This window comes from Conger conger, chromosome 11, assembly GCF_963514075.1.
Source record: "Conger conger chromosome 11, fConCon1.1, whole genome shotgun sequence".
In the NCBI taxonomy this organism is placed as follows: Eukaryota; Metazoa; Chordata; class Actinopteri; order Anguilliformes; family Congridae; genus Conger; species Conger conger.
This window is the reverse complement of record NC_083770.1, coordinates 33,822,567-34,110,924: the sequence shown is the minus strand read 5'-3', so window position 1 is coordinate 34,110,924 and position 288,358 is coordinate 33,822,567. Positions and strand designations below refer to the sequence as shown.

The following is a 288,358-nucleotide window of genomic DNA, read 5'->3' as shown; positions in this document are numbered from 1 at the left end:
ATGACTACTTAAGTGAGGCAGACTTTAACAATAAGAGGCACCCTACCCACACTCTTTTGCTCCTGCTTCTATCTGATCTGAAACATTAACTTTTCTGACATCAAGTCTGACTTGGGTCAAGCATTGAACACATTGTCCTCTAACTGCAGATAGCTAATTTACATCTCATTGGAGATTAGCATGCTAGCATGTCTGGCTGTCTCCGTTAGCCACTGCAGGTGTTGATTTTGTCTCTTCCCCCAGAGTCTCTTTCTGAGCTTGCTCAATGCATCGCAGGCTGCCAGTACAATAATTCTTATATCAGGAGGGATTAAAAGCAGGCTTTATTTTTAGACGCCATCCAAAACACATGGGCTTTTGAATGAAAAGAAAATTAGGGAGGGTAGGAAGCGGGGGTGTGCTAGAGTAACAGGGGGACATCAATCTGAAAGACCGTAGAAGTCGAGTCTAATGGCTTGCATGTGGAGAATGACAGAATGAAATTCTTTGAACAAGAAGGGGCGAATGTACGTAGGGCTTGATGTTAATTGTGTAGCCAGGTAGTAGCTTCTACAGTTCATTCTCTCAGTTATTGACAGGGTCTGCACTACAGACCAGTTTCCTATAACTTATAATAATAATTTATATAATATTATTTTGTGGAATGTGGTTGTGAAAGAAATATTCTAACTGCGTAGAAAACAGAGGGCCATATTGCAGGGCCTGCCTCCTTGTAAACACCCTTCCGTTTAAAGAACCACTGCGTCAGTGCGGCACTTTGAAGTGGCTGGGTTGACGTTAGCCGTGGTGGCGGACGGGCACTCCCGCTCAAAAACGCAACACAGGGCGGCGCCGATGCAGTCGCCCCACGCTTACCGCTTACCGCTGTCTTCCCCTGACCCGCCTGCCACTCCCCCGGCCCCGGGACCGGGTCCGAGTCACAGCCAAGTCCTCACAGATTGAGCGTCTTCCGAAGCCGAGGAGAATAGAGAGGGGAGACCGTGCTCTTGAAAGCAGTCCAAATAGAATAGCTGTGAGTCATGCGATCTGGAGCGGTTTCTGTTCATGGGGGCGTGGCTGAAAGGCTTTCTGGGTTGTCTCGTTCGCAGGTGAGAGAAACCCTGGCCGCCGAGACGGGCCTCAGCGTCCGCGTGGTCCAGGTGTGGTTCCAGAACCAGAGAGCCAAGGTAAGAGAGCAGTCTGGGATCCAAACTCACTGGATCGCGTTGAGCAATCTGCACCGTTTGTGATAAAAACCAAAAACTGCAATGGGGGATTATAGAACCGGGCCAAACGCAGTGCCGTATATCATTTCTTTTGGTTTAAAGGAGAGGCAGACAAAGATGAAAAGTGCTGGCAAAACCTAAGCAGTCGTCTCTCTTTAAACTTAACCTCTCACTGCAGGCCTCAGGACTCCCTTTTTTAAAAGTTAAAGTTCACTACATACATATCTGTGTCAGACTTAACTTAATATCTGCCCTACCTCCTATATCCGATTGTATCTTCAAAAGGTTTCGGGTAATGAATTGCAGTCAGATATCTGTGTGGGTCTAGTTCACTGCGAGGTGAGAATTAAGGAGACTCTTGTTCGTTTTCTTGCATCAGAGTATTTGTAAAAAAAAACGGTATCTTTTTTTCCCAGATGAAGAAGTTGGCACGTAGACAACAGCAGCAGCAGGAGCAGCAGAATTCCCAAAGGCTTGGGCAAGGTGAGCGTAAACCTCAAAGACAGGCAGGGACAGGTGGGCTGATGCGACTGCTTCAATAGCGGCCACCGCCCAGACACTGTTTGTCTGCTCATCTGCTACTTGACTGATTTATGCCACACCAGCCTTGTTTTTGGATTTAACCTGCTAACATCTTTACAAAGACTCTTGATATGATACTGACTGTAACGTACTGTAGCGCTCAATGGTGCCATCGTCCTGTCGTAATATAGTACTTACATTACAGTTATTTAGCTGACGCTTTTATCCAAAGCGACTTACAGTTCATTTGACTAAGCAGGGGCCAAATTCCCCTGGTGCAATGTGGGGTTAAGGGCCTTACTCAAGGGCCCACAGCTGCACGGATCTTATCCTGGTTACAGGAGGGTTTGAACAACCAACCTATTGAGTCCTAAGTCAAGCAACTTAGCAACTAGGCTCTTGTTATTGTCACATCCTCGTGCAGAATGCTATTATTTAAATTTGCTATTATTTTAATTTACGAATTGTCATAAGGAATCATATTTTTGGGAGTTATCTGTCTCAATAGCACATATGCTAGTCTAATCTACTGGAGAAACACATTTCCACACTGAGTTCATAGAGTTCATGTTAAATTGCTCAGTCCTCTTTTGTTGACTGTGGCTGTGTGGGATCATTGGAAAACAAGGTCAACACGCAAGTGAAGGAGTCAGAGGAGGAGGCGACAGCAGCCTCCCTCTGTGTGACCTCACTGGCCTTCTCCGCTTTCCTCTCCTCTGCGAGAGATGAAGGAGCTGGAGAGCGCAGCCTCAGTCAGGCGTGGCGACGGAAAAAGCGTGGGCGAATTTACGATGCGGGCACGCTAGAGGTCCAGAGCTCCCCTCCCCTTCACCCACCACATCCCAGCCAGACCAGTTCTGTCCTTCAAGGATGGTACAGTAATTTATTTTTGTATGTGCGCTTTTGTAATTTACTATGAAAAGATGTATAATCAATAAAGTTATTTAAAAACTTCAAAACGTCAAACCCCAACTCCGCCCCCTTGCCACACCTTCCCTAAATGCAATTATCTGCCCTTGACTCATAGTATATTACAGAGGGAGGCGGGCTGGTTTGGCTCAGTTAGGATAATGTCACACATTGCCTTCTGGGCTGTTCTGTAATGGTTTATCCCTCCTGCCCCTGTTAAAGGAAGTGGGGACTGAAAGGGACTCGTTCGTTAACAGCGTGGGGGAATCATACTAATTTTAGTTCAATTTGTGTTTTATTTCCCTTCTTTGGTTGCTATAGTAACCATTTTGAACTGTGAACTGCCTTCTCACCTCCAGTTGCTGTTTTAGCTGATGCACTCTGGGATTGATAATGATCTAATATTTGGAGGGACAGAACCTCTGCCTTTCCACTGAGAGAAAAAAGGGCTTTTAGCACTAAAATTCTAGCTGTCCTGTTTCACTCAAACAGGAACTTCTTTTGGGGTTTCGGGGCAGAAATATTATCAACTGACAATGAATCGAACAATGAAAATGGCCTTTGACTTATTTTTATTTACTTATTTTGCCATGAAGGTGTTTATTTTATTGACCCACGTCACCAGTTTGTTTGACAGCGGACATGTTCTGCCAGGGTAGTTGAGCCGGGGTTTGGCCATCAGCCGCCTTTCCTTGCGTGTCTGGCTATCACCCTGGAAGGGGAAGATTACAGGAAATTAGGTGAAGTTTAGATAAGCATGCATTCTGATTGCACGGAAGGACCTGCTGTTCCTGTTCCATTCGTTATAGGATGATGCACCATTTCCTGAGTTAAAAGGAAGAGCACCCGCTGTTAGCATGCACTGCAATGTAATCTCCAAAAACAGGAATGTCTTGTTAACATTCAGTACAACATGAGTGTAATAAAGTCGCTTATATCATCATTACATCAATACAGGAACATGTTTTCATTTGAACATCATTTATATGAGGAATACTTATTATGAAGTGAGATGTAGAAGTTGCCATGTTTATTTTGCTAAGCTCTTTACCGATGTGGGTGAACTTTGAACAAGTACATAAAGCCCTCCGTTATGACCCAGGCAGACGTAATGGAAACGTTACCAGAAGCTGTTTGAAATGAATTGCAGCTACATCCTTCCAAAGGTGGGCGGTGCTCTACAGAACATCACAACAGTGAGGCCTCCAGCCTTAAACCCACAGTCTCTTCTCTGAGCTACTCACTGATTGGCCAAGGGCCAAGGTTTCCTGTGACATCATCCCTCTCCGATGTCACTCACGAAGAACTGTCTTTCCCCTTTCCAGAGGTGATGTCCAATCGGATGGAGGGGATGATGAACTCTTACACGCCATTGGCCCCGCCTCAGCAGCAGCTGGTCGCCATGGACCAGAACGGCTACAGCACAGACCCCTTCCAGCAGGGGCTCACCCCCCCACAGATGCCCGGGGACCACATGAATCCATATGGTGAGCATCCACCCCACTCCCCCAATGGGACATGTGTTTGAGATACATTCACTCCGCCCCCCAGCAAAGATGTGCCTCCTCAGAGCCCCACCCCCTCCCACCACATAAGCTGACTCAGACACACTCGTGTGACCGCCGGTTTATTTTGAAGTTTTCTTTTAAATGAGTCCAGCATGTTTTGCGTGTCTCCCTCCCCCCCCGCCCCGTGCCTCGCTCTTGACTCGCTCTATGGTTTCCGCCTGTGTCGGGGGGTTTGTTGGCATACGCCGTGATGCTTTGTGACAGTTGCGTTCCTCTGCGAGGCAAACTGGGATGCTCCTGATGGGTTGTGGCCAGGCTTGATAAACAATGGTAAACCGTGGAAAGTGAAATGAAAACTCCATGGGAAAATTGCATGAATGCATCTTCATTCAAGGTCAGAGGCAAGAAGAGACATGAATCTGGTTAGAAAGCTGATTCGGCTAATTCAGCACAACAATCAATATTAGCCCATGCATTTTGTAGTATATTGAGTGTAAGCAAAATGTATTTGTATTAGGGAATGTCTCCATCTGTCTATGCCTTTGTCCGTGTATACAGAGCTATGCGTACTTACATACATCCATACATACATACATACATACACATGTTGCAGGAGTCTTAGACAGGGAACAATCAAACATTCACTCTGAAGCACATTGCTTACTGTCACTTGGAAATGAAAATCTTTAATAATAAAACTGGTACGTGCTCTCTGTGTCTGTTTGGACGTTTGCTGCCAAAATTGTCTTATTTATTGTTTGGTACTGCATGTGTTACTTGTGTCCAGTAATCTCCTTTCTGGCAATTGCACTCATATTGTTCTACATTCACACATTATTTGTGATGGGCAGGCTGGGTTTCTTCTAAGACATAAATCTTGAAGCTGCCATCTTGAATAGTTGGTTAGGTTCCAAGCACTACTGCTGACCCTAGTCACACAGTCATTTAGCAGCATCTTTATTTCATAGCCTTTAATGCTCGTTATTTTACGCTTGCCCCCTAAATGACTGTAATTGTGCATTGTGTGAAATAATACAGATTAAAACGATGGCTCATAAAAATACAGTATCAAGGATCATGGAGGCAACAATTAGCTTATTTTAGGAACCTCTGCAATTAGTTGTGCCACCGCTGTAGCCCTTCATTTCAAGATCAAGCGTTTTGAAGCAGATACTGTACATAAAGAACAAACATATGTATATATCCCGGTTATTTAGCTGTCGTCCCTGAGCAGTGAATAATTTAGCAGCACAGGTCTTCTCGTTTGTGCCCAGACAGGCAATTTGTGAGTGTTATCCCGATATAAATGCTTTGCCCAAGGTAGACCCAAAGGTGCTTCTGAACAACAGCAATGCTCCGCCATCTCGAAAACAGACCCGCACGCCCAAGATACCAGAGAGAGCTACGGTTTCAGCTCAGACATTTACCAACGTCTCTTGTCATTCCTAAAAGTCATTTTTATTTGGTGTGTGTGCGCGCGGGTGCGTTTTTTTTAACCTCCCATTACCTCCCGTACGTCCAAATCCTTGTTCTTATCACACTTCTGCTCAGATTTTATGGCTTGAAAAGTGTAACCAATAACATTGCCAGCTCATTAAAAATGTATGTCCCCATCAAACTGCCAGTTTCCTGATGTAACGGTGCCATTTAGATCCTAAGAGTCTAATAAAGCTACCAGCACCCCCAAGAAAAATCACACAGTTTAAGTTTTTAAAGAGGGAAACATTCGCAATTAGCCCTGTTCACAGGAACCTATAAGAGACACCCCCGTTTACTGAGTCCCAGCGGAACCCGGCTCTCCCACATCCCATAATTCACTGAGCATCTTGTGACATGTTTGTTGAAGAATTTCTTTAAGACTGCAGTGATATGTAATTAGAATCTTCAGACCACAAATTTGACATTTAGGAAGATCCCAAATGATTGCAAAATTGTATGACATACTGGTAAACAATACACCATTTTAATGATGAAGGCAGCCCTTACACAGGCCAGCAGCCGCTGTGGCAGTTTTTAATCAGCGCACGGCTGCGTTTTTTGTGGTTTTGTTCCTTTTATGTTCTTTGTTCATGTGTAAATGGTTTCTGGACTTGCTGTTCGGAAACTCCTCTCACGCCAGGCCCCTTGTTTCACCTCCGCAGGAAACGACTCCATTTTCCACGACATCGACAGCGACACATCCCTAACCAGCCTCAGCGACTGTTTCATGGCATCATCTGAAGTCAGCTCCCTGCAGGCGCGCGTGGGAAACCCCATCGACCGACTCTACTCCATGCAAAGCTCTTACTTTGCATCCTGAAAACAAACATGGACGCCAGAGAAGGGAGAGAAAGAGAGAGAGAGATATAAACCCACACACACCCATATAGACTGTTCTTTTCCATTTCTGTTTTCCTCAAGAGAGAAAGAGAAGAGGAAAGAAGGGAACTCACCACGATAAGCAGAATCTAAGCAATGACTTCTTCCTGGGCCAAAGTGCTGAGGAAGGGCAACGAACTTGAAGAAAAAAAAGACAGTTCCCCCCCCCCTTCCTCTGTAGTGAAGAAGCAGAGGACCCCTCAACTCCAGCAGATTTCAGAGTTTTTATAGATATATCTGTAGAGTGTTTGTATATGGCCTTCTCTGATGTACACCTCCTTCCTCTTCTCGTCGACATAGACACACAAAGAGTATATATGTATTATCCAAGCCACTGATTTTAAAACCTCAGTCAACCAAATACCGGCAAAGTTCTCACAGTGCATGCACCCATCATTATCTTGTGAACATTGAACTGAGAAAAAAAAAATGAATAGCAATTTTCTTAAAAATAAAAAAGACAAAAAAAACTTGTGAGTTGAGTTGTAAAAAAAAAAATGATGTGGTATTTGGACTTCCATGTTTGCTCTTTACACTGCGTTCAGCATAAGCATTTTAGATCACTTTGATAGATTTTAGCCCTTATTAGATGGTATGGTATTGCATACAGAAAGAGAGCAAGCGTGAGCGAAAGAAGAGAACGTATGAAATGTAACTATGGAGGACAAGTGTAGTGTCAGTTGAGTGTACATAAGTGGAAACGTTTCCAAGGCAAATCAGTTGTGCATGTTGAAATGGAAAAGCGTTCTATTTATTTAACTGTTCCATGCTCCAGAAGGTACTTAAAGAAACTGAAAAGCTTTATTTAAAAGGACAGAATCACAATGTAAAGTAGTTCAGTAGCATATTATCATAATTCACTTGTAAGTCGTTTTATTATGAAATTCAAAATAGTTGTTTTTTTTTTGTTTTGTTTTTGTTATTTTTCTCGTTTTGTTTTGTTTTGTTCTGTCATCTAGGCTGTAAATCAGCAAAATTGTGCTATTTATTTGTTACAAGCTCATTGAGACCTTGTTAAGAGTGCATTTTTAATGCAAAAATTTGCTATATTACCAAAGTTTGTTGGTACTACGAATAAACTCTGAAAAAACATTTTCTCTCCTACTGATATATCTTTTTTAGCTCTCTGCCCCTCATTGGCACTAGCAACACAAGTATCATACAGTAATTACAATGGCCACTTCTGCATTTGGATCAGTTTTTCAGGGAAAGCATGATTATCTGGTTTGTAGCGTAGATTAAGATAAAACTACATAAGGCAATTGTATTAAAAAAATGTATATGTGAATTCTTTAACCTCTGTGTGTCTGAGAGGTTGAAAGCCTTTCCTGTTTACTCAACTTCACATAACTGCAGTCACTTGGTATTTAATAGTGGCTACAAGTAATTGCTGCATGTCAAGCTTATTGCATTTTTTCTACTTCAGAGTCATTTCATGGCCCTTGGCACCAGCTGCTCCCAAGGTATGGAGGTACCTGAATTATATCTGCTAAAAGAAAGAAAATATGTCATTTTCAGGTAATTCTGTGCTTGGTATTTAAGTGGCATGGAGGGACAGAGGCCTAATCATGGGATAATGTTCCTCACTCTGTGCATGCCCTGACACTGACAGAGAGATGAGAGGGGGAAAAAGACCTTAAATGTTCAGTAATCAACGTGGCACGAGGGAGTCGGAGAGGTCAAGGGGTCGCGGCGGCTGTTTATTACACTCACTTTGTAATGATCCTCTCCCTGGCAGGGGATGCACCTCTTACAGCACTCAGATTTCACAAGCTGTCACTGGCGCTATGGCCATATCCAAGTAGTGCACGGTAGAGCGAAGGGTCGCCGTTTTTTTATTTACAGAGGACTCGTTATCTGTTCGCTTGGGCAAGGACATATTTTCCCAAGACTCCGCCAAACAACCCACCTTAACCAGATGGTATATTGTAAAAAAAAATTATGGCCTCATCCCATACCTCTCCACTATGCCTAACACAAGCAAACACACACACACACACACACACACATATACACAAACACACACACACACAGACTTAATACCCTATGCTCAGACTAGAGAAAGATGTGTCTTAAACTATGTTTTTTATGGTCTTTTCCACCTCGGCTGAGCTTCAAACTCAGGATTTTACAGCTCCAAAACAACACCCTTTAAACAGTAGAAATATTCAGATTGTAACGCCATGGATGTGCATTGATCTTATACACAAGAAAAGAATGAAAAATGAGTAGTACTGGCATATCACTCTCTTAACAGCTATGTTGGTGTGTGGGGAATTATCGAGTTTTTTGAGTGGACCAGTACGTAGTGATTGACATCACAGAACTACATCTTCAAAGACAAGACTGACAGTTTACTCATGAAAAGCTGCTGTTGTAACTTTAAAGCTTTTTCTTTACACATTTGGCAACAGTGGGAAGACATTTTCTTCTGTAACACACTGATTTGTATTGAAAGAAGATCCAGTAAAAGTCAGTGGGCAATTTGGGTACTTGAGTTCCTGTTGATTTTGTGGATTCCATTTGGCAGACAAAGAGGCAGAACAAAAAGGACTGATTTCTATCAGGAAAGAAGGGAAACATAAGTAGACTGCAGAAACAAGGGACAGAGAAAGGGAGGGAGAGAGAGAAGGACTCTGGTGAGAGGAGGAGAAGAAGAAAAGGTAGAACACAGCCTGAGGACAGATACGCCTGTGAAGATTGCCGGGCGCCCGAAGGCACCACCTGGACTCTCTCTCTCATCTGCCTGACAGTTTATCAGTTGGGGTGGGGGCAGGCCGACACTTTCCCAAGCACCACACCCTCTGCCCAGCAGTCTGTCACAATAAGAGCTTCGCTAGTCTTAACCCTTTATCTTATCGCACGCTCAGGGGTGATACGACTGATAAAATGGCTGCCACTGGTCCATTCATCACCTTCACCGCCCACCTTGATGGCCCGGAGATGGTGTAGGTGGAAATACAGTATGTCGCAGGTTTACTCATTAGAATTACGTTTATTCAAACAGGCCATTGCTAGTTGGTCTGTTTGAATGCTAGTCTGCCTTGTGTGTGTGCGTGTCTGTAATTATATATGTGCAATTACTACCACAGACAGATCAATACTACTGTCTTCTCCAAAAATGAAGTTAGGTAACATTTAATGTATGTTTGGTAAACATAATGTTTGGTCTAGATATCTGAATCCTGGTTTGTCTGCGTAGCATTGTGTTCTGCTATATTCTTGCATTCGAATATAACAGTATATACATTTTTATTTCTATTCTTATAAAAGTAATACATTAGTCCAGTAAACCAGATTCAGTTGTCTTTGAGGGTCATTAACCAGCAGGTTCATTACTCTCGCATGCTGTCTCATGGTTAATTATTATAGGCTGCAGTCAATGGCACTATTTGCTTTTTTCAGGCTGTGAATTTCCTTTATTGTGTATCAGGAACGGAGTACATGAGTAGAATAACCCAATTAGTCTTGCTTCATATAGCTGCCATGTTTAACACAAACAGCACCCACGTTGGTAGATACGGGATTGTAAAAGGTCTTCTGTGCCAGTCATGACAAACAAATCCAGAGAACAGAGGCTCCATCGTTCCTCTCTAGTCATGTGGAAGTTATGGAGGGAGACAGATGTCAAACTGTTTTCTCCAGAAATAATATATTCCATGACAACGTTTGGTTTATAGATACTGATAAAGGATACCGGGGCTTGATAGACTGTATAAACAAAAACTGCAGTATTGATAGACACCTTTAGCACTTGGCCTTTTGAGCATGATCAACCTTGTACATTTGTCCTGTTGTTTTTTTCCTTTTTTTTTTTTTTTTTTGCTTGTTTGTCAGTACTATTTATTATTCAAACTTTATTTATTAAAATGTGTCCCATTGACATATTAATATATTTTAGGGCAGCCCTGGCAAATATTTGGAACATTACTGTGGCCAAGACCAAGTTGAGTGGAACAAGGGTGGTATTGAAAGAGTGGACGGTTGAAATAACCAACTGCCAAATTACATAGGATTTGTGTACACCCCAGCCCAGCCCAGGGGTGAAATTAAGTTTGCCATGGACTTGCTCTTGGTTATTCATGACCAGGTGTTAAAAAATAACACAATGTCAATAAAATTTCCTTCGCTTGCCTCGGTCTGAATCAGCACACCGTCCACATACCTCCAACCAGAAACAAATTGGAAAATGATCGCTGAATATTCATTGTCTATTGTGGTGTATTATTGAAGCAATATTATTGAAGAAATACATGTGCTCTGAATTGAATTAAAAGTTGCCCTGGAAAGACTGTGAGTACTTGTAAGAGCAGGGATCACAATCCAGCCATCACCGAACCCCTGAAAGCTGTTGTAACGGTCTCGGCACCGTGTATGACAGTGTCATTTCACCAGGGCAGGAGTTGAGTTACTCTGCCAGTGCGATGACTTCGCGGAGAAACGGGCTCTCAGAGGTTCACAGGTAATAAATAATCCCCGTATCTCAGGGAAACCTGTGGAATAGATACCCTTCCGGGGCGGGGTGGAGACGCAGCGAGCGAGATCCACCAGCCAGCGCCGAGGGGGTCAAACCAGAACTTGTGTCGGCCTGCGCCAGCAGTGTCGTATATCTCCTGCTTATCACCCCCAGCTCTGACATCACAGGTGTGAGGAGGCGCGGCCATCCGTCTTGCGCCTGTCACTCAGGCATGATCGTTCCCCCCCGGGAGCTCCTGGCGCTGACATCATCAGCGCGGGACGCCGCGCCGTCGGCCGCCCCGCCCTGTCGCGGATCCTCCGGAGCTGCGTAAATTAGTAACGCCCTAATAAGCTCGCTAACCTCTCCGTGGCTTTTCGCCTTCAGACAAAATTACTGTCATACTTTCCCCGCGCGTGGTACATAAAATAAGAGCACACGTGATTAATTATTTACGCCACGCGATATAAGCTCCCTCGGCAGCGACGGGGTAAGTTGGGTAAATGCTTTTCAACTTTTTTCATTCTCTTTTCAACTCCTGAAACTTTTATGCTCTTCTCCTCCAGCTTTCGTAATGCTGTGTTTGAAGAAATATTCCATCATTTCCCTCCCCTCCTCTGGAATAACGACAGCATTCTTTGAATGACTCGAGCAGAGGTTAAGCATGTGTGAATAGGGTCATTATGGCTACTTTCAGGCACATCCTTCAAGATGCATATTTGACTGATGGGCTCTTGGTGGGGATTACGGAGTGAAAGGCACTTCACACGGAGGTGACAAAGAGGAGGCGTTTACAGTAAACAGCGCAGAGGTCAACACGCTGGGGCCTCTCTTGCATTTCAAAGTGAGCGCAGGTAAGAGTCTCTTCTATGGACAAGAGGCTGGCCCTGAAGGAAGCTGAGACTTGCTAAGGTGTCACAAACAAATCCCCGCACCTCATTTCCCCCCAGGTAAAACACTAATGACACAAATCACCATCATCTGCAAGCCACGGTACATCCTAAGGCTGTCAGAGCTTTTTTTCAACAATCTTCTGTCACCCTAAATCTGACTGGTGTGATATTCAACGTGCTAGGGGGTGGGAGGTAGTGGAACAGAGATATTGGTTCAGATTGCAAGCCAAAAGACAGCTCATCTACAGTGTCTTACGGTATGGTGCTGTCTGCAAAAGCAGGGGATTTTCAGAGCAAGGTTTCATCCGTATGCTGCAGTAACGCTCCCAACCTTCTTTTAAGCAAAAGTATTTAACATAACAAAACATAATGACAAGAACAGGTCATTCAGCCTAGTAATCACCGCCTGTTTGTGCATCCAAAGCCATCGTCTCTCATGCAAATGTGGTATATAATAATAATAATAATAATAATATAGCAAATTTATTACGTGCTATTCATTGAATGAACAATCTCAAAGCACTACATAAAAAAGATAATATTAAAGATAAGCAGATAAAGAGATTTGTATAAGAAAAATAATTTTAAAAATAGCAATAAAAAAGAATACAAAATAAAAATACAAATTATGGTTACTCATATATTCCATACTAACCATACTATGCTGAAACCTATGCTACAAGGGATGTTAAATACAATAATATTTTTTAAATTGCAACATATTTTTTGTTTTCCAAGAATAAGAAAAAAGATGGGTCTCACAAGGATATGACCGTTTATTTGTGTTGCTGGGAGTGTGAGTGTGTGTGTGTGTGTGTGTGCGTGTGCGTGAATAACTAATCAGGATAACACCTTGCTGGGCGTGTTAGATCACAATGGCTCAAGGGAATATGGTATCCTACACCCAGAGGGCATGGAAGACAGCAGTGGGTGTAATGAGAGTAAACTCTGTGGATTTGCATTCAGCTCATTGCATTCCTCAAGTAGCAGCAGAGAGCTCCGCACTGTGGGTGGGACCGGGCACAGGGAGATTGTGATGTACTGAGTGCACACCCTATGGCTACAAGACTTGATGCATTTCAAGAAGATGAAAACATGCGAGTAAGCTCAGGGACTCAGAGTATAACCGATATTAAAAATAACTGCTTTGACGATTCTGTTTGGCAAGGAAGACTATTTTCGAATGTAAATTCGCAATCGTTACATTCTATCTCATTTGCAATCATTGCATTTTATGGTTATCATAAGTCATTGATGATACTTAATTTTTATAAGATGCCTAAAAATAGTTCAGAACACACAATCCATACTCTCTCAGATGTGATATTCAGTGAGCAGTTCACACCAAGACCTTTAGTGTCTGACACGGCCAAATATTTTGAGGGGCTGCGCCAACTATTGATATTAGGAGACAAACACAACCTCTTTGCCTCCAGTCTGTGACCTCACAGTCTACATTTGTCTAAGATTAGGTTTTATTGTCCCTTCTTGCCAACTCTCATCATTTTTAAAAAAAGTTAAAAGTGCTGAACACGCCATTCCCATCTCAATGTGGACTCTTTTTTCACATAAGGCAACTGCTTCCATATCTGTGAATGCTCCATAGTCTCCAGAATTTGCATTGCCCCTTCACTTCATTGCCAAGCTGTTTTTCCAAGCAGGGTTCTGGTTTGGGGAATGAATGTGGAGAGAGTACGGACGGGGTGAGTGCCGTGTGACGGCCCCTCCGTGTCACCGCAGGATTCCGGGCGATCCAATCCCTCCGGTCCCAAGACGAGCCCGGGAGGGACACATAGGGTGGCCTGGGAACGAAAACATCGCTCCCGAAACCTGAGCCGGCCCAGGCCTGGCGAAGGCACACATTTCCTCTCTGTCGACTGTTGGCCTCCATAGACGTTTCACACATCTTTTCTTCTGCAGCTCCGGTACCACATAGGAAATTAGCGCAGCGACAATATTTTGGTTAGATTACATTAAGCCCGCGTCTCTTGCCCTGCGGGACAGTTGTAGCCCTCTAGCCCTGTTTTTTCCCCCATTCCCGCCCTCAGTGTAAGCACCGCGTGCCCTGCTCTGTTTGTCAGACATATTAAATGAACCGGGGCCTGCGCTTAAGAGCACAGCGTGACCTGTGACAATCAACAGCGCCATTTTCCTGTGACCTCACTCCGTCTTCCTGTTCTGCCCTCCACCCTCTGTGGGCCCACAGCTATGTAAGCTGTGTGTTCTTCTCAGGTCTCTGGCCAGTTATCAAGCACATATCTGCCCGTCTAAAGGATACCGTTCAGAATTTACAGCCCGGTATATCTGCCTGCTTATGCCTAACCTTTTTTTTTGCGATTCTGTGGATTGTTAGTAGAGTTATTTATTACTCTGTCTCTTGAAAAAATCTTCCAATTAATGTTCATGCTGTTTTGGCACATTTCATTGCCATTGTTTCCAAGGCCTGTAATTAGAACAGAGAGACAACCACACATTCGCAAATCGGGTTAATTGCAGGCCGGGTCAAAGACAGTCAGACAGCCCAGGGTCTGGCAGGCGTCTGTCTCCCCATCAGCAGGATCCGCCAAGTTCACCCGGAGTCCAGGCGCGGAGTCCAGCTTGGCCCCGCTGGTGTTTTAGTTGGGCGTTTCAGTCGCTGTGGTTACATTTTCGAGTGGAGCTCTTAGCCTAAGTCTTGACACTTTTGAAAGCGGTTATTTAGCTCAGAGACGCGCGGTGCTTGCTTTCATCACGGGGCGCTGTAACTGCTTGGAGGCCGCAGACCAGAGAGAGGCTGTAACCTGTTTGTGTTGGCCCTGACGAAGCCTCGAGCCCAGCCTGTCAGTCAAAAAAAAAAAACACAAAGCCGCTCACATTCCGTTTCAATGGACTGCGCACAGGAGGGCACATCCCAGCCTCTCCTTTTCCCCCCATTTTCTTCTTTCATGAGATCAAATCAAGGTGGATACACCTCTCTGCGCCCAGGGGTGTAGCTATAGCCAGGGATAGCCCCGTAATCCTCCCGTGCTATTGGACGCCATCTGTTTTGGTTTTCATGTTTCAGTATTATTAGTGCTTATTGGTACACGGCCTGGGAATGCGGGGCGGCCGTTTGAAGTGGAGGCAGACGGGGTGCCGGGGGCGTTCGGTGTAGCTGCGCTGACCTCCAGGGCTAACGCAAGCCAGCATCTTCACCTCCCAGAGACCCGCGGTTAATACCGGGCCCTATCCCCGAGCTCGCTTTCCCACAGCAGCGCGCTGGCTTTCTTCTCCAGAGAACCATGCATGACCGGGGCCAGGGGTGCCATGTCTCCGCCCCTCACCATATTAAGGCAGCTACTGCCTTTCTTTGCTTATACTATTGATTTGATATTTTAGACTGTGCTTGGGGGCAGAGGGTGGGGTCCAGCTATTTCTCCTGTGTGAGGTGCGGTGATTACATTACTTTATATTGCATTACATCCTGGCATGTACAGTAGCAGGCATGCTTATCCAGATGGAAAAAAATATATGTTTTTGCGTACAATCCATTTATTCAGCAGGTTATTTTTAGTGAAGAAATTCAGGCTAATTCACTTGCCCATGGGTACAGCTGTAGTGCCCCCATAATCAGGGCTGGCTGTGGCTAGCACCACATGGGGATGAACATGGTTGGCCATAGCGCTGTCACCTGAGGGAGGCTCCTCGCTTCTCGTGGCTCACTAGCGAGTCCTCTGGTATGCTGCAGTCGGTCGACGTCTGCTGCCAGAGCTGCGCAGTTCACCAGCAGTCAATCGAGTGGCTCAGCTGGCAGATTGTGAGCAGATAAGAAAGGACTACATGTGTTTTGAGGGAAGCTTCTAGTTGTCTGTCCAACATCATTGGAGGGACTGGTCTGTGATAGTCCATTTGAAATTTGGCTAAGAAGAAGCATGTTTTCCCCTTTTCCTTGGTCAGAGGAAGGCAAGACCCCCACCCCAAAATTCCGTAATTTGTTAATTCATTCAGTCTAGTGCTTGCCCCAATTGTGTGCTCACATTAGAACTATGTAGCACAAGTGACTTTTGATTGCATCTGTGGATTCTTCCATGACTGGTTCATGAATGGTCCATGTCTTTCTACAGTGGCAATCACCAAGCTGGAGTGTAAGAGTTGTTCAAGCCATTCATTCCTTTTCTTTCACGCAATCGTCTTATTCTTCTTTGCTCTCTCTTTCATTCAAAGAAAGTACAAGGGCTTCAGTCGAACATAGTATTTTGTGTGCTTTCCATTGAAGAGGAATGAATAATTATACATGTGTATTTGGATGAGTGAAACAAGTTTTTTAATTGCTTAAAGCGGGTGTTAAGAAGTTTGGTTTGTGTTGAAAAGTAATTCAGAAAACAAATGTTTACTTGTTGACGCGGATTGTTTGGTTACAGCATGTTCTTTAAGGCTAATGAAAAATAATGAAAGCAAAATAAATTAACAGAAACAATAAAGTGCTGCATATTAAGAGGCTCAGCGAGCCTTGACAATTTGTGAATTATATGGTGACAATCCATTCATGACTTTAATTTATGTACACTTCCTTCTTTCATAAGTTTCAACATTAAGTTAAATGCCTTTTCAGCTTCAAATCCAAAGAGCACTGCCAAAGCAAACTTCAATTCCCCCTTCCAAATAACCAGGAGGCTTCAGTCAGACCAGTGTTCTGAGTTGAAATATAATGTAACCCTATAATGTAACGTTATGTTTCCCCGTGTATATGTTGTATTGAGTAAATGCATCAACATCGGCTAAACGTGACATATCCGTATATACGGTTGTTATTTAAGATCCAGGCTTTCTTCGAACGGGAGCAATATCCTTGGCTCTCATCATAAACGGTCACACAGCCCAAAGACGTATGGGCTGCACTGAGCTCTGCGTTTCTCCGGAGGAGCAAGGAACCGAACGTCACTGTGTATTTTGGGAGTGTTTGCGCGCGCAATGGAAACTCAGGAACCCTCTATTCCGCCTGACTTCTCTATCGCTGCACGTATCCGGTGCAGCATGTTGTCTAATTAAAACACATATATAAAACCCATTGTAAAACTTAAGAGAGATCCCTTTTCTATTTGAACAAACAGAGCCACAGAAAGCCTAACAGAGCAGTCACTCACTGTCTAAACTTTAATTACGGTTTTATGGTGGCAGGGTATAACGGCAAAATCATTAGTTAGCATGAACCGAGTAAATGGATTGATAGATCTTTTACTACAATGTTTTCATACCCGTGTAATGCAGTGTAAACTGACACTTGTGTGCTTACCGATATTGCATGACCTGTTCCACCTCTTGGCAAATATACAGGACACTGACATTTACCGAGCTGGCTTCCAACAAATGAGAATGCACCTGCGGTGTTATATTGGAAGCACATTTGTCAAACTGAAACAGGAAATATAACTAGCATATCATCGCATTCTTTCAGCGTATGAAAAAAGGACTCTCAAACCTTGAGAGTATTGGGAAGAGTGGGATGGCGGTATCGGGTTACGAGCCCAGTCTACAAACCGCGTCCAGTAAAGCTTTTTAAAAGTTGTTTCCTCCCCCGCCCCCTCCCCTGCTCGTTCCTTCCCTTAAAGATGGCTGGCTGTAATGGGGGAGATGTTATCAGGTTCATTTGATAGCCCAGTTAAACCTGGTTCTGTCTGCACTCTCAGATGCTATCACGCGTGTCGGGGTGAAACTGAATAGCAGGGTGTGTGTGTCCGTGCTTTTGCGGGCTCTTCTTAGGGGACAGAGATGGCCGTTTTCAGCGGGGGATTCAGGGAGCCCTATCCACCCCATCCTCCCAGATATCAACCATGCTGAAAAAAAACAGCTCAAGCTTTGAAACAGCTTGTAGCTGGTTGACCAGTTCAGACCAGCTCCCAGCTTGACATGGTTCAGCTGGTTGACCAGTTCAGACCAGCTCCTAGCTTGACATGGTTTGACCAGCTAAAAGCTATGTTTTGAAACAGTTGGTAAATGGTTGACCAGGTACCAGCTCAGATAAACTACCAGCACTCGCTGGTTGACCAGCTCACATCCAGCTAGACAAGTTTCATGAGCAGCTTGGCCAGCTACATTTTCAAGCTGATCAAGCTGGCATAGCTGGGTTTTATAGCAGCGTCTGGAGTGGGGCTTTGGAGTAACTTTCAAATGTGTAGTACAAGGTGTTTGGGCACTGGACTGTTTCATCTCCCCTAGTAAATCTCAATGAGGCTCAAGGTGGCCCCCTAAATCACAGGCTGAATATAGGCTAGGCTGCAGGCAGTAAATTTGAAAGTTAGTCTAACTGGACTACATCCCAGGTCATGGCACACATCCTGTCACTTACTCTGGCTTTACTGCATCGCTCCAGTGTTTTGGATCAGACTCCCTCCCTCCTCTCCCAGGATGCCCCTGTTGTCTCGAGGGGCACGGCCTCCCCCGGACTAGCCACTTTGTTTCCATCTTTAAGCGAGGATAAAGGGATAATAGCAAGCTTGTTTTAAGTTCAGCACACAGTAAATCGCTGGAAGGATCTGAGCTGTTTTTTGGAGTGGGCGGAGGAAATGGTGGACCTGTGAGGCCTCAGAAATGAGGCCTGACGATTGGTGCAAGAGACCCTGCGTGTGATTGGATAAGCCATTACAATGACTTCACGTTGGTTCAGTTACAAAGGATGGTATTGGTGATGGAGGAATTTTAGCCTTGCTTCAGAGCAAAGATGAAATGAACACACAACTAACGAGTGAAAGTAAATGGTAATGGTATAAGAAAATAGTCATGGCAAACGACAAAAATGTGCGTTGTAAAAACGCCGAGATGCAATGCTTTATTAAATCATGTTGAGCAATTGAGAAGATTTTTTATGTATTACTGTAGAATAAAGCAACATGTTAGGAGCATGCATTCCCAATTCAGCACAATCAACTCTTTCAGTCCCATGGCCTGCCTCAGATGCTGGATCAGTTCGCGCTCCTGCAGCTAAAAGACAGCCAATGTTGGCCCACAGGTTACCCTGAATACTTCATTAGCCCACAGGAACAAGAGGGATACTTGTTTTTCAAAAGAGCAGTGGTTTCCTATTCCCAGCGCCAATTCACTGGGGTCATGTGATCTGATGTGAAGGGGGTGGGTCTTCCCCTGGGAGGACCAGTGGGCCATGTTCAACAGAGACAGTGGAAGGGATTAACCACACACAATCAATGCAAAACAATGAGCATGGCAAGATCCAATCTGCTGGCCCACTGAATTATTTAAACCCCCAGTGCTCCCTGGAGATTTCTGCTTAACTTCCATTTAAGTGGCGAAGCTATTAAATGCTCCTTTAACAGAGCAACTAAATGACAACTGGGGCCGGCTTTGGGACCTGAGCACACCGCTCTGACCTACGTGATTGACCTGATAATGGATATTTTCACAGGGAAAGAGAAGATGACCCTTAACATTGTCACCTGCCTGCCCTCCTCTGACCTCTTATGAGCTATTAGGACATTTGAGTGGCTTTTTTCTGTGATGTTTTCGCCCGAAGGTCATTTCCTTCATTAATGTTATCATTGTACTTTAATGTTCACGCAGTTACTCTTTTAGTAATGTGTGTCTCTTGAGGTCACCACAAACGTGGCTTCTCTCTTCCATGTTCGTGCTGGGTAAGGCTCTGAGATCTGGTAACAGAAACACACGTTACTTTCTGATGTCATCCGCACTTGCAAAAATAGCTAAATTAAAAAATGTTCCTTTCAATATCTTTTCTGCTGAAAACTTGAGTGGCACTATTTTTCTTCTTCAAATATTAGGTTGTAAAACAACCTTTCCCAGGTGTCTTGGCTTCTCAGTAGTCGACACCTCACCCGGATTCTTACTTCAGCAGATGAAGTGGAGATTCTTACTGCAGCAGGTGAAGTGGAGATTCTTACTGCAGCAGGTGAAGTGGATATTCTTACTGCAGCAGGTGAAGTGGACATTCTTACTGCAGCAGGTGAAGTGGACATTCTTACTGCAGCAGGTGAAGTCCAGATTCTTACTGCAGCAGGTGAAGTGGAGATTCTTACTGCAGCAGGTGAAGTGGACATTCTTACTGCAGCAGGTGAAGTGGAGATTCTTGCACAAGCTGGGGCTGTAGAGCATTCCAAAAGTAAACTAAGGCCCAGAGGGTCGCGTTATAACCACTACAAAATGCAAGCCCATACGTTCAGGTCAGTGTTTGATTGTGATGTTTAGCAATGTGTGCATGTATGAAGACATTAATGGCACTCTTCAATCTCTCTGTAAATGAATGGCTGTCCCTTGGCCTCATAATGAAATACACTTGGTATATTTCAGCAGATTTGGAATATCAGTTAAGATTTAATTTGTTGACACGGGCCTTGTTAATTGGTTGGACAGGCTGTAATTTACCCCCTTCCAATTACATGATGAATCAAGGGTATTTAAAATGCACTCTTTTTTCCTGCCAGTGATATTCCCACAGACAATCTTCATAAATCAAGATTTAGGATTGGCTTGGGCTTGCCTTTAAAAGGAGCATTTCTAATAGCAAGAAAGATAAATGTTGTGGAAACTAATTATCACATCTTCAAATTAATTTATGGTTGGTAATGTAAGTAAAAGTGTTGAAAGAAATCTTGTGGTTTTTCTTGGAATTCTGTCTGGAACTCTTCATTTAAATCAAACACCTGGGTTGGCTGTCAGGAGTAAAAAGAGACAAATTTAACTGTGAATTCTTACTACTTTTACCTACTTTTCCTCTTGCACTTTGTTGACCTGTTTTTTGTTATTTATTTTTCCATTTATCACAGAGCAAAATAGGTGACGAATAGTTGTATCTATTCATGGCATAATCTAAAATTATTTAATGATTAAATGTTATTTTGCTTTACACCAGGCCTGCCCAACCCTATTCCTGTCCTGTAGACCACCCGGAATATGGTTGGGCAGCCCTGCCTTATACACAATGGAAATAATACTGTATGTGGATAAGAGAAATGTGGAGATCTTCAGTATTGTCGTTCCGGCCCAGTAATTCCGTTTTGCAGTTCAATACTCCAGTCTACTCTTTCTGTCTGGGGTTCCAGTGTAATCTTCATTCTGGTTCTAGCTGTTCACCTAGCTGTTCACCACCTGACCAGCCTATAGACTGAGCTAGTTCACAAGTTACTCTACCAGCTGAACCAGCTTTGACCAGCTTTGTCCATAGAGACCAGCTTTAACCAGGCACAGACTATTTTAAACCAGCTTTGAATCCCAGATGACATTAACTGGAATTTTCAGTAGGGCCTTCAGGTTAATTCTCCGTGGCTTTTTGCTTTCAGGTCTTCCAGGACAGTAGGTCTTACAGTCCAGTCTTCCAGTATGGTACACCAGATAATTCACCCAGTCAAACCCATCCACTGTCCTCCATTGACTTCTCAGTGACAGTTTTATCATCTGCCTTTATATGGCCCAAATAAACCCCTGTTTAACAGCCGCCACACACTTTTATTTTAAAGGTTAGTAAATTTGAACATATAGATTTTTGTATGTAAGTGGGGGTGGGAGTGGGGGGTGGTTGTCTTTTCTTAAATGCCACCGTAAATAATAAACTGCAGGGCGTTTCTGTGAGGAATGGTACTTTTACAATGTGCTTCTAACTGGTAAGGTTAATTGTGGTATTTGCAGAACAGCCGCATTGTTCTTTCCCCACTTTAACGAAGATGGATTCTGAGATTAAGTGTTTGGTGCAATAAAGGCAGCCTGGATGACCTTTGAGGACTCGACCGCTGAATAAAAACAATTATCAAGCTAAAGCGTTCTGAGTCATACAGGCCTACATTAGTGGAGTAACTCTGCCTCTGTCAATAAAGCAATCCTCTGCGGCATCCGGATGTTGATATATTTTATTTATCCCCAAAAGCCTTTGCTCTCTCTCTCTTTCTTAGCCTAGCTCTATCTTCTGGCCTGTTTCGGTCTGTAAAGTTTGTGCTTAATCCTAAAAAGCGAAACCACCCACAAGAGTGGACTGAAAACCTCTCCTGCAGCCTCCTCGAAAATCTGTGTGCAGTTTTTGAAGTTTGGTGTGTTTTGCCGGCGGGGCAACATGACACAGTTTTTGGGAGGCTCGTGGCCCCGGGGGTCTGATGTTTGAGGCCCGCGGCGTCCCCCTCTAAGGAGTCCAGGTGCTGATATTCTGGTGGTCCTCCCAGACTGCTGCCTCAGAGCACAGAGAAGCAGTGTTTGGCCCCGGGAAAGGTTCTGAAAGCCATACTGATGGTGTCGCTTCGCCTCTCTCTCTCTCTCTCTCCCTCTCTCATTCTCTTTCTCTCCTCCTTTCCTCCCCTCCATACTTGTGTAAGCAGGTTTTATGTGTCTGTGGGCCTCGTGTTGATGTGTTCAACAGACCGCTCATGCGGATGCAGCAGTGTGTGTGGCGGTTTTGGTTTCACAGAGCGGCGGGAACAACCCCCCCCCCCCCCCCCCCCCAACATTTGGTGTCACCGGACCCTGGAATCGGTGATGCTGAGCGGGTTTTTGGAACGCTGGGTCGAGACGGATCAGTTTCCTCTCCAGGCTTGGCTGGTCCACTCCAAAGGTGGTGCAGAGGTGCAGGAGTTCACCATGTCCCAACCCCCCCACCCTCCCTCCTCACCCCACCCCACCCTCGTTTGTCATCGACCCCGGCCCCGAGCCCCCCGCCCTGAAACACACCGCTGCTGGCTTCCTCTGATGAAAACATGGCACTGACAAGCTGCCGCTGTGTGCCGTGAGCCGCCACCAACCAAGATAAATACAGCAACGAGCCCCTCAGCTAATTCAGCTCCACACACCCAAAGAGCGCAAGAACCTCAATAAGAGCAGAAACCTAAATAAGAGCAAAAACCTAAATAAGCGCAAAAACCTCAATAAGAGCAGAAACCTCAATAAGAGCAGAAACCTAAATAAGAGCAAAAACCTAAATAAGAGCCAGCTAAATGGACTGGCAACTTTTCTCTGCCTGGTTATGAATTCTGACAGTTCAAGATAAAGCTTTGTGTGAACATTTGTGCAGCACAGCAGACAAACAAAAATGGCTGAGAGTTTGACATTTTCTTTCTGGAGCCTTCCAATCTTCTGCTTCATTCTGTAAACTTTTAAAGCCTTTAGGGAGGATGAATTGGAATCACCACCTGAAAAGCAAGTGATTTATGGTGTAAGTGAAATAAAAAGACACAGAGTGAATTCGCTGTCCTTTGTACAGAGACTGGATAATATTCTGTTTGTTTACAGAGTATTTTTTTTCTGTGCTTTGAAATGCCAAGGGAGTTTCAGTTTTCTTCACTTACCCATACTAGTTTAAGTGTTCACTTATCACATGCAAGTCATTTAGTAAAGTCTTTTTAGTTGACTTTGTATCATATTGCATAATAAGAGGTGCATTGTTATGAAGTGTAATATACCTTGCCATACAACTCCATAGATATGCCTAATGCAACCCATATAATGTGACTTATTTCCTTTTGTTATGAGTAACAAGTAGTGCTTGTTGATAGTTAAGATTTAAATACAGTGCCTTCAGAAAGTATCCAGACCCATTCACTTTTTTCACACTTTATTGTGTGAATTTTAAATGGAGAAGTTGCCATTTTTGCCCATCAATCTCCACTCAATAATCCATAATGACAAAGTGAAAACTTTTTATAAACTTCATTAACTTTAATAAATTTATTGCAAATGTATTAAAAATCTAAATATCTCATTTAGAGATCTAGAGTCCAAATTGTGGCCATCTGCATTGTTTGCTTTAATTATCCTTGAGATGTGTCTAGAAACCACCTGTGGCAAATTGAACTCCACCATTCCCAATTGGATTGATTGGCCATCATTTCGAAAGGCACACACCTGTGTATATAAGGTCCTACCATTCACATTGCATGTCAGGACAAAAACCAAGCCATGAAGTCCAAGGCACTCTCTTTAGACCGCAATAAAATTATAGTGCCCTCAATTTGGAACCACCAGGACTCTTCCTGCAGTTGGCCATCCAGCCAGTAACCGGGCAAGAAGGCCCTTGCTGAACCCAATGCTCACTCTAATAGAGCTTTGGAAGTCCTCTGCAGAGATGGGAGAACCTGCCAGAAGGACGACCATCTCAGGACCATCAAAAAGGCCGTCATGGTAGTGTGGTTAGACAGAAGCCACTGCGGGAGGGAGGATAAATGCAGTCAAATACAGAGAGGTCCTTGAAGAAGACCTGCTCCAGAGTGCGCACGATCTCAGACTGGGGTGACGATTCACCTTTCAGTACGACAATGACCTGAAGCATACAGCCAAGACAATGCTGTCTCTTATTGTCCTTGAGTGGGAAACTCATAGAACATCTGTGGAGACACCTGTGGATGACACTTCCCATTCAATCTGACTGAACCTGAGAGGATCTGCCAGGAAGAATGGGATAATCTGCCGAAATCCAGGTGAGCAAAGCTTGTAGTGACTTACCCAATAAGACTAAGCTGTAATTGCCACCAAAGGGGCTTCTACAAAGTACTGAATTAAGGGTCTGAATACTTATGTAAATGAAACATTTCAGTGTTTGATTCTTAATAAATATGGGTTATTGAGTGTAGATTGATGGACAGAAATGACAAGTTTATCCTTATAAAACACAAGTTGTGTGCAAAGGGATCTGAATACTTTCTGAAGCCACTGTAATTAAATATCTTTGGGCCATGAATCTATTAGGATTGTGTGCTTATTAACCAACAAATACTTGCACATTTCAGACTATAGGGTGGGATTCAATCAACATTTCACCTTAACTTTGACTTTGAAATGAACATTTTTAATTAAATAATTATTTTGTCACAGTTTCCAGATGACTAAAACACACATGTCAAATGCAAACTCTAGATTTTTCTAAATTCAGGGCACATTTTGATTGAATATAGACCATAGCCTTTCTTCAGACCATGAAATTCCTAAAAAGCCTTAATGGCATTATGAAAGCATGGGAGTTGAACTGATTATGGAAACAGGTGTTTAATGGTGAACTTACATTGACCCACAGGTGACCCACTGACCTGTCAGACTGATAACGACGCTGTTCCTTTCCTCCAACTTGCTTTCCGGTAGTCTAAATGACAGTAGCGTTTCATGTGCTCTGCCTGTGTGCAGTGCGTGGTGAGAGAATAAGGATAAGTGTGTAGGAGCTGTGTTCTTCTGCTTTTGTGTGCCTGCTGAAACTTCCAGCCTTGAAGAGCCGCATTTCATATGTCATAGCAGTGTGTTCGTCTTCTGCCAGATTAAAGGGGTTGTCAGGCCTTCAAACAAATGGGGAGGTAACCAGTGTTAATCACTGATGTGGCTAGGTCACCTGACTGGGGAGGAGGGCACTGTGATTGGGTGGGGGTATATGCAAAGAAATAATTCAGTTAGGGGGGGGGGGAGGGTTAGGGGTGTGGTGCTAGCAAGTCCCAACAGGGAGCGGTGTTCTGAGCCGGGCAGGAATGAGCCGCCGTCGCTCCGAGGAGAAAGGGCTACCCGCAAACCTCTATCCCGAGGCCAGGCCTTTGAAGGAACGAGTCGCTTCTTGTAGCGCTTCCCCTGCTGCAACCCCCTGCTGCAACCCCCTGCCCCTGAGCCTCAGTGTTGGTGTTCTGGTGGCCTGGCAGAAGATGCGTCAGATTAGAGGCCATGGGTGTCAGTCACGGGAAGTACAAATCCATTAATCCTCTGTGTCCGCGGTATCTCCGCGTTAACCCCACACCACCACCACCAGCCCCCCCCCCCCCCAGTTTCCCCCCATTTCCAGTTCATAGAGCCGCTACACATGTGGCAGGCCACTGTCCTCTCCGGAGGACCAGTGCGCGGCTTCTGGCCTTGCCTCACATGTCTTCAGTAACCCAGGAACAGTACCAAACCTGGGGGAGTCAATTACAATTCAGCAGTCTTCATTTGCACCCACTCTGACCCCAAGCTCACCTCCACCCAAAGAAACAGTGCATCTGATACTGTAACAGTAATGACAAAATGTTCTTACGAGTGTTCTAACATCTGTTCCAGTCGCTTGGTGACAGGAGTAAAGCCTTCATCTGATCTTCCATAAGATTTTTGCTCACAAGGAGAGGAGAATTCTGGGAAATGCATCTCAGGCGTATTTGAGTCGCTGTGACGATTGGAACAGAGCTGTATTAATAGACCAGCGGGTCGCCATGTAATTAAGAAATAAAATATGCAAAGTGTGGGGATGTGGGCGCTGCGTGATATTGTCACAGACAGGTGTCTGCCATCTTTAATGTACTTCACACAGCCTACCCCCCCTCCCTTGAATGATGTCATTGCGGCCTCCTAATTCAATTAATGAATAATGTCTGGAGAGTCGGGTTTCAGAAGGAGTTCGGCTGAAAATGGCTGTGGAGCTGTTCAAAATCTCTGCAGGAAGGGACTCGCTCAAAAACAATAAACTAATCAGCGCTGGCAATGTAAGCGCTGCTAGCATTAGCTGCACCGAAGGGCCCAACAGACTACATGCAATGGCGGATGCCATAATGGGCAATCAATGTGTTTTTCTCTTCTGTTGATTTGGACATGATGCAGCTGACCACAGCTGCCTCATGGAAACTGCCCCACCTCTAGATTAAATTCCTCTTGCACTGTAAAAAAAGGATATATACATATAAAGTTATATATATATATACCTAAAATGTTGCACAATTGTGTCAAAAGTATTTATGTGCTTATCACCTGTTAAAACCCGCCAAAACAGCTTGCCAACAACAGCAGCCAAAAAACAAATCCTAAAGATTAAAGGCGAAAGTTTATGAAAAGACAATAAAGCAAATGTTCCAGCTCTGGATGTGGGGTAAATTGAACGATGGTACTTTTTCCTCCTTTCTTTGTTTTTGTCTGTGCATTTTTCTCATTTCGCTGAAATCTATTCTGTTTCTCTTTCGTTTGGTGTGTACACTGGCACCTTCTTTGTTCCCGGTTCTCCCCTTTGTGTTTGATTTTACACTGTAGACCTCAAGCCACCATGCTAAGGCTGCGGCTAGCCAGTGCTTTGAGTGGAAGCTCCCCATGAAATTCTTAAGTGACAGAGTGAATGTGTTTATTGGCCCAAGCTGGCGGATTTAGGTCCACACGCTCTTCAAAACAGCCATTTGATATTTAAAAATGACTCGCTTAAAAGTGAAAAGTTTTCAGATAAATCTGTTCTCCCTGGCTGTTGCTGGGTGAGCGGTTCAGAGATTTGAGTACAAATCTGACGCAAGCCTGTAATAATTAAGATGGACATTAATGGTGATGCCCAAGGAGCTATTGGCTTATGACTGTAGGTTATGACTCTAGAAAGTTCCATGGGTTTGAGGTCAGAAGGCACTAATGAGGTCATCAGGCGAGAGAAGAGTCTTTGAGAGAGGTCCTCCAGTCAGGAGAGGTGGGAGCAGAGGGACATCAACACATTGCTCCAATCATCAGATGTCATTATCAGGATCAACTCTGACAGTCTCTCCCTTATTTCCCCCAGTCCTATGCCCACCCTAACCCAATGCCACCTTCATTTTCAGTTGGATTTCTTGGTATCTCTTTGTGGCAGGGTGCTGGAAAACTGGTGAAAGCATGTGGCTTATGTATGTGTGTGTGTCTGTGTGCGTGATTACATTTATGCGTATATATATATATATATATAAATACAACTTTGTGTGTATGTATTTGTGTATACTGTATATACAACTGTGTGTGTGTGTATTGTATATTGTGTATTGGCCTGTGAGAGAGAGAGAGTCAGAGTGTATTCATAGGCTAATACATACAACACGACTTCACTCTGAATAGCACATCTGTAACACTCCACCACGCCCCTCTGACAGCGAGCAGAGCGTGGAAAATGGTGGGGCTGAGGGGGGTCAGGAGAGGAGCAGGGAGGGGCAGCGCTACACGGGAGCGTGTCCACTAGGGCGGAGGGGTTCTGTCCCCCCACACAAAGGGCAGAGAGGGGGGTCCCCTCAGGCCTCCCCCTGCACCTGTCCCGCAGGGCGGAGGGGGGCGATGGTGACGTGCGGCCCCAATAAGCCCCATGGGACAGGTGCCGCTCCCTCCGTACACTGGTGGGTGGATCCCGCCACGGCGCTTCTATACACCCCTCACTAAAGGGCCGCTGTCCTCAATGGACGGCCAGCACAAAGGGCCACAGTCCCCGGGCCCCACAGGGCCTTTCAGAGAGTACAGCACCTGGGCCCCGTCTGGTTTTGGACAGGCGCTCTCTCTCCATGTCTGAATTTCACATTTTTGTCTTGTCAAAATGTGGGGTAAGACATTTTCATCCATTTGTTTTTTGGGGGCAGGGGGAGACGGTAATTATTTGGTACTTTGTATGTATATAATTTTTTTTTGTGTGTTTGTACTGAAATATGAAGCTTTCATCTATGCTTCAGTAAATCCAAGATTCTAACAAGTACAGAGAATATTTACAGTAATATATAAATATATTTTCAGCACAGAACTAGGGGAATATGTTGGTTTTTGCACTTACAAAATACAGATTTGTGGTGTGTTCTGATTTCTAATGCTGTCTCGTATAGCAAACTGAATCTATTGTATATTAATGTTATATTTGTGGTGAAAAGGCATGATTGAAGATAATAAATGTTTTATTTAGCTCACCAAAATGTGTAGACATATCGCCGAACACAAGAAGAAGGAACGTTTTCTTTAATTCATCAGAAATTTGATTTGTAGTCTGCTTAAATTTCTTAACAGTCATCACATTTTATGAGGCTTTTGATTACTATAGAATATCACTATCAATATTATTATAGTGTTATTTTATATTGATCACAATTGTGCTGTTGTAGTTTTTTAGTACTGGTCTTTTAAACAAAGGTTTATGTTGCCATGAATGATGTTAATAGGGTTGGTAATTTGTGCCAGTTTTCATATAATAAACTGTCTAGACAGCTTCATTGTTGCTACAGTTTCTGTCAAACTAAATGTTAGACTTCAACATCTGTCTTTATTTTTATATGGTTTTTCACTGTCTATCTCCATGTGGTTTTTCAACTCTCACTGGGTGTTTCCTCAAAATCCCCAAACGAATATTTCCGAGGGTGATCTAATGAATTTATTATCATATTTTTTCCATGGTTAACCATGTATATTTTCTCCATTCTTTAAAATATTTTTCAATAAACAGTTGTAGAAATAAATATATATCAATTTCCCCTGGTCAGTATTGCTGTTGAAAAGCATGAAATGTAATCGGATGGAATGCTCTGACATGAAATTCAGTTACAGCTCTTCCTGTGAAAACCATCACAATTGTGAAGAAAACCCAAAGCCCAAAGTCATTCCACAGTACACTGCACTGAACTTGTTTTTTGAGCAAATATCCAAATCATGAACTGAGAATATTATTTCAAATACAGCCGTGTACATAATGCACATTTTTATTGTGACGCTGACAAATGAGTATCACCCTGTACACCGGATGTCAAATACGCTTTACATATTTCTGGAAATAACTTTAGGGGGGGGGGGTTCAAAGCTCTCAACTACACAGTACTAGATGTCCTTAATGGCATCATCAAACAGGGACATTTAGAACAGATGAACCCAATTGATATCTCCCTGTTGGTTAGTATCTCAGCCTATTATTTTAACATTTTAAGACTCCTTCCCACCTATTTCTGTTCATATCTCACCTTGTTTGAAATTCCGAGTAATGGACATAAGTTTGCTGTTGGGGGCATATAGCCACAAGCAAGTAGTTGTAACTGCATCAAGCTTGAAAGCTTGATTGAGTGGGATGCAACTGTCGCATTGCTAAAAGGGTTAAAAAGAAAAAAGAAAAAAGGAGAAAAGAAAAAAAGCAGAAATCCCCAGTTTCCAGTGTCTTGGATTAATTACAGAAGGGAACTCACAGCTTTGAGGGTCTAGGAGCTTAGAGAGAGCAGGAAGATGTTTTCTTATGGCTTTTTCCACAGGGAAAAGCTTGCACTCATCTTTGATAGTTAACCTAGGCTGACCTTGCTGCTGAACTGATTTGATTCACACACCATTGGCACTGCTTCCCATTAGCTGTGTGTCCAGCACCCTGGCTGGTGCCCGTGTGTTTAACTTCATATCTATTTCTACCTATCCATGCATCTATCTGTCTCATGCTTGTGCTCATTCATGCTTGCTTTAAGCTCAAGTGAGATGGCAGGTACCAAAGAAAATGTATATTCAGAAAACATTATGCTAAAGGTTAAAGTAGGTTGTTTGATTTAACAGATTTTTTGGGGATAGAAATTATGTGTTTTAATAATTGTCCTTCACTCTCTGTCGTCTTAGGCTAGTAGCTCACTAGCTATGGTTACATTGGCTAAGGCTCATTACAAGGGGTTGCACAGTGTCTGTTAAAAACGTTTGGAGTATGTGTACATTATCCAGTGAATGTGTACTTTAGCATCCATAGTTAGTTTTCTATTTTTACATAGCCTGTATCGTCTAAGTGAATATTTTTTCTTGGTTGCACTTACCCATGTACCAGAAATCTAAAAGAAAATCCTTAACTGTAATTATTAACAATTTATGAAAGATTTACTGCTGTATGTATTTGCAACCCATGTAATTATTTAATTGTATAAGGCATACTCAATCGGCACAAGATAATATATTAATGAACTCCTTTTCACCAAGGGAAATTAGACCATAAAGGGTATCACAAAATGATACCATACGATTGATTTATTTGATCAGAGTATAATAAATATTTCATCAGCAGAGGAGTGTTTGAAATAGAACAGGCTAAGGTTAGTTTATGTTACGCTAATCTTTACGACCCTATTTTTCATTGTCTTGTACTGTCTGCAGGGCATGATCAGGCTCAATTCCATTTTCAATTCAGTCAGCTCAAAAACATGAATTGAAATTCCACCAAAAAAGTTGCATAATGATTTTTCAGTTGCCACTTGTTATTATAAAAATTATTTAGGGAGTACGGAACAGGGTGCAGTAATGTGTTGGCAAAATGCTATCATGTAACAGGGTCAGGGTGATATGAATTTGGTATTTATTGCCTGGCAATGTTAAAGCATTCTAAGTAATGAATTTAAAATTCCAGAAGGCTGTGAGGATTATAATTTTTTACTCCTCTTTGAGTTGAAAACATTTGAAGGATTTGTGAATATGAATTTCCATCTTAAAAACAACAAGAAAGCTGGAAAGTGAAGGGCAGAAGTGAAATATCAAATCATTGCATCATTTTATTATTTGCTCCTGCTGCCTTATTTGTTTTTGGGTTTTTTTACATAACAAAGAGCATCACTTTGTGATTCTGGACCGCAAAGGAAAATAAGGAATCCACAAGGAGTTCTTCTTTTAGTTTGTTCCCTGCCATTTTTGAAAACCTGCCCTTTCTAGGAGAGTGACGGTCTGTCACAAGCCATTATAGTTGTGTGCAATCACAAACATCATTATGGTTTGGCATTGCCACTGTACAGGCAAATGAGTCATCAACACACAGCATCCAAATCAAATTTGGGTCATTGTTACAATAATGTGCCCTGGAAGGGTGTGTGAGCAAGAGAGACAGATACAGAAACTGATAGTGTGTGTATTATGCAGAAGTGCATGTGTGTGTGTGTGTGTTTGCGTGCATGTGTGTTTGTGAGTGTTTGTGTGGTGTGTGTGCATGTACGAATGTGTGTGCTTGTGTGAGCGTACATGTGTGTCTGTTTGTGTGTGTGGGGGCGCACTCATGTATTTGAAAGGCCATTGTCTGTCACATGTCTTTTTGTGTGACAGGTGAAATTTGTGCTATCACTCACCAGGGGTTCTGCTAGCGCTGTTATTTACAACCCCCAGCCCCACCCAAGCTCTGCTGCAGCACTACCGCCTACATAAAGAGAGGCCCAGGGGCTGCCAATCCAGAGAGCATCCACCTGCACTGACACAGTGTAAGGCAGTTTCTGACGCACTCATTCTCTGACACTGCCATGCTGTGAAACTGTGCGATGCTGAGACAATGTTAAGCTGATACACTGTGTTCTTTTCACACTGCAACGTTATGACATTAATGTCCTATGTGTGACACTGTGATGCTCTGGCATACTGTGTGACATCATTTCTACTGCGTGTTGCGGAACTGACGCACTGTGATATCATGCTATAACGTGCTGAGACACTGATTTGTTCAAATACAATTGCAATGTGTGTATCCATAAGTGTTTATATACTATATGTTCCTGCTTGTGAATTCTGCCCACTTACATGCGTACCTGCATGCATGCAAGTTAATTTCTTTACCATCTTTAACTATTATCGTCCAAAAATAATACTGTGAGATTTCTTCACATATGAGATCAGAGGGAAAAAGAGCTGGGCTTGAATTCTGGGAAAATGTGACTGTATGACTGCTGCTGTCTCATTCTGAATCAAAAATGGTACAGCCACAATGTGCCATAATTGTCTGTTTGGGTAAGTCATCTTGTTCCATGGTTATCTTGAAACCATATTCATGTTGTGATATTTTCCCTATTCATCATATACTGTATAAGTATATATATTACAGTGTTCTGAAACTGTCAAAGAAAAGAGGTGAAGATACCCTTATTGGCTAAAAACTGCATCACAATGTAAATAAACAATAGCTCATCTGTCTGGTGGGGGTAGTGCGGAATTGTTGTTTTGAAAATACCATTACATGGTGGTTTTCATGGAGGTTGTTTGGTGGTCTGTTTGTGCTAGGATCAGCAGTTCATGCTCAGACAAACCCAAAGATCTTCCCAAAGTTTGTTCATAGGCAGTACAGTACTGTACTATGCATCTTGCTGTTAAATGTTCTTTGTGCAGTATATGTAAAGCATTTGCCTAAGCAGGCTATAGCCTAACTGTCCTCTCTGGCAATAGAGGGAAGCAAGCCTTGTCCTCTACATTCTGCATTTCCTTTCTCTTAACTCCAAAAACTCACTCAATACCAGCAAAATCCTCAGCAATTTCATTAACGTTGAATGTTTTGCCATTCATTTGCTTAGAAAGTTAATATATTCTGAGCAAACTTGCCAATTTGCCTATTTGTTTACTTCAACTGCTATTCTGTGCCTGGCTGTTCATGATGTTATTTTGTATCATTATGGTGTTGACGGGCACCACTTTCAGTTCATGCTCAAAAAAATCTGCCTTCCTTTGATGCTTTCTTAATATACAGCCGTTAGAAATTACAAACTGTAGTATAAGATTGTTATTTAGGACAGGCCTTTGGTAACGCCAAGCTGTTATGAACAATATTGCACTGAAGGAATAAATGAAAGGTCTGTATCTTTAATTTAGGAAAAGCCAACGATGTATGTATGGCTGTAAAAAAAATTACAATGCATACAATTATACATATTTTGGGCTTAAACAACATATTAGGGGAGCCGTAAATCTTTATTTTAACTCAATAATTTCTCAAACATAAAGGTTTTATTGAGCAGTAAAATGTCTTCCTGCAAAACATAGGCTTTCACAATTATTGGCACTCTTAAGATGAATATATGGCCAAGCCTCCCCTGAGGGCCTCTCGTAATGTCTGACAAGGCTGGAGAACACTTTCGCTGAGATCTTGGAGCAGATATTGAGATTCTTGATATTCTTAGGTTTGCGCTTGTGAACTGGACTCTTCAATTCAGACCACAGCTTTTCAATTGTGTTCAAGTCTGGGGACAGAGGTGGCCATTGCAAAACATTGATTTTGTGTTCCAGCAGCCTATTCTGTCTTGATTTTCCTGAATGTTTAGGGGCATTGTCTTTTTGAAGGGTCCATCTATGTCTCAACCTCCTGGCCAAGGCACCCGGGTTTTGGGCAAAAATGTCCTGGTCCTTTGTGGAGTTCATCATACCATCAATCTTAAAAAGTGTCCCTGGCCCAGTAGCAGCAAACCTGACCCAAACCATCAATGAACCATATTTTACTGTGAGTGTCAGGTGCATTTCCTTGTACAGTCTTTTTAGGTATCTTTTCAAATGATACTTAATTTAAAGTCATGCAACTTTTCCCAAACAGCTTGTTGACAAGGTGCTGGAAAGGAGCAGTTTATTTTTAAACTCCATGATTCCTCTAAAGTGTGCCATGGTTCTTGGTGTGCAGTTCTGAAACCATGGTTCTTGGTGTGCAGTTCTAAAACCATGGTTCATGGTGTGCAGTTATGAAACCATGGTTCTTGGTGTGCAGTTCTAAAACCATGGTTCTTGGTGTGCAGTTCTGAAACCATGGTTCTTGGTGTGCAGTTCTAAAACCATGGTTCTTGGTGTGCAGTTCTGAAACCATGGTTCTTGGTGTGCAGTTCTGAAACCATGGTTCTTGGTGTGCAGTTCTAAAACCATGGTATCTTGGTGTGCTAAAACCATGGTTCTTGGTGTGCAGTTCTGAAACCATGGTTCTTGGTGTGCAGTTCTGAAACCATGGTTCTTGGTGTGCAGTTCTAAAACCATGGTTCATGGTGTGCAGTTCTGAAACCATGGTTCTTGGTGTGCAGTTCTAAAACCATGGTTCTTGGTGTGCAGTTCTGAAACCATGGTTCTTGGTGTGCAGTTCTGAAACCATGGTTCTTGGTGTGCAGTTCTAAAACCATGGTATCTTGGTGTTCTGAAACCATGGTTCTTGGTGTGCAGTTCTGAAACCATGGTTTTTCTCTTCTCTGCATCCCTCACTGAGGGTGGGGGCAACATGCACATGCTTCCTCTTCCTGGCAATTTTACAACTGTTCCACACTTGTGAAATATTTTCATTAGGCCGATTGCCCTGACTGTGCTTAGTGATATTTTGATCTGCTTTGTTTTTAAAAAAATATTCATTACCTGATTTGTACTGTATATGTCAACAGCCATCTGTATTTTCTGAGCTGAAGGCTTTTTGGTTTCGCCCTTTGGTCATGGATGAAAAGGAATTTTGTTGATGTGTGCAACCTCATATTTATACCCCAGTGAAACGGGAAATGGTGAAAGGTATACACAGTTTCTGGAGACTGAGATCAAAATGTAAAAGATATATGTATATACAGTATATTTAGAATTTCATTAAAGATGCCAGTTTGCTTTTATTTCAAAGATTTTTATATTCCTTTGGGGTGGCAATAATTTTGACCCATATTTATTTAAGAAAAAAAAGAAGGTTTTTCTAAGAATCCTTTTTTTTTTTAGAATGAAAGTGACCCCAAATGTTTGTGCAGAGAATTTTGATTTTTATCTGTATAGCAGCTTATTTTAAAAAATCATATTTGCTGATTTTCATGAAGGATGCCAATAACTGTTGATTGTGTCTATGGTATCCAGGTGGAGACCTGTGCCCTTCTCAAGCACTGAGAAAAAAGAGATATCTCTATAAATTGCTCTTGTCAACATTTTTTCAACAGTTATTGTAAATTAAACTGGTCTTTTTTTGACAATGTGTCTCAAGTTGCCATTTTCCAGAATGGGGGTGATAATTGTATAACTCCAGATAGCATGTCTGTCTGTCTGTATGTCTGTATGTCTGTCTGTCTGTTGGTCAGTTGTTCTGTCTGTCTGTCTGTGAACTCACCAAACAGTACAAAGATATTTAAATGCTAATGCATGCACTTAATTGTGAGTTAAGGTTAAGGACAAGCATTGATTTAATTTAGCATAAGGTTCTGTACAGGCAAGCTGGTGCAGTTGATACGTGTAGCTGCAACATAGATGGAGGTATGGGCTCCAAGACTTCAGGAGTGGAAGTTAAAAACTTAAAGAGTGTCAGCATCCCTTACACCCAAGTGAAATAGTTTTTCTGGAAGATATTAAAGCAGGCCTCCCCAGCCAAGACTACCTTAAAAAAAAATTGCTGAGTTGATTCCCAGGTAAAAAGCTAAGGAGTTGATTCTTTGATATTGACATTTCACATCTCTATAATGCTGATCTCAGTGCACTACTATAGTGTATCTTATAACTACTATTTTTTGGTTTATTTTTGGATGGGTTTTTTTTGTTCGTTTTTTTAAAACGTTTTTCCCACTTTTTTAATATGGGATCCTTAAAATGTTTGGAATAAAGGAGGAAAACATGATCCGCTGCAGAGGAAATTGAACATTTTTGCAACCATCTCTGCAGGACATTTCAAAATTATTTTTTATTCTTAGACAATGTTTATGCTATTCAATTCAGAGAATATGGATTATATAGCCATGTCTGATTAATATTTCTTCTCCTGTGTTGCAATATCAGAAATTAATTTACTCACCCAAAAAAAGAAATTTGATTAATAATTCAGGCTTATCATGGCTGAGCGTTTCCCAGACTTCGGCTCTTAAAGACACATTTTCTAAGAGCAAAATCTAAATAATGACAATAACATATATGTTTAACGAGGATAGGGAATAGTAATAATATGGGCGGAAAGTAAACATTATACTTATCGGTATACGTTCTTTTTTGTCAGTGATTTAATCAACAGTGAGTTGATTAAAATAACGAAACTTGGGTAATGTGGATGCTACCTTGCTTCAGCCTAAGAGTAGAGACGAGTTTTAAGGAATGACAACATTGAGGCGCTGTTGGACGCTCTTCCTTGTTCCATTTGTGCGAAATATGATTAAAATGCGCCGCGGTCAGCACAAAATGGGCCCGACGCTCGCTCTTATTCTAAAGACACTAAGAAGCGTCAGGATTCCAGCTCAACGCTGGCGCGGCTCCGTGGGGTCTGTAATAAGTCGGTACAGCAAAAGTGTCTCGCCACCGTGATGAGCCTCCGTCTCTCTCCCCGTGAAGCCACCTTTAACCCTGGAATGTTAATAACCAAATTCCAAATGGACCATTTCTCACGGCGACCTCGTAAAATCGCTGATTCCTTCACTATTTCAACAATGCATCCCAAATTGGTTATTATCGCTTCAGAAATGAAAGGTTAAATGTTTGACTCAAATAGTTTATAATTTTGCTATTAACGTTAATGGCACAGGTGGTTATCATTGTCAAATTCAAATCGGTTAGCCTATTGCATGGCCATGCGCTATTGAACTCACTTTCTAGATGCAACAATAAACTGGATAGTTGTACAGCATGTACAGCATTTTGAGAAAGTGGGCTCGATTATTTATTTCTAAAAACAAAACAAAAAAAACAAAAGCAAGCTAAGAATGAATCTTGCATTTAAATTTGTTTTGGCTTTGTATGTGAAATAGGTATTGTACTCCCTGCTTTGCACAATATACAAATGATCTTTTATCTTTTAGTAAAATTATCAGTGGCGCAAATGGAGAGTGAAAGCAACTGATAGAATTAAACAATATTATCCGTTAAATCCGTTAAAAAATGTTATGTAAATGTCATTTGCAGAGCCATTTTAAGCACAAAATTATGATTGGATACCTTTGTTCATATAAAAATAATTAGGTTAAATTGTAAATTGTAACTGTAACATCCCTTTTCTGTTTAAAAACTGAATTCAAATATGACATATCAACAATAAATATGTGAATAAGTAAACATTCACACAAAATTTGTATTTTTATGACTGACACATGAATAAATATTTTTAAGTGTTGCAATACTTTTGATAAAACGGGGGTGATATTTACAAATGTAATCACATTACTGTGCAGTACAGATAGATAAATTCAAGTTTGTTATTCTTTTGACACCTTGATGTTTTTACCTTGTTTATACCGTTTTCAATCACAGAAAGAGAAAGGAAACAATGCTAAATAAAACGCTTCGAGTGAAATCCGTCTTGCACTTTCTCTCTCGCTTTCGCTCTCTCCCCCTGTTTAACAGCGCCCCCTAGAAACCAGTTTATGTACTACAAGCGAGATTGACAGGGATACAAAAATGGTGCACGAAATTGGTGGAGAAAACGTATTGTACCTCATACTCATTCTTCTTTGCAATGAACAATTCGGATCTGTAATGAAATACATTTTCCTTGAAAGATACTTAGATGCCTAGGATACTTTGATTCATGAATGCCCAATTGGGCACTGCCTTGTGGCTAACCTGTGGAATAAGCAGAAGCTCCTTTAAAATTCACCATTCTCAGAATTCCACCTTATTTATTCTTTCTTTTTATGATGCCAAATTCTGTTTCCTGTGGTGATAATGTAAAAAGGAGAAAAATCTGTTCTGAGAGTCCTGGGTCTGTATTGTGTCTGTTCGTTAACTAAGGGTCCCCACTTTAAAGAAATAAGTGGCTTCTACATAACATCCTATTATGTATGGTGTGAAAACTGGGAAGTCAGATATTTTTCAGTTGTCACATTAGACTCTCATTTTGATAGTCTATGCTCTTTCTTTCCCTCCCCCCCTCTCTCTCTCTCTCTCTCTCTCTCTCTCTCTCTCTCTCTCTTTCTGTCAGCCCCCTTCAAGGTGAAAATCACCTGACATCTTGACATTTGTTTCCAACACCTGCATCTTATCTGTTGATGCTATCAGCTATCGTCAACATATCTGGTCAATATTATGTGAAAACGGCACTAACACTGGAAGAAAGGGCTATATTTTCAATATAGAAGATAAGCTGTCCTTTTAAAAGCTCACTGACAAAATACTTCATTGTGAATGATCAGCGTGGTGTGTGACCACCACACTCCTCAAACATATTAATTAAGTGTGCGCCTGTACGTGCATGTGTGAATGTGTGGCCGTAGGCTTCAAGTGATCGGTTTGAGTCTGTCCATATTATTTCAATGGATTGGAATGAACTCATTAAAATCTGCTAAGTCAGTCAATGTTTGAATTAACATTCAATGTGGTAATGCAGAGTTTATTTATGTTGCAGGGTATCAATGAGCTACTGAGATATGCTATAAGCCCATTTATGCTAAGAAATGAGAATGTGTGCAATTTATGCCTGATATTACGGAGGCATACTCTACGTACCTCCCCAGAGTATTGTGCAGTCACAGCACAGAATTATTGTTGAAATCACCTACCTCCACTAACCAATGTTTACACCACATTTAATACAGCTGACAGCACAGAGTCCATTGTAAATTTCAATAAGTGCATTCACTAAGATGTACTCATTTAGTTCAAGTATTAGTATTACCAAAACAAAGTAGTAAAATTGTTAAGTGGGTACAATACATTATGTTTCAGAATACATTATGTTTCAGAACCATGGTCATATAGGCCTCACTGTATAAATCGCTTTGGGTGAGCCAACACAATGTATTGTGAGTGTCAGTCTCGGACTCTGTTGATAGCCTGTCACTTCTCTGTATTCCTCCACTGGACCTTTTACAAGTAACAAAGTTACAAGTAAAACAAGTACATGTCAGCAGATTCAGCTTTCAAACGGGCATTCAATCTTAATTTATCTTAATATAATCTTAAGTCCTTAATTGTGATTATTTTTCTTGATCACAACATCAATGTGGCTAAATTGTGCATTTTGTATATAACACATGTAGCGCATTTTTTAAACATGAATTAAAAATCAAATACAGTAAAGCCTCCATTACAGACAACATAAGCTATGAAACAAGAGTATCGTGCTACATGCTAAATGTAAACTATTTGTAAACTCATGTAACTCACTGCATCTATATTGCACTGCAATAGTATAACGTAACAAGTGTTTTGGTCCTGTGATGATACTTGATCTTATTTATTTCTATCACGTAGAACATATTCGCTTGTTTCATGTTAATGTAAGTTACGGTTTGTTTGACAAGTAAAATTAGTCAAACTGTCTCACCTCCTTGTCAATATTTCTGCAATAAGTAACAGTAATAGAAATAGGATTTTAAGGGTAAATATAAGAATAATAATTGTTTATATTGGCTTATGTTTTGGGTTTTTGCGGTGTGTATAATGTTCTTTGCAGTCTCTCAACCTAGACCGAGTGCATTTGATCACCTTTGGAAAATGATGGACACAGATTCTCCTAGGGGGGTTGCTTCAGTGATTTACTCCTACATATCGCTGTGCCATAAAAGTGTGATCATTCCTTGTGTTTAACATTCCTCGCACAGAATGCGGGACCCGGGTGCTTGCCCTTTCAATTATTATTTTGTGTGACCCGTGCCCCACCAACAAAAGCAGCACCAGGATCTGTGATTTAAGGGATCGTAAACGCAGACGCAGCGCACCGGGAACCCTGCTCTCCAGACAATGAGTCCAAGAAGGAGAGGAGGGGAGAAATTCCCTTCCCAGCTGTAGGCCCTGTCCCATCCTCATCCTAAATTCCTCAGTCTGGCCTGGAGAAGGCCTGGGGCCGGCGGGGCCGGCGGGGTGCGGTGTGGGAGTCTGGCCTGTTTCTGTGAGCTGAGGCAGGGGGTGCGCATTCGGGGGAAGAGGGGGGGCACGGTGGAGACAGTTTGATAACTTTGGCATTTCAGACCCCCTCGCGGTCCCAGCGTCTCTGCCACGGGGAGGCTTGTCTCTGTAAGCTGGAGCCGCCAGACACCCCCCGTCCCCCCCCCTTGCCCCCTTAAACGCCACCATCACAACCTCATCCGATTCCTCTCCCACACTCACGCCAGCGGTGATTTATAAAAAAAAAATCGGGCCGAGATGCAATATGTCTCTTAATATGCGCTGGAGCCGGCAATATCGCCCCCCTTCCCCCGGCCGCGCGAACCCCTATCACGAGCATCGAGCCGACGGCGAGGGCTCCTGGAGTTCACGGCGGGGTCAAAGGTGCGCCGCTCTCCTGCCGCTGGCGGGTTAGATCATCCAAACTTGTTTTGAGAAAGGAGAGACAGAAAAACAGCCCCCTCCCGGGCAGAGAGCGGGGCCTGAGGTTGCTGGGATGGAGAAGATGAGAGGGGCACAATGCTGTGAGTCACCGCTGAACCCGCCACAGAAGCAGGGACTCCTTCGCCGAGAAGCCGGATCACAATTCTCCCTTTGTGTGCGCGTCTCCTCTCCGTTCTCTGCAGTGAAAAACACACATTTTAAATGGAATCCAAACAAACGCAAACTATCTTCCTGCTATGACTATGGCTTTTTTGTAAAAGCGTTGGCGTTGGAGACGGCATGAGCCGAAACACGTCCGCCTAGAAAATAAAAGTAAAATAATGCATTGTTAGCAGAGTGTGGGCCTCCATGGGCTTTTTAACTTGGATGAGATGGGAAGACTGATGCATCTTTTTTTGATAAACAAGTGCAAGACACAAGTTCAATTGGTTTTTAGAAAAAGAAAATGAAACGAATATCTTTTTGTTTTTTATTTGTGTAATCGTTTTTTTTGTTTTTTTCACGTTACCAAAAAACAATTTGGTAATGCTATATTTACACAGTATAAGAAAGGTTTTCAAATACGACCCAGAAGTTTCATCGCGAGAAACCAAATGATGAGAGAAAGGTTTATGGCCTGAAAGAGACCAAAATCCTGGTTCAATGCTGCCTCTGCCAAACAAATGTAAAATGGGAGAGAACGGCAGAATTTGTTCTGAAAGGCAAAATGTATTCATACTCTTGGCAGTTATTCTTCTGCCAAGCAGAAGACCAGACAACCCACTGGCTGTGTCCGAATGTTTTCCCCCATGGGAAAGGCATGTCTCAGGTGGACAGGCACCTATCTGCCTCTGTTATTTAAGCATCTCAAGTAGAAAATATTACTTACTGTTACTGTTAAATTACTGTTACTGCTTGACAAGTGAAATTTCCCCATTGGCAAATCTTTAAATGAAAGATTTTAAGCTTTTTCTAAAGAGCAATAATCACCTATCTTGTACTAGTCCTATACCAGTGTCAATATCTCAAAAATTATTAACTGCACACACATGGTTGAAAAATTTTAAATACAGAAGAGGCTTCTACCATTCGGAAATATGAGATAGAATAAATTTATGTCAGAGCATGTACATACAATGTACACAAAAATACAAAAGAACTTACAAAACACCTTACATTTGTATAGTTCAGCACTATAACCCAGACCTACTTTTATTTGTGCACAAACTTGATGTCAACTTGTGTACACAATATGGTAAAGATATTGACAGGCATTCAAATTCCACATGAGTTTTCCCAACACTGCAGCCAGATGTCCTCAAGTGTTCCAAAATCTCTCCAAATACAAAACATCTGCATATCTACTTGAATGATCAAAAAAGCTCATTTTTCTATTTTGATACAAAATGTAAAGAAAATGAACACGTGTGTTTTATTCACATATATGAGAGTATGTTTTCATAAAGCATGTCCAAAGAGGTCTCCAAAAAGGATCACTAACCCTTACACTTTCTAACCAATCCGCATCACATTTTAAATTGCACATGTCTGTATATTAATTTGCTATGCAAACATGGTGATATACCAAAATTGTCCGTCACCTGAATATGACAGATTATGACTTATATGGTAGGAAACCCCATACAAGAGGCTTGCCATGTTTTGTATTAGTTTGGTACTGAAATTACATAGCAATGCATTTATGCAACAATAATAAGTAGTTCAAGACGGCATTTGCATAACGCCAATGTTAGTCAGAAAAGAGGTGTAACTTCATAACCAGGTGATATAATATTTGGTTCCATAAATATGTCTGTATCGAATAATTTGCAAGCAATAATTTACTTGTTTTTCTACCAAACCGTAAATATGTCTGGCAGACGTGAAATAAATGTGTGTTTATTCATGCAGCTTCTGAATTGTAAATTTTTCTTCTTATTTTGGAACATTTTTGACGTCGAGAAATGGTATCAAGTATTGTTAGAACATGCCTTTTAGTCTGTGGCGAGGTGTTGGTTGTAACCTGTGAACGTGGTGTGGGGGAGCTGCTGTTTTATTTCCCTGCTTTGCAAATAAGGGACTGATAAGCATCTAAGCTGGTGTTCTCGCTAGTGGAGAGTCTTTTTTAACAATCTGGCATCGCCGTTTTGCGATTTTCTTACATCGCAGCTTTTTAAATATATTATAAATATGAACACAACAATAATTTGAGACGTTCAATGACTCAACCTCAAGGGGGCAAAGTGGATTGGGTTAAGACTAAGATACTTAGTGCATGAAATCAAGCGAGTGAAGGCATGTTGTCCAGTACTGCAGAAGAACGTCAAGATGTGCGGAGAATGACGTCACTCGATAAGGGCCTGATCTCTGAAGGTACAGGAGAATTCCTGTGCTCTCATCAGGGCCCGCGCACTCCCGATGCGTCACCGTCTCTGTCTGTGAGAGGACGCTGGCTCACTGGGGAGAGCCTCACAATGGACAGACTTTGTTGCTCGTGTTGGGGACGCGCTGCGGTAGGCACTGGGGATCCAACAGACGTGGGCAGAGCGGCCCTTTGATCTCCAAATGTTCACCGGGGTGTGCAGCTTCGGAAAAACAATCCCTCCTGATATTTCTCTGTCTTGTCCATCAAAAGAAACCAGTAATTTTTACTCACATAATAACCCCATTTAAAAAGCCGTGTTATCAAAGATTGCCATTACGTAATAATGACAGTTTCTCTAAAGATCCTGTATTACATGATTACAAGGTTAGTTTCACTTTGTTTCAAAGAAGCCCCTTCATTACATCAGATGAGATGGGATGAGTGAGAGAAAGAGACTGAGATGAGAGAGATGAGAGGGGGGGGATGAGGCCTTTTTACTCCCTGTGTGACTCAGAGTGTTCCCGGCCCTAAGTGCCCTGGCCTGGCGCGTACACTTTAAAGGGCTCGCTCAACTGTGAGGGCCCCAGACACGAGACAGCGCCACTCAGCTGGTCACAGGGACACGGGTTCACCCTGAGAACTCCGGGCCCCAGGGACCTGCCCGGGACCGGGCCCAGACTGGCTCCCACAGCCCTTTGATCCGGAGGGTCTGTGACCAGTTCAAACACCGTCTCTGTATCTGTTCTGTGCATGTGTGCATGTGTGTGTTTGTGTGTGTATGTATGTATGTGTATGTATGACTGTGTGTGTGTGTGTGTGTGTGTGTGTGTGTATATGTGTATATGTATGTGTGCATGTGTGTGTGTCTGTGTGTGTGTGTGTGTGTATGTATATGTATGCGTGCATGCGAGTGTATGTGTGTGTGTGAGTGAGAGATTTTTATGTTCTTTCCTTAATTATTGTTAAATGTTACACATTCATTGTATACATATAGTGTATTCTGTTTATATTCTATTCTTCTATCTTCATGGTATAGCTTATATCTAACTTTTTTTTGCCCTGCCTGCTTTGGCAATATGTATGCCAATAAAACTAATTTGAGAGGGAATGGGGGTGGGGGTGGGATGGGATATAGCTCATGTTCAAAATCAGCATCTAATGTGACAACAAATATCTGACTTACCAGTTTTCTCATCATATGTAATATAATATTGGATATTACAGAGAGGTGACATGATGAGACAGTGCTTGTGTTTTTGTGTGCATGCATGTGTGCTTGTTCTTATGGATTTTAGTAGAGCTTTAGAAGAGAAGCAATGGTGTTTTCTTGCACTTTTAGAAATGTATAGTCTATACAGCTGATCATAGACTAAGTATGGTTTTGCATCAAAACCTCCCAGTCTTTGTGTCCTCCTTATTATCACTAGAAACATGCTGACAGCCAACTTGCCTTTTGTATCTAAATGATTATATCTGAAGTATCATGTTTCCATAGAGCCCAAATATATTTAATATGTGATTTGTGCAATATTGGCACTATTTTGCTGACTTGGAAATGTTGTTTCTGACAAAGCAGGTCAGCATAGGGGGTTCTTATTTTGTTCAAAAAATATTTAATATACAAGGAAGCTCCTCTCATGGAATCTCCCCCTACAAAATACCCATACAATTAAAGAGAACGAGCCCAAGTCACTGGCTGACTCAAGCTGAGACAGCCGTATCAAGTTATCATGTTTGCTGTTCTTACTGCGTCTGTAACTTAGACTCTTTCTCTTTTCTTTCATCCCATCTTTTCTTTTCGTTCTTCTGCTTCTATCCCCGTTTGTCTGAGGGCCGTGGAGCAGACAGGCCCGTGGCTGTCTCTCTGAGACTTGGCCGAGCTCCTCGGCTGTTGGCGGGGACCGATGGGCAGCGGATCGGGTGATAGCTCTCCATGCGGTCCGGTGGACGTCATTTAAAACGATATTTAAATATTTAAGCAACAGAGTTTACAAGGCGTCCCGTGGGTGCAGTTGTGGGATACTGCTGTAATTGGGGCTGAGAAGCGGCTGACGGATGGTTGGGAGGCATCCCGGGTCGGGTTACGCTCGGAGTTAAAGCTGACACTAAGATCAGCTCCTCAAAATGACCCGCAGAAATCAGCGGACAAAAGAGTCCATTATTACGGAGAACAAAAGTGAGGGTACAGGAGATACCTGAGCCCCGCTTACCTACTGACACCCACCCTGCTCCAGGGGAGCACAACTGGAGGACAGAGGCCCGCTGCAGTCTTCATGCACACACACACACACGCACACATGCATCCCCCACACACACGCTCACACACGTGAATACGCATGCACGCACACATACACATGCACACATGCATCCCACACACACACACAAGCACACACACACACATCCCCCCCAAACACACATATACAAGCATCCCCCACACACACGCACCCACATACACGTGAACTCGCATTCACGCACACACACACATGCACACACTCACACACACACACACACGCATGCGCACATGCACGCACACACACATACACACAGGTGCACACACACATACACACACATGCATACCTACACAGACACACACACATGCACCCAAACAAAAGCATATAATTTGAATACATAACTGTATAGTACAGTAAAATGCTTAAAATCTTTGTTGAATAACATTGAAAATTCACTGAATGTCCTCTCAATGCTGTTATCCGCAATAATTTGAGTGGTAATGAACTTCAATTACAGAATATGTAAAGTGTCAGTAGTTTATACGAGGCACATAGGGTGCTGACAGATTTGTATAAGCTAACATATCAACCCCATAAAACTATTTTTAATTTTTTTTTACTTTACTGTCACAAAAGGTGTCTGGTCTTTAAATGAAGCACAGAAGCATTAACAGCACAGTTGGTCTATAAATTAGCATGATTTAATCTCCAATCTGTTACATTGAAAATTAAAAGACTAAACTAGTTAACTGCTCATGCTGCCCAACCCTGATTTTGTTCTAGTTGTCTAACCATTCACAGCCAGACTGGGAGCGCAATTAATTGATAATAAGGTGAATTAACAATAAATGACGTTCTTCGATAGAATCGATTCCCCCTTTCACCAAACCTGTGATTGCCTACACACATCATATCTGAGTCATTTTTTCAATTAGAGCCATTTTACACCAGCTAACCCACAGAATGGCTCTAATTGAAAAACACTCCTCTGGCAGCATGCGGCATGAAGACATCATACCTGCTGTTTGTATTGATTGGCTTATTATTATATGGGGTGAAGCCTATGCCTTGAGAGATGGTTGCAAAGATCTGTCTAAAAACGGACTAAAAAAAGGTTGAGTGATAGTTATTATTTGAAATATACAAACAAAAGTGTGCGTGTGCGTGTGTGTTTGTGTGTGTGTGTGTGTGTGTGTGTGGGAGGGAGAGAGAGAGAGAGAGAGAGAGAGATCTGAGCACTTTCTTTTTTCAGACCGTTTTATATAATCACAACCATCTACTGATTACTGTTGTGAGACTGTGAGCTGGACTAATTATTTCCGCTATCAAATTAGTTTTCTTTATCATTTTCTTTTGTTCTGAGAGGTTACAAAATATACAGCAGAACACTGTATGTCTATGATTCCCAAAACAAACAATTAGACTCGATTCTAATTGAGTCCATTTTTAATTGCTTTGTATGGTTGTACATTACACAATTAGGGTGATATATTTTGACAGGGACTTAACAAAATAATATAAGTTGCTCTTTCTGGAGACATTTCCAGGAACTGTGCCCTTGCGGAGGGTCCATTGCATCTACATCAATATACTGTACTGCACGTAGCCTACCACATATGTGACCACCCAGTGTAATCTCTGCCTCACTGTGGGAGAATTACATATGACTCGGTGGACTTCTTAGGTCAGCATTTAAGATGTTTGTTTAGATGGATTGGGCCAAGCTGAATCCTGCTGCGTTGTGTTTTTTCCTCAGCTCTGAGATAAGTATTTATGCTGTTACCCCTTACGTTTACCTTTTCCTCCTGATAATCTCCTTTGGTTTCCTTTTTTTCTTTGTAAGGCTCATCAAATTCAATGATGATGGGAATTAACATAAAAAATGTGTTTAGATTTTTTTTTTTTTATTAGTTTGTAGACCAAATTGTGATTGAAGCCAGTGGTGTGTCTGTTTGCCCACATGATAATACAAATGTGTTCAGGTTACACATATCTTGGAAGAGTCTTGGAAGCAAATGGACAGCTTTCACCTGATTCACATCACTTCACCTGAAATAGCCTACTTATGCACTAAGCATGTACGTTAGGCTACAATTTGTCATCAAATTTAGGCTACCCATAGGCATAAAGGATTAGACTACTTTTGGCAAGAGACATGTCCCTTAATGCAATACTGAGAAATTGGTGATTTCTCTTTTCCAATAATCAATGAATACCTGTGTCAGATTAGCTCTTTTTGGTTCTGCTGGGGCTCATTTAAAAGAGTTCCAGTCTCAGGTCTCACTGAAGGAGTGCCTCTCTTTCACAATGCGTTGCAACGCTAATCATGAGCTAGATACGGTGGACCCATTCAATCCCTGAAATATAAATAAATTATTGGTCAATCGCATGTCACTCACCATAGCTTCCCCGCCTCCGTTCAGTCAGTTTTTTCCGGTTGCACAGCAGCTTCTAGATTTAGTAAATAGCGCCAGCGTCAGAGGTGAGTTAATTGGGTAACAGCAAGTCAGCTGATAGCTAGCTAGTCTTTGAATGCTGTGCTGTAAAAAACCGTTCTATGATGCTAACGCATCTTGTTATTCTCAGATAGAACATAATATGGTCGTGCCCCTCCCAGTATTTACACAAATAAATAAATAAATCTGATGTTTTTAAATAAATACATCAACTGGGAGATTAGACAACTGCAATGCTGCAGTGACATTATGTGGTTGGCCTACTCCTTAGCATTAACATCTGCATAGTAAAGACAGTAAACTCACAGCTGTTGTAGTCCAGACTGCATACTAGTGCAGTCAATGCAATGGAATAACAAAGTCAAGCTTGGTTCCAAAGGCAACATTTATGCAGTTTGTAAAACCTGTGCTATATCAGGTTATTATGATCACATTTTGACTTTTGCCATAAAAGTAAATTGCAAATGAATTTATTTGCAGTTTTTCTCTAAATAATGTCCCATTGCATAACCAGCACTGAGGTCAATGCATATGGGAGAAACTGATAATGCTGCATCTCTATTATCCTCTAGCTCTCACCAGCTTATATCTCCAATACACAAGTGCACCACTGGACCATAGACTTGCCTCCTCTGCTCTTTCTCTCTCTGACCAGAATGTTGAATGTACTTTAGAAAGTAGTTTAGTACCAGTGACTCATCAGTGTGTTGTATTTATAGGTATATTTAAACCTATGCCAGGCTGCATTTCAATGCGGGCGTGATACTAAAATGGATTCCACCGAAGGACTGAGGAATAGGTGACGGGTCCCTTATTGTCCCTGTGGAGGTCCCGTTATTACACGGCTGGTCACCGCGGGGACCGAGACGCAACATGGAAAAATGCGTTTAATAATTTAGAGGTCCATGCTGCAGTCAGCAAGTGTCAGCTGTCAATATCCGCGTAAAAATCATCACCTCAGATTACTTCCACAGATTATGTGTTTAGCAGAGGGCACCAGTGGATGCCTTCCCATTGATTTTCTTCTTTTTTTTGCGCTCCGAGCTGTCATCGATTTCCCCTCTGCTCCCCTCCGTGTTGTTTTAATGATTGATATGACAACGCTGTGGGCCACCCGTTTACACAGGCCGGCCCGCATATTGATTGCTGTACTGCGGTGTATTTATGTGCTCATAATATCAAGTAATGTGCCATATCGTCCAACAATCCCCCATGTCTGAGAACAGCCAGCGATGGGCCTGAATAAATAAAGGACAAAACTGACCTATGGATTCTTGGAATTATTTAATCCCAATATTCAGTCTTGATGTATTTATCAAAAACTATACTTTCTGTTTCAGAAAGTCCAGATAATGCATTTGACCTGTTTGTCTATGAAATTCATAGATATAATTGTAATATTGATGATACTGTAATTAACCAAAATCAAACCATGCAATGGAATTGATACATTACTCTATGCCCTCCTGCAAAGATCAAGAAAACAGATAATTACTTTTCTGATACCTGCTTTTGTAATCAGGTGTATATTTACACAGTAATGAGGTTTAGTGAGCATCTTTCACCCAAAAACACAAAGGTGACAAATTATTTCTGCCCATTACCAACAGTATATTACCATTACCCATTGTGGCTATTTTGTTTTGTTTAAAATAATTCTCTATGGATATTTCGGTAATCAGTAATCAAATATACTGTCACAGACTGATGGAGAGACATTATTTTCAATGGCAGCAAAATAGGCCTTCTTTTTTGTTTCCAGTGGCATTTTATTTTGATACTTGTGGCTGGTAACCGAAGTTACTGCGGTGCGTTGTGGGTAACAGTCCAACAAAGCTCATTTCCCCTGACGGAGGGTTCTGGCTGTGGCCTTTTGAACAGAGCGACGCTCAGCCACCTGAACAGGTGTGCAGCCCCCCAGAGCGCGTGACCGTGAACCGTGAGAGCTGCTATCAGATTAAGGCGGTATGTAAAAACAGACGCAGGGGAGATGCGTGGTACAGTTGTATCAGAGCGCACATGGTTCGCATTTTCCCTAAATCCCGCCATGCTGTCTCTGAGACATAGGGAGGGACGGGAGAGGCCTCAGACGGTCGGCCCAGGCATGGAAATCCCGATTTAGATGCGACAGGGAGATGAACTCGGACTTTATCTGGGTTTTCAGGGCAATCTGTATCAAATCAGGCCCCTTCTTTCTCTTATTAAAGATTTTAAGCGCATGTTGCCTTTGGAATTTTTCAAAGGCTTCTTTGGGAAGTTGTTACGTTGGAAATTGAAATACCCGACCCAGACGAAGGGGACACAACGCCATCTGTCTAAACAGAAGAGGGCTTAGTGTGGATGTCTCCAGGCCAAACACTAACTAGCTCATACCTCTCCTCCTGATTGTTTCTTTGTGTCTTGTTATTGTAAGCTGCTGAATAAATACAATATAATTTGATGTTGCATTCAATTTAAGCATTCATTTCTCTCCCTCGCCCTCTCTCTCTCTCCCTCTATTCTGTCTCTATCCCTTCCTCCTTCTATTCCATCTCTCTCCCTTCTTCCCTGATGAATGATGAACTGCAGGAGAGGATTTTGATGGGTAGTGGTGGACCTTTTAGTGACATACGTGTACATGTGTACAAGTATGTGACTAAAAGATATGTGCTGTGGACAGGTAGAGCAACCTGTAGCCTAACCGCATACCAGGTGCAGCTTGTCACGGGGATTTCCGGCACTCTCCGTCAGCATCACTGCACAGCAGATTAGGGATGCGAGACCAAGCCCCCTCTAAACTGGATTAATTGCAGCTGGGTCCGCCTGAGCCTTCCTGCACTGCAAACGTAAATCAAACGCAGGGCGTTCCACAACGACTGCAGATTTACACCCGCCCTGCACCGAGCTGCCACGCATTCATGCCTCGCGCTATAAATCCCCGCCCGCGCCCAGCCCGTTTTCCATTCCTCCCCGAACGCCGATCCCCACAGGGCAGAGCAGCTGTGATCTGTGTCTGTCAAAGCAGCTCATCTTGAAGCTGTTAATAACCGCCTGACTCTGACGGTGGCCGAGAGCTCATGTCTGCATCGCTCAGGATATTAATCATGTAGTATCCAGATCTAATCTGACAAAAACATAGGAACAATCTGTTTTTTTTCCCTTAGCATTGTCATAACATCCTCAACACCATGTGATATGCAGAATGGATTTGAATATGTGAACATTATGCTTTTTTGTGTCACTTCGAGGACCTTACTGTACTTATTGTAATGTCTAACTTGATGTAACTTAAGCGATCATATACTGTATGTTCATAATAATAATTATGTACAAAGCTCTTGATAAGTTCCATCATGTTTTGCTACAAAAAAAACGTTCTTTTTTTAAAATTTCTCAACATTTTGTAATTGCTAAATGTACTTTACACTGAACCATGTACTCCTCTGATGCGCTTGTGTCTATTTTACTCCCTACTAAAGCCTCCATAGTTTCTCACTAACTCTCTCACTAACTGACACTTGGCACATCATTGGAAGAAACCAATGTAGCATTTGCCCAAGGAACGCTAGTCAACTGACCCCTGGTGGAACTGAGCTGACATACGGTAACCTTGTGAGAGATTGTGACCGTGAAAGGGGTCAAACCATGGCCCGGGCTGTAGGGCCTAGCCTGCAATCAAGGTGAGCACCTTTGCTAGCTGAGCCTTAGCATCAGGCTTTCAGTTTACTTTCATATCAAAGTTTTAGCTTAGTAGCTTAGAGTGTCACGGAATGCATTTTTGTCCCATTACTGAAGCATTTTCTTTGGCAGAGCTCGAAAGCAGTAAGCCTGCAGCCGTCTTCCATCGCTATGTTTCTCATTGCGGAAGCGGCGATGATGCGATCTTGGGTTAGAGTCTGTCTCTTTATTCCCTCTGCCGCATTTTTCATCCAAGCGCGCACTCCGCGCTCGCCGGTTCCGTCCAACTCTGTCCGCGACCGTAACAATCCCAGGCCAGCATTGTTTCCACAAGATAATCCCACCTGTCATCAGGTCGGGGAAGGGAGAAGGGAGAGAGGCCAGGCCTAGTCACTCGGTGAAAACAAATTAGCCTCTAAAAATGGCAAATCATGTCCACGAAGACATTACTGCGCCTGCAACGGGAAGCAACAAAAGGCGAATGCATTTCATAAATAATGCGCGCCATTACACATTATACTTCAGATGGGTAATCCTTATGAAACACTGCAATTGCGTGCGACTAATCTGATCTAATGTGATTTAGCTCTCTCTTCCACATAAGCCATCGGTCTCTCTTTCTCTCTCTTCATTTTTTCAAACATCAAAGAGGCGGAGGCTCCAAATGTCTCACCCCACTTGAAGACTTTGCCCCAAATCAATGGGTTTCCGCTAATTTATTTGGCACGCCGCTGCCCTTTGTGTTTGTGTGCTCCGGTGACCAGCTCCAGGTCAGCCGCTAGGGGCATTTGGACCTGCGTTGCCATGGAGCTCCTGAGCACCGGGTCCGGCAGGCAGAGCCTGAAGGCATTCAGTCGACCCGTCTGACCCAACAGAACCGATGGGAGTTCACACCGCTCCTGACTCCCATTATTAACAGTGCACGTAGCCTTAACTTTGACCCGCGGTCCGGGCGCGACCCCCCGGCTAATTGAATTACGCTCGTAATCGCACCGACAGCCAGTAAATATTTTTGTAAACTTTTCCACTTCGTGTCTCCAGAATCTATTAAGGATGCACACCAGGCAAGCTGATTCACTTGAAGCAGTCTTTGTATATATTTGCGGTGCAGTTGTGGTTATGGATGGTGTAAGTTAATCAGAACAGTACATAGGTATTTAGAAATCAAATTAGCTTAATAGTTTTATAATCGTCTTCAAAAATTGTGGAATGGTGGCGACTGCAGGCCTTTTTGTGTTTGCAAATTATACAGGATGCCCTGTGGCGCTGGATAATTCTCCTGTTTTTTTTGATTCAGGGATCCTGTTTGTCTTACAACAGTGTCCACAGCAGCCCTTTATAGAGGAGGTTTTAGTCATGCTCACTTTGTATTCCAGAGCCTCTAAGATGCAGGCCCCAGCTGTGTTAAATTATTCATTGTGCTTGGTGTCAGGCTAAACGGAGGAATGGTGGAATTTCAACCAGCCTGCAAACCCAGCAATGTGATTTCCTGAGGCAGTGTGTCTGCCACACGCACATGCACACACATACACGCACACACACATGCACACGCACACACACACACACACACACACACACACACACACATACACACACATACATCAATGATTTTGAGAGAGAAATCACTGCAGTCCCTAGAGCTCCGTAAGCCCCTGAGATTGCAGTGCTTTCTCTCCAACACATCAGCACACTCAGCACTATTTTGCAGGTACACTTTGAGTATGCACAAAATACGTACACATATCCAGTGACTATGAAGTACAATGACTGACTGCCAAATCAAACAACATTTTATTAAGGTCTTTTTGACCTGCCATAAGTGGAATGGTGGCCATTGGCTGAACAGAATCTGTGCTGTGTTTTCAAGATCAAAGAATGTAGGTCCAAAGGCCATGTTTTTTTATATCTCTGAATTCTGCAGTGAAATCACCACAGTACCACACAGTTCCACCCATCTTCCCACCATATTGAGAGAGTAAGGGATGGGGGGGGCGGGTTTGTTTTCGATTGTTTGTACAGAAGGAGCCAGGTTGCCTGGCGAAGAGTGCAGTCTGTCATGTTTACGACTCTCTCTGATCTCAGTGGTTTTTGACAGAGCCCCATCGCACTTCAGAAAAACAAGCTCGGAAGCACGTCTCTGAGAGCTCTCATACATAAACGAGTAAAGTATAATGAAGTATTTTAATGCCCCCTTGCCCCCACCCTCGCTCTGTGTTTTAGGGTACAGACACCTGCTCCACTTTGGTTCTCTGAGGCCTGCTGGCGTTTACCTCTGCGGAGGGAGCCTGTGGAATATGACCAGGGTGTGAGACGGTGTGGTCGAACGGGCGCATATCTGCATAATCCAGGAGGCTGATCTCTGAGGCCCATCTTACGTTAGAGGGAGGGGAAGGTGGGGGGGAAGGCAGGGTGTGTGTGTGTGTGTGTGTTTGTGTGTGTGTGGTTGGGGTTGGCGGGGGAGGGCAGTGTGTGGGGAGGGGGAGAAAAACCTGCCTCATTCCGAGGCTAAAGTCAGAGAAATGTCACTTATTGCAAAGTGCTGGAATGAGGTGTGAAAGAAAATGTCTGCCAACTCCAACCCCGAACCCCCCCCTTCTGCACTGAAGAAGTCTGTCATTGCTCTTGTAGAGAGAATTATGGGGAGTTTGGAGCAGGTTACACATTTCGTTAGTGGTGGTTGGGGGGTGGTGGAGGGGTGTTGTGGTTGACGGGGGCTGAAGGATTCCTATTTGTTTTGCCGGTCTGTTTATATTCATGGAGACTGACATTTCTGAACCCCAGAATCTCTTGACATGACAAGTTAATTTGACTGTAGCTCTGCGGTTAATACTCCAAAGCACAGTTCCAAAGAGTTATCTCACGATTCCACAATGCCTTCCCCTGTTAATCAGATTTTTTTTCTTCTGCTGTTTAGCCATGGCCAAGAAATTTGAGTGACTTGATTCAATTTCCAGCCTTTCATGTTCATACCAGAGACATCTTTGGGGAACTAATTATATTGCTACTCCGGGTGCACGCTTATTGCACGGGACTGGTTATTAAACACTTATAAAGCTTCAAAGACGGCTCGAGAGCAGGGAGGGTTCGGCCACAGAACAGCACTTTGATCCCAGAAAAACGTAATCCCTGCTTTCTCCAACACATTATTTTTGCAAGAAACATAACGTTCTTCTCTCCCTCTGTAACGTATCAGACATGTGGTCACATGATGGAGCAGAAGTGCTGTACACCACCACCCCCCCCCAGCCCACCCTATCACTGCAACCCCTCTGCAGCCATTACTCTTGCGTGGGGTGCTATAACAAAGCAGAACCTGTTTGTATTCCTTGAGTGCGTCCATGAATAATCCCAGTCTGGAGAATTTTGAAATTTACGGCTGCTGTTGACCCCCGTTGCTCTGCGGCCTTCCTCCGGAGTACCTGCCAAGGACTGCGTGCCAAACGCTTTAAAATTTAAAGAGGTGACGAAGAAACTATCCAGGAGAGACGAGGAACACATCAGTTAAAGCGCAATGAGATTTCTCTCTTTTCTTCCTCCAGCCTCTCTCCATTTTTCTTCCCGTTTCCCGCTCCCTTTCTCTTCGGAGAAACTCCCGGCTGGCCCCTGCCGAACCTCGGTGTGAGGGAGCAGGGTTCATTACTCATCGGCTGCTTTACCAGCAGTGGGGATTCGGTTTATGGAAAGGAAAATGAAAAGGGCGGTTAAGTTGTTAAGCGACGGGAAGAAGGAGCGGAACCCCAGGTAAAATGTTTTCCGAGCCGCGGTTTATTAAAGGAAGTGGAGAATTTGTCAAGGCAAGCTGCGGATAATGAGGTGAAACGGAGAGATGCCAATCGATGACCCGCTGGGCAAGACTAAGAGGTGTCAACAACCAGCTGTCTCGCTTTGGCAACGTCTCCAGCCAATGGTATCAGGGAAGGAAGTCTATTTGTACAATTTCCTTTCTGGATGTGGGAAATGGTGTATCTTTTGGTCTTTTTAGACAGGACTACTGTAAGCATAACAATTTTACACTACGTAGACATCATATGGCTTTTTCTGCAAGCCATTTTCTCTGTAATGTTTGTAAAATATTAATCCCAGAGCAATGGTCTGGTCTGGATTTAAATTGTTGTCAGGTCCATTTGTGGCTTTTTTGGAGACTGGCCTTGCAAATGATGGCTCTCTCAGATTTCAACATGTTGAAACCAGGACCAGGCCATGTGGCCTCCTGAGGTGGAGACCACGTGGGTTCTGCTCAGTGGCTGGAGAAACAGCGCACTCTCCAAACCCTCCTACCCCTCTGGGCTTTGTCCGTTGTGGCCTGTGCTAGCAGGGGTGAGTATAGGCCAATGGGAAGCCATCCCCACACAACCTCTGCAACAGGGTACCAGGCCTCCCCACACCAGTCATTCCTCTTCATCTCACCGTGGAGCATGCTCAGAATGGCTGGGCTCCAGGCATGACATCACCAGGCATGACATCACCAGGCACAGCGGGGTAGACCTTCAGGGGTGAGCCAGGGGCTGGGGGCAGAGTGGCAGCTCGGGGAGCCAATCAGAAAGCAGGCCTGATCTCAATAGTGAGGCACAGTCTTGGCTTCGGTTCCACCGATGATGTTAAAGGAGAATTGACGGATGAAGTCATGTCCTGTTGCGTTCCTATTTTCTATCATGTGCACATCAGTTGGCTGCCATTTAAGAAGCTGTTAACGGTCAGCAACTGACTGGTTATGAATCACAAAACATATCATTGGGGTGGAGTGTCTTTCCCAAACCATTTTTTAAATTGTTGCCTCAATATTTTTTGCTTATGTTGTTGACCTCTTGTTTTCCTCTGGATCTAGATAAAACTGGCAAGGGAAAGATTTGTGCTATTAAAAAGAAATAAGTATAGTTACACATCCAACATTAAAGTAAAACGACATTCTCTGTTGTGAAGTAGGGCCAGGCTTTAGTGTGGGGTGGTAGGGGAGTGTTGTCCTGTGTGCAGCTGCAGCAGTACAGTGGCCCTTAGGCCAGCATGCTTGCACAGCAATAAATCAGTGCTGTAGTATCTCTGCGCATGGAAATACCTAGAAATCAGAGCACCTGTGGGTCACATGACCGTCGATGCGACTAGAAACTCGCAGAGCGTAAATTGAGCCTCCTCGCAAGTGCCAAGTGGCCTGCAGACAAGTGGTCTCCCTGTTGGCTAGTGCCAGTGGGTTAGCGGGGTGCGCACATGGAGTACTGTACACGACGGGATCCACGGCGGCCATTACTGCACAGTCTGTAACACAAATTGCCACAGGCGAGTGAAAACGGCGAGAAAATCCCCAAGCCGCTTTATTCGGCCGGCATTTGTTTGTTTTCCTGTTCATGTTTGTTTTTTGTTGCTGTTGGTTTGGCGGCGTTCCCGTTGCCTTAAATGGGAACAGGAATGCCTGAGCAGAGGTCTGTGCTGGGAGCAGTGGCTTTGAGAGCAGTGCTGTGTAACTGCAGTCAGGGGAGCCACAGACAGGCCTCCAGCCATCCGCAGTCTGTGAAGTGAAGCCTGCTCTACTATTTCATTGGCTGCGGAGAGGGCCAGACAGCTGGAATCCTCTTGCAGAAAGATGCTGCGCTTTTGGCTTTAGCAGTGATTCCTCAAAGCGGCGCTAATTAGCAAGGTTTTTTTTTTTGCCCCGCCCGTGGTGAAAGGCGACGTAGACCCACATCAACGCACATGCTGTGACAGTCTGCTGGCTTGGCCTGTTCTTGTCTGCACCTGCTCTGCTGAAGGTCTCTCTCTCTCTATCTCTCTCTTCTCTTACCCTCTCTCTCTGTCTCTCTCTTTCTCTCTCGGTCTCTGTCTCTCTGTTCATTTCTCTCTGTTTCCATCTGTCTTTCTCTCTCCCTCTGATTCCCTGTCTCCTATTCTCTCTGTCTCATTTCCTCTCTTGCTCTCTCTCTTATTCGCTCTCGCTCTTTCGCAAGCGCTCTCGCTCCCCCCCCACCTTTTCCCCAGGTCGTAGTTAGAATAGACGGATGATCTGTTCTCCTGGCTTTTATTTCTGCGTGGTCTCATGGAAACCGCCAGACTCGTGAGCGAAGGGCTGCTTCCATAGCCAGGCCCCCACCAATCATCCATCACACAGACCCCCCCTAACACCACCACCCACACGACACCATGGCAACTGCACCTCAGCGAAGGGTCAGGTGTTACAGCGGTAAGGGACGGTTGTTAGGCTATCACTGTCCACCAGAGGGCCAGCTCCTATGACTGGATGCCAGCCACAGACCCTGTTCTTTCATACAAATTATTAATTTTTTTGTCTCCAATGCAGAAAGAGACAGTCTAGGTTAGGGTCCTCGAGGGCCAAGAGCTGCTGGTTTTTCACCCTCCTTTTACCTGAGAGTCAGGTGTGACAGTCTGTCCAATCAGTAGCACTAATCCCCAGGAGAAAAGAATACCATGGCTGGATTTGGGGGGGGCAGATTTGATGATCCCTTGTCTGGGTGTTAGCATTGTTGGGGCATATTGTATTAATTTCAGATAAATTATCTCTTGTGTTAATGCACGGAACTGTAAGAGCCGCTGTGTGCCTGTGCGATTTCGCCTGTGTTCGCGTGCACAAAGAGGAAGGCCTGAGTAGTTTCGCCTGCGTTCGCGAACACACAGCGGAGGCCCCACCGTTCGCTGTGTGGATTTCCCGCCACTGACCTCCCGTAGCTCCAGAATTACAGCCTGCGGCTCCCTGGCGGTAATCCCTGCCCCCCCAGCCCCCCTCCACTCCAGGCTGGATTGGGTTGCGAACGTCGTGCCCTCTCCCGCACGTCCCAGCTCCGCATACAGGGGGCTTTCATGGGCAGATCACAGGTGCTTATTTACCAAAATGACAATTTTCTTTTTTCCATAATTCCACGTTACCGCGTTACTAGATCTTATCGCAGGGGCCCCGTATCTTATTCCTGGGGTTTTATACTTTAATGAAAGATACTTTTGCCGGACCCCCTCCAGCCTCCGGGGGGCTGGAACAACATGCCCGGGATTCCTGTTGTCTTGGTCAGGGGAATAACAGACTCAGAGCAGAGGTCAGTGGGAGAGCGCTGGATTTTAGATGAAAGCCTCAAACTGTACGAGGCAATGAAGGCATAAAGCTTTAATCGTAAGACTTTCTTTACCACGCCTAGTTTCGCTCATACCACGCTCTCTCTTTATTACTCTTAGGTTTTTTCATTACGCTTCAAACATAAGACACTTTCGATCTCTCTCTTTTTCTCTCTGTATAACTCTCTCTTTCTTTACTTACAAACATCAAATATTTATTACTTTGCATATTCATTTTTAAATAAAACCATCAGACCTTTTTACCAGCTATAGGTTTGTTTACTTATTTATTTGCGTATTGTTTGCGTGGTTCACTGCATATGTGGTATGTTTAATTTTTTATTTTCTGGGGTTTTCCAAGGCATCGGGTGAGCTTTTTATTGCAGCTGGCAGGTGACACAAGATGGCTGTCCGAACGTGGGCACTGCCAGCGCTGTCGGTGTAAAGCACGCACCCCAAACAGAAATGTATTCACTCGCAGGTGGCTGAGAAACCGAGCACTCTGACTTCCTGCCGCCTCGGCCATGGAGCAGAGGTCTAAATCCCACACCCAGACACTGTCTGAGAACCTTTCCCAAGAGCTTTGCTGCAGAGAAATATGTTTATTGGATTAACCACAATGGACGAGTGCTCTCATTGTGTTTTATGTCTATGCTGGAGATTTTTGCTCTATCATTTAAAACGTGGCAGTTGATATCACGCTTAGCTTTGTTTTGGCCAGACGTTCAGAAATCGCATCTAGGATGAAGCTTGGTCTAAAAATGTCTGAAATGTCATGATATCACCCTGTGATATGACCCATGGCTACTCTGGTGCGCAACGTTCCAGAATGTTCCCTGAAACCAGTCTCCTGACCGTCCACTCCTTCCAAAAGGCCCCAGGTTTCGCTGAGCTCCTTGAATAAACTGGATTTTCTTCCCAGAATCCCGCCGTGTTTGAACTCCCTCCAAAAACTTGGGCCGCTATATCATCCACTGCTTTTTGTCCCATTCCACTTCCATCTCCCATTTTATTCTTTTCATCTTTCCTCTCTCTGCATCATTTCAGCTTTCTTTTTTTGGTATTTTTTCTGCTCCTCCCTTGCCTCCTTTTCCTGGCATAAAAACAGAGGTGGTCCATCAGATGTCACCCTGCACACATCAAGATGACATTCATTGAGGAATAGGATGCTAATTGTTGCCTTGGACTATAGTTATGAAGCATTTCAGCTGTGTTGGATTGCGTGTCAGTGTTGTAGGCCAACTGTAGCTTGTATTACATTGCTTCAGGACCTGACCTTGTGACCTAAAGGCTATAGATTTTATTCCTAAGCAGGACACTGCCATTGTACCCTCAAGCAAGGTACTTAACCTGCATTGCTTCAGTATATTGTATGTCCAGCTGGATAAATGAAGAAGAAATGAAGAAGACCAGCATTTTGGAGAAACACTCAGAAACAGAAAAATGTTCCACAGAACTAACAAGGCTTCTAACAATCATTTGTTTGGACAACTTTTTTATTTTTTCTCTTCAATGAACCAGAAAATCAGCAAGGTAACGGCTTTAAAAAGAATGTGCACAGGAAATGCACTTCTTGCCTTTGTGCTTGTTAGCGGTGAGCGAGCTGTTTTTCATGCACTGTTGGTTAGTTTGACCCTGCTCACAACCAGCTACATTCACAGCTGCAGCTGATAAAGTCATGATGATGGCTTGGCCCTGCATGCCTACTTTATTCAGATTTCTGCAATCTCTATTGTTCCCCTTGCTGTAAAATCCAGCTATGCCACCTTGAAAATTGAGTTGGTCAAACTTGTCATAAGCTGGTCAATGAGCATGACCAAGCTGGTCATAACTTTGGTCAAGCTGGGTATGAGCTGGTCAACCAGCTAGTGCTGCTAGCTTGTCTGAGCTGGTAGCTAGTCAACCAGCTAAGCCATGTTGAGCTGGCAGCTGGTCTGACCTGGTCAACCAACTAACAGCTGTTTCAAAACCTAGCTTGAGCCGGTTTTTTTCAGCAGGGCACACCTCTGACCCTCATGAGGAGAAAAGGCCAACTCCCATCTCAGTGATGTCTCTCCACTCCTTGTCCTCCTTGTGGTTGCAGAAGGAAAATGTGTTCCACGGTTTTGTTTCTATGGGTGCTTGAAATGCTTGCGATCCAATTAGCAAATATTTAGCCAATAAACAAATGAATTCTGAACAACAGTCAACAAAAAGTATGGATGCTGCTAGCAATGTGAGTGGGTGGGAAATTAATTTGGCAACAGCACCTTTTGAATGATATTCCATAATTTTGCTCACCGCGTTGGGCAGTAAAGAGTCTTATGACACCATTTTAACTAATTAGCAGTATTTCTTAATGTGTCACCTTCATCTTAGATCATAGCTAACAGCTAGCATTCTGAAAATGTGTAATATAATCCCTGTAGTAAAATACCTGAGCACTCTCAGGAAGATGGTTACCTAATTAACCAGAAATTAACTTCCAACCTATATTTCACAAAAGATAGCCTACGGTATTTTATGTTTTATGTACTCCTGAGAACTTTTCTCCATCTGGGATTTAGGAAACAAATCCTATAAGCAGGAGTGTTTGTCACACTGACTATTAGCATCAGCATTACACATATACCGGGGAGAAATATACTGTATGTGTCCACATGTGTTCCTGGAACTATATTTGCGTACCTAAGCATTAAGCTGTATTTTAGTGGTTTATTCTAAGTCAATAATATGGATCTCCTTGAAATAAATCCACATTTTATTTGTATTTCAAACTATTCCATATGTTTCATTCTTTTTCTCTTTTGTAATATAATTTTAAACCAAAAACAAATGTTTTTTTTTTTTATCACCATGATGAAATAAATCTGCAACACATCATCATATTACAGCTCCTCTTTAATACCCCAATCTTACATGTTTTTGCGGGAGATGTAATTTCAGTCACTTAAGGATCATTAAAAAGAGATCATATTAAATATCGCTTCTTGAGAGCGAGAAAGTGAGGGGGGAAGAAAGGGGAGATTTGTTTGTCAGTCAGTTCTGACCGGCCCAATCCCCTTAGCTATCTGCAGGAGAGAGGGCAAGACAAAGAGAAGGAGAGGGGAGAGAGAGGGAGAGATGGCCGGGGGGTCGGTTTTCTGTAAATCTGCCGATGAAATGTTGACAAAACAGCCAATTTTCTGTAATTTCGCCGCGGCCGTCTTTCAGCGACCCGGTCACTCAGAACCCCTTCATTTCAGATAACACCACGCTGCGACCTTTGACCCTTATCTCATCCCCTGGCTTCTTAGGCTGCGGTGAAAAAACCCCAGCAACAGTCATGTCTTTCAGGTCAGGTGGACTCAGGCCTGGAGTTTTTCAGGCCTTGGCTGTCATGAATGAGCCCATTGTTACCCAGCTGGCTTTCCAGGGCACGGGCAAAAAAACGAAGAAAAGGGAATAAGAAATGTAGTTAATAGCTCAGGAGTGGCCTAATCATCGGCTGCCATTACCGCCCCAATATCAGTGGGGATGACAGACTCATCAATAACAAAGGCCCAGGTGAAGCCTCTGCCGGCCCCCCATTTTGATCTCTGCTCCGTTAAGCAGGGTTTTCATTTTGGCTAAGCACCACGCGGCACACCTCTCCGTCTCTTCATGATGTGCCAAAAATCACTCATCCCCCACGCCACCCCCTCCCCCCCTCCCCCAACCTTCCCTGTGTTCCTGAGCTCCGGCTATTATTTCGGCAATTTGGCTTAATTTCTCCAGCAAACGTGGTATCAGATCTTCCCAAATAATGTTCGCTCATCAATTTATGTATTTTGTTCTTACTTTTTTTTTTTTACAGATAATTGACTTCATTCGAGTGGTTTTGTGGTCTGTTTCGAAAACATTGATGGAGTTGCTCAACAAAGACTTATTTGAAGTCATTTTTTTATTCTGTGCTGCGTTTCTTGAGTTACATGTGTGATCTGTGAAGGAAAACAGACCAGTGAGAAGGAAAATATTTCAAGTGCTGGCAATTTAGTTTTAGAGTGCATTAGAAAATCAAACAGGATATTAGTTTGGTGTTATTTCTGTTGTTTCCATCAACATGTCAATGCCAGGCTGTGGTGAGATCTTGCCATCTGTATTGGTTCTGTGGAAGAGAGGACTGTCCATGCCCATATTTTGAACATGATATCCTTTATCCAAAAAATTCATTGCTTTATTTTCCCCTTTTATCCCCGTACACTTTTAGCTACACACAAAATACTTTTTTGTAAAGCAAATAGAAATAATTTTTCAAACATTTTAACTGAAAGCTAAATTAAGAATGAGGTCACTCTATCCTAGCTATGAATAATATATTTTTCCCAAGCAAGTAATATTAAGAATTGAATTGAGTGAACAGCGCAATGGCTGATTGAGTGAGTGAGAGAGTGAGAGAGTGAGTGAGTGAGTGAGTGAGAGAGTGAGAGAGTGAGAGAGTGAGAGAGTGAGAGAGTGAGAGAGTGAGAGAGTGAGGGAGTGAGAGAGATGCTTGGTCTGTCAGTGAATAAGAGAGGGGCACTTACACTTGGACATTTAGTTTACTCTCCTCATATCACACTCCTACAGAGCAATCTACACATTCAAACTCAAAATTTAATTTCAGTTCAAAGTTTATCAAAAGCATAGTCGTTATTTGCTCTCTCTCTCTCATTCCATCTCACCACCTTCTCTCTAGCTATCTCTCAAGACAGTGAAAGACACAAAGGAAAGGGTAAAAAAAGGGAGAACTCATTAAAAATGACAAAACCTTTAATTATTTGTCCATAGTGCCAGTCTCACTATTTGAATTTACCATTTGAGTACATCAAAAAAGTCTACTCATGGAAAAATCTCTGTAGTATAATTTCCCAGTACTGGGGAAGCCTAGACCACCATCTGTACACCTAAATCTATGGATGCCAGCCAGTGGTCACTCCTGTGGGTTTTCTTTTGTCGACTTGCCGTTGTTGAAGACCCTTTCTGGCAATGAATGCTTTTCAGATCTCACCATCCATTATTTGGACAGTGGTGTCTGCCTGACAGGCTCACAGAGCCAGCTCCATATTTCTAATCCACTGGATAACTACCCTGCGCAATAACCCTCCTATCAGTATGACGAGGGAGCAGATCGCCTGATTAGCCATTTCATTTCCTTCAATGAATGAAAGGCGTGGGGAATTCAGATATTTGCTTCTGTGTGTGTGTGTGCGCCCGAGTGTGTGTGTGTGTGTGTGTATCAGAGAGAGAAAGGGGGTCATTATCACATCTTGGCATCATATCAGCCACAAAAAAAGTACAAATTTATTTATAAATGTATCCCGCTGCAGATGAGCTCCCAGTTGGCTTGAATAAAGACTGGGGGTTGAACGGCAGACAGGTCCCTTTGTTAGACTCTGCATAAACAGGCAATCATGTGGCTAATGAGCACTTGCATGTGTGTATTAAGGAGCCCAGTGTCATGACCAGTTGTGGCATAGACCTATTTATGAAAATGGGTCTAAATAGGCCTGGATGTCCTATGCAATATGCTGTGTTCCAGACAAAGAAGCACAGAACTTCACGGTGGCACAAATTAGCTTTTTAACAACGAGTATCACATTTCCCTAAAACTAACATCTTTCCCTAATCTTTCTTAAATAACAGCAAAATACAATACTGACACTCAACATTCTGACACTCATTCAATGTAAAGAGTACAAGCCTCTATACACTTCAGAAAAACTCGAACATATTTTGAAACTGCCACACTTTTCTGTTTTGCCGATACATGTCAATGTCAAACTTGAGCATGTCCTGGGTTGGTATTAAGGTGTAAAGCCTGGGTGTTTAGTGAATCCTACCATCACCTCTGGCACTCAAATTCAAACCCCGCCTTGGTTTTCTTTTCTTTATTAGTGCTGCTGATTGGCCAGACTGTCTTCACAGCTGACTCCCAGGTAAAGGGAGAGTGGAAAACCAGCAGCTCACATCCCTCGAGGACCATGAGCTGCTGATCCCTGATCTATGGTGTGCTTCTGTTAAATTAGAGGAGGGTTAATTATTAATTTAGAATGTAGAGAGGTGTATGCACATCCAAATCATTACAGGTAATTGCCATACTTATGGGTATGGGGCATCCCTTGTGCTGGCATTATTACTGACTGCGTACATGAGTTTATGTATGAGTACGGGGGGAGGCGGGTGAATAGGAACAAAGGAACAATGAAAGCATTACTGTCATTTATTTTTTATCAACAAGCTGATTGTAGCATTTTGACTGCGTTGATCTGTTTTCCTTTTCTGTTTCAGAAATGAGCACATACCACTTGGGTTTCCTTAGCAACCATGCTTAACACATTTCCTAATCTCTAATATATCTCTTTCTGATATTCAGGAAAAAAAACAAACAGACAAGGCCATTGAATCAAGAGACGCCCCCCCCCCCCCCATCTTTCTTTATGAGTGATCTCTAATCTTTTCCTCGCTCACTAAGTCCACCGGGGGCCCCCAAAGCCCTCCGAGAACGAGCATCTTGCGAGGAGTAACCCAATAAGTGTAAGACGGGAGCTGGAGAGACACACACACACACACACCTGGCAGACGCACACACACCTGGCCGACCCGGACCTTTCATTGCTGGCCGCGCAGTGGATCAGCCACTGACAGACTCAAACACCTGCTATTGGAAAATGTGTTCTCTATCAGTGAGCCTGTTTTCTCCAAAGACTGGGGCGCTATTGTTTCCCCCATACACTGGCGGGCCAAAGTATTTCAAGACTCCAAGGCCTTGTGGGGAAACAATGCTCAATTCATGCACCTTAGCAGGGGAGAAAAATATAGTCTCTTTTAACATACACATCAAACAGCTTGCTGATTATTTTCAGATATACTCATATATATATATATATATATATATATATATATATATACTTATATGAAACAGAAGTCATGAAATATATGAATTTTGTGATTAAATTAAGTGGGTAAAGCACAAAACATCTATTCAAAATATTCCTGCAAAATCATACATTTAACATCTGGAATTTTTCCACAAAAATACGATTTCACACTGATTGTTGCGAACAATACATCTCATGTGTCAAAGAAAAAAGGTCAAAACAGCTCATTACCAATCACATGCAGGTAGGTACTATGTGCAGGTAGTTTGTTGTTGTGCTGTTTGTGTCATTCAGGCAGTTATGGAGGTTAACATTAAGTATATATGAGTCTGGGCCCTATTGTGGTTTTTCACTTGAAAGGGACACTTGAGGACAGGTGATCATTTCACTGGTTATTCATGGATGAGGGGGGCTTGAGGGCACTCATCCCTGACCTGAGAAAGCAAAGTCAAAAACGCAGACACAATGCCCTGTACTGAAATGCCACAGTCATCAAAGGAACATTTGACACATTATTTATTGCTCCTGGTCCATCAAAAAAATGGTGGTCTTTCAACCAGCATTGTGGTGTTGTGTTTCTCCACTGGGAGAGAACTGCATCTGGGGAGGGATGTCCACCAGCACACCGGAGCTAAGCCAAGTTCAAAGAAAAATAGAACACACACACACTCACACCCAAGCTGGACGTTGGTTATATTGGGGGATTGGTCCTGATACATCACTGAAAAGCCATTCTGCAATGCAGCCTTACTGTCACCACCCCAACGGCTGCTGGAAATGGGTATTTGAATAATCTCTGGGATATTCCTTATGGAGCTGTCGACAGAAGCTGTCTGTCATCTTCTGGTTGACCATGAAAACGTCTCAGTCATCGGGTTTAACCAAAACCTCCAGGAGTTCACGTTTCACTCCTCAACACTGCTTCTCTGCGTGACAGATTTTGACAATAATAATAATAATGATAATAATAATAATAATAATAATAATAATAATAGGGGGTATTTCGGACAACATGCTGCAAAAATACAACCAATGAAGCATGAAGAAAACTAGAACTAAAACTCTAAGAGGAATACAAAATGAAGAACTAAAAGCTAGACCAAGTGGGTGAGAAGATTCTACCTTTGATAAATATTCCAGGGGTCTGAAATTACAAGTCCTACTATGTGTTTCATCCACCCATGAACTCAGCCAACTGATTTCACTAAGAATAATTGTGCTAATTAGCAAGTCCAGGTGATTGAAACAAAATACTTGGGAGGTCTTTAACTTTCTGGACCTTAATTTTTCACCTCAAGGAACTGACAGAACCAAGCCCAGCGGTATAGCCTTTATTTAAATTGTCCTAAAGCTGCAGGGGGATTTACAGTTTCTTGAGGACTTGCACATTGTCTCACTATTTAATTCAATAGACACCTCCCTGTAGCACAGGAGTGTCCAGTCTTACCTGACAGGAGTGCTGGCCTTTCCTCACAACACTTAAAACGGTAGATCTAAAAGATATTTTTTAAAAGTCTTTATTGAAGCCTGTGATTAGTTGATTAATGTAATCATATGTTTTAATGCTGGGCCCAAACTAAAGCTTTCATCCACCCCGGGCCCTTCTTGCAAAAGACTGGACACCACTGCTTCAGTGTTCCATAGGATGCAAAAATGCTTTGTGTGAGTATGCTTGTTATACAAATGTGATATATTACCATTTTCACATAAATTATTCCGTATGAAAATATATTTAATCATGTAATCATTAATTTCCAAATAAATCTGCTGCCAATTGTGTACTAAGCCACAATAATAATATGTGTACATTTTCAGGTGTCCTTTATCTTACAAACGTTTATTAAAGCAGTAACAGACATGTTATACATGCTTTATGAAGACCCAAGAATCATGCTTGACCTTGTAATTATGCTTGGCCTTCCTGGCCACATCTGAAAGATTGGTGACAGCAACTCATGTAAACTGCGGCAGGATCAACTTGAGTTGTTAAAATGTGATATTGTGTTTCTCCTCCTAATACAAAAATAGTGCCTGCATGTCTGTGGTGAGGATATGTGTTTTTTGATGGTGTTCTTCACTGGTGGGGTGTTTTGTATGATGAGGCATAAGGTCTGTGTTCTTCTATGGGGTGAGCATTCAGCAGAGGTGTATTCTGCGGTGTGGTGTGTATTTACACCAATGAGCCAAAACACTATGACATTGTGCTGTTGGTCCTCCGCGTGCTGCCAAAACAGCTCTGACCCGCCGAGGCATGGACAATACAAGACCTCTGAAGGTGCCCTGTGGTATCTGCCACCAAGATGTTAGCAGCAGATCCCTTAAGTCCTGTAAGTTACGAGGTGGAGCTGCCATGGTTTGGACTTGTTGTTCTAGCACAACCTTCCATTGCTCCAAGGTCCAGTTTCGACACATGCCGGTAGGTGTGTCCGGGTTAGCATGGGCACTCTGACCCGTCTGCGGCTACGCAACCCCATACGCAGCTGAGTATGCTGCATAGTGTGTTGTGACACATTCCTCCTGTAACCATCATTCACATTTTCTGTGACTTGTGCCGCAGAAGCCTGTCAGTTCAAACCAGACAAGATAGCATTCGCGATGAGCCTTGGGCGCCCTGTTGCTAGTTTGTGGTTTGTCCGTCCTTGGACCACTGTCGGAGGTACTCACCACTGCTGACCAGGAGCACCCCACAAGCCTTTTTCATTTCAGAGATGATCCGACCCAGTCGTCTGGCCATAACAATTTGACCAGTCAAAGTCGTTCTGGTCTTTACACCTGCCCGTTTCCCCCACATCCAACAAGTTGACTATGAGAACCAACTGTTTGCTAACCATTTAATATTTCCCAGATATTTCCCTTTCCCAGACATTTGCCATTGTTATGTGATAATCAACATTATGTGTTTCATCTGTGAGTGGTCATAATGTTCGGACTCATTGCTGTGTATTCATATATATAATTTGTTATTTAACTCACTTTTATCCAAAGAGACATATAGTTGACTAGACTACACAGGGGACAATCCCCCCTGGAGCAATGTGGTTAAAGGCCTTGCTTAAGGGCCTTATCGTGACTACACTGGGGCTTGAACCACCAACCTTCTGGGTCCCAGTCATGTAACTTAACTTAGCCACTAGCACAGGCTGCCCTCGTGTGTACTGGCTAGATGTGTTTGGTAAAAGGGATGATTGTCCTCCGTTGCCATAGCGTGAGTCGTGGTATGCCCTGTGCGCACCTGCCTCCCTCTCCCGCCGTATGGCTGCATGCGAGGCTCGGGACCCAGGGGCCATGCCGTGCCTGGGCTCCTGCTCGCCTGGGTAACTCTCTTTACCCCCCTGCGTGCCCAGAGCCTCAGCTCCACCCGTCCATGGCAGCGGATGACAGACCCGAGAGGCGCACTGCTATTCTACAACGTCTCAGCGAAACACGGAGAGGTGCATTAATCAGACCCCTATTGTGCGGGATTCCCGAGTCTCTTTACCCATGTTCTCTGTCACCAAGCAGGGTAGAGTGCTCTTTTGTCTCTTACCTCAGCACAGCAAAAAAGGTGCATCATTTCAGTGACGGAAACCAAAGCTGTTGTTTTCATCCATACAGAGGTTGAATTGGTATTATGTGCGCTCTCATTGTAATTGTTTTCGCAATTGTATTTTCTAAGATACAGCAAAACCATATGCTGCACGACTGTTGAAGTCTAGATGCTTGCAAACATTTGCATCATGATTGATGCTATCTAAAGTGTAAGTGGTTCTGTTTGGATTGAAAATCCTCTTCATGTTCCTCCTTGGAATAATCACACTCATTTATTTATATTGGGGAGATGCTGGGATGTCTTATGTTGTCATTTTACTGTATGAAATTCTGATGTGTACTGTGTCAATAACTGCTCTCCATTTTTAGAGTTTGTATTGTGTATTGTTACTGCAGGTGCAACAATCAAAATTCCTTCAGGGAAAAAAAAGAAGTTTCTCAATTGTACATATTTCTTTGTCACATTGATTGCAAGGCAATGGTTCATTTGAACCTGATCATTTGAATGTGTTAAACCAATACCACGAGCGAGTTTGATCTCAATCACAGGAGTGTTTTCAAAATAAGAAGGGAAGTTATAATTATATTCAACTGACAACTGAGTATCCCTTCCAAACATTTCAATGCGATTTATGTAATAATCATCTGAGTAATGAAATGCAGATATGGCCGAGGGCTGGCAGATACTGTGGTCACTTTCCTTTATGTTAGCTGTTTGCCATCTGAATGAGAGATGTTTTTGTTTTCATTTTTCAAAGTTGTATCTGAACTATAAAAAATTCTGTGTGAAAATTGTTTTGACAAGGCAATACTTTGCCCGTCGACTTGGGAACATGAAGAGGGAATACTGAGAGACTAGCTGTATTGGCCAGCTTGATCAGTTCACCTGATGCGTTGTTTTCTCTAACACTTGTGTCTATTTTCTTTGGTTTATCATAACTCTATAAAACTGAGTTGTTCATCCTTTCAAGCACAGTATATAGGTTATCTCACTGTTGCCCCTTACCATATTTTAAGGCATTGCATCAAAAAATCTCCAGTACATCTATTTTTTTTATATTGCCACTCTTGGTGTTCCGTTTCATTATATATTTTTACTCTCTTTTTTCCATTAGTTCTTTCTTTCACTATAATACTCTCAAGGCTTCCACTATCACTCTTCTCTTAAAAATATTTATTGATCGATTGATTTGAGTCGAGCCGATGAGCTGAATTCAGTTTCTACTAATAAACCAGTCAGCAAAAAATCCCCAGAAATGGCATGAACAAGACTACTGAAACAAACGTAATTAGTGTGCGTGAGTGTGTGTGGGTGTGTGTGTGTGTGTGTGTATGGTGTGTGGGAGACCACTGCTGTTCCTTTCTTCATCTTTGATCCACAACACTGAGACCATGGGCCTCCCCCTCCTAGCCAATGACACCTGAGAATAAGACCTTGAGCAGATCACCCACTAACCTTCGCTCCATTAAGCCAGGGTGGGGGCAATGGGAGAATGTGCCAAGTCACCTGGGATAAAAGCTGCAAGAAGCCACTTCTTAGGCACCCCCACCCCCCTCCCCCCACACACCCTTTTATTTTTCATCCCTGTCCGAGAACCCCCTCCTGATCCCTGCTCCTGCCCCACTCACAAACAGCTCCATTAGCTTACCTGGATGGAATTCCTGGTCAAGTGAACAGCACAGCCGCTAACAAAGCCCTACTTCAGGGAAGATTACGACTTCAACAGGAAACCCTTTCATTAAGAAACTGTTTGAAATTTTATCAATACCTTCATCACCCCTTGAGGTCAGCAAAACCATTTCTAATCACCCTGCCTTGGCTTCTTATTTGGTTGTGCCTTTTTTTTTAATAGCGAATTACTGTTCGGGGATAGAGGAGCAACTTGTTTAACATGGGGGCGCTGTCAGGAGCACGTGCAATGACAAAGCGTTTTTTGCTGCTTTCACCGATCACCCACCTGCACCCCGGATCAGTTCAGATATTCAGGCAGGCTGCCAAGCTGTCACTCACCGAGCGGAGGGAGAAAAGATAAGACTAGATGGAAGCGTGACTTACATACAGAGAGGGTGACCGAGGAGTCAGAAGCTAAATTTGAAAAAAATGAAAAAGACCAGCTGTGAAAACCTGTATTGGAGTATCCAAGCTATGGAAACAACAAATAAGAAGGAAAAATAAGGCTAAATAAAGTTATATTGTGTCCTTATAATTATCCTGTTTAGAATTTGAAAGACCCAAAGAATGCTTTGTGATGGTTTCTGACCAAGTTTAGCACAGCCAACCAACTGAGTGGGGTTTAATGTAGCACACCATTATGTGTGAAAAGGTTCTTTGACCTCAAGATACAGTTACGAATCTTTGAATGATCTTTGAATACAGTTTTTATATTTTTCTCAGTCAAAGCCATGATTAAAACTCATGTCCAAGTGAATAGGCTGCTCAATATGGCAGTTTCAGCAGGCACATCTTGTTTTTCCTGGAAATATTTGCTTTTCAGGCAATGTACCACCAATGTGCATTTCAGAGCCACTGCTCTGCATATATTGGTCTATTTCCAAAATGGCAAAGAGGTCTACAGTGGATGCCTATGATGCTCTTTTATGAATGAATACCATTTTACCTTATGGAGCATGCCAATATCTACTGATTCATTCTAACCTGAACTGAATTAGTATGCAATTTCATTGCTGTACCACAACAATCAATCTATTTTTTCACCTGACAAGTAAAAAAAAACCTTTATGTGCAACACTATGTAAAAACATAAATAACAGAAATCAATAAACAAAACTCATTTGCATTGTTATTGCGAGGGAGGCTGAAAATGAGATCATTTAAACTACAAAATGTGTTATTGCTTGTTTTTTCTGTCCTCTCTTTTGAAAGCAGCTACTTGAATGTGATGTAATTAGTCTTACAGTGGTGCAGCGCTCACAACGCACCCCATGCTAATTCATTGCCCCGATTATGCATATGAATTTGGGGAGAAATCACATTAGCCGACAAGCATTATTACAAGTCAGATCACCACCAATGTACTTCATGTGCCTTTTCTGACGGCTGAAACCATCCTGTGTGTACAAGTATGAATAACAGGAGAACAATCTAATACAACGCGCAGCAGTGCAATTATGTTCCTTTGTGCTGGCAATCTGTTGCCTCTGTGTCACTCCCTTTCTAATCAAATGAAAATGGCATTGTTTTGCAAAACAGCTTGCTTTTGCTTTTTCACTGTATCAAAGGCATAATTCATACAAATATACCAGAGAGGAATGGAATCCATTTGTCCTGAATTAGCAAAAAACAAACAAACAAACAAAAACAAAAAAAACAAAGCTGAAAACAGCATAATACATAAGCACATGATGGTATAGAATGTTGCCTATTGTAATATATTTCTAAGTGCCTGTACTGATTAACATGCTTTGTGCACTGTCATCGTCTCCACTTGCTCCTCTGGTTGAAGACCACAAGTGGCTCTGAGAACTTGTCATTCTGCAGCTTGCTACAAGTAACTACAGAGTATCTTAAAACAGATACTCATTTGTGGCGACCCACAACACTAGACAGGACTGTCATTATGGCATTGCCGCAGTACTGCAACAACAAAATGCAAAAACAGTGTCTATGCCTTTAGCTTGCCATGGTCTTTTTCTTTTCTTCAGAAAAGAAAGTAGCTCTTTTCGTAGCATGGTAACAGTACAGATATTTCTCTTACTTGATATTGCACTTTCCTGGAGGGATAATTTAGGTAAATGTTTGGCATGACAAAAATCTTTGAACCAATAAATATGTATGACAGGAGAAAAATATTTTTTAATTCAAAGTGTAAGTTATATTATTTATGAGAATTGTATATGTTTGGATCTGCATCTACCTAGGCCTGCTGAGTGGTGAATACAGCCAAACTGATTGCCAAAAGTCCCATACCAGTTAACAAAGCAGCCTGTCATTTAAAAGTAATTTTACACTCCGTCTAAAGCAGAGCTCTTGAACCCTAGTTGATTACAGAGAAACATTTAACCAAAAAACCTTTGGTTGACTTTGACAAGAAACTTAATATTAATGCTTCATATACCGGAGATTGAAAATAGTCTCAAGTGGGCAATTCAGTGCCAATGGACAAGGAAAAACTTGAACCCTCCTTTCAGCCAACTTTCATGCATGGTATGTTAGCCTGTAGCGCCCCCTGTTGTTTACAGACCAAGCATGTAAAAACCTGTGAAAAGCATACTTTTCTGTAACAAGTTATAACAGTATTGTAATCATAATGATCCATTTTAAATAAGTTTAACGTGCACAGCACACCCATGATAATCAAAACAGATATTTTTGTTGATGTGCAAGAATTCACATTGACAATGCATTTACATTTCAGAGCAAGCATCTCAAACATTATTTGTTATTCATTGTTTTCTCTTTGGCTAAGAACTCTGTTTAAGGTGCCTATTTATTTAAAATAGGCAGGAATTCTAGCGATAAAAATTAAGTAAATGCAATTTACTTTAATTGACCCTTTTATCCAATCCCACAAATACGTTGTCCTTCAAACAATTTAACGATGTACCAGCTATAATTACTTAGTACCATCTCACATTATGGCTGCACAAAATTTAATTCTAACAAACCCAGAATAACCTTATCGTTGCATCCCTTTAGTTTTTACAAATATTCTTGCGCCAACATTTTTTCTTCATTCATAAAAACCCAACAAAATTGCCGCTTTGGCCATATCCTACATGTCTTGTATCACGGTTTTCACATATTTCTTAATTGTATTTCGAAAATCAACCTTACATCGTGGATATTTAATATCTGGCAACCCGTGTTTGTTTACAGTGCGCACCACGCGGTGTGATACGTGATGACGTCATCTTCCTCTGGTGAAGTCTGGCAGAACAGGTTAGAAGAAGACCGCGAGCAGGCCCGTTCAAGGGTTCTGAAGCTGTCGAGGAAAATGGTAGTTCAGCTGTGTGAAACGAAACGACCGGTTCTCTGGTTTTCAAATAAAGTTTACAGGTATTTCTTCGTTCGAACACACGTCCGCTCCAAGCGTGATGAGTGGTAACTTACTGTATGCAAAAGCCTTTTCCGTTTGAAAAGGAAAGAACGATATGGGGGAGGGGATACAAAAATCTTGTGGTGTGATGCTGGTGGGTTGACAGCTAGCTAATGAATAAGCAGGCTGTTTATTTTTAAGCAGCTGGCTAGCTAATGATAGTCATTGCCCTTTGTGTATATTATATTGTGTTGCAGAGTTTAACTACCTTGTTTAAGCAGATGTAAGTTCGTGTAGCGAGCCTGTCAATTAGCACAGTCGTTGCTACCACAACGTTAACTAACGTTTCCTTGCAAGCAAGCTTTTAACCTACGTCCCAGTTAATTCGATTCGTTCCTAATTAGCTAGCTAGCAAGGTGTCAGCTTAACTGTTTTTATCCACACTTGGAATAAGTTGTTTCACATATCCTCATATCCAGAGGTCATGTCGTCGTATAACAAAGCTTAGGCTATCTCACATTGTTATCTTAAATTGACACCTTTGTTCTCTTTCTAACTAGCTTGTTCATTGTGGCAGACATGCTGGTTTGGTGTCTACTTGCACTAGCTAACATTAGCTATATAGTTACGTAGGTAATGTACAAAGTCAATCGCATGTATTTGTTACCGGTTAAATATTCCCGCAATATATTCTTAACAGTTACAGTGAGCAGCATAATTCATTGGATATTGACACGTTTTTGTTATTTTGGTTATGTACTCTTGCACTTTGAGTTTGAAAGGATACAATAAGGTTAAAGTGCAGGCTGTCAGCTTTAATTTGAATGTATTGTCATCCAAATCGGATGAACCGTTTAGAAATGACAGCACCTTTTGTACACCGTCCCCCCATTTACAAGTATTTGTTGAATTGGCTTCACAGATGTGTTTTGTTAGGCAGGTGTATTCATTTGTGTCCTTAGTGAATGCAGAACAGAGCTGTTAAGGTCTAGTCTTGAGTCTAGACTTTGAAATTGCCTTTAGAGATTGTTATTGGGGTGTGATAACATGAGGAAAACAGTGGTGTCGATGCAAATTAAGCTGGCTGTCATAAGGCTCAGAAAGGAATATCAATCAATCCGGAACATTGCGAAACTCCTGGGCACGCCCAAGTCAACAGTTTGGTTCATTATTAACAAGAAAAAAACTACTGGCAGACCGAGGAAGACCACTGTAGTGGATGACCGGAGAATACTCTCTATGGTGAAAAACCCCCTGACAACAGCCCAACAGATTAAAAACCTGGATGCAGGTGTAGATGTCAATGTCTACCACACAGGACTACAGACTACAGGTACACTACAAGATGCAAGAGAAAAAAGAAATGCCCATGATTCAAAGCAACCACCTCATCCGTGAAACATGGTGGAGGGCTTGGGCCTGTATGGCTGCCAGTGGAACCGGCTCACTTGACTGGCGGAGTTAATCACTGGATCTGAATCCCATTTGCATTTTACTGTAACTGAAGATGCCTGCAGCACAGGCCTGACAGGGCATCGCCAGGGAAGATACCCAGCGTCTGGTGATGTCTATGCGTTGCAGACTTCAAGCAGTCATTGCGTGCAAAGGATATGTGACCAAATATTCAAAGAATATATTATTTTATTCTGCATTATGATAAACTGTACAATATTTTAATACCTGAAAATGGGGGGGGGGGACTATGTACAAAATGTTCTATCATTTCTGAACAGTTCATTGGATGAAAATACCCTCAAATTAAAATGACACTTCAGCCTTGTTTTCATTGTATCATTTTAAACTCAACAAAAATACTGTCCAATGAATTATAGAGCTCACTGTATACTAGACTAATGAAGCAAACAAGTCCTATAACACCAACATCTATAAAACTGGTCTGATTTCAAGGCAGAGCTTAGTTCAAATGAGCTGTCACACAGGATTGGAATAATCAAAATATGGTAGCTAGTACTAATTATGATGCATATAACATTACTTAGACTGGCATTTCTTAGCTGTTCTAGTGGAAAGATATAATCGCCGTTGTGGACACAAGTCTTCAACATTAGACAATATTGTTAATATGAAGATGTATTTGGTGTTTTATAATGGCCATATCATTAATGTTTAATAATCAACACGGTATATTGACAATGAGCTTTGAGGTGGAAGTTTGGCTCATACGAACCAGGCTTGGCATTAATCAGCGATTTAGAGGACTGACTGCTCTGCATTATAACGTTCTTCACCATTTCTTTTTCTCCAGATCTTTAATTCTCTAGCTATGGAAGCAGAGGCGAGCCCGCTACACGTGGAGTTTCCGGACTTCTCCTGCTCCATCCTGAAGAAGCTGAATCGGCAGAGGCAGCTCGGTCAGTTGTGTGACATCACAGTGGTGATCCAGGGCCACCGCTTCCGAGCCCACCGGGCCGTGCTCGCGGCCAGCTCCCCGTACTTCTGCGACCAGGTCCTCCTGAAGAACAGCGTCCGCGTGGTCCTGCCCGACGTCATGCTCCCCAGGGTGTTCGAGAGCCTCCTGCTGTCCTGCTACACGGGCACCCTCCTGCTGCCGGCAGGCGAGGTGGTGGCCTTCTTGACGGCCGCCAGCTTCCTGCAGATGTGGCACGTGGTGGACAAGTGTACCGAGCTTCTGGAGGGGAACTCTGCTGCCCCGTGCCACAAGTCCGACCCGGGAAGCCCGCGCCCGTCGCCGGGCAACAGTGGCTACGGCAGCCCGAGCAAGGGCTTCGACCTCGCGCTGACCACAGAACCGGGTCTGTTCGACTTCAACGACGGAGAGGCGGAAAACTCCTTCTCTCCGCACGCGTTCGGAGAAGCTGTTCCGCCAGGCCTGACCCCCCCCTCGGCGGAGAACGAGGCGAGCTTGGTGCCGCCGCTCCCCCCGGAAGGAGATAACGGGGGCAGCGAGGTGACGGATTTCCGCTGCTCCAGACCGCGGTACGCCCAGCCCGGCATCGCACGCCGGAAGCGCTGGGTCCGGGTGAAGGCGGAGAAAATGGAGCGGGAGGACTTCTACGGCTCGCTGGCGGAAACGGAGACGGAACCAGCGGACCCGGAACCGGCGAGCCCCTCCGAAGAGAAAGTCCGGCTCATTCCCGGCGGTGGGGTGGCAGAGAAGCTGGAGGCCGACCCCAAGGAGGAGGGCCTGAAGGGGCGGGGGCACGTGTTCGATGAGCCGCTGGACTTCTACGGCGCGTCCATGGAGGAGTTCTCCGGCGACAAGTCCGACGAGCCCCCTCACAAACCCGGCGAAGACTCGGGCGGGGCCGCGGACGCCTCGGAGCTCGCCCGGCAGGGCATGCAGGAGGAGACGTCCCATTCAGGTTTTGCGGCGGTGGTCTACAAGCTGTATCCGTGCCAGTGCGGCAAGAGCTTCACCCACAAGAGCCAGCGGGACCGGCACATGAGCATGCACCTGGGGCTGCGGCCCTACGGCTGCGCCGTCTGCGGGAAGAAGTTCAAGATGAAGCACCACCTGGTGGGCCACATGAAGATCCACACGGGCGTCAAGCCCTATGAGTGCAGCATCTGCGCCAAGAGGTTCATGTGGAGGGACAGCTTCAACCGCCACGTGTCCTCCTGCGTCAGGGCCCACCAGGCCAAGCGCTCTGTCGCCCAGCAGGGAATCTGCTGATTCACCGGCTCCCACTGTCAGGTCACCCTCTCCAGGTTACGGAGAGGTTGACCTGACAATGTAGTCATTATGGTGTGGGGGCTTACGGTCATGCCCTGATCCAGATGAAATCTCTGGACCTCAGATATGCAGTGCCATTTGTTTCAGGCTCACCTTTTTTTCTCTTTTTTTTCTGTTTTTACCAGTTTTTACCAGTTTGCAAAGCATACTGTATGAAACTATTGTCAGTTTGCAGACTACAGTTGGGCCTTCTTCTTTATTTGTATGTTCATATAGCTGTGCTGCTCCCATTTCAGCTCCATCATTAAAACTAGTAGGTATTGTCCCTAGGGAGTGTGCAGACATTTTTTTCAGACATTTTTATAGCATTCTGGGCAGTTTGTGTATATACCAAATTAGTATGCTGCTTCTTTTTTTTAATTTTTTTTACAAGAGACATTGTTGCAGCAACTTGCAGTATTTCTGAATTGTCTAAAAATGGTTGTTCTGTTCATTTATTATTTTTTAAATTTCATTATTATTTTTTGGGATCAGATATTTTTAAGAGTATTATAAAGATGTGCACTTTGGTCATTTAAAATGAATTTTATTTGCTGACTATTTTCATAATTTTATCAGTGCCAAATTCATAAGGGATCTACACTCTGAGCACTTTATTAGGAACACTATACTAAGACTGGGTAGGGCCTCCCTTTGCTCTCGGAACAGCCTCAATTCTTTGTGGCATGGATTGACAAGATGTTGAACACATTCCTTTGAGATTCAGTTCCATGTTGATTCCATGCAATTTCCAAGTTGTCAGCTGCACATTCATGCTGCTAATCTTCCGTTCTACCACATCCCAAAGGTGTTCTTTTGGATTCAGATCCGGTGACTGGGAAGGCCACTGAAGAACATTGAACTCATTGTGATATTCATGAAACCAGTTTGAGACAACTTTTGCTTTGTGACGTGTTCTTCATCAGGCTGGAAGTAGCCATTAGAAGATGGGTACATTGTGGCCATGATGCACATGGTCAGCAGCCATACTGAAATAGGCTGTGGCATTCGAGTGATGATTGATTTGAGTATCAACAGGCCCAAAGTGTGCCAAAAAACGTTCCCCACACCACTGCCACCAGCCTGGAGTGTTGACATAAAGAAGGTTGGGTCCATGGATTCATCCTGTTGGCGCCAAATTCTGACCCTACGAACTGTATGCCTCAGCAGAAATTGAGATTCATCAGACCAGGCAACTACTTTTTTTCAGTCTTCAACTGTCCAGTTTTGGTGAGCCTGTGCCCACTGCAGCCTCAGCTTCTTGTTCTTGCCTGACAGAAGTGGAACTTGGCCTGGTCTTCTGCTGTTATAGCCCATCCACCTCAAGGTTCGACATGTTGTGCATTCTGAGATGCTTTTCTGCTCACCACAGTTGTACAGAGTGGTTATCTGAGTTACCGTATCCTTTCTGTCAGCTCAGACCAGTCTGGCCATTCTCCTTTGACCTCTCTCATCAACAAGACGTTCCGTCCGCAGAACTGCCACTCACTGGATGTTTTTTGTTTTTCGCACCATTCTGAGTACTCTAGAGACTGCTGTACGGGAAAATCCCGGGAGATCAGCAGTTACAGAAATACTCAAACCAGCCGGTCTGGCTCCAACAATCATGCCACGCTTGAAAACACTGAGATCACATTTTTTCACGTTTGATGTGAACATTAACTGAAGCTCCTGACCCGAATGTGCATGATTTTATGCATTGCACTGCTGCCACACAATTGGCTGATTAGATAATCGCATGAATAAGTAGGTGTACCGAATAAAGAGCTCAGTGAGTGTACATTAATAATGAGACTGACAGGTCAACTGTAAGTCCAGTGCATATTATGTTGCATACATACATTGTGTCTATAATACATTTAACATTATTGTTATATTATGAGGTGCTTTAGAGATATTTAAACTCATTCAAACTAATTTGCATAAGCTTAGTGGTCAGAAAAAATACATTTGTGGTTAAATTACTGGTGAGTGTAAATCAAGCTTATGACTTTCTTACTACGGGTATTGTGCTTCTATTATATTCAGTAATGAAGCTATTCATGCCATGAATCAAGAAATGTAGATATTGTTGCTTGGGCGTGTTCACAGTAGCTTGAAATACAGGTATTGGCACCTTTGGGTTTGTGTGGGAACAAAATGAACTTTTGGTTGTTATGATGAAAGATCCCATATGTGGGTAAGGGCACATTATAAGCAGGCGTTATTGGAGCAGAGTAATGCATTCCTTTTTATACAGAATACATTTATCTACGTGTGTGTGGGCATAAATGTGTATATATCGGAAACTATTTAATTGATTTTTTAACTAAATTAATATACATTTATTTATTTCAAGAGTACTTGTATAAGGAAATATTATACTTTTTTATTAGGTACTTTTCTTTTTGTATGTCAGTGAAAGACAATATACTGGTGACTGTTTTATTACTCTGAAATGTCTTACACTCTATGTTATGATATTGAGTCATGCATAAGGACTGAGCCTGGTTTGATTTAGAATGACCGGCCACCTCTAGGAGCAGATATTTGGAATATCCAGCTTTTAGGGCTTGTGTGCAGCTGTAGGGTTTCAGAGGGGTGGCGGTTTAAAGATAAGAGTATTTATATACATTACACATACACACAGATGAAGGCAGGCATAGCCTATATCTCTTATATTGCTTTTTCACACGTGCTATTGAAATGTTAACTTTGACAAATATCTCTTTCAGTGATATTTGATTTATGTTGTCGAAATGTTAACTTTGATTGACAGTACAGTGATTGAAACGCAAAAAGTCTATTTTGCCCAGTCTATGACAAAATTTTACATTGAATTTACTTATCCAAAAACCGGCCCTGTGGCTGACGGTTTGGGTGCTGTTTTTTAATGCTTGTCCATTCATTTTTGTTAAAAGTGTTCAACAATATTCTTCATGGACTGATTTTAAAAATAAAAGGTGTGGACCTTTTTAAAAAGAGAATGGTCCAAGTCAGTATTTGCTGGGAATTCTACGGATAATCATTTTTGGCAAAATATTTTGTACTTTTGACCTGACGGCAGAGGTTTATGTTCTGCGCTTGGTAGATTTTTTTTCAGCTCAGTGTGCTTCTAATTTTTGTTTTAGTGAAGTCCACTGTTCTCCATTGATATTTTGTAGCATGTAATGCCCTGTTCTAAACAGCTGAACTAACCATTTTGTGTTTAATTTGTGAACATCCACAACTCTGAGGTTTCACAAAGATGAATACTTGAATACTTTTGTGTATTAGTTAAAAGAGATAAGGATTGAAATTATGTTTGTTTTTCCCCTGTGTCAAAGGTAACCAAGGGTTCATACTTGAAAACATTTGGTTGGCCATACCAAATATTTTGAAATTGGCCTTGTGAACATCATAGACATGCATGTTTAACAGGCAGGCAGGCACGCTTGTGAAGCCTGGAAGTGTACTGCACATGTTGAGGCCAAAACATTGGAGTGGATGGTATCTTTATATGAAAAGCAGACTGGAGAAAATAACAACCATTGTTATTATTTTCAACAACCATTGTTTCAGAAACTGCTACACAGAACTACACAATGGAAATTATGATCATAAAATTGTGATCACAAAAAAAGACAGACGAGGCTTTCTTTGGTTGTTGAATCACCTTGGTTTTCTTCACTGAATTCAACAGGCAGTGAGCTCTTTTGCCCTCCGCATGTGCAGGAGAGGAGCGAGCTCTTTTGCCCTCCGCATGTGCAGGAGAGGCTGTCCCTGCCTGGGCTTCACCCCCTGGCCCCTCGTACCCTCTCTTCCTATATCCACTCAGTATGTTGTTTTTTTTGTTTTTTTGTGTGGCCAGCCAATTTTGCCCTGGGTTTCATTTCCCTTTTTTCTGTAATAAAAGTAAGCTCCTGCTGATATTTAAATGTGAAGCCATTGGATAACCAGCTGATTTTTTTAGACATGCATATGGTGTGCTTAAAGATAATTGCACTATATATATATATATATATAGTGCAATCTTTAATACACACACACACTTATTTAACGATTTTCTTCTTATAGAAGAACGGTGTGGATTTTTGTTTACAAAAATGTGTTCCGCAATAAATGTAACTGGTTTTTGCCTCTGACTGTATTTGTTTGCAGTTGATTTGCGGGACACGTGCATTTCTCAAAGTACTCCACAAGGGGGCAGCGTCCATCTATGGACTTCATTCCTGAAGTCGAGAGTAAATGCAAACCTTACTAGAGGCCTGTATCACAAAGCAGGATTACAGAGTTAGCTCGAGAGTTGCACTGAGTAAAACCTGAAATAGCTATTTTTAATGCAGTCCGTTCCAGATTTTGGTGGGTTCCAGGTGTTACTCAGTGCAGTTAACCAGCTAACTCCATAGTCCTGCTTTGTGATACAGGTGCCATCTCATGGCCTTAGGAACTTTGTTTTGTTTAGACTGGGTTCTGTTGACAATGTACCCCTAACCCACCCACCAAGTCCAGCTGAATCCAGTATGAAGTCTGTTAACTCATACTGGATATCAAACTTACAGTGACTAATAGACAATTGTCTTTGTTTAATTTAAGTGAGTTTGATATCATTCAGCATAAAGTCCTGACTTTAAACTTTTCCATTCAGTAGTCACCAGTTTGGATGCTGTATAATAAATACCTATATAATTACCCTCAAAAGTACCCTCAAACTGCCAAGGACCATAAATCACCATCATTTTACTGGGCTCCAGGCGTACTAGGTAGTAAAATACTACTACTATTTTTACGCCTAAGGCACTGCTACCCAGCAATTTGTAGGAAGAATTACAACTAAATTAATCTATAGCGACCTCATGAAGGACGTGCTGTTGTGATTTATATGCAGCCCGAGCAAAGTATTTCGTATTCCAAGTATTTGACATACTACCAGTTATCGCGGCGGCAAGTCTCCCAGTCTACTTACGCAACTGTTTAACATCTCAACCATTAAGAAAAGTTCTTATCGCTGGATCTAACCCTATTTTACCTATTACTATCAGGTTGAAGATAATCACAGTTTAGGCAGAATTCAATAAATGAACCTGTACTAAGCATACAAGCCTTGTTGACTTGTTGAGAAAATAGCCTGCAAAGCAAGCGAACTGAAATTCCAACTCTTAACTGTACCCTGTCCTGGGAATCGAATATATGTTCCAAGAACTTTAAGGATTTTTGGATCAGTGCGTTCTCGACCCGGAAGCTTGCGCTCACGGGAATTGACACATTCACTTCCGGTGAGGAATCGCTGGAAAACAGCAGTCGCCGATACATAGCTGGAGTAGGAGGAGGCCTGGAGCAAAGCGAGCCACTGTCGGGGGGAATGGGTGACATTTGATCGAGGAAAAGGTGAGGTTGTCAATAAATCGTTTTTAAAAACGTTTATCGGAACGCTGTAATCAATAAATTACTCCCATCGTCGAGGTTATGAACGCATGTATCTGTACCTTGCGGACTCGCTATGAAATTGGCGGATTTCGGTGCCAGCTTGCTGCTAGCGAAGCTAAACGCACTAGAGCAATGTTAATGTTAGATAGCTAGCCAGCTGACTGCATCGGTCGAGTTTTATTGACCCAAAAATAAACAACGCTTACGGATATCACATTGCGAATCTGCAAGAAGTTATCCAGCTGTCCAGTTTGCTTGTGAAGTAGCAGTCTTATTGCAACTTTCACTCGCTGTCGCGACGGTACACGGTACAGCTAATGTTGGCTAGTTTGTTGGAATGGCTAGCGAGTAAACTAGCCGTTATCAAATGAAGGAAACATTTTGGAAAAGCTAGAGCTAACGTTCACTACTTTTTGTACCGATCACTGTAGCTAGCCTAAATATATCACATTTCGTAGCACAGTGTTGGCTGGGTAACACGTTAGTGATTTCAGAAAACGAGGGAAATTTGCTGATTAGATTTGTGAACTTGACAGAGAGCGGCTTACATGAACTTCATATTCTGTGGGTGCGGGCAACCGAGTAACTTGACCAGCTGTGTGTAACGTTAGCTACGTTAAGTTACCACCTTATATTAGCATGTTTTGGGGCTAAATTGGTCTGATAATGGACTTGTTTATGTCAGCGTTTTGACACGACCAGTACAAATCTTGCTAGCCAAGTTAGTTATCACTCTGGAATAAATACATTGTCTTAACGTTGAGTTACTTGCTACTAGACTGAACTTCTCGTGATAGTTACGGTAGAATCTTAACCAGTTGCAAATTCGATTACAAAATTGAAGCACGGTCCTCGCCTTCATGCTCAGCCGATGATATGAAATATGCATATCGTAAGTTACTAGCGAATAAAGTCACAATAATAATGTAGACAACTAGGCTGTATGGTTACAGCTGGCTAGCGTCATTGGTCCGTTAGCGGTTGAGCTACAAAGTTTTTGTGCAATTTCCAACGTACATTTACTTTACTTAAACGTTGCGATATATTTGTATATAGTTATGTATGTATACATGTATTTAACGTTATACGCATGTTTTTAAAGCAACGTTAGTGTCGAATTGGTTGGTTGATTGAATTGGCTCATTTGCATGTTGATCACTACTTAACAACTAACTTTATTGAGTATTGGCTTCTTGGATTGTTGGCCATCTTATCCTGCCAGCTGACAAACTTACAAGTTTTGTGTTTTCAGGGCATGGATAGCGTTCTGGCTACATGGCTAATTAGACTACAACTGGTGTTGAGATGCATCTCAGTTGAAATAGTCATGTCACCAGTCTCAGCTGAGCAGTTGCATTTAGCTTCCTGGCTTGCAGTTGGATTGAGAATCGCTAGCTACATTTTGCGTGCTTGCTGTGCTCACTGGTTGTCAGTGACCGCTACGTACATAAAACCAAAATTTCACATTTCTACATACACAGACAACATGGTACCTATCGCCTGGTGCGAGTCTTGGGTGTATAAAGATAATTTCCGTTCGATGTATAGTACCATTTTCTTAAAGGTGTGCTTTGGAAACTGATCTGAATTTCTCATTAATCTTCAGATTTCCTATTTTAGATGCCTCGAACTAAGTGGAATGGTGTTTGTATTGTCACGTGGCCCGGGGAGATTAGGAAAGAGGGCTATGGAAAAAATGGTATCACCTTTACTGTCATGAAGAAAGTGGAGTAAAAAGATATTCATCCATATTTTATTTTGTGGGCATTGGGTTTGAGGAAGAAAGATAGTTGGCATTAATCTCAGATTTTTTTGTTCTATTCATAGAAAAGATGCAGCCGTTCTCAACTGGGCATGTGCAATGCGTTCCCGCTGCTGCCAAGTTTAATGGAAGCTTGGAAGGATTAACGGTACCCCAGGTCACCCACGGGAAGCACTTCTAAATATCAAGTCCGCAGTCTTCACAGTAGAATGAATTGGTCTGCCAGAGACACATATACATCATATGTATACTTGTATCACCTCACTGGCTTTTTCCTCATGGTTGACCTTATCCTGTCATTATCTTTAAGGTATTAGGTATATTATCCTTAACCATGGGAGGATAAGAACAAGGTTGAAGATTTTATATAGTTACCAATTAAAACCTGACAAGGTAGTACAAAGGGCACATGGCTGGCTCTGAGCCACGGGGAGTCATTCGGTTCGCCAGAGTTCCAGAGGGTTACAGGGTGCCAAGTCCCTAAAGCACCTTCTTTGAAATCTGTTTCACTGACAGTGTTTGTAGTTTCACTGTAGACATCAATTGCCTGCCAAGCATTGCTTTGGAAAGGTTGCAGAAGCATTCTGATTATTCAGAGTGAAGTTAGAACCCAAAGAGACAGAAAGAAGTTGCAACCCAAACATTTTTTTACGAAACTCATTGAATTTCTTTGATTGAATATGGTCGAAAATTGTAACGCCGCACATTAAGTTGCAGACTTTGATCCAACCTTAGTCCATCAAAACCATCAAATTGTGGCATCTGGGCAATGTGCGGTCAAAAAGTCGGCACTTTATCTATAGGGTAATGGGGGGGGGCAGGAGAGCCACAGTGGGCAACAGTTCTGACGTTGATGTTTCATCTGTCTTTCTGTGTCCGAGGAGGAGCGGCGTGCAGCTGCTACATAATGGCTTGAGAAAGTGTTGTTTGCGTTGTAAATGAACGCGACCGTGTTCCTTCCGTGACCGTAGGCGACGCAGTAAGGCGAGCACTGGTGCTGCACGCAATGATGCGCATGCAATGAAGTTACTTTACGAGGTTCTGCGTTTGCTGCTGTGGCCTCGTTTTGCGTCGTTTTAAGAAGAGGCTGGTTAATGTTCTGAGCAGGAGGTAGACATTTCAGACCCTGAGTGAATCCATTGTGCCAGTGACCCCACAGCAACCCAAACGCTACAAAGCTTGTACAGTTTAACCAGTTTAACTGTGTCGGGGTGTATTTTCCTTGTCTCTCTCTCTGCCTCTTTTCACACTGCTACGAAGGCATTATTTTGTGGCATTGTAGGAGGAAGGCACGTCCCGCCCAGCCACTCCACAAATATTTTCTCTGCAGGCTTTGTCAGAGCGCATACAGCCAAACCAATTAAGCCCTGCACATGAGTAGGCATTATTGCTTTGCACCCATTAAACCCGCATTTTTTATAGATATAGTTCCTTTAAGGGAAAGTTGTAAAACGACTTGGTTGGAAGCTTCTCCTCTTTGAGGCAGCACTGGGCATTGGCAGCACAATAGGGGAATGGGCGGGGGAGAGTTGGAGTGGTTTCTGTGTTTCAGTGGGAGCACAGCGCCGGTACCGCTCCAGAGCCCACAGCTGGGAGAGGAGTTCACCTTGTTATCCACCTTTACCGGTGCGGGTCCCCCATGGCTGCGGCTGCTTTTTAGAGCCGTTTGGGGGGCGGTCAAATGAGAACTTAAAGTGAAGCGCTCTAGGTATCAGGCTGGGGGGTGGGGCCGGGGGGGGGGGGGGGGGGGGGGGGGCTGGGCGGGCGGGCGGGTGCGGCGGCTGAAGGGGACCTTCGGTACCGCTTTGGCACAGCACCCTAACTTTCGTCCGGCCCAGTTCAGTGTGGGGAAAAAAAAAAAGGGAATGCTTTGTACGTTATGCTCACTGCAAAAAAAAAAAAAAGGACTAGTAACAAAGTGCTATTTTTATCTGTACTGATTATACTAGGCAAATTTGTAGAGCGTTGGTTTCCAGGCCAATTTGATGATGGCTGTTTTTAATTATCTTTTTCTTTTCTTTTTTTCCTTTTTGTAATTGTGCCACGATTCAGCAAAGCTGGTTTAATTATCCTCTTGCACTCTGATACAAATCCATGGCATGTGCCTCATTTCAGTTCTGGCTAGAGAAGAGAGGCTGGAAATTGTGAAAGTCACATCTTCCAGTCCCGGAAGAGGAGAACACCCTTTTTGTTTGAGCCATAGAGAAAACAGCGTGCTCTTTCAGTGCTGGGCTCTGAATGCAGCGTGCCTTTTAGGCTCAGTGTTTGGAAAGGCTTTTCAGCCCTGCCCGTGGAAAGCCGTCCCGTTGCTCAGTTCCGGCTTGTGACGGTTGCAGGTCATTTCAGTTCTTCCACTGTACAGGTGTCACAGGGTCATAGTTTGTTGGGGGCGGTGGCGCTACTTCAGGGAATAGTTATCTGACTGTCTGGCAGGGTACTGTGGTACTGATTCTTTTTTGTTTGCTTTAAGTTTTTGTTCATGGAAAGGTTCCCCCACCTCCAGTTTTTTCTTCACTATATTTGTTTACCATGGATAACCTCAGAATGCAACAAAGGCAGTCCTAATAAATCTAGCCCAGTGTTTCTCACTCTCACAGAGAGTAACCATTTTTCCAGATACATAGTTCATAAAGCTCCATATCAGACAGTCCTGTTACAATTGTATGTCCTCCCTAGTTTTTGTGTTGTAATGTAATGTGTTGTGTGAGGGTCTGTTCCTAATTGCGAAGCGTGTCCTGAGTCCTGATTTGACTGCGTTGTGGTCTGATTTCATAGCCTGCCTCTTGCACCATAATGTGTCCAGCTGAGAGACATTTCCGCTGGAGAATGTTTGTTAGTGGGGGGGGGGGGGGTAGAGGGGTGCAGGCGGGGGAGGGGGAGGGGGAGGGGGAGGGGGAGGGGGAGGGGGAGGGGGGTGGTGGTGGTGGTGGTGGTGGTGGTATTTGTACTGGTGACAACATTTGTAAAAATTCACTGTGGTAATTAATTAAAAAGTACACCTTAAATGACTGGTGCAGTCCTGAATGAATGGTCGCTAGCTCTTCATTGAGAATACTACTACTAAAAGATTGGTGAAATGAAGAAGAAATGGTAAATCCACTGTGCGTATGCTTCATGTAATGGCACTGAAGCCCCCGTGGCCAAGGACAACAATGTTTGGCTCGTACCAAGCCTTACTTTTATTAGCAGTACTGCTGCTTCAGCGAGCATCTCACTATCGCTAATAATGTTGTTCATTTTCACTATATTTGACCTGGATATTTGCGAGATGAGTATTCCAGCCAACAAGCAAGTAACTGTAAACCAGGATTTGGATTGGTTCACTATGTTAACCGTCAGCAATGTCTCCTCTCAGGGTCAGTTTTCGAATGTTGCAAACCATGACTTTTGCGAAGAGTCTTCAGTTGCAGCTTGGCGCGTCGCAAATCTTTGGCCTGAACTAGCCTTTAAATTGCCTGGAATGTGACTCAGTCTTTAGGCAAAAAGAATCCTGAATTTAAAATGTAAAACACCACTGAACACCACAACCAGACTTGGCATCCAAACTATCAACGGTCTCCTGGATCGATTTATTATGATATAAACTAAAAATTTGTGGACAGAATGACAATTGGAGAGCTGCAGCTTATTCTTTTGAAAACCTCTAATTCTATGCCAATTCTATGTGAACTTTTGCTGCACATATGCGTTTTCTTTTTGATCCATATTTCTAAACAAGAAACTATTCACGGGGTGGGAGGTCGGCTATTGGTGGGCGTTGCTTACAGACATAAACTAAATACAATGAAGACTTTTTGGGCCGTGAAGAAATCTATAAATTCAATGCAAGAAACACTGCAATTGTAATATCTGAATTTCAGGGGGTGTTTTTCAGTATCCAAATCAGCCAGCACTGCCTTTTTTCAAGCATGAATGCCTGAGTGCCCTGACAACCAAATGTATTTGATCCCTGTGTGAACTTTAACAAAATGCAGTTCAGTGACCTCCGCAAATTGGTTCTATGGCTATTAAAAAGATGGCAAGAGGCTGGCAGTTTTCCCTTCATTATCTATTATCAAGAAGTCCAAGGCTACTCTGGCGATATCTACCCAGTCATTAAACAGTAAGCAAATGGTTCATGGAGAAAATAAAAATAGCATTTATTTGGGCTGCATTTATCTGGAGCCAGTGGCAGAAGTGCCTTCTGAAGCTACAAAACTGCAAGAAGCTAAGCTTATGCATAGCCAGGAGTTTTGCACAAGCTTATCCTGAGGATAGTCCACTCTGTGAAATATGGTGCTGATTTTTAATTAGACTTCTTTTGCATCCTCTGCTCCAGTGGCCCTTGCCAGATTTGGGGGGAAAGACCGCTAAGGTATCCTGAGGCATTAAATGTCTGTGCATCCGGAAAACGGTCTCAGTCCTTTCTTGAGAATCAAAGTCAGAGAGATCCGCTTGCGCATGATTGCATGGGTGAGCAGACTGTCCAGGGTGTATTCCTGCCTTTTGCCCAATGCATGCTGGGATAGGCTCCAGCACCACCTGTGACCCTGACCAGGAATAATCGGGTTAAATGCTGGGTAGATGGATGCATGGGGAGCAAGTTATTCATGGGAAAAGTGCATGGTAGCAAATTCTGTTGACTCAATTCATGTATGTAGCATGAATGTATGGGTATATTTTTGCTTTCATATTTTGCCAGGTCTGTTTATCGAAGGGGGGGCGGCACGGATGGTGCAGTGGGTAGCACTGCCGCCTCACAGCAAGGAGGTCCTGGGTTCGAATCCCCGTCGGCCGGGGCCTCTCTGTGTGGAGTTTGCATGTTCTCCCCGTGTCTGCGTGGGTTTCCTCCGGGTACTCTGGTTTCCTCCCACAGTCCAAAGACATGCATGTTAGGCTGATTGGAGAGTCTAAATTGCCCGTAGGTATGAGTGTGTGAGTGAATGGTGTGTGTGCCCTGCGATGGACTGGCGACCCGTCCAGGGTGTATTCCTGCCTTTCGCCCAATGTATGCTGGGATAGGCTCCAGCCCCCCTGCGACCCTATTCAGGATAAGCGGGTTCAGATAATGGATGGATGGATGGATGTTTATCGAAGGGATGAATACATTTGGAGGCTGCTGTACGGTATATAATTTTCTTATAGTAATGTTGCAAGCCTCTTTTTAAAAATAGGATTGATGCAGTACCCTGAAACGCAGTTGTGTATTTTCCTTTGGTGATGATTTTTTATATGAATCCCTGGGATGTGTAGAACAGCCCCCCAGTCCACACCAGCACTTCAGACATAAGAAAATGTGTTTTTTTTTCTTGCGGAAAGCGCTCTCCCGCTCTACAGGCAGTGAAATGCAGCACGCTTTGTCATCCCTCACATTCTCTCCTGCAGTGCTTGTTTAGCAAATTTGGTAGGACTGAGTTTTGCAGTTTTGCAAAATAGACAAAAACGCCACTTCTCGTGAAACTGCCGCTCTGCCCCGATTTTCTGGCAGCGCTAGTGTTGCATCTTCTCCCTTTGTTTAACGCTACATGGGATGTGTTTTTTGGGGAAAGCAAGTTTGCTTATCCACAGTGATTACATTTTTGAGGTGTTCCTTTTGTGTTCTGTTGATGATGGGGTGACTGCATCGATCTCCATTCAGCCAGATTGAGGGAAAGCAGCTGAACACTGCTGCTCTCAAGCCCCCTCATGCTTAAAAAATAATGAATGGGGAATCCCATTATGAATTATACCCCGTTCCCCATCATACCACTTTTCCCATCTGCATTCATCCAAACATAAAACTGTGGGACTGCACAGAGAAGAGGGGAAACCCACTATATCATTGTGTCTTTTTAAAATGTGGCAGTTTAACATTCTCTGCATGTCTGTGTTAGTCTACGGATTGTATTGCACAGCAGTCTGTTTCCTAATCAATGCGAAAGGAATTTCACATGAAAAATTTTGTGAAATGGAAAAAACACTGGTCTGGTTTGGCAGAAATGACCATTTTGTTTTCCTCTCTGGGGTTTTTCTGGGAAGAGTGGAGCCTCTGTGCATGGAAATGCCGAGATAATTGCACAACTGTCTGGCGGGTGGTAATGCTGGACCTGGACAGGCTATGTTGGGGGGGGGGGGGGGGGGTATTCGGAGAATTGCAGGCTGTTCACCTCTGAAGCCTGGGCCTGGGCCGGGCCAAAGCTATAGGGGTGTGTGTGTGTGGGGGGTGGGGGGTTGCAATGTTGATCAGCACGTGTTAAAACCACCCAGACTAGAATCGAAGAGAGGGACTGGGGAAAATGTTACATTTTAAAATGATTCTCCTGCCAAACTGGTTTACTCCCACTCAAATGCCATAGGACGGTGACCTCAGTGCTACTGAAGTCATAGTTTCTGAATCTTTGAAAGGTGTAGGCTACTTTGCCAGTCCCAGCTAAGCATGCGGATCTACCCGACTTCCTCACAGGCGTAATTCACACCCCTATGTGTGGCAGAACAAAAGCAGGTTATTGCCTTTTCTTGATGGAAGCTGCCTGCTGGCGGTGTGGTAAGGCTTTGTCCGGCTAAATCCACAATCTTGGCCTCGTAAGAGTGCGTTTGCATGTGTTAGGACTGTCAGGTTTGATTATTGTTTGAATATCACATTTTCTTTTCCAAGTTTGTACCGAAATTTGAGAATTCAAATTTTTGTTAGCGCTCCCACAGTTTGTCATTTTGTAGTCAACTTTGCAAACAATTTATGCTAACAGTTTCCACAAATGAACCCAGCGACTAAAGTGCGCTGTACGTGATGTTGTTCAGAAACCCTTGCTTGAAACGCAACATGTGGACAGTCTTGTTTTCCTCGCCTCTCATATGACGTGATATGTGTCCTGCACTATGGACCACTTCTGTAACTCATCCAGCAAGAATTTTGCCTGTGTTTCCATGACAAAATGTTTTCTTTTTGTTCTGAAGCTTTAGACAAGATTGGATTTAGAAACAAGTTAAACCATTATTTATTAATGTGCATTTGTGTAGTGCAGGCTTTTCATTATTTTATCAGTGGTCTCATCAATGCAGGATTCATTGTCAAAAGAAAACGAGCCAAAACTCAGGAAACAAATTCACTGCATTCGACAAACACAAATATTCTCAGGTGTTGTTTCTGTAAGATTGCAATGGATGCCCCAGCTTGAACCACAACGTAATTAGGCTACCTGTTGTTCTTTGTTGTTATTTTTTTATCATAATATTTACCCAGCCGTTGGTAGCACTAAGATTCAAAGAGAAAGCACTTATCTTGTTTCTGACTTTTCATTCAAGTTATCATGCTCTAGCTAGCTTGCTCAATGCGATTAAATTAAAACCAAAATCGCAGTTAGTGTTTATAAAAGATATTAGCTTGTGTCCCAAAAATTTCTTTTGATCGTAAAGCCTTATTTGTAGCTTATTTCATCCTGCTAATCCTGCTGTGTCCCCCTGGTTATAAACGTCATACAATATATACAACATACCTTTATTGTGTTGTTACTATTGTGAGTTGGCACATTATGTCAGAAAGTTATTTATCAGAATTCAAGTGAATTGGTGTACAACACAGATTTTGCATTTGTCCTGCATTCCAAAGATGCAGCATTCCATGGGCTAGCAGAACAACTGTTTATGTTTTGTATTTTTTGTTTAGAAATGATTTTCCCCTGTGAATTAATCACAGCCTTATGAATAATAGGCCTATTTTCCGTTGTGCCCTGGGCCTGTAATTTCATACACTGTGCCTTTTTTATTTGTTTTTTACATAAAAAGACAATTCTGAAGTTTTGGAAAATGTTGACATGCACGTACAGAATACTGGGACATCTTGTTTTGTGCTTAATAAATGCTGAGGTAAGGTATATTACATTGCAGAGACAACATGCTTTTTTTTTTTGCTGGGTTAATTTGTTGAATCTGCTGGTTGGTTCAAGATAATTGCACAAGCAGTACAGCGCTGTATGAACAGCACTTAATACAGCGTTGTCCTTCTACTGATATGTAACTAAAAAACATTTTGAACATTGTTGTCCTATTGCGTTATACTCCACCCTTGTGGACGACTCTTGGGCCAATAATAGATAAGAGCTAGCGTCACGGCATTGTTATTATATGTATTGCACCTGACAATATACTTATGTACTTATGGAAGCATCTGATTTTATGTGTTTGGACTTTAGAAAGGTAAATTCCAGCTCGATTTCCTGCCAGTATTCACAGCACTCCAGTACTATTAGCTCCATCCCTTCAAGACAACAGACAGCATTGTTCTGGAGCTTCGCCAGAGTCCCCCACCCCTCTGCTCCCACGAGGCCACTGAGCATGCTCAGAAAGCTGACTGAGTTTGGCAGCGTCCAGAAGGCAGCTCTGGAACCTGGAGTTAATTTCTGTATACACGTAATGATTCTGGCACAGAGCGCTGTCCCATCCTTTAATGGAGTGGGGTCTTTAGGCATGCTGTACTGGGGGGGGTGGGCGTAGGCGACATGGAGCTGTCGTAATCTTTTTCACCCCCCTGCGCCGCTCTTTCAAGCCAGTTAATAAAAAATAAAAGTATGACTGTCGCCTTCGCCATCCGCCAAGTCTCCCCTGCCTCCCTATGCCAACACACTTTCACTTAGCCTCTTGCACTGCCCGCCGCGCTCTCTCTCTTGATCTTGCTTGCCCCCTCTTGTCCTCTTTCCAGCTCTCTCCTTCTCCAACTCTGTCTCCTCTCTCCCTTCCTATTTCCATCCCTCTCTAACCCCTTCTCTGCCGACCCCTCTCTCTCCCTCTCTCTCTCCCCCTCTCTCCCCCTCTGTCCATCCCTATCTCTCGCACTCTCTCTCTTGCCAGGACGTGGGCATATGGCTTAGGGACAGGTGCCTTGGCAGGCTCTGGCAATTGGAGAAAGTGTTTACGTTCCCAAACTGCTGACTTGGGTCCCAGTGCAGAGGATCCTGCTGAATCGCCAGAGAGCGGGCGGGCGGGAGGGAGGGAAGGAGCTCACAACTGAAGGGAAAGTAAAGCACAGAAAGGGAAAGGTTTTTGTTCCTTTATTTGTTTTTTTAGAACAGCCCTGTTTGCACCTTTGATCCAGTGCTCTGGGCATGCTGCCTTTACTGTACCAGCGCTTCGAATGCTTGTGGTATTTTATTTACTCTTTGTTGTAACACCTTTCAAAACCATGCGGTTCAGCTAGTTTACACACCTCCAGATAGAGCACAGAGCAGCTTTTTTTTTTTTTTTTTTATGATATTGCAGTGTTTGCACCGACCTGCATACATGTGCAGCTTTGATAACCACAAGTAAGCTCCCCTCCCCTGGCTTAATGGTGCCTGCTTCCAGATAATGTTAACAGCCATAGCAGCAAGAGAAAGACCGCGTCCTGTCTGTGCCTTGCCATAATGTACCATGCCCTTCCATATAAATTAGACTTGGTGCACTGCGGCATGCGCAGACGGCCTTGGCTCAGTGAGAGACAGCTGTGTGTGCATGTATGCGGATATACATCTGTTTATGCCTGTCTGTTTATTCGGCTATGGATATGCCAGCGGAAGTCAGTGTGTGTACATTATGTATGGAATGAATACGTGCACTGTACTCTTCTAAATTATGCACACCTTTGATAAAGATGAGCATTGAGACTGCAATACAGGTAATTAGCGATGTTGTATGCTGGAAAAATGATTATTTTTTGCTAATGAGTATTTTTCTTTTCAAAAAGATATTCCACAAATGTTCACACCCCTGATAATTATAAGTCAAGGCAACATTTGCATGAACATGCTGCCTCATCTGCATAAATCTGCATTAACATGCTAAATTAATCTCTGTCTCGTTGCCTCCCATGGCTCCCTGTAACATTAGTCTAAAAATAAGGTAAAATGTGTGTGCAATCCGTGTGCCATCCATCACCATGGGGAAAGGCAAAGGATTGTTGACCTTCACAACAACCTGTAAAAAAAAAAAAAAACTAAAGTTGCAGCTTTTCACCGTTACTGTAGATCAATAATGAACCATGGTCATACCACTGGAGCAGGGGGAATCCTGTCTGATCCAGGTCACAAGTGCATTTTGCCCCCTCTCACAGTGAGGCAGAGTTTTGGAGGCAAATAAAAATTTTGGGGCCACGGTTGGAGATCTGTCACCTTAAACCTAGCAGCAAGACGCGCATGCAGTTGCATCTTGGGAACACAGTCGGTCTCCAAATGGGCCGTCGGGCGGCACCACCGTGCCAGCGCTGCCAGGATAAAGCCTCCGTTGTGCAATTAACAAAAAAAATGAGCATCTGGAGTTTGCTAAACAGCATTGGAACTTTGATTTGAACCAGGCGTTATTGTGACATGAGACCAGGATAGAGATTTTAGCCACAGAGAGCAGCAGTGTGTTTGCCATTTGTTTTCAGGAACTTCGTACCGATGGTGAAATTTTGTGCTAGTACTACGATGTTATGTGCTATTTCCACATCTACTGGCCCTTGGCCTCGTTTTAAGGTTCATGGAATTCACCACCAAATACCAAGATGTTTTGGCCAGAAAACTGGTTTGCCACTGCCAACAAGCTCAAACTTGGCTGCATATTGACCTTTCGGCAAGTCAGTGACCCCAAGCTTACCAAGAAATGGTCAGCTCACCACAGCATCTTGGCAATGGTCATCTCAGTCTGCAGACTTGGAGCCGGATATAAAGTTTGCGGTTTGGGTTGGAGAGGGAATTTGGTTGGTAAGCGGAGACTGAAGGATCTGAAGCGTCTTGAAAGGCTCTCTCTGGAGTCAGAAAGGTCAGAGGCTCTCCCACCACCCCCGTATAACAATAAGGCTATAAAACCCTATGGAACACTACACTGGCATTATCTGCAGGGAGTGTGCGCAGAGTACTGAAATCAGATATGTGAATATTTGACATTTGTGGGGTTTTGTGGAAATGATTGCATTATTGGAAAAAAGTGGTTCATCTGGCTGATTCCATTGAACCATCATCAAAGTGAAATATTTTCCACATGTTTGAGAATTAATACAACTCAGTGCATGTATTTATTATAGACTGTCTTTTGTTCATCTTTGGAACAAAAGATGGGCTAAGTGGGTCCTGGGGGGTGTGTGTGGATGGAGGGGGGTGGGGAGGGGTGAGGGGTGCATGTGGGGACGGCGGGGGTGAGTGGTATCTTAAAAAAAAAAAAATATATATATATATATATATATATATATATTTTTTTTTTTTTAATTACTTTATGGGCCATATCTGTGAAGTTGAAAACGTGGCTAAAACTGATCGGATGTTGTAATTAATTAAATCTTTTTGAAAATATTGGACATACTTTGTTGCAAAAGAAGACAAGATTTTCCTGTGCGAACCCGGCAAAAATCGATCTCTGACAATGGTGTGGCTTTGAGTTCTTCAGAAGCTCCTTTCCTGGTGCGTGGTGCTGATTACCATACAGCGCCACATCGCAGGTACAAATGACAGGAATCCTCCATGTACAACATTTGTATTCATGCTTGTTTTGTGCCAACACTGGTCAGATTTTTGGGAAGTGAAGCAGATGCCTAGTGGGGTGAAAGGTAGGGAATATTCTAGGGGCCCACTGCTTGGGGGGCCCCACAATCATTCTATTAGGATGCGGGCCCAGAGCGATATTCTTTCAGGGGGCCTGAATTCCTGTCCGCCTCAGAAATCACTTTTCAGGCGAAAACCCTGTAAACATCTGCCAGTGTTTATTTCTTGCTGTTGGCAGTTTGCTTTTAATTTAAGTCCCTTTGTATTCAGACACAGAGGTGCACATTATGTGGGACTCGCTCCCATGTCCTGTGCTCATGTGACCTCCCCACTGTCTATTGGTCTCAGCCCCCTTGCATCATCTCAACACACGGAAGACCTATGCAGGAGTTCTTTATTTCCATCTTCTCCCTCCTTTCTTAAATTACAGCACACTTCGCCAACCATGGACTAAAATTTAGCTCCCTTCTACAACACACTTTGCCCGTCTGCATAGCAACTCAAGGTGAAAATATTTGGTTTTATGAAAAAAACGTTTACATGTGCGATTAAGGATTGATTGAGGTCTAAAAGGTGTCCTGCTAGATCTAATGCTTTGTTCTGAAAACACTGATGTTGGCCAGGGAGGGTTTGCAGTACTTATGTAGGTAACCACAAATCACTCTCGTCGCTGGAAGTATTTTTCTTAACCACTGGGTAGATGGATGCCTGTTTTTCTTGTTTTTAAGGTATTGAATATCCTTTTATGTCCACCCTTTTCTCCCAGTTTGGAATGTCCTGTTCGGATAAGCCGTGGCTGCAAGTCTCTTTGTCAAATCGGTAGTTCCTGCTTGTCTTGCCAGTTGCTTGTTGTTTTCCCCACAGTCTGTCAGCTGAGCGGCACAGCTATTGCACCACAGTACTGCAGTCATTGCACAAACGGCTGAGGTTGACCACAGGCACACAATCGCCCAGAAGATTTGGTTTTTATACATGATGAGGAGCAGAACAGCCTGCTGGGCTGCCCTGCTTCCTGGGTGGAGCTAATGGCTGCTTGTGTCACCTCAAGGGACCCCCCAGCTGCTGTTTGCACTGGCAGGCAGGGTTTGTTTCTGGATCTGTTGGTGGTCAGCCGCGATCCTGATTTTTCTGAAGAGGGGGGCAATTTTGACCAAATTGGCCAAAATGTAAGGTGGACTCAGACTTTTGGTCTTGTTTTGACACTGTTTTGGAGACGGCGTCAATCCCAGACTCTGAGGTACAGTTCATTTTTGAGATTCTCAACTTGGATCTGTCATTTAACCGTCGTTCCGTTAACACCGAGGTTGACATCGCCTTCATGTACTTGTGTTTTTGTAATGAGATGTGGGATGGGGGCATTGGCTAACCCCAGGTTCAGCGCTAACTGCCGTTTGTTCTCTCCCGCAGGCTGTCAGCGAAAAGGAGAGACGTACTGGAGACATGGATGACTGCAGCTACATAGAGTTCGACGTGCCGGAGTACAGCGGCAGCATCCTGGGCCAGCTGAACGAGCTGCGTCTGCAGGGCAAGCTGTGCGACATCGTGGTGCACATCCAGGGCCAGCCCTTCCGCGCGCACAAGGCCGTGCTGGCGGCCAGCTCGCCGTACTTCCGCGACCACTCGGCCCTCAGCACCATGAGCGGCCTCTCCATCTCCGTCATCAAGAGCCCCGACGTGTTCGAGCGGCTGCTGGCCTTCTGCTACACGGGCCACATGTCGCTGCAGCTGAAGGACGTCATCGGCTTCCTGACGGCCGCCAGCTTCCTGCAGATGCAGGCCGTCATCGACAAGTGCACCCAGATCCTGGAGGGCATCCACTCCAAGATCAGCCTGCCCCCTGGTGGCAGCCCCGGGAAGGACGCCCCCCAGGTCAGCCGCAACGGCGTGAAGGACGGCAGCCTCTTCGTCAACCCCATGCAGATCTCGCCGCCCTACTTCTCCCGGCAGGTGGTGGTGACCGCGGCGGGCGGAGGGCCGGAGGCGGGGAGGGCACCGGGCCCCCGGGGGACCCGGGCGGCTGAGGAGGGCCAGTCGGACCGCGGCAGCAGCGACGGCGTGTCGGAGCAGGAGGCCGCGGCCGAGGGAGAGCAGGAGCAGGTGGAGCTGATAGGCCAGGACGGTCAGGTGACGGACGTGCGGGTGAAGCTGGAGAAGGCGGACCGGCCCAGCTGCTCGGACAGCTCGTCGGCGGGCGACGACGGCTACCACACGGAGCTGGTGGACGGCGAGCAGGTGCTGGCGGTGAGCGTGGGCTCGTACGGCCCTGTGGCCCAGTCCGCCGGCTACACCTACCCCGCCCTGACCTCGCCCTGCTTTGTCAGCCTCAGCAGCTCCAGCCCCTCCCGCTCCATGCTCAGCGGTTTCCGTGGCGGGCGTGGCCGGCTCAAGCGCCCGGCGGCTGACACCCCGGGCCCCGGCGCCAAGGACGAGGACAGGGAGCCCGCGGGGGGCGGGGCCGGAGCTCCCCCCGGCTTCGAGAATGACGTGCGGGAGAGGAACCTGCGCGGCCAGTGGTACCCCTACAACGAGCGCCTCGTCTGCATCTACTGCGGTAAGTCCTTCAACCAGAAGGGCAGCCTGGACCGGCACATGCGTCTGCACATGGGCATCACGCCCTTCGTCTGCAAGTTCTGCGGGAAGAAGTACACGCGCAAGGACCAGCTGGAGTACCACATCCGAGGGCACACGGACAACAAGCCCTTCCACTGCCAGATCTGCGGCAAGTGCTTCCCCTTCCAGGGCACGCTCAACCAGCACCTGCGCAAGAAGCACATGGGCGCCACGGACGGCAGCGGCCACGCAGACTCGCCCGAGAGGGCCGAGGGGCCCAGGGGCCCCCGGGGGCCCGAGGACGGAGTGGGCGAGGACGGCGGGGCGGCCTACGGGGCCCCGTACGCGGAAGAAGCCCCCGGCCAGGACAACGGGGAGGAGAGCGCCAGGGGCAGCCCGGAGGAGGCACACGCGTCCAGATGTGATTTCTAGGCCCCGCCCGTGACCCCCCACCCTCGTTTTCCCCCGTTCTCGTCCGTCGATGAAAAAGCTTTAAGATGTGTCCTCTTTTTTTTTTTTTTTTTGTTCATGTTAATGGCTTCTTTTAGAGGAATGGCTTTTGGCTGAGGTGGGTATTGGGTCAAGTCGTCGCCCTCAGCATAACGTTAGGGGTTTTCCCCCCCCTCTTCGTTCTCCATAAATGTTTTCTCAAAAAAAAGAAAAAACTAAAACAAGAAAAGGGTGCTTTTAAAAAGTAGATTCTTTCAAAGGGATGGTGGATGTTTTTGGAGTATTATGTCCAGATGGCCACAATAATCAAGGCCTCCTATTTTTGGTTTTATGTGTTCCTGTTTGTTTTTTGTTTTTTTTTTTGTTTTTTTTTTATCTTGCTATGTTTTAAACGTATTTACAAGAGTAATATAGGCATGTTGCAATAAGAATATTAATAATGTGAAATTTCATATAACAGATCCTTGTCATATCACATCCTCACCTGACCTGTTTTTTGCACATACAGCCGTTGTAGAGAGATAAAAAAAGGTCGCTTTCTCACAAGGAATGGTTATCTGCCAGTGCAAAGGTTTGTGTGGCATATCTTCAATACCTCATGAAACAAACACTTACAAAATACAGTATTTACTTTTTTTAATGACAAAAAAGCCACTTGGGTTCTACCTCATAGACAGGAACCCAATACAAAGTAAAATATATATAGGTTTTTTTCATTTCTGTTTTGTTTTTTGGGGTTCACGCTTTTCAGTTATGAACCCTAGAAAAAACATTTACACAACAACAAGCCTGGATACTTCAGTGAAATATTCCTTACTGTTTGCGTGAACTAGGGACTTTTTAATGCCCAGAGCTTCATGGTAATTCTGGAATCAATGTGTACTCAACCAACATGCTTTGAATTGTGAGCGGGTTTATTCTGCAGACTGCTCTCACAGAGTACAAGAATAAGATTTGAAGTCGATTTTGTCGTTCGGTGATGAGAATAATCGGCAAGTCGCAAGTGTAGTACAAGACTATTCATGTGACTCTGTATAGCAGATTCTTGAAAATGACGAAACCTTATTTTTTCAACATGTTGACAGAGGGCCGGGTAGTCATGTTTAATCAATTTATCAGAGATTATTCTTTTCAGAAATGTAAACGTAGAATGTAGCAAGAACAAGTAGGGTGAGTTTCTAAATCTCGTGTCATTCATGTCTACAGTTGTCCTTCAAGGAGAAGTTGGGTCAAAATATTTTATTTGCTTTAATTATCAAATAGACGACCACATGTACAACTTATATCTTTATGGAAATAATAGGTTGCAAAATTATATAGTACATACTATATTCAAAAGAGGGTTATATCTAAGCAGCCCAATCTTGTGTGTTACTTGTACAAGTGTGTAATGTCTTTACAAGTGCGCTATTGATTGATGCCAAAGTGGATATTGAGTCAAGGACAAAGTACAGTTTTTTGATGGTGCATATAACAGAACAAAAGGAGTGATTACATTAGTGTTGCGTTGACGCTTTTGAAGTGACTTACAGTTGATTAGGCAGGGGCCATTCCCCCTGGACAAATGTTCACACCAGCAACCTTCCGGGCCCCAGGCAAGCACCGTAGCCACCACCCTATTGCCCTACAGTATATAAAAACACAGAATTCTGCGTCAGTGCAACCTGCTTTTGGGCAGTCTCTCAGACGAAAAATGAAAGGGAAAAAAAAATTTGAAAGGGAATGCCAAAAATGAAATGCACATTGGAAAACTTGCCAGAGGTTACATTTCCCAAAAATGTTATATATGTATGTATATAGTCAGAAAGTTTATAATGAATAATTTTCCCTTCTTTGGTAAATTAAGTGATATTGACCTTTTATATGCCATTAGGTTTGTAAGGATGCGGACAGTGACAGAATTTGTGTTCTTTTGGCTCTGTGCTCCAACACATTGGATTTTAAATGAATATGAGGTCAAAGTGTCAGCTTTAATTTGAGGGCATTTACATCTGTATCCAGTGGTCCATGTAGGTAATACAGCCCTTTTTATACATATTACCCTCCTCCATTTTAGAGGTCCAAATGTAGTTGCTGTAAACACACAATGTGATATAAATGCACACAAAATGTGTGCCTGAAACTGTTCATCTTTATCAGACATAAAAGCATAACACGATGGGGTTTAAAGTATATGGTTGTACATGTGGTTTGTCAACTTTCATATGATTATTTACATTGTAAATCATAGATTTATGTAAGAAGCAGCCGTGTACAGTGGGTTAGATTGTAGCTTTTGGCCACAATTCTCCTTTAAGCATTTTATCTCTTAACACAGTCGGTTCAGTGCAACTGGCTTTTGTCTCTGGATATAAATAAACCACTTAATATATGCAAACCGAAACGAGAAACAACAGGAAACAAACAATTCCTTTTTTTGTTTGTGTGCGGAGTGGGTTTTATTCTATATTTTGATGGGGTTCACGTTCATCATCTTCTGTTGCTCCTGTTGTAATTGCACGCACCCATAGGATGTGTGCTAGTGCGTTGTGGGCCCCTAGTATTTCAACTTGGATGGAATTGGCTGGATTGTAATCGTAAGAAGGGAAAGGATTGGCTATTCTGAACGGAGCTGGTGATCCAAAGTATTAGTGCACTTTGTAAGTAGAAATGTCAGTGAGTTGAAAGCAGGCTTCCGAAGGCAGACCCATGCATACTTAATCTGGCTGTTCCTATGGAGAAAGCTGGGTTTGACATGGAGCCTTTTAACCCCCCCCCCCCCCCCCCCCCACCCATACTCTTTGTTGAGCCTGAAAATGAATCCTAAATCTGGGTTGGTCCATGCATATGGAGTGCAAGGCAGACTTTTGATATGCGTTTGGTGGAGCTGAGCCTGCTGGTCCCGCCTCTCTAATAGACAATCGAGTTGGCCTGTGTTATTGGGTACTGCACCAGTCACTGGGCTGTTCAGCTGTTGCATTACAATCTCCCTTATAGCTTGGAAACCATTGTACAGAACAAGATAAATATTTGTGCCCCTCCCATTAGCAGTACTGTAAGGTTTTGCCATGTGGCACAATTACCTTTATTTTTTTAAATGAAACTTGACATAACTGCCTATGATGCAGGCTTTTATTTCAGCACCTTGCATCCAGGGCGAATCTTAGTGCCATTCAGTGAGTTACATGTGACCGCCTATGTGACACTGGGAGGAGTCTCGTATGCGTCAGGGAACCAGGAGTGGCGACTCAGACCCTGTATGCTCTAAACCGCCTGCCAACGCGCTTGACCACCCCGCTGCCCGACTCAGTGTATGAGCCGTATGAAACCCACCCAGATGGTTTTTACGCGTATGAAACCCACCCAGATGGTTTTTACGCGTATGAAACCCACCCAGATGTTCTTTACACGCTGCTGCAAGCGCATGGCAACCCGCCAGAAATGAGCCATCTGCAGAGATCCCTTCTGGGGCTCTGTGGCCTGAAAGGGGTGGGATAAATGGTCAGAGAGACCCCCACCCACTTCCCAAAAACACTCTGAAACCTTGACACTGAACATCCAGGTGTGGGTGGACAGGAGAGATAACCACTGCAAATAGAAAGTCATTCTGTGAACACAAAGCACTTAAACATATGTTTCCTTCCAGAAGTAGACCGCGGTACCCCCTTGTAAGAATATGGTGCCACTTAAAGCGTTCTAGTTCCTTCCAAACTATGACTAGCGGTCCTGAGCAGAACAAGTTGTGTTTTTTTTTTTTGTTGTGTTTTTTTTTGTTTTTTTGTAATGATTTTTTTTTCTTCCACATGGTGCTTTTCATTTTGTATTTTATTTTATTTTTTTCTTTGTGTTTGCATTATTATTTTATAAAACTTAGGTCACTACAGGAGTAGGTCTGTGAATTCTCACCACAACAGGACAGAACATTTCTTTTCTTTTTTTTCTTAATTTTTTCCAAACTCACTGAATGCCATAAAAATGGTTCCGTTTACAACCGACAAGGATACTTCTGTTAGCTTGTGAATTTTTACTTACTAAATTGTCTTATAGTTCTAGTTTGATTATATGGATTTCTGTATGATCCACGATGATTACCCTGTTTTTCTTTGTCCGTCAATGCAGCATGCGCTTCATCATTAAGCTTATTCCCAAAGCGAAGTCTAGGAGACGCCATCTTATTTATAGTTGGACTTACTTTCTTTTATAGCCAGATATTAGTTGTCCTTCCCATTGCCTGCTCCAGCAAGCGTGTCGGTGGCAGATTGTATAGAAACCGCTATTTCCAAAGTTTGGGCCGGGATGTCGTTCGGTACACAGTGCAAGTTTGGGACTGCTTTGCATAATTCACTTTAAGTAGAAGCTGATGAAGCTTAATCTACCTGATGACGCTGATGTCTCGGTACGCCAGCTAGCACGCTGGGGAGGGACGGGGGGGGGGGGGGGCGGGTCGGTCCTGCTCTTGGTGACATCGCTTACTACCCGTGACCAATGAGCCGTTTCTTTGAGCCGAGCCGTGTTGTGGTACAGATAGCTGAGCCTGGTGTCTGTCTGCGCTTCTGAAGGCTACTCAGCCCTCCGTGTCGGGTGATGCAGACGTGGAAAATTCAGGTTGAGAAAGTGAAAGTCCTCGGTATTTCGTTTTAGTCACCTGGACTTAGCGATTAGCACAATTCAGCCAGGACGTAGAACTGATGAGTGAAATCAGCTGGCTGAGCTCATGGGTGGGAGAAGCGTGTGCCTGGCCTTTTCACTTTCTGACCTAGAGAGAGAGCTCGCCTCTGTGGTGTGCCGACGGCTGGAAGTCCTCGAGCGGCCACCTCCTGGCTCTCGCCACCGCCATGAGTGCCCAGCTCAGTCCCTGGACCAGAGGAAAGCTAATCAATCAAATGTATTTATATGGAGCATTTTACAAAGAATTTTGGAAGGAAGAAAGTAAGACAAAAGAGTTTACCTTGGTAGTATTTAACCAAAGACCTAACCAAACAAAAAATTTAAAAAACGAAAGGAGAACAACATCTTGGTTAAAAACAAATGTACGTGTTAAACCTTCAACAGTTGTAAAAAGGTAGCCCAGTGTCTTTGTGTAAACAAACTGAGCAGCACGAGAGCATGGTGGTGGCTTTGCCTTCCTCCCCCAGTGCCCTACTGTTTAAAAGAGTGTTACAGTATATTTTAAACCATTTTGTAAAAAAAATGCGTTGTTTTTTTTTATTTGTTCTATCCCCCCCCCCCCCTTGGTTGACTTCAGGGGATGTTTAACAATTAGGGCAGCTGGCACACCAGTATATTTCAGCAATTAACGTGGAGAGACACCAGTATGAGACTACACCAGAGTCTCGGTTTGAAAAATAAAATAAGCCATAATACAGTGGTGTCTGCCGTGCGGATTTGCGACTGGGAAGTATTGAGTGCTTGCGTGCGGTCATTTACGGGGGTAAAATTCCCGCCTTTTAAAATGAGAAAACGGCGTTAAAACGAGCTTTCTTACCGTCACCAAGCCGGAGCTCACGTCTCGACCTTGTCTGTGCCTTGCCACGTGAAAACGACTATCGCTAGTTTTGTTCCTTGAACTTTAAAGGTATTACTGCTTGTGTGCTTGTTTCCAAATGCTAAGCGTTAAGGGGATCAAGGAGAGCTTTGTGAATATAGAGGAAGCAGCCACTCTTCACAGAAAAAAGTAATCATTTCTTATATATGTGTATACTACATTGGTATAGTACTGTTGGTTTCTTTTTATATTTGAATGCAAAAATCTATGAAACATGCTGTGATAGTAAAAAGAAAAAAAGAAAATAAGTATAATATGCATTAATGAAATACTGATCAAGGAGGCAGGCACATAATTGAGTCCCTTTTGTGCAGTCAGGTAATTCTGCATTTTTTTCTCTCCTCCCGTACAAAACTGCAAGCCGAACATATTTTATTCCCACAAGCCTTTTCCTGTGTATTGTTAATTTTATGCTTTCCAGTTGGGAGGTGTGGAGTGAGGGGGAGAGGGGTTTGGTGACACTGAGCTCATAAGATGTTTTCAGCCATGTCTGCAGTCCCCTTTCCTTTCAATCCTGAACACCCCCCCCTCCCTCTTTTTTATTTTATATTTATAAATTGTCTGTCTCCTTGTTAATGAGGACACATACCTGATGTGGCTCTTCCATACCACAGCTCTACCCAATCACAAACATTCCCTTCCCAGTCCTGTGGCATGTCGTTGATGCTTTCGACCGAGTTGGGATCTTAAAACAAGAATGATTCAAGAAATGCCAACCAATCCTGACCCTGTAATTGTACATGGGGACGGTGGGTCAGTGGTAGACCTGGTCTCAGCTGCTTTCCTGTTTCAACACCCAGCTCAAGAGATGCCTTCCAGTCTGCAGATAACCTGCATGCACATAGACCCTTTGTTTAGGTGTAAACGGAGAACAGCTTGGTTTCTTTTGTTATGTTGTACGGAGGAATTTTGCATGTACCTAATCAAATTTGTATGGAAATGCCAATTTTTCTTTGGGAACTTAAAGGTCTATTCCTCATTGGCCACAAACTGAAAATGTTTTTTTAAATATAATCAATGCTAAGGGGGACTCATTGAAAACATCAGGCTCCTCTTGAAGGGACTCAGCTATAAAAGGCCTCAGATTTTATTTTATGGGGAATTTTTACCCTCGAATGGTGCTTTTAGACTGGTCAGGTTTATTTATTAATTTTATATATAAACGAATACATGAATATATATACACATACCTACATTATCTGGGAGGGCGGGGTAAAATATGTAAATGCTTTTTATGAAATATACATACTAATGCCACCATGTTCACCAGCCAACTGAATCTGCCATGCAGTTGGATTCACTCTCTGTTCAAAACTTCACAGAAAAGGGGTGGGTGGGGGCAGGTAAAGGGTAGCAGATACCTGATACAAATATGAATTTAAAAAGGAACTGTTTACAGGGAAGGCTGTCGGACTACTTATTTGAATTACAGCCCGCCCTTTTTTGTTTTTCTTTTTTTTCTTCTTTTTTTTTTTTTTTTTTTTAACTAACTTCAGGTAGTTTGTGAACACTGATCCAGACCTAAATAGAAAAAAATCTTGAAGTCTTCCATTTGCTTTTTACTGAAACTTTCCTCCACTGTGTTTTTGACGCAAGAGCAATAACATTTTTTTTAGAAGCAGCGCACTGGTCCCAACCCAGCCCTCTCATTGGGAAGGGGGCAGGTTGCATCTCCAAAACAAAAAAACAAAACAAATGGAAGCAGGTTGTCAGGGAGCTCTTTGACTTTTTAGTTTGAGGGTTAGAGGGGATTTTAATATATAGAATTTTTTTTTTTTTTTTTTTTTTTTTTTTTTTTTCTCTCTCTTCAGATTTTTGTGAATGTTTGGACAGGTTGAGTGAACATGCTTATTAAAGGTGCAACTTTTCAACTGCTGACCCGGGCTGAAGGCCCCATCATGCTCACTGCGCTCTGGCATGGGGGAGTCTTTGTCCCGATCGGTGGTCTGCCTGGAACAGCTGTTAACTGTTGCACTTCCGTCTGTGTCATACAAAAGGGATAGTGGGCCAAATACCCACTTTTTTTTATTTTATTGAAGTGGCAGCCTGTTTGATACTGAACCCTCTCCTTTTTGCCCTCGCATACTGGGAGTGTAGAGTTAAGTTTGTCTGCCCTAGCTAACCCCCCTCCCCCCCGTCCCCCTCAGTCAGACTCACTAATCTCTGGAAATCATTGGTTGTGCTAGGCCTGGTGCATATGGATGGTGTTGTTAAAGGATAAAACGGTAGAACTCAGGGTTACAGTATTTCAAGAAGGTAATGCTGGACATGTCACATGTTCAGGAAAAAAACAAACAAAAATGCACTTATCTTCTGGTGAACAAACAAATTGTCCGTCTCTAGTTCTCAACTTTCTGCCTCAAGGGTCTCCATGCACCCTCAATTCCTGTCTGTGATACGTGTTGCAAGCACAGAGCTCCAATTCTGCGCGGGGAAAAGGAGAGAGTTTGATGGTTTGGTGTCTTAAACAGGAATCTGCTCTTTCAGTCCACTGTATCTACAACCTCACAACTCAACAGTGAACCTCAGAACTCTACTGTTTTTATAAGACTATGAAGTAAATGAAGCTAGATAGAGCTGATGCTGTATTAACTTGCAATTTATGAATTTATTTTATAGCATGAAATATATATTTATTCAAATTATATTTTACTCATAATCATTATGTGCTGCTTTTTTGTCCTTAAGCTTGTAAATTGCTTTTTTATGATACAAAGAAATGTCAATGAAAAAAAAAAAATTGCATTTGTTTGTAAAATAAAGATGCTGATTTGGCAAAAATTTGAGTGTCCAGAATTTTATTTGTAAAACCAGGTTTGGAAATTTCCACGTTGCCATGAAAAAAATAAATAAAAATAAAAGAAGGCTAATTAGATTTGACTCTTTTAGATTTGTTCTGTGTATAAACTACATGTTCCTTTCCACTGCTGCAATTTGAATGAGGATGGCGTGTTGTGGAAGTACTGAATTTACCAGTCACTTCCACCAGAGGGTGGTGTTGTATAAAGAGGAATAAAATTGGAACTGAACCACAAATGAATGGTGGCATAAAAAATGTACTTTTCACAAGCTGAGGTTTCTGTCACTTCTGTATGACTAGTCTTGTTGGTGTTTGAGCCTGATAGTTTTTACTTAAGCAGAAGGGTCATTGCAGATCATCTTCATTTCCATGGGAACAAAAGAAAAAAGACACTACACCTTCTTATTATTGTCCACTCTTAAAAATTAAGTCATTGGCTTCTAGCCGGTGAAATTAGAGAATTAGAATGAATTACTGCTGTGATTAAGATTATATGCAATTGGCTTGGTCACTTTGTTTTTGGCAGGTTAAGGAATACTTCCTGTTAAGATATGTGAAATTCTATATATTTAGCACAAAGCCATGGAATGGTGTCCAAAAGCAGGAGTTCTCAATTACACCGTCCCCTCAAAGTATTGGAACAATATAATATTGGACAATTCCTTTGTTTTTGCAATACACTGAATGCATTTGGGGTTGAGATAAAAAGATGAACAGGAGGCAAGAGTTCAGAATTTCAGCTTTTATTTCCTGGTATTTACACCTACATATGTTAAACTACTTAGAACAACACCTTTGGTATCAGACTACCCAATGTTTCGGTGAACAAAAGTATTGGGACAGAATATTTAAGTAAATGAAAGTAAATGACAGTTTTACTGCAGCCTCTTTCTGTTTGAAGGGAAATCTCCCCCTAAACAATCTCTTCATTAGGAGGTGAAATGCATGCTCAATTTGGTTAAGGTCTGGTGATTGACTTGGCCAGTCTGAAACTTTCCACTTTTTCTCCCTAATAAAGTCCTTTATTGTGTTGGCAGTGTGTTTTGTGTCTGTCTTGCTGCATGATGAAGTTCATCCCAATTAGAATTGGACAGATTTCTCTGTAATTTGGCAGACAGAATGCTTTTGTAGACTTCTGAATTCATCCTGCTGTTACCATCTCGAGTTACATCATCAATAAATATTAGTGAGCCCATTCCAGAAGCAGCCATGCAAGCCCAAGCCATGACACGTCCTCCACTGTACTTCACAGTATGTATGTTTTGGATCATGAGCAGATCCTCTTTGATGTCTGTTGCTCAGTATGGCGGCCATTTCTTTCTTTTTCAGGACATTCCAAGCTGTCCCTAATGCTTGTGCAATGGACTTATCTTTTTAAAATCATTTCATTTTATATATAAGCTTCCAAAGACAGCTCTCTGTCTAAAATTTCCCTCGGGATGAATAAAGTGTCTATCTATCTATCTATCTCTGGTCTTCATGTTGGTTTATCTTTTCTAACACAAATGCAGTCTTCACAGGCTAAAACCAAGAGTAGACATTCGGAACTATTTGTTGTTTAGCAAATCAATCTAACAGGACACATCTGGGCAACAAGAAACATCTGTCAGTCACATGCTCCAATACTTTTGCTCACCTAAAAATGGGATGGTCTGATACAAAAGGTGATATGTTATAAGTTGTGTAATAAATCTAGATAAAAATACCAGGAAATTAAAGCTGAATTTGGATCTGCCATCTCATGTACATCTTGACCTCAAACCCAACTGTCAGTGTATAGCAAAAACAAAGGAATTGACCTTGCTGTTGCAATACTTTTGGTGTGGACTGTGTCTAGTAAGCAGATATTGCATTGAAAATCACAGACTGGTTTCACTGACCTTGAGTCCTAAGAAGGATAAAATTACTCTATGGACCAAGTGCCCCTGCCCTGATGGAGGTATCCGAAAGAATAATCTGATATTATTGGCGTGGGAGTGATCCACATATTTTAAATTACACCATGGGCAGATTGGTGATACATTTGGAGCAACCTGGATGACTCAGGATACACAGGAACTTTTGTGCGCGCACATGCCTTGGCTTTTGTTTTCGGTAGACTATTATAACTCTTCGTCGTCATTTTGTGAACCAGATTTGACATTGTGACTTTATATAATATTACACGTACGCTTAACTTATAGTTTATATCCAAATCATAGGCTTTTTAGTTCTCAATTCTGAAGATGAATGACATTAAATATATGAAGGGTGGCAATGTGCGCAACTGACCACGTTTTGCATTTATATTTGTCAAATATTCTGCTCTATCTGCTCTGTATTCTGTAGACTACGGCCACCAACAATGCTTCGGTGTGTTTATTAATAGTGTGTTGAGATCGAAAGGAGATTACATTACATTTTAGTAAAACGTGCGTCGAGATAAATGTATTCGGAGTTCGCGAGACTGAAAGGAAAAACCACCTGCGCACTTAAGGGACATTTGCATAGATTCGACGGACGAATCGAATTTTCGAAGGGCGGGGATTCCGTGCAAGTCTAAACTGGCTATTTGTTGACGCATCTTTCTATCAAGTTAAGTATATCTACCTGACACTTCCTGATGTCACGACCCAGCTGTTGGATATAGACTGTATTTTCTTCGGGTCGTAGACTGCACTTACACTTCACTGCCATGTTTTTTCTGTATGCATTGATAAATGTGCACAACGAGGAAATGGCACGTCACTGATAAGAAATAATGCACCGTTGGATATAATCTACTCTCGATTAATTGAGGAACACATTTAGGTAATCGTGCACACAGGTATCTTGCTTCGGAATACGTTTTGATTTTTTTGGAAGAGTGCAAGGTTGTGATAGAAATACACTCTCGCGGTCGCCTTGGAAGGATTGAAGCGGCCAGCAGTCAGACGCAACAGCGAGGGACTGACTCTTCTTTCCTTTGGGGAGGTAAGGAGTATTTTCTCTTAAATGTTAGTTGCTGCAAATGTCATTTGATTACAAACAGAGTGAAAATGCTTTTTCGTATTATATTAGGAGGATTGGATTTGCGTCACCGCAGGGGTTTCAGTGTGGGTAAGGTGGGTGTTTCGCTTTCTGCATTTAATCCGGGTGCGCATGCATGCGTGTGGAATTAGCTAACGTCAGTATTTACTGTTTAAGCCAAGAATGTTATTTAAAAAAAGATTACAATGGCCATATTCGTTATATTCACTTTATGAATACTTAAAACGTTCATGTTTTCTTTCACAAAATAACCTACCACCGTAGCAGCTAGCAGACTGGTTGTCACCATTTTTGTCAGTTATTCAGTCAGTAGTTGGCCAGATTTCTAGGTCGAATGGATGGTTATAAAAATCTATTTTGTTTGGCGAAATTCATAGTTACTCGCGAAACCACTCTTCTGTTAGCTATTTTGCTTGATTTGATAGCCAGCTAGCAGCCAGTTGATTTGGTAGCTTTACAGATAATGCTGCTAGCTAATGACATAGCTGCAGCATCACATACAGTATAGATCCTGGACCAGGCATAAGGTTATTCGCTGGCTTCTGACAGGCTGTCTTTCATTGGACTTTTAGCCATCATTAGTCCTACACCGAGTCATTATTTTTATGAAAAGCATGATTGTATCCAGTTAATTACTTTGCTGTCACTCGTATGGTATTATTTATTCGGATCAATTCAGGGGGGTGAGGCCATGTTTACACAAACACATAAACAAAAACGAAGCACAAATATGTGAGTTTGGTCTGGTTTTATCGCAATAAAAAAGCTATGGATATATAGTTACCAACATTTTAAATGTTATGGTTATTGACCATAACACGTTTGTATAACAAATTCAAATGAAGATTTTCGTAAAAATTTCAAGTACACACCTGGAGCTTTAGAACTTGAATACGTTGTTAATGTATAATATACATTGTTTTGCCTAATAAAAAATAGTGGCTGAATGAAAGTTGATGAAAATGAGTTAAAGCTCAGTTCTTGACAAACCATGTTAAACGGTCGATAATCACCATGGACAGTGGAAAATTAACTATAAAGTGAGGATTCCAGTCTGTGTTTTCCAGAGCCTGGGGTAATGCTATGCTGTGAGTTTGAGGTTCTCAATTGGTAGGCCTTACATAATTTAGAAGGACGATATATAGAATACAGTTTAAATAAAACGCAGTATTTCAAGCAATGGAAAATTGTGGTAGGCACAGTTGTCTTCTACTGAAAATTCTGTTTTAATTACCCAAACTATGCATTCTAGAAAGTCAAGATTAACAATATATTTCTTATTGCAATTGTGAGAGAAGATCTTGATCTTAAACCACTGTTAATATATTACAATTTTGCTTACACTTTCAGATACCCCCCTCTCATTTATTACTTGTTGATTTGTGTCTAAGCATATAGAGTCTAAGCATAATTAGTATCACAGAATGTTCCAGATTCGACCTTTTTTTTCAGAATAGTGGTGGAAGAGCAAAATAGCCTATTAGGTGTTCTATGATGGTCACACCAAACAAAGGAGGAAAATATCAATGTGTCAGAAAGCAAATACCCATGCCTACCCGATTTGTAATGTCATTTACCTCTGGATAAATAATCTAAAAAAATTACAGATGCAGGTGCATATTGAAACCGTAACCAGGCATATTGAAGAACGGTCAGTCAAAACGTGGATATGTTTTCATGGATATATTTGCTTGTATTGGCTCTGGATAAAAACTACCTTAGAAAAGGGGGAGGGTGGATGGACAAACAACCTCAGAAATCCAAACAAACCTGCCTGCTGTGGATTGTATATGGGACTATTTGGTGATCCCGCTGACCAGAAGAACTAGAAATTCTACCTTAAAAAGAACAAGATTCTCCATCTGGCTAGGAAGCTTAGCCACTTACCTGGTATGGCCATGGTCATAAGGAAAACCTGGAACCCGAACTTGAAATAGAACTGGAATTGCAAATGGGAGTGGAACCCTTCACTGTGCCCTTTGGATGTAAATCAGCTCTACACAATGCTTCTTTATCCTGAGAGATGCCTATATGCTTTTCCACAACAGTTATTGCTTATGTCTAATTTTCATATGCCAAGCAAATAAACACTTGTAGGGCATATACCTCCGAGTGATGTTATAGGGATTCCTGTAGGAATTTTGTTAGGGTGGTATTGGGATAAGAGGTGGATGCATGGGCCTTTTTAATGTGTGATTGTGTTTTGATGTAGGCAATCCATGATTGAATTAATCAATAGCTAGCCTAAATAAAAAACTAATGAATAGTTTGAAAAATGTGGTTTGTTTTTGATAATGATTCTGGTTGGGTCTGGTTCATTATGGGAATAAAGTATTGACTGTGGTCTTGGGATGCCACTGAGATAACTGGTATTATAGTACAGCTTGTTTACATACTCAGTGCTTGCAGTGGTCAGAGTGAATGTCTTTCTGAAGTTATTCTTACTGCCAACTAGATGGCTGCCCTAAATTGTATATAGCTTGCCGCTTGTCTTTACCATTGGTTTTTTATATTGACCTGTATGTCAAATGGTGACAAGATCATTAAAAAATATATATTATTATAATTTATTTTCTAAGCATTTTTAGCAGGCTGTTGGAAATGGGTAGAATAGTTTATTTTTGTATTTTTTTAAGTAGGCTGTGGTATGTGGTATCATATTGATATTGAGATCACCTTTTTGTCCACTTCTGACAGAGTGAAGGGAACAGATATCTACTTCCACAGACTGTTTCTAGCCCCCTCTTTGATATATGACACCACTTTGCTTAACAGGCACCACTCATTCAGAACAATCTGCAGTTTGCTCATTATGTACACTATGTGAATATGTACAGCTTAAGCAATATGCTAAATTCGATTTTTTTTCCTTAAGTGTGTAGCATCTATGCTGTGCCATGTGATTTGAACTTGCAACCTTTTGTGTATAACCCCAGGTCTTTAGGTCACTGAGGTCCTAAAACTTGCATAAAGTAGGATAACAAGGTTTTTGGAAGGTGCTTTGGTTTGGCAACACTGCTGTTGTCTAACTGGTTGAGTGATTCCCTGCGGAGGAAACCGGTGGTTTAGAACAGCAGACAAATTTACTAATTATTATTATCGGGCGACCTGTAGCGTAGTGGTTAATGGTAAATGACTAGGACACGCAAGGTCGGTGGTTCTAATCCCAGTGTAGCCACGATAAGATCCGCACAGCTGTTGGGCCCTTGAGCAAGGCCCTTAACCCTGCATTGCTCTAGGGGAGGATTGTCTCCTGCTTAGTCTAATCAACTGTACGTCGCTCTGGATAAGAGCGTCTGCCAAATGCCAATAATGTCATGTGCATTTGCTGTTCTGAATATTAGAATTTTGATTAATTTATCCTCTAAAGGCTGATTTAAACAAATGATTATCTCTTTTGACATAAATTTCCAAACTAGCCTATCTGTTGACAGTATCAATACCGAGGTGGTCTGTGTTGAAACCAAGACATTTTCAGCTTATTCCAGTCAGGTCACTGCCAGTGCGCCTCACTATCGCTGATTCTGAACGAAAGTTTAAACATTGTTTTGAGAGAAATCCTGGAAGGAATTCAACATGGTGTTGACGTGAAGTTCCACAAGACTTGGCGAATGTTAAAAATGCATGATGTGAATTGAATTATTCAAAACATGTCATTACGATTATGTGGAACAACCATGAGTAAAGTGAAAGGAAGTCCCTGGGTCCCTTGTGCTGAGTTTCCTTCTCCAAATACAATACGCCCATCAGCATGGCTGAGACCCAAAACAAATCAACACCTCTGCCCTCTCCTCTCTTGTGAGTGGCACCCCCGTGGGAACAGCCGTCGTCCTCTCCTTCTTTACGGACGCCCCCTGGATCATTCCGCTAACCGTGGTTGTCGTTACCACAATCAATGCGCTTGTATTGTAAATATTCCAGCAATTGGCACCTTTCACATCTTTCATCCCTCCAGTTGGTTGGCAAAATAACAGCACTGCTGAAAATGTCACACTCACAAGACGGACTCCTGTCATTGGCAGCGGAAAAACCTCACTTATTCGTTTAAATATTCAAGATTTTGCTGTGTATAATTGATGCAAGATTCATTCCACCATATGGCTGATGATAGCTTGCACTATTTATCTTACAGTAGAGTCAAACTCCCCATCTCTCATCCACTCCAAGTCGGCTATGCTGATGGCAAACCGTAGGGCAGGAGTGAATAGGCTTCTGTTATACTTCTCTTACTACATGTATTTTTGGATTGGCAAATCTTGCCTCCTCCTTGGATGTGAGACACTGCAAGGAGCGCATCAGGAAGTTCATTTGGGACCATAAAACATTTGGAACTTTGGAAGAGATATGCAAATCCCAGCTATAAGTTTTTTGTTGATGGATATGTGGGGCTAGCTGGATGCAGGTTTGAAGCATCTTTATGAATTAGCCTCATATGAAATTTAAGCCAGGCAAGTGGCGCTAGAAGAGCACTGTGCGGCTAATGAATAGCGGTGTTTGCTGTAATGCAGTTAGCCCTCACGGACGTACTGTAGGGCCACTCCCGGTGAGGGCTGACTTTCATTTGTTAAATGGACAGAAAGTGCAGACTAATCGATCTAGGGAGGTAGACCTGCAGGAGAGGAAGATTAAAATGGAAGCCATTCACACTCTGCTATGTTCTGCCAGCTGGGGCTTTAGTTAGTGTCTGGGTCTTTTGTCTCAGACTGCTACGCTAGTTTTAATTGAAATATGATGTTTGATATTGATATATAATCTTTTCATTTCTGTATAGGGGAGAATGTCTTGTTTGTGAACAGGATCATTAGGTTGAAAGTTCATATTGAGGGCAGCGTGGAGTCTGTGTTTACTTTCACTCTCACTATTTCAGTTTCCACATGTAGGTGAACCTGATTCAAAAGGGAAACTAAATTGACTCGAGGTGGAATGTTTTTATTGTTTTATTTTTATGTCTCCTCCCTTTACTGTAACAGGGTAACATATTCTTTGACTGTTAATTTTGAGGGGGAAAAGGCAGTTGTCTCAGATAGGAGGGCTGGAAATAAAGTTGCGAAGGCTCTCTGTCACAGTTTTTAAACTTGAAGCTGTATCCCATCTGAGTTATATTGTATTATAAACTGCAACCTAGCACAGCTGAATGTACTTGTCGGTCAGTTCAGGTCAAACATGTTGCTGAGCAGAGATTATTTACAAAAGAACAAAGTACATAGGCCTTTGGGCCAAAATGTTTCCAGCTAAGTCTATAATTTGTTATGGACTATGTGCTAGTTTCTTTTTCATTGCTTATGTCAGTCTACTTGCAGGCGTCGATGGCAAAAACCTGCTTGCTTGGCAGTCTGTTTTGTAATTCAGTTATTTTAGTTTTACAGCAAATTTAATGGGGCACATTTATGCTCCTTTTATGCAAGGAGGAAGTGAACTGGCATATTGAAGTCACTGAAGCTGAATAGAGAATGTTTAAAGCTGGATCTATGATTCTCCCTTTCTGTGTGCTACAGTGAACAAACTCTCTGTCTCTCTTTCTCTCTTTCTCTGTTGATCGTATTCAACAGTCAAACCCACATGCTATGAAATTTACCCAGTGGCCTGGTAGATGCTAGTGTGCTGTTCCATTGCTCGTTCCGTACACGTTTGGAGTCGATGCTGTTGACGAGGATGCTGGCCTGTTGAAGAAAGGGGGCAGTGCTGCATGTACCCACGCACACCAACTGCAACCTGGAATCTGCTGCCTAGCAACGGCAGCATAATACCCCATCCAAATAAAAAGTGTAGAAAAGAGACACTCCTGCTCCCTTTTTCTGTGCTCTTTGAAGTTTTTGTAGAAACAGTGTGGAGGCTGCTATCTTCCTAGCGTGTAGGAAGGAGGCCTGTTTTTTGTGGCCTCTTGAACTATGCAGCGCACTGTTCATGAGCAGTGGTGTTACTGATGAGTAATTGAATGCACACCTTTGGAATTTTTGCCATGTTGACAATCTCAGACAATCTTCAGACAATCTCAAATTTTGATCTCGCCGGCGGTGCCGGGTCGTACTGACTAAAGTAAGCACAATACATAAAAGGCGGAATTACTGCAAGGTACTTCCGTTGATGGAAACCAACCTTCTGTTCAAATCTAGGTAGACCCTTCTGACTACAGCACAGCATGGACGCCGAAACAGGGCCTGCTTTCTTTCCTCTCTCCTTAAAAAAAAAGAAAGAAAGGAACGCAAGTTGGTCGGAAGCATTCCATGAATACACCATTGTCCTGTCCTTCTCGTACGCCACGCCCTCCCCATCACCCCTCCTTTGGGAGAGGAAATGAAAAACCCTCCTGACATGTGTCTGAATAGCGGGGGGTAGTGGGGGAGGGGAGGGGGCTGGAGGACTCTCAGCATCTCCACTCGACTGCAGTTTTATCCACAGCCTCAGACAGCACAGCCACCACCTCCCTTCCCCCCGCTTCACACTGCCTCTCCTGCACAAGATGTCTGGAAGGTGACATTCCACTTCCATGACGGTCACACGGGCTATGCAACAGGAGACGCAACCATCCCTCAAAACCATGACACCAAGCCAGAGACTTTGTAGCTCATGCCGCCTGATCACGTGGAAGTGATTCAGGTTCAGGTCTTCCACAATCGGCCAGAACACTTAAACGATCACAAAATGCACGTCACCTTGTGTTTGATAAAATGAGATTCTTTCTGTTCCCCTTTGGCTTCCCCGGTCGGAACACCTCAGTAAATGACCGCAGGGAGACTACGTCGGGGGCTGGATGTGTGAAAGCGGGACAGGTGTTTCGTCTGGGAGATGGAGGTGCCGCGGCTGCCCAGAGGGCCGGGGAGGACTGCCAGAAAACATCGTTTACTCAGACACCGCAAAGGGCTTCCATGAGCAGCCAGCTCCGGCTGCACTGTGCAATGATGTCTGCGCCTGCTGCACGTTCACAAACCAACCAACCAACCAACCAAACCTGGCACAAACCTTTGCTCGTCATTCTCACCTCTCCTTAACCAGGGCACAACTTGTACAGTTCTACAAGTAACAAGGAAGGTGAAAGGCATGTAAAGGGCACTCATTTTGAGAATGAAAGCATTTAAGAGGGAAGCTTCACGTCAATGTGCGAGTCATTTCGTTTTCTTTTGGAAATGTTAGGAACTGAAATCCTCTCCATTAAATGCAGAGCCCATTGCTAGCAGTTTGAGCCTTGACCTCAGTTTTGAGGCACTTTTTAAGACAAATTTAAGGGCAAGGTTATGGTGCTGAGCTTCATCAAGCCTTGTCTGAGAGGCTAAATAAACTGTATTTTTTTTCCAGCGCTACCAAAAACACTGCTGCATAATTAGAGGACAGGAGCATGTGCACACTCTGTCATTTAGAACAACTGCTGAAGCACTTACAAAATACAGGTTCCAATAAAGCCTTTCATGGGGTTAGAGTAAAGCCCAGAGTGATGTCATAAAGGGCCTGTTCAAAACGGCCGCAGATCCCGCCTGTGATAGTGCCCTCGCCGTCTGATCGGAGGAAACGCCCTACGCCTGTGTGAGCCCACGTCGTTGCAGAGCCAGCACTGGGCAATAAACCCTCATGTTTCTGACGCTTGCCCTCAATCACCTGCATGACCGAGCTGTTGCGTCCCCTTCAAGCTTTTGTGCCTAAAGCACAGTTGTTACCTGACTGTGAACACACAACGCGTTTTTGTTGTGGGACTCGCCTTGCCCCAATTTCAGTTTTTAAATTTGACGCTGTACTCAATGTAGGAGAAAATGAGAATTGAGTCTTATTTTGAGCCCGCCTATTGTACATTTCTTTTGACTGGAAATGCAGTCCAACCAATTGGAAAGTAGAAGTAGGCGATCTTTCAGTTTCATGTCCTGTAGTGTTTTTTTTTTTGTGTGACTTGCAATGTACCACAAATTGTCAGGTTTTGCGCTGTAAGGACATTCACTTCCCATAGAAATGGTGGTTTGTGTGCAATTCAGTATAGTAACTGCAGTACATTAGCTAATACCCAGCCACCTGCATTCCATCCGGGGCCCTCCTCTGTTCTCTTTGTGCTCATGCCAAAAATGACTCTTATTTGCAAAAGGCAAAAGGGAATTTATATTGCTTCTGAGGGCCCTAAATCAAACCTGACTGATCTCAGAACAGACAGAGGAAATGCTTTGTTTGTGAAAAATCTGGGAGATCTCATTTCTGACTTGTGTTCCCGCCTTAGAGCGGCCTAGCTCGGATTCTGCTGATGGTTTGTGCGGGCACAGCTAAAAGCAGCTCTTCAAGAGCAATTAAACGAGCAGGATTCATTCTGTTGAGAGAGAGCAGGAGAAATGTCTGTGCCAAGTTCCTAATGCAGACTGGAGATGGAGCGGTTCAGGTTGAAGCTTGTAGTATGTATTATTTAGGCTAATGTGTGGCTGCTCTGATGGAGTGACTCATCCAGCGCTTGTGTGCGTTGGCCTGAGCCAGCCTGCGCCTTTGGCAGCGGCCGTGCTAGCTGCCATGTGCGATCCTGTTCATATTCTTGCCTTGTGAGAGGTTGATGTTAAGCTTGTTTCAGCAGGAGATTACAGATGACGGTCTGGGGTTGGGGAGGCGGGTGTGGTGGGGCGGGGTGACTCAGGGTTAAGCAGAGTGGGGATTAACAGACTGTTTATGTGTGTCCCATGCTTATTATGCATGCTGTCATTAAAAATAAATTGTGGGTGAAGAAAGCTATTTATTTTATTTGGAGGCTGAACAGCGACACAAGATACATTATGACTCTCCCCAGCCGAAATGCACTTCTGATGGGATTTAATCCCGGCAACCGAGATGTTCAAAAATGCATTTTTTCCACATTCGCTGTAATGATAAAAATTATCTCACTTTTTGGACCGCTGCTGATATGAAAATGAATTGGGCTATTCAGAGGGTCTGAGGCCATGTAAAGTACAGAGCTCCCCAGTAAAAAAGTGAAATTAAATGTAGCAGATGCAGTCCAGGAACACCCTGAGAGAGAACAGAGATAAGACCGGGGTGATTGCCAGAAGGACAGCTGGCACACACGGAGATGTGAGAAGTTTAATATTGTCATTACAAAGACTTTCTGCTGGAGGCTCTCTGCTGAAAGTGTGTGGAGGCCCACCATCCTTTGCTTCCACTTCCACCGGAGTAGAATCAGTACCCGGGCAGACTGCTGATTCAGCAGTCTTTCAGATCCAGAGTTTGCTTTTAGTTCAGCTGTTCTTTGACCTTTGTCAGGGCGATGCTAAGCGAGTCTAGCTTTGAAGCTCAGAGGGTGTGTTTCATGGAGGTTAGGCCACAGAAATGCATACAGACACACAAACACACACACACACGCACACACACTCTCTCTCTCTCTCTCTCTCTCTCTCTCTCTCTCTCTCTCTCTCTCTCTCGCTGAATCTGTTTTAAAATCCTTGCTAAGGCTTATATCCATGTAGGTTCTCAAAAGTAGGATGAATGACTTAAATATGGCTACATATTTTTTCTGCTATCGGACTTCTTGATCTGTCCATTAATATGGTGGAAACTTCCCAAGTTTCTAGCTTAATTGCAGTACTGACATTTAGTCTAGTCTACTGTTGTTGACTCAAGTTGGTTCCGGTTGCTTAATCGCCATTGATGTCTAACTTGGTGTAGCTTGTTAGTCATGTTGCTACTTATAATCAACTGATGAAAATCACACCTGCAGTTGCACTAGCAATCTTTCAGTTTTCACATAGCTTTCACCCGGAATGTTTATCTAAGGGCAATATTTTCTGTTGCTACCAGTAAAGAACAAGTGTCTGGAGCTAAATATATACATGGCTAATGATAATTACAGCAGATACGGTTGTAGGGTTTCCTCATTTTGTTGGTGAAGTAAAACCCCCAGATTCTCTCATTTAAAGTTGTTATAACTTATAAAGGTAGACCCTTCTGACTATAAAGATGGAATTTGCCAATCTAGATGATAAGTGTTGTGAATGTCAACAGTAAGTCTGCGCTCTTTCCAAGCCAATGTAGGCTATCCTGACTGTATATTCTGAATAAGGAGATGAATGTTATGTTCAAATATAACTTTCCCGACAAGCTGTTTGCCCACTAAAACGATTGGTAAAGCTTGCGCCCCCTCTATTTGCTGTAAATGTGCCCACCATGGCAAATATTTACAGAGGCAAAGGGCTGCTTCTGGCCCGAAAGCAGGTTTATCAGCCGTCTTGGAGGGGATTCCATTCCTTTTGTGTCGCTGTAAAAATTCCTGCCTTTGTGTGTCGTTGAAATATCACGTTTTTCACTCTTCGCATTCTTGGCCATCCTGACAATGAGAAGGCCCTGGACACTGCCTGTTTGCTTACGGGTGTTATGCAAAGGTCAGGTCACTCTGTAGGTCAAAAGTCAAGGGTCAGTTGCCAAGGCATAGATCACAGTCCACGTACAGTGGAGCACAACCAGCTAATAGGGCTGTAGCGGGCAAATGTGGTGCTTCTGTGATACAGCTGTCCGATATGCCGTATGTAGCGTACCTCATGTTAGCAGCCCTTAGAAGTCCTGCGATGGACGAGCACCAGCAGTGTGACTGTAAAGATTAGGTTGCGATTTAAGAACAGACCGCAGAGCTTTGCCGCGATGCCTCCCGGTACGATAACTTCATGTGAGAGAAGTGAGATGTGCGAAGCTGGCAGTAGTTGGAGCGCAGGACGGCAGATGGTGGATGTAGGAGAACGTGTTCTGTTGGGTGGAACTCTCCCCAGGGGGGAGGAAACGAGACGTGAACACGAAGCGAAGGCCCCGCGAAGCCCTCGGCTTTCCTTTCCCTGCACGCGTCTCCGGGAAACGGCAGGCCCAGGTGCTGGAGCCTCGTACTGCCAGCCCAGGATTAAGAGCGACCTGTCAGCCGCTGAGACTGAGAGGAAGAGGGAGTGGGAGTGGGAGAGGCAGGGAGAGAGACCAAGAGAGACACAAAGAGGAGACTGAGAGGGAGATGGAGTCGGAGAGACAGGGCGAGAGACCAAGAGTGACATGAAGAGAGAGAGAGAGACGTCCTGGAGCCCTGCCTACTCCGGGACACATGACCCTGCCTGCGCCGGCGAGAGCGCAGCTTCTCTGCCACCGTCAGCGAAAAGCTGTCACACAATACCCCCCCACTTCTGCTTCACCGGCACACGCTGCGTCTCTCACACATTTCATTAGGATTATTGTTATTGACATGCTCAGCACACGGTTATTCAGAGCCACTTACGCCTCGTTCATTTACATTCTCTCCATTTATAACATATGTCTATTTTAAATGGATACAAAGAGGTTACTTGAAAATGTACATTACTACCCTCCTACCTTCTAATGCGTACGGTCTATTTGTATACATGTACATTTGTATTGTATATTTTATTTTTCTACATGAATTGTAAATGTATAAATGCTTTTAAATTTAGTAAGGATTAGCCAACGTCATCGCCTTAAGCATCATAATCATAACAAGAATAATGGAAGCCATGAAAATCATCATCCTAGTTAACCATAGTAATGTATTTTCGGGAGGTAGGCAATGTGTCTGACGCCCACGTGCCACCTCAGAGCCTGCATGAGTAGGTTTGGAAGAACCAGCTGTAGTTTTCCTTACCCCTCAGGGGTTGGGCCTCCCCCTTGCTTTCACTGGCCTGACTTTGCCTGGGCTGACATGGAGATGCAATCTGAGAGCACCCTCCCCACCCTTTCCAATTGGGGCAGCTGTGAAACGGATATCGAAGGCTAGAAGTGCTGGTGCTGCTGTTAAATCCCTGGCTTACACAATAGTCCACCACATGTTTAGTGTTGGTACCCTCGAGGCTAGATGCTAGGGCATGCTTCAAAAGGTGAGAGAAGAATAAAAAACATACTAGGCTAAGCCTAGTTGGCTTGTAAGGTACTCTATGGAAAAAGATAAATATGCAGGTATACCATGGCCAGTTAAGTTTGGCCAGTTTTATCAATAAGACCTGATTCTTACTGATGCCAGTAAGAAGCTGGTTGGTTGCTATTGTTCCTGTGGTTTTTCCCCCTATGATATTACATATTGCATTTTCTAGTGGTGCCTTGCCCTTCTGTGTGTTGAAGCCCCTGTTCTCTAGTTTTTTTTGCTGACTGTAAGACTGAGGGACAGCTCTATTTATAGTGCTGGCAGTCACCAGATCAAAGGCAAAGGGGATCAGAAATAGCGTCCTGAGCACGGAGGTTTATGGCAATAAAGGCCACTTGGCATCAAAGCTGGGATCAAAAGGTGTGAAGCGGTTTGCCTTGACCCAGTTTGCGGCTGGCCTCCGCTGCTCATGCGTCGCTGCCCTGGCCGCGGGGCGTGGTTCCCCTCGACGTGTCCCCTACCTCCATTTCGCCACACGTCTGTTCCATGGGAGGGAGGAATGTTTTCCTCGGCTGAATAAATATGCTAGGTCTCCCGGTGTACTGCTTTGCTGGAGTGGTTAGTCTGCAGATATGTAAGACGTTTTAGTCCCCCCCCCCCCAAACATACTTTTGAAAACTGTTTCCCAGGGCAACTATAAAAGGCACTCTGTAATTCAGCAGCAGGCTTTCTGCAGAAGGCCCCCAGTCCAGAAGCGACATGTGAGCTACATGGACGCTATTTTGGACCCACAAGGATCTCTGAGCCCTTGCTCCTTGTTTGGAGAGCGCCACTGTTTACTCACCTCATACCTGCTGCCCCGATGCCTCAGCATACGCTTGTCCTCTGAAGTAGGAATGCATACGTTTTTTTCACCAAACCCTTTTGCTGCAGGGGTTTCTATTTTTCCAAATATTTGTGATGTATACCCACTTTACCCACCTGCAAAATTTTACGACGTTCCATTTTGTAAACAAACTGCATTGTAATGGTACACAGCTAAATAAGGGTGTGGATGATTTTAAAGATTGCCTCCCTCTCCCTGCTTTGAATAATGTACATGATAGTTTGTAATTTCAAGACATTAAAGGCACTATTTCCCCTCATTGCGTTATTCCCGATTGAACATCCCCTCTCCCATAGCAATCAGAAGTCAGGCTTGAGGCAGCACTTTTTACTCTGTAGTTTGTATGTAAATGGAGAGCAAAGATGGTCTGAATGGCCTCCTCATTATTCTTATGTTCTCGTTCTTCTTATCCAGGCAAAGCACATCCCAAAATAACCTTATCCTGCAGCAGGAAGATGTGTCTGGCTTAAATACATACCGACATGTCTGTGGTATTCACCGTCAAACTGTGTGTGGAGGGGTCATCCATGTCTAAACATGGTTACTGTAGTGCAGAGATTAAGGTCCTGGGCTTGCCACTCAGAGTTTACAGGTCACGTACCCAGTGGAGCACTGCCTTTACAGTCTCAAACATGGTACTTAAGCCTGTGCTGTAAATGGATAAATAAAGCACGGAAGTTGTATGAATCACTGTGGATGTTGTAAATTCACATCTGTTGAGCAAAGATGTTAAATATATAAATCAAACCTCATCTCAGTTTTTGATTCACAGTGTGGCATACTAACATGCACATCACTCATAAAAATGATCCATAAAAACAGCATTGCTGTCCATCACACTCTCATTAATCATGTGATTCACATACACCACAGCAACAGTCTGTCAAAAAGGTTGGTTTCAATTAGTGTTTGCTTCAGGCAAGCCTGTTTAACACATCTGTCCATTCTGATGTTGTCCCCTGATTGAGTTGGGAGTTTGGTTGGCATTTGCACTGCCCTTTAGGCTACTGAAAGCCCTAGAAGGTTCCAAGGACATTATCTTTTGCACAGAGAGCAGGCCTATTGATTAGGCAGCGTTAAAAGGCTTTCAGGGCACACGCTCAGTTTTGATCTACAGAACTGGATCTTCTTTTAGAAAGTGTTAGTGTTTCTCTGACAATAATTTTCCTAAATATATTGAACTATTTTTGCCTGAATATATATATATATATATATATATATATATATATATATATATATTTATATTCAAATAATATATATATATATTCAAATAATATATAGATATATATTCAAATAATATATATATATATTATTTGAAACGCTGTTGTAAACATGGATTCCTCTGCAGTAGCTACTAATTAGTCCCCTGGAAGTTAGAGGGCAACAGGGCAGTGGATTGGTCATGATGAGCCATACCATAATTAACACAGCTGCCATAATTGAGCGGAGGTACCCAGAAGGAGCATTATTTCAGCATCACAGGGGCTTAATTACGGTGCAGTGACAAGCAAAGCCATTAGCTTCACCCTGCTGGTTGTGTTTAATGTGGTGGCACTTGCTCTAAAAGGGATCTTTCTAATTTCATGTTTCAGTTTCATTTGGATGAAGCATCTACCATGCGCAGAGAAATCAATTCTGGGATGTCCCTCCTCATAAATACTGCATGCTATGTACACCGCAGTTAGCCTATATCTTTAGCGTGTACTAACCCCATCAATCTATTTTGGCCAGATTTCAAATGCCTCACTTATAAACCCATCCAATCACTGCTGCAGTATCTTCCTGTCAGTCTTTAAGAATGCACACTTGCATTCTCTTGCCAGGTATAAACAGTTGATATGTTTTATGGATAAGGTATGTAAAGTGTATAACCACGCACCCTAGAGTTAAGCATCTTGGATTTTCTTCACTTTCTGTATTTCTCCCATTTTTGAGTTTGCTGTATTAGTATGGTGACGTTTTCAGATTCATTAGAGATTTAATCCTGTTTGGCTCCAGGCTTTTCCCTTGATGAGTCCAGATAGTGTTTGCAAGAATAATTTACCACTACGTATCTGATTCCCTCCTCTACTGTCAGCTACGGAAGGAGTCTGAACAAAGAAAGTGAAACCGGTTTTCATTGGCAATGTAATTAACTCCTCAAATTGCTTGAGCTTAAGTGGGATCTAAAAACAGAGTCTACTTTGGGATTGAGATGTGTTTCTCATCTTGCAGTGGAGAGGACATACTCTAGTCTCTGATTAGTTGTCTATAGACCTTGTTTAGCCAGGTTATTCACATGGTCAAATTAAGTTGTATATACTGCATGCATACATCTTGTAACTCTGGTGTATTGACTGGTCTTCCACTTGCGTAAGCTAGCTGCATGCAGAAATATTATTAAGCTCGCTACACTACTTGGGTGGTGAGAATGAAAACAAATAAAATAGAAATGGGGCAATGCTGACCAAACTGCATGAGTTTGCAAATGAAATGAATGAAATGGATTCTATAGTGTCGAATGAGTAGTTAGGCATAAATGCTGTGTTAAAGATCTATGGAAAGGCTAGTAGGAGATTTAGTGGCATGGTGCGTGCCCAGTAATGCTCTGTAATATTGAATGAAGTGGGCTGATATCCCAAAGCCTGTAGGCTTGATTCTCAGGTGTGTCAGTGCCTTTGTACCCTTGAACACAGTGCTTAGCTTTGCTTCAGAAGGCAGAATTGGTTATGTCTGAATGTGACCTATTTAATTCACCATGCATTTGCAGATACACTCAGTGAGCACTTTATTAGGCATTTATTAGACTTGGGATTTATTAGACTTATTGGTCTTCGGCTGCTGTTGCCTAAAGAGGTTTGATGCGTTGTGTGTTCAGAGATGCTCTTCTGCATAGCTGTTGTTATGTGTGGTTATGTGTGTTACTGTCATCTTCCTTTCCGCTTCGACCAGTCTGGCCCTTCTCCTCTGACCTCTATCATTAACAATGCGTATTTGTCTGCAGAACTGCTGATCACTGGATGTTTTTGTTTTTTGCACCATTCCTTGCAAACTCTAGAGACTGTTGTGCATGAAAATCCCAGGAGATCAGCAGTTTCTGAGATACTCAAACCACCCTGTCTGGCACCAACAATCATTCCATGGTCAAAGTCACTTAGATTACATGTCTTCCCCATTCTGACATTTGGTCTGAAAAACATCTGAACCTCTTTATCATGTCTGCATGCCTTTATGCATTTAGTTGCTGCCACATGATTGGCTGATTAAATATTTGCATTAACAAGCTGGTGTACAGGTCTACTTGATAAATTGCTTACTGAGTGTATGTTAGACCGGAAAATGAAAAGATTGTGTTCTTGGACCCCATCAGTGTCAGCCAAAATGTGTGTATGTATTGTGTGTCACTTTGGGGCCTGCTTGTGTTTTGCACAGATGAGCCTTAAAATTTCATAAATGTTCTCTTCACTTGCAGCCTCTTCATTAAATGAAACGTATTCACTCCAAATGTTCTTTTTAACGTGCATGTACACCTCTCTTACTGTTCCTTCGACCCGCCCCCCACCTCCCCTGTGTTTTCACACCAGCCAGTCCCGTCGCCACGGTTATGTACGGGCCCAAAAGGCCGAGTGAGCACCAGGGCGACGTGCACTTGCTACATTCTGAAGCGTTCCAGTCCGCTGTGTGAGGAGGAGGAAGGAGTTATTGGCTGTTCTGGATGACGCGTGGCGGGAGAGAGGAGAGAGGGCTGTGAGATCCTCTGTTCTTGTTCTGTCCTGGTGGACGAGGAGTTCCCGCAGCGAGGCTCGCTTTTCAGGGCTGCCAATGAAATGATAAACAGATTGCAGCCCATGCCGTTGCCCTAGTAACCACAGACTTTGTGGTGCAAGCCTGAGAAATAGTGCACGGATCACCCGAGCAGCTCTGATGGGGGCTAATAAATGGATATGTCTGAGTTTATCGCAGAGATTTTATTTTATTATTTTTCAGGGAGGAGGAAATGAATCGTTCTGCAGAATAATTCTTTTAGCTGAGCTCATAAGTGTTATGGGTTATCGCTTTTATGAATTGTTTTCTTTTTAAATCATTAATTATTCTTCCTTCTCCTGATAGCTCAGAAATTTTTTTCTCCAATAAACATGGGTGTTAAATTAAAAATTAACATAACCTCTTTCAAAACACCACCATTAGGAAGAATTGTGTACTCGTGCTGCTGAACTTGTGATTAATATTTATGGCTTCAGTGCATGTTTATGGATATGCAAGTTTGAATTGAAATATCCTCCATTTATATGTTTATTTATTTGTGATTCTCACAGCATTGATGCTTGAGAAGCAGAATCTTAAGGCCTTTGAAAAATGAAGTTGACCTATTGATACATTTCTCTCATTTGTTGTTTTACCCCAGAATTGCAATCAAGGTTGAACATTGAAATGTGTTCTTTAATTAATTTTAGTTAGATTACATTGAAGGGCAGATGAATACATGTGTCCTGGCGTGACCAACCAGGCACATTTCCTTGGTTTTATACATAGTAATAAACTGAAGGGTGTGTGAACGGTTAAACATTTACTAGCAATTGACAAGCTACAGTAGTTCTAGCAAGCAATCTGGCCATTTCAGGTGGTTTAAAATGCAAACACTACAGGGAATTGAATGCTACAATATTAGAGTTATCAAAGAATTTCTGTCAAATGTTGCACACTATATTACTATATGCTGTTTACATTCTAAACTAGAAAACGACAAGCTGAAGTAGTGCTAGCAAGCAATCTGCGGCCATTTCAGAGGGTTAAGAATGCAAACAGGGAATTGAATGCTATAGTAGTCTACTATAGTTATCAAAGAATTTCTGTATATTTTAAATCTGTAGCTAGCTGTTGGTTCACATTTGTATGGCATTTCTTCATCTGTGTTTATTTGTTGACGCAAATTCAAGCTACCGGCAAACTGAACATTGCTTTCCACTATGCGGTGTCTACATAAAAATAAATGAAGCAATACATTATCATTTATCCATCGGATATTGAAAGCGAAAATTCTGTGCTTTCAGTGAAAAAGGAACCACATTAATCTTACCACCACGATTGTCCTGCACCATATAAAATGCATTGGCAAAGTTTACTGTTTCTTGCCTATGGTAAAATAGACCCAGTGTTATCATATTATATCAGGCAAATATTGCGTGACCCCAGAATTTTGAGCGCACAACCCCGTCTGTAACAAAGTTCTTAACACGAATCTAGGAGTGTGGTCTGACCACAGTGTCTGTTTTAAAGAAGGGGAATTCTCTCTTCCTCTCTCTTTTACTCGCCCTCCTTCTCATTCTCTCTGTCTCTCTCACTCTCTCTCTTTCCGCGTGTCTCCCTCTCTTTCTCGATTGCCACCTCTTCTCCAGCTACAGCATCAGCAGGCTCTTTGGTTGGATGCAATAGACGGATCACGAGGGGAAGTTGCGCTGTCCTTTCTTTGCAACCAAGAGGCACACTGACCCACATCAGAAAGCTAATTAGAGCTCACTTCTTAAATCCAAACATTCGCTGTGTTTTATCAATTAAAAACGAGAGAAAGGATCACCCTAGAGATCCAGGTTGTCAGAACTTGCACTGTAGGATCTTTCAGTAGAGACACTGGGAGTGTTCTGGTAAGGTAAGTGCAGGTGTCACATATTTCTACTGCTTTGAAATGTTGATTGATGCCGTATTCATACAGATATTGTAAATATTGTTTCTGAATGCTTTCATATTTCAGATTATATTTATATTGCAGTGTAATTTCATATTGACTTCTGAGTTAAATACTAGACTAGTATTGCATTCTTAATTGATTGACTTGATGTTCATGGCTATGGGGAGCTGATGCAAACAAAATGTGTTGTAACATGGAACACCTCAATTGGTGGAAACGGAGACCATTGTGAGATCATCAGTGGGGGGTGGGGTTGTTGTATCATTCCATCAGTCAGACCAGTCTGTGCTGGAGGTCCAGCTCAGCAGCCAAACTCTCCATCTTTTCCAGCTCTCGACCAATGTCCAGCACGTCAGCACCCATGGTGAGAAGAGCAACGTGGGCCCGGGGAGACCCGGTATAGTCCTTCCTCACCTCCAGAGTGCAGGTGCCTGGCAGCCTATACTCCAGCCTTCTGGATACGGTCCAGCTGCCATAGTTCTGGATGCTGGCCAGCTCCACGAAGCGCTCGACGCTCATGGTTTCTCCCCCCTCCACCTGAAGGCATCGGGCCAGGTGCTCCACTATGGCGCTGGTGGTGGTCAGCTCGCAGTACCGGGGGGCTGGGGGAGGGGGGCACTGCGGCAGGATCTCCCGCCCCCCTTGGGGTTCCAAACCTCCTGCAGGTTCAGGAATTGGGCCATCTCCGAGGCTCTCCGGTGCCATCGCCGCTTCCCCACCTCTCTCTTCGCCCTCTCTGCCTGCGTACATCGCCACCTGGGGGGGCCCGCTCCCAGGCTCCACCTGGGCCGCTGAATGTTTGGCTGCACCCCCGGTGGTGACAGACAAGTTTGGCCCTTGGTCGAGGATTAGTCTCCACTGGGCCCCCTGCCTGCTCAGCCAGGTCTGATGTGCGGCCAGCTGGAAGCTCTCGGTGTCGTAGTAGAGGTCAGTCAGTGTGGACTCCTCCACGCACCTGGCTCCCATGTCGCGGAGCTGCGTCTCTGTCCTCTCCCCCAGTTCATACTGCAGCTCCACCGACACCCTGATTGGGCCCAGAGGACCCTGGGGCACCGTGTCCTTCTCCCCCTCCTCATCCTCCCCCATGTCCATTTGAACATCCTCGAGCAGCATCTAAAAACATAGGGATACAGCCATGTGGCAAGGTCAACAGGGAAGGAAATCATGTTAACAGCTGAGTCGCGCGACTGCGACTGCTAGCACAAAGCTCATAGCGACTCGCTGAAAGAAACAGCATCTTTTCTGAGCGGTCATGCATTAATAAGATGAGTCGCCGTGCTTCCTTCCGTCAGGGGAAGAATGACTTCCTCGTTTGTGCGTTGCCTTTGGTTTCACTGGTGACACGGCAAAGTTTTGGATTGCTTGTCATTTTCATTAGCGGCTGTCCTGCTAGCTCAGGAGCGTCCTGAGTGTCCGAGCACATCCCCTGTGGCCTTCACGTGTCCTGTACTTCTTTCAGCTCATGGCACTTTGTTGAGCCACATCCAGACTGGGAGATAACCTTAAGTTCCCCCAGAAACAGGCGACTGCCAAATGCATCAGTAAATTAATTAATGAGTCAGGAGTGTTACTTTGTGGCAGAGATCTATGATGCAAAGCTGAGAAGGGAGCTACTCCAGGTCAGGACTGCTTTTTAACATTGTTGCCTTCTTTGCATTTTAAAAAGTACGATGATTGTGCTGTCTCTGAGAGCTTCTGACAATGTGTTTTGTAACTTATAATCATCACCCACGCGTGTGTATTATCAACTGATTTTCTTTGTCATTTTGCATTTCTTCTGTGCCAAAAATATGCTATTTTAAAGTGCTAGTTATATATAATTATACTAGCTTTGTGTAATTCAGTAGTAATTCAGTAGTGGTTTTTAATATATCTTTTTTTTGTTACTACTTTTTTGTACTGTAACATTCTAGTTAAAGACATAAAACTAGATGCTTGAGGTGAAGTGCACATATTTCTGTGCCGTACTGATATGGAAAAAGTACCTCACCTTCCTCTCCAGTCTCTTGAAATCCCCTGACTCTCCGTCCCGGAGCCTCTGGGTATTGGGGGTGTGCCTAGCAATAGCAGAGTTTCTGCTGACAAGAAAGTCCTTGCCTGTTGTCAGCACTAACAAAAAAGAGCCTCTTTCTTTTGAGGTTGTGCTGTCTAGGCTGTCATGAAACCTTTACAACTTCCTCTTTTTTAAAACAGTAATGTTCTGCCGCTTGAAACCATACAGTGATGTTGGGAACAGGACTTGTTGACTGGAGTTATTGGCAGAAACCTGGCAACCACACTGAGTGTGTGACGTGTGGTGTTCATGGATACATGCATTGTTGTTGGTGCGACAGTTTCTGTGTACTGTGTAATCTTTGCTCTCAATCTAAGTCATCTTTTTTTTTTTTCTTTTTTTTTTTGAGCTGATGGCTATCAATTGCCTTGCATGAAAATTCTGTAACTGTGTAGCTACGTATATAATATTTTCTTAAAGGAAATAATGTGAAGAAAAAAAACCTTGCCTAATGAAGAAAAGAGACTTGTGAACAAGGTGCTGTGCAGACAGCATAAGAATGGCAGGCACAGTCATGGTTTCCCAGTGCAAGAGTAACCACCATGCTGCTACAATAGAAAGATAAATGCATTATTATTATCTGTGGCAGCCATGAGGGGGAAAAAACCTAGCCTGTGTATCTTTGTGATTTTATTCTTTATTCTTGACTGGCTGCATGGACATGCATGTTACCTGAAGCATTTGCCCTTAATTCACCCTTTAAGAACTTTGCTCATGGGACAACATCAGTCCCCTAACGTTACCTGGTAACCAGACCTGCATGTTTAAAGCTGCAGGACCAGTTTCCTAGCCCATGTGCCACGTTTGGCCAATATTCGGCTGCTCGGCACCTTTCTCTGACCCATCTGAACTGAAACGTGGCTCAGTAATCGCTGGTTGCAGGGGCTCTAGGCCTAGGGTCCACCTGGTGAGGAGAAATCTGAGACTGTAGCATAATGCAACTACACTTATGTGAGTCTATTGCTTTTAAGGCCAAACATTGGTCTCTTGCTTTACATCAGCAATTCACAAGGGCTGGTGCTGAGGGACTCACGGTGTCTAATGGTTCTTGTTCCAGTCGACCTCTTAATTAATCGTTCTTGATTGAGTTGCAGTCTGAATGCTGAATGCAGCTAGGACATTCCGTAGGCTGTCTGCTAAAGAAAGTCCTTTTTCACTGGACTTTTTTGTGGTTTCTGATGTTCTGTGTACTTGTTTAATGTAGCAGGTTGTTTCCTTGACTCGTTTTTAATAGCCATCTTATTTATGCCTAGATATTCACAAGGCGGAGGAACAGTCGACTGTATGTGACATGAAATTGGTAAATTACTTTTTTAGAATGATTCATTTATGATTTGCTTGTTTTATCATATTTTCCCTCGGGGTCTTCTGACCAGTTTTGTCACAGCATAATAATTCAGATAACTGTGTAATGGTTTGTCTTTAACTTCAGCTTGAATAAAATAGAGTCAAAGCATTTAGGGAGAAAATGTTCCCAATTCTGGCTTGAGGGACATTTTCATAATTTTTATGCACTTGGGCATGCAAGATAGGCCTATTCACAATCTCACTTGACAATCTTGCAGTCGCTTAAAGGAATATACCAACGTTCTTGGAAATATACCTTTTTTTCCAACTTACCCAGACTTAGATGATATGTTTGGTTTCATTTTCATTTTTGTGCATTCACAGGCTTGCTTTCCATGTTAGCAAAACGTGTTTGCTTAGCATAAAGACTTGACGCCTATAGGAGTCGGTAGCCTACCTCCTTCAAAGTGAAGAAATACACCTTACAGCAACTCCGAAGCTGTCTTATTTACACAAGGTATCATGTGTATTTGAAATACATGTGCGGGAAAAAAAGCTGTAAAAACGAGAGACATTGTTAGAAGGTTGGGACTATAACCACTGAACACATGTACCCTTCGGTCTTCCACTGGTTGAGTGCAGTGATCTTCCCACCTTCTGAAGGTAGAGCTACACCAGCTTGAGCACTGACCCAGACTTGAACCACAACAAAATAATTACTCCTTTCTTTGAGCCAATTGTTTTTCGGTATCTGAAATTTGTGTTGTTTGTTGATTATAATATTTACCCACCATTGATAGCACTGCAAGATTCAAAGACAGGCAAATGAACATTTGAAAAACAGATGTCACACCCTAGTTAGCTTGCTTTGAAACAGTAATTGCTCCCAGGGTTTTTTTTATATTATTAGCTTGTGTGTCAAAAATGTATCACAACGGCAAACCATTATTTGTATCTTATTTAATCTGCTCATCCTGCTGTTTCACCCCGCTTGTGTTACAAATTTTCATACTAAAATTATGAACAAAATACATTTTTGTTATTTTTGATTTGGCATATTTTGGCAAAAACATTTTTAGCAGAACATTTAGCAGAAGGAAAGTGCATGAGTGTAAAACGCAGATTTTGATATGTCCTTCTTTTGCAGCATTCGTTGGTCTAGCCCGACCTCTCGTTTAAAATATCAAACCTATAGCATGTAATTTACCTTTCTGGATACAGCAAATTCAGAGTTTTCTGATCACATACTCCATGCATAGAGCTGCTGTAGCATTGTTCTTCTTTGGTAGCCCTTTTCCTGGTGCATTGTGTAGATTATGATACAGCATTGCATCGGAATAGCCACCATTGCAGTTTCAAATGATAGAAATCCACCCCACAGTATATAATGTTTTTATGTGCCAACACTGGTCAGAATTTTGCGGAGGCGGCACAATATAACGCTATGCAGGAAAAACCCTGCAGATGTTGGGTGAGGTCCATTATTATAAGCTACATGAAAGGATTCCTAAAGAATATGTACAGCCTGCCCAGATGCTTTTAATAGGACACATACTGTAGCGTTGGCTCCCCCGAGTTTCGGCCTGTTCTTCGCTGTGTTTGTAATTGGAAGGGTCTCTGTTTCAGGTGCTCTTCTGGGACATTGCTTCCGGCCCGGGGGGGGGAATGGCCCGACCGCCGGTACCCCTGTGACTGGGTCAGCTGTACGAGACCAGAGAGGAGTCCAATATGGGTCAGTACAGAATGCAGTGTTCAGGGACCCCTCATCTGAGGGAGCCTTAAACATCAGAAGGATATGTAGTATGGTTGGGCAACACATGTTGGTTTCACCGAAAGAATGTGTGCTAGTACAGTCTGTCATTGTGACATTGTAATGTCTGGGGAGTATTAAAATAGTTTCACCCTGTAGTGTTGTTTGTTATATGCACAGGCTGGTGTTTTGTGTTTTAGTAGTACAGTAGTTTTTTGGACTGCACATAGCATATCTGTTGGTGCCAATACTGCTTAAAGTACAGAATAATGTCTATACCTGTTCAGGAACAGCAAACTATAACTGTTCCTTCAGAAATTCTGAAGGAACTTTCAACAAATCTGAGCTCCTCCGTCTGTGTATAGTCTTTTAAAATATACATCGGCATGGAAACCGGATTACTCGTAGACATGCTTACCTATATAAAACCACTCATATGGAGAGCTGGCTCTGGCCTACAGGGGATGACTCGTACCATTTCCCCCGACACGCGGGTTGAACACACACACTGCTTTGGAAACACACCCCTCTCCTCCCCACCACCCTGGCTGAGTGGAGAGAATGATGTCTGTCTGCATTTTGGGGGCTTCTTTCTGTGGCCAGGCCCACTTTCCTCTGGGTCCTATTCCTCCTCGCCCCTTTCCTTTCGTATTTAGTATGAGAACTGCCTTAGTTTTAGGCATCAGCTCTGCTGGTTGCATAAGCCTTTGTGTTTCCACGTATTTAAGGGCGTCTGCTAAATGCCTGAATGTAAATGCAAATTTTCTGTTATTTGTTTCAGACTGCGTGCACATGACCTGTACACACAGTTACTGGTATTCAATTGCAGACAGTAAGATACAGTGACATTTTCACTGAAAAAAAGAGGAACACAACACAAATAAAAGGAAAAGTAATATTAAGATAATTTATTGAATTAAAATGGCTTATCACCATAAGGGCTTTATCGTGTTATTTTATGGTTTGGTTATATTATGTGACGTTGTTATGTTGTTATTCCTGCCTTCGGGCTTCCCCTTGTTTTTCCTGTGTGTGTGTGTGTCTTTGACAGCTCCTAACGTGTTTTCATCACCCGCGTGTGTATTATCATTGGCACTCCGACAATGGGGGAGAGCGTCGGTGGCCACATGCTTGGCTGTTAACGGCTACTCCGGACCTTCATACGTCCGACGGCTGATGATTCAGCTTTTAAAATGTATTTATAACCACGGTTGTGTCCCCTAGGGATAAACAACTGTCTGTCCTGTCAGACCGGTTGTTTATATTCGGAGAGGTAATCTTTGTCAATGTGTAGCGATATGGTGGAGAGTCAGGCCACTTGCCTTCAGGCGGTCCGGAGAACAGAGACTTTCACGGTTATGTCACAGTGACTGGCTGAGAAAGCCCTGCGTGGGAGGAACACTGTGCATTTCTCATGTAATCCTTCCAGACTATTAATTGTCAATGAGAAGAGGAACAGAGTGTTATTACAGGAATGTATTGGGCACTGGGGGCTACATAAATGATGTCCGTTGTAGTACATAGTGTGCTCCATCTCCTGTTTAAGCCCTGCGATTCCTTTCTGAGAATGCGTATGGTATGTTTCGTCCAGTCTGGTGAACCGGCTCCTAAATCTAGTGAACAGAGGTCCTGCTTTGCATTTTCACTGTATGGTATGGAATGTGCCACTGATGGTCTGCAGTCAACAGTCTTACTGTGTGTGTGTGTGTGTGTGTGTGTGCGTGTGTGTGTGCTTGCAAATGCGTGCATGTGTTCTACTGCTGGTGCATGCCAACATGTACTGTATGCATATTTCTTGTGTGTATGTATGTGTGTCTGTGCATGCCCACATGTACAGTACTGTATGCAATTGTGTTTGTGTGTGTGTGTGTGCACATGTATATGCATTTGTCCATATGTGCATATATACATGTGTGTGTCACTCCTACCTTTTGTACTAGTTCTGATTATGGCACCTTTTTATATTTTTATATTATTACAGATGTAATCTTTCAGCCTTTATATTCAGGTGTTATTTTTGGATTCATTTGCATTTGTACTTTGGTGAGGTTCCAGTATACCTGCTGGTCTGGGAACATCGTTAATCTTGCACAATTACTGATGGAAATCAGGTGAACACTCAGGTTCTTGCTGACTATAAGCTAAATGCTAAATGAATGTAATGTAATGTAATGCAGTCTAGTGTAACATGGGACCCAGGGTTACTGATCGATATGCTTACCTATACAAAGCCAATCATATGGAGAGCTGGCTCTGGCCTACCGGCAATGACCCGTACCGTGCACCCCAACTATAGACCGTGGAATGCACATGTGCTGCTTTGGGAGCACACCCCTGCCCTCCCCACACCGGGCCCCCCACCCAGAGTGGAGAGAATGAGGCCTGTCTGTATTTTGGGGACTTCTACCTGGGGACAAGCCAACTTTTCTCGAGAATGCTCAGGTTTTTGCTGTCTATAAGCTAAATGCTAAATGCTAAATACATAAGGTAGTCTCGTGTAATGCAGAACCCAGGATGCACAGTGCTTTCGACAGCAGTGGCCTCCCGTACGCGCAGACAGGCAGTGTTCTGTGTTGCCACGAGCCTCCCCCGCCGCCTGATCAGGCAAACCCAGGGACAGCTGCTTATTTATACACACTGACATGCGTTAGCATCTGACAACTGCTGTGTGTTCTCCCCAGTTTGTCTGTACTGCAGGTTTGCATACAAAGGATTTTTTCCCCCCCATTTTAATGCGTTGTCTGTTATCCCCATTAGGTGTAGACATGGAATCCTTAATAAATAGTTTATTTATATAAGTAGAACATTTGAGACCAAAGTTTCAAGGTTGTTGAAGTGAAAAGACTATGATAGTGTGTCTGTGCCTTTTTGCATCTTTTCCCTGTGACTTTCCCAAGACATCATTTGTGACAGACTCTGGATTTACATTTACATTTTTATTGATTTACTTATTTATTTTTGAGAGGTGCAGATTTGAAAAGAACAGGAACAAAGCATAAAATTCAGATTTGTGGTTAAAGAAGACCTTCAAAGTTTGTACCATGGTTACGCTTAAAATAATATCCAAGATAAAAAGCACATTGGGGCAGGTCCGGGATTTAAAAACCTTAATCTTGTTTTGATTAGTGGTGGAAAAAATAAACTTCAATTCCAATTACAGGCAAATTCATATTTGACTATATTTTGTGTTTTTTTGTTGAGAGTGAGGGAAAAAGGGCGGGGCACTGGGATGTCACTCTAATCTACATCACCTGATGTAGATTACTCTGTAGTGTCTGACACCTCCAAAATGTGACCTTCTGCTGCCCCCTGCTTTGAAAAAGCAGTCTGTATCCCTGGGACCTGGGTGCCTGGCTGAGGCATGGGGAATGCAAACATCGTATTTCTGCTGCCACTTCTATCACCCTGACTGCCATCACCCGCAACCTGGAAGGACTGGAGAGGAATGCTGGGACTATCCAAAACCTGGAAGGACTGGAGAGGAACGTTGGGACTATCCACAACCTGGAAGGACTGGAGAGGAACGTTGGGACTATCCACAACCTGGAAGGACTGGAGAGGAACGTTGGGACTATCCACAACCTGGAAGGACTGGAGAGGAATGTTGGGACTATCCACAACCTGGAAGGACTGGAGAGGAATGTTGGGACTATCCACAACCTGGAAGGACTGGAGAGGAATGTTGGGACTATCCACAACCTGGAAGAACTACGTAACAGCGAACTGACCTCGCAAAAAACGATTTGAGACACAGTAGCTGCAACTGTTGCATTGAACACAAGAATTACAGGCACTTACAGTAGAAGACTGAATGAGTGTCTGTTGGTTGGGCCTTGAGTACTAAATAGATTTTCACAACAGGTAGAAACCACAGTCGTGTGGTAACCATGTGAGGCGGGAGGGGAAACTATGGTTTACTATGGTATAAACCCTCCTGCTTTGTATGGAAGACTTGACTGCATTACATCAGTGGATCAGTCTCCTTCCTGTTGCTGTGGCAACCTAACAATACTCTGCCTTATTTGACGCAGAAGCGAAGCATCAGTCTGCCGTATACCTGAGAACTCTTACAGTACAGGCCATTGATGAGGTCATCAGCCTGCGACGACAGACGTGGACGTGCTCGACTCGATTGCGGGCGTACGGAGTTCAGAGCTTAAGTTCTGAGCAAACATGCTTTGTGCTTGAATTGTTTTCCCTGTGGCCCTGCAAACACCTGCTGTCACAACCTCCATTCCGTGGAGGGAGGCTGGGCGTGCGTCGGGGGAAAGCCCTGCCAGAAATGAGATTTCCCTCAGCTTTCCAAGCGAAGTGCGTCAGCCAGCGTGGCTTACAGAGCTACCTGTTCTCCCCCAGTGAACAACTTCCTCCTAAAAAAACAAACAAAAGGAGTGGATGATTGTCAATGCATCTCACTCACACCATGTCCAGTGAAGAGAACATTTTTGCCTCAAAGCACAATTATTAAGTGCACCTGTCATACACTTTAAGGCTGATGGTGCATGGATTATGGTATCATTGGATTTTTGTTGTTGATTATGGACCAATAGTTGCTGTAATGGAGTCTGTTTTTCACTCAGTGAACTCACTGCTGTTGTTCAAGCAGGCTTGGTAGTGAGGAAAAACCCTCTCTGTGCTGTTTTTTTTTTGTGCTGCAGGAGAACAGAAACTGTTACCATAGAAACCCTTCAATGGGTTTTTATACTTTACTTCAAATGTTTCCCAGAGCTGCTGATGTCACCCTGGCATTTCATTGCTTTCATGTGTAGATTCTGCATAATCCTACGTTAATTGCAGCAACACACAGGTGTTTGCAAAGTGCCTTTGATTAAAAGGTGAGATGATGGAAGAAGCGATCATTTGAGGAACCCCCCCTCCCACACACACGCTCACACACACACACCCACGCACAGCAGTATTGTGCACATTCTGATGTGTGGTTTTAGCTGCTCATATCTAAGATGCACAGGTGTGTAGGTCCCCCAGTTCACAGCACACTGTAGGATTACAGCACTCTCAGCACATTAACAGTGCTGCCTGCCAAAGAAATGAAACTGCAGGAACTCCAAGTTCTCGAATGAGAGAACTTGCCCCAAATCAGAGCTGAGACAGCTATCCCAGTTTATTTATCCTCTCACTCTGCTTGGATGTGCTGGTGTGCTGTTGGCCATCCCCCTTCTCCCACCACTGACAGGGCAAGTTATATCCCCGTCATAAAGGTGGAGGTGTCATATCGATCGATTGATATCAACTCTCAGAAACGTACTCATTTGTCCAGATAGACCTAGCTGCCCCCCCCCCCCTTTCTTTCATGCGCTCAGGCAGTGGCAGCTCACAGAGATTGAGTGCAGCTGAGGAGGTGAAAACGGCCATTAAACCCGTTATACCCTGCCCCCCGGCTCTCAGCGCGTGCAATTAGAGTTCATGCTGCAGCTTCTCACAGGGAAGAGTACCATCAAAATAATAATGGCAAGAAAACACGAGGTGTTTGTGGTTATAAATGAACAGCCATCACAATGTAGGCCACCGGAAGACGATGGAACAGAAACTGCAGAATATAGATTTTTGCATTACTGGACAGCACTGCCCCCTGCTGGTTAATATTAAATGTTGTAAGTGTTTAATTTTTTTAAATGCATCCCCTAGCTGTGAAATCAGATGTATGGAATATATACAGTACTCTGCAGAAGTCTTAGGCACACTAGACTTTATTATATATATGTTTATTTTTTGTGTGTTCGTATAAAAGATCACATTTGAGATTTCCAAAAATTTTCCAAAAGATTTTATTTTACAGAGACATTTTCGTTTGTAATTTAAAAAAGTATATATATTACTGTAAGCAATTTACTACTTTTTACATAAAAACTTGGTCAAGGCTGTCTGAGATCATAAGCAAGGAGCCAACCAAAGTCTGCAGAAGAACTGTGGCAAGTTCTCCAACATGCTTGGAACAACCTCCCTGCTGACTGCAGGACAGCGTTGGCCATCTCAGAGAAGTGATGCAGTTTTAACGCCAAAGGGTGGTCACAAAAAATATTGATTTGATTCAGTTTTTAACTATTCTGCCAAATTACTAAAATGTAGTGTAAAATGTATAGTACGTTTATTTAGGACCTTTCATTGAATTATTTTTGAAAGAATCTTATCTGTACAGAATGTTATGTTATGTGTGTATACATGTATATATGTGTGTATATATTATTTATTTTTATTTATTTTAGAAGACTGCTGATGCACCTTGTTTTAGTTCAGGTTTTTTATGTTTATATGTTTAGAACATTACATTACTAAAAGTGCTTTTATTAATAAAATTGACTGGTTCCTCTAGAATTTGACAAATGCATCCAGAACACCCAGACATACGACCTCTAACTGTGCACCCGCAACCTTGGGAGAATCAGCAGTGTGAACAGTGTTTAACACGCTGCGTGTTCAATTGTTCATGCTGTGTCTTTTGTGGGTTTAAAGCATTTCACACTTAATGCCTTGACAAATAGCCTTCTAATTGAATTTTGTATGTTTACTTAAGTCATATTTTCTATACTGGAAGGGCGTAAATGCTAATCAATACTGTTAGTGAATTGGAGCCATTAGTTTAACAGCATCTGCCTGTGGGATGCAGTATTGATCTGTGCTCAACTACAGTATTAATATATGTGGTTGATGGGCGCTCCTTTGGACTATCTATTTTAGGATGACTGAGTTACAGCCTTAAGCTGAGCTCTCAGAAAATACTGTGTATGGTTGATGGGGTTTAGGCTTGTCAAGATGGTACTGTTTTCCCTCAAAGACACTGTTGATACCACTGTTACTGACCTTTCTCTGCTAGCGGGGCCTGCCCGATTCCCTCATGCCACAAGGCTCAAGTTTAACACTCCAATTGAATAACCCACAAAATACTTTGCAACAAGAAACCCAAATTCTTGCTTGTAAAAAATGTACTGTAAATTAACTTTGGTAATAGCTGCCATTTTTTTCCATGATGGATTTACTTCATCTTGTGATAATAATTCATTTAGTGATTGTGTCATTTCTTTGAATTTGTTTCCATTGCACTCTCCATATCCCACTTTGAGTACCCTGTCTCTACTCAAGGGGGCATTTCAGTACCGCAAATGCAGAACACACTGGGCTGCTTCTATTGCTGTTCTTTTTGCTGAACTTTTATTTTATAATTTTCTTTTGTAATTGAGCTTTCTCATTTGTATATGTGCCAGTAATGAAACCCCATCCTGTAATTACAGCCTGCTATCTACTGAAAATAGAACTTAACAAGCTCTGTACAGCCCATTGAAGTGTTGTGTCAAGCGGGCCAGGGTAAATGAGGATTTGTTGTGCTAGCGATAAAGGGCTGTGTGTATATAAGCCTGCTGGGACTGTAAAGGTTCAGTAATTCCACAGGCGTTGTGAAGAGCGCCTTCGTTTCCTCCCCATTATCCAGAGAAGCACGTCTGCTTTCTTCCCCGCACAACCTAACCTGTTTTACATTTCCCCGCTTGGTACTCGGGTGTTCCATTAAATATGTATGTTTTATATATATCTCTCTCTCTCTCTCTCTCTCTCTCTCTCTCTCTCTCTCTCTCTCTTTCTCTTTCTCTTTATTTCTCTTTATCTTTCTCTCTTTGTGTGTTTGGTGTACCATTTTAACATTTCTATTGTAAAAAAACAAACACTTTCTAATGCATTTGTGTTCTTTTTTGGCTGCTGAGAAGATCACACCATAGCCTTCAGGCAAAAATAAAAAGTGTGCCCTGCCTCTCATTTAAAGGGGTCCACCACTCTGGGGGGTGAGGAGGATGGCTGGTTTAAGAACCGGGATGGTTAAATCATTACCCCCTCCTTCGAGTACCTTTAATTCTGCATTTTCCACCCTGGGGAGGGACGGGTACCTGCAAGCTAGCATTTTCTTTCCAGAAAATGCATATGCTGCCATAACTTGTTAACACGTCAATACGATCCTGCGATAAGACGTGACTCGATATCCACTTCTTTTCAATTGACCCACAGTGTGTGTGACAGCGTGAGCTACAGTCTGTGCCTATGGATATTATGGTCTTCATAAATCCAGATGATGCAAGTCACTATTTTCTACTGAAATAGCATGGGAGAACGGATACAGAGATAGGTAATGAATTACTTGCATTGAGCAGGTCCTGATCAATGAGATCTCAAATGTATGGACACATAATAGACACCGGAGCTGCATGACACCACGTTACGTCAAATCAATCTCATACCAGGTTTATATAGCTCCTATGTCAGATACAGTAGATTTGTTTCTCACAGTGTTGTCATTGGAAGGGCTGATCTTTTTTCTAATATCTGAGGTGTTGTCATTGTGAGACTGATCTATTTGTGCTGGTTGGTGCCTTGCATGGCAGCCAATCACCGTTGGTGTGTGAGTGTGTAAAAATGGGTGAATGAGATGCATAAATGCCAACCATTTACCATTTTACCATTTTATTTACTAATATCTGTGGTGTTGTCATTGGGGAGGACTGATCTATTTGTGTATATCTGTGGTGTTGTGTGCATTATGACATGGTCAGTATGACATGGTCATGCTCCTGTCTCACTGCAGGGATGGATGAGAGGTCATGCGTGTGGTTCAGTTGAGGCCTGCGTTCTGCCCTCCCTGCTTACCTGGCCGCCGGCATGTACAGGAGGAATGGACTGATGGCCAGTGTAACGGTCACCTCCGCCACTCCAGAGGTGAGTGACTGACTGACAGCCCGGACCTGTACGCATCATTCCAACCACAGCCAATGAGATGGCCTGGGTGCGCCAGTACAGTGCAAATGGATGTCATCCTCTATCTTACATTGTAAATGAGAGAAAGCAGGTGCACAGCAACTTGCTTTGCAAATAAATTAATAATGGGTCTTTGTCCCAAACGTTACGGAGGGCACTGTATTTCACCTTTTTCGTCTCCTTCAAAATGCAGTGAAAAGGTTGCACCAAACGTTAATTGAATTTAATGAGGAGCAGAAACGCAGTTCAGTTTGTGTAATTGAGTTAGCAGACATGGGGTAGGGTTAATGCCCAGGAAGTGAGTCAGCGAACCAAGACTTGGAGCCATCTGCAAGAGCGGAGAATGGGAGTGGGAAATCCTGAACATCATTTGAACTTCTGCATCGGGAAACGTGCCGTCAGTTCTCTCCTCCACACAAAAATAATGCCCAGCATTGTTTAATCAGCTGAAGCTGGCCTTACATAGACACTCAGATGTCATTGCTTAGGGTCATATTGTGCACTATATCATTGTTTGATAAAAGTGAAGTTAAGATTCAGGTGATTCAAACTAAATTTGGAAACCACCAGCACCACTTTGTCTGCCCCCCCTTCTTCACAAAATCTGTTCTTTTAAGTATGAAGTGAGGTCAAAGTTTGACTCCCTTTCTTTTGAAGAGCACTGCCGAAAAGATACAGCCCTCCCTTTGGGAGCATCTAACGGCCCTTGACCCAGTGTGCCTGTCCTGTCTTGTCTTGTATTGTAACAGATGATAATTGGCCCTTGAGAATCATCCATCCATGTTAATCCGGTTTTCACTTCAGAGACCTTCAGCCACACTGCCTGCATTGCTAATGCTGCACTGCATTACAGCCAGCACTTACCCTCAGCAGTACCTCTCAGGACTTGTTTACAATGTCAAACTTGTACTTAAGCAGTGTTAAATGGGAAATTGTATTGTAAAAGATAAAAATGTAAAACAATTACAATTATTTATTTTATTATCATTTAGCAGATGGCCATATGCTGAGTAACAGGGCTATAAAGCCTTGATATATAATTGGGTGTCAGAAGAGCAGTGACAATATGTGCATGGGTACAGGATATGAGATAATGAAGTGAAGTAATGAAGCTAAATAATGACTGTCTATAAATATATGGCTTGCAAACTATTTATTCTCCTTTTAACGGTGTTCAACTGTTTCAGCAGCTTGTATTCATATGCCTTTTTGAATGAAAAGAAAAATTGGATTGATTTTAAGTGCAGTGGTGCTGCCACCTTGTGGTAGGATAAAGCACTTTTTATGAAGTGTTCGTGTTGGCCAGCGAGGATGGTACAAACGGTACTATTCAAGGACTGTAGAACGGTGGATGCCAGCCAGCCCTGACGAATGCCCCTGTTCTCAAACCAGAGAAGAGAATGTCCCCCTTCCTCTTGTCTCCACTTTCCCACTTACAGCTGCGCCAGACTCTTAATAAAGCCCACAGCCTCAGTATGCGCGACCTCCACAGGGACCTAGGGCCGAACGTGCTTCCTGCATCCCCTTTTCATATAGTGGCACAGCGTGCTCGGTGTGGCCTGCTGATGGATGTTCCGTTGTCTGATATGGAGCTTTGCATTCATGTCTCAAACGCCGAGGGCGAAGCAAACAAGAAGCCTTTCCATCTCCCCTTCCAGCCCTAGATTACACTCTCCCATAGCTCCTGTGTGCCACACTCACCCATCCCTCTGCTCCCTGTGCAGGTGGACTTACAGGGATGGGCTGAGACGTGAAACCACCTTCCCACTGTGTAGTAATATGAGCCAGTCCAGGTTTTTGCAGTAGGACAGTGAGCTGTGTCTCTCTGTGGCAGCTCAGACTGCTGCACTCTGGGAGGTCACGTCCATCCCTGGGCCCCCTCGGGTGCTGGGAAAGCACAAACACAGCTGAGACTCTTTATATTTCAGAGCGTCGCTGCTACCAACAACGTGCAATGGATAAAGCTGGTCTGTTCTGTGGCCCCTGCCCTCAGGCCCCCAGCGTTAAACAGGGGACTGCACAAGTGTCTGTTCCCACCCAGTAACACAGCATTCCCATGCTGACCAACAGCATCTGCAGATAAATAGTTTTAAAGGGCACCCTTTATTCATCCTCTCCATTGTGTTTTATGGTTTGTTAATCCTTTTATTAAATGTCGGGGTGAATTGACTTGTGTGACTCAAAGGATATAAATAACAGCTATAATTTGTAAATGTTAATAACCGTGTAATTTATAATGACAGTCCAGAAATTTTCCCATCTGTTTTTACCCATTTGCATGATGAAAGGTGACTGGATTCTGTTTCCCATCCATATGCTGGCAGTGAAACTGAAATTGAATAGCGTTGCTCTCCATGTTGTAGGTACAGCAGTAGCCATGTATCTTAGTTTAGCCATTGAATTACCTTTCAAGTTTCTTGATTCTGTCCATCTGTCTGTTTGACAGTCTGCCTAGCTGTCATTCTGTTCGGCTGGCTTCGTCTGTCTGTCTGACTGTCCCGTCTGTCTGCAGGGCAGCAGCAGCTCGGAGTCCCTGGATGGGCGGAGTGTGGACTATGCCAAAAGCTACGATGCTGTTGTGTTTGATGTGCTGAAAGTGACACCGGAGGAATTTGCTGTGAGTAGCAGGGAGAAGACGGGGCCTGAAAAACTCATGAAAGGCTCTGACATCGTAGATCAGCACAGTCATGTGACCCAGGACTGACACCAAGTGGCCATAATGAGTATATGCAAAATATGAGCACTTGGTAAATGTGGGAAGGACAGTACGGTAAATGTTCACACTATGGGACCGTTATTTGCTAATTTCCAGATCCACTTGTGGCCCTGTAGGACCTCCAGGCAAAACATTACAGAACGTTCACGGGTACTGAACTTTAGAAAAGAATAATGCTGTTAATAAAGGGCCTTTTGAAATAGCGTTTGGTCAGTGGTCATACTGCAAATGGAAAAAGTGTGCACATCTGCAATAGCACTTACATTTATTTGGAAGCTGAATATTTTATTAAGTCTTTTTTCATTTTGTTTTTGGCAGAGCCAGATTACCCTCATGGATGCCCCAGTATTCAAAGCGATACAGCCAGAGGTAAGAAGTCTGGCCTGAGGATGTCTGGATCTGTTTCTGTTTCTGCTGCTTGTGATTAGTCTTCTGTGTATATTTTTGGAGAGGTATTACTAATGAGTTCATATTTATATGATTAAAGGTGTTGGTAAGGCGAGAGAATACATTGTGGTGACTTGGATTGTGCTGTGGGCCCCAAGGTTGTGGAATATCTTGCCAAAAACAATGAGGCCAGCCCCTTCTGTTTCCAGAGTTACCACTAATAACTTTTTTTCTTTTTCTCACTTGTTTGCTTATTAACAATACTAATCATCAATAATCGTGATGATTATCATTGTTATTATTATTTGTAGTAGTACTGTAGTAGTTTGATGCAAATGGAAACCATATACTTTCGTGTCATAGCATTTAGTACAGCGCACAGCCGCAAAGTCACAATGCACAAGTTCACAAGCTTGCCAACACAGACTGAGGCTGCCAGAACCCCCCCGCCAAACAGCAAGAGTGTACACAGTGTACTGGTCAATTGTGCAGCCCAGCAATCTGTGCATACAGCGGCGTTAGCATCGCAGACCACATCGGCACTCTCCGTTTAAGTGCAGCTTGATGAGACTAGATTGGACTTCATCCTGTTTCTGCTAAAAGCAATTACAGCTGCAGGAACTGACAATGGCTGTGGCCCTGACAATGTAATGAAATGATCAGGGCTCAGTGTTTTCCACACAGCGGTTCTCTGGAGATTCACTGCCTAATGAAATTGGAATATTCTGCTGCACTGTAATGGTAAAGGTGTTGATGAATTTCACAGCGGTGTATTTTCAAGCAACATTGGAATCACTGGAAATTCTTTTGTATATTTTCCATATTATAAAGTGCTGCAATATTGTTGTAATCTCGACCATGTTAAACTCACTGTACCCACTCAAAATGCCCAGAGGACAGAGGATATTAGCCAGTTTTAGGAAAGAGGAACTTGTGAGGAATATCTGATAAATCAGATAGGAGTACATTTGTAATATGGAGAAGGGCAAGAGAAAGTCCCCTGGAGAGATGTGTAACAGTGAGCAATTACTTTTATCCAGGCTTAGCACAAATTATCAGGAGGAAGAAATAAATTAGTGTGAAATTTGTGCTTGTGGTCAAGTGCACTTTAAGGGCAATTACATTTGAAATAGCTTGAAACAGTATTTTATTTTCTTTGCGTCGCTTTAGATTTTTCTGACATGTTTTAGTGAAATTTTCTCTGGCTGCGTATGTGCGCGCTTGGACACGGAGTGTCCGCGTCATTTGGCTCGGAGCGCTGCGGAGGCCTTCCCTCAGGCCTGTCTGCCCACCCCAGATGAGCGCAGGCATTCCCATCCGGATCAGCCAGTCTGGGCGATGCCGCCGGGAACGCTGTGTTAGGGACCTCTGGCCTGCCGGGCCCTCTGCTGCGCCCTTCCTGCCCGGCCCAGGACCCCTCCACCCTGCCCAGGGCCCCTCCACCCTGCCCGCTCGCCACCCCGCATACCAGGCCAGCTTCTTTCCCTGGTGCTCCTAGGTCAGGGCATTTCAACGCTTTATTTCCTGTGCCATAGCAACAATGGTTTCCGCTTTTGGGTCCTGACTGAACTCGGGCGATGAGTCGGATTTCTGATTTATATGAGCTTTTGTCTGTTTTGTAATTTGTGCAGTACTCTTTCGGAGATTTAAGCGGCACAGTGCTGTACACGTGCACACTTCTGACCAGTCAAATCACAGCGCTGCTCCTGTCAGCTGAGCTATGAAGATGCTGATTGCCTGTGACAGTGTTCCCTGTTAGTATTCGCTCAGCCAGTTCCTGTGCTGCTGAGAACAATCACTTGGAGTTTACAGCTCCACCTTGAGAGATGGAAGGAGATTCTCTGCTTGGCTGGATTTCTGATAAAACGGTGTTGAAACTGTCGCTGTATATATCACTCGCTCAGGCACAGAACTCTAGGCTGAAAAAGGGAACCAATGGGAAACTGTTTGACAAACATTTACTGATCCGTCTATGGCTACGGTCAGTAATACCTAAAGTCAATGTTCATTTTCATGTAGATGTATGTGTGCAAAGTGGGTTGACACAGGAACTCTCAAGAAAGGAAAATGTGTCTAAACATGAGCTGCAATTCAGGTTGTGTTGGCCAAGGTACTGTCTGGATTAAAAAGCATTATAGAAATATGAAGAAACAAGAAACTAGTCATTTTCGTTTCAAAGTTATTGTGAATACACGGCTTCTGTGACTTTTTCCTCTATTTTTTTGTGCATAATATAACATCACAATTGCTTCTGCATCTTCATAATCAGACAATAGTTCTTGGAAGAAGTATTTTTTTTTTTGAATTAGGGTTTATATTTCATTCTAATTCGAAACGACAGACACGATTATATGGTCTCATTTTCCTAGCAATATAGCTAAAACAAACATACAACTAGAGTATTTCAACACTATTGGCAATGCCTAGATACCAGTTTGTGCAGCCATGATGCAGCTGAAGGTTTAGCCAAGATGAAAGCTGATATTGCTCATCATCATGCTCTGGAAATGTTAGTGTGGAAAGAAGAGTGGTCGCCTCAACCAAAGCACTGTGGCATCATGATCAGTGACTTTGTTTCATTATGTTTTGCACTGAAGAAGGCCGTTCACATCTTACTGGCTTGATAGCCTTGTGGAACCGAACACAACATTTTAAGGAATTTAATCAGTTAAAGTTAAATTAATACAATTTCATTTATTCAGTGATTATCTGAGCAACTATAATATGAACTCATCCTGTCCCTGGCTTAATGAGGCTGCTTATGTCATAGCATAGCTGGTAATGACATAACAGAGGCCCGTATAATTTTTTAATGCATGTCGATGCTGCCTCAGTGGAACAGCGGCAGTAACATGGTGCAAATGGGCAGCAGACGAGTTAGCCTGCCTTTTTGTCTGTTAATGTCAATCAGTCTTTAAGCTGCGCCATTTAAGAGACAACCCCAGGGTGCTTCTATGACAAACCCCAGGGAAAGTGTGTTGTTGGAAAAAGCTTGAATAAATTGGCAGCCGCCTTGATATTTGATGGGTACGTCAGACTTGCTCACTTTCCGTAAGGCTAATGTAAATATGAATTCCAAGCTATTCCAAGCAACAGTAATTTCTTGAAAAATAAAACCGTTTGGGTAGCTGAAGGTTTTTGCCTGTAAGCCGGGAGAAAGCGGTAGAACCTGGGATTCAAATCGCTTTTATCAGAAATCCTCAGATTACCTCTGCGCTGAGGTTGCTGTAATGAGGCTTTCTGAAGGACTGCAGTGGGGGAAAAAAGTGCAACCTGCAGTCCTGCTTTTTTTCCTGCACAATCAGCATAACGTTCTCATTAATGTTTGACAGCGTTACTGAACCAGCCCCATTCCACATTAGAAAATGTGTCTGCAGAGGAAATAGTCACTGTTCTGCACAAACCTCTTATCTCCACAAAATTAAATTCTCAGAAGCTGCAAAAAACCACTTCTATTTTCCAAAGGGCATTATGATTTTTGGCCATTTTGAGCTAACGACAGTACAGTACATGGAGCTGGATAAGGAAACATGCAGATGTGTTTTTTGCACGAGGCTGCTGATTTATTCACTGAGGAGGTCAGGTGCTGGGCCCATACGAGTGGTCAGTCTGAGGCTGGGTTTGGGCACTGGGTTCTGCCTCACTCACAGCACTTTTCATCCATCTCGTCCCCATCAGAGTTTCCATTTCATTCAAAGCAACCGCAGGAAATACCTCGTGCTCTTTCCTTCTTCTGCTTTTATGTAGTACATTTGAGAAAACTGATTGCTCTGTAAATCTTGGTTTCTGAAAGAGAAAAACACTCATTCACTGCCCAAATATCTGTTTTTCTCATCGGGAATTAAGACATGAGAGCTACTGTAGGTGTTCTGTGGAATATTTTCAAATTTGCTGACTGTTGGGAATTCCTCCATTTTGGGGTGTGCATTATTAAGTCTGTTTGTATTGCTTTAAGTCTCATTTTAGATCTCTGAATGTGCGACCACACTTTCTGGAATGGAAATGGCTACGAAGGTGAAATTGTATCTGCTTGTGGTATTTTTGTATTTTTTATTTTTTTGGGTGGAGGGGAATCCTGTGATTATCTGAATTCAGGAGCCCCCATGGTGCTTTGGTCAGACAGGGAAATACCGACTGGCTGAAAGTGTATTTGAATCCATATCGCTCCACCGCATGATGGCGTTACAGCCCTCCCGCGACTACGGGGGTGGAAGTGTGGGCTTTTGGCAGTGCCGAACGGTTCCTCAGATGAATGGAAAATGGATGCAGCGGTAGCTGGTCCAACACGTGCAGCGCTCTGTGCGGTACGGTGCTGTAACAGCATGGTAGCGCTTCAGAGGGGAAATCCGCCAGCCGTTAAACCGGCCTGTAAATACGCTTGTGTTTTGTGCCGCCCGTCACTCTAATGGCTAAATAAACAGCCCCCATGCCCACGCTATAAAAACTCATACTGCCAAAGCCTTGCAGCTGAAAACTGAGAAGAAAATGAAAGCTCAGAAAAACTCTGTACTTGTATTTGATTTAGGACTGATATCGAGACTGACAAAGTAAACTCGCTGAACTGTTAGCGCTCTTTAAAAATTGGAGATTTTTTCTGGGACTTGCGGTGTATCATGGCTTGGCTTGGCTTGGGTACTTGTCAAGACGCTAGGATGTATATGGATTAAATAAATAATTGGGAGTATAAGTGCAATAATAATGGATTGAATTAATTTAGAACTTTTCATGGATCTCAAGGCACAACATAATTATTTGGGGGCAGCTGGCACAGTAGGTGGCATATCCAGCTGAAGTGGGAGTTCCGGTTGGTTGAAGAGGGTGGTAATACACTATTTGATCCAGATAAGGCAAGGGGAAGGAGTATTTAATTTGGCAGGGAAACCACTTCATCAATTGACAGTGACTCCTTTGGTCAATTACAATGTGGGCAATTCCATCATAACCAACATTACAAATTCAGTATATCTGCATGGTAAAGTCCAACAGAGCTACATAAGAGACTGACTGGGGTTTTTGCTCATGATGTTTATAGCTTATATCAGTGTCTATATAGCTGTATAGAACTTTATCACACATATAGCTGGCAGTTGTAAAGTCTGTTACCATGGTGTTGGCATAGTGTACCAGTGCAGTACATTCATAAGCTCATTCACTGACTGCAGAGAGGGGAAAAAGCACTGGCTGACTGCATGTTTGGGAGGAGACGTGCGTCGATCCACGCCCTTTGAAATGAAATTACTATTACTATACCTCATGCAAGGGAACAGAGGTCAGGGCATGAATTATAAAACTTGCTTGGCTTTGATTTTTGCATTCATATTGCTTTACAGCGTAAGAAATTGGGGCATGAGGCATACAACTGAAGAGAAAGTGTTTACTGTCTGTACTCACCACTGCTTTACAGATAATATGGAAAAAGAATGTTGCATGCCTTTTAACGGACCTGGGGCAGAATTATGGAATTATAGCTATGTCATAAAACATCTGTAAAAATGATATTATCACAATAAAGGTACACAGCAGGAATGAGTATGGCAGAGTAGTAACTCTGAGGTTGTATAAATATTTCATCTGAAAGTTAAACCTTGCCAATGTAACTAAGCAACATCCTGAAACTTCATTAAGACTTCTTCATGGCATCAGTGCTATGAAAATAGCTTTTTTAGTCCTGATTAATGGATGGGCTTCTGTGAGTTGAATTCTAATTAGATTATTTTGAGTGTTTAATGTAGATTTTAGTGAATTATATAAAGAAATGGAAAAATGTCAGCAGATTGTGTATTTTCGTCCCTACTGGAAAGGATGAAAAGTACCAGACGCTGAAGGTCTGTAAAAACAAAATTAACTTTTGGCTTAGCTTGTCGTGATTAGCTGTCTCTTGGGTGAATGGCGGGTGAGACATGAGTCACAGTTTAAAAAATGAATTTAAACGGTATGTTTGAAAGAGTACCATTGTAACCTCTGAGCCAGGCAGGTTGGAGCAGGCCGTTTCCACAAACCAGGTGGAAGACAGGTCAGCATGTTGTGGTGGAAGACAGGTCAGCATGTTGTGGTGGAAGACAGGTCAGCATGTTTTGGTGGAAGACAGGTCAGCATGTTGTGGTGGAAGACGGTTCAGCATATTGTGGTGGAAGACGGGTCAGCATGTTGTAGTGGAAGATGGGTCAGCATTTTTTGGTGGAAGACGGGTCAGCATGTTGTGGTGGAAGACGGTTCAGCATGTTGTGGTGGAAGACGGGTCAGGATGTTGTAGTGGAAGATAGGTCAGCATGTTTTGGTGGAAGACGGGTCAGCATGTTTTGGTGGAAGACGGGTCAGCATGTTGTGGTGGAAGACGGGTCAGCATGTTGTGGTGGAAGACGGGTCAGCATGTTGTGGTGGAAGACGGGTCAGCATGTTGTGGGCTCATCATGAATATGTGTGTGTTCTTGTGATTGAGGACTTTGCAGACATCAGCAATTTTCAGAGGAGTTGGTGGAAGGGGGTGCTATTACCAAAGGACTTTCACTCCTTGACAAAAAAGAGGAGGTGCTAGAAAATCCAGGTTCAGTATACATTGTTAGTGCTGTGGATGAGAATGTAAAACTGCGGCTGCTTTAACTTCCCCTGGTTTGAACAAGGAGAAACAAGGAGCAAAGTAGCAATTACATTGCAAATAAGAGGTGTCAGAGCTGTAAAATAGATGCTGTACTTCGTCATGGTGTATCATTACGGCATGATAATGAAGTGGTGTGAAATACTTTTACCTTTTGAAAGAAAAAAATAGCTGGAGCATCACAAAACTTGAATTGCCCAGCTGTAATAAGGGCTAACAACTGAATATACAGGGGAATCAGGTCCTATTAAAGCATCACATTTCTTGATAAATAAATGGGGTATCCGTGTTACATAACAGTACATGCATTAACTTGTCTCCCACTGACATTCGGGTACACATTAGGCAGTGTAAATATGTGATAGTGTATTTAGTGTGCATCCACTGTGGGCTCACAAGCCATTACTTGCACTGTAACTCAAGACTTATTGTCCATGTGGAATATGTTTGACTCAAGGAATAAAACATTTTATTCATATTTACGCTTGCACAGACCACAATCACAAACCTTTTATATTTTTGGTTTTTGCAAAACTGCTGATCAGCACATTCAGACTGCGGGAGAGAAGCCATTCTTTCTTGGATTTTTATAATATGCAGACATTTTTTCCCATTTTCCAGGACTGTAATGTGTGTGTGCAAGTATGTGTGTATGTGTTGGCAAAATTTTCAATACCATTTTCAATTCTGTCAATGCAAAAAATGTATAGGAAAATGCTAGTAATGTTCGATTAGGATTAAATTGAAAATCAACCCAAACCCTGGTATTTAATTTGAATATTTCTCCCTGTTAAGGTATTAAAATTAAAGGTAAAAATGTACAGCAGTTTTCTTTTCTCAGAATAATATGGAATTGTCCAAGGTCTAGTGAGTTTGCATCATAAGCCAGTGCACACATTTATATTTTCCATTTCACATGGCTTATTTAAGTACTGCCTCCTGTTTGGCTTAGAAAATGTAAGAACAGGAAACCTTTTTGAAGGCAGCGCTGTTGCTCAGAATGATGAATCTGTCTCTGATGCGAGTCGCCAGAAAGCGGCTTATCCACACAGAAATTTCCCAGAAGTCTGTACTGCAGGCCTGTGTACTGTCTTACTGCTTTTTCAGTTCACTGAAAATTCATTGAACACTGATACTTGTCAGTAAGTTTGATAAACTCAAAACTGAAGTCATTAGGGTACGGTAGAACTCCCAATATAGCAGAATCACAGGGTGAGGCCTTTGCTCATGTGAAAATCATGATGATAAATTACCAATCGCTATTGAAAGTTAGTCAGCCACCCTGGATTTATGATTGTCACCCCAGGATCAATTAGCTGAAGCTCTGTGGGCTGGTAAGAGCGAATACACAATGGGTTTGAACCACAGCAGGAGACCGCAGTGGTGTGAAAGACGCATTATATTTAGCGTACTGTAATTGAATGAGTCTTTCACACAGCTCATTACACAGCAGAAATCATTAAGGCATTTGTTAGGATGAATTAAGGGTGCATCTGTGTGGTGCATTGTGTCCATGAACCCAGCGTTCTTTTGATTAGGAAAATAGTATACATGGGAATTAGCAAAGGATAAATTCCACACAGGCATTCGGAAGTGTTTTTTTTTTACATAGAGAGTGGTCACTGTGTGGAATAGCTTGCCATGACATGTAGTGTAAGCAGAAACACTAGGGGTTTTCAAGACCAGGATTGATAAGGTGCTAGATACAATTTATCTTTTAGGCAAACTAAGCAGTAGGTACAATTTAGTGGTAGGCCAGCATTGGACTGAATGGCCTGTTCTCGTCATTATGTTATGCTATGGAGCGTATGAGTGGGTTGACTTTCATCTGTGGTGCAAGTGGGCTGGCTTCCGCCTGAGACTCAAACTGAGCTTGTGCTGTGTCCAGTGTTCACCAAAGACATTTCCATCTCCACATCTCCCAGAGCTCACAGGATGAGCTCTCCTACTTAACAATTACAACCACATGGCGTCCTCAAAGACACTCCCACTCCCTGGCAAGATGCTGAAGAGCATACCCTTTCAAATTCTCCTAGGAGAACATCCCTCCCTGCCTGTGACTTAAGGAGTCAGACGTAGAAAAAGCTTCAATTTCAGAACTCTTGGTATTCACAAAGATTCTCTTAGTGATGGAAGTCTCAGACATAGACCAGGCAATTCCCAAAAACTTCTGGATATTATTCCACAGGAGCTCATAGGTTTCAACCCCCAACAGCTTTAAATATGCACATGCCTGAATTTTCAGGAAACACTACACAGCATTGTTTTTGTACGCATTGTCTAATATTTAAAAACATACATTCGTAATGATATGCTTGCTGATTTCTTTCATATGTAATTATGTTAGGCTGAGATCCCACCGTCGTGTAAGTAAACTGTAATTAACATTCTTCTCACAGGAGCGGACAGCCACATCATTATGGTTGATGTACTGTGGACGGTATAAGTGTCAGTGTGCGTGTCACCGCACCAGATTGTTATATTGTTTTAATAACATAGTCAAGGTGTAATGATTATGGTTTGTCAATGTTACTGGAGCTTTGGCACATTGCTAGTATTGAATGAGCTAATTATGTCCTTGTCTTGCACCGATGAGCTGTGGTTTATTGTTTTAGCCCAAGCTTCTATGCTTAACTTGCATCTCAGTACATTATATACTGTAACCTACTGAATAGATTCTTATTCATGAAAGTAGTGTGTAGTTTGAGTGCGCTTCCACAAAACTTTGTGAGTGGTTGAGTAGTACTGAAGAGTAGTTTGTGAGGAAATTGTATTGTGTTCAGCAGGACACACAAGGTAATCCACCTGTACTGCTAGAAGGTATTTTATAAGCACAGTGAGCACTCTCTTCAAACTGTCTTTCACTGTCTCTAAAGCCTCAGTATATCAGGACCCCTTGATATAAGGCAGGCTAGGCCACATGCATTAAAAGGGGAAAGACTGAAGTTTTTCCCCTAGGCTCACTAACTGCTGTAGGGCACTAGACACGGTATAGCCTCCTCTTGTTGTGTTGTCCCAGGGCCGGATGTGCTCCTGTGGGTTTGTGCTGCAGTTTGTATCGACTGATGAAGACGTGAGTTGTTTTTGTCAGATAAACATAGCTTAATTATCTGCACCTTATAAAATATGTGATTGTAATGGAATGGGAAAAAATGGGATGAACACTGGGGAAAGGTTGTCCCTGTCAATCATTTTATGGGCATGAATGGAGCCCTATTGCTGCTTGGCCTTTCAGAGAAACATAGAAATTCAAGGTCAGATTCACATTGGGCAGAAGCAGTGTGAATGGCATGGTTATCCCAGAGATGGACAAGCAATGAGCTGATGGCCTTGTTCCCTGCACTCCAATTATCTAATTATTCCATAATTTATTTTCTTTTATATGTTACCCCTCCCCATTGATTGTAACTGATAAAATGTTTACAAAAACTAGAGGTGGATCATGGCCATTTTTTTTGTTTGAGGATTACGTCATACTGCCGTCTTTCAGCAGCTTCTACAGGTTTGTGTCATTTGCTATCGGTATGGATTTAACCCTACAACATAAGCAGGTGCAGTCTACTCAGCACCAGGTCAAAAGGTGAATGGTCCAGCATGCAGACCCCTGATGCCTCCATTTCCTTGTGCAAACCCTGACATTGTGTTTTATGCCCCCCCTACTACAGACGGTGGGGAGGACTTGCCCTTGAAGGGGTCACAGAGGTCATGGGATATGTTTTTGGCTTCTATTGCAGGAGTTGGCTAGCTGCGGGTGGAGCAAGAAGGAGAAGCACAGCCTGGCGCCCAATGTGGTGGCCTTCACCCGGAGGTTCAACCAGGTGAGTCTCCCCCACCCTGGGCCAGACCTTGCTGTAACCTTCCCGTTTTGAGACTGCCGAATCAGATTCAGTCCCTCCATAAAATCGCGCTCGCCCTTTTAAGTTCGCCTATTGATTGGTGTGCATGTCTTCAGGTTCCATCAAATAAGTTTGTCCTAAATTTGTGAAACCGACTGAACGCTGCATTGCACCTCATTAGTTGGACATCGATTTGTTGTTCATTCTGTTTTGTAGCAGACTAAACAGAGATTTGTTGCTTTGTCTATGAAATGGACTTTTTCTTATCTATCTTATGAGGTGCAATACTGTGTTTACAAGGCGTATTGAATTGCAATTCATTGACTTATTATGCACCCGGAACATGTCTTTATTGAGTTGCCGAATCCGCAAAGACTATACTGAGCATTTGTAGCGAAGTTTATTGACAGGGTGATTTAAAGCTGCATACTTTGTAATTGTGGCTTGCGAGAATATGAACCAAACAAGAACACCGATCAAATGAAAGCTGAACATTTTGGTAGATGATTCACAATTTTTAAAAGGAATGGTAATAATTTGTGAAGCATGCTACATCATAAAGCAAAGTGACTTACTGAAAAGCTCCTGGCTCACAACCTGCCTCATTATTCCACCAGCCTTTGCTTCATATTCAAAGTATCACACTGGTTTTCTCTCCCCCTGCCAACTTCTGTTTAGCCGTCTGCAGCTATTCGTCACGAAGCGGTTCCAAGTGCGCTCATACGTCGCGTAACATTATCGCCATCGCCCGCGGTGCCTCCTAACTGGAAACACGAGGTGGAAATGGCGTTACCAGATTTTAGTGAAGCTTAGCCACCTCACTTTCCCCCCTCTCCTTCTGTGCTCCTCGCTGTTCCTCTACTTATTGAGCAACAATTCAGCCAAGAGGGAGGTGGTGTTACAATTCAGCCAAGAGGGAGGTGGTGTCATGCCAGTCTGAGGGAGGTGGTGTCACAATTCAGCCAAGAGGGAGAGTAACAGAGAGACAGATAAACAGATGCCACCTAACCGTAGTCAGGCCTGTGTTTCACCATCACTATGGTGTCAGCTAACACTGCAGGAGGCCTCGTCGATGACCACGCCATGGTGGTGTCATTCTGTGAAAGGTTCTCATTGGCAGGGTGTTTACAGTCATTTTGGAGCTGTCAGGCCAAGCAGGTGAAAGCAGGTGGAAACTGATCTCTGTGCGTCCTTGAACACCATCATTAATCCGCAATGAGAGACCAGTGGACCATGTGACTTGTCTCGGCTTTGATCAGCAACTGTTCGCAGTTTTTGCATTTGCGGAGACCTTCCTTCATATCAAGGTTTCATATAAAATATTTGACCTCATATAAAACGTGTTATGTTATTGGAGTTTTTTGTGGTGGTGCAATAAGTATTTTTGTTGTGTTTGGCTGTATGAGATGTTGTTTGGATCTTTGTGTTCCATACCAATCTCAGCATGTTTTATGTTTGAGCACTACAGTGTTTGCAAGTAATTTTCAGTTTGGCTGGATGTTATGAACCTATTTCAACTTATCTGGAATTGTATTCATTATGTGTATGAAAGTATGATTTCCCCAGGCCTGGCTTAATTTAATGCACTGTTGAACAATACAAATGACCTGTCATTGGGTTATCAGATTTACGGTATTTCAAAAATTTTTCCTGCCAAACAAATAAAAGAACCGTGTGTCCTGTAATGAAACACTTCTGCTTCCTTGGCCGGATTAATACAGAGCTTTATTTGAAAAATGGATGTGTATACAGATCTAAAGGCTTATCCTTGTCTGCCTCCTATGTAATACTAGAGGTGTTTTATCACTGCATTAACAAGCTGGCTGATGTGCTGTCTATGGAAGAGTGGATTCAAACGAACTCACTCCGTCGTTCTAAGGGAATATTCAATTCAATCAAACCAAAAACAAATCTTCTAACCTTCTTGGATTCATCTGGGGTCACATTGCCAAAAATGTGTGACACTTTGTGTTTAACATCATGGGTTCTTAATAATTGGTCAGCCAATATAAATGTTTTAGCTAAAATTGCCTATTTTGTGTTAGACACGTCTACCATGTTAAGTGCAGCTCAATTTCTCATTTCAATGAACAGCATGAAAAATAGCACACTGAAACAATTGATTGTTCGCAGCTACACTTTCTATATACTAGCTATAATACTATGCATACATATTTTTGTTGCGGTTATTAGTATGTGTCCTTTATAAAGTTATGAGCATAATGGTCTTGTCATGTCAGTAAAACCAGTTGTAAACTTTATATTAAACAGCCTGGTCAGCCCCCACTATTTGTGTTTGTGTCCAGTGTAGTTTTATCTCCTATGGTTTGAAAACATCTGCTCACCCTACCCGAGTCTCAGAAATCTCTTCAAGATTTAGAGTGTAACTACTTAGAACTATAACTGTCAGGGAATAATTGGATTGACAAGGACCTGAAATAACTGATTGGCATAAAGAAGCAATTGTGTAGTGAGTGTTGAAAATAAAGGCATTAATCACCCGTTAATCTTTTCGACAGATGCTATTTTGTCTGTGATTATATCACAGGAAATGCTCTTAATGCCAGATGGTCTGAAATTCATTTGTCAGAGAAAGAAAAGACCCTGGATGAAGTGATGAAACCACTTCCGTGCTTTGCACAGACACATCATTAGCACCACGAAGGGAGAAAGCCAGAAGCGTTTGGGGACGGGGAACGGGGGAGGATGGACGTAAGGGATCTTGCAGACTTTACTGTGATGTAAACTAAACGGGGGCTGTGGCAGTCAAGTTGCGCACACTATTGAGGTACTGATTGTCTTGGTTTCCATGCCAAGGACAGCTCTGTTTGACATTGGCTGCCAGCTCTTCTGCCGACAGCAGGCAGTGTTTGGCTTAACATTTCTGCAAGCCCCCCTGTCCTCCTCCGAACCCACAGCCACTCCACCATCTGCACTCACCCTCATGCGTTCGACTACCCGTAACCACTGGTGGAAAAAGTGATGGCGTAATCTAATACAGCGTGATCTCGATTGCAGCCTGCTCTAACTCTGCCCTTTTTTCTTCCTCTGTTGTTCTGCAGTTGCCATGGCGAACCCATGGCCTTGCCCTTCTAACACAACGCGATAACGGTTATGGGTCTCCGATAGTTTTAATCTCTTAATGAGGATTGGCGGTCCTTTAGATACGCGCTCACTGCCTTTGATCAGTTGCTGATTATGAGTGAAAGCACCGTCCTTCAGAGCGTGGCGGTGCATGGAAAGATCTGACGCGTGTCCTTTAGGTTGTGACTCCTCTCCCTAGATTTCCATCTTATCACTTCTGCACTCTCGTTTCAATCCCATCGCTTTAATCGCTTTGAAACCTGCACAGCTCTGTGTTAGACATGCCAGTGTGCTGTAAATTATAGCAGGTAAGGTTGCCAGACTGGGCTTGCTTTCAAACGCAGTTTGTACGTTTTGCTCCCCTTTCTTTTTGAAAGATCTGCAGGCTTGTCCTTCAGATGGGCAACGACCAATCCATTTACCAGATTATATTTTGCCCGATTTTACTTCATTAGTGCACAGAGGCAGGGTGTGGTTGGGCCTGCAGGCCTTTTGGCTTATGGCCTTGAACGCGCAGTACCGTCTTAGCTTGTCGCAAATCGCAGACGCGTGTTTGCCATGGTGGCACAAGGGCGTCTTTCTGTCCTCTGCCCTTTTATTGGAGGCTTTCGCACAAAAGCGAGTCAGAGCCGCGAGGCGGCAAATGCTACGCCTGAATCCACACTCTGTTCCCCTGCCTTTGTAACACATCCAAATTTAAAGGGCCACATGCAACGTCCTGGAATATTCAGGAGAAGGGACCCATTGGTCTTTGAAAGTACAGTCCACTTATTTTCCCCCCAGTGCTTCAAGCCCCAAAACATTTATGGCTCACGCCGGTGCAGTATTCCTAATAGCGCATAATGAATTAAGTGTTTGGATCCAGGGGCAAAAAAAGAGAACATTTTTATATAATTTGTTTCGCTGTGCTGCAGCTTTCAATGACCTTGTTCATGTTTGCCACGTTTCCTACTTCTCCATGTTTTGAAGGGTAACTTAATGTCCCGGGTTCCTCAGATTTAGCCTTTTGTGACATGTTATTTTATGCTAGCTTTTTTAATTTAACATTTAATCGTTTGAAGTGGTTGGTTTGGCCCTTGAAACGCAGAAAGGACATTTGTACTGTTAATGATGTGTTTAATAAGATGTGGGATCGTGCCGAAATTGTAGATGCATTCTGTAGCTGAGCCACTGGAAGTCACCAAAAAGGCTACCACGGTGGTTCTGAACCATTTGCTCTTGGTCAGTGTATATTACTCCCTATAAACAAGTTTGTGTATGGTGAAAGAAGCCAGAGTGTTATAAATAAGCAGTTCAATGCCGATGGATGTGAAATGTTTGGAAAACATTTATCATTAATCTTGCGTGAATGAGCATTATCTTGAGTTCCTTAAAAACAGAGCTAAAGGGGGGTAATGTGCAGCATGCAGGTCCTGTGCCCACAGTGTGGTGTGCGCTTTCCCCTGCGCCCTGGATCATTCATGTATGCACACATCCCACTGCAGCAATCCCCTGCTGGAATCTGTCCTTCTCATTCTGCTTGTATTTTGGGGTTTGAGCCTGTTTGAAACGAGCAACAGCGAAAGCGGCACTCGCTTCTCTTATTTGTTTATATTGCTGTGTTTTTATGGTGCATGTCTCTGCATCTGTTTCACTGAGTCAAGAGGTTCTTAAATCACTATCGTATGAGGCTGTCCAAAGAGATTACTTAATGTTTCACAGGGAATGCGTAAGTTTATTTTAACACTGCAATGTGAATTATCGGTTTGAACGACATTTGTGTTTCGTCTTCCGGGGATTGGCCCAGGCCTGTCCCAAGCGATTTCCCCGTAAATTCTGGATTTTTAAGGAATTTAATTTTGAAACGCATGCCAGCACCAACTCTGAACTTTGTTTCCGTGCCAGATTCTCAGCAGATCTTTCTGAATGGATATTTCCTGCAGTGTCCTTGACTGGTCAGAGACTCTTTGTGTCAAATGCCTTTAGTTTATCTGACAGAGACCGGCCAAGAATCTCTCCAAGTTATGATTTAAAGTAGATTTTGTGGAACAATAAATATCAAACGTCATTTTCCATGAATATTGGCAGGTGTACAGTAAACTGAGAATACGCGGGTTTATTTTTTGACACGGGATGTGTTTATTATATTGTGATCCGGAGCTCAGTGCAGGATTTTGGACTCTGATTCCACATGTGGCAGCCTGTTGCTATGATGGCAGTCTTTGGGTGCTTGGTGAGATTTCTCTGTAACTATGTGTGAGTGTGGGAGGTAAATACTGTGGTCGTGTAGGGGCTCAGCACGGGTTCGATGGTGCTGTGATAGTGCCCGCAGCTCCAGTGTATCTCGACCGCGTCTCTGTTGAAGGTTGGCATACAGGCTGGCATGCAGGCTGACATACAGCCGGCAGTGGCGTTTCCCAGGGAGGGACGGATTGAATTTCCATGGCTTTTGCACAGAAGCGACTCTTCTGGTTGATCGCGTGCATGCACCAGCTAAGCATGAAGCGCTCCCCTCCTCTGTGACTGTGTGGTGCAGCAGGCCTACCTCCTCTCCGTCACAGGCTGTCTGTACAGTCTGTAGACCCGCAGATGAGGTGTGAAATATGTTCTTTTCATATGAGCTCACACACAGATTTGACTTCGGCAATAATCTGCTCCCTCCTCTCACATTAAATATTTATACATGGTGGCTGTCAGGTATGCTGCACGGTAAATCTGCAAAGCCCGTTCTAATGACGCCTCCTCCAGTCACTTGTATTAGCCCGTGGTGTGAAATACAGCACAGAACATCAGCACGTGGTCAAGGGAGAGGTGGATAAAGGGCCACTTTGCTCTCGCAGCGAACAACAACCGCTCCGGGTGGAGAGTTGTCCGGTGTAGACCTTTTTATTGGCGGAGTCAGCCAAAACACCCCCCTCTTACTGGACCTCTTCTTTGGACTGAACGCTCCTGCTTTGCTTCTGAAGTTTGCTGCCCAGCATTATCGTCGTGGCTCTGCTGTTTTATTTAACTCTGTTTTTTGGTCTGGGGGCCATTGCTCAGTGTATGGAGGACACTTTGTGGTTTGAACACAGTTACAGTGAGGGAAATCCAAGTTATTTTTCAAGATATTTTTCCCCTGTCATTTCATTGGAAGGCTGTGATTTATTATGATTATTTTTTTTGTTATTCAGTGTATTTTCCAGCATTTAGCGGTGGGAAAAGGAATCTGTTCTTTAGCAGGCTTTATTTAAGATAAATTCCCAGCAGTGGAAACCTATAACATCTTAAGAGCATTGAGGCGTGCACATATTCCTCTGTGTCCTGATGCCAATGTACACTTCACAGTGAGGTTGCCGTATTAAACACAAGCATTGAATAACAAGCACTGTGAAGCCCCCCCAAACAACTTGGCGCTCCTAAATTTGCGTGAAAAATGTTATACAAGTGAAACGCATTCGGCGTTGGCCCAGAGTATTTGTAAGACCTTCCTTTTCTGTTTTTATTTCTGTTTCCTGTAGGTCAGCTTCTGGCTTGTGAGGGAGATACTGACCGCGCATACTCTGAAAATCCGAGCTGAAATACTGAGCCACTTCGTCAAAATTGCTAAGGTGAGTTTACAGTCGAATGTTGGCTTGTTTGAAATTTGTGAATTTTTCCCCCAGGTTTACAGAGGTGGTTCAGGGGCACGTCCTCCCCAGACTGGGGCTTGTGGAACTGCCTGCCCTCTTCCATCTCCCACACGGGGTTGTAAACATGTCCCATGAAATTGAACAAATTCTGTATGACATTTGCAGAGATGTGTAAAATTGCATTAGCTCACCTGGCACAGTTAAAGTTGTGGCCTGGCCTGTTGCTGCCTGGTTTGAGGCCGCCCCCTCCCCCGCCAGTTTGCGTCCGCGGCCCATTCCCGTGGTGTCTGTCTGTCTGTCTGTCTGTCTGTCTGTCCTCTTAGAGTCCTCCCATCTGGGGGCATTAGTGTGACAGGCATAAGGGCCACTAATGTGAGACCTGCGTGGGTGTGCAATTTTGTCCCTTTCTTGCATGTAGCCTGTATTCTCAGGTAGGGTGCGGAGAGGGTAGGCCTAGTATCAAGTGACACGTAGAATTATTCTTGCTGCCAAAGCATTACGCAAAAGAATAAAGTATAAAAGAAGTTCCAGATGGTTTAAGTCGGACTGGAATGTTTTTGGAAGGGAGGTGAGAGATTTTTGGGGGGGAGATTTTTGGGGGGGAGGATGGCGTTTCTCTGTCTGCACAGTTATAAGATAACAACAAATAAACGGCATCTTCCATGACGGTATTTGAAAGTCCAACTGCTTCGGTCCGCACAAAATCTGCTCAGCATTGAGCATTTGAGCTTTTAAATGAGGTGCAGTCTAACCTAATGGGGATTGAAGTAGGTCAGCATATCCGTCAAGCTTTTCAACATTGCAGCAGTGTTCTGCACAGACACACGTTTTTTTCTGTTTCTCTTCTCATTAATGTCAACATGTTTGTCTCCAGTTCTAACTTTATGCATTCCTTGCAAATGTTATTCTCGTTTAGTCGATTGAATGGTTTTATTTTTTCTGGGCTTGCTGGCTGTCATGGGACTAATGTAAAAATTTGATTTAATGCTGAAATGTGCATTTTGCTGGAAATGGGGTACAATATATGAAGGTTAAGATGTAAGACTGTAAATCTGGGGATATGATTTTTGGAATGGTTAATGTATTGAATGGCTGGATTTAGCTGCATTTTCATTTTTGTCTATGCGTAAGTCTAGGTTGCCTCTCTTTCCCAATACCCTGAAAGACTGCGTGTACATGCATGTGTGAATGAATGTGCATCCATGTGTGTGGCAGGGGATGTATTGAGTAACATTCCTGCCCTTCCAGCATAATGTGCCGGACATTGTCCGAGTTTCCATCTTTGGAGGATATGGGGAAAAACACAGAATTAATTTCTAATTTCTCCTTGCTTTCTCTCTCAGTCCTTGCACCATTCATTGCTATTATCTCGTATTACATCATTCTCCTGGTATTAGTTGGGGAACTGGGCTTGTGACCTACAGGTTACTGCTCTGTTTTCCTGGTAGGACGCTGCTGTTGTACCCTTGGTCAAGTTACTGAACTGTATATACGCTCAGTGATCACTTTATTAGGTAGACCTGTACACCAGCTTGTTAATGCAAATATTTAATCAGCCAATCATGTGGTAGCAATAAAATGCATAAGAGCATGCAGACGTGGTCAAGAGGTTCAGCTGTTTTTCAAATCAAATGTCAGAATGGGGAAGAAATGTAATCTAAGTCACTTTGACCGTGGAATGATTGTTGGTGCCAGACAGAGTGGTTTGAGTGTCTCAGAAACTGCTGATCTCATGGGATTTCCACATCTCTACTGTAACACAAATAACCACGCATTACAACAGTGGTATGCAGAAGTGCATCTCTCACACAATGCGTCAAACCTATAAGTGGATAGACTAGAGCAACAGAACACTTAAGTGTAAACAAATAAGTCACACAATCCAGCCTAGAGCATGCTGTGGCTGTGGGGTGGTGCTGACTGGTTTGATCATGTCTCTTCAAACTGGGGTTCCGTTTAACCCTTTAAAGAGTAAGTTTATTGGAATTCTTCAAAATGTTGAATTCTTAGTCGGGGTAATAGAACTCCATTGCTTTCTATAGAGTACCAAAGTTTTGTCATCACCCACCCCTATGGTTCTGTATTATCCCATTCATTTTTTAAATAAACATTTCAGAAAGTCCCTAGCTAAAGGATTTTAAGCCATGAACCAAACTATCCAGCTACCAGATGAATCATGATATTATACAAAAGATTTTAAAGCAAAGAAAACACCTAATGGTAGTTCAGTCGGTTCTTGGTTTCCCGACATTAAATAAACGTCTGTATCTTCATCACCACCTGACTAATAAGCAGTGTTCATTACTTGCTGAGCAGAAACGTTCAAGACCGTAGCAGCCTTCTGTTCGTGCGGCACAAGCTTGAGCAAGCCCACGGAGGTGATGGGGGAAACAGACATGCAAATGACAAAAACAAGCGGCCTCCTTGGCTCACGTCTGCCAAGGGGAGAGTGCTTCAGGGGTCAGATCTCAGAGCGGAAAAAATTTGAGCATGTGAGAGCTGTGACATCATGGTCCCAGAACACCCTGCTCCGTGAAACAAACAATTTTTGAAAATTAAACGGGCCTAATTTTCAAGGTAAGAAAAAGCATCCCAGATTCTATTTAAGAAGGAAATTAAAGGTACAATAGGTAAGATTTTTGTGTTAAAACATTGTTACAAGACCATTGTAAATCCCTTCCTATCATTGAAAAAGGGTCACTGACATGTTGACTCACCCTATGCCTGTGTTTATAGTCCTTAAATTTCAAAATATGCAGTTGATGGGCCAGCACTCTACCAGAACATTGTATAGCTGTACAATCATTCAAGCTCATTGGTTGAAAATTGGTTCTAATTGCCACAGCCAATGATGTTTAAATGTCAGTGCGTTCACAGAGAAGGGGTGGGATAGACAGTGTTGTGGTTTCAGTGTGTTTGTTGCTGCAATTCCTCTCTTGACCGTTGGAAGTCTGAAATTACCTATTGTACCTCTAATTAGTGGTGTTAAACATGGACTCTCCCTTTCTCTCTTTTCAAAAATGTTTGCTTCGCTGCTTGATTGAACAACTTGTATGGTTAAAAAAGAACTAAATTGCAGTTCAGACCATTCTGGACGGGGTGTTGTATTTGGTGATGGAGACTGGAAACTGCCCCTGCATCATGGATCATGGAATAGTCCAGGATGTGAATCCTCTGATCTGTAGGCTGTTATCATTGTGTTCATCAGCCCATTGAAATAATTTATGTGCTTATGATGTCAGCTGTTCTGGTTATGATGTTTTTATTTTTATTTCTTTCCCATACTTTGTAAAATGGATGTGTTTTGGGGGAAATATATCAGTCAGCAATCTTTCATTCAGGCCTTTTGATATCTTTCTTTCCTTTTTGCTGCATAGTAGGAATTTCACCGTTTATGGATTGTGGGTTGTAGAATTATTTATTTTATTTATTATTTATTTTTTCAAACAACGTGGTTGGTGACTGCAACCTGACAATGATAGCGGTGTGATTCTTGCTGTTGATGGTAATTTGGATGCCTCTTGTGTTCCTCTCCCACAGAAACTGCTTGAACTGAACAACCTCCATTCGCTGGTGTCTGTAGTCTCTGCCCTGCAGAGTGCCCCCATCTTCAGACTCAGCAAGACCTGGGCGGTAAGAGACGGGCGTGGCTGGGCAGGTCGGGGTGGGGGGGGAGATGGTAGTCATCTAGGCTTCTGGAGCCAGGATGGGCTTAACGGCCTGCGACTCTGAACACCACCCTGACATTGTGTCATATTTCTCACTGTCCTTCTTAGGCTTGAGAGCACATGGCACTGGTCTTAACTCCCCAGGCCTGGGTCAAATACACCATTGTTTTGGATTCAAATACTTTTCTTGATTGATCTTGGAATTGAGCCAACCAAGAGGACCAGAAGGCGGGCTTTGCACTTTTTTATGAGTATATATGTATTTGACCCAGGTCTGTCACTCACATAACTCATCCCCAGGTTTGCCTCTCCGTTCACCGCGTTTTGGTCCAAATGACGAAACCCAGCATTTCCACACCGCCGCTGACAGACGTCAGCTGGAAGGCATTACGTAGTTTGATGAGCTGTAATTGATTTGTTATCAGGGCCTTCTTCTTTGGAAAAGGTGGCTCCACACCCCAGACAGGATGTGCTCGCCTTGCTTTCGAGGGCGTGAAAATCCTCTCTTTTCTGCTTCCTGTTCAGGTGCTGGCTCCACTCTGTGAAACTTCATCCTGTAATTACTTTGCCATGATTCAGCTGAGGTTGATAATAGAGACTAGTCGTGGTTTTGAGTTATTCTTCCAGGCTATGAGCTTCCCAGCCTTCATCCCTCTGCAAGCGTAATGTGGCGCTGGGATATTCCCATTTTGTTCTCCTCTGCTCTTTCATCTTCTGTAAATTGGTTCCTTAAAATGTTTCTGTTTTTGAAAATCAACTGCATTCCCCCCCACTTTTTTTGTTGTAAACCGAGGTTGTGAGAAAGAAAGGCAGAGGGTGGGCTATGGACCTACAATATGATATTCAAATAACAGCTAAGGAAATGACGGGACCATTACGGTTCAAACAAGCGGCCCTTCTTTTTTATGACCCTTACAGTATGTGCTCAGTCTTACTGGAGACGGAAATGGGAATTCCATAATGAGCCCACCAACATTTTCCCACATTTTCAGGGACCACCAGTACATTTTTTACCAGGTGGTGAACATGAGTGGGGAAAAATGCTTCCATGGCAACCTCAAAATCTCAATCATCCCTCAGTGAGTCTAAGCCATCTTTGTCCTTTTTTACTATGAATTTTCAGTGCTTATAGAAACCTGTGTTTGGGGAGCAAAACTGAAATATCTGTCACAGTTAGTGCCAGCGTTGTTTCACCTCAGATTCCTTGAGATCCTGAAGCGCAGGATTCAGACTGAGCCTGGAACTTATCTGCTACTTTCTGTATAAGCAAGTGACAGAGGGATATTTCACAGTCCCGTTTTGAGGAACTCTAGTGCACTTGCTGTCCTGAAGAGTTTCTCACGTGTAATCCCACTTCAGTAAAACGATGGTGAACTTGTACAGGCAAGCCATTGAAAGTGCTTTTAACACCCCTGCCAAAACGCTACTTTGTTTTCTTTTTCCGTCGGGGAAAGACAATGTTATATTTTTATATCGCCGAAGACTGGAGCGGTACATGTGACCTGTGAAAGAGGAGCTCTGTGATTTACCGGCAGTGCTGACCTAATGCATCCAGACAGTGGAAAAGACATGTTAAACAATTTCACAGGGAATAAACTAAACATGCTCAACCTCTCAAATGTATCCAAATAAAGGCTTCAGTGGTTAGTCACAGCATCTGTTTTTTCCTGGGTTTAAAAAAATAAATCAATGAAGTAGTCTGTTAACATACTGCAACTATTTATTAATTAACTATTTATATTTTTGGGAAATATGACAAAACAGCATTTTGTTCCAGTCTGTTCAATCAAAGCCACTTGCAGAATGCTCTGGTTTGTTTCTCTGTTTAATCCTGATGGACAATAACCGTTTCATGATACGCACCAATTCGCCCCTCTCTTTGTATATTTGAAAAAACATGCATGAGATTTATACCTGTAATTAATCTTCTATTTTTTTTCTTTTTTGTGTTCGTGAGAATGATTATCAGTAAACACGAGCCTTGGGTTATTCAAGGATAGGCTCAGTGTGGAGCTAGATACTTTACAGACAATAGATGAAGTTATAAGACGTGATGAAACTATGTCTCAGTTGGTAGAGCATTGCGCTATGAAAAGCAAAGGTTGTGGGTTTGTTCCTGTAAAAATACTGAACAAATGTTTGCATTCATATCCTGTATGTCTCTTTGGATAAAGGCATGTAAGAAGAGGCATATCGATGAGCTGTGATGACCTGAGCGGTTTGTTTTCACTTTGGACGTCTGCAGGGAACGGGCGGTTGTGATAATGAGGATGAAATGTGCCACTGCTGCAGTCTCTGTCTCCCCAGACAGCCCTCCTCCTCTTGCCAGGACCATTAGCTGTGGGATGCTAAAACGGGCAAATTTGGAAATAGTCCCTGACCGATACGCTCGATAGTATACAGTAGTATGCTGACACAGCAGTGGCTGCTGGGAAAAGGGACAAATGCACTGGAGATGAGAGAGTGAGGCTCGCAAGAAAGCAAAACAAGGAAGGGTTGATTCAGTAATCCACGTGTGACGGAACTTAGTCCATGTGCAACACCCAAACTCTCATCACCCAGGCAGGAAAGGCAGACACCTCAGCATTAACTACCCTATCCTGTACACGGTCCAGAACAACGTACTCTTTGGCAGGCTTTTATTATGAAAAATAAAAGTAGGAGTCGGCTGAAAATTCACGGTCTTGCCGTGGTCGCCCGTTTTTAACTGCATCTTGCTGGTGTTCCAAGTGGACCGTGTTTCAGAACATAACAGTTTCCACATAGGTTTTTTGACATTTATTTATACATTTTTATTTTACTTTTTGCTGTTTTGTATTTACTGGTAATGGAGTATGGAAAAACTGCCTGCTGGAATTACCAATCTCTGCCTCTCTCACCAAGGTCATTTCTAATGAGTGTAATAATATGCATTTTCCTGGTTATTGCTCTTGAGGAGACATGCAATTGTGTATGTCATTTGTTCCAGCCCATTAAAAAGACATTTATGGCTTTGGACCCTTTAAACTTGTTCAAGTTCACCCTCAGTTTAAAAACGTGCATTAAAAACACAACGTGTGTGTAATAGAAGAACACTACTGTGGAGGCGTATGCCAGCGACAATGTAGTAAGTGTGATCTTCGAATGGAGAATTTCATATTTCTTTGGCATTTTGTGGTTCAGTTGTCATGATTCTTGTTGCCAGAGTGCTGATGGGCACTGGGTATCAATTTATTGATGTGTGTGGTCTGGTATCAAACCGGCATGTGTCGGTTAATGTCCGTGGGCACTTGATTGGTGGACCAGTCACCCATTGAGGGTGGATTCCATGCTATCTGCAGTCTTGATATCTTCAGATTGCCCCCTGCACTACAGAAATACTGATTTAAAAAAAAAGCAATGTCTGATTTCTGAGATGAGCCACAATGCAGTCCTAACGCATGCAACACCATGTCACTCTGTCCAGTGGTGGAGTCGATCTTGCTCACAACCCAAATGAGTCCAATGCAACATCGGTTTGAAAAAGGAGAAATGGGCCCAAGAGTGTTTGGCATCTTGTGTGAAAGGGGATGAAATGGCAATGCAGCATGGGATATTGGGGCCGGTGGGATTCCAGGGAGAGCAGCCTCAGAGACGCCCCCTGTGGACGCCCACCGTGCTTCTCTTAACATGGAGTTCCCAGGCGGACCCACAGGATGGAACAGCCTCCGTCCCTGAAGTGTATACGCTTTCAGTCCTGGGCACAGTTTTCCGCTCCCTCCCTGCCTCGTCCTTTCACTTAACGCACACTACAATGCCAGAAATAACATTCAAATGCTGAAAACACTTCTTCTTACATACATTCCTCTTGAGAGTTTTTTTTTCCTGATGGTGCTTGCAAAAATAGGACTTTTTAAACTTTTTCTCACAGAGACTTATTTTCTCGATTGGGTGGGGCTGTCCGTTACATTCACATAGTGTGCAGGGTATTTAGAGCTGTAGAGTGAGGAAGCAGCTATGTTTCAAGCAATGTCAGGGCACAGTTAAAATACAGAATCGACAGTGTACAAAAATAGATTTTTGTAAAACATTAATGGCATTCACATACAATTTTTAACAAGGAAATGGGCTGAGAATACTCCTTACCATAGAGCTGATGGAATTGACAGTTGGAGCTGCTGTACTTGAAAAGATGTTGCTGAACTCATATGTTCCATGAGGCTTTGCAGACAGTGGTGGGCATCGCTCAAACAATGCGTGTGTTGTTAGGGTGTCTTATACTGGATTTATTTCTGTCCTGCTTCACATTATTCATCTCCCTTCCGGCTTCTGTTCAGAAAAGCTGTCATTAAAGTACTTCTGTCAGGGCTGACACACAGTGTCTTGTTCATTTTGATCTACAAAGCTCAGCGCAGTGAAAATGACGGTGGGAGATATCGGTGCATCAGACAGGAGTAAACAACTTTTCATGTATGCTGTCCTGCCCTTTACTGTGAATGAAACGGTGAATTGTAGCTCTCACGTTGTTTGACATGGCATAATAGGCTCACTGCATTGCAGTGTGCTTTGTGCCGGTGGAAAGTTCTGTGGTGTCAGATACTGTGTTTGTATGGAGGTTTGACTCACTGTGGCTCTGTGGAGCATGCGGTCTGGTGGATAATTATAACGGACCTTCACCGGAGTAGTGCCACAGTGCTGGCTAATTAAAGGATTCCTCTGGTGTGGAGAATTACTGCAGTTTACATCATAAACGGTTTGTGTGTACAGTACAGAGCAGGTGGTGGGACAGCACCACATCCGGTTCCTGTAAAGCCCCACACAGCCGTGTCCGTTAACAGGCCCAATAGGTTACGGCACACGGACTATATAATCTAACAAAATTATCTGGAATTTCAACACGATCCATACAACTGCAGTTTGAGCCAGGTTCATCCATCGAGCTGGAGCTGCTGACAGAGAGCTCTGGAAGAGACATGGGTTTGTCCACCTGTGTGTCCATCCCTGACAGTGCATACTGTAGTTCTGCTCTGTTTGGAGGTGGCGCTGGGGGGTGAAGGGCAGAGAGTTGAAGCCCTATTTCACTTCCGCTTCGTAGAATATGTTTACACAGTTTCTTCCATCTGCAGCCTCTGACATTGCTGAAAGGCCCTGTCCGAAACCTTTGTTCCAAACGAGGGAGCTTTGAAAGGCTTCCAATGGAACCTTGTTTGCGAACTTGCTGGAAAGCATGGCGTGTGTTTTTTCATAGCTGTTGTTCTGTGTAGGTTATGAAAATACTGTGCAACTGATGATATGCTGTATAGATTTCCATGGGGTTATACCCTCTGTGGGCATCAATCAGTCATGAGTCATTTTTAAGAAGTCGCAGAACTTCCTCTTCCAGCTCTGTCTGCTGGAGATCCTGGAACGGTGGACAGAGAGGGAGTGGTGGCGGGATGAAGCTGTATTCCTGGGTTTTTCCACAGCGCTCGTACTTCCAGCCTCTCTGAGAGAAAGCAGGCAGACGGACAGCGTGCCGAGTGCCGTTTCGGTGTTTCTGGAACATTCTCTGGGTGTTCTGTGGGCTTAATGTCTGTTTATTAAAAAGATGAGCCAACATCCGCCGTTCCAGTGTGGAAAGACCAGGTGGCTGAACTGGCTGGATAGGATGGACACACACACGTGCACACACACACACACACATGCCTGCTTAGCTATATACACGTGCACAAACAGTCCCATTGATTCATTCTCAGGATGAGGCAAAACATTCTCTTGTCCAGTATATGTGCACATACTGAAATGGCCAGCATCACTTGATGCATTTTATTATTATTTTTAAATAGCTGATGTGAAAAAAAACAACAAAAAAAAAAACATTTCTACCAGTCCCAGAGTTGGGATCAGATTTTTTTTGAACCGTCAGGCTATTCATTCACAGACGTACACGTATATGGTGATATATACTGCATGGTTCACCATCAAAGCGTTTAGCAGTAGATGCTGAAGGCCAGCAGTGGGAGGCAGAATAGAGAATAGTGTTCAGTTCTGACCTGCAGAGCAGAGGTCTGGTCCAGTAAAGCTGAGGATTATTTATGTGTCAGTTTATTGCAGTACGTGCCATGCCATTGTTTGGATCCATTCTTCATGCACTTTATCAGCCAGTTTCCCCCGCCGGCCCCGAGCAAATAAATCGCACTTTCCCTTCTGCTCATAATATTTTAATATCATGTGATTAACAGATGTTCTTGTATCCTGACCTGATGGATAGTCAAAAAACGAAAATGTAATCTGAGTAATTCCACAATGGAGTCTTCAAAAGGTCCATTCAGTTTGGCTTCTACATGAGATGACTGGATAACAGTGGACATTTCTATGCATACCTGTACCCTCCAGAGGCTTGCGTGAAACTTAGTGTTGTCACCCTTATGGTCACTCTTCGCTTATCGAAAAGGAGTGCAAAGGAAAAGTTAGGCTGGCTCTGAAGCTTTATTCGAAGGCAGACGCATCTTTCTTTCCGTTGGAAGGCTGAGGGGATTTTTTTGTGCCTGCCGGATGCAATGCAGTCACGTTTGAAATCGGCGAAAGTATTTTCCTTCGAAGGCCGTGCGACTGTCGGGACAGGTTTCCAGACCAGCCCCTGATGTTGCCCAGAGGGAAGCTTAATTGTGGAAATAACCCGTTACTAAAAAAGCTGAAGTGCTGCTGTATTGGCAAATTCTACCGATTTAAACCAGGAACACTGCAAAGGGATTACAGACTGCACTGCAGCAAAGTACCCATACCCTTTCCAACTGAAAAACATTAAGCAACCGGAAAACTGGTAGTCTACCACTAAATGCCAATGTCAAACCTGGCTTTAACGTGGGTTTATTGCATCATAGGGCAAGGCCATACCATATGCAGTCTTGATGATGGTGACTATAGCTGTGACTGTATCAATTGACTCCCATAGATTTGTAAAGAGACAGAAAAAAGCAAAAGCCAAACTCAAGAGGTAGCTGAGTGTATGAAGTCCCTAGAAACAGTGGCTTGGCTGTAGCTTTTGCCAGCAAGGAGTCTGGAGTCAAGCCGTCTGCTCTTTTAAACACTTTGGTTTTGATTAGAGGCTTGAACCAGACATTTTATGCATGAACTTCATTTCACTCCTCTGCTCTGGTACAGGACCTCAAAGGACAGAATAACATGTGTATGATCAGTAATACTTAATAATTAGCAATGTTTTGGAGGAGCTGTTTCTGGATCAAAGATCAACCTGTTCCAGAGTGATGGAAAGAGGAAAGTGTGGAGAAAAAAAAAAAAGGAACAGCTCATAATCCAAAGCATACCACCACATCTGTCAAACATGGTGGAGGTAGTATTACTGTTTGGCTTGGGCATGTATGGCTGCCACTGACATGGCTCACTTGTGTTCATTGATCATGTCTCTGCTGATGGCAGCTGCCGGATAAATGCCAAAGTATACAGAAACATCTTGTCTGCTCAGATCCAGGCAAATGCATCAGAACTGATTGGACGACGCTTCATCATGCAGCGGGACAATGATCCAAAACATACAGTCAAAGCAACCGAGGAGTTTTTTCGGGCTAAAAAGTGGAATGTTCTTGACCCTGAAACAAACAGGAGCTGAAGTGGAGCTAGCATCACCACGGAAGATACCCAGCATGTTTGTTTGAGTATATAGTGGAAACAACAACAAAAAAATGTGTCACTGACCAAATACTTATGGACTGCACTGTAGTATGTACTATGATATTACAGTATAAGCCAGCAAAGAATGTGATTCTAGCATCCATTCCAATGCACATCCCTGCTTGTATCTATTCCCCAAAGCTTTGCTAGAGAAACTTCCACTTCATCTTTCATCACTACTACGACTGTCTCCTTTTATTTCTGAACTAAATAGAAAAATTGAAAAACCTATATATTATAAACTTAGATATTAAACTGAACAATTGGGATACTCACTGGTTACTTACTGGATGAGTTCAGAACCTTAATAAAGCCCTATGTAATTGTATAAAAGAGAAGTTGGTTCTCATTGTCCTACCCTGTCTAAATAAAGGCATACAGTATATACTGTATCCTAGCTTCTGCCAATTCTCCAGTTGAGGAAATGGCCCCTGTTTGTGGACTCCACTCAGTATTCTTGGACAATCATCTACAGCCCATTTCTAGAAACATTTTAGTGTATTAAAGAGCATTTCATTTCTTTTTAATGGCCTGTTTCTGCAAAATCTTCTATTCATAATGCTGCAGCAAAAAGGTAAATTAAATAAAATAAATAAATTTTATATATATATATATATATATATATATATATATATATATAATTCTCTCTCTCTCTCTCTCTCTCTCTCTCTCTCTATATATATATATATAGATAGATAGATAGATAGATAGATAGATAGAGAGAGAGCTTTTAGCCCCTTAAGTATCGCCCCCTTTTCTGAACGCAAGATTGAAAATGACATACCCAAAATAAAATGGTTACTATTCTTGAACCCTTTTGACTCCAGGCCTAATGCTGATCTCTTCTGAAAGGTAACCCTTTGGGGTTTGTTTTCCAAGAGTAGAAATTAAGCAAAAATATTATTTAAACAATGTTACAGACACTTAAAAACAGTGGAAGTGATAAAAAAGAAAAGATTACAGAAATACAGAAAAACTTGGTTGGTTTGAGAAGAAATTTCATAACATATATAAACATTTCAAACAACAAACAATTGTATGCGAAAGTGTGGCTCTGTTCTAACAGAGTAGAGTAGATTTTCTGTTTGAAAATTTGGGGATTAAAACTTTTTAGTAAGCAGAAATCAAAATCTTCAAGAAAGAAAACCCAATTGCTGTGCTTTTTTGTTTTTGTTTTTGTTCCGCAATGGAAATTCTTCCTGAGCATTGGGTTGATGAGCCTCAGTGCCTATGAGAGCAGGGGCTATGTGTTCTTCAGTCTGTTTCAGAAGCTTCCAGAAGCTTACTTTTCATTTCAACACGGGCAAAGTAAATTAATCAGACTGGGAAATGAGGCTTCTTTACACGTGGTGTTGAAAAGTGATATTTATTTTACTTGTTAGACAGATTTCATTTTTTTTTTTTTTCTTGTGCAATTATATATTCTTATTTTTTTAACCCATACATAAAGTAATTCTTACTTCAGAAGCAGATGTCTGTCTGTACTTTGTGTCTGGGTTCTGGGCTTTTAAAGATGGAAACCAGCACACGCTGCATGCCTGGGAAACACATGGAAACTCCAGACTATTTTTTGAACTGCTTTTGTCAGTGTGTAGCTGGACCAGACTGTTAGACCATTCTATCCACGTAAGGCAGATGCATGTCACCTGAACGCAATTGGATGGGGTGAGTGTGTCTCCCCCAGGCAATTAACATTCTGACATCTTCCTTTTGTCATTTATCTTCCTTGACTGCTGTTAATGTAATGCAAGACATAGTTTCAGCAATCCAAGGGTTGTTCAGACATACAGGGGTCTTAACTTACAAAGGTGCAATGAATTTCATTATTTCTCGAGTGTTTCTTGAAAAGTTACCATATGAACCATGGATGTGTGAACCATGCTGCCCTATATTTTGTGACCAGTGTTTGGCCAGTTGAGTGATTAATGATTTTTCTGCATCTCTTACAGCTGATAAGCCGGAAGGACAAGGCCACATTTGACAAGCTAGACTACCTAACATCCAAGGAAGAGAATTATACGCGCATGAGGGAGTACATCCGGTCACTGAAGATGGTCCCCTGTATCCCCTACTTGGGTGAGTCTTCTTGTACGGTTTCTCTGCTAGTTCTTGTGTCTTAATACATCAAAGAGTCTCTTTGGCTAGTTTCCTGTTACTGTTGTGCTGTCACCTGTCCATGTCTTCAGAGGGTTTCTGTTCCACTGGTCTGTGTTCAGGAGAGTCTAATTTCTTCATTTCTATCTGTGTGTTGCAGGAGCTTGTTGAATGTTATCATCTTTTGTCTGATGGTTTTCATATCTCATGGATGATTAAGATCTGGGTTAGCCGGAATTGTTGGAAATCTTAATTTGATTCCCCGGTTATATATTTGAATAATCTTGTGTTCTTTATTGCCTAAACCTTCTCCATAATTGGCTGGGTGCAGGTGTGGGTTTGTGGGTTAAAATGGTTGATGGAGTTCCTGTTTTCAGTTAAGGTCCATGTCCAGCAGAGGGTGTGAAAGCGTTGGCTGTAAACATTTGGAATTGTCACACGCCAAGTGACATCCTTGGAAATATGATACGGCAGTTCTCACCAACCTAGAGAGAGCACACCCAAACTGACACAAGAACGAATACTTTACTTCCCCCTTATGGGTTCTGGGAAAAACAACAAACCGCAAGGAAAAACTGGCTCATCACCATTTCAGGCATTTTACTTTCATGTTGTTTCTTTGACAAATACCACAGTCTCTTGGCTTGTACTCCTGGTCATGGAGAGGAGTTCACTTTGGAGCACCTGGGCCGATTAGTTGCCCCACCCCAAGTGTATGCTCTCTTCCCCGGTGGGCATGGCCGGGACAAATCCAATTCTCCAGCAGGCCGAGTGCCACTGGGATGTTATGCCATGATGCAATAATCACACATCACAGGAGTAATTAGAACATAATGGCAGAACAGCCAGTTACAAAATGCCTTTGTGCTAACAAACTACAATAAGAGTTGCTTGTAATTTTTTTTATCATGCATATACAGTATTATCTAGTAGTTATCCCAAGAACAACATTCATACATCATATTTACATGGACATGGAGCCTAACAACATAATAATCCTGAGAACAGCAGGGCAACAGGGTAGCGTGGAGATTATGAGCATGTTATCCATCTCCTGCGAGTGAGATTCCCAGGGCTGCCCTGCTGGTGCTCCCTTTATTATGAAGTGCATGAACTAAGGTAAATGCAGTTCAGATAATTTCACGGGTGTACAGTAGCGATGCAGACACCCAGGGGACTGAAGCGCACATCTTGTGACCAGGTGCCTGCTCTCGCAGGACGGCAAATGGATCGCCAGAACATTGCCTCGAGGACAACAGGAAACCATCGCTGCTTTTCTCTGTTAATTGCTCAGGCCAGGCCTGTGGGGATTTCACTTTTGCCATGGAGCTCACAGCCAGCTTTGCCCTGTCATGGCTTGGGCCCACCCATTCGGTAACCCACCCTGCTCAGTAACCCACCCTGAGAAACTAACAGCCCTACTGCGCTTCCCAGTCTGTGTAAGATCCACCCCGAACCGCCCATATTGGCACAGAGGAGAACGGTGAGCACCTAGCCACCATTACTCTGCTCACAGCCAGCAGCCATATATTGGCTGTGAAAGCTCATTTGACAGGTGTGACAGTGGAAGAGATTAATGTTTTCCTAAAGTGTCCCCAAGACTCATTTTTCTCTCAAAACATAGTTGGGCTGATTTTTGGCCCAGCCAGTCCCCTGCTCACAGTATAATTATTAATACGCTTTGAGCTGCCGCCTGCCCAGTTAGTACACAGTCTGTTTTTTAGGCCTGTGGTGATACTGTTCTAAATCAGCAATATTTAACATGTTGGGATTTGTTTTATTTTTTTTATTTATTTATTTATTTATTTATTTATTTATTTATTTATTTATCTATTTATTTATCTATTTATTTTTTTTATTTATTTTTTTTTTTTATTTATTTACTTTTTTTTTTTTATTTATTTTTTTTTTTTTTTGTACTGGGTATATTTTCATTATTATTTATTCAATTAAACGTGTTTGGGCAGGACATTGTTAGCAAGCTAATGGTCGCCCTGAATGCAGGATATTACTTGCGTTTCACACAAATTCACTTATGTTCTGATGAAAATAGGCATACTATTTGTGCCATAATAAGCCCACAATAATAACACAATAAATGGATAGCATGCCCTCAGGAAGGCAGAAAATAATCAACGATACAAATAAACTTTATGAGGCAAACAATGGCAAACATGAATAAGCTGTTATCGTCACCATTATAATCACATAATTATTATCAGCTCCTTTTTACACTACACTAATATGTGTAATTATGTATAATATTTTAATAGAATAATTATGCCACATTATTGCAACCATGCCACAGCATGCATGACAAATTAATTATACCATATCTTAACATACCATTGACAGCTTGTTGTGTAAGAGGTCATTTTTGATGTTCCAGAGTTTTAATTGACAGACACAAACAGAAAACAATTAAAATGCATTACCTTATAAAAGCTACACATTATGATCTCTGAATAATACAGATGTCGGACACAGAAGACGATTGGCTTGGTGTCAGAGTAATTATTTTGCTGTGGTTCATGTTGGGTTATTGTCCATTGTAATCTTTTTTTTAAAAACCTTGGAATGTCTGCATTTATAGAATGCAGCACATTTATTTTCCTCCATTTTGGCTCTCTTCCTCTGCAGGAAAAACACAGAATTCTGCCTAACGTGACCTCTGGCAAACCAACATCATGTCTGCTACCCCCCTCATTAGTTCATTATTATGTTTGAAGCCAACAATTGAACTCCTCCTCCACCCTCATGCTGTTTAGTATTTTGTTAGATTGGCCACTGCAGGGCATTGTGAGTAGGGGGGTTGGTCAGCAAAGCGCAGTTAGGGGGCTCTGGAAAATGTGCGTGGGCAGGGGGCCAATGACTCTCCAACTTTTGACCCCCTTTGCTTTTAACATCAGTTAAGTCTCTCCACATAGGTCTCTCAACATAACACTCATAAATACATTTTACAGTGTATATGAGAGAAATTATTTCTGGAGAAATTGTTCAGAAATATGAGTCAGTAGTTTATCTGAGGGGTCCTAACATATTTTCCCCTCACATGTATGAACTGATTCCTGTGTCCGTGAGGTCAGTGCTGTGTCAGGTGCAAAGGCCAGTCTAAGTTCATGCAGTAGTACCCAGCTCCCGCAAGGCCCCCTATGTGCTCTGAAGTCTGGGAACGGGGGCGTGGGGAAAACTGAGCCGGAGAAGGGCATGCTGGGTAAACTGTCACCAAAGTGCTGCAGGCAAGATGGACACAAAGGACTATCAGTACAGAAGCTTGTTGAATGTATTTATTCAGCATTAACAAAGTGCTCTTTTTCTATAGATCGTTCTCATAGGTCTTTCGTGTTCGTATTCTGTTCATTTTTCAATCAATATATTTGTGTGGGGTCATCCTTTCTTCACCTCAGTGGCAAATGGGAGCGTTGAACAGTTAACATTCCATCAGTCTGTTCTCACTCCATCAGTGTTAATCTCCACGCCTTTATGCTTTTTTGATTTTCTCTTAGATTTTTATGCCCTTGTCTGACGCATTGTTTCATTTGAAATATGTAATGCTCATGAGCAGGCCCACTCTAATGTTGGGTGGCCAACACCTCAGAAATCAGTTGCAAAATTCAGTGCCATGACTGGAAATTTCAATACTTATTTTTTGTTCTTGTTAATTCCTTTCGGTTGTCTACTGATACATTGAATTACATAATGACCTACTCAGTGCGCATTAAAAATGAAATGCTTCATCTCAATGTATTAATAACATACAGTCTGAGTATAACCAGGCTGTGGAACACAGTTCCCGAATCGCAGAAGCGCTCACTGCTAGCCTGTGGATCGGTGATGTCATTTTATAATCCAGCAAGAAGTAAGGAGGCTCCCATGGAGTGGCTGTAGGTTCACGTGTTGTCCAAACTCATTTCTCCTGGCGCTGCCGTGTCTGCGGTTGAAAAGGGAGTATGAGACACGGATGCTAGGGTGATGTCAGAGGGGGAGGGGCGTGAGCTTCCTCGGCAGGTGACCGCAAGCATTTCACCATACCTGCATATCAGCATTTCTACCAGCCTGCCATGCAGACAGAGTTCTGTTTATTTTGGCTCCTCTATTACACCATCTCTGTGTACCCTTTGGATTACCTTATTCAAAACATATGTTTTTTTTACATCACGTAAATGCCATGTGTCTGTGTGATGTGTGTTACTGGTTGGATCTTTCCTTGTTATGCACATTATTCTACCATTTATTCTTATTAGGCAGCATAACGGCATATTGTAGACAAAATCATATTGACCTCCGAAGGTACCCTGTGGTATCTGGCACCAGGATGTGAGAAGCTGATCCTTTAAGTCCTGTAAGGTGGAGCTGCTGTATATTTGACTTGTTGTTCCAGCACATGAGTTCTGGGGAATTTGGATGCCAAGGCAACACCTTAAACTCTTTGTATTTTTCTTCAAACCATTCCAATGTCACAGGGTGCATTATCCCTCAGTTATTAACCTTTTGCTTACCGTCGAATATGTCCCACACCTTTACATGCGCTGTTGTTACATATCAATGTTATTCTGTTAATCTGTGAGTGGTCATAATGTCTTGGCTCATCGGTGTATAATCCCATAGTCTCTAGAGGGAAAGGATTGTGAACCGAAATGAGTTGAATTACAGGTACTAGTGTTTAAAAAAAAAAAGAGGGGAGGAAATATATAAGCTGTCATTTGATTTGCAGCCTGACGGACCTTTAACCCCCTGTAGTTTCTCTCTGGTCCCTCTGAAAATTTATGAATCGTGGTGGGTGAATCATCCATTGGCCACCTTATCTTGTCTTTCAGTGCCTGCCAATAATATGGCAATGAGGAGACTCGCATAGCTATAGCTGTACATAGTTTATTGCAACAGTCTGGTGATACATGGGAGGTTTGATACATTATATTACAAAATACTTTATCGACATGACTTTTATGTACAAACAAAAGACATGTTGGATCTCCACATACCAACACTTTAATTTATACAGTACATACAATGCATCACTGTGAGTGATACATGCTAAGACTGGGTGCCAGGGTTGGATTCCACTTGAGAGGGTGTTGACCCTTTATCATGAGGTTTTAATGCTTCAAAAGAGGTCCGCTAGTGCCTACGGAAGACCATCAGGATTAATATTTGACATTTTTGCTGATGATACATAAAGTCAGTTGGTCAGTTTCCACAACCAAAGAAACCAAACCAATGAAATATTTGCATACTGTATTATCGTTTGAAAAGACTTGCCCTGTTCTTTCTTTATATAGATCTTGGCTTAGCCCACTATTTAAAAAATATCCTGTGCTGCTATGTAACGTTAGTATTTCTCAGCAAAATTATTTTGCCAAGGACATAATCAGCTTGGTTGTGCAGCATTTTTACAGAGACAGATCTTTGGATTGCTATTTAACCTGTCATGCCATCAGCCATTGAAGATCATTTTCCAAGATATAGGCCTTCAGCAGCAGAAATAAATACATATAGCATAACTGCTTAACCCCTAACCCCATTCCAGGAGCTACCCGAAGTGAGTTCTACAGAGCAGACCGGACTGAACTCTTCTCATCTACTGAATAATGTAGTTCTGTAAGTTAGTGGCTAGTCTAATAGATGCTTATATATCAGGATGTGTTTCAGAAACCATTAGAATCACTAGTTGCCTCCAAATAAATAGTCAAATCTTCCAGATGAGCAGAACTATTTCCATTTAGCAGAAGAAACTAACTTACTAAACTTCACTGGATACACCTTCCTGTGTCATTCTTTTATTTTTTATTTTTCCAAAGAATTATGTAAAGCGATATTGTACACATCACGATATTTTACAAACCTACGCTGCTGGCTCAGAACTGTGGTACTGCGAAGCTGTGCTCTATATTGTTTTGGGGGTAAAGCATGCTGTTTGCTTCTTGTTATAACCAGGTAAAAACTCTTGATGCCTCAAGCATTTCTGATTTCCACACATTTTTAAGATTTATAGAGGGAAACGTTGTAGACGAACGTCTTCATTTTTGCATTCATTCATAAAACAAATATCGTACTCCAGGGGGACCCAGCAGAAAATCGGTGTAAAAAATAAACCCGCAAAGAAAAAACCCTCAGCTGTGGAAGAGTGTGAAGCGTTGCACTGAAGCCAATCCAAAAACATCTCCCGTGCAGGAGTCTCTTTTCTGAGATGTCCTTGGTATCCTGCTAGAGGGCGCTAAAGCCGGGAGAATGTGCTTGTCTTTGTAACCCCCAGCGAGGTGATTGCACTTTCACGCCACAGTATCTACATTTACATGCGGGCAAAAAAAAATAAATGACTAGAACAAAACGTGGGAATAAAAAGCGACAATGGAAAGCTCAAAAATGCTATGGATTGCACTTTTTCACAAGTCAACAGAGTGGAAAAGGCCAGGGTAAAACTGAGGCCTTTCATTGTTGTCTCTTGCGTGGCGGTTTTTAATGAAAGGTGTTGGGGTTGGGCCGGATCATCATGACCACCTTCTTTAGGGAGTAGGCCCCGCCCCTGAACTCGGCCCAGTAGACCCCGTCCTGATAGCGGCTGCGGTAGTGCCCGCCGCGGTACCACACGCCGTTCAGGTTGGAGTGGGCGCAGGCGTTGTACCACCAACCACCTTTCTGGTAATGAGCACAGTTACCTGGGGGGACAACAAAAGCACTATGAGCTGTCAAATCCCACAGAACAAATCTGCCACTTATTCGGCACTTTGCTTTGATGCCATTTAGATAAATACCTCCTTACCTCCTGGTCTTTAGGTTGTTATGGCAACCTTGTGTTGTTGCTGTTTGTGCGTACACATGCCTGTCTCATGCTGTGAATTTACTGTCATTTACTGTATGAAAAGAGCAACTGTGTGGTGTTAGCATGCACTATGCTAATGTTGAGTGTGATAAGAGCAGAGCATCTTGAGCACGCTGGGTGGCCCAGTTTTACTCTGACACTATAGGGTGCTGAAAAGGTCACCTGTGTACACGTCGTGATCCCTGTCCAGTGTGGTGAACTGCTTCCCGTTGTGCCAGGTGAGGGAGTCGCCCGCATTGCCGTGGTAACGGCCCACTCTCAGCTTGTAGAACTCCGCCTCGGACTCGATCCTGAAGCTCGCATACTCTGCAAACACCTTCCTGCCAGACCAGTCCTCCAGCGTCACCAGCAGCTTGTAGTTCCCCTGATTGGTCAGCCAGTAGATGTTGTCCAGGCCCAGCCAATACTCACCGTCGATGTTGCCAAATCCTTGCTGTGGAGTGGGATGAGAATCATTTTTTAGGATGGGGCAGCCTCCATTAAATCACTTTTTTGTGCTTCCCTGATTTGGGAAAGGCCAGTCGTCAGTTTCTGAGGGTTTACACTGATCAGCTGCTCATTTCTATCCTAAAATCCACCAGCTGGACTGCACATGTGGCACAAGCAGATCACAGCACCCACCTGACTTATGCTAAAATAATAACGGATGGCATTAATGTAGCACCTTCTTATCTTGTGATCTCAATGGGCTTTACAGAGTGGGTGGGAGATTCGCCTCCTCCTAATATGTTCTGACTATCCTGGGATCTTATCAGAGAGTGTTTTAAGTTGAAAGCCACAAGGCAAGTGATTCGCTGAGATGTAATTGCTGGATCCATGTAAGACCGGTCTTTGTAAACCATTTCCTTTTCCTCATACTATGGCTCTCATTACCCCTGCACATGGTTCCAATAATGGGGAGCTTATATTTTCCCTGTTGTGTACTCGTGTGTTCTGACTCCCACGTGTTTTAAGGTGCATCGCCAGGGAACTGGAAACTTCTCCTTACGTCTTTTGCAGACGAGACTTCTCGACTTCAAGGCACACGGTGCATCTGCTATTCGTGCCAAAGGGCATACATCTTGAAAGTATTTTTAAAAAACTATTCGTTTTTATCTGTACCTCATACTTGTTTTTTTCGATAATTTTAATGTATGCCTCTAATTGTAATGCTATCCCTTGATTGACGCTATCCGGTATTGCAATGTCCGTTTTATGACTAGAAAATCCCAGTAGGCATCAATTTGTTTTTTGTAAACAATGCATTTTTAAAAGACAAGACTTAGCCAAAGGTGTTTAGGGGAAAAATTTTAAATGAGTTGTTGAACGTTTTTTGTATGTTCCCGCAAGTGAGCCAAGCTGCAACCAAGCTCGGGTGACTGTTATTTGTGCGTGTTTGAGGTCTAGTAACTGCTTGGAATTGGTTTATTTCAGTTCTGTGTAGTATGAGAGCCTTTCTTCGTGCACGTGTTTTCTATTCTTCCAGTTCGAGCTCTGTTTGGAAGACGAATCCAACAAACCTGAACTCACGTGGCTGTTATGAGTCACACACCAGTCAGCGGCAGCCGCTAGCCCGGCGCAAACCACGTCAGCTAGCAAGTGGAGCTATACGGCACGACCACCACAGAGGGGCCACCGTGCAACTGCAGTTACTCATTCACCACGCAGCACTGAAACAAGACGTATAACTCACACACATCAAAGAGCAGCGAAGGCCGTCGTGATTTACTGTGCGGATTTTGCCGACGGTGACTACATCCTATTGTTCGTTGCCAGTTCAGGTGTGTTCCAAGGGAAAAATCGCAATTCAAAGTCTGTGTTTTATAACCGCTGTTTTTAGCTCGCGTTGAGAATGAAATGTTTATTTTTTGAGTTGGCAGCCTTGTCGTGTGTGACTTGACATTCTAATGCATCTAGTCTTGCCGTGAACCACCGTACCAGAACTGCTCCCAGAGCTGAGATTCACTTATCTGTCCCGGCTCTGCGTTCGCCCCGGCACTGGTTGAAGGGGGAGGAGTGAGGGGTTGGGGCCTTACCTTGTACGTCTCCCAGTTCCTGAAGAAGTTGACGGATCCGTCCTGCCTCCTCTGGATGACGGTCCAGCCGCCGGGGTCGTGCCTCTGGTCACACCACGCCTGCATCAGCCGGTTGGCGTTCTCCGGCTTCACCAGGTACATCCCGCTGGTCCCGTGACCCTCGTCCAGCGCCTGCAGGCAGTCCTTAAATGGCCCTGGGGGAAGACACACAGATTCAGAGGGAGATACAGTGGACTGTAGACTGTAGACTAGTTGAAGATTATAATTGATTTAAGGTAAAACTTTCTGACCGGTACGAAGAAGCATATTAGCCTTGTATTAGTTTTCTTTTCCTAAAGAAGTTTGAAACGTCCTCATGTGGTCTCCACACACTGTCATGTCTGGACCGGATACAGACACTTAACGTGAGCTGCGCTACCGAGTAACTAATGCTATGCTAACACAGGACCTCCTCGGGATGCAGACACACTATGCTAACACAGAACCTTCTCAGGATGAAGACACAATTGTGCTCCTATTATTGATTGACAGGCCTGTCATGCCGGGACCTCAGAGCATCCTGAGAGCAGGGGGCTCCTCCGGTTCCTCCCAGCCTCCTTCCCAATCTCCCGCTCTCAACACTCTCCTTCCCCGGCTGGAAAAACTTTCAGAGGAAAAGCCAGGATTGACTTTGGCCGTCGTTCCAGCTGTGGAAATTGCCGTCGGCTGCAGGGGCCAAGAACAGCACTGGCATAGGCGAAAGGGAGGCCCAGTTACTGATTAATGGAACGGTAGCCGATGGATGAGTGTAACAGCAGGTACTCTGCAGCGTCCCGGGCCACGCACCACGGCGCTTTGGGAAAACCCGGGGGCTGCTCTCGCCATTAAACAAAACCCTCTCGCACTCGGGTTTCGCATTTCCGCTTCAGTAACCGCAGTCATGTTTGGAAGTCCTGATGTCCGTTACCACCTTGCCCTGTGACATCCCCGATGTTAGAAAGACTCAGGGGTAAGTGGGGAAAAGTCCACTACGAGAACAAGTCCAGGTTTGCTGGAAACTACATCTCACTCCCTTTTTATTTTATTTTTTTTAAACTAGGGCTTTATTCCCATTTTTTTCCCCTTGTTCATCCTCAGAAAAGTTTCACAAGCTGGGAGATACTTCTTTGCATTCTGCAGTCCTCTGGTTGAGTTGCACAGCTATTGCATTGCACAGGCAACCCCATGGCAACCAGTTAGTGGGAGGAGTAGATATCGCACAACGTAGGAATAGCATGTGGATGAAAACCCTCACCTTCAGTAATGGTAGGACCTGTTATGACCGGTTAAGCATTATGGCTGCCTGCCACATTCAAACCTGGTATATCCACGGTTATTCATTCATTCGATAACTGGACATTCCAACCAACAGCCCATATAGTATTTACCTTTCTGAAGATACCAGTCCTGTCACCTTGCTGGATTTGACGTTGCTGTATATGATATTGAGTACAGTTTTTCAGTGCACGTCTTCTTTTATTGTTAAAACAATAGCATTCAAGTTTTTTTACCTATAGTGCATTCCAAAATTTTCCATATGGTAATATCACATCTGCAGACATCATATCAGCCAATGAATGTTAGAATAATAAAATACAATGATGGTCAAAAATCATCAATGACCAGACTTCCAACCATAAAAAAGTACGATCGTAATTTCTTCTCTTCACCGAGAAATCAATTCCTGCGGATTTGAGTCCAGACCAAAACATTGGGAGATTTAAAAGGCATTTCAAGGCTGTAAATCAGATTTAAGTTTTGTGGATTTCTCCAGATGAAAGATGGGAATCACGCCATGTTAATATGTTAACTGGGAAAGCTCATGGTTTTTTTCCATCCCACTGTCTCACAGCAGCGTTTTTCCGTAAGGCTGCTCTCTCTGCTCACGACTGGACACTACTGTTTTTGACCGCGTGTCCTGACCTATCCGGAGATACCAGCCGCTAAGAACGCCATTGAGGGTGCTGAGGTTTACCTAGTCTGGAAAAGCTCTCCTGCCTGCATGTTCGGCAAAAGACCCCCTGAGTGAAAAATACGTGGGCGGTATGGCACAGAGTGCCACCCTCTTCTCGGCGGTAATTGCACAACACACGGAGCCTCTGTCCGTGCGTGCCAGCTTCGGTTCGGATACAACCGGAGAAATCGAGTTGGCGTTTCCACCTCGAGCGCCCTGTCATTACGTGAAAGCGGGAATGCTCGGCTATAAATAGGCACGTTTTTAAGACCTGAAATAAATGAACAAGGAGCACTTTGAGAAACAGGTGGCGTCCGCCTAAACGGTTTCGAGAAGTGGTCTGAAGAAGTGCAATTTCCTCTAATCTACTCCTAGTGTACACATGTCCTAATGGCCTCGTACTGGAACTTAATGCATGGATCCATTCATTAATGAGTTATTTGCTTTCCGTGTTTCCTTTTTCTCCTCTGGGGAATTGGTAGCCTCAATGCCTGATTTTGAGGTCTGGTGACAGAACTGAGCGCATTTGCGTGGCACGTCGTTTGCCTGCCTGCCATTCAACCTGCCGCTGGAGAGGAGGTCACAGGACCTCCCGTTTCTCTGGGTTATGGAATCACAGCATGATGGGACCTGAGCCCCGAGGAATGAACGGGGTACTGTTCGCCGAGATTCAAATACCCCTACACCTTTCGAATTTATGGAGAACCGTGTTTTGCCATCGTTTCCACCGACCGTTCTCTGCACGGCATGAAATTTCCAGGGCCAGTTGTAAAATCCCAAGTGTAAACTCTGAGCCCTGAGCCTGTTGTGATTAATGCAGATGACACGGCTGATTAAGCAGGGGGGGCAGGTGGGGGGTCATTAATAGGTTGTCAAATGGCTAGCTAAACTCCCTGTCTGTGTGTTTCTGACTGACGTCACCTGTTTGTTTTACTTCATCAGTAAGTGAGTGCAGCAGCTACCAGTAGATGTGCATTTGCAGTAACTTAAATGTGACCTTTTCAGCGGTGATGATGAGGAAGGCTTCCAGTCTTGGTGGCCCATGAGACCACTTTCCCACCTTCCCTTGTGAACGCGCATGCAGAAGGAAAGGATTTGTTTGTTTCTTCTCGGCTGTGAGTGGTTCTGGGTTCCCAGAGCAGGACCGTAAACGAAGTTGGATTATGCAGTGAAAGTCACAAGTGACAAAATCTTTTATTTTATGACTAGTTTGGTTTTATTTTGATGTTTCATTCTGATGCATTAAAGCCTGTTCAGGTTACATCTCCTTTGTAATATTGCCATCACTATAGCTAACCTCTGGTGTTGGTGAATCTACTGTAGATAGAGTGGGCTGCATGACATCTAGTCATTCTGTTCATTTCATTCACACCTGCTGTCTTTTGAGTGGGAGCGTGAGAGGATTGGAGCCTGACAAAATGTGGGAAAATCCGAGCTGTGGGCCACGTGCCTCATCTGCTCTGGCATGGAGCAGCTTTGAACCCATTCCAGGAATCCCAATCATTGCATGGTATTAAAAATACCTCTGTCACTTGCCAGGGATTAGTGTCAGTTAGCACCAGGGTCCCGTGTTGACTGATGAGTCATTCTAAAGAATTATGTATTACAAGGCAACAGATTTATAGGTGCCTTGATTTGTTACTAAAGTCTGTCTGAATCACTCTTTACATTTAGCCCTAACATGGGGGCTGGACTGCGACCAGGTATCACATAAACAACATCCATGTCACATAAACAACCATCCACATCCAGACCGAATCCATGAAAACTGAGTATTTCAAAAAGCAAAGACTGGAGCACACAGATGAGAAAAGAGCATTTTAATTGTGCAGAACTGATGCTCTTCAGTGCTACTTCGTCTTCATCAGTCATGTAAAATGGACATATTACAAAAACAATAGTTATTAATTAAACAATTCCAAGAAAACTGACTTTGCTAGAGTTTTCTCTAGTTTTGAGGCATTATATCTGCTCGAGAGTAAGTCAGAAGATAAGTAAGAAATATCTGTAAATAATTGCAGCGGTAAAGCCACAGTGAGCAATGGGAAGACACAATGAGTGATTTCCCGGTCCAAAAGCTTGTCAGACAAAGCCTCTTGTAATGCTGCTCATACTGATTTCAGTTTGGCTACTGAATACTGGTCAAACTGCTGAAATGTGTTTGTGTGATGCAGTCTAGATTCTGTCGTTGTGCGATGTCATAATGTTTGTGCATGTTTGTACTTGCGTGCGTCTCTCACAAGTGCTACTTAAAGCTATAGATTCCTCTCACAGCTTCCTTCTGAAGTTCGCTCCCTTCGCTTCCCTTGAACATGCAATGTGATTCACCCTTTAAGGTGTGACATGTGAACAGAATGTTCTTAACTGAACATTGTAATTCTGATCTAACAAAGCAATGGACTTTCTAGAACATTTAGAACATAGCCTTACATTGACTTCTTTAAAAAAACATTCTTAAAAACTCTTGAAAGGGTTAATATTTCCACTGTCACTCCTCCTTATCTATGACCTGATTGTGGCAAGATTTGGAGCCCTAACAGCTCACCGTGAGTGAAATGAAAATAAAAAGAGACAGTGAGGGATCGGGTGCTATGCAGACTGCCTGAGAGAAAAGGAGTATGATTATTATACCATACGGGCAGAGATGGATTAGGTGGCAGTGAAGATTTTATTTCAGCTCTGATTGCTTAGAGGTATACCCCAGACAGCAGAGCGAGTGAGTGAGATGGGGAAATCCCAATGGCATCCAAAGGGCACACCTCAGCACACTGCTCTCTTTGGGGAAAGCAGGGTAAGGGGTGGTAATTAAACTCTCCCTTTCATTTGCTAATGTTTCCGTCTCTTCATGTGAGAATAAGGGCTAATATTGGAGAGGAAAGTGTGAGAGATATTTGTTCACCCTGTTTGCTCTGGCCACATGCCGCATTTCACACTTGCTGAAAGTGTGAAATGGAAATTTGAACGTGCTCTTAATTGATTTGAGCACATTCGAAAAAAGGCCCCAGCAGTGTGTTTTTCAACGGTCTGGTTTTGTGAAGGTCCCAGCTGGTTTGACTTAATTTTTTTATGAAAATAAGAAATATTGAAAAATTGTTATAGGTGGTGAAAATCTGATTAGTGAGCAGATTTAGTAGCTACTTTGGCAGGGACTAGCTTGTTGTGGTCAGACTCATGCTGGTTATTCAGGGCCTATGGGAGAGTGTTAACCTGCCTTTCTCTTTTCCTATTATGTGGTTTTGTCACACAGACACTGGTAATCTCACATGTACACATCTTTGTGAAGGTGAGATTGAGCATGGAATTGCATACTCCACTTTGTCCTGCTAGCCCCTCCCCCCAAAGCCAGCATTATTTGAGGGGGGATAAAGTCAATCCCATGAAAATAATTCAGCGAAAGGGAAAGAAAAAGAGGAAAAAAGGAGATTGGCTGAAAGATTGGCTGTTACCCAGCTCCCAAACCTTCACCAGTTCAGCTAATATGTTAAAATACCGTGTGATTTATGCATTTGGTGGCATATTCTTGTAATGTACAGTAAGTGGATCCCTGACTTGTGGGGTTGGAACCTGAAAGCGATGCTATGGAAATCAAAGATCATGTCCTGTATTATGGAGGATGTTTGTGCCTGCAGAACATAGTATCACTGATCTGTGAGCATGACTAAGGAGTGGTTATCAAACAGAGCAGACGGATGAAATATGGGGATGAATGTGGAATGTGAGGTGCAGGAAGAACACATGATCTACTGTGCCCATACCTTAGTCACTGATACTAACCAGTCTGAACATTCTGCTGCTGTACACCAAGCTGAAAATCCCAGTTGAACACTACATTTCAATTATATGGGGTCACAGACAAATATATCTTAACTGTGAAAAAATATCCTTACTTATAAGGTGTCAGGCCGCTTTGGGAGCCCTGGCTTTCAGCACCTTTTAAAGAAGGCAGCAGTTGCTTCTTGGGCTCTTCTTGATCTCCCAAACACAGTTACCAACGCATAGAGGACCAGGTGTAATCAGAGTGGCAACAGGTCTGATTCTGCTCCCATCCCCAAAGAATCACACTGAACTGTTCCAATCGTAGTTTCTGTTAGGAGGACTGATGAGGAACCGCTTACTCGTGTGACAGAGGTGGAAAATTCTGGCTCAGAAAGTAAAAGTTCCTACCCATTATTTTGTTCAAATCACCTGGATTTGCTCAATTGTAAAGCACAATTCTTCAGTTAGGAGGTAGAACTAATTTGTGAAATCAGCTGTCTGATTGGAAAAAACACAGACTTTTACTTTCTGACCCCTGGACTTTCCACCGCTGCTCTGCATATATAAGGCGATGTCCTCACAGCACTACACGTAGGTGTCTCACAGTGGTGACATTGACATACTGTATGCCTTCTGTATTAGTTCTCATGAGGGGCTTGGCATCTCCAGTTTAGTGCACACAAAGATGCTCTTTATTTCACGAATATGCTTTGTTGAGTTTGGGAAGGAAACAATGTGGTCTCATCACGTGACCGGCTTGTGATGTCTGACTTACCAATGCGAATCCGTCCCTATAATACAATCCAGCGCAATGATGCCAAAACAGATGCCTTATTGTAGTTGGCTTTTCTTGTCTGATTGTGTGGGACTGAAAAACCCAGCGAGTTCCTCAAACCAGCGATTTATGAGATTTATGGCTGTGGTATTGTCTGGTGACTAATGGATCTGGCAAAAATGTTTGAGTGTAATATTTTTGACAGCTCACACACAGCTCTTGTTTAGATTCACCCCTCCCTGCATCTTGGAGAAGGGAGAACAATATAATAAATATTTGTATGAAATACAATTTTTTCACATTGTGTGCTACGCCCACCTTCGGATTTGAACCTTGAATGAACTTAAAGGTCAGGTTCCCTACCACGACCCTATATCCATGCGCCCTGCATTCTAGCTGAATAAGCCACTCGAATGAGGCCCTTAGTATTACACTGTAACACTGGAGGTCTAATGCACTTTCATGCCATTGATAACAAGCAACTATGTTATATTGTGTTCTGTAATGACAAATCCAAAGGTTGCATTGTCAAGGCCAGAAACAAAAACACAAAGCAAGCCAGAAATGACAGGAAAAAGAGTAAAGAAATGGCTACAGTGGTAGACCTTCCTGGGCTAATGAAGGACACATAAAACGGGAGACTCACCAGAGGGCTTGTCCGAGGTGGAGGGACTGTGCGTGCCACTGGGCATGGTTGGAAGTGGAGGCGGAAGGGCCTTGTGGTTCTGGTCGCTCTGGATCTCGTTGGTGATCTGATTGGTGAGGCGGGTGAAGGTGGGAGGGTGGTAGGGCCGGACCACCACGGGCGGGGAGGCCGGAGGCGGCTGGGGGGCGGGCCGGACCACCACGGGCGGCGACCTCTGGCAGTGTTCCTCCAGCTGCGAGATGAGGACCGACTGGTTGCTGGCCAGCGAGGCCAGGTGCTGGTACTTGTGCTCCAGGTCCTTGTAGCGGTTGGTGAGCTGCAGCATCTCGGAGGTGTGGTTGAGGATGCGGTTCTCCAGCTGCGAGAGCTCCAGCGCGTTGTCGCGCTTGCGGATGATCTCGTGCAGCAGCTGCATGTAGAGCTGCGTCACGCGCGAGTTCATGTTGCGGCTCTCCTTGCGCAGGAGCTTGACCTCATTGACAATGCCCCCGTCCACCTCCACCAGCTGCTGGAGCGTCTCGATCTGCCGCTTCTGCTTCAGCAGCTCCCCGTTCAGCAGCTCCAGCTCCTGCTTGTTGACCCGGTTCTCCAGCAAAGCGTCCGGCTCCTTGGAGTTCACGCAAATGGCCCCCGTCACCTTCTGCTGAGGCACGACGAAGGTGTAGGAGCACTTGTCCGCCTGCGGGGGGTCGGCCGTCCGCTTGCTCCGGCCGGCGTACAGGAACTCCTGCTCCGGGCCTTCGTCGCTGCTCTGGAACTCCTGCGCCCGACACCCCGACACCAAAACCAGGACCAGAACCGGCACGGCCACCACAGGGAGCATCATGGCAACTGGGCTCGTCTGACACTGATCACCTGTCTAGAAAAAGAGAGAGCGATATGGATAGAGGAATCAATTTTTGGAGAAGGCTAGAACAATTGTGACCTGAATGATGTCTGAGTCAAAAATTCAATGTGAAACGTTGAGCCCAGCCTAAAACATGACCTCAGTGTTAAAAGAACTGATATTTATTTCTTACTCAGTTGAAGCCTGGCTACAAAATCACATGAAGTGTTTGTTCCTTTCTCCGATAGTATCTGGATAGTGTTCAGCCGCAGAACTTTGTTTGTTTTATTTCATTGTGGAGAACTTTCCATATACTATTGAGGATTTGGCTGTTGCAACCAGAAAAGAACTGGAGAGTTCAGCCCAAAGGATTTTTGTTCAAGGTCATCATCATTAATTCAGTAATTAGTGAATATAAAAACCTTCAATTCTGGAGCTGATTTGTGATGAGATGCACTCAACTCACAGCTTGGGTTTTCTAATGACGCCCGTCTTAAACGTTGGAAATTAAATGTAATCCAACAAGACTGCCAAAGCCTTTTCAAAATGCCACGTGATAACATTCAAGGAGGAGGGAAGAGTGCAACCTTCAGGAAGACCGAGCAGAACAGCTTTACAGACAGCCTGCTATTTGGGCAAATTGCTGCCACGTCTGGCAGCATTGTTCAAGCATTCAGTTTGGCCTTTAGATGTCTTTAGAAGTATATGGCAATGTAATGAAGATAACAAGATATTCAGTCCATCTAGGCTCTTTTTGAATCAGTATCAATCTGACTTCAACGAGAGTCTGTACTACCTCTACTGAGCTGTTCCAGGCTACACCTTTGAGGCAAATGATACATTTTTATCATTTTAAAAGATCATAAGTTCTTTACACATTTATCAATTTTTTACTGCTGCTTATTTATGACACTTTTGAAACTTCTTTTTTATGTGGTGCACGTGTTCTAAGATCAATCACTCCCATACATTTTTGGTTTGACCTCCGCACTCCGCATCTTCCAAACCCCCCACCTCCAGACCCCACCCCTCTGCCAAGCAAAACACCATTGGGCCCCCGTGCCACCCTCTCTGGCTCGGGTAGCTGAGGCGCTTTTTGATGATGTTTTGCGGGCCTGTGTTTAGCAAGCCCTCTTCTGATCCTGGCCCTGTCCTTATTTGGGCGAGTGCCATTTTCATGAGTGCTTTCAGAAGGAGCACTGTGTCCGCGTGGAGCCACTGGCACTGACGGCACCGCAGGATGGAAACTGTGAGACGGCCGCCCGTCTGATCGATCGCCCGTCACCGCCTCATCACAGACACCCAGACAAAGAGGGGGAGAGCGAGGGAGAGGGAGCGTGTCTCTCTCGCATTCGTGCGCATGCAACGCACAAAGCCCTCATTTACAGCAGATAAAGACACCGGAGAATTTAATTTTCCAGCGCTTGGCACGGGGTGCGCGTTTTTGGAAATGTTTTGATAAAGTTTAGCGGTGAGTCACGGAAAGGCCCAGCCCCCGCATGGACACGTTTCAGCGGAGCGGTGAGCACACAGCTGGGCCTCTCCTCACCTGGTTGCATTCCTACCGTGGTCTTCTGGTCTGAGGGGCACAGTAACTGCTGGAGCTGTCCATCTCTGCTCCTCCCTTTAGCTCTGCCCACCCACCGTTTCTCCCTTTCCTCTTTTAGAAGCAGATGCTCTGCCTGGCTTTAAATGCTCCTGTTCCAATGTGGAGGAATGTGCTTGCGGGCACCAGTGGCAGCGTGTAAGCTGGGTTTATTGAGATGTTTCATCTGTTAATTATCGGAAACTGCGCAGTTTCGCACCATATGTTTGTATGTTAGAGCAGTATGATTGTTCCAACTTTCAAAGTGCAGGAATTTTGATTATTTGGAAAATCACCAGGGGCCATTTTTTTAATGGGATGTACAGTAGTGTTCCTATAAGCAGACGAGACATCCATGAGCTGCAGAAGCTTCTGCGTCTACAAAACAAGGGCCCTGCACATCCCCATGGGGGCCTTTTAACCGAAAACTGCTGTGGATCACATTACAGAGTAAACCAAGAACAACACCTCACCGCGGACCGGTGGGGCACAGCGGCCATCGGCTTGAGTGGAGTCTCAGGGGCCATACAGACCATCATTGTAGTTTGATGGCCTCAGGCTGTGATGTTTACAAAGATTACAAAAGAAGAGCGAGTGGGGATTGAGTGTAATATGTTAGACAGGCTCTTATTTTGAAGATGCTGTATGAAATATATCAGAATGACAACAAAAGGCCTTCCCGTCCTGCCATTGGCTGAGCTCCCCTTTCAGACCTACTGCATAAGATTTTTGCAATTTTCAAATTCGAGTACTGAGCTGAAAAGCTATCGCATCCATGGGCCCCCCAACTGTTTTCTTCCAATAATTTACTGAGCATTGTTGTAGGCACAGCTGGGACACGGGCATTAGGAGGTGAAGCCTTTCTCAGACTCCCGGAGTTCTAGTGAGTGAGGGATTTGTGACTTTATTTTGTCACCTTGTCATACCGCTGGCAGAACATGAACTAAGAGCTATCCCCAAAGACACGGGAAACCATTATCACTCTCAAAATGTCTACAGTTACAGCTGGAGACTGGGTCAATATAAACGTCTTCCCTTCCAGCGACAGCAGAATGTGGTGGTTGGTGTTTATCTACAGATAGCACCCCAGGAAATGGTTGTGTAGTCTACACAAGCCAGACGAGGTTCGGGAGCTGCGAACCACTGAACCTTGACTCAGTTCTTGATTTTTATCCTAATTTCAGCATAGCCTAGGCCCAGCCTTTTGAAATGGGCCTCTGGGCTTTTGTTTTTCATTATCTGCTCCTTCCCCATTCCTCCTGAGAGAGCCTCTTGTTTTTTGAGTGTTCTCTTTTGACCCAAGATCACTGGGTTAACAAAAGCTTCTTCTTTTCATTCACAGTAGCAAATGTATAAATAGCTTAAAGCCTACATGCTATTGTTTGTTGAAATTCGATTTTATGTCGGCCTCAATACTGTATACAAAGCCTGCTTTCGTGTTTATTGCCTATTCCACTCTTTCAGTAACTTCAGTCCATCGGTGCATCAGGGTATACCATTTTAAGAAATCATCTCTCTTTTTTTTTTTCTTCTCTCTTGAATCAGGGCCCCCCACCCTAACTTAAGCGACTGGCTCTGAATGTCAGTGATTAAGTGCTGTGGTTAGTCTGAAGCTCTGACAGAGCAGACTGCAGCAGACAACTGTGATTTCAGATGAAAACTTAATTAAGGAAAATAGAACATTTAACATTTATAGGATTGCTTTTAATTACTACTGAAAGCTTCTTATGACAAAGATTTCAAGCCATTTAGATGGTGTCTCTCAAGCAATCTTTTGCAACCTTGACAACTTCGGTTGGATGTCTTTGGCGATCTTAAAACAGAGAATGGAGAAAAGGAATTTAAAAGTAAAAATTGTTTATTAGATTCTAAGAGATGCGTTCAACGGTAAGACACTGCAAACCTTTCAACTTGAACTTTGAACCAATAAGGATTCAGAAACTATAGTACTATACTATACTACTATACTATACTATAGTGGCCACTACTCACTGAAGTTAATGGTCTGTCGCTGTTTTCTCTTGGGTGCTGTCAGTTTGTAGTCCAGGGACAGATACGATTTCTCTAAGCTGTGGTTTCACCAGGCTCTTAAAGCCCCCTTTTCATTCTCTGTTTTTCTTTCCTCCCCCCTGTTTGGAATGCCCAGTCATAATTTCACACCCGTCCCACCACAACATTCTCCATGAATTTGGGAGGGTGCGTACTAGCACGCAATCTTCCTAAGTGACGTTATTGCCATCTGCACATCCTGCATAAGGGCTTGTAACCATGGTACACACAGGTGAATTCGGGATTCGGCTGGGGACGTCTGTCAAGTGAAGAGAAAGCGGTTTGAAGGCTTGAAGGGCACTTTAAAAAACAAACCGTTCCTTCTATTATGGTATCGGGATTGCATTCTGGAAATTACATTGAGAAATATGTCTTCAACTAAAAGTCATTTTACAATTTGCCACCAGTTGGCTGTAATCTGTATTACACTTAGCTAGCATTAAAAATAAAAATAAAAATTCATATCGGAATAGTACCAGGCAGTCAACGCACTGGCATGGTACCCTTGAGCAAGGTTCTGAAGCTGAACGGCTTCAGCTAAATTAAGTAGCTGTGAAAATTGGTCACCTCAGATTAAGGGAGTCTGCTAATTGGATGAATGGTTTGGTGGGTTTAGTTTCAGTGAATGACCGTGTTTGTGGGGTCTCACACGGTGCTTTTCCTTTCTGCATGGCTGAATGTAATTAGAAGCTAGGCGACCCGGTTGTTATCTGCTTGTCCTCTCATTCCCGGTGTGAGCGTGACATTCCTGGCATTCCCAGTCAGCTCGTTAGAACGAGCCACAAACGTTGACCGACAAAGACCACACTGCTCGTGGTCTCCTGACAACACCATCACCATCTCCCCTCCTCCTGTTGCCCTCTAGCCCAGAACAGCACCCCACCCCCCTCCTTCGAAAACCAGCAGGGTTCTCTACACCAATTACTCAACTCTCCCTCTTTGTCAAATCTGTACTCACAAGAGTAAGAGCTATAAGCAGGATGTAAATCCAGGTGTGGACCAGGCCATTGTGAAATCCACTTTGTTTTCTTATGGTGTGCTACATGTGTTACTTTTGTTGTTGTTTTGAGTTGTGGCTTTGACTTGTGGTGTAGCACCCCAGCTGTGATAGGATAACATTGCGCGTGAACACTGTCCTTAGCGCTTTGCTGTAGGAATACATACCGCTGTACCGCAAGCCTCTGCCCCCAGACGCACATCTGACCATTACTCTTAAGCAATACACACACACGTCTGCTTCCAAGGACGGAACAGCTTGTTCTCGAACAGACGACAACAGCTTTTACCACCTCAACACCTCCATCACTGTCAGCTTGGCACACACACCGCTCTGAGGCTGTAAACCCATGCTCAAATGCCCTACTGCTGACTGACGTACTGTTTGGGGGAAAGAAAAAAAATACAGCACACTCAAATTGCATGTTCCAGTTCACCACAGAGCACCGGTGATGTAATTGTTTGTTTAGGTGGCCTCTCATTCACTGAATCTTATGGAACCGCTTAAAACTGCCAGTACAAAATAAGATGCTGCAGATTGGTTTTCATGGCTATCTTTGCGTGAAGTTCTCACTTGACTCCATAAGTCCTCACTCGTGCTCACCTCCTCAGAAAGAGAGAGGCGTTCAAATGCTGTAACAGCTCCTCAACAGCCCATACCTTTCATTTTTGTTTTATTTTCACTTTCCTGGATGCAGGAAAGACCCCCGGCTCAGTATTTCTCCTCAATGCCTTTGCTGTTCCACACAGTGGCCTTGCAGAGTGGCACTGTCCAGGCACATGTCTTCCATTACAGACAGGCAGTCACCTTGCTGTGGAATACAGGCAGGGGGCTTCAGGAATTGTTTCGATAAGCCCAGAAAGTCCCTCGCGAAGCCTCCTTATCCAAACACAGCGCTGGCAGCCGAGACAAAGCCGGGATTCAACAGAGACTCCTCTCCATCCACTTCAGCTCGGGGCTGTTTCCTGACATTTACTTCAAAAGCCATTATCTCACAATTTCTTCTTTTTTTTCTTTTTTTTTTGAAGGAATCAAAAAGAGAGACTCAGTCTCTTAGTCCCCCTACCACCAGCACCCCCTCCCTGCCCCGGACCCCCTGCCCCCAAAATACCGGCAGACCTCTCCTCTGCTCTGTCAGCAATGCAGTAATGCATCTGAGAAGCATACAGAGCCCCCTATTATTAGACCCTTCATTTCTCTGTGGAAAGGGTCTCCCCAGTGCCCATGCAGAGATGAGCACTGGCTCTTATGTAAATCACAAGGCTTAGTGGAAGTCAGTGGCTGCATTTTCTGTTCTACACCAGTCTTGCTCTGTGCAATCTAAACTGAAGTGTTCATCACTGAGGCTACGATACTAGCCCAGTATAAGTACAAAGCAAGACGTCCCAGAGGCTGTGGGCGTCACTGCCTGCTCACTTCCATTGTGTCAGAGGAGGATGAGAAGGTCACCACTGACTTGATGCTTATGCACGTGTGATGCTGCCATGAAAGCCAATGGCTGCTGCTGCCATCACGGTTCAGCGACTGCCTATCCTGGCCAGAATTCCTCCCAGGTGAAAAGCAATTTGTTTACCTGCTGTTGTCTGAGCGCATTACTGATGCAATTTGTATAGAGCCCCCTAGGTGCTGACCCCACAGTGCTGAGATCCAAATGCATGGGGGATAATGACCTTTTTCCTTCCAGTTTCCAATAACATTCTGCAAGCAAGCAGAACTCGAAAACAAATCGAGCACGAGTCTGGCTATATCTGATTTCGCTGTGGTGAGAGACTAAAATATTGCTCATGCTATCGTGCACACCAAGAGAGAAGCAATACAAAGAGAAAAGCAGAAGTACTGGAGGTAATAAAGAACATATTGATAGTTTGAACATCAAGCCATATTGTGGTGAAGCCATGTGCAGTTGCTACAGCTGTTTTCTTTCGGAAGCAGTTCTGAGATTGCAGTGTACTTACCGGGTGATTTAGGATTCCCCGCTCCCCGCTTCTAATCCCGCACCGTCCGGGCAGAGATGATTCAAGCGTCTCCTAGACTAAATGCATCACAAGTACAAAAAGCCGGCCTGAGACTTGGCTTCTGTCACTCTCTCTCTCTCTCTCTCTCTCTCTCTCTCGGTCTCTCTCTCACCGGGTCCCTCGCTTCTCCCCTGCTCTCTCTCTCACTCTCTGTGTCCTTTGTGTCAATTATGAGAGGTCAATTGCTAGAATCCCCCTCCAGACATCCGACACCTTCATTGGCAGTGGCCAAACTTGTTGCACAGTCCCAGGTCAGTTGAGGCCCCGCAAGGTTCTGCTCTTGAATATTTGCAAACATCCAATTGAAAAATGTATTTAAAAAAAATAAATAAAAAGTAGTTTTTTCTGCAGAAGAGTTAGTTTCCTTAATGGTTTGTTGTGTCCGGAAGCTCAGCATGCCAGCATGGTGTGGGTGTTCCCTGTTGCCTTGCAGACAGATCTTGTCACTTTCTGTACACAGGGTCCATCACATCTGCTTGCGGCTCCAAAGAGTCAGTCTTTTTCAACCTTGCCCCCCTCTCTTTCTCTCTCTCTCCCTGTTCTTTTTAAGAACAGAGCTTTGGCACTGAGTTTCAACAAGTAGTCAGGTTGTGGATGGAACCTCCCCTGTCTCCTCCCACTGGCACATGGAGACCCACAGGCATGAGATACAAGCCTCAGCCCCCCACCCCCCCCCACCCCCCACTCCCCCTCCCTTTTCCCTCCTCCTCCTCCTCCACCACCACCACCACCTCTCACTCTCCCTCCCCTGCTATTTCTGTCCGGAGCCGTTGCCTGCAACAGTTGCAGGGAAGGAGGTGATGTCACAGTAGTCCATACCCGGCCAGGCATGTGTCTGAGCCAGGTCCTATGGAGGATAGAGCCATCTGGAGACAGGGCTCTGAGTGCAACCACACCGACCTGCCTGCAGAGGGCAGTGTGATGAACAAGCTCCATTTACAGACTTGAGATTTTCTTTGGTCTGTTTTATTTTTCTTACCTTCTGGCATCCTCAGTTTTAGGATGTTTTCCTCATTTGCGGAACAAGTATGGGTTTGGTTAGGGTTATTGGCCAGTGCGTATCTCTGGATTGTCCAATCCTGTGGGAGCTGGACTGAACTCTGAATTGTAAAAATATCTCCTAGTGTTATGGAGGAATGTTATGCTATGTTAATTAGTCATGTGTAGGGGCTGGACGATCCCTTATTTATATTTATTTGGCTGTAGTCAGTGTTTTTGTTATTCTCTCCTGTTACATAAGTTTAAAATGATTTATTATAAGTAATACAGCACCTGTTTTTAGAATGTCTTATTTAACATTTTTTTGAAGACTGTTTTGAAATGGTTTTAGTTAGACATATTAGTTTATTAGTTCCTTGACAGAAGGTGGTCTGTTGGGTCAGGCGTTGGGTCGCAGGTGGTCATTCCATGACCTTATTGTCAGCGGTGAATGAGACGTCTCGACGTCGCCTCTGACCGCATTTAAGCTGTGATGCGCAGCCAGGGGGGCAGACCTCCGCCTGACCCCCCCCCCGTTGTTCTTTAAATGCCGCCACGGTGCCGCTGGCCGCAATGCAGGCACTTCTCATCTCCAGGTAATGGGAAAAGACAAGGGGGAAAATCACAACTTGTCTGCGTTAGCGTTTTGTGGCAGCGTCCACAGAGAGAAGCAGCAAGGCTCAGCAGCGGACTGTTTCTCGGCGGGAATATGGTAGACGGCGTGTAATCGTGGGGCGCCAGTGGCCCTAGCGGGTCCATGCAGCCCTCGACCGCCACTCTGGCTGCAGATCGATTGTTCAATCAGCCGCAACATTTTTTTCCTGTGTCTTTTGTTGCCTTCCTCCCTGCTGCTGTCATCTGGGCAATAAACCAGGTCTTTGTGTGTCGCTATTCCTTGGTATGAGTGTGTCATCAATGTCAGGATTTATGTGTAGCTTAGTCTGCAGTGGGGTTGGCCAATACCTTTGCTCTTGGGTGTGTGTATGTGTTTGTATGACATGCTTCTGTGTGTGTGTGTGTGTGTGTGTGTGTCTGCGTGTATACGCATGTGCATGTGTTGCTCTGTCCGAACTCCCTCCCTGAGTGGGTGGTCTTTCTCACACTCCTGTATCTTAGGCTTTCTCAGTCTGTAGCAGTGTTCCCCTCTGAACCAGGAGCTCACACGTCTCAGATCAGCTCCAGCGAGACTGTTCTGCCTGGGATGGCCAGGGCCAGAAAAAGCACCAGAATCGGAGGTGCTCCATACATCACACACATTGAGCTCAGCCCTCCATACAACACACACACACATTCAGTTCGCCCGCCCCTGTCTGTCAGCTATACATCTGATGGACAACGCTCAGTTCAGGCCTCACAGCAGGAATTTGTCACGGGCGTTGCCCCGCATTTAAGCAGCACTTAATGTCTGACATCAATAAGTCAAGCACCCCTCTTTTTTTAAGTTGCAGTCAAGAGGTGGAGGGTGATGGATGTCTCTGTTTTCTTTCCCCTCTTTTTGTTTGGGGGGGGGGGGGGGTCTGCTTTCATTTTGATGATTTTTGAATTTTGGAAATCACCATAGTAACATTCCGGGAGGCTCAAGTGATTAATGGGTGTACTGCAGTCTTGTTCTGTGAGTCAGCATTTAACAGTATTTTACTACTGTACAAATACTGAGTGAGAAAGAGAAGGATAAGCTTTTAACAGGAGAGCTGTTAAACACATGTAATGCTCTTATAGTGAGGACTGACCTTCTGCCAAAGGGTTGCATATTTTCACACATGGGGGAGAGTGATGGCCTTGCCAAAATGACCTATGAGGAGTTGTTTATGAAAGCATTTCTGCATCCACTAAATGACAGTTACTGGCAAAGCTGTGACCTCATGTGTATTTTCAAAGAGCATATTTGGATGGCAAATGTGATCCTTCACATTTTCTAACAGTTTCTAGAGACCTTTGTTTGTCTCTTGTGCTTACTTTATTTCTGCATAAGCCATGTTTCTTACAGGAGTCATACTTGGCTTGAAATGTCTTTGGGATTGAGTACTCCCATATAAAACCCATAAATAAATGCATTATAAGAATGGTGATTCAAATGTTTTCACTCAAACCAAAGGGAACTGTTAGTTTACAGTGTGTCTCCTTCCAGCAATGGTTAATACTTATTTATTTATTTTAACTTGCCAACTTGCAATCTCCACCCAGATTTGTAATGTCCAATTCACAAACTATGTACAAGCGACCTTCCAACTTGACAAAAATTAGTTGGTGTCATAAATATGTCGTTTACAGTATTTGGCACAAAATATATGTGTGAAGTTTTAGAAAAAAAGAAAACAGTTTAAACGTATGAAAAAATTTCAGTTTAAAAGTTTGTATCTGCTTAGAGCCCATTATATTTGAAGCTCAATGTCTCAAAACCACTCAGAACGTTGAAAAAACCTTCCAAGGTCACAAATTGTGGAATTATTATGGCAGAGACTGAGAGAGCAGATCATCACTCCAAACTTCCCAGGAGAGAGAGGAGCTGGGGGGTTAGCTGGGGGATAGCTCATTACCTGCAGTAGACACCAGGTCTCCGCACCCGTAGAAAAAAGGTCCTTTGTCTGATTGGGGCCCCAAGGGACAGTCTTCGGGACCGGCCAAAGGTTGACACCTCATATAGTTGAGTTAAATTCAGCACCTGCCCTGCTCAAATTCACAAGCCTCCAAACACCTGCCCTGCTCAAATTCACAAGCCTCCAAACACCTGCCCTGCTCAAATTCACAAGCCTCCAAACACCTGCCCTGCTCAAATTCACAAGCCTCCAAACACCTGCCCTGCTCAAATTCACAAGCCTCCAAACACCTGCCCTGCTCAAATTCACAAGCCTCCAAACACCTGCCCTGCTCAAATTCACAAGCCTCCAAGCACCTGCCCTGCTCAAATTCACCACCCTCCAAACACCTGCCCTGCTCAAATTCACAAGCCTCCAAACACCTGCCCTGCTCAAATTCACCACCCTCCAAACACCTGCCTTGCTCAAATTCACAAGCCTCCAAACACCTGCCCTGCTCAAGCTGCCACTGCCGTCAGTCCTCTGCACAACCTCAGGACGGGTAATGGAAGAATTGCCACAATTCTTCTACCCTGGTCACAATCCCTGTTCTGACACCAGAAGGAAAATGTCTAGTGAAACTTAAGATTGAAACTAGTTTTCATTCAAAGTGAACATTATGAGATGGGTAGAGGTTGTTCACAATCTGTGAATTAAAGGACTTTGCCTTCCAGAAAAAAAGATTTTAAAAAAGTAATTAAAAAAGGATATGAAGCCTTTTTTGTGACAAAACATTTTAAATCATTTCCATATTGCCATAGGTTTTATGAGGTGACCTCTTAAAAGCAATCTTCAGTCAAAGGAAACACAGTTAAACGTGAACATACGTGTCCTATATGTTTTGGAGAAAGCCTCTGATTCTGAATAAGTATTCAACTTTTATCTTTCTGTTCTCCTTCTCCATTCATAAGAACACACCTGTAACTGGCAGCCAGCCTGGAAAGTTCACTCACTGACATGGTGTGATTTGACCTGGGGCAACAGTAGTAAATTATGATTGGCTGAGTGAGCCTTGATTAACAGCACTTAGGATTGTCCCATGCCTTGTGTGCTACAGTTTGCATATAGTCTCTGAATACACAGCAGGTGCAAGGACACAAGGCACCGTTGTATCTGAAGTGAATGCAATTGCTGTATTGTAGTAGCAACCAATCTGTCTGTCAAAAGCAAACCGTAATTGGCCCATATGGAAGAGATTGAATTCAAGTGGATTCTTGCATATAATGGCTTGCAGATGACTGCTTGGGACTCCTTAATTAATGCCTGAGTGGTGGAAGTGTTTGAAGAGCCTCTCCCCCAAACCAGGAAAGGATATGGACAATTCCTTTGAAATTAATGAGTGACTAAAATGAGAGGATAAAGGAATTAACTCAGACTGCTGCAGTACAAATCTGTCTGTAGACCCAAGTCTTCATAATTCTCTGGTGATTTATAGTTCACAATGAAACACCATAGTTCCAAATAACAATTCCAAATAATGTTGCAAATCTAGTTGCTGTCTCGTAATGTAATTAAGCTATTCATGTGGCCCAAAATCACAGAGGACTTTCTCTCTGCCAGTGTTCATGACGGCATGAGTTTATTTGGTCAGGAGAAAATGACTTGGTATGTGGTGACTCCGCGGCACCATATTGGAGATGAATGAAGAACGCAAATATTTAAGGCAAGGCTATTAAATTACTCATGTGGAAATCATATGGGTTCACACTAATAAGCAATATAAATACACCTGTAATTCATTGTATATATAGGGAATTGTCCAAGATTACATAAAATGATGATTTTAAACAGTGTTTATGCCAATGGCACGAATGCACAATTTTAGGGCATTACCTTGCTGATTGCCATATTATTATATGATGCAAAACATCATTTTAATGGTTTAATGTGCTTAAGTATAATAGCCAACAGCAGTGAGTAGGTAGTACTGGCATGCAAACTAAAATGATCTCTATGGCATGAAGCACCCTTTGAAGTAGATTTTCATACGTCATACTGTACTTTGCAGCATTTAATGTCTCACCCAGAGCAGAGGGGCTGTAATTTCAGTATCCATTTATATTGTTTCTACCACACACACACACAATGCTGAGTAAAATGAGTAGGGTTCCTTTTATCAAGGATATATATATATATTTTTTTTTATGTAAGGTTTAACATAAGAGGAAACCTAAGAAAAATGAACTTAATATTGACTATGGATGTGCAGCATAGAATTAACTATTTGAATGTAATGCAAGGTTTCAGTACATTTATTGTCAGTAAATGTAAATAGAAAACTGTCCTACTGCAGCTGTGGGAGCTGTGGAAGGCATTGTGAAGCAGCATGCTGCATGCAAGCTGAAGGTCCATAAGTGCTTTGGTACTAACGAGTACTTGTGTGAATACTACACCGGTGCTCCTGTGGTGGTGTTTTTCTGCTGGGAGTATTTGTGCTGTTGGTATTTGGTTAGTTTGCTACATTTGGATATTTTAGTGCATTTTAGAGTCATTCACTTCATGCTGCAGTCATGAGCCATTCAAGGACTGCATTAGAGCTTTGCTAGTGTTGCATTAGAGAGCTGTTAGTGTTTCACCAGCACCGCATTAACACTTTGGCACGAGGGCCCATTAGCGCTGCGCTAACAGCGAGCTAGCTTTGCGCGAGTGCAGTGTCAGCACTGCGGCCCGACGAGCTGCCAGTCCACAGACATCATCATCAGTAATAAAAGACGTAAACGGAGAGGCAGAGGGCTGGAGATCACTCTCTGCTCAGTTCACCACTGCAGGAGACTGGCTCTGCCGGCCGTTCCCCGGCCCAAATATTCACAGGGATGAAAGAGTGCGTGTCATAGAGACAGAAATGCGCGCTCACTCTCTCGCACATTCAACAACAGTGGATTAATACTATAAATTGGTCTCTGTGATGTGGGGGACACTGTTTTTATTCTCCCCAGGCTTTTATGGGTTTTTTTCCCCTGACAATCCGTCTTGACATCATCAGCCACAGGCATCCTGTATGTTCCAATTTACCCTTCCAACAGGCAGTTCAAAAGCCTTCGATTGGATCAGTGCCCTGTTCCGTGTAAGCCACCACTGAGTGGATGGTGTCTCCAGTTTTATGCATGGCGTCATGTCATAGCATTGATGCCCCAACAGTGGGTTGTGTGGGGTTCCTGTGTCTGCAACACGTCTCTCTCCCCTTGTGCCATATTGTGGCCTTGCCTCCTTATTAGGTCCAGAGTAAGATTAGCTAAGATACGCTAAGTGGGCGGACAAAATACCTCATCATCTGGTAAGGAGGGCAGTTGGTTGTGAGTATCAGATCATGACAGATGTTCTTCCTTCTTTCTTGTCTGTTTTTGTTACATGTTGCTATGTAAGCTGATTTGTAGTTACTTTTTTGCCATAAAACCCCAGATAACCCTATATCAGGAATACATGGCCGGCAGCTCATCAGAAACATCTGAGAGTATCTAAGATATCATTAATTGCAAAACAATCTGGACATAATATCATAAAGAAAGTGTCCACTTGTTGGATCCTGTGCCAAGGTATCTGTAGCTGGGCAATACATTATGTATCATGTTCCGGACTGGTATAGGGAGAAATGCTAGCCCTGAGCAAATGCTTTAATACAGCATTTGTGACACTGTGCAGTGCCACAGTGCCATTTTTGTGCCAGTTTGTGCCTCTGTTGCCCTGTCACTTATTGTACTGTGCAGCTCTGGTTATATTGACAGGGGATTAAACGGCATGTCTTTGGACTGTGGGAGGAAACCATAGTACCCGGAGGAAACCCACACAAACATGGGGAGAACATGCAAACTCCACACAGAAAGGTCCAGGCGGGGCTCAAAACCAGAAAAATAGGGTAAAAACTCACCCAGAAATGAGAAGCTGGAGGAGGTAGAGGATCACATCAGTGTTTAGCTTCACACGCTTTTCAATGGGTAGTCACAGAAACCTTAAAAACCTCAAGAACCAAACTTTTCTTCCAAGTGTGAAACCTATCCCTTTTGCAAACCAAAGAAACAGGCCTCTGGCCTGAATTCCGCCAACATTTGTCCTTAATTTTGACTCGGTGTGAAAAGCAAGGCAGTTATTGCTGCCATGAACTCACAGAACCATGTTTATGAAAAGAAAAAAATCTGCATTAATTTGCAAGTCAAAGTAATGGACAAATGATTGAATCCAGGTCTTTGTGAAGTCAACTTTTTGTGGGAAGCTGCTTGTTTATCGGGTGTGCCCTGCTGAAAAAAACTGCTCAAGCAAGGATTGAAATGGCTGGTAGCTGGTTGACCAGTTCAGACCAGCTACCAGCTTGGTTTGACTCACTCAAGCTATGGTTTTAAACAGCTGGTTAGGTGGTTGACCAGCTACCAGCTCAGACAAGCTACCAGCACTAGCTGGTTGACCAGCTCATTCCCAGCTAGACCAGCTTCATGACCAGTTTGACCATGCTGGTTGACCAGCTCATTCCCAGCTAGACCAGCTTATGACCAACTTGACCGGCTCAATTTTCAAGCTGACATAGCTGGATTTTACAGCAGGGTGGTCTTACAATGTAGGTATGAGTTCCGTCCAGCAGCCATATCACACTGTATCCTTCTCATGTCAAGCTAATAAGGTGTGTGGACTTGGTTGGCCATTGGATGGCAGACCTGGGAAAGCCAAGTTGCTGCAGGAAGTGGTTTTGGTGGGCCATTAAGAGACATTCTTCGCTTTGGACCGAACCAAAATGGTTAATAATTCCCTACATTTCACAATCCCATGCATTCCCTGCCCACTTTGATGTCACAGGTTGTCACTGCAAAAGAGAGTTCTAAGTTGACCTACCTGGTTGAAAAATGTCAAATGAAAACTGCAGCCCTAGTGGTCTTATCACTTGCTTGATAAGGACGTGGCCGTTCTATTTGCCTTTAATTTTGCAGGCTCTTTAATTTCCACACCCTTTACTGTGGTTTTTCTTCGCACCATACAATAGGGTGTGTCCATCGCCTTCTAGACTCAGTGATGTTCCAGAACTCTACAATGTTTCATGTCCTGGGACAAGTTTAGGAATCTTGTCATGGTGTTCCATAGGTTTTTGTTTTCACCCTAAAATCAAAAAACACTTTAGACACACTATTCTAAGAGCGAGTTAACTGCATAATGAACTGTTTTAATTGATCAATTGAATTCTGAGTCGCAATGAAAACCAGTCGTCAGGCTGCCCCAAGTACAAACAAATGGGTATGTGGCTTTCCCAAGCTTCATTTGTTGTGCGTTTCCAGTAATGAAACTGAAGACAGAATTGGTGGCAATTCCCGGTAATTTGGTTTTCTGCAGAATGATCTCAACATCATGATGAGTTTTTTTTTTGTCTTGGTGGTCAGGGCTATTTCTATTTTCTTCGCCACCCCGCATGGTTGCAACCACTGGTATGATCTGCATTACATATACTGCCTCAATGGGATGAGGCGCCCAACAGCAACTGGCTGGTATTTTCAGTGCTTAAATATGTATTCACCTGGTTTGCTAGTATTGGAAATATTAAATTTGCATTTGTACAGAGAACCTTTTAATCCAGGACTTGTTAGCTACCCTTTGTCTTATGAGTCAGCGGTGCAGTGCAGTTGTACTCATCTGCCTACATCTGTGATGAGTGAGAAACATGGTCATCCAAGGGCATGCAGTATAAAGGCTCTGCGTAGTGTGCATGATGCTCCACCATGCATGGTAAGAGTGGTTTTGCGTGGTAGATTACAAGGCTCTGCATATTCTTAGATCCCACAGACAGAGAGGTCTTTGTTGAGACTGGTTTCTCTTACATAGGGGATATTAAAACAGATTTTAAATTCAGAGGGGGCAAGTCAATTCTTCTCTACAATCATTCTGTACATTGTTCTTATGCATCAAATAATACATTGTGAATATGTGTAGAAAAAAAATGAATGCATTGGATGATAATTCACAACATTTATTGGTCACATTTTCACATTTGAATCTGTTTTTCAGGGCATGCTCTTCATGTGGTTAGTTTACATGTTGCCCTTGGCTGTTGACAGATTGTAGCTGTGCTGTTGTTTGAGAACCTGTCTAAGGTTCTACTGCTCATATAAAACGGTGGTGAGTGTTGCACACAACTGAACAAAGGCTGGAAACAGCTGTGACATCATCGCAGCTGGGAGGTCAGGATGTGGAGGCGTGACTGCGGTGTCTTACTGTAATCTGCAAATATGTGCCTTTTTCCCCCATCCTTGTTCCAATGTCCTTTGGGAAGACTCTTGGACTTTTTCCCAGAATTAACCAAATCCTTGGAACAGGAAGAGCTGGTAACCAAGAGAACGTGTTGATAAAGAAACTATTTGGCATCAATTTATTTTATTTTATTTTATTTGCTTATCTAAATCATTAGATAAGAAAATTGTTCTAGATGATACATTGGGATAGGTTTGGGCTTGTGATAGATTGGTTGGTTGTGATTGGTTGGATTAGCTCCCTCTGATTGGTGTCCTGTGTAGGGGTCCTCGCACGGGACTCCAAATTATGTAGGGTCCTTGCACGGGCCGCCAAATAACGCAGGGATTTTACTCTCTACGAAACCGGGGCGCCAGTTAAACGTTGTGTTGCAGTATAACTGCGAAAAGTAATCAGTCTCATAAAATTACTGTTATCAGAAATATCCAACCACAAATATAGTATTTCAATTAATTAAAATAACCAATATTAATGATTGAACATACCGATAACCTGAAGGTTGGAAGTTCTTCGAAAGACTGCTTTAACTCGGCTCTCATGTCTATGCGATTCCAAAACGGACACCGGGGTTTAATAAAATATATTTATTAAACAAACATACAAACACATAACAGATAAACTAACGGGAAGTTAGTAAGGAAATTTAGTTTGGTATGTGTGTGTGCGTGTGTGTGGCGCGCGCAAGCGCGCGTGTCGCTAGAGTTCTGGGTGTGGTAATGAGTTAGAGTTAGCTGTGAGAAGGGACTACTTGCGTAGTTTTACTCTATATATGCGCAAAAGACGGCGAATCAATTCACGTACATATATATGTAGCTAACCAAACACATTACAATGGTTGGATGGTAAATATTGAAACACAGATTCACAAAAACAGTTAAGACTAAACTAAACACTGGCTATGCCTGAATGTTTGTTTTCTTACTGAGTCCATACGCATTGCTGGATCCAAAAGACATGCTGTCCTTGTAGAAGCGGCGATGGTGCTGTGAATGGTGTCCGGGAGAGATGCGCAGGCCTTGTTCCCGTCTTAGCAGCGCGTTGTCGTCTGATCCGCTGGTCCTTTTCCAGGTGTAAAAGTTCGTTGCTGTTTCGTTGTTGGGCTTTATTGGGGTAAACTGATGTAGCGTTCCGCGTACAACAATTTCCACTCACTATAGGCCACGTAGTTACCGCGAGGTAACTGGGTGTGTCCGTAGGCCTGGTAGTGCGCTGTGCAGCATTCAGCCTCTGTCCGAGTCTCGGAGCAGATGAGCTGGCCAAAAAGGGTGCGTCGAAGAGAACAAGCAGAAGAGGCAGAAAAAGCAGAAGAGCCAGAAGAGAGATCCCAAGAACGTGTCTTGCTCTTATACGGGACCGTTTATTGCTCCCGCCATTACGGGATTGGCTGAACCAAGTTAGACGTCATTCGTGGTGGACGTCGCAGAATTTTCCTGTGGGAATGTGGAAGTTGTAGTCCCTACATCCCCCCTGTGGTCTCAGGATGCGGCTGAAGCCAGTGTTCCTCGAGAGCACAAAAGTCAGTTCACAGTCCACAGGTCAAGTACATTGGGTCGGTAACACAGTTCACAATTGACTGACAAACATCCAGGCATTTATCAACAATTAACTAAACTGGTCTAAAACACATGATACAAACAATGTGAAACACTAAGGTCGAACAGTGAATACATTGTCACAAAACATGAGAAACCTTGGTGAAAGGGTTAGTCGTTTTGTTAGTTCAGGTGTTTTGTTAGTTATTGGATGGTGTCCAGAAGGTGGAGCACCAACAGGAATGACCCAGCCATGAAAATGTTCAGATGATGTAGGGGTCTAGGATGGAGAGGCTGTAGCCTTTTTGGAAGTCTTGTTCAGACTGACCAATTGTTCTAGTCCCTACAGTCAGGTTGCTGATGAGGGTTGTCATCTGAAATATGTGGGGGCATTTTCAAATTAGGGCAGCTTTCTGTATCCAAGCTTAACCTTATGGCTGTGTCATCAGGAAGGAAATGGAGAGGTGGTCTCATTTCTAAATGATGTGGTAAGCTCACAAGTGGTCTTGTCTTGCTTGGGGAAGAGGTGGAGTAAGGCACACTGGGTGTGGCAATATACTTGTAAAGATTACACTGTAGTTTCTACATGCAATACTTTACGATGGTTCAGTAGGTGTAGAAAGAAGCAATGAACGTTTACGAGTTATAACAGGTGTCGGATTTAACTCTACAGTACCTACTTACAGTACCTACTTATTTGCTGCTACATGCAAATCTAAGTGGCTGCTATAAACTACCAGTTTATTTTGCCACCCCCCTTTGGTAGGAAAGGTGTGCAAAAGAAAGTGGTCAAAGCTTCAGCTGGGAGTCTGCCTGTGAGGAGACCACGGCTATAGATCAGTCTTATTCAACGTCTTTTGATGGAGGTTGAACAAGACCAGATAGCTCTTTGGAGTGGTTACTCAAGGCATACACACTACTGAACAAAGGTTAGAGGCTTTAGTTGTCCTCAGAGGAACTGAAGAAGCTCTCTTCAGACAAGGTATCTTCCCTATCAGAGTCATGCTGGTGACTCTGAGGCTTGGGCCTACCGGGTCGGTCTTCTCTCCAATTCCGGCTGGAATCAGAGTGTGAGAAGTGACCACGGTGGCTCTTAACCGGGAACTTACTCACATGCCGTTGTTTTGAGCCATTATATTTTAATGGGGCAACTTGGGAAGTGCCGGCGGGCTTGGTTGGAACAACGTGCTTAGCTGTTTCCAATACCTCGTTCCTGGGCACAATCCTTAAAGTGTCCCAGACCATTTGGGCTTCATTTCTTAATTCAAGGGCTGAGTGTTGGCCCCTTGAAAACAGTGAAACATGAGTTCGGACACAGGGGTGCAGGTTGTGCACAAAAAGGGATTTGAAGGCTTGATCTTCATCTAAGCCTGGTCCGTTTCTGCCCTGGAAAAAAGCATGTTTAAGACGTTGGTAAAAGTCTTTTGGTCTTTCTGTACGGCTATGTTTAACCTCCACAGATTTGATCATGGCTGTGGCCTGATCAAACCGTGGCAGGAACTCAGCTACCAACGCTTCACAAACCTTGGGATAGCTGGAACGAACCTGTGGTGGAAGTTGTTCCATAAATGTATGGATCTCTCTGGTTGAGGTTTTCCATACAAGTCGTACCTTTTCTCGATCGGTTGCCCTGGGCAGATCCGAGAGACAGTAGTCAACTTCCCTCAAGTAACTCTGAATGTTAAATTCGGAGTCCTTCGGGTCAAATGTGTGGACATACTTCGCCATGGCCTCTAGCTCCTCAAAGCGAAGACCATGTGAAGTTGCACTAGTCTGCCTGTTTGGAGAAGGAGAGCCTGAAATCACATTTGGATGTGAATGCGTTTCATGCGGAGCTCGACGTCCTCGGTTTGGTTTAGGGGGTGGAGCTACAAAACTGTCATTCTCACAATGGTTGGCAGAAGATGAATTGTCGCTGTCAGTGTACTGTACAGAGCAGTCACCTATCCTCTCAGTTATAAAGGGAAAGCTAGCGGGATTAGCGTTGCTTTTTGTGTGCCCAATTAATAACGTTAGATCTCCTCTACCGTGTCCACGGGAGGGTTCCCTGACCTCCTCATGAGAGGGGTGGGCATGGAAGGTGCAGTCCTGTACTTGCCTGACTGTTTCTCCCTTGCGGAGATGGACCACCGTTGGGATGGAGTCCCCCCTTTCCCTCTCCAGGGAAGAGGTGGGCAAACCATTGCATGGGTGGTCAACAGCACTGCAATCTGAGGAGACTGACGAGTGTCCATCAGAGCAAGTTGTGGAACCGGGATCTGACAAACCCGAATCAATTTGTGACCCCCCTTCCCCTGCCTTGTGGTGTAAGGAGGAAGCAGGAGAAGCTGGAGTTGGGCAAGCCTGAGAAAGCAGGCTTACAGAAGAGAGTGGATGCAGTAGCTTGTGGCATCTACTCTTCAACTGAAATAATTCCTCTCTGTAGGAACAAAGATCTGATTCGGCTGAATGCAGATCACGCAAGTATTGTACTGCTTTCTTGCCAACAGTTTGAAGCTCAAGTAAAACACTGGTGTGTTGTCCTCTGAGGTATGCCATCTCTGAGTCTAAGTTTTTGTTGCTCTGAAGAGCAAGACTAATCTGTCTGGCAAAATTCAAGACCAGACAACTTAGAATTGGGTCTTTTGAATGGTTGGGGGAGTGACCTTTCTCGTTGATTAATGAGAACATTTCTTTCCTACAATCAGTGAGGTTCATCTGATTCAGGAAAGCTATGTAGCCAGGTGCTAAACCTTGGGCTAAAAAGGAAAGGTACTCATCAATAGATATGGGTTCCATATCTCAAGCCAAATAAAGCTAAAAGCTAAAATCAGTAACTTAAGAGGGTACTCTTGAAGTTAACAATTTGACAAGGGCCTTGAGCTCCTAACAGTTGGCAATGAATTGTTTCCCAATATCACAATCCAACATACAAGTTGTGATGAAGGATAAAGAATTTAAAACGCTCTTTGAATATTCTCTATAACTATAGTACAAGGTAGCTATAGCATCACACAGGGACTCGAGTTGCACTAGCGGTACTGCAATGCAACAACAGCAAAATGAACAAACATATGGCGGATATTCAGACCGTAAAATAGGAACTGTGATGCTGATCACATTAATCCTAAATACCAGAATGTGATTGGTTGAAATTACAATTAAATTTGGATTTAAATGTAAAATTCAATTAATTATTAAAATTACTTTGACCAAGTAATTATAATTAATAATACAGTGCGGCTAATAATACTATTATTGATAATACGTATTATACCGGAAGGTAAATGCCAATCAACAAACTACCGTGTAAGATTACGAATGTAATGCCACAATGTTACACGAGGGGGCAGTATATTGAGAAAGCGGCTCATGCAGGCTTTCAAAAATGGTACAAGGGTGACATCTAGCGGTATTTTCAAAAGATTGCACTGGTGGCAATTTAGCTGAGAAAGAATGCCGAGAATTCGTTCTGGAGGCACGTGACATGAGCCAAAGCTCGTCTTTCTCACGCAGAGCTCCAAATTAGGATGGGGAATTCGTTATGAAGTCACAAGACATGAAATTTGAGCCAAAGCTAGTCTGCCTCACACGGGGCACCAAAATATGTAGGGGTCCTCGCACGGGACTCCAAATTATGTAGGGTCCTTGCACGGGCCGCCAAATAACGCAGGGATTTTACTCTCTACGAAACCGGGGCGCCAGTTAAACGTTGTGTTGCAGTATAACTGCGAAAAGTAATCAGTCTCATAAAATTACTGTTATCAGAAATATCCAACCACAAATATAGTATTTCAATTAATTAAAATAACCAATATTAATGATTGAACATACCGATAACCTGAAGGTTGGAAGTTCTTCGAAAGACTGCTTTAACTCGGCTCTCATGTCTATGCGATTCCAAAACGGACACCGGGGTTTAATAAAATATATTTATTAAACAAACATACAAACACATAACAGATAAACTAACGGGAAGTTAGTAAGGAAATTTAGTTTGGTATGTGTGTGTGCGTGTGTGTGGCGCGCGCAAGCGCGCATGTCGCTAGAGTTCTGGGTGTGGTAATGAGTTAGAGTTAGCTGTGAGAAGGGACTACTTGCGTAGTTTTACTCTATATATGCGCAAAAGACGGCGAATCAATTCACGTACATATATATGTAGCTAACCAAACACATTACAATGGTTGGATGGTAAATATTGAAACACAGATTCACAAAAACAGTTAAGACTAAACTAAACACTGGCTATGCCTGAATGTTTGTTTTCTTACTGAGTCCATACGCATTGCTGGATCCAAAAGACATGCTGTCCTTGTAGAAGCGGCGATGGTGCTGTGAATGGTGTCCGGGAGAGATGCGCAGGCTGGGGTGTTCCCGTCTTAGCAGCGCGTTGTCGTCTGATCCGCTGGTCCTTTTCCAGGTGTAAAAGTTCGTTGCTGTTTCGTTGTTGGGCTTTATTGGGGTAAACTGATGTAGCGTTCCGCGTACAACAATTTCCACTCACTATAGGCCACGTAGTTACCGCGAGGTAACTGGGTGTGTCCGTAGGCCTGGTAGTGCGCTGTGCAGCATTCAGCCTCTGTCCGAGTCTCGGAGCAGATGAGCTGGCCAAAAAGGGTGCGTCGAAGAGAACAAGCAGAAGAGGCAGAAAAAGCAGAAGAGCCAGAAGAGAGATCCCAAGAACGTGTCTTGCTCTTATACGGGACCGTTTATTGCTCCCGCCATTACGGGATTGGCTGAACCAAGTTAGACGTCATTCGTGGTGGACGTCGCAGAATTTTCCTGTGGGAATGTGGAAGTTGTAGTCCCTACACCTGTCTCATCTCGGAGGCCTAACTGTCCATCAGGCTCCTCGTGCATGACTAATGGATTGGCTGCAACCTTGTGACCTGTCTCCTTACCGCCTTCTGGCTGCTTCTCTCCCTTTCTCCATTCCCGCCGGTCAAACATGTGGCCGGAGCCGGCCCCTCTTCCTCCTGCACCCCGTGACTGACCCTGCCCCGACCCCGGGCCAACCTACGGCGCTGCCCACCCCCACCTCAGCCCCGGCATTCTGCTGCTTGTCCCCTGTCTTGTTTTCACCCCTCTTCATCTCTGAATGACAGCCCCAGAACATTGAGACCAATGAGAAACACAGATGACTGGCTGAGCCCACTGCCAGTGGAACACGAGCGTTCCCCCCAGACCGCACTGTCAATGGGTGCACGGCCGCACGTTGTCATAGCGCCGCACCATGGCATTAAGCAGTTAGCCACGGACATGGGTGTATGAAGGGGTGTCATGCCTGGCCCCCCTGCAGCATGCGGAGCCCCCCACTCTCGTCCACAGAGACTGTTAATCATCCATCCCAGCTGAACACCGGTCTGCCCGGATCTTCTTTCTCCCCGAGAGAGTTATTCATCCTCTGCCTCACCTCAGCACATATCACGCTTTACCCTTCTCATGTCAAACTTCTCAGCTAATAAGTTGTGTGGACTTGGTTAGCCATGTCACAGGTTGTCACTGCTAAAGAGAGTTCTCAGTTTTCACCCTAAAATCAAAAAACACTTTAGACACCCTATTCTAAGAGAGTTAACTGCATAATCAACTGTTTTAATTGATAATTTGAATTCTGAGTAGCAATGAAAACCAGTCGTCAGGCTGAAAGACACTCTCTCTCTCTTTCCCTGTATCTCTCTCTCTCTCTTGTTCCCTCTATCTCTCTCTTGCTTTCTCTGTCTCTCACTCAGTCACTCTCACGTCTGTCATGGTCTCATTCTCTCTCTTTCTCTTTTTTCTCTCTACCTTCTCCCACAGTATTCCTGCCTCTTCTCTCTTTCACTTCTCCCTCCCCTACCCCATGTCTTCCTATCTTTCTTTCTCATTTTCTGTTCTGGTGAAAATTCCACTGCTTTGTTGCCATGAAACACAATACACTAAATATTATCAAAACACAAAGATTGCTCGAACATAGAAAATGTTTAGAATGTAGTTAGAACACAGGGTTTGTTGAAGCTAGCATAACTCTAAAGCGCTCTTCTCCCCCCACCTTCTCCATGCTGTGTAGTCGGACAGGGGTTGCATTACCAGCGTAACATTGAGTCATCATTTTCCATCCTCTCATGCTGTGATATTTTTCATGGCATATGATTTTTATTAATAAAACGGTACCTCCATAGGCTTTGTGGCTGGCAGCCTGCCTGCTACTTTACAAGGCTGGTTTCCTGGTGTCTGTGTGAGCAGCTGCTGTCTGCGTTAGACAGCGTGGGGGGGTGCGATGAGGATTAGGTGCACTTAGACACAGGTCAGAACACACCTGGCAGTCATGTCGTCAACAGAGGGCAGTTCCCCATGCTCCAATCTCACAAAAACCACAGACATGAACAATGTATCAAACGTAGTTTCTGTGAGGCTCATTCTGTTTTTTATGTCCTGAACATAATAATACTAATCGAAGAGAAAATAATAATACTAATAATAAGACTATTTTAAATCCCATTAGACCGCCTCACAGCAAGGAGGTCCTGGGTTCGAATCCCCGTCGGCCGGGGCCTCTCTGTGTGGAGTTTGCTTGTTCTGCTTGTGCTTGGGTTTCCTCGGGGTACTCTGGTTTCCTCCCACAGTCCAAAGACATGCAGGTTAGGCTGATTGGAGAGTCTAAATTGCCCGTGGGTATGAGTGTGTGAGTGAATGGTGTGTGTGCCCAGCGATGGACTGGCGACCTGTCCAGGGTGTATTCCTGCCTTTCGCCCAATGTATGCTGGGATAGGCTCCAGCCCCCCTGCGACCCTGTTCAGGATAAGCGGGTTAAGATAATGAATGAATGAATGATAAATCCCATTAAATAGTTAATGAAATTAGATAATGCAATTATATTTTTATTGACTTTATAAGCTGATAATTGTCATATGTGAAGTGCACAAATGCATGCACAAATGAACAATAAAAAGAACATGCATGATTTAACTTTGGCTTTGGAATCGGCAGTGCACAAATTGGACATTTAAAAAAAAAACGTCTGTCAACACACCCGTGCTATTGAGGGCAGGGTTCCTGACCTGTGCTGACAGGGAGTCATGTTGATGATAACGGATCCGAGTTGTGTTGGACACCGGCTAAACTGGGCCTACTCTGCAGGGACTCGGGGAATGCAAGGTAGCGTATGTGTGGGAGGTTAAACGGGAAACACGTGGAATCCCTCAGAGTCTTGGGGCTGGGACAGAACAGCCGAGCTGCGCAGTAAATCGGGAATGTGTGGGAATGGAGGGGGTCTGGCTTTGTCCAGGCTTTATGGTGCTGAACTGAGAAGCGCTTAGCGTGAGGATGGGCCAGTGAGCCCGAAGCACACCTTAGGACCTTGGCTCTTATTTACACTCCTTGTCTGTTTCATAGTCAGTGTCAGCTAAGTGAACAATCGGAGTGTGTGTGTGTTATGTGTGCATGCTTCTGTGGGTGCATGTTTGTGTGTGTGTGCAGGTGGGTGGGTATTTGTTTATCCATAGGCTAAACACAGGGTATATAAATTGTGGATGGAGAGAAAAAGCACTCATTCCATGATTTACACACTGATTAATTCAAATAGCTGTCCTCCAAATTTGCACAGCCTTTTCTTGCTTGTCTAAGAAAGACATTCACCTGTGCTCAACTGGAAGAGAGAAAGCTCACATGGAAAATTTGGAAACACTTCCGAACCATTGCTTTCAGTAAAAACTGTTTAGCACAGACTAATAAAGACAATACAATAATCTGGCTCATTACAGTGTAGAATTTGATTAGGTTTCAGAAGATATTTGGAGATCACTGAATTTAAGAAGCAGCTAGTCCTTTCCTTGCTGTATTTTACATTCAAGCTTTTGCATGAATCAGAACACATATTTCTTATATAAGTAAACCTGCTTTCACATGATGTACCCATAACAGCAAGCCTGAATGATTTCAGCCATTTCAGATTGTGTGCAGTCGAGGGCTGTGCGTTTCTAAAGATTAACATTTCAGTTGGGATTGATTGACAGCTCTGCGCTGGAGCGTTCTCAAGTTACCCTGAGAAAGGCACTCTGTGAGGTGATTCAAGAGCCATTATAGTTCAGCAGGAAGCTGTACATCATACAGCCTACAGTAGCTTCCCTGTTCACACCACACACATCGTCCCCCGCTGCCCATCAGTTCAGACATATCACTCTACAACTAGCTCCTTTTTTCAGTCTATTCCTACACACACACACACACACACACACACACACACAGTTTAATGTGCACTGGTATATGTACATGCACATATGCATGACATGGGCTGTGGGGCTCAGCCTCGAGGGCAAAACATATCCTGGGTTTGCCGCTTGATTAATCCTGTCTCCGGAACAACATGCAGCACCTCTTCTATTGTTATCACACCAATCGGACCAAGACATTAGCTGGTGCTTTAGACGGGAAGCGTCCTGCAGCTGGAGAATTGAGCTGTGCGTTCAGCCTTCAGACCGTGAAGACTGCCCCTCACCCTCTGAGTCTGTGAGAAAACATGGGCTTTACAGAGAGACTCTCACCTGCATCCGGCTGGTACTTCTTGGAAGTATTTCCCAGGGGCAGCCCAGCTGAGGCTCTGCAGCTGTCAGTTTAATTTTAGGCCTTTGAATTAATGATGTCTTGAGACCTAAAATGCAGTCTTTTCTGGACTATGTGCTGTGGAGAACCTCACTGGGGGAGAATCCAGATGGTGTACAGAGGTCTAGGTATAACCTTTTACAGGTGTTCCATCGCCCAGGTTGTCACAGGTACAGGTGTTTCTAGAGTAGTATTTGCCTAACCCACTCTTGGTGACGTGCCATTTTACGAGAAAGGACTCCCCGTGTTTTTGGGGAATCTCTGTCTTCTGAAATGCTCAGTGTAAACAGATTGCCTGGGCCTTGTGGAATTCCTCTAATGGAAACCAGGGGCATATCACTCAGCACTAACTTTGAGCTGCGTTTTATCTCCCAGCAGATGTATCTGAAATATGCTAGATTGCAACATTTCAAATTGTGTCCCTCCTCCCTCTCCAACATTTAATACATGTAGTCCCTCAGCAGACAATTACAGCAAACTCAGCTGTAGTCCCAAAACATACCCATGTATTCTTCAGTAATCTGAAACTGAAACATAGCAGAAAGTACAGAAATAGTAAAGTTTAGAAAAGGTGTCACTCCCCCAAAGTGAATCACTCATAAAGAACAATCGTAGGGGAATGCATGCTCACTTGGAATCTGGCTTATTTTACTAACAGATCTCTGCTCTTTATCTTTCATGTTAAACCATTTGAGGTGCTTCAACAGAATACTTCAGAATTCACTGGGTGCTGTGGAAGTGTGGAATGTTTTTAATGAGTGGGCATCCTGACCAGGCGTTGAGTGGGTCAGTTTGAAGAGTTTCATTGAAAGAACGCTTCCCTTTGAGCTCAAGGGAGCACAAGGTGTGTTATGTCTTAGAAGGCGTTTGAGTTCAGGACTGCTGGTGGTCTCGCCAGTCAATGAGACCATTGACTTCTGACAGACCCAACCCTGCACAAATGGTGTCCCTTGTGTGTGTGTGTGTGTGTATGTGTGTGTGTGTGGGTGTGTGTGTGGGAGGGAAAGCCCATGAAGGAGTTCACTGGACTCAATGGGATTTTGTGGTGACCCGACTCCTCCTCTGGAATTTTGCCAGGAGTGAGCAGTGTCCCATTAACGCTTTTGTTTATTGTGTAAAAAAACATGGGCTCCAAAATTAAACACAAGTGAAATTGGCTGTGGCATCACACCTGGTTTAGTAAGCTTACCTTTTATTAGGGTTTGTGCTCACAAGCCATACATTCGTTTTGTCTGTGTTTTCCATGTACTTGTGAACTCCGCCCTCTTGAACCCATCCCCCCCAAAGCCTCCTCCAGAAGACCTGAGCACTGAGCTATTTGCTGGAACAGAGCGGCTGTTTCCAGGGCAGGTTAGAGAACAGAGTCCGGCCCAGGCTGATGTCATCTTCCTGTCTCCTGCAGGAGCCCCTGGGAAACTGATAGAGTGTCCAGGAGTCCTGGACACAGCATGCGGTCAGGATACTGACTTCACCCTGCAGGCACTCACACACACAGTACCAACACACAAGACACTTTAACAGATGCATACACAGTACACACAGACATACAAATACACTTAATATGCAAATATGCTCATAGTGCCACACATATGCATGCACACATATACACAGTAGGCTCCAGAATTATTGACACCCTTAATAAAAATTTAGAAAAATGGCTGCATATATCGACGACCCTTACTGAGCACAATAAACAAAACCAAGCATCTTGAGTTTGCCAAACCTCTTTCGAATTACGATTTGGAAGAGTGTGCTATTGTCAGATGAGACCAAAATTGAACGTTTTGGCCATGCACACCATCGACATGTTTGGCGGGAAAATGGCATGCATACAAGGAGAAGCACCTCATACCTTCTGTGATATATGGCGGTGGGTCATTGATGAGATTTTTTGCTGCCAGTGGACTAGGGTCACTAATTATGATCAATGGCACATGAATTCAATAAAGCACCAGGAAATCTTGGCAGAAAATCTGGTTGCCTCTGCTTAGAAGCTGAGACTTGGTCATAGGTAGATTGTCCAACAGGACAATGACTCCAAACATACATAAATTAAAAACAACAACCATACTCTGCAATGGCCATCTCAGTCTCCAGACTTAAATCTTTTGAAAAATCTATGGGCTGAATTGAAGAGGGGAGTGTCCCAAAGATGAAAAGATCTGCATGGAGAAATGGTCAAAAATCCCTCCAAATGTCACAAATTATAGGAAAAGACTCATGACTTTCATCTTTGCCACGGGTGTTTGCACTAATTATTAAACCAGGGGTGCCAATAATTGTGGAACCTGTTTTTTTAGGAAATTATCTTTTTATTTGAAAAGTGGAATACTTTGGTTGATTCCATTGAATCATTAATAACGAACACTGTTGGAAAATAAAGCTTATGTGAATTACTGTATTATCCTTAATTTTTTAGCTTACACCTTTTTCTGTACATATTTATCAAGGGTGCCAATAGTTCTGGAGCCCACTGTATATACACATATGCACTCACACAGAAACGCACACACATGTAGATGATATACTTCCACAGATACTCTGCACAGTCATAAACATGCCTTTGTCATTACTTTTGTTCAGGGAATTCGAAATGTGGCGTGAATCCACCTGATTGCGTAATGCCATGCAACTTTTCTTTTCACTGACCCGGGAACTGTGAGATTGAAGTTCTCCAGCTATCATACCAAAAAAACGGCTCGTCAATGAGCTCATTGTGAATAAGCCCAAAGGTTTTCAGGTCGTTACCAACAACACAGCACATTAGGAAACCAGTCGATCTAGGGTAATGTACCATAATATGTCCTCAATGGCAGACTTCAGTCAGATCAGACAGTGCATCTCAGCTCTCCCTCCCAGTGGAGGTGTGGGGGAGAGCCCAGTGGAGGTGTGAGGGAGAGCCCGGTGGAGGTGTGAGGGAGAGCCCAGTGGAGGTGTGAGGGGGAGCCCAGTGGAGGTGTGAGGGAGAGCCTAGTGGAGGTGTGAAGAGCCCAGTGGAGGTGTGAGGGAGAGCCCAGTGGAGGTGTGAGGAAGAGCCCAGTGGAGGTGTGAGGGAGAGCCCAGTGGAGGTGTGAGGGAGAGGTGCTACACTCCGTACAGTCTCAGCTCTCCTGTAAATACAATGTCAAAAGTTCCACAAGGAAATACGCACAAACCTTCAGCATGCTGTAACTGTGGCAGGTATGTTCCTGCCACAAGGCAGTATGTAACTGGCTACTGTCTTTTTGTATTATCGCAGGGCAGGATACCCTAGCTTTTTTTAGGGAAATTGCAATTGGTCCTTAATTGCACTCATTTTCCTTCACCTGTGTTCACGATAAATGAACAAGGACATTAATAAACGAGGGGCTTAGACTGACCACTGTGGACAAATGGAACCATTTTGTGGTTCAAAGCATTTTGTGGTTCAAGAATTACAGTGTGCAATAAAAAATGGTGTGTAGATGCGCTGACACTTACAAACAATTGCGTTTAGTGCTCTGAAATTACTTGTGATCTCCAAACACATATGGGGTAATGGCAGTAACGGTTAAACGATAGCTTGTCCAAGATGGCTGCTATCAATACCAAGAATTATATCTTCTTTCAAATGCTGTCATTCAGTTTAGCAGTTCAGTGAGCTGAAATGGCATCTCTCAGATTAGTCAAAAGCTCTATAAAAATATCTAAGATGACTGTGATTGACGTCCGGTGTAATGTGTCATTTCAACAGTGTCCTAAGTTTAGCATTCCTCTAAAGAGTCTGATGTAATAGAATCCATTTTCCAGCGCGTGATCATTCAGCACAGATCAATTTCAGTTGTTGTAATCATAGACTTAATCTGCATTTAGTGTAGCAGGACTGTGAAGAGTTTAGGAATGCCAAACCAAAACACATTGTTGAGAGAAGTGTATTTCAGCTCTGTGAGCTTGTGATGAGAGGTAGAGATATCATAATGAGTCTGTCTCCATTTCTTTTCATGTTCTTCACCCATTGATGACTTTATGGAGTTACCACCCACTCTTGTGATTAATTTAGCGGTCCCAATATCTCAAGGAACATGACACCTCTGAGGCTTATGGATTGGAGGGTAAAAGCTGAGCCTTTACCAACCTTTTAAAAGGCAATCTAAGTTTTTGCAATGGGAAAATACCAATGCTATGGGCCTGTTGACTTGGGGTGTGCTTGGCCAGGAGTTCATGTCTATGTATTTATTTATAAGTTTGTTTCATTTTGTTTTATTCTTATTCCAAAAGCTGTAAACGAATTCCAAAACTCCCATAAAGCTGTGCTACTCCTATAAACATAATGACTGGTTCATTAGGTAAACAACATGGTGTTTTCATTCTGATAATTGCACTGGAAAGTCAAGTCAACTCAAGTTTGCCCAAGTCAAATAAGAAACATAATGTAGCGATAGACCTAACTGTCTCTGAACTGGTCCGAGTGCTGAAGGGGTTTTGTTAAAAATGGCGCCACCGCAGTGAGTCCCTGTGTGTTTCCTTCTGTGTTTGTTTCCGCCTTCTGCACCACGAAGCAAGCACAGAAACAAATGCAAAAGCCACAGTAATTAACATCAGGGGCCAAATATCTGACAGTAACTTCCATAATTAAACACTAATGAATGCATGTCTGCACTAAATGCTCTTTTTCCACTATATATAGTCTACAATAAATTACTTAGTTTACAATAGATTCTTGCCTCATGAGTTTTTCCAAGCTACAGCAACTGACCACAAAAAATGATTGGATCTCATGTTTAATTGTATCCAATCGCTTGCCTGCCTGGTTTAAACCTGCATTCTTTCCTTGACCACGGAGTGGTAATTGGCAAAGTGTCCATTCCCTGCCCACCGTGGCCCACAACAGTGCTCCCCACAGGATGAAAACATCTCTGTGTTCATCAAGGCTCCACATCAGATTTAGGTTTTCAGCCACGGAGTGTGAAAACCAAAGAGCCAGTGTCACCAACCGCTAATTTCTGGAAGGGGATACCAAGTGTGTCGGTGACCCACGACCTTCCGGAATGTTCACAGTCTGTCATTGTTGTCGCTCAGCGGCCCTGTGTTCAGGGCACAGTCTATTACGGTCTGTTTTGGCGACAACCCCACGGGTGGTGGGTGAACACGTGCGTTCCGTGCAATATGGAGCGCAAACCCATTTTTTTTTCTGTGGGCCGTTTGACCTGAGATAAACACAGAGCTCTGGAATAACCCTCCTCGGGCCTCTGCGTCACCGTGGGTCCTCCGCAACTCCCCTCCAGGAGAGGGGACACCTGATACCACCTTGGCATCCAGGTCTGACAGTGTTTATTTTTTAGTTTTGTTTATTCTTCTCCTAGTTGTGCAACTGAGAATGGAAAGGGCAGAGTTATGGGCATCTTTGGAATTGCAACAGGCACACGGTTTCCACTGCAGTCAGGGTTCCTCCTGTATGTGTGAGTTTGTTGAAATCTGAGATGCCGTCACCATTCAGGGTCAAAATCCCCCCCAAAAAAGTGGTTGACAATGATGAGAGAGAAATATATGCAGCTCCCCCTCCTCCTCAAAAGGAAGGGGTGTGTATCAATCCCTGGAAGGCTAGAGCAGTGCAATGAGTAAAACAGACGGGCATTATGCCATTTTGGATAGAGACGGCTTGGAAAGAGGAATGAGCTCTTGATCTCAGTGCCCCCTTTTCCCTTCCTGGTTTTATTTCCACACTCAAAATGCTTGAGGGTACTGCCACTCTTTCTGGGTGTCCTCCTACCGTTTCCCCTTCACTCACTGAGCTAAAGTTTCTGACCACTTTCTTTCTTGAAAGTGTATTTTAATGTATTTACGAGGACTTTGGTCAGGTTGTCATTGATCCCTGCTCGGATGTATTCCTGCGTTTAGTGCTCTGCCAATCCAAGCAACACAAGCGGTGTAATACGATGTAATACAAGCGGTGTAATATGATGTTCAGGATGAAGTGGATTTATCAAGCACATGCAATGCAAACATCTTCCCTGAATAAATGCGGGCAGGGGAAGATGGGTCTGCCTGGTTGTTCACCCTGCCAAAACACTGGTTCATGTGGCCTACAACCTGGTGTTGAATCCTTACCATGCAATCATAGAAGGCATAAGGGTAGTGGGATTGTCCATGTATAATCATACACCACCAGGTCCTGCACTCTGCTGAAAGCAGCCGATGCACTCCTCTGATGTGATATCTGTACAGTTTAGCCCTGGACTGCAGATTGAATCGCGTTATATAAGGGATTAGTTCCCATGAGCCCCGAGTCAGATGAAACTGACGCAGCCCATTCCGGCTTACTCAGAGATGCCAGTGTCAACAGTGCATATTTTTTGGTTTTGATTTTGAACATAATTTATTTCATGTGGAAGTGAGGGTTATGGTGAGCCAGCGATGCAGAGGGAAAGCCCGCAGCATCGCGTGGGTTGGCAGAGATGACCTGCTCTGGGGGATATGCTCCAAAACACGGTTCAGCGCACGTGGATGCGAGGCATCCTGAGTGATCGGATGTGTGCCTTGATTACAGGCCAGAGCTTGCAAGGGAACACAGATGTCACATGACGTTGTGGACTGTGTCGTTCAATGACCAGGCCAAGTGAGTCCAGAATGCATGACTGTGACAATTCCGCGCTGTAGGCCAACAACAGCTGTTGAACCACACCACTTTAGATAGATTCCTGTAATCTGAACACAAGCATTTCATCCTGCTACAGCTAGTGCCCTAAAGAACGGCCTGTGTGGTTCTGCATCACAGTCTGTTTGGTTTTTGGTTTTCTTCCCCATTCCCCTAGCCAAAGATTACTGCTTTCACACATGGCCCAGTGTTATCACAATTATTTGACATTACAGTTTGTCTGGGCCATTCAGTTACCTCTTGCTCTTCAACGAAAAAGCACATTTTTATTTGTTAAACAGACAGCAGATGTGTCATGATTGGAATGTGATCTGAAACTATCAGGTTTCTCACCAAGTTCCCCACTGAAAAGTGTGACCCTTTATTGCTTCAGAAATCCAGAGCATGGGGCCTCTGATTGTCTGTGCTCGCATCTCCTGTGGGAGCCTCTCTGTGCCTTTAGCTCCGCTGAACGATGGACCCAGCTCCCAGTCATACGGCCCACATCTATGGTAAAGAATGAAGGGTGAATAAAAAGTTGGGAGGGGGGAGGGGGGCAGGCAGACCGCAGCACTTCTCCCACTCGCTCACGCTGGCAGATTTCTCAGGAATTCTCGCTGATTGTTTTTGTTTCCCATGTTCTGCAAACCCAATAATGCCTTCCAGATTAAAGCAGCCATCTCTTCTCCCCCGCAGCCCCTGGTCTCCATAGCCACTGTGCCAGACCTCCCTTTAGGCTTCACAAACCAGAGCAGCCACAAAGCAGGCTTCACTCTTTTCCTCAGGCCCATGATCTAATGTGCGAAAAATGTTATACATATATAAAAGTCCCCTGGGCTTCGAAAACTGCTGACTTTGACGTTATCCTCCGCAGTCGTTTCCATTAAGCGGTTTTCAAGGAAAAGGGATATTCATTGCAGCATGGAGGATTTTGTTTCCCTGTCGCGTTCTGTCAGAGGTCACGCGCTGCGATCCCTCTGGAACTCCTACGCAGTCCTGAAGGAACTTATGTGGAAAGTGAGTTCCGTAATGTGATGTTGCGTGGGTTGCGTGGTGGCACATCCAGCTGATACAATGCGTTGCTGGTCTCCTCCTGGCCCTGCGTAATTGGACGTGGTACTCCCCAAGGAGGGAGCGGGTTTCAGTTTGCTCAGCTGTCCTCGTCTTGCGCAGGATAAACCACTCTGGCTAATTGGGCAGTTACAGTGTCTGTGGCTGCTGAATCCTCCTACAGCTCGGACTAAGCAGCTTAACTTCTGTGGTTTGCAGTCACAGTAAAGTAAATTCCATGCAAATGCCGTTTGGTATTCCAAATAGAGACAATGTTTAAAAAAAATAGGGGTATCATTTTCCGCTAATGTCAGTGTAATTAGACTGACCCACCAGACAGTTCTGGGGTTCAGGAAATTGTGTTTCAATCATTAGGCACACAAGAAGGCTTAAAGAAAAAAAAACATGAAACGACTTTTATTTTTACGTAGCTACTGTAGCTAACATTTCTCTGTCCATTTCAAGTTAATATTTTCTCTGTCTATAACATAACTAAACATTGTGATAATATAGCTGAAATAAACAAACTTTATCTCACTAGTAGTATAATTTATCAATGTGGCTGGTTAGCTAATGCTTCTATGTATGAAAGGATGATGTGGCGACATGGCTCAGGCAGTAAGAGCAGTCGTCTGGCAGTCGGAGGGTTGCCGGTTCGATCCCCCGCCCAGGCTGTGTCAAAGTGTCCCTGAGCAAGACACCTAACCCCTAAATGCTCCTGACGAGCTGGTCGGTTCCTTGCATGGCAGCTAATCGCCATTGGTGTGTGAGTGTGTGTATGAATGGGTGAATGAGAAGCATCAATTGTACAGCGCTTTGGATAAAGGCGCTATATAAATGCCAACCATTTACCATTCGTCATTACTGCCAAGCTAATTTTATCACATAAGTAACTAGCAGAGTTTCCCAACCTCTATCTGCAATCACTCGAAACAAAACATTTTTTACCCTCTTTAATGCTGAAATGCTAATGCTTTCTTTTTGGGACATTATAGAGCAGGGGTCTCCAACCCTGGTCCTGGAGAGCTACTGGGTCTGATGGTTTTTGTTTCACCTTAAAATCAGCACCTGTTGAGACCCAGGTAACCAGGTGAAGTGAGTTAATTAATCAATTAGAGCATTCATTCATTCATTCATTCTCCTAACCCGCTTATCCTGAACAGGGTCGCAGGGGGCTGGAGCCTATCCCAGCATACATTAGGCGAAAGGCAGGAATACACCATGGACTGGTCGCCAGTCCATCGCTGGGCACACAGCCATTCACTCACACACTCATACCCATGGGCAAACTCTCTAATCAGCCTAACCTGCATTCTTTGGACTGTGGGAGGAAACCGGAGTACCTGGAGGAAACTCACGCAAACACGGGGAGACCATGCAAACTCCACACAGAGAGGCCCCGGCCAACGGGGATTCAAACCCAGGACCTCCTTGCTGTGAGGCAGCAGTGCTACCCACTGCACCATCCATGCCGCCTCTATTAGAGCAGTTCATTACAATTAAGTGCAGGGTAACAACGAAAGACCCTGTAGCTCTCCAGGACCAGGGTTGGAGACCACTGTTATAGAGTAAGTCAACTGTAATCAGATTTATATATATTTTCCCTTTTAAAATACAGTAAGATAATGTTAATATTATATGACTGAATTTAGCTGGCTACATAGTACAGTTGTGGAGATCATGTGTTTACTCCCCTCAATGGTTGTCTCTTTTCTGAATCTGTACAGAAAAAAGTGACGATCACATGACTCAAGCCCCACCCACTGGTTAATTCAGGTTGAGGGTTTTTCCCAGTGGCAGTGGTAACTCACATGAGAATGAAGTCTGCAAAGCTCTGCATTCCCCATGAATGGGAACAGTTCATCTTCCTGAACATCGGCAAGTTTGGCTCGGATACGCTCAGGACGTAGCTTGTCACGGGCAGTGACCTCTTTCCCCTCTGAGTTTTTATCGGAAATCTTAAAATGTGTTTATGTCATCAAGTCTATTAGAACAAAATTTTAGCCATTTTACTCAGTGTGCGGTGCCCTATAATCCCACAGATATACTGTTACTTTATGTATATATCAGGAGGAAGAGTTTACAAAGGAAATTACATTTTAAATTGCAAAGCTTATGATTATGTTTTCATTATTTTTTTAAATATTATACTTATCTGGTTATTGTGGGTGTGGGTGAGTGTGGAAGGGGAGAGTGAGAGAGGTGGTAAGAAGGGAAAATGTTTTTCTTCCCACATAAGTCCTCCACAGAGGTGCTCAGCTGACCACATGGATAGAAAATGTCTTTGCTGCAAGGCCCCTGTTTCATAATATCCGCGATCCTCCATGATCTCGCTGCATTGGGCCTGCATCTGGAGCCTCAGTGTACAGTAGCTCCTCCACAGAGTGCTCAGCTCTTTTATTTTGCATTATCGCTTGTGCAATAAAAACGAATAACAGTGATGTCATGCTTCTTGATCAGTTGGGCAAGATCATAATTATTATTGTTATTATTTGAGATAAGGTTGCCAGATTGCTCAACATGCAGAGCTTGAAGTTTAATTGTGAAGGTTCAATCGGCTCGGGGAGTCATTCATATGCTAAATCACTACAGGTAAATTTCTTTCCATCAATTACTCAAACCGGACATTACACTGTCTGCTCAGGACCACAAACCAGTACAAATTATTTGAAAATCGGACATTCCAGTCTAAAACTGGACGTCTGGCAACCCAACATGTAGATAGAGTGGCCTAACCATGCACAGCTGCAGCTGACCTCTGCAGGGTCAGAGGTCACTCTCTTTGGACTTGTGTAAGCTTCAGTAGAGCTAAATTGTGTTATGAAGAGCTCAATCTTAACTGGTTGCATTCATTGTTAATAAGTATAGAATTTCCATTCATTATGAAGTGTCATTCAAAAAACAAATTTTCCCCAAAAGGTGGGGTTTTTAAGAAGTATACCCCTTTCAAACAGGGCTCCTGGATCCTGCACCAGCCCTTTAAAACAAAAGTCCTTGGGCCAGGATGCTTTTAGCAACAGTGGGTTCCTGTCCACGTGGCTTTAGAGTGATAGATTTGCTCAGTAGATGCCTTGTTTTACAGGAAAGACCGACTGTGACTTGATGTAGGCGTATAATCCTTGTTGAAAGCTCTGACATTGAACACATTGTACAATGCTCAGAGTATTATCAAGCTATTCTATTGATGTGTGCAGTCAGCCAAACTGTCAGATGTACCTGCTTGAAACAACAGAATGCCTGTTGATAGAACAGACTGTGAGCTCCGATAACAGGTGAGTGCTGTTAAGCCATTTAAGCCAGACCCAGCCCTGCATTAAAATTTCAAAGCTTGGACTGAATAGGTCTGGAGGCATAACAATAAAAAAAGATTTTCTGGTAGGATTTCCTGGATATAAAGTGTCATGAAACTACCGCAGAATACAAAGGGCTTCGTGATATACCTTCAAAGATTATTTTATGTTCTTTACGTTCAGGCATAAATTCAGAGACTGCTAAGCACTGAAAAATACTCACTTCAGTTATCTTGCTTTCAGACTTATACACCAGCTGGCACAAATGTATTCTATTGTTTTACAACCTTTTACTTTAATCAGTGGTGCCTCAAGCACTGTCTGAAGACTGCTGCAGTTTTTTAACTTGTGCAGTAATATACTGTGTTGCAGCAGGTGAGATTAAATGAGGAAAGGCAGGATTGCATAACGTGTGTCGGTCATGCCTTCCATGAAACGGGAGCCAGTGTTTAGTCTCCGGACTTGTGTGTCAACTCTTTCCACTGGCTCCCCCCACTACACCCCCTCCCCCTTTTCCTAATTGTGTCCTTGGATGACCTCACAAAGTCTGCATGAACCAGACGGACTTACAGACAGCAGTCCAAACATTTTGCTCCAACTGAAAGGCTAAGTCAAGTGGCTGAGCTAAGCACCCGCTTACTATTCAAGTCACAGAGCCTATGGTCTTTCTTTCATTTAAATTGTCATTGGTAATTTTCAGTATTTTCTGTATTCTGTGTATAAAATGTATAGCACTGTTTACATAATTTGTTGTTTTACCTGCTGACTGATAGATGAACCATGCAAATGCACTGGTGTGTTATTTAATTTAATTTTGTAATGAAACTATACTGGATCTATTTTGTTGAATTCGCTTGAAATTTCTTTGTTTGTGGAGTGGGGGATAGAATTCTCATTGCATGAAATGTATAGTGAAATATGCTTTTGCAACCTATTCATGGACATGCAATCACATTCTTTGTGTCGTTTTGTTGAAATTGGGGTCTGGTTTGTGATCATGGCTATTCAGGACGAGGTAGGAAGTTGCAGGGACATATCCAGCAAAAGCTGTGGTACTCTTTCATTCCATTATCAGTGTGATATGAAGCTGGTGGTATGTTGGACATTAAAAACTCAGATAATACATATATATATTTTTTAAATGGGATCATAAAATAGAGAATGAAACTTTGTTAAACTTTTGTCTTTATCCACCAAACATGATTGTAGCACAGCATAGTGATCTAACATCAGCCAGTGCAGTTGGAAAAGGAAAGGTATGATGGTGTGCGTTCATACATACGTTTGTACGTTCGTTGTACATTCATTTCTACGTTCGTTCGTACATTCATTCGTATGTTCGTACATTCGTTTGTACGTTCATTCGTACATACGTTTGTGCTGTATCAGACAGAAGCAGCCACACACAGAGCCCTGTGAGTGAACAAATCCTGGGGTAAGCATTCCATGAAAAAGCCATCACCAACACAGGCGGCCAGTGTGCAGAAATGTGCCCAATCATACCGCATACTGCAATCCAAAAGATCTTTTTTCTTTCTTTCTTTCTTTCTTTTTAAGCATGCATTTTTTTTTTAGCACTTTTTCACTAGCACAAAGCAAGAGAATGCTGTTAGAGGGAGACTGACCTCTAATTAAAAACATGCAGCCACATACCCAGAAGGGTACCTTGTCTCAGAAGTGGAAAGGAAAGGCAAACCAGACACTGAGGGTGGGAACACCCAAAATGTAGCAATGAAGCCTCTGAAACGGACTTAAAAATAACTACAGTGCGTGCCTTTTGCACAAAGAGCATTACACCATATTTGTCACAGCAGGAAGTGATCACTCTAACCTGGACCCGTTGGCCCTGCAGCTTGACTTCTCTCTTATTTTTCTGGAATGGAATATACAATGGGATTGTACCTCCGACTGCTTATAAGATACATTAATTATATCCAGAATATGCAAACAATATATTTATGTTATGTTTAAAGGTACAATATGCATGTTATTTTGTTTTATATGTTGATATTAAGCAGGCGCTAACCTTTTGTTTTCAAAACTATGTCATCTGAAAACAGATTTCATCAATTTAATTCCTGATTCCAACCTGACTTTTTTTTGGAGTGCAATGCAACATATGGTGGAAATGATTAATGTTTGCAGTTTGTAGCATAAATGGTAGCATAAAATATGTTTGTCTTTTGATGCCTGACTGGCTAGCCCTAGTTGCATAGGACCAGTTGCAGTTATCAATCAAGCCGTAGGCTACCATGCCCTGATTGGGTGGATGAACCTGGATCCAGGCTTCCGTTGGTGCTGCTGATACAGGCCAGACAGGAGGGAGCACATGGCTTTGAAACAGCTGCCCACTGCAACACCTGTGAAGAGAATCACAGCTGAAGGTCTCTGTCATTACCAGCTATCTGATTGAAGGCTTCAGCCATGTATTATTAACTGAGAAACTTCAGATTCGGCTGCTGCGAAACCAATGTTACTCCCCCAGCATGTGCCAAAACATGCTAACTTGCCCCTATTGGCAGCAGGAGTACGAGGCCTGATCACCCATGCTGTAACTATAGAGACTAACAGCTGTGGTCCCCTCTCTGCTTTCTGTCTGAATAAAGCAAAAAAAGGCTGTAATAATTGTTTTACTTGGAAGAGAATTTAAGTCATAATCAGCATGGTATCTCACCAGATCTTGGTAGGTCATAAATTATAAGAGAAAAGCGAATGGTTTGGTTCATGTAAAGTGTTCGATATTTTGCGTGACCAAAATTAGAAAGACTTTTTTATATCATTTCATAGAAGCATTGTGGGTCTTGACCCGTAGTTTAAGTAACACTGATATAAAGCACTGTCCCTGTTTATTCTTCAAATTATTGCTAAAGGCCCCCAGGGATTTGCCTGTGCAGATTTGCCGAGAGAACTCCTCTTACCATTGGCCCAGTCAGCCTGGTCCTGAGCTCTGCTTTATTTAGATGAAAAGTCCAACACCGACCTTTCACCGCGCCTCCACCCCGCGCCCGCCCTAGACACAACCCATCCCTCTTCTCATGTCTCCTCAACACTCCTCGATTAACACACACGCCCGCCACACACAGCTGATTCTCATCAATCACCGAGGAATACCTTCACACGCTTCCCAAAGTGATCCTTTCCCTTTCTCCCTCCTTTTCAAACAGCAGGTCGGGAAAGAGCATGAGGGCTTTCCATGATTCCTGTTCAATTTGTCTCTTTTGCTGTGATTAAAAGCATGTTCTCAATCTGATCGCCGTTGACAGTACATGGTTGTTCTGTTTGTGCGGGGAGGCTGGATGAAAGATTATAAGAACTCTTTATGGGTTGTTTGTTGCACGGTTTATTTTTTTCAGCATGGAAAAACGGGGTAAGCCGCATGAGCAGCATCTCGATGCTGCGATCCAAGGCAGCTGTTTTCTTTTACCGAAGTTTGAATAAAAACATGACCGCAGGGATTCCTCATTGGAGTCACCCTCTGGCATCGACCATGACTATCAGCTCTGTGAGTGAATCATTAGAGTGTGAAAAACAAAAGTTGTCATGGTACCGTTCTCTGCCTTTCTCTTCGCCTCTGTTGTTAAGGTCACAAGGGTGTGTTAAAGACGTAGCCCCACCCCCTCGTACCTTCCCAACCCATTTATCGGCACAGTATAGTTATTTTTGTGGATGCCCAACTGAGGATCCAAATTGCATACAGTACGAGGAGAAGAAGGTTGACCGCATGTATTCCTGAACCATACATAAATAGAGCCTCTGGATCAGTGTCTTTTGATGGTGTCGATTTGGTGGTGTTAAAATGCGACCTTGATGTCACTGCGGTTTGTGCTCAGACACCAATCGGGGGTAGGCAGCCTTGGTCCTGAAGTGCCAGAGATGTTTCTGCTTTTTCTTCCGTCCTGGGTTCCACATTTGGCGGCAGTAGGTCAGAAGTCCAAAGAAGCAGCTGTCAGGCTGTCTGTCTGAGATGCTGCCAGGGACGTTTTCACCCCACGGCTGCCAGCGGGGCTTCTGTACTGTACTGTACCCTGAAAAGAAGGAATTTGGTGTAAGAAAAGTCACTGGCCATCCACCCACACACAACCCCAGAATTATTTTTTTTCCTCCCCTACTGGGTCAAGAACAAAGTTGGGCAGCCACCAAAAGCAGATAACTGCATGCAAAAATCAGGAGGCGGTCAGTTTGTGTGAAATATGTTAAACATCGAGTGGCCTTGGGAAGCTAAATATATACATTGTATTTCTGGTAGCGTAAACCAAGAAGTCTGTAAATGCCCCTCAGAGCTGTATTACATAGTGGCAACCAGTTTATGGCAAACAGTGGGCAAATGCTCCAAGTACTGATCCCAGATCAACCTAGAGGTCTTCCAATGGGATGTGGGCTGTCCAACCCAAACCGTCTCCTGGAGGCGAGCCGCAGCGGACACAGCTCCCCTGAAAACCGAAAGAGCCGCCAGAACTCAAAAAGTTCAATAATGTGTTATCCCCACTCCACCCCTCTGAAAAACAGAAAAACAAGAACAACATGTGTGATTATTGAATGTGTTTTGCTGTCAAAATAAAGCAGTTTTTATGTGCATATGGGTTTCTTGTTTTCTCCAAGTATTTCCACCAAGCCACTGATTTTATTGCTGGAAGTATTAAGTAAATTTCAATTTCCAAGGGTCGATACAGTTGGGGATAAGCAATAGATTGAGTAAACTGCCACTGCAAAAAATTTGCCCGTGCCTCTTTCAAGATTGCATCTTTTGAGCTTCCGTCAGTTGGAAATGAGATCTCTTTCTCAGTCGGACACTTTATGAAACCGTGTTTATCCAGTTGTGTAAACTACCTTGTAAACCAACACTTGGTCACCAAAGCAGTTGTGAGACATTTTTTCCAAAACATAAGGACAAGGACAATAGAACAATGAAAACGTGACAGGACATGCAGTTGAAATGACTCACAGGAATTCCGTATTTCCACAAGTTATGCCAGGCCAGCCTTGTTAACATTTGTTTTTTTTCCTGAAATAGTCTGGTTGCCACCAGCAGCTATGCTTTTCATAGTGTTACCATAAATGGAATGAAGGGTTTAGGATGGCATCTCTCCGTACCAAATTCACCAAACCTGCTGAGCCTAAAGCTGACCTTTCAGAGCACTTCTTCATCAGACCGAGATTGTGACATTTTGTGCATGTGTTTCCACAACCACCACCACTCATTATTACATAGCTTCCCAGAATCTCTCATGGGCATCTCTGGGCTCCAGAGAGACATGTCCGGGTTTGGGAATAATGCCTCCCCGGGTCACTGGGTAACCCTGCACCCGGCTTTTAGGAGGAATGTACGGGTCAGGCTCCACTGGGTCAGGGTCCTGGCTCTTTTTGTCCTGGACCCACCCAGCCAGCTATTTCTGTGAGAGAGAGGGGGGTGGGGGCCAGAGTTTTGGCTGTAATTCTCTGGCTTATTCCGGAGTGATGGAGGTGAATGAGGGTTGGGTGTTGGTCAGAGTGGAGGTGGGAGCTGCCCTGCTGCTTTATGGCACAGAATGCCTCTGGGAACCACAGGGAAGCGCTCTGCTGGGGAGAGGGGGATGTGCTGCTGTCCACAGTCCCTACTCCTCATTTGGTTGTGATTTATTAGGGGTTGAGATTTAAAGGGGGGGGGGGGGGGGGGGCAAGACCATGGATGGCATTTTAATTTCTACATTTGATTTTCAACAATAGCATTGCATGTGAGAGGCTACATATCTATGGGTATGGAATCCTGGCTCATTAGGTACTTGCCCTGAATCTGAGATTCTGTTGGGAAAAGGCATCCCCAAACTGATATGCTGTGATCAGAGCTTGCAGTGGTTGCCCACGTGTTTTCATTTTGGAAGGTGATAGTACAGCCTTGGGGAAACAATCTGTCAGCCAGTCAGAAACACCAATAATATCCCGTTTTAATCCAGGGTGATGAGTGGTCCATTCTGCAGAAAGGCCCCCAACACCACCGGGGCTGGAGAAACAGCTGTGAAAAGTGTTAACTGTGAACCACCTGCTCTTGAAAAAGAAAGATAAACTCATTTTATAGGCCTGTGGTTAAAGTCAGGGGTCAGAATACTGCCTGCTTTACCATTGGGGCAAAAACAACCGGCATCCAACACTGCATGGGCAATTGAGCCCATTTTAGCAGGGTGGAAGACTCTTATGAACTCTCAATAGAGTGTCCTAGCTTGGTTGAGTCATTGAGATTGCAGTTTTATATCTGTACTGGTGAAATGGGCAACAGGTTTGGCCTGCTCATTAAGGTCCCTCTTCTTTTAGTGGAGCTTTACAAACATTGAGATTCAGAGACAATGGCCAGCTCATTTCCGTAAATGGTAAAGGTTTATATACCCTGACTTTTCATAGTAAAATCCCACAGCACACACTGAGGGGAGTGTCCCAGGACACCCTGTCCAGGTGTGTTTTGCTGGAGATCGAGATGAGGGAAGCTCGGCAGGGACCACTCAGAATCGCACAGGGCCCGCCACAACTGCCATATGTCCCCCCATTGGCCTGAGGAGGAACGCTAGGAAATGGTGTGAACGCATGGGTTACGAAGCGGTCAGATCCCATCCTCAGGTCATGCCCTCGGAGGGAGAAAATCACCTGGGCTGAGCCTAGCTGAAGACCTCACACTGAAAAGGGCCTTTGAGCTGCCGCTCTGCGTCAGCTTGCTTATTGTTCCACAGAGGGGTATTACTCTTACATGAACCATATGCAAAACACAACGGCTGCCAGACGTCAGCCAGACATCAGCCACTGCTCTGAGACTGTGTGTGCTTCAGTCTTGTCCTTCTGAATTATTCTCCTGTGATATTCACCAGTGTTTCTCTGTTTAAAAACACCCAAACCCTGGAAAATGCTTAAAATATAATTGACTGCATGTGTAAAGTAATTTTAGAATGAGGTATGTAATGATTTACCCTTTTCTGATATTGTAGCCTCTTTATTTATTGATTTATTTGTTATTATTATTATTATAATTATTATAATTATTGTCATCATTTTTTTATGATTATGATTATGATTATGATTATTGTTATTATCATTATTATCATTATCATTATCATTATCATTATTAATAGCAGCAGCAGCAGCAGCCTTAATGTTATTTTTCACATTCACCACTTATAGGTGTTGCATCTGGTTTGTTCTGTAATAGCTATTTTGTTTGTCTTGTATTTGGCCAGTTAATCTTGGAGATGGAATAAAGGCTACTAATTTAGACTTGACTTAACTTTCAAGGACCTCAGTTACAGCAATAGAGTTGTTCTGAAGTCCTGATGTAAGTAGTGCATACATACTGTACTTTAAGCAGGCCTCGGGTCCAGACTCAGTGTTGTGTATTTGAACATGAAACACTTTCCAGTGGCTCCCATGTCGTTTCCCTCAGGCCTATTTGGCGCTTCTTAAACAGCGTGTTGGTGAGTATGCTGGCTGTACACTGTGGTCCCTGGTGACCAGGTCTGAAGCTGAGCTCACTGCAGGACGTCCAGTAGGTTGGACATGGTGTACTCATTTACTGTAGGCACTGTTCCCAGACCAGCGGAGAGCTGGAAGTATTCACTCATTCTTAATTCAGTCACTATATCTGGTTCCTTTAGGTTCTGTTCCCAGAATATTGTTGGAACTGTGGAACTGAAGGTCACCCTCCGTTAGTCACTGTTTCTGGCGCTTTTAGGCCATGTTCCTAGAACTGTGTGGGGACATATTTGGGTTAGAGGAAGTGTGATTATCACTGTTACCAGGTATTGATTTAATGCATGAAGCAGTAAACAGTTTGCCCATTCGGAAGTCAAGCATTTCCTGTCATCACAAGCTTTTCTCTGTTTGAAAATGCACCAAACCACATAAATTATTACCAGGCTCAGTACGAAACTATATCCAGGCTCAGTACGAAATACACTGCATATATATGGATTTTTTTTTGGGCAGTTCGCCATATTATTTTTATACCTGAGAATATGTCATCTATCATATATTCAGTATCATATATCATACATATCATGACTGTGCCAGAACAAAACAAAAAAGCATGGACATGATAGTTATAGTAATAAAATAAGAATAGATAAAGGCATGCAGACAGTGTGTACTTACTGAACAGTATGTCAAAATAAAATGGGGCTGTATGTTTGCCTTCAGAATAAAAGAAAATCAAAAGGACAAGCAATTGTGTAGATGTGGCATTGTGTTATTTTGTTGTGATGTTCTTCCATTTATCATCAGGGGCATTTTGGCCTGGAAAGTGTGTACACTCCCAACCTCCTGTTGCTCAGGTGTATGTTGGTTCAGTTCTCAGTTGTGTAGTGTGTGTGGGTTTCAGCCCTCAGTTATAAGAATTAACATCAGGCTTACATAGCTGCCCTTCCCATTTGATGTCACTGTAACCTGACTTCACAAATACAGCCTTATCAATATTTGGGTCTCGACCAGCTTTAAAAACATACAGCGATCTCAGAGGCATGCCTCAGTGCTAGCAGAGATTAATAATTGAACAGCAAGCCTGGGACTCAGGCTAACATTAATAAACTTCATCATTCTTTCGTATTTGCCCAGCACACACCCTAATTCAGAGGAACTTGCATGGTATTTTTACGCATATTATCCATATAGATGTTTATTGACTCATATTTGGATTAAATATACGAGGGGATTATTATAATCACCTCATTCAGTGCTGCAACAGTGTCCCACCTAGGATCTCAGCCCGTGGATTTCAGCTCGCAAACGGTGTTCATAACCGTGGCACCACACTGCCTCCTGAGGAATGAGCTCATTTTCTGTGTCTATCAGCTTTCTTTTTGTTAACATTACTCGGGTATAGCCACACCAGTGAAATGCACAACCTGTAGCATTTTGAATTTGACACGACCACAACCTGTAAGGTTTAAGGTGTCGAATCACTGTCATGCCAACTGTCAACATTTTTTATTACCTTTTACGGCTCTTTGACTTGAGCGGTTATTCATCGTTTATGGCGTGATCATAAAGGTGTTATAAATATGGCATTAATACAGTTACCAGATAATAGTTTTTGATGAATATAATGCAGATTCAGGAAAGGGGTTATGTGCTTTGAGACTGTGCAGGTATTTGTTTCTTCAAAGCCAATGTAATTTTTGCTTTTTGTCATCTTTTTGAAATTGTGCTGGCTTAAAGTTCGGTTTTTGAGGAACCACTCTCAGGGGTCTGCATACCACAGTGAAATGAGTAGATTGTGGTAGAGTAGAGAGGTTGCAGCTTGTGTTTTGAAGCGGTAGCTTTCACCAAACCTGCGATTATGACAGCTCTCCTTTCTTTGCTCTGTTTGAGTGTCCCACGTAGCAGACAACCTGCTCTATGGCATTATCACACTCATCTAAAACGATACTGTTGCTGACAGAAGCTATTCATACATGGTGTATATCAAAAGGATTTCTGTTTGATATTCATATCAACTGTGATTGAACAAGTAGTAATTTATGCCTGCATGTGGCACCCGTTGTGATTTGAGAAAATGAGACACAGATGCTGTAGTGGTTTAGCCTTCTCTATGGATGCTGGTTTTTCTTTGCTTGTTCGTCTAAATGCATTCATTTATAGAGATGTCTGTTCTTTTTTAAGCATAGAGTTCATTTTTACTTTGTTTCCTGTATTCTTCTGCTGGCTTTTCAGTTTTACTCCAGTGGAATGCAGCGTTTGTTTAAAAAAGTTTGTACCATGTGTTCCAAATTCCATTGATAGAGAGCAAAAATAACATTTGCGATTAAAGATGCACGTTATGCCCATGTTTTGCTGTTTTAAGATAAAACCTCCCCAGTATTCGGCTGCACATAGCTCTCTCGCCAGTGAAACCAGCAGAGTCATTAGGGCCCTTTTTCTTTTTTTCCGCGGTAAATGTACCGGCCAAGCGCACCAGCCTCCACGGCCTGTGGTCTGCTCTGCCTCCGGCCACACCGCAGTGCACGGGCTCCTGGCCTGGCCAACCATGGAGACGCAGTAATTAGACTTCAGCCCTTAGGATCAGGGTAAGGCATGGGTACCCAACCCTGCTGCTGGAGAGCCAGTCTGCTGGTTTAAGGTCAATGAGCAGCTGAGACTTGGTGTACCCTGGAGAAGGAATGCTGTACACCTTGGGAATATTTTGAAGGGAAAACGGTTTGAGTGACTCCGGACAAAGAGAGTCTGCTAGCCACACAGAAGGTGGACGTAATGGAACGGAAACGCTCCACATGGCCTCTGCAGCCGTTGGCCGACTGGGTCACGCGCACTGTGAGCCCTCATCTGTGACGACAGGAATGACGGGTCGTACGTCATTCCTGTGTTTGTGCAGCCGTGTAATCTTTCCCCAGGGAAACATTCAATGACCGGATGTGTCTTTTTCATCCGACTTGTTGGCGGGCTGGCGTATGTGTTACCTGCGTAAATTGCATAAGAGCTGTTCTCTGGAGAGGCAAACTTCAGCACAGACTGATTTTTCATTTCAATCTTCTGGTTGTTTGGGTGCATTTTTTGGGGGGAACTAAAATGGGAACTTTGGGAATTTAAAATCTAGTTTTTGGAAGGCATCTTTGGGACTATTGTCAACTTGACTTGAGAGGTTGGCAATATAAGATTAATTGAGCAATACTAAATATAAACATTTTTTGAAAGAAAGTCTGTTTTATAAATTCAGGGAAAATATTAGGGTAATGAATCATTTTCGGACTGGTCTGGTGCAGATGGTGAGAGAGCCTTTAAAAAAAAACATATTTTGACCAAGTATGACATCGCGCTGCAAGCAGTTGAAATAAATAACCAGCTGTCTTTAATGATGTAATTTACTAAATGCAGACAACCAGTCGAAACCAATCATAAATATTTGTTTGCAGTCAGCATGCTGTGCAGGTGGAGGGTGGGGTGGGGTTCTGGTGGAGTGTGTCACTGTCTAACAGCTCATTGGAGGGCTTGGATGGGCTCCAGGCTGATGTCAGATGGAGAAAGTGCATCACGACTCTGGCTGTTGAGACAAAATCTGTTGAATTTGTGTATTTTTTTTATTTGCAATGATCTATCATTAGCCGTATTTCCACGAATCTGTCCTTGTCCAGAGGCACCCAATTAAGCATACGCTCGCCAAATCAACTCTCGACAAGTTCAGTTTATTCTGTTGATGCTTTCAGACATAAACCACATCTATAACTACTGATTAAATGTAAACTATGTCTGATTTGTCTGTTTTTCCACATTGGCTCCAGATGACTCAAGTACAGAGTGTGGATGTGTTGGTGACTGGCGCTGAAGATATATAATATCTCTCTCCCCCCATTTCCTCTGCAGGACTCTACCTGTTTGACATGATCTACATCGACTCAGCTTATCCGGCCTCCGACAGCATCATCGAGACGGAGCAGAGGACCAATCAGATGAATAACCTCCTCCGGGTTATCTCTGACCTTCAGGTGTCCTGCAACTACGGTCAGTGAACACTCCACACCATCCGAAACGCAGGGTCCCTGTGCTTACACAAGAAATATCTGCACTGAAAGAAAACGTCATCCATCACACACTTTATTATTTTTTTAGTGGAAATGTTTATCCATGCAGTCATGAATAGATTTATCGCTCATTTAGGCAACTGGATAGTTAATAATGCAGTCCTGTTTAAGTGTTTTGTTCAAGGTTTTGCAACAGAGGTACCCCCATCTGGGAATCACACCTGAACCCAGGGCTACATTACACCATATTATAGCCCCATGTGTTGTGTTGGTTCTCGAAAGTTCTTTATACTTCTGCTTGTTGACCCTCAGTTTTAGGGGCTGGAAAAGCGCCGGATCATTGCATTTGTACTCGTTTCAGCTGACATCACTGTAAAAGATACCACAAAATGCCTTCAGAGATGCACAATCCCATGACCTATGAAGTATTGCGGTAACAGTTGTGAATTACGCTATTCCATTAAATCATTCAATTATGTAATCTTTATTTCAAAGGGGGGGAAAAAATGAACATATCATTACTGTCTGTACAGCAAAAATATTAATGGATCCCAGAGGTGTTTTCAGCATAGCGTGGAAATTGGCCGTGTTCAAACTAATTTATAAACTGTCGTACAGAAAGCAGGCCTGCACTGCAGAGCCTGCCTTGTGCCAAGAAGTAGAAAACACTAATCAATGACGGATCGACAGGAAGTGTTTTCTGTTTTTTTGAGGGGCCGAGGGAAAACCAGTGGCGCGCGAGCAGAAACCAGGCAGAGGAAGTCGCCAGTTTTGTGCCAATCAAAGCTCATTATGCGGCAGGGAAGTCATTACTGAGTGGGAATGCGCAGAGCTGCTCCCTGGAACAGACTGTGGTGAAGAGAGCGGATTGTGATGCCTTGGCCTGACACTGAGCAGACCTGACCCATGCCCAGCCCACTCTGGTTTCTCAGTGAGAGCAGGTGCTCGACTGGGAGGAGTCGAGCTGGGACATCAAGCCGCCATCTTGCTGTGGGTTACAAAATACGATTTGTTTGGGCATGGGGTGGCTAAGCCACATGGCCAACTCCAATTCAAATGGAGAAGAGTGATTTTGAGAGATTGAGCCTCAAAGATACTAAAGTGAATGGGCTCCAAGCAGATACAACCTTTTGGCTTTTTTGGCCTTTTCATATTTTTCAACCGTTTGTGTGTAAAACCTCACACATATTTAGTGCCCTAAAAACGACATATTCATGACACTATCTCATGTTTGTCAGAAATATCAGTGAGAACCTACTGATTCAACAGTAATTTTTAAACAGTATTTGTGTGTAAAACCTCACAACTTCTGTATATTTAGTGCCCTAATATTGGGCTTTTTTAATATTTTATGACACTAACATAACATGAACATAACATGGTATTGCATGTCAGAATTATCTGTGAGAACCTTATCATTCTATGGTCTCGCTTTGTTACTGATTGAGAAAGCAAGAAGGAGCATGCTATGAGTTTCCAAATTGGACTGAACCCTGATCTAACTATTTTGACACTGCTGGAGCATAAAGGGAGCTCCAGAAGTGCAGTATTGAGTCTGCTTCATTAAGTAATATTGTCCTCAGTGGTGGTGGAGCTGGCAGTAGCGATACACGGAATGCAGCCGTCACCACTCCGGTAACAGAGTGAGTAAACGAGTATGCACTCTGGGTCCGAGATGCCTTTCACAGCCTTTCCGCTAACAGTCTCCCTCCCTCCCAGCAGATCACCTGCTGACGTTGCCACATGTGCAGAAGTACTTGATGTCTGTGCGCTACATTGAGGAGCTTCAAAAGTTTGTGGAGGATGACAACTACAAGTAAGTCAACGCGGCCTCTCCCCAGGCACCCTACGGGAACTTTTCCTGGGGCGGTCGTATTTCACTGGGAGGGGGTCACTGGGATGCGGAGCTGAGGGAATCTCCTCTCGGAGAGGACGCTGAATCATCCCTCACATTCTAATGGCTTTTCCGGGCTTTTCCGGGGCAGCCTATGGGCATCGTGGCGGCCAGTTAAGATGTTAGTTATTCTCCTCTCATAGATTTATTTTGAACCTTTTTGGCTTGGAATTGGGCTACAGTACGCTGTTTGCATATAAAGTTTCCATAGTGTGACATCACATATTTTCTCAACCTGGATTTTGATTATATCCGCCTTTTTTTTTTCTTTGTGCTTTCTCTGCAAGAAGGGCTTTGCTTTCCGGCCCTGTTAAAAAGATATGAGGAATCCGCTGACAGAATGAACTCCAGACTTCCAAGTGAAACATTGTAGGCGGGGGAAAGGGAGGGAGCTGGTCATTTTTCCTCGGGACTAGCGAGCAGGAGACAGATCACTCATAAGTCACGGTCTCAGCTTGTGCCCTCACAGCAGTGACCACACACCGACCGTCAGGTCAACCAATCTCAACAGGATCTCAGGTGTTTACCCTCCGGGATAACTAAGCAATTTGCGCATTCCCCAGCCCTCACACGACTGGGTGGCTGGTCTCTCCGAAGACCGCGCTCAACCGCCGTTGAGATACGACAGGTCATGCGGTAAACCCTCAGCGAGAGGCCCCCGTTCCAGTAATAACATTACTATGGAGAGATTATGGAGAGAGGGCTCTCTTCCTTGCCATGCAAAACAAGGCTCTCCCCTGCATCTGTTTGTGCAGGGACGTGCCACGGCCGAAGGCCAGTGTCTGACACGGTACCCAGCTGCGCTTGTTTGTTGTATAGAGTCTAAGGGGTTTGCCTAAAAGCCACACGATTCTTTTGGTAGATTCTTGGAATATCGTCCGTTATAAATGTGTCCAAGGCTTGATCGACTGATGCATTCCTAATTTAGTAATACAGTTAGTTGGTCCTGTTCATTTTAACCCTTCATGCACTACTGGTTGTGCTGGTTGGCATTTTTTATTTAATTTTTTGTTTGAATATGACAACAAGGTGGCACGGATGGTGCAGTGGGTAGCACTGCCGCCTCACAGCAAGGAGGTCCTGGGTTCGAATCCCCGTCGGCTGGGGCCTCTCTGTGCGGAGTTTGCATTTACATTTACATTTTAGTCATTTGGCAGACGCTTTTAATCCAAAGCGACTTACAAGTGCATAGGTTCTACCACAGGTCAAAGCATCACATCCAGAACTAGAAAAATACACCTGGACTGCTGTTCTAAACATATAGTCGTCATCATAAGTGCAATTTATTTTTTTTATTTTATTTTTTTTTGGGGGGGGGGGGGGGTGGGTTAGACAGGGATAGGGGTATCAGAAGGGGGGGGCGGGGTAAATCAGGAGGGGGGACTAAGGTAGAGTTTGAAGAGGTGTGTTTTGAGTCTGTGTCGAAATAGGGGGAGGGATTCTGCTGTCCTGACAGTGGTAGGCAAGTCATTCCACCACTGAGGAACCAGAACGGAAAACAGGCGTGAACGTGCAGCTCGACCGCCAGGTGCCCGTAGAGAGGGAATCGTAAGGCGACCAGAGCTGGCAGACCGGAGTGGTCTAGCTGGGGAGTAGGGAGTGATCAGGGATTGTATGTAATGTGGGGCAGTCCCCTTAGCAGCCTGAAATGCCAACACTAGGGCCTTGAATCGGATGCGTGCGGCAATAGGAAGCCAGTGGAGGCCAATGAGAAGCGGGGTGACATGAGCCGACCTGGGCTGACTGGTGATCAAGCGGGCTGCAGCATTCTGGACCAGCTGGAGGGGCTTGATGGCGCACGCTGGGAGACCGGCTAGGAGGGAGTTGCAGTAATCCAGGCGGGAAATGACGAGCGCCTGGACTAGGAGCTGGGTGGCTTTCTCCGTCAGGAGATGACGGATGCGGCGTATATTAAACAGAAAGAACCTGCAGGTTCTGGCAGTGGAGGATACTTGTGGAGCCAGGGAGAGGCAGTTATCAAGAGTCACCCCAAGATTCTTTGCCGTACGGGAGGAGGAAACTACAAAGTCCTCCACAGTCAGTGAGAGGTCGATTGACGGAGAGGACTTAGCAGGGATGTAGAGAAGCTCAGTTTTGGCAAGGTTGAGCTTCAGGTGATGGGAAGTCATCCATGTAGAGATATCAGCCAAGCAGGCAGAGATCTGTGTGGTGATTTGGGTGTCAGGGGGGAAGGAAATGAAGAGTTGGGTGTCATCAGCGTAGGAGTGATAAGAGAAGCCGTGGGAAGAGATAACAGAACCAAGAGACATGGTGTATAGCGAGAAGAGGAGAGGCCCAAGAACCGAGCCCTGCGGGACTCCAGTTCGTAGGGGTTGAGGGTCGGAGAGTGCGCCCCTCCAAGTCACCTGGTAGGAGCGACCAGAGAGGTAGGAGGAAAACCAAGCGAGTGCAGAACCTGTGACACCCATCCCAGACAGCGATGAGAGCATGTTCTCCCCGTGCATGGGTTTCCTCCGGGTACTCCGGTTTCCTCCCACAGTCCAAAGACATGCATGTTAGGCTGATTGGAGAGTCTAAATTGCCCGTGGGAATGAGTGTGTGAGTGAATGGTGTGTGTGCCCTGCGATGGACTGGCAACCCGTCCAGGGTGTATTCCTGCCTTTTGCCCAATGTATGCTGGGATAGGCTCCAGCCCCCCTACCCTGTTCAGGATAAGCGGGCTCAGATAATGGATGGATGGATGGATGGAATATGACAACATTAACTAAAGTCAGACAATACCAGGCCTCTAATTGTTGTTTTGTTAGCATTAGTATCCACTTGGAATTGCAGAGGAAAATCTTCTGAAAATTCTCTGTGGGTTTCATTTGGACATGGTCTGTCTATGCCTGACTGGTAGCTGCTGGCAGATCATCTGATGCAGGGGGAATAAAAGGCTAAAAGCATATCTTGGTGAGTTTGGTACTTCATCTTCTCCGTATTCATATAAATGCACATAAAAATAACCGGTGTCCACCAGGGCCAGTCACGCTTGTAAATGCAAGAGGAGCATAAAGCTCTTCCAGAAACTGCTCATTTTGGTTGGCTGTTCCCGTACTTACAAAAATACATGAAATGCAAAACATTTCGTCTCTCTTTCATCATTTCCTTTTCTTTCCTACTTTCTTTCATTCCAGTAGTCATTCCAGACTGTCGGGCAGCGCTGGTTGGACTCCAGTAAATCCTTTTCATGTGGGCCTTCAGTTATGCTGGACAACCACACGCGTGTGCTGCCACCGCGATGGCCGCTGACCTTTCTGTGCTAGGCTGTGATTACGGCCTGTCCCTCTCCAGACCAGTGCCCATGCTTGCAGCATGCCTGGCTGCAGTCCTGGGCAGATGCGTCAAATGCAACCGCATCTGAAATGGTTTCAGAGGACGGTGGGCCTGAAGCCAGGAGTCTGGTGTTTCGGATTCCCAATGTTCATGTGTCACCTGGGCCAAGGCTCCTTACCTGGACAGATTGAGTGAATATCCAGCGGCGTAAACACTTGGTACTTTTATGGTTTCTGCTATGGTGTATTCACCTGGCTAGTAATAAAACCATTTTCATTTTGAAACGGAATCGGATCATCCCTGTTAAATTTCTGTGTGTACAGGAGGGAGGGGTTGAAATGAGAGGAACCGCAATGATGCATTTCCTTCAGCAATGTAACATACAGTTTAAGTTGTTATTAGCTATGTATTATAAACTCTTGTAAAACAAATAACTTTTTTGTCCATAAAAAATTGATTCCAAAATCAAGATGGACGGTATTACTGTACTGTATGTCTCTCCGTTTCAATATCAGTATTCCAGTATCATTTGAGCCACTGCTATGACTCTGATATCAGATGAAGGTCTCTTTCAGAGTTCCTTCGAAGCTGCAAGAAGCAGAGAACAATATCAGAGCCTTCTCACTGAACAAACTGAACTTCCACTAACGTTCAAGAAGTCTTTTCCGGCCTTCCTAATGTATTTGAACATTAAATCATTAATTAATGTTTTATTTGTTTTTCTTTGTAATGAGTGTAACGTTCAAAATTAAAGGTTCCAGTAAGTTTAAGGTGATGTCACCACTGTAGAAAATAGATTATTTTTCTCCCTGGGTCCTGAACTTCTGACCTCTTTCAAGAAGAATTTTCCAGTCAAGCTGTGTGTTTCACATATGCAAAACAATATCTGTGGGATAAAAGCTGGGATTTCCATCCACGTTGATATAGATGGTCTAGACAGATCGCAAGAAGATATAACTTGCATAGTCCGTCAATGCCAAGTTATGCCTTGGACAGTGGTGTTTGCAGAAAATAAAAACTACAGTGATTCCATTTAAAATAAAGCCCTATAAACCAAATACCTATGCAGAACCTTTTGTGCCTTTGGTCACTGATAGACCAAGAAACATCCAAGGATCCATTATTGGCATTTGTAATAACGCATCTGTTCTCCAAACAATGAATATAGATATTGCATATGTTTCCAAAAAAAAGCATTGGTCTGCTGGTGTTTTAGCAAGATGAGTTATTGATGCAGAATAACCATTGAAACACTAATACTTTCATCTGGAAATGTATGTATTTCTGTGTTGCATTGGAGTTGTTTTTTTACAGAGAACTAAATTGCCTTAAAGAATTAAAGAGTGACAAACATTAAACATTAATCTGACTTCAGAATCAAGAACTGAAGTAAGGATCATCTTTCCTTGTTGCATTTCCCAAAAACTCCTGAAACCCTAATAAAAGGGAATCGAGGTGACACACTTTTCAGAAACCCTCTGACCAAAATTCTGCAGTGTATCTCAGGTGCTTGGACAAGCACCTGGCACCTCACAGTTCTAATTCAGTTCCTCTGATTTTGACACATTAATGGCCCATCTACAGTATGCTTGCAGAGTGTGGGGTCTTGAGGGTCGCCATGAAAAAAAAGAGGAAAACAATATAGAACTTTTAAGCCAACCCCAGAGAAATAGGGACATTTATTATTATTATTATTATTATTATTATTATTATTATTATTATTATTATTATTATTATTATTGTTGTTGTTGTTGTTATATATATATTTTTTTTATTTTTTTTTAACCTTTATTTAATCTTTTATCAGGCAAGTTAACAGAGAACACATTCTCATTTACAATAACTTTCTGGCCAGGCCAAACATCACAGAGTCAGATGAGACTGTTATACGGGCATTAAAACATGGGACTGATATAAAAACAACATAGACGTAACAAGTACACAAGCCTTGAATAGGGCCACAATTTTAGATTTTTAGATTAGATTCAGAGTTTTTCTTCAAGCAAGGAAATAATAAATTGTGTCCTAGATAAATCTGACACCAAATGTAATGGCAAGGCAATGCTGGAAGTATCTATGATACTGCAGTGTCTGTTAATTTATTTTGACATAATTGCTGGACACTGAACACAAGATCATCATCTGTGCCAGAAGTGAATAATTTTTTTTGTCCCTTCCATTTTTGCTTGGTTTTCCTTTTTTCTCATAAATATCTCACTTTGACTAAACACGCTTAGAGTTTAATTACAGTGATGATTCAGTAAATGTATTTGCTTTTTCCCCTAACATATCTGGACATTTCAAAGGAATCGTGTCTTTTTCATATTGTTCACTGCAATGGCGATAGGCAGAAGTCTGTTTCCATGTTGATGATAGAGCCCAGAATAGTTTATTAGAGCTTTGTTTTTCTTCATATAGAAGAAATGATTGCATAATGTATGGCATTAGATTAACTTTATATATGAAAATTGACATGCATGTCCTCTCCTCTTTATTGCCCGTAAAGCTTTGCATGTTGTCGACTTAAACCAGCACTTATAAAACACTTGGTGGTATTTTATATTGATTATTGCTTTTGTCTTACACATAGAACAACACTTGGTTAGCTTGGGCAAGAACAACTTTACCTGTGATGTAAGAAATAGGGATTTAGAATGTATTCATGTATTTGTGCATTTCATTCATGGTGTGATGATTAAGGAGTGCTTATCAAACATTGGCTTGCTTGAGATGATTTGTCAGGGAGTGCTGTCTCTTAATGTAGCTATTAGTACCTAAATGTCTATATTCGTACAGTGCACCGTTAGTATTGATAACAGAGCCTTAATTGTGGTAACACATCTGTCGCTGCACTGGAGTGTTTGCCAAGAGGGAAGAGTGCCCCCTGCTGGGTCACCCGTGCAACTTGCGGCAGCCTGCTTGTTTCTCCATTCAAATGCTTAACCTGGCCCAACACCAAATAGCGCTGAATGTTTGGCTCAGGAAGGTCACAAAGTGCCATAGCTGGCAGCAGTATGTTATTTGTGAGAAACTACTGTATACTAATATGCACTTGATGATGTTTAGCAGTCATTCAGTTTGTTATAATCCAGAGACATGCACAATGTTGTTATCTCGAACACCTTTCAAAAAGACATTGGCCTTCAGTCATAATTGGCCAATTTAAGGTAAATGTACAGCCTCAAAATGCGATAATGCGGGAGGGGGGTGTTGGGGGTATCCAGATTGTGAACCGTTGAAGATTAGAGCTTTATCGGATGCTAAATAGCAAGGACACTCTTGGGGTCACTGTATTTGTGTGGTGAAAAAACGCCTGTTAGCATTTCTGCAGTCTTCTACTGTTTTACTGCATGAATGTTCCATCTTCTGACTTTCACAGATGCTTTCAAAGGTTCATATCTTTGTGATTGATCACAATGACTTTGCCAGACGTCTATTTTCTTGGAACCCGTGAGCCTAAAATCTAAATGTCATTCATAAATTTATGTGACAGCACTAAGTGGCTGATAATTATAATTTGGTCTCCATTGTCAGGGGGTGTTAAGCCACAGACAGAACTAATTCTCTCAGAATTCATTTTTAAACATCAACCCGCCTAACTAATCCAATACGACTTTTGCTATGTAAGGCATTCGGTAGCAGCCTCAGTTATTTAATTGATACCCACACTTCTTATCTGAGTTAGTGATGTGCAATATAGGAGTGATCCGTTGTTTTTTAACTATTATATTTGGTGTACCTTATGTATTGAAGCACTAGATATATCATGCCTTCAGTTCATTCCAATGAAGTGAGCTGCTTTGAAATGAGCAGATCTACTCTGCTTCTCCTGTTCAAACTTAGCATGAAGTGCTGCATTACAGTACATATACTGTGCCAAATAGGCCATTTAGTGATTTAACAGGTACAAATATGCTCACAAATGAACATATACTCGTATTGTGTATTGCAGTATTATGCTGTCAGACCATTATGTATTCCAGAGCCTGGCTAAGCTCTCCTCAAACTCATGCTCACACTTGGAGACAGTCGGCTACAACTCGACTTGTGGCAGACTTCTGGTAGAAAGCAGTACAGTTAGACTTGACTAACTCAAGCCTTACTCCGTCTACCAGAAAGAATCAAAAAGCACAAAACGTTTGATTACTTTTATGTATTTAGTTATATTACCTCCATAGCCTTCGGAAGTATATGCAGTCAAGCTGGGTCACCTTAATTGTTCACTCACCTTCATTCTTAAACCGCAATCTACTGTCTTTGTTGCTCTGTGTGTTTGTTGTCAGTAGAGGGCGCTACTGCTGGTGCTGTTCTGTTTTGACTGGAGTGTGCTTCTATTGCAGGTTGTCTCTGAAGATTGAGCCAGGGAACAGCTCTCCCCGCCTGGTTTCCTCCAAGGAAGATCTTGCAGGTAATGGAGCTTATGGGAAGGCTTAATGGGAAGAGAGGGTTTTGGCATTCAATATTTATTTGACTACATTTATGTCTGCGACTAAACCTATGCTTTCCTGCTAGCCATGGACTTGATATCAATTTACAATAAAAGCCTTGAGTCTGAAAATGACAGTGATTTGAATAATTATTCACATTGTAGGCGTCTCATGTATATTTTACCCACAAACTGTCGGGAAGTTATCATTTTGGGAAAACTGCAGAATTAACATCGGGGTTCTGAAGGCACGTGACATGAACCTTATAGTTTACTGTAGGTCTAGCCGTTCTTTTTAGTCCCACAGGCAAAGGCATTCGTTCAGTGGTCTCATTCCTCCAGGACTTTTTCTGCATGGACGTACACCAGTCCGTTCAGCCGCCTGTGTCATGTCCAAGCTGCTGTCTGTTCGCGCTTCATTTTACATCCTCTTACCCTGGTGCTAATAAATACAGGCTTATTATGAAGGGTACACAGCTAAAGGGTTTAAGGCAATTAAAGTGACTTCACACTGCTTCTGATTGAAGAATGCACACGCTTGCAGTAGTTATTTTTTCCCAGGCACCATGAGGAGAAAGCCATTTATGACCGTTATTTTAAACGTTTTAATACGGACGTTTATTGGAAAATGCATTGTCAAAACTTGATAATAGGATAGGAGAGTTAATATGGTAATAATCCCAAAACATTCCAGGCCCTGCACATTGTAAAGTCTTGCCTGTGTGCTAGCCAAGGTCTGAGTTTCGAACAATGGATTTCACACAAAAAGAATGGAAATCCCAGGGCCATGTTGAACTCTTTCCTTTGGCTTCTGGCATTTTTAGCCAGGAGGATTTCAGCGTGTGCACGTTGGAGCCTCTGCATGCTTTGGAAAGCCAGTTTTAAAGAAATGGTCATGCTCCAAAACTCTGCAACAGCATTTGTTGGTGCAAGAGAGGTGAGGCTCAGGTGTGGATTTTGGGTCTGAGGTAATCAACGTTTCAGTAGGAAGTTTGGTGCAGAGAGCACTTTCTTTTACTTTTTAGTGGCCCCTCTCTAAAAATTGAGCAATGGAAGAATGAGGTCATTGGCTACCTATCCCACCAGCCAGACATCAGAAGGCCTATTACATGCCTTTAAAGGGTGAATGTTGGCCTGTTCAAATCATTACACATACTTCTGGGAAGGGAAGTGTGGCCTGGCTTTCCCGAGTAAACTGAAAAAAATAAAAAAGCTAAGCTGTGTAGTTCCTCTGTGCTTACTACCGACCCAAAGATAAAATGGTGGGCAGTCTATTTATATGCCGTGTTTAACTTATGTGCTTTGCAATGTTTTTGTAAGGAAGCACAAAGGGGAGATCTGTGTGTATTTGCATATGTATGTGTCTGTTTGTGAATGCCTGTTTGGAACTGAAGAACCGGTTTACCTGTCAGATCTGAAGGCATCAGAGCCTTTGAAAGGTCAGTTTTCTAGAATTACATTGCTTTCAATTGTCTGCTGTTACATCAGCATTAGAATGTTCTAATCGCATATTTGTAATCTTTAAATACTCACAAGGTGGCAGTGTTGTCACCCAAGGTATTTTTTTCTGCACACACTTCACACACGCTCAAACCCATGCACTTGCATACACTCAAACACATTCATACACACATGCAACACAGTTATTTTTGGGTGCGTTACTTACAGTGTGCTGACTTTTGTTGCTGCTCAGCACTGTTGATTAACTCACCCCGGATTATCACAGCAGTGCAACGTTTGTAGCGTGTCTCGGGGCCAGCTTGTAGCCTAGTAGCTAAGGTACATGACTGAAGTTTGGTGGTTCAAGCCCCTGTGTAGTCATCATAAGTTTTGGAGTATCGGGTGCCAGGTTAACCTATTACATCCCACCCCCTCGTCTCCCACCTTCTCCGCGAGTAGTTTGGCCATCTAGATCAGGTTTCAGTGAATCTGCTGTGGCTTGTAGCGTCTCTCCCAGGCTGTGTGGCGCCTGTCTTTAAACCAGGCTAATGACTGAGCCCTTGAAAGATGCGTTTGGAAACTACGGCGCTGCTACACACTAATTGGGGGAAAATACTTGGCCTGTATTAAGGAGGAAACAAGTCGCTTTGCATGTGTCCCAAACATCCTGAACTGCATAAAACAGTGGGGGGGGGGGGGGGGGGGGGGGGAAGTGTTGAAGTGGTGAGGGGAGGGGTCCTTAATTAAGAGCAATCCAAATTAGAGGCATTTCCAAGCTGGGTTCAGGGGTATACGGTGCAGTGGAAAAGTACCAGTAATAAATCAGCCAGTTAGGGGGCTTTTTTTTACGTCTCTTCTCACATGTTGGACATTGCTTTGCCTTTGATGGAGCTCCTCACTCAGCCGCCACACCAGTTGAGCAGGTTATAAGGGCTGTTAAGTAGACCAAGGACCAGTGTGGTTGGCGAGTTGGGGGGATGTTTTTACATGTACAGTGCATCCGGGAAGTATTCACAGCGCTTCACTTTTCCCACATTTTGTTATGTTACAGCCTTATTCCAAAATGGAATAAATTCTTTTTTTTCCTCAAAATTCTACACAAAACACCCCATAATGACAACGTGAAAGAAGTTTTTTTGAAATTTTTGCAAATTTATTAAATTTAAAACAAATAAATCACATGTACATAAGTATTCACAGCCTTTGATCAATACTTTGTTGATGCACCTTTGGCAGCAATTACAGCCTCAAGTCTTTTTGAATATGATGCCACAAGCCTGGCACACCTATCTTTGGGCAGTTTCGCCCATTCCTCTTTGCAGTACCTCTCAAGCTCCATCAGGTTGGATGGGGAGCGTCGGTGCACAGCCATTTTCAGATCTCTCCAGAGATGTTAAATCAGATTCAAGTCTGGGCTCTGGCTGGGCCACTCAAGGACATTCACAGAGTTGTCCTGAAACCACTCCTTTGATATCTTGGCTGTGTGCTTAGGGTCGTTGTCCTGCTGAAAGATGAACCGTCGCTCTAGTCTGAGGTCAAGACCGCTCTGGAGCAGGTTTTCATCCAGGATGTCTCTGTACATTGCTGCATTCATCTTTTCCTCAATCCTGACTAGTCTCCCAGTTCCTGCCGCTGAAAAATGGTATTGGCCAGGTGATGAACGGTGCCTGGTTTCCTCCAAACATGACGCCTGGCATTCACGCCAAAGAGTTCAGTCTTTGTCTCATCAAACCACAGAATTTTGTTTCTCATGAATGTCCTTCAGGTGCCTTTTACTAAAGAGTGGCTTCTGTCTGGCCACTCTTCCATACAGGCCTGATTGGTGGATTGCTGCAGAGATGGTTGCCCTTCTGGAAGGTTCTCCTCTCTCCACAGAGGAACGCTGGAGCTCTGACAGAGTGACCATCAGGTTCTTGGTCACCTCCCTGACTAAGGCCCTTCTCCCCCAATTGGTCAGTTTAGACGGCGGCCAGCTCTAGGAAGAGTCCTGGTGGTTCCAAACTTCTTCCATTTACGGATGATGGAGGCCACTGTGTTCATTGGGACCTTCAAAGCAGCAGAAATTTTTCTGTACCCTTCCCCAGATTTGTGCCTCGAGACAATCCTGTCTCAGAGGTCTACAGACAATTCCTTTAACTTCATGCTTGGTTTGTGCTCTGTCAACTGTGGGACCTTATATAGACAGGTGTGTGCCTTTCCAAATCATGTCCAATCAACAGAATTTACCACAGGTGGACTCCAATTAAGCTGTAGAAACATCTCAAGGTTGATCAGTGGAAACAGGATGCACCTGAGCTCAATTTCATGGCAAAGGCTGTGAATACTTATGTACATGTGATTTCTTAGTTTTTTATTTTTAATAAATTTGCAAAAATCTAAAAAATTGTCAATATGGGGTATTGTGTGTAGAATTTGGAGGGAAAAAAATGAATTGAATCAATTTTGGAATAAGGCTGTAACAAAATGTGGAAAAAGTGAAGCGCTGTGAATACTTTCTGGATGCACTGTACGTACATGTAAAACAGCCTCTTTACACACGTTGAACTTTGTATGCATTGTAACCACAGTCAAATCTATTAAAGAATATCCTTTTGTCCTTGTTTGCTTGTATAAAGTACTATGCAAATGTATTAGGCACCCTAGATTTATTTTATATGTTTGGTCTTAGATGTTTATTTTGCATGGGTGTGTCAGTAGAAAATAGCAAATTTGAGATTTCCAAACACTCATTTTCCAAAAATATTCAATGTTACAGAGAAATGTTTGTATTTCCTTGAATAAAGTAACATGTTAAATAATGGACCACTTTTCAGACAGCCAGAAGCAAGCATGACAGCTGCAGAAGTACTGAAATATGTTTGGAGCAACCTACTGTACTGAATGATTTTCTTATAAAACTGCATTTTTTAAGGCAAAAGGTGATCACAACATATATTGATTTGATTGAGTTTTTAACCGTTTACTGCTCTTCATAGTAATATTTTGACATTTAGAAAATGTCATTGTTTTTTAACCTTACAGAATGTTGGCACCATACTGCATGGTAGTTATACATAAAGAATATGGGTGTATTTTGAGTTGTTGTGCTATCTTAGTGTAAGGCGGAAATTATTAACAATCTGGTATTGTCACTCAGGGCGCTGGTCAGCTTGCTGGCTTCCTCTGGTACTGTGGCAATATGTGGCTGTAAAGTAATTTAACCCCAGGAGCATACACCATTAACCCCCACCATCTCCGCACCCATACGGGTAGGAGCTTGTGGGGGAAGACATCTGGTATCTGTTTTCTTGAGAAGCTCTCTTGTCCCAGGAGTTACTCAGGCCTCCAGCCGTAAAACTTGTTACGACAGGGGCAACATCCTTTACGGCATGGGAAGGTTTCAGAGGGCACGGCCTGTTGGGCCCATTATTCCCTTCGACCCCCCTTTCTTACTCCCTCCCTCTCAGATCTCCCTCTTGCTAAGTCACTAAATGACCTGTACAGCACTGGATGTTTCATGACAAAGTCAGTTTAGATAATATTCATGTTTGGTATTATTCTGATTGTTTCAGTGCGATTGGTGCAATGGTTTCATTTCTGCAACAGCAAACCCTGGACATCATAACCAACCAGTCACCAGGGAGAAACTGTGTGGAGCTCTGCCCCAGTGAAAGCCATGTGCCTCAACCCCCCTGCGTTTCCTGGGGAGGCGTGGCTCCAAATTCCAGATGGGTTAACCCATTGATGTTAGGGTTAACATCAAAGGCCAGATTTTGGATTTAAGGACAGTAAACTAAGCAATCTGGGAGGATGCAATCAGTCTCTCCCGTGCACACCGTGCACGTAATTTCTATGTACAGGGTGTCTGTAGCCAGACTCCCGTATGTAGTTTTTATTACCAGGTATGACTTTTAAGACGTAATTTGGTTTCCTTTCTAATGCTTTTATATTGTATTTGGAACTAGTGTGTAATTACGTATGTAACCTGCCTGGTAAAATAAATTGTTAAAACTTGATCTGTGTGGTTTCGCTTACTGACACTCAATGTACAGGGAATGCTTGGTTTACCTCCTCGAACTGGTCTAGGGAAGATGAATATTTACGCTTAATGTATCACGGCGTATAGCACCCGTAGACCTATGATGGTAAATCCCTCGTCTCCGTGTGGTAGTTCATTCATGTTGAGGACGGCCGTAGCGATGTTGGTCTGCTTGGGTCCCTAGGCTGTAAACAGATATACCCAAGAGTAGCTATTCCTGCAACCTCTGTAATGAATAGATAGCTAGTCAGATTGGGAGACATGCACATAACGCGCGATGTGACATGCGGTGGTACCGGCAGAGGATTGTTCAGCAAGTTCTTCTCAGTACAGGATTCCTATAGCCATCAAGTCAAAATTATAAATAAGACATCCACCAAATGTGGACAACTAATCTAAATTATTATTCTAATGGAGTCAGATAAATGAAGGTGAATGTATTGGCCCTATTGTGGAGATTCTTGGTCAGCCCGGACCAGTAAAGAGCGGAAGGCAGAGTGGTACTACTGCCTTTGTATCATGGTTTATTTATTGGCTGATCTAGAATCTCCGCTAGGGGCCACTAATTTTTAACCCTATTAGAACCCTAGAAGGACAAGCACGCTGATACCTTCAGCCCTCGCTAAATTCCGTTGTTGGGTTAGCGTGGGGTTTTACATTAGGTTGTCATTTTGGGCTGTATTGTGGGTTGTCATGCGATGCATTAGAAGGAGAAACAGTGCCTTGTGTCAGGAAATTGGACTTCTCCCTTGATCCCTTGTTATGATGTGTAATGTTTTTACCATGAAAGTTACTCATGACAGTGTGATTGATCTTCCTTTGACTCCTCCATTTCCTCACGTACCCTGCTCTGTATGGCAAAACTATCATCTAATGCTTTGTGGGACTGTCTGTCTCTGCTAGTCTGGTCCGGTCTCGGTTTGTCCCGTTGATGGATTGGGTCATTACATTGCATGGTGTTCATTCCAATAATCGCAGGCTGGCTTACCGTGACCTCATATTCGTCATGGGGAACAGGAAAAAATGTTTGGCAGCAAACTGCGTTGAGCTGGGGAAAGGGTTCAGCGTTACTGGGGGTTCTTCAGGACTCAAGTCCAATTGAGGTCAAGGGTTTGTGAATGTGTCTTCGTGTGAACCCTGTCTGCCTTGATTTTGACTGTAATGAGCTTATCCGGTGTATTGGAACCTCAGAAATACTCTCAAAAAGTGCGAACCCCATCTTCTGGTCTTCTTGGTTACCTCAATTGCACCAGGCAAGATCAATGAAACACCTGAAACGTATATTAATCCAAGACGATTAAGTATTTGACCCAGATCTGTCGTACACACGTCTTCTGCGGCTTCTGCGGATGTTTTACATCTTCATAAAGATGATGTCAAGAAATCATAGGCATGGAATAATATGGACAGCTATATATTGTGGATATTTTGTAAGGCTTTATAACTTTTATCATTCTTTATGTACTGTAGCAATTTTTTATTTTATTAGATACCTTCATTTACTGAATTAAGACGGATACAAAAGTATGTGTCATATGTCAACATGTCATGTGTGTTATTTGCAGCTAGATGGGGGGTATTATAGAGTTTAGGAAAATTAATTTTTAAAAGAGGTTACTGGCATTGAAACCTTCAGTGTGATATCCACAACTGTGGAATGAATGTGTTCAAACATTTTTTTTTTTATTACCCAAAGCATAATGTACAATAATAAGCAACAAAACATTCAGCTACATTTAGCATATACAGTTATTTGTTATTATTGCTTGAAAGCTGCTCTTTATTACACAGTAAAAAAAATTAAAAAAAAACTTTTATATGCATTATAAAAATAACTTAAGGTGTGCAATAGTAACTTGAGTGGACTATTGCTGTTACTGCTGGGGTGAACCGGGATGCTTCGCAATCTCACGTGTGAGCTGAAATAAAGAGCAGAATCATTTGAGTGTGAAGATGTTCTGTTGTATTTCTCTTCTGATAATTTACCTGAATTGCCTCTGTGATCTTGACCCCCCCACCCCACCGCTCCCCACCCCTCCCACCCTCTCTCTCCCAGGCCCCTCAGAGGTGGCTGCCTCGGTGAGGTACAACCGCCGGCCCACCTGCCCCGACACCTCCGTTGGTGCCCACCTACCTACTCCGCCCCCTTCCCGACACAGGAAGAGCCACAGCCTGGGCAACAAGTCAGTCCTTTTACCTTCAGCTACCTCCACACTCTGCATCATACAAAACCTACCTGGAGTACATCTGCACACTGAACACTGCCATCTGCATACCTCTACACCCTGAATGCTGTGCTTCGGGACACAGTATCTTTAAAAACAGAGAATTTATATGTGTGGAATGATGACTGAACAACATGTGTTGAATATGCAAATGCTGCATTCTCCAACAGAGGGAGACAACTTACTATGAACAAAGTTTTTATTTTTCCCTCAAATTTAATGGAGGTTTTCCTTGCTTTTCTTCTGCTCAACAAATGTTACCCTCTCTTTCTCTCTCTGTCTCTCCTTTTGCTTCCTCACTCAGCATGATGTGCCAGTTCAGCGTTGTGGAGAGCAAGAGTGCCACCTTCCCCACAGAGAAACCACGCCACCTGCTGGACGACAGCTTCCTGGAGTCCCACAGTCCAGCACGGAATCACACACATAACTCTTCACACGTCTTCACCAACGGCCTTTCCCGAGGTCGGCACCTGTTGACGCATTTCATGTTGCCAAACCGGTGGTTATGCTCTATTTGTTTTTGCATCATTCCTGTAATGCATGTCAAGTATTTCCTTGATTTCAAGATAAGGCCTGTTATTAAAATATTTGATCCATTCATCACATCACCCCATTTGGGTGTGGGCATAAAATAACATTTGCCTAATAATAACAGAAGTGTTCGCTATCGCAGTGCATTTTTCAAATGCATTCTCTTTTCTCTCTTTAGGTAGCAGTGAAAGTTCATTCAGCGAGGAGTTGTCATCTGGGGTAGAAAGGTGACATGATTTAAATGTTTTACACATTTTTCTATGAACAGCCTGTATGAAGTTGCATGAATTCTGTTAATCGAGTGCCTATTAAGAAATGTATTCATTTTTTGCACCTTATGAATGTCTTGTACAGAGTTTAGTGTGTAGGCTTTAGCCTTTTGTATTAGCATTTTTGCTTTGTGCTGGTGTACTGATGAGGAGTATTGTAATAGATAAAGCTTACACTTGACTAAGCAGGCACTAAGTGCTTACCTTATATTTCCATGTATAATATGGAGTTTTATACCCCCCGGTGATTACAAACATTCTTTATACTATTATTGTTCAAAGCACAAATCTACCTACTGGCATTTTTACCTGCTGAAAAGTTAATGAGTCACTGTATTGGGCCAACTCTTCCACAAATTCTTTGTTCTGAAATCTTATCCTCTAAGCTAGATCTAAAATAATCTATTGAAAAATTGCTTACCAAAATTCCCACCTTAATGCCCTTGGTCCTGTACAAAGATCGCCTATACTTCAACGCTCATGTGTGCCTTTTTTCTGTGGGATGAATGAGCAATAAAACAAAGGTACATTTTTTCTCCATGACTGACTTTATTTGCACATGTTCTTTTATATTTACACTACATGTTAAGTACACTCCATTTCACTGTACACTACAATCAAACCACAGGTGTTACCTTTGAGTGGCCTACGGGCCAGACCTGGGTGAAATACGTCATTGTTTTGGATTCAAATACTTTTCTATGCTTTACTGAGCTTGTCTGGTGTATTGGAACCTACGGAATACTCTCGAAAAATGCACCAGGCAAGATTGAGCACAGAAAAGTATTTGAATCCAAAACAATTCCGTATTTCACCGAGGTCTGCTACACGGTCTAGAGTGACTGTTGAACTGATGTGTAAATTTGCAAACAGGGGCCGCATGTATGCCACACTGGGCCCCAACTGGAGGCTTCCGGCTGGGAATTCACCCCGCAGCCGGAGCTATATGTACAGGTACAGTGTGGTGTGGTGGTGGGTGTGTCTATCCGGGTTAACGCTCAAAAATACGTGGACTCGCTGGTCTTTGCATGCCTCATTGGTCTCCGTCGATTTCTGTCTCACACCCTCCCCGCCCCGTCTGTTTTCAGCAGTATCTCAGAGCCTTATCACACTCCCACACACACACACACACACACACACCCCTAGACCTAGGTGCGCCCACGGGCCAAGTTGAAACACGTACAAACTATCCCCCCCATCCTAACCTCATAACTGCTTCAGATTCTTGGAAGTGTGGAAGCTTTTTTTTTTCCTAGGAATGCTGTTTGGTGGAGAGAACCACACCCCGGTCCCATCCTGCAGTGCTGGCAGGCTGATATTTAGAAGCATACTTTGTGTCTCCATCCCATACCAGCCCCTCCCATGCTACACCACAACCATCTTCACACAGGCTGTTCAGCCATGCCTGCATGCACTGTGGATTGGGGCCGCCTGTTTGTCTGTGGCTGGGTGCTTGTGCTGTCACAAATATAGATAGAACATTTTTATTCATTGTACAACATTGTTTCTATGCGTCAATGACTGCACAATATACAGTGCTGCGAAAAAGTATTTGCCCCCTTGCTGATTTTCTCTATTACTGCATATTCACACTGAATGATTTCAGATGATTAGACTGAATGTAATATTAAACACAAAACCCCTTATTATTTAATTTCTTTAATTCAAAAAGGCATCCAAAACCCATATCCCCCATATGGAAGTGTAATAAATATGCAGTGATAGAGGAAATCAGGGCAAATACTTTATTTCATTGCTCTGTATAGTTTGTTAAAGCATTAGCGTATAGGATCTGTTGATTGCACTTGATGATCATTGTATGATTCCTGAAATGTAGAGGTCCATTCCATTCCCCTTTGCCCTGCACAATAGCATTCCATTTTATTATTATTTATGTATACCATACCATTTTACCATATTCTTTAGCTCATTCCAAGTACTATATTATTGCACATGGATAGATTTGTTCAAACTTGCCAATACATAACTGTTGCAGATGTCCATTTATATAATATTTAAATTAATGTATTATTCGTTTCAGAAATGTATTCTGTAATGAGTATTTTTTCTCATTTCAATTGGTTTCTCTGTTTTATTTTATTTTTAAAAAAATTGTAGCAGCATACTGTACCAGACTAAAAAGAGACAAAATCTATGTTTTCTATTCTTTGGACATAAGTAAATAAATTAGTAAATAAATCAATAAATAAATACCTGACAAATTTAAATCTGAATGAATATCATCCATTTATACTGGTTGATTATTGAAACAGATAGCACAGCTTTCAGGCAGGTATCTGCTTCTTCAGGATCTCTCACAGTGTCATTTCATAGCCTTATTGTTTCATCAGGTTACATCGAAAGCTTATGTCCTGTTCTTTCTGTGTTCTCTGCCCCACCTCCACAGTCCTTCAGGTGCAAACTCCAGCTACGAGTGCAGTGCACTGGGGAGCGTCACCATGGAGGGTCCCTTACGGAGGAAGACCTTGCTGAAGGAGGGCAGGAAACCGACAGTGAGGGGATTTTACTCATTGCTAGCCATTAGCATTTTATTAGCAGCCAAAATGACAGTGTATCTGAGAATGTTTCAAATTTGGTTCGGTGGTTACATAGTGATTACATAGCGACATGGCTCAGGCAGTAAGAGCAGTTGTCTGGCAGTCGGAGGGTTGCCGGTTCGATCCCCCGCCCGGGCTGTCGAAGTGTCCCTGAGCAAAACACCTAACCCCCAAATGCTCCTGATGAGCTGGTCGGCGCCTTGCATGGCAGCCAATCGCCGTCGGTGTGTGAGTGTGCGTATGAATGGGTGAATGAGAAGCATCAATCGTACAGCGCTTTAGATAAAGGCGCTATATAAATGCCAACCATTTACCATTTGCATAGAGCATTCCACTAAGTGCACATGTTCAGCTTTGCAATCCATTGCAATCAATGACTGCTGAAGATGTTACCAGATGCTGGATGTCTTCCATTACGTTACATTACATTGATTTTTAAAAATTATTATTATTATTATTTTTTTTTTTTTTCAAACCGCAACACGCAAATGTATGAACAAACTAGCCAAACACTGCTTACCAAGCCAAACTAAAAATTAAGGTTCACAGGGAGGTAGGGAGGGATGGGGAGAGGTGCTGCTTGAAGAGGTATATCTTCAGTTTGCGTTGAAGCAGACTGCACTGTATGTATCAGTCTTCCCTGGTGATGCCCTGCCAGGCCCTTACTGCGGCCCTCTTCTGTTCCTGCTTGTTTCTGGGGCTGCTTGCAATCAGGTTGGGCTTCAGCCAATGAAATGCTGAATTGAATTGAGGTTAGGTGATTGATTTGGCCAGGCAAAACTATTCCACTTTTTGGCCTGAATAAAACTGTGGTTGCTTTGGCTGTATGATGAAGATCACTTTTGATGCATGTTCTTGGATCTGAGCAGAAAAGATGTTTCTGTATACTTTGGCACTGCTACCATCTATGTTTATGGTATTAGTATTTTTTTACTGCTGTAAAGCACTCAAGTCAGGCACCTACCTTTCTTGAAGTTTGACGAATCAGTTTGCTCTTAAAATTGTATTTATCTATGTGTCTGTTTAGTGTATTAATGTCCTGTTTTGTTCTCTTTCTCATATCTATGTTTGAATCAAACTATTTTTTAGGAGATCAACTCCTGAGAAGTGATCTGCAAATAAATGTCAAATTGTATTCTGCATTTCTGTTTTTAAATATGTATCATACTTATTTTTATTCCCTGCAGAACATAGTCCACTATAAAGTACTGATATATCTATTGAATAGCTGTCATTCATTTTCCTTTCTCAGCTGTCTTCCTGGACGCGTTACTGGATTGCCCTCTCTGGTTCCACCCTGATCTACTTCGGAGCCAAAGCCCTCAGAGCCTCTGAGAGGAAACATGTGAGTTGTCATGGCAATAACTGTCAGGTTAGGTGAGAACAGGACAAAGACTTTGACTCAGTGTTAAGTTTGCTCTGGCATGCAGACACATCTTACATGTTTTGCTGCTTGGGAAGAGAGAAATGCTGTTGTACAAACTGGACTCTACAAGCTGAGAATGACAGGAAGGCCACACATGTGGCAAATTCGATGTGGCTGTCGCTCCGTACGGAAGAAAACAGTGAGCAGTGCGTTTTCTTAAAGGCCTGAACAGAAATTGAGCCTTTTAAATGCAAAGGGGGGCAAAGACTATCTCCCATCTTGCTCATCTTCATATTGTGCTGTGCCTATTCCTCCAGTACAAATCCACCCCCTGTAAAAAGATCACCATCACTGGATGGATGGTGGTGCTCCCTGACGACCCAGAGCACCCCAATATCTTCCAGCTGAATGACCCTGACAAAGGTGAGGCAGGCCATTGTCAATCAAAAAGCATGTTCAATGGAATGTTTTTTTTATTTTGGTTCAGATTTATTTTCCAAAACTTCGGATAGCCATGGAGGGCTTTGGTGTGATAGGCCATTGATTTAGCGAAATGATTACTTGAACTCATATGTTGACACTTATTATTGTGATCTGGTCAAATGATAGCCCTGTGTTTGGCTGCCATAATTGTTGCTCCCTGCTGTCATTTTATTGAGATATGTGTTTGTTTGCACCATTTCTGTATTAGGGATGTCCAAAAAATAAAGACTTATTTTGTACAAATATAACTCAATTTAAATCCAGCGTCTCCTGACACAAGTAAGTAAGTACGAGGCATATGTGTTTTTTTCTAATTTCATCATAGTGTAATTTATACAAGTTGAATTAGTCCTCGAAATGCTACATTTTCATGATGAATTGTCCAGATACTTAACATGGGGAGACACAACGCTAACATAAATCATTTTCACACACAGCAATCTCTCTAGTTTGCAGAGAATGATGTGGAAAAACATAAAACAGTGAGCCACAGTATTAAATGAGTCTTGTTCTGCACAAACTGAATGTAAACTACTGGGCTGTAGCATGTTATCAAATACCTGTGCTGATACCTTGATGGAGAGCAAGCTGATGTTAGCGTTTGCTGTCTTTTGAGACTTTCAGCAAATGCAAACATTTCACTTAAAATGTATTTTTATTTATTGTATATGTATTTATATTTATTGATATGTATATTATTTAAGGTTGTGAATGTGGTGTGTAACTTCTGTCAAGTAATTTTTTCAGTTTTCACATTCATGTCAATGTCAAGTTTAAAATCTTGTCACTATGTTGGTATCAGGGCTGATATTTATTATGTGCTCTACAGGCAATGTTTACAAGTTTCAAACTGGATCCAGGTTTTCTGCAATAATATGGCACAAGCACCTGGAGGATGCCTGTCGGAGCAGTAGACCGCAGGTATGTGCTCCATCACTGATAAATGCAGCAAGCCTGGGTTTTCTGAATAAAACTGTACTGACCGTTTCATAAATCCACATCGGGTATTAACTAGGAGCCTTTCAGTTTCTTTTTATTTGGGGTGAAATCACGGGTCTGCTTCACAAAGCAGGCTGTGCATGACAATCAGGCTTACCCTGTTTCATAAAACAATCTGGAACTGAATCACTTACAGTTACCATGAGTTACAATCAGGTTTACCCTGTTTCATAAAAGAATCTGTAACAGTGAGTGATTCAGTTACAGATTGTTGTATGAAACAGGTTAAGCCTGATTGTCATTCACACCCTGCTTTGTGAAGCAGACCCATGATTTCACCACAATCACGGGTCTGACTACGCCTGACTTTCACAATAACAGCCTGAATATGTGAATAACTCCCAAAATGTTGCATAAAGAGTTGCTCTTAATCTGTAAAGTAAGATGCTAATCCATCTGCCGTTGACTTGCTTTCTCTTGCCTTTTGTAGGGAGTGGTGCATGCAAAGTTATCTTACTTGTGCTAGATCACTTGAGCCAGAACTTGCCATCTTAAAAGGAGAATAGCCTGAATTCAGTTAGCATTTTTCTACCTTCAAAAGTTTGCCAGCCTTGTCCTGTAATCATAAGCTAATGATTCTGTCACATTCTATGTATGTGTGATTTTTGTTTCTCCCCTATTGCTCTAGATACCAGCCAACCTTATGTCATTTGAGTAGCCACCGCCTGACACTTGCCTTGCAGAGTAAAGTGCCAACCTTGTCTGGATGAGAGGGCCAGAATTGAACATGTGGAAACGCAGGGGTTTGAGTAGAGAACATTGAAAGCACTTTTCGCGCCACATCATTGCTGTAGGTGGAGTGGACGCTTGCCCTCCCAAACACCCCCGCCCCCAAGCGGTGTACCCGGAACTTGTTTGGAAACTGAAAGCACTCACTGACTCATCTGGAGGGGAGGAAGTAAATGTAGCGGTTTGCTTCATGTTTTTTTTTTTAACGGCAGGAAACTTGCGAGCGGAACTTGCAAAGATTGCCGTTTGAAGGACAGGCGTGAAGAGATGTAGCAACCTCCACATTGAGGCTCCTGCCAGGCTGACATCAGTTATTTCTGTCTTTTGTTGTTGTTGTTTTTTTTGGTTTCATTTTTTTTGTAGTTGTGCTGCTTCATGTAAGTAGGGGGAAAATAGACTTTAGCCCATGTTGGGTTTTAAATGAAAGGAATGAAAAAGAAGAAATGTACAGAGGAAAAAAAAAAATACTACTGACAGTGTTAAAATGGGGATTGTAGAGGGAAGCAGCAGCGATTCTTCATGTCCCAGGACTCCTGCCCTGTCCAGTAGGGGGGTGCACTGTGGGAGGGTCCTGGTCTGACCCTTCCACTCCACTCACCTGCTCGGAATGCAGAAATCCAATGCATTTTGGCACCCTAAGAATTTACTTATTAAATACAATACATACTGATAATACAAAAAGAAAAAGAAAATAATTGTCTCATTAATTTCTTAAGCTGTTGGTTTTGCTGGAGAGGTAACTTTTTTGATAAGATACTACGTTATACATTCACCTTCAGGTGACTGTATTATAGCTATACTTGCAGCTCATTCGATTTGCTGAAGGCTGGAAGGATACGGTGAATCATTTCCAAGCCACAGTACACACTGTGAATCAAAGGAATGGACTTTTTCAGTATACATTAAAACAGTATTATTCGACAGTACAAATATGTGAGCCATATTGTCAACAAGTGAGGTCCCTCGTTGAGGTCACCTTTGAATTTTAATAGCAAATAGTACACCCAGGGAGTGTGATAAAGTAAAATAAACAATATTTTTGGAATTACTTCTCTACCAAGAAGGAAATGCTGCCCACTGAACTACAGAATATATGTTCATAACTGTGCCTCCAGGGACATGGTTGATATCGTTATAATGTTATGTTATTGTCATTTTTAAAGTTTGTTCTACTGAGCCAGGCGATTAAAGAATGGGCTGTTTCAACAATGTAATACATGTGCTGTCGTAATTGTATTCATTTAAAGAGCTGTAAATAGACCTGTTTCCCTGTTTTTTCAGGTTTACTGCACTGTAGTAGCAAGCACATCCGCACTTGTCTGTCACAGAAAATAATCCAGACTCCACACTGACCCTACAGACGCTTTGCCAATTTTGTTTTGCATTTAATTCTAATTATACAAATCTTCTTGTATATGCTGAAAGCTGATATATACTGTACGCATACAGTGTGGTCCGTAAATATCTAGACAGTAACTGTTTTTATGTTTTTTTGGATCTGTACTCCAGCACATTGGACTTCAAATTAAATTATCAAAATTATATTTAGTTTTAATTTGATGGATTTGCATCCATATCTGGTGATCTGTGCTGGAAATACAGCGCCTTTTATATATGGCCCCAGTAGACACTAGCCACTGCTGCTGACAGCAGTGGATTTCAGCCTGCTCTTGCCTGCCTGAAGGAAACACAATTCTGCAACATGCTGTAATGTTAACCAGCACTAGCCATCTTAATGGTCAGCCACCAAGGCTGTCACTCACCCAGCTCACCACTGTAGGTGCCTATCCATACATGTCTCCTCTTGCATTCCTTCTATTTGGTCATAGTACATATTGGACACATGCGTTTCAGATACAGTATTTTGTTTAGAATAATAAATACAAGTAGACAAGCAAGGTTTTGGATAGAAGTGAACACAGGTTGTCTGTGTATCATAGTAATGACTGAGCATGTTTGTTTTATAATATTTTCTTGGTGAGAATCCGGCATAGTATGCATTTAATTTGCACAGATTGAAAATGTGATGTATTGTAGATTATTTTCCTGCAATATATGGCATATCGCAGAATCATCTGAGTTGTGACATTTACTGCCGTTATTTTGATTCCCTGTATGCGTTTGCATGGTCAAAATGAATCTTATGGCTATTTAGCCTGCATAGCTAACTGAAACCTGGTTTACCATGTGAAATTAATTTAGGCCTATGCTGTGCTATTTCAACTTAAAAATAGTAAAATCAATCAATCAGTCAAACTGTCTACAAAAATCATAGTTTATAACAGCTTAACAGTGGTATTCTAGGCAGGCTATACCTGAATTTCAATCACAATTTCTAATTCTTTATTCGATAGCCTTATGTGCAGAGATTAAAGCTGGTTCATAGAGAGTGGTCGGGATTAGGCCCTCCATCCCAGCCTACCAGACAGTGAATTGTTTTTGTATGTTTTGTGTGATGTATAATTAAATTGAAAACATAATTTTAAACATCTTGTAGATGTCAGTTTGTTTTAATCTGGTTGTTGCTTCATGCCTAGATTATTACTGCAGGCAAGATTACCGAGGTGGATGAGCTGGTGAGGCGTGGAGCAGCAATGGCCGACAAAAGGAATGTGTAAATGCTACTAGTTTAGGGCAGTAATAGCTACATACCCACATTCAGTGGATCACTAAAGCTAGCCACACTTTAAATAAAAAAAATACTGCCTCCCAACAAAGACACCAAAGATTGACATTGATATTAAAACTGGCTTACAGTTAATGAATTTGAACTTCAACATAAATTACACTGCTTTATTTCAAAATGATTTTCAAACTCGTCAGAGAAAATTCAAGTCAAGGTTAGTCAAATATTATTATGTGTGACCGTCTGGCTTATTCTCTTTTAGCCTAAATGTACATCAAGCGAACACTGCCAAGTGTATTGTCAACAGGCTTTATAGTACCTGGCTGCCAATGCTAGCTAGCTAACAAAGAACTAAAAATCATTGTAGCAGTCGACAAGCCAGTATGTACAGTGGCAGCCATTGCACTGGGCTGGACTGTAACACCCCTTCTATCATTTTGAATTTTGGCAGGGTTTTTGTGTGACCATATGAAAATGATAATGTAAAGGGATAATGCCATTGAATTTTATTTGTCACCTTTATGACACAAAAACATGAAAGTGAACCCGATAAATGGCTAATTGAATTTTCATTTTGTCATGGATAATGGGGTTACTGTACATTTATCCCTGTCATTTTATGAGTTGTGTCAGAGAGGGCAAGAACAAATGAATGTCAAGTGAACTTGAATTGGATGTGAATTTGTGCACATCGAATGAAAACAAACTGTAATAGCTGATTAGCATTTTCATTTGGTGTGGATATGCTTCCATAGCCAACAGTCACATCATCGATAAAGGCGGGTGAGCCAGTTTTAATGGAAAGCACAGATGCCCAAGTCATAATGCTGCCTCCACCATGTTTCGCAGAAGAGGGGGGGATGCTTTGGATCATGAGCAGTGCCTTTCTTTTTCCATACTTTACACTTCCCATCTGTTTGGTACAGATTCATTGTCATCTCATCAGTTCCTCAAACTTTGTTTCAGGACCCTGCAGTTTTTCATATACCTTGCTTTTGTAAACTATAACCTGGCCATTCTGTTCTTCAGCTTCACCAGTGGTTTGCATCTTGTTATCACACATCTTGGAGAGTGTTCTGGATTTGTTTGATGGCTGAAAAGGGGTTTTTCATCACAACTGAATGTATTCTTCAGTTATACACTACAGCCTTCTATGGGTTATCAGGTATTTTGCTATTGCTGAGCTCATCAATGTGGTCTTGCTGTGCAACTATGGAACAAGAAGTTTGATATTTCCCATGACTTTCTGGCATTGACAATACTTTGGTCCTCATGTTGAGAGGACTGCAACAGATGTAAATCACTTGTAAATGTAAATGCCACACCTGCAATCGGCAGTACACTAGACCTTTTCTTAGCTTTCTTGTATATGAACTAATGATGCAATGACACTCAAAGGGCTGTATTAAGGAATTAATGCTGACGTTTTAACCTCATATTCATTGTTCCATTTCAAATCCAAGGTGCTGGAGTACAGAGCCAAATAACCTTTCTTTTTTTTTTTCTTTTTTATATGTCACTGTCCAAATACAAATAATGGACCACAGTTTGTGTGTACGTATGTGTATTTATGGATGCGTGTGTGAAGATGTGCCTAAATACACTTTCATACAGTGCGTGAAAAAAACTTGAATTAGACTTACTTTGATACAAATGATGACAGAACTGTCCAGTGGTTTTACTTCTATTTACACCTTTTTATGTTGTGCGGACTTAAATCAGTACACTGAAACTACACGGTGTTAGGTTTTTGTTGTAGATGATTAATTGCTTTTGGAATGTAAATGTTTAAAGCATGTCAGAAAAGAGGGAGTTCAGAAATGGCGATGGGACCATCGGCAGGAAAGTCCGGTCACTGGAAAAGTATTACCAGTTAATGTCTAAAGTCTTTAACATTTTTCATCACTTGATGGCAGCTATGATTGTGAATCAGAACTGCCATTTCAGGTTTTAATTTAGAATTAGAGGTAAACACTAAAATTAGATGTTTCAAATAAAAACATTGTATTTGATTGCAATTACTGTTACAATGTTGGTAACGTGTATATGTATTTAATCTGCGTGTGTGTGTGTATGTGTTCGTGCGAGCATTCATGCATGTGTGTGTGTGTGTGTGTGTGTGTGTGTGTGTGTGTAAACAATCAGATGCATACATGAATTTAATATTATAACAAATAAATATCCCTCTCTTACCTGTTGATCAGATTGGACCAGCTGTGCCAGTTGCACGGGCTTTTCACTTCACAGTGTGAACAGTGGTGTGGCAGCTATTCTGGAGACCTCATGACATGAGAAACCACTCCTTATGCTGCTCATATCCAGCTCACTGAACTCACCAAGCCTCAACAAAACCTCTCTAGACTAGTAGATCCCCCTGATTAATGATTATGTCTATCTCTTAACATTTCATATTTCTGAATATGTCAGCAGGTTGAAGCAGTTTAAAACAATATGATTTTCTTTTGTATGCTAATGCGAGTTTTGTAACCAATAGAATTTTAGAGTGCCAAAATGCATGGTTGATCCATTTTGCAACATGAGGCTGATCTGTGTTATTTCTTGAAACTGTCCAATATCTTTTTATACACTTGTGGTTGCTTTTTTATTTTTTTGAAAGGTTGTTTAGAATGTTGTTTAGTTTAGTTGTTCAGGCAGTAATTGCTCCAAACTGAAACTGATGCATGTTGTTTAAGTGTGAATATATATTAAAAATTTTTCTTGGTGTCTATATTTTCCATAAAAATGAAAACCACTTCCACTGCCCTGTGAATACTTTGCTAAATTATTTGTTACCCCTTTTGCCTTGTAATACGTTGCTGTATTTTTTCAGCTTGTAACAACACTGTTTCACAAATTAAACATGTTTATGTAAAAGATTGCAGTGTTTTTTCTAAATAATTGTCAAATTAAAGTGTCATATGAATATCAATCAGTAGTGAACCAAGACTATTGGACCTAGACCGGCTGCACTCACTAAACCAAAAACTCTCTTGAAAGAAAGTGATTTATGCGCTATAACTTTTGAATAGTTTCACCAATAGCCAACATTATTTTTTCTTCAGATTCCTCAAGGACCCTTTTTTCCAATTTAGCATATTTTAAGAATCATAGTAAAAGACATCTCCTCGACGGTTTGAGCAAATTTGAATGAAATGCCTGGTCATCATAAAACTTGATAAGTGTTTTTGGCTATGTCAACCAATTTTGACATTTATACACTTTTTGATATTTATACACATTTATACAGTTTTTCTGCAAGAAATTTCACACATTCAGATTTGCTGTGTGCATCACTTGTGCTCTATAAAATTGAACAATTCTTTGTTTGCAGGACTGTAATGTTTTAGTAGATAGCTATGAGAGACATACATAGATGGAGAGATCGCAAGCTAGGTAGCTAGCTACTGTAGTGAGAGATATAGAGCGATTGCTAGCTAGCTAGTGAGATAGGCTATATAGTGAGATATAGATATCGTGTGGTGGGATATTTTGAGCGCACACAAAGCCATTGTATTTAATTTAAAAGAAATGTATCATCGCACAAACAATTATTCATTTTGAGCAAATAAAAACCCAACCTGCATGCTCGCTGAACAATAGAGCACAGCATTAGAAGTGATGGTTGTCTGCATGAATGCCAAGCCACTTTTCTGGAATTTTTGCTCTGAAAGATCAGCTGGTCCCACCCTAACCCCACCCCTGGCCCACATCAGGCTACAGAAGATGAGGCCAGAGGATGGTGTTCCTGGAACTCTTTGAGTGGTAGGCCAGGGTGTGCAACTGGCCGGTGGAGGAGTGATCATTTTGCCTCGTACCATTGCTATCAGGGGAGACGCAACTGGTGGAGCGAAACATACCGGCCAGTCTCTCATACCAGTGCACCAACGCCTGGTTCCACCAGAGGCTATAGATAGGCTCATGGAGGTGGTGAGTCGATATGTGCACAGGGATGTTACATTACATTACATTAATGGCATTTGGCAGACACTCTTATCCAGAGCGACATACAACAAAGTGCATACCCATAACTAGGGATAAGTGCGCTCAAACCTCTTTCAGGCAATCACGCCTGACATCCTCCCGTTTGTCACCTCCATTGTTAACTCCTCTCTGTCCTCTGGCTGCTTTCCCTCATCATTCAAGAGGGTCTACATCACTCCGCTCCTAAAGAAACCCACTCTTGACCCCTCCTGCATTCAAAACTACCGTCCGGTATCTCTCCTTCCTTTTCTATCCAAATCCATTGAACGAGCCGCCTCCAACCAACTCTCTTCCTTCCTCTCTCAGAATAACCTGCTGGACCCCCACCAGTCCGGCTTCAGACCTGGCCACTCGACGGAGACTGCACTCCTCTCTGTCAACGAGTCCCTTCAGGCTGCACGAGCAACCTCTCTCTCCTCTGTCCTGATCCTTCTTGACCTCTCTGCGGCATTCGACACGGTCAACCACTCCATCCTCTTAGCCTCCCTGGCATCTACAGGGATCTGTGGCACAGCCTTAGAATGGATCCAATCTTATCTCTCTGGCCGGTCCTCCCAGGTGTCCTGGGCTGGAGGAGTGTCAACCCCTCGCCCCCTTGTTACAGGAGTCCCCCAGGGCTCAGTCCTCGGACCCCTCCTCTTCTCCATCTACACGAGATCCCTTGGCCTCGTTATCTCTGCTCATAGCATCTCCTATCATTGTTATGCTGATGACACCCAACTCTTTCTCTCCTTCCCCCCATCAGACACACAGGTCTCTACCTGTATCTCCGCCTGCCTGAGAGACATCCAGAGCTGGATGGGCAACCACCATCTAAAGCTCAACCCAGATAAGACGGAGGTGATCTTCACCTCTCCCTTCTCTGATTTCTCCATCTCACTAGGGGATACCACAGTGACCTCATCCCCTAGTGCAAGAAACCTTGGAGTAGTGATGGACAACAGGCTATCCTTCTCCAAGAACATCGCTACGGTGACCCGGGCGTGCAGGTTCTTCCTGTACAACATCCGGAGAATCCGACCCTTTCTCACCACCTACTCCACTCAGCTCCTTGTTCAAGCAATGGTCCTGTCCCGCCTGGACTATTGCAATTCTCTGCTGGCTGGCCTTCCAGCATCTGCCATCAGACCCCTACAACTCATCCAGTATGCTGCAGCCCGTCTGGTGTTCAATGTTCCCAGACATTCACATGTCACCTCCCTGCTCAGCAACCTCCACTGGCTGCCTGTTATGGCTCGCATCAAATTTAAAACTTTGGTGCTCGCATACCAGGCAGTTAAAGGATCAGCCCCTGTGTATATTCAATCCCTTATCAAGACCTATACACCAACAAGACCCCTCCGTTCTGCCACTTCGTGCAGTCTGGCACCTCCCCCTCGCCACACCTGCACTTCACGCTCACGACTGCTGTCTGTCCTGGTCCCACGGTGGTGGAATGACCTCCCAGTGAATGTCAGAACGGCAGAGTCTCTGACCTCCTTCAAGCGCAGACTGAAGACCCATCTCTTCAGGCTACACCTTTCCCTCCCCAACTCACAATCACTGTGATTAGCCTTAGACCGTAATGGCACTTATGTATAGATATCGTTACTTGTATAGGTATTGTTGTTTTTATTGGCTGCTGTTGTATTCTAGCTGCCAACAGTCGTATGCTAGTTTGAATGTTCATTGTACTCCTCAAGGGTTCTGAATTTCTGTATGTTTACACTAGGACTCGGAACTTTACTGTCCTCTCAGGTCTACTTTTGCACTTGTTCTTGTGATTGATTTGCACTTTGTTGTACGTCGCTCTGGATAAGAGCGTCTGCTAAATGCCACGTAATGTAATGTAATGTAATGCAATGAAAGATCCTAGAGGGAAGTACAATTTCAACTGCTACCCGTACAACAAAGTTTTTTTTTTTTTTTACAAACAAATAAACAAACAACAAAGCAAAAGTGACCAAACTTAACGATCCGAACACTGCTTACCTAGCCAACTAAAAATAACGATACTGCTTGAAGAGGTGCGTCTTGAAGAGGTGCGTCTTCAGTTTGCGCTTGAAGAGGTGCTGCTTGAAGAGGTGCGTCTTCAGTTTGCGCTTGAAAGTGGGGAGAGATTCTACAGTTCTGACCTCAACGGGGAGTTTGTTCCACCACCGTGGAGCCAGAACAGACAGTAGTCGTGAGCGTGAGGTGGAGGTTCGGAGAGGGGGAGGTGCCAAGCAGCCTGTGGAGGCTGAACGAAGAGGTCTGGCAGGGGTGTAGGGTCTGATGATGATGATTTTTGTAGGTAAGCTGGGGAAGACCCCTTAACTGCTTGGAAGGCTAGCACCAGTGTTTTGAATTTGATGCGAGCCATGACAGGCAGCCAGTGGAGGGAAGTAAGCAGGGGGGTGACGTGTGAGTATTTGGGAAGGTTGAAGACCAGACAAGCTGCTGCATTCTGGATAAGTTGGAGGGGTCTGATGGCGGACGCTGGGAGGCCAGCCAAGAGGGAATTGCAGTAGTCCAGGCGGGACAGAACCATCGCTTGGACCAGGAGCTGGGTCGAGTAGGGGGTGAGAAAGGGGCGGATTCTCCATATGTTGTATAGGAAGAACCTGCATGACCGGGTCACCGCCGCAATGTTCTCGGAAAGGGACAGTCTGCTGTCCATCACCACGCCGAGGTTCCTTGCACTGGGTGATGGCGTGAGTGTGGTATCCCCGAGGGAACCCTGGGGAACTCCTGTGGCAAGGGGCCGAGGTGTTGATACCATACCAGCCCAGGCAACCTGGAAGGAGCGACCAGAGAGGTAGGACTCGATCCAGTCCAGGGCTGTGCCACAGATGCCCGTTGCTGACAGGGCAGACAGGCAGCAGAGAGATCTAGAAGAATGAGGGCAGAGGAGAGGGAGGCTGCTCGTGCGGCATGGAGTGACTCACTGACGGAGAGGAGCGCGGTCTCTGTCGAGTGGCCCGATCTGAAGCCAGACTGATTGGGGTCTAGCAGGTTGTTGTTAGAAAAGAAAGAAGAAAGTTGAGTAGAAGCGGCTCATTCTATGGTTTTAGAAAGAAAAGGAAGAAGAGATACTGGGCGGTAGTTCTGGATGATGGAGGGATCCAGAGTAGGCTTTTTTAGTAGCAGAGTGATGTGGGCCCTCTTGGAGGATGCTGGAAGCAGCCAGAAGACAGGAAGGAGTTGACAAGGGAGATGAGAAATGGGAGAATGTCAGGTGTGAGAGGGAGGGAGAATGAGATGAAGTGGTGATCAGATGTATGCAGAGGGGTAACCGTGAAATCGGAGCATGAGCAGTTCCTCACAAAGACATTGCCTGCCTTGTGGGTTGGAGGAGAGTGTTGCAGGGAGAGGCCGAAGGAGTGGAGTAGCGGTAGGAAGGCAGCAGCCTGGGAGGCTTCAAGGTGGATGTTGAAGTCTCCAAGGAGAATCAGTGGGGTGCTATCGTCAGGGAAGGAGCTGAGAAGGGTGTCTAGCTTATCAAGGAAGCTTCCCAGGGCCCTGGAGGACGATAGATAACTGCAATAAAAAGGTTAGTAGGGTAGGATACTGCAACAGAATGGAATTCAAAAGTGGATATGGGCAGGTCAGAGAGGGGGAGAACAGAGAATTGCCATGAGGGATGTATGGGATGTACGTTATTTGAACAAGTAACAGTTCCGAGTCCTAGTGTAAGCATACAGATATAATCAGAACCCTTGAAGAATACATCAACTTCCAAACTAGCATACCACAGTTGGCAGCTAGAATACCCTGAGTACAACAATACAATAGCTAATACAAAAAACAACAATATCTATACAACTATATAAGTGCCATTACAGTCTATGGCATATATAAGGCTAATCATGGTGGTGAGTTAGGGAGGGAAAGGTGTAGCCTGAAGAGATGAGTCTTCAGTCTGCGCTTGAAAGAGGTCAGAGACTCTGCCGTTCTGACATCCACCAGGAGGTCATTCCACCACCGTGGGACCAGGACAGACAGCAGTCGTGAGCGAGAAGTGCAGGTGTGGCGAGGGGGAGGCGCCAGACGGCACGAAGTGGCAGAACAGAGGGGTCTTGCTGGTGTATAGGTCTTGATAAGTGATTGAATATATACAGGGGCTGATCCCTTAACTGCCTGGTATGCGAGCACCAAAGTTTTAAATTTGATGCAAAAAAAAATCTTTTATGACAAAAACCACATTGACCACAAAAAAAATACTTCTGTATTTTACTTCAACCACTGTGAAACACTCAACCAATATAAACACTCACAAAGACTGTGACGAGTGTGGTGGTTGTCTGTTGGGTGTCATATGTATATATGTGGGCGCATGGTATGTAGTCACCTAGTTAGACACACACACACTCTCAAGCACTTGGACCCGCACACACATATACACTCATACACATGCATTCATTTCACACACACAACATGAGCTAGTCACTGTTTGTGTGGTGTGGGGTCGAGGGCATGTTTAATTGTGTAATTGACAACAGCTGCTTCTCCTTTTCAGGTGCTGGTTTGCACCTGAATCCCGGCCTATATAAGGAGGAGTTGGCTACACCATTGCGGCTATTTTTCACACATTATGTTGTAGTTTGTCTGCACAGTCTTTTGTTAGTTTTGTGTTATTCTTTGTTTTAGTTGCCTTCCCCCCTTTGGGAGGGTGAGATGCCTTGTTTTTGTATCTCTGTTGGACCTCACTCTCCCAAGGGGATGGTAATTATTTATTAAACACTTTTTCTTCTGGTTTCAAACAATTGTCTTGATGTCCCTATTTTCATATGTTTACGTTGCCATTGAGGGTTGACACGAGCTGGGGCAGAGTTGTCAATGGCACACGTAACAAAGACGTTTGATCTGGTGAGTGTGCCCAGCAGGCACATAGCTTGCGGTGGCGGCGGTGCCATCAGCCTGTAGTGCGATGCATTTCTGTAGCACCACTGCGATAACACACAGAACAATACACACATTATGTTCCGTTTTCAATACAAAATATATCAGAAATAATGTCTTTCTCCCAAATGGTAAAATGTACAGATTCACATTTTCAGACAAATTCTTTTTTTTTTGCGCAAGCCTCAGCCCCAACAACAACAAAGCAGGAAAAGATGTCAGACAGGAATTTCTAGTTGTGTACTTGCAGAATATCTATCCAAAAGCTTTCACCAAAGAACTGAATGTATCAATCCCAAGGCTGTATGGCATTCCAATTGATAAAAAACCACCTTGTGCAAATAAAGCAAATAACTTCTCTCACACATGTTTGGCTCAAGAATGGCACATTTTCCAGAAGGGGGTGGGGGATACTAACCCTCTCTTTCTACATGTCTGTGTTTCAGTAGGAACAATAGAGTCTGGACAAGACAAAGATAAAGAAAAAGAAAGGGGAAGGTGTGGATTTGACGCAATTGGATAGATGCTAGATTAAGGCAGGGACTTGGGGGGGTTGAACTGGTCAACCAGCTACCAGCTGTTGAACTGGTTTTTTTTTTCAGCAGGGTAGGCTGTTGGCTTTGCTGAAGTGGTAACCTCTTTGATAAAATAAGGTGCAGGTGACTGTACTATATATACACACACCACTCATCTTATTTGCTGAAGGCTGGTGAACTGGATAAAGGTACGGTAATTTCCCAGCCACAGTACACACATATTGTTATTTGGCAGCAAAAATATGTGAACCATATTGTCAACAAGTGCAGCCTCTCTAGTAGCCAACCCAGGGAGTGTTGGAAAACGAACTATCAAGAGCATGCTGCCAACTGAACTACAAGATAGTTTTGAAACCGCTGATAGCTGGTTGACCTGTTCGCCCAGCTCTATACTCAACATAGTTTGACCAGCTCAAGCTATATTTGAAACAGCTGGTAGCTGGTATTTCAAGCTGGTCATTGCTGGATTTTACACCAGGGTATCTTTATAATGTTGTATATATGTTGTCGTCACTTTAGCCAGCAGCCACATCATTAATAGAGTTCTTATATTAATAGACTGGTTATATTAATCTCATCAGTTTATAAAACTTTGTTCTAGATCTCTTTGTGCCTTTTTTTTTTGCCATTCTGTTCCTCAGCTTTACCAGTGGCAATCTTGTGGTAAGGTTATGCTGGTGTAGTCTTCTCTATATGTTAATTTTTAAAACATTGATGCCTACATCCTGGAGAGTGTTCTTCATCTGTTTAATGGCTGAAAATAGTTTTTTTTCCTAATAACTGAAAGTATTCTTCTTCAGTCATCCACTACAGTGGTCTTCTGTGGGCTACCTGGTAATTTGCTTATGCTGACAAATAAAACATGTTTATGTAAAAGAATCCAATGATTTTTCAGAATAATTACAAAACAAAACATTTCACAATTATTTATCAAACTGACATGAAGTGTCTTAATAAGGTGTTGGGCCATTGCCAGAACAGCTTCAAAGCTCCTTGGCATAGATTGTACATGTCTCATGAACTCTGATTCAGGAAATACGATTACTAAAAGATATTTCCTCAATTGGTTTTCATGACGGTGGTGAAGAGCACTCTCTTACATGTCGGTTCAAAATCTCCCATAGGTGTTCAATTTGAATCATAATTTGTGCAGTGTGGCAGAGCACATTATCCTGCTGAAAGAGCCCACTGCCATCAGGGAATACCGCAGCTATGAAGGGGTCTACCTGGTCCGCAACAATGTTTAGGTAGGGTGCATATGTCAAATTGACATCCACATGAATGCCCGGACCCAGAGGTTCCCAGCATTGGCCAGAGAATCACACTCCCTCCACTGGCTTGTCTTCTACCCACAATGCATCCTGGTGCAATCTCTTCCCCAAGTGATGGTGAACACGTACCCAGCCGTCAACATGATGTAAAAGAGAACGGGACTCATCAAACCAGGCGACTATCTTCAGGTGTCATACGATTGAGTCTGACTTTTTATTGTGTTCATCTACATTTAAAAAAGAGTCGGCTCTTCAGAAATGTGAGCCGGCTCCCAACGTTCACCTAAAAGAACCGACTCATACGTGAATGACACATCACAAATTCACAGACTATATCGAAATGAAAATTATAATGAGCTCTCCTCCCTCTTTGACACATGGTCACGGCTGAGTTAAACCAATGGGCAACAGTAGCGTAGTGGTTAAGGTACATGACTGGGGCCCACAAGGTCTGTGGTTTGATCCCCAGTGTTGCCACAATAAGATCCGCACAGCCGTTGGGCCCTTGAGCAAGGCTCGTTACCCTGCATAGCTCCAGGGGAGGATTGTCTCCTGCTTAGTCTAATCAACTGTATGTCTCTCTGGATAAGAGCATCTGCCAAATGCCATTAATGTAATGTAATGTAACATGGGCTGCAGCTCAGGGCCTCTTCAATTGTTTTCCTCCCACACGGCAAAGAATCTTGGGGTGACTCTTGATAACAGCCTCACCCTGGCTCCACAAGTATCCTCCACTGCCAGAACCTGCAGGTTCTTCCTCTACAATATACGCCGTATTTGTCATCTCCTGACGGAGAAAGCCACCAAGCTCCTAGTCCAGGCACTCGTCATTTCATGCCTGGGTTACTACAACTCCCTCCTCCCTCCTAGTCTCCCAGCTTGTGCCATCAAGCCCCTCCAGCTGGTCCAGAATACTGCAGCCCGCTTGATCACCAGTCAGCCCAGGTTGGCTCATGTCACCCCGCTCCTCATTGGCCTCCACTGGCTTCCTATTGCCGCATGCATCCGATTCAAGGCCCTAGTGTTGGCATTTCAGGCTGCTAAGGGGACTGCCCCACCTTATATACAATCTTTAATCACTCCCTACTCCCCAGCTAGACCACTCCGGTCTGCCAGTTCTGGTTGCCTTTTGGTTCCCTCACTACAAGCACCTGGCGGCATGTTCAGGCCTGTTTTCCGTTCTGGTTCCTCAGTGGTGGAATGACTTACCTACCACTGCAAAATCCCTCCCCCTATTTCGACGCAGACTAAAAACACACCTTTTCAAACTGTACCTTAATCCTACCTCCTGTCCCCCCCACCCCACCCCTTTCCCATATCCCTATCCCTCTTGTCTAACCCACAAAAAAAAGAATTGCATTTATGATGACTGTATTTTTAGAACAGCACTTCATATGTATTTTACTAGTTGTGGGTGTGATGCTTTAACTTGTGGAAGAACCTATGCACTTGTAAATCGCTTTGGATTAAAAGCGTCTGCCAAATGACTAAAATGTAAAATGTAAATGTTTTGTTTTTTTCACCAATCACAGGCTTACATCTAATGCTAATATGTCTTCCTGTAGTATAAAATACATATAAAACTACTTTAATAAAATGAACAAAATGTAGGCTTATTTGCAAGCGCGTCTCATTCCTATAGGCCTAACTTACTGCATCTAAAGCAAATGCTTTTGCTTGGCCTTTTATGCAAGCCGTAGTTTTCAGTTATTTAGTTGCAGATCAAATTGTAAGATAGCATATATTCACAGCATACTTAAACTAATTGAGAAACGTCTAACATCAGGAAAAACGAAAGTGGGGCAAAAAGGAGGTAAATCTAAGAAAAGCTGAAGAAGTATGAAATAAAAATCCATAATTAACATTTTACTTGAAAGGAAAACATCATGCATAAGTAAAGGTGGCAAACCTATAATGCTAACATTACATCGGGTAACATACAGTCAGGTCCATAAATATTGGGACATCGACACAATTCTCATCTTTTTGGCTCTATACACCACCACAATGGATGCTTTAATTGCAGGCTTTCAGCTTTAATTTGAGGGCATTTACATCCAAATCAGGTGAACGGTGTAGGAATTACAACAGTTTCTATATGTGCCTCCCACTTTTTAAGGGACCAAAAGTAATGGGACAATTGGCTGCTCAGCTGTTCCATGGCCAGGTGTGTGTTATTCCCTCATTATCTCATTTACAAGGAGCAGATAAAAGGTCTAGAGTTTATTTCAAGTGTGCTATTTGCATTTGGAATCTGTTGCTGTCAACTCTCAATATGAGATCCAAAGAGCTGTCACTATCAGTGAAGCAAGCCATCATTAGGCTGAAAAATAAAAAAAAAACCATCAGAGAGATAGCAAAAACATTAGGTGTGGCCAAATCAACTGTTTGGAACATTCTTAAAAGGAAAGAATGGACCGGTGAGCTCAGCAACACCAAAAGACCCGGAAGACCACGGAAAACAACTGTGGTGGATGACAGAAGAATTCTTTCCCTGGTGAAGAAAAACCCGTTCACAACAGTTGGCCAGATCAAGAACACTCTCCAGGAGGTAGGTGTATGCGTGTCAAAGTCAACAATCAAGAGAAGACTTCACCAGAGTGAATACAGAGGGTTCACCACAAGATGTAAACCATTGGTGAGCCTCAAAAACAGGAAGACCAGATTAGAGTTTGCCAAACAACATCTAAAAAAGCCTTTACAGTTCTGGAACAACATCCTATGGACAGATGAGACAAAGATCAACTTGTACCAGAATGATGGGAAGAGAAGAGTATGGAGAAGGAAAGGAACTGCTCATGATCCAAAACATACCACCTCATCAGTGAAGCATGGTGCATAGTGTCATGGCGTGGGCATGTATGGCTGCCAATGGAACTGGTTCCCTTGTATTTATTGATGATGTGACTGCTGACAAAAGCAGTAGGATGAATTCTGAAGTATTTCGGGCAATATTATCTGCTCATATTCAGCCAAATGCTTCAGAACTCATTGGACGGCGCTTCACAGTGCAGATGGACAATGACCCGAAGCATACTGCGAAAGCAACCAAAGAGTTTTTTAAGGCAAAGAAGTGGAATGTTATGCAATGGCCAAGTCAATCACCTGACCTGAATCCGATTGAACAGGCATTTCACTTGCTGAAGACAAAACTGAAGGGAAAATGCCCCAAGAACAAGCAGGAACTGAAGACAGTTGCAGTAGAGGCCTGGCAGAGCATCACCAGGGATATAACCCAGCGTCTGGTGATGTCTATACATTCCAGACTTCAGGCTGTAATTGACTGCAAAGGATTTGCAACCAAGTATTAAAAAGTGAAAGTTTGATTTATGATTGTTAGTTTGTCCCATTACTTTTGGTCCCTTAAAAAGTGGGAGGCACATACAGTGGGGCAAAAAAGTATTTAGTCAGCCACCAATTGTGCAAGTTCTCCCACTTAAAAAGATGAGAGAGGCCTGTAATTTTCATCATAGGTACACTTCAACTATGAGAGACAGAAAGCGCTCGCCTTTTAGAATACACGGGGTGGGGTGGTAGCACAAAAGGGGGCAATTCCTACACCCCCTGAGCCATTCCATACATGGATGATGGACTTTATACATCTAACACCGTGTGAAGGGAAGAGATATGTATTGGTAATGATATGACCTTTCTCTAAATGGGAAGCTTTCCCAGCCACATATATAGATGCAATCACAGTAGCAAAATGTCTGAGTCGAGAAATCATTACTAGGTGGGGGATTCCAAAGGCATTATATAGTGATAATGGGCCAGAATTTAGGACCCGCCTAGGTTACTAATAACAGTGAGATTCGAAATGTGCTTCCTCCCAGATTGCCAGTGGAGTTGCCACCAGAAGAGATTAAGCCTGGAGATTGGATCCTGGTGCGAAGTGTCGGTAAAAAGAAAAAGTGGAGTGAATCGACGTGGAAGGGTCCATATCAAGTGCTCCTGACCACACCTACTGCAGTGAGAATCCAGGAGAGAGAGACGTGGATACATCAGTCACACTGTAAGGTAGTATCGCCTCCAGTTGCTGGTGTGTAGGTGCATCTCAATATTATTAAAGAGTCAGGATAGACTTGGAGGGAGTCCAGCTACAAAGGGGGGCATGGCATATAGAGCTCGTCCGTCTCAAACTTGGTGAAGAACTTATTTACGCTCCAAGTCAGTAGAGACTCCAGACCGGTTCCCAAAGATGCCTCTCTCCTCCCTGTTTCTGTTGATCATAGGGACATGCATGGTAGACAAGAAGCAGATAAGCCGCTGTTTTGTTAGGGACACATAAGTTCATCAGCTTTTTCATGAAAACGTCCATAAGCCAGACACTAAAGTTTGTGTTCTGAAGGGTGACACAAGGATTGAAAAAAGACAAGGGACTGTGTGTAGCCTAATTAGGGCTTGATGCCAGCTCTGTATTTGCATCTTCAATCTCCAGTGTTTCAACTCCAGTCTCAAATTGTTCTATGGCTAATTCTATTCACTCTCAGTCTCCGGCTAATTCCATTCCCTCTGGTGCATCCTCAATCAAAAGACAAGAAGCTGCTGCCGAATATGCAGCTACGCAAGCTGTATTGAAGATTATGGCTGAGCAAGAGTGCCACCAAGAGAAACTGCAAAGACTTGAAACTGAGGATAAGATGATAGTTGCAGACCAAGAAGCAGCTGCATTATCTCGCTGTCTACAAGGAGAAAAGGAAGAGACTGAGCGTAGGATAGAAAAGGAGAGACAAGACATCACCAAGGAAACCACATCCAATAGAGTGGTGCAAGATGGCAATAGTCCCCAGACCTCGGCAATAATACCTGTCTATGTGTCAACACCAAGTGAGCCAGACAAAGAAGTTCTTGTATATGCTCTGCTAGACTCACAAAGTGATTCTTCATTCATTCTTGAGGAAGTGGCAGATGTTCTAGATGCGAACACAGAACAAGTGAAGCTGAAACTATCTACAATGTCGTCAAAAGGGACAATTGTACACTGTAAAAGAGTCAAAAACCTACAAATAAGAGGACTATACTCATCTAAGAAGATCACAGTACCAACAACTTACACTCGGGAATTCATCCCTGCTAATCGGACACACATCCCAACTCTGGAGACCGCCATGACATGGTCTCATTTGAAGCATCTTGCAGAAGACATTGCTCCGGAAATGGAATGTGAAATTAGTCTACTGATCGGGTACAATTGCCCACAAGCTCTAATGCCTAGAGAAGTCATATGTGGGAAAGAAAACCAACCATTTGCACAGAAGACCGATCTAGGTTGGAGCATAGTGAGTTATGGTGACCCAGACAAGCAAGAAGGTGATGCAATTGGAGTAAGTCATCGCATCATTGTAAGGCAAGTGACACCTGAACTCAAACCAACAGTCAAGCTCAAAGGTGGAGTTCACTTTGTCTGCAATACTCGGATCAAAGAAATAATCACTCCAGATGATGTAATTAAGGTGCTAGAATCTGATTTCAGTGAAAGAGTTGGAGAAGAGGCAACTGTTTCTCAGGAAGATCTTCACTTCTTGACCAAGCTGAAAGATGGAATCAAACACAAACAAGATGGCCATTATGAAATGCCCTTACCTTTCAAACAAGACAGACCAAATCTACCCAATAACAAGTCATGTGCTGTTCAGTGTCTGAAGGGTTTGGAACGAAAGCTCAAGAGAGACCGGAAGTACTGCTCAAACTACATGAACTTCATGGAAGACATTATCACTCATGGCGATGCAGAGAGAGTCCCAGAAGAAGAACTCAACAATCAACCAGCCTGGTATATTCCCCACTATGGGGTTTACCACCCTCAAAAGCCTGGGAAAATACGTGTTGTTTTTGATTGTTCAGCGAGGTTCCATGACACATCATTGAATGACCACCTCCTTGCTGGGCCAGAGCTCACAAACACCTTGGTGGGAGTTCTTTGTAGGTTTCGCAAGGGCCCAATTGCTGTCATGTGCGATGTGGAACGAATGTTTCATCAATTCCATGTACGTCCTGAAGACCAAGACTACTTAAGGTTCTTATGGTGGGAGGACGGTGATCTAGGGTCTCCGTCATCAATTTTTCGGATGAAAGTTCATCTGTTTGGTGCAGCCTCCTCACCCGGCTGTGCCAATTTTGGTGTTAAACATCTAGCCGCTGAAGGTCAGGATCAATTTAACCAAGACACTGTTAAGTTCATCCAAAGGAATTTTTATGTTGATGATGGACTGGTGAGTGTAACGTCTGATCCTGAGGCGATCCAGCTCATCAAAGAAGCAAGAGAGCTCTGCAGCGCAGGCAAGCTAAGACTACATAAGTTCATATCCAACAGTGAGAAGGTATTGAAATCAATACCAAAAGAACAGTGTGCTGAAAGTGTCAAGGACCTGGATATAGCTTTGGGAGAACCGCTCATGGAAAGAGCTCTCGGTGTTAAATGGTGTGTGTCCTCTGATGACTTCCAGTTCAGAGTTACTGTCAAGGAACACCCACGGACCAGAAGAGGAGTGCTATCTACGGTAGCTTCCATCTAAGACCCGTTGGGGTTCGTCGCACCTTTCATCCTCCTGGGGAAACAGATATTGCAACAAATGTGTCACAACAAGGTCGGTTGGGATGAGCCACTCCCAGAAGAGCTTAGAACACAGTGGGAATCGTGGCTCCAAGATCTCCAAAACCTGTCTAATGTAAGGATTAGAAGGTGCTATACTCCAGCAAGCTTCACAGAAGTCAAGCAGTATGAGCTACATCACTTCTCAGACACTAGCGTCACAGGTTATGGGGAGTGTAGTTATCTCAGAGTAGTCAACACTAATGGAGATGTCCATTGCTCTCTAGTCATGGGCAAGGCGCGGGTCGCCCCCACCAAGGTAACCACTGTACCACGGCTTGAGTTATCTGCAGCAGTGGTAGCAGCAAGGACGAGTGTTATGCTCAGAAATGAGCTTGACATAGATGGTCTTCAAGAATATTTTTGGACAGACTCGAAGGTCGTCCTGGGATATATAACCAATGATGCCAGACGGTTTCATGTGTTTGTGGCTAACAGAATCCAAAGAATCAAGTCTACTACAGATCCAGAGCAATGGCAATATGTAAAGTCTCAAGATAATCCTGCGGATCATGCTTCGAGAGGCGAAATGGCAGATCAGCTTGTCGCTTCAAATTGGTTCACTGGCCCAGATTTTCTGTGGGAAAAGGAGCTACTCATAGGAAATGTAAACGTGGGAGAGGTCAGTGACAACGATCCAGAACTACGAAAAGCCCAAGTGCTCAACACCAAAGCAAAAGAAGAAAGGACATTGCTAGACCGCCTGTCAAAGTTTTCTGAATGGAAAAGAGCTGTCAAGGCCATTGCTTGTCTCAAGCGCCATGCTAAGCAAATCAAGGGCCTCAAACCTAAGATAAGTGAAGCCACAAGTGTTGAGGAAAGACAGGAAGCAGAGTTTTTCATAATCAAATTGGCCCAAGCGGAAGCATTCAGCAGTGAAATCAAAAGTATAAAGCAATGCAAGGAAGTAAGATCCAAAGACAAAGCAAATAAGCTATACAAACTAAGTCCATTTGTAGATGAGTACGGTATACTCAGGGTTGGAGGACGCTTGTCAAGATCTAGCCTTCACCCACATGTCAAGCATCCTGCCATTGTACCAAAGGCAAGTCATGTGTCTTCTTTACTTATCAAGCAATTCCATGAGAAGGTTCAGCATCAAGGGAGAGGAATAACTGTAAATGAATTGCGATCTAATGGAATATGGGTCATAGGATGCAGCAGTGCAGTTGCTTCACACATTTACAAGTGCACTACGTGCAGAAAGTATAGAAGGTACACACAAGATCCAAAGATGGCAGATTTGCCAGAAGAAAGAATGGAAATGACAACCCCATTCACATATTGTGGCATAGATTGCTTCGGCCCGTTCTATGTGAAAGAAGCGAGAAAGGAACTGAAGAAGTATGGTGTTCTTTTCACCTGTATGTGCTCTAGAGCCATACATATCGAAATGCTTGATGATCTCACCACAGATGCTTTCATCAATGCATTGCGTGCATTCATTGCAATACGTGGACATGTAAGACAGTTGAGATGTGATCAAGGCACCAACTTTGTAGGCGCAAAAAGAGAGTTCATGAATGCCGTGAAGGACCTGGATTATGAACAGTTGAAGAAATTTGGATGTGAGTTCATAATGAACACCCCATCATCAAGCCACATGGGAGGTGTATGGGAGAGACAAATAAAGACGGTTAGAAGTGTTCTAACAGCAATCCTTGATCAATCTGCTAAAAGACTCGACAGTGCATCACTTTCTGTATGAAGTGATGGCTATCATAAATAGCAGACCTCTGACAACAGAGCACTTGAATGATCCAAGAAGTCTTGAACCTCTCACCCCGAACCACATACTCATGATGAAGTCCAGCATAATATTGCCCCCTCCTGGTCAATTTGTGAGTCAGGATCTATACCTGCGCAAGAGATGGCGCTAGGTGCAGTTCTTAGTAAATGAATTCTGGACAAGGTGGAAGAAGGAGTACCTCCTTAATCTTCAGCAAAGACAAATATGGCAAAAGGATAAGAGAAATACAAAGGTTAATGACATTGTCATCCTTTGCAAGGACAATTCTCCACGAAATCAATGGAAATTAGCAAGAGTAGCAGAGGTGTATCCCAGCACTGATGGAAGAGTCAGAAATGTGAAACTGTTAATTAGCGACTCGACCTTAGACAACCAGGGAAAACGCACCAGTAAACTAGTCTATCTTGGTAGTACTCTTGGTTTTAGCCTTAGGTTTTGCCTGTACAGAGATAAGACACAAAACTTCTGGCACAAAGTTTTATGGACTAATGAGACCAAGATTAACCTCAAGATTACCAAAGTGATGGAAAGGCCAATGTATGGAGAAAGAATGGATCTGTTAATTATCCAAAGCATGCAAGCTCATCTGTGAAGCACAGTGGAGGAGGTATCATGGCTTGGGCTTGTTGGCTGCTTCTGGAGTCTGCTCATGGAGAAATGTGTCCAAACTAATTGGGAGGAACTATATCATGCAGCAAGACAATGACCCAAAACACAGCAAAGGACTTCATTAAGGAGAAAGATTAGAAGGTTTTCGATTGGCCAAGTCAATCACCAGACCTTAACCCAATTGAGCATGCATTTCACCTCCCCGAAACAAACAGCTGAAAGAGGCTGCAGTAAAAGACAAAAAAGGCAT

The 288,358-nt window shown here is 43.3% G+C and overlaps 5 protein-coding genes across 11 annotated transcripts in view; 4 read left to right on the top strand and 1 right to left on the bottom strand.

The window, feature by feature from the left end:
• lmx1bb (LIM homeobox transcription factor 1, beta b) overlaps nucleotides 1-7,478 on the top strand; it is a 75,257-nt gene extending 67,779 nt beyond the window's left edge. For both annotated transcript variants that reach the window (XM_061261098.1, XM_061261097.1), the window contains 4 exons: nucleotides 1,089-1,166; nucleotides 1,622-1,688; nucleotides 3,962-4,123; nucleotides 6,286-7,478. In XM_061261098.1, the coding sequence (XP_061117082.1) occupies nucleotides 1,089-1,166; nucleotides 1,622-1,688; nucleotides 3,962-4,123; nucleotides 6,286-6,443 (465 nt within the window). In that variant the 3' untranslated portion in view covers nucleotides 6,444-7,478. The remainder of the gene's footprint in view (nucleotides 1-1,088; nucleotides 1,167-1,621; nucleotides 1,689-3,961; nucleotides 4,124-6,285) is intronic.
• Nucleotides 7,479-73,451: 65,973 nt separating this feature from the next.
• On the top strand, nucleotides 73,452-79,670 carry LOC133139953 (zinc finger and BTB domain-containing protein 43-like). The gene is made up of 2 exons (XM_061259443.1): nucleotides 73,452-73,563; nucleotides 75,810-79,670. The coding sequence occupies exon 2, from the start codon at nucleotides 75,828-75,830 to the stop codon at nucleotides 77,196-77,198; it is 1,371 nt and encodes a 456-aa protein (XP_061115427.1). The 5' UTR covers nucleotides 73,452-73,563; nucleotides 75,810-75,827; the 3' UTR covers nucleotides 77,199-79,670.
• A 2,835-nt stretch (nucleotides 79,671-82,505) lies between these two features.
• Nucleotides 82,506-98,822, top strand: zbtb34 (zinc finger and BTB domain containing 34). Its single transcript, XM_061261836.1, has 2 exons — nucleotides 82,506-82,583; nucleotides 97,236-98,822. The coding sequence occupies exon 2, from the start codon at nucleotides 97,269-97,271 to the stop codon at nucleotides 98,808-98,810; it is 1,542 nt and encodes a 513-aa protein (XP_061117820.1). The 5' UTR covers nucleotides 82,506-82,583; nucleotides 97,236-97,268; the 3' UTR covers nucleotides 98,811-98,822.
• A 10,956-nt stretch (nucleotides 98,823-109,778) lies between these two features.
• Nucleotides 109,779-268,370, top strand: ralgps1 (Ral GEF with PH domain and SH3 binding motif 1). Of its 6 annotated transcripts, XM_061259992.1 has the most exons (23): nucleotides 109,779-110,104; nucleotides 110,192-110,235; nucleotides 131,816-131,862; nucleotides 133,476-133,581; nucleotides 142,184-142,314; nucleotides 144,866-144,970; nucleotides 145,388-145,438; nucleotides 155,786-155,869; nucleotides 162,451-162,540; nucleotides 166,102-166,194; nucleotides 175,808-175,934; nucleotides 241,512-241,649; nucleotides 243,392-243,485; nucleotides 251,180-251,247; nucleotides 258,780-258,906; nucleotides 259,253-259,410; nucleotides 259,658-259,706; nucleotides 260,622-260,702; nucleotides 262,156-262,261; nucleotides 263,559-263,651; nucleotides 263,990-264,095; nucleotides 264,985-265,076; nucleotides 265,783-268,370. In XM_061259992.1, exons 5-23 carry the CDS (start codon nucleotides 142,258-142,260, stop codon nucleotides 265,810-265,812), a joined length of 1,749 nt encoding a protein of 582 aa, XP_061115976.1. In that variant the 5' UTR covers nucleotides 109,779-110,104; nucleotides 110,192-110,235; nucleotides 131,816-131,862; nucleotides 133,476-133,581; nucleotides 142,184-142,257; the 3' UTR covers nucleotides 265,813-268,370. The 6 variants fall into 6 exon arrangements, with proteins under 6 accessions (XP_061115976.1, XP_061115977.1, XP_061115975.1 ...); XM_061259993.1 differs by lacking the exon at nucleotides 131,816-131,862 and having other exon boundaries at nucleotides 110,192-110,230; XM_061259991.1 differs by lacking the exon at nucleotides 131,816-131,862.
• angptl2b (angiopoietin-like 2b) lies at nucleotides 180,809-199,929 on the bottom strand. Its single transcript, XM_061260216.1, has 5 exons — nucleotides 199,349-199,929; nucleotides 191,937-192,795; nucleotides 184,788-184,981; nucleotides 182,935-183,205; nucleotides 180,809-182,608 (listed from the first exon to the last, which is right to left on the bottom strand). The coding sequence occupies exons 2-5, from the start codon at nucleotides 192,760-192,762 to the stop codon at nucleotides 182,409-182,411; spliced, it is 1,491 nt and encodes a 496-aa protein (XP_061116200.1). The 5' UTR covers nucleotides 192,763-192,795; nucleotides 199,349-199,929; the 3' UTR covers nucleotides 180,809-182,408.
• Nucleotides 268,371-288,358: the final 19,988 nt, after the last annotated feature.

Coding starts and splice junctions, on each gene's coding strand:
- LOC133139953 (XM_061259443.1), top strand. CDS start 75,828: ATGGAAGCAGAGGCGAGCCCGCTACACGTGGAGTTTCCGGACTTCTCC.
- zbtb34 (XM_061261836.1), top strand. CDS start 97,269: ATGGATGACTGCAGCTACATAGAGTTCGACGTGCCGGAGTACAGCGGC.
- ralgps1 (XM_061259994.1), top strand. CDS start 142,258: ATGTACAGGAGGAATGGACTGATGGCCAGTGTAACGGTCACCTCCGCC. Junction 162,541..166,101: donor ACTTCGTCAAAATTGCTAAG/GTGAGTTTACAG, acceptor CCTCTCCCACAG/AAACTGCTTGAACTGAACAA. Junction 166,195..175,807: donor GACTCAGCAAGACCTGGGCG/GTAAGAGACGGG, acceptor CATCTCTTACAG/CTGATAAGCCGGAAGGACAA.
- angptl2b (XM_061260216.1), bottom strand. CDS start 192,762: ATGATGCTCCCTGTGGTGGCCGTGCCGGTTCTGGTCCTGGTTTTGGTG. Junction 184,982..191,936: donor CACCTCGGACAAGCCCTCTG/GTGAGTCTCCCG, acceptor GTCTTCCCCCAG/GGCCATTTAAGGACTGCCTG. Junction 182,609..182,934: donor GGATCACGACGTGTACACAG/GTGACCTTTTCA, acceptor TTGTCCCCCCAG/GTAACTGTGCTCATTACCAG.